Here is a 288,358-nt window from a genome sequence, read left to right on the forward strand (position 1 = left end):
CCTGTGGAAAGAGCCCCTGCTGCTTGGAATTTTACATTAATGCTGCCTTAATCAGAAGAGAGCTGCCCCTCTCACTAGTGCCCCAGGAATGACAGCAGATCTGTTCCCTGCTGCCAGAGATCTGACCCATTGGCCTGCAGCTCTCCCTCTGTGTGTTGATTAGGTCACTATTTCAGTCTCATGCTGACTATTAATTTTTGTTAAGTGCAGAGGCTATTTCTTCCCCTGTTCACCCTGTGGCTTTCTATCATAAATATACATCTTTCCACACTTGAACTTTCAGACATTAATAATGTCAACAGCACCATGCTACTACCTAATATGATGAAAAGATTTCCTTTACAAATAACAGCACACTCTCCTCTACCCAAAATGTGGGGATGCTTCAATCCATTCCGTCCAACAGCATCTAGGAAAAAATCACCTTCTCTCATTAGTCACAAGTCAGTCTGAATATTATTTAATCTATGGTTTAACTTATAATGAAAACACTTTGTTTAAACATTTTCAAAGGAAGGAAGAAAAGAGATTAAGTTATTTAACATATGTAAGTGTATGCATGACTTATTCAGTTATTGTGAATCAGTTTCCTTCTTATTCTGTTTATCCTCTGGTTTCTGGTAGGACTTTCTCTAGGATAGAGTCTGGCAAGGTTAATCCCTCAAGTCCTTGGCTTCCTAAGTCCCAGATGTGGTGAAGACTCTGCCCAAGAAATGCATTAGTGTACGATGGTTTTAGATTGAGAGGAGGGAGAAGAGATGTCTGATCTCACTGAGGGGTGCTCATTTTCCGGGTGTGGATCACAGCCAGGCAGCATAGGCCTGTGGGTCCAACAACTTGTCTTGCCAGGTTTCTGTCACAATGAAAGTATATTTCTTGTTCATAGAAAACACAGGGGAATCCAGGGATAGGAAAATGAGTACGTGGAGTTGCCTGAGCCTAGTCTTGTGGTCTTTCAAATGTTTTTATTCCATTTAATCCGTGACAATAAACACCTTTCTGCTTAACCACCCATAACAGTTTCTCTTGGCTCCAACTGATTTAGTGACACAACAAATGAGAAGGGATAAATGGAGGAATTTTTATACTTTTCATCTCTTAAGGTGACCAAAAGGCTGTCTCTGGGATTCACATCTCCTTATCTCACTATGTGTTTCATCTTCCCTTTTCCTCACTAGTGTTCCAAGTGCGTGCGATGCTTCACCTGACTGTGTTCCCTAAAATCTCATTCTGAAGTCTACTGAAGTGCTCTAGTAGATTTACCTATGAAAATGGAAAAAGTAGAAACATTCCTGAAGGTCCTCTATACTCTCAACTTTCTCTCTAAAATACTTAGAAACAATTCTATTTGTCCTTGCTTAGCATATGTATCTAGGATCCCAGCCCACACTCTAACACGCTGTGTTGACAGTTTCTCTTGTATCATATGAACTCTAAATGGTCAGGCTTAACATTTCTTCCAATTTAATGGAATACTTCTCATGTCCATTCTCTGGATTAAGAGCCATCAACCTTTGAATTAAGAAACCACAGCCTTGAGGAAATAGAAATAGAACATTTCAAGCTGTTCAGTTGGCATAATAATTAATGATGAGTCTGCTGCTCATTTTCAAGATACAAATACTCTATTTATGGGAAACAGCACCACATATGGTTAGTGAATCAGGGCACCCACCACATCTTGTAGGATAGCAATTCACTATCACAAGAGCTTGTGTGTCAGCTGTGCTTGACTAATAACGGGTTTTCTCTTTCCTATAGGGACAGCTGCACTTGTGCACATGATAAGATCATGAACAGAAACCCTTTGTTTCACTGTTTTTTTTTTTTTTTCTGGCTATAAATAAATTGCTTAGTCCAATGCTAGATTATCGAAGAATTTCCTGACTCTGAGTAAAGCACTTGGAAAGTCTTCAAATAAGATTTTACATGGAAACATGGCTGACAGGAAAGGCAAATGCATATGCAGGAAAATAGTCACTGACCTCCAAATGTTGGGTTAGGTCTACTGTGATCATCTGACACCAGCTATTAGTCTGGTCCCTGATGTGTGGTACAATGTTAGTGGTTCAGTTCGGGTCATATTTCTAGGTAAGCAGGACATCAGAAAACCCAGTAGCCCCTTGAAGCTTGGTTAGCTGCAATTCATATTGTTGAACCCATGCATGAACCCCCATGACATTGGTTTATGACAGTCTCTGGGAAAGTTGGGAAAGGTGACTGACTAAAGTCCATGTGTTGAAACATTATGATTATTAAGAGTCCCCTCCTCACTCATGGCATTTAGATAAATATTCACTTGAATAGCATTTATTTTCAACTGTGGCTCATTTTTGAAAGGTCTAGTCATAGCCTTTCCAGAATAGTGGTGTCTTTCATCCTTCAGCTGTATTTATTCTAAGACCTGATGATCTGTCAAAACTAATAGCCAATGTTATTAAATTGCTGTTCTCTTTGCAAAGTGAGCATCCGATGTAACTCTTCAGTTTACCCACTGTTGTGATTTTCACTCTTCCAGGGCATCTCTGATGATGTCAATGATGCAACTCCAACCAGCATATCATCACTGTGGGCACACACATGATGGGAACCTCCAAAGGATGCGATGATTTAATGTTTAACATTAGGCAATATTATCTCTATTCCTAACCCTTGGATCTCTATTGAGTTAGCAAAACATTTTAAAGTGAGGACAAGCACTTGTAGAGTTTAAAAAATAAAAACTACAAGACAATTTCCTCTAGAAATATTCTTATGTAGCAATTTTTTTAATGTGGCATAACCAAAATCATTTTAATCAATTTAATTTATATAATAATTTTATAAATATGCATATGTTGCATATACATCACTGAATAAACTTTTTTTTTTTTTTTTTTTTGAGACGGAGTCTCGCTCTGTCGCCCAGGCTGGAGTGCAGTGGCACGATCTCAGCTCACTGCAAGCTCCGCCTCCCGGGTTCACGCCATTCTCCTGCCTCAGCCTCCCGAGTAGCTGGGACTACAGGCGCCCACAACCGCGCCCGGCTAATTTTTTGTATTTTTAGTAGAGACGGGGTTTCACCGTGGTCTCGATCTCCTGACCTTGTGATCCGCCCGCCTGGGCCTCCCAAAGTGCTGGGATTACAGGCGTGAGCCACCGCGCCCGGCTATCACTGAATAAACTTAATAATAAAAAGGAATATTATATAAATATGTGTAGCCACCAGTATCAAATAAATATATATGTACCTATGTGTGTGTTTAAAATAAATATATACATTTTTCCATAAATGAGGTAAATTTTACTGTATTCATTAAAATATTGTTTAATCTCTTCTTTAGTTTCCTTTCAGTAACTTTAAAAATTAATTACTAAATATTCATATTTTTGCCATCAATTTAAGAAAAATTACTTTTATGCCATATCAGTCAGCATTTACACATTAATGATTGATAACTAATGACTCAAAAGTCAGTGGCTTATTACACTAAATGTTCATTGTCATGTTCATGGATGCTCATGTTCACAATCATCTGGTTGATCAAGGCAGAGCTCAGCTGTACGGTTCTGCTGCAGGCACCAAGCTTGTCTACAGTCTATTCACTGTATTTATCTGAGGCCAAGGCTGAAGGGCAGTGACTACTGAGGGCAAAAGATTCTCATTGCAGGTTGCAGGAATGAACAACCTCCCCAACCAAACTGCACAGGTGAATTAAGTCCAACAATTTCTAATGAAAGTTCACACCACTTTTAATTTATTGTTTTAATTTAGTAAGTTTTAAAAAATGTTTACTCTATTTAGTTGTAAAAAGTATTTGGTCATTACATGAACAAATAATTGTGTTTTTCAACCTTACAAATGTTTTCAAATGTAAATTTGCATTAATTAGAAAATAAAGCTGGATGTGTTTTCAACATGTGGTTTTAAATACACATTTTCTAAATGGTCTTACTGGGGAAAAAAATCTTTACCTGAGGGAAATATACCCTATTTTTTTTGTTTCCTAGAGATTCCCAATAAGGGATCCTCCCATGCAATTTGGAAGTCAAAAAATGAAGACTCCATATTATTAATTGGCACCTGAGACACACAGATGGGCAGAGTTGTGGACTGGAGAGGTGCTACAGGCAATTGAGAGCATCAGTGTCCTCAGCCCTGGGTTTCCCAGATAGGCCTGAGGACCACATGGTTCAACAGCCCATACCTTCAGGGGCAGTTGCACTCTGGTTCCTGAGGGAACACCAGAGAATTCTCTGATTCTAGTATCAGCTTCCCTGACTACTATATTCCAAGCTTGGAAAGGTTAGAGTGTGAAAGTTCATCATAGGAATTGGGTCATTATTGTCATGCCTAACTAAAACTGCATCAAGAAACCAGCAGGGAAAAGCACTCAATGTACAAACACTGCTCGCAGAATGTAATTCTCTGCAAGTTTGACTGCTGAAACTGCCTGTTGTGACCTGAAGCCAGTTTTATCTATAGCCTCTGAGATAACTTGCTACAACTCTAGGACTAATTTTGCCCGCTACCATTGCTTACCAGTGGAAGATGCCCAGCTCCCCAAACCCTTACTCATGCCATGGAACTTTCTTAAAGAGTGACAGGTAAAATGTTTTCCGATTCTGTAAAACCTCTAATCTCTTTGTTCCTCGTAGATACCGAAGAACACCCGGTCTTCCTATGTGGCCCTTATTGTAGTTCTTTTTCCCAAATAAAACATTACATTTAGAGATTCATCTCTACATTTTATTTTCTCTTCAACACTAGTTTAGACCATAATTCACTGTATTAAGAGAATTCCTTCTTAGGATTTCGTGGCTTCTCCTTTGCTGTATGAGTCCCACCTGAAGCCATAAACCAGACTCTACAGGTTTTTGTAATAATCTCTGTCCTTCATTTAAATCAGGAGGGGTATTTGGCCTCTGGGATAAAGAGAATATAAGAGTTAGGGTGCAGAGGAGGCTTCATCATCCACTCTACCAATACCATCAAAGTGTGGCTGAGTCTGAAAAATGCTGTCAGCAGAGGCAGGTGCCAGGAGGAGCAGCAGGGGCAGCCCAGCCTCACATATCTGCTTTTCTAAGGAGTTATTCTTTTGATTTGTAACACTGTGGGAGGGAAACTGCTCTCCTGCTGAAAATAATAAGTTATAACATCTTCAGGCTGTAGGCTGCTGATGGTGAGAGTGAAATCTCTTCCAGATCCACTGCCACTGAACCGTGATGGGACCCCAGATTGCAAACTGGGTGCAGCATGGATTAGGAGCTCAGGAGCTTTCGCTGGTTTCTGCTGATGCAGGCTAACCCCAGGCCAATGATCTGACTTGTCTGGAAAGTGATGGTGACGCTGTCTTGTAAAAATGCAGACAGAAAGGACGGTGACTGGGTCATCTGAATGTCACATCTGGCACCTGAGATCAGAAACATAAAAACAAATATCCACACAATTAATCATGTTGGAAGAGAACTTTCTTGAATTGCCAGGTACTGAGCACACTGGTTGAGTAAATTCTTAGCGTTCTTCTTCCTTACCTGGAAGCCAGAGCAGCAGGAGCCCCAGGAGCTGAGCGGGGGCTCTCATGTCCATGTTGTGTCCTGATGGGACTGACTCCTGCACAGAGTGTGACCAGCCTATTAAGAAGTCTTCATGGCAGGGGACTGTGTTCCGGGAACATGCAAATCAGCAGGGGGTGGGCAGGCTGGGCACTGCTGAAGGGTTGGCTCATCTCAGTAACTCAGCACAGGGCACTGTCCCCAGGGTCCCAGGTCAGGCCAGGGCAGCCCAGATTCACCTTCAGAGGCCGTGTTCCTGAGGGCTAGATGGAGAAGTGTATTACGTTTTTGTATAGAGATTGTTCAGGAGAATACGCTTGTTTATAAGGAACACACAGTAAAGTCTTCCAAGGCGGGATTATCAGGTCTTCAGTATACTCTTAAACAGTCCCAGTAAGAGGAGGGAGGGTACTATCTGCTGCACTTACAACATTTCTGTGTGTGTAAAATTGTTCCTTTTTAAAATAAAAATCAAAGATAAATTTTATTAATATTATGCTAAATATATTTGAAAGTATTTTACAGTGACTTTAAGCCATCGTTCTTACCAGTGTAAGATCAAGCAACTTGCTGCGGATACACAAAGAGGAGATGTTTCCTCAATGCGTGGGTCACTCCCAGGTCCACCATTGTCAGAGCTACAGGTCTCTTTAATACTCAGAGACTAAATGGGCTGCATCTTATTTTTGGTTTTGGGACCTCCCGCCTTCCATTCTACTCTCTTTTCTGCCATTGGGTATTATTTCCACAGTTCATCAGCAAGGAGGGCTGACTAGTGATGCCAGATGCACTGTTCCTTTATTTAACTATACATGTGTGGATTAGGATAAACTTGAAACTCTGGATCAATCCAGGCTTCAATGATAATGTCTCCAAAGTAGGAAAACAAAGAACACATCCACTGGATAATGCTCTGAGCTGCACTCCTCACCAGCATGTTCCTGGAGGCTCAGGCACAGGTCCTCTGGAGCCTGCCTCTCTGGAGATAGGTAAGGGGGAAGCCCTAGAGAAAGACCAGTTCAATTAACCATCTCTCCTATGTGCGAGTGGCTGCTGATGGGTGTATGTCCCTGCTATGCACCATCAATACCCATTTCCTCCTTTACTGTTCAGTAATGAGATGGGACATCATCCAGACCAAGATGCCAGCCCCTTGTTGGTATCTTTAGGAGAGAGAGGCTCCATGTGTTATCAAGCAAATGCTGATGTACATGGAAAAATCACATGGATCGAGATAAAACTGGACACTGAATTTCACTCATTATATCTCACTTCTCTAACTTGGTCCAGGACATTCCAACCTGGATCAGCAGCAGGAGAACTGGGCTCAACTACATCAGCATCAGTGGGGGCAGCCTGGAGACTCTGGGGAGCATTAGTGATGCCTGATTCAGGGTGGCCAGATCATGGTCATGTAGCCAGTGCACAAACATTTTGTCATCTTTTAAGGAGCCTGAATTTTAGGAGAATTTGCATATATAGAGGAATGAAAAGAAAGTTTATTTTGCCCTCTAAATATTTGCTGAAAATGAATTGACAAAGGATGGATTAATAGGAGAAAAGATATACAAAATGTATTTAACACACAGGAGAGTGATTATCACAATAACCCAGTAAAGTCTAGATGCTTATGCATTCTCCACAGGCGAGAGGAAAGTGGGGAATGTAGGCGACATAGAGAGAGTAAGTGACCAAAGAGAAAACAAGTAGGTCCTCAAAAGAATAAATCATAGCTTGTCCGGCTAAACTATCAACTTCCAGTCTCTTATGGTTTAGCTCGTGTTGTGTCTTCTGTGGTAGATACACATTTCCAGGGAGAGTTTCTAGGACAATTGGTTTTCTCCTGGATAATCTGCCTTTAGGCAGATAAGTGATATTTAGGAAAAGCCCCTTTGTGCATTTGCTGTTTTCCAAATGCCTTCGGTTTGAGGTAATTATCATACTAATGCAGCATATTTGAAATTGTGTTTCCTGGATTCCTGCACTTGCAGCCTGCCTCTGATCCTGTTTCTGATCCTAGTATGTTATATGTACTATCTACTGTATTTTTACAATAAAGTATGCAAAGGAAAAAATGTTATTAAGAAAAACCACAAGGATGAGAAAATATATTTACCATTCATTTAGTGGAAATGGATTATCATAAAGATTTTTCCTCCTCATCTTCACATTGAGTAGGTTGAAGAGAAGGAAGAATAGGAGAGGTTGGTCTTGCTGTTTCACAGGTGGCAGAGGTGGAAGAAAATCTGAGTATAAGTGGATCTGTAAAGTTCAAACACATGTTTTTCAACATGTCTGTACCCTGTCTGTACCCAGGGCCTTTGCCCTTCGCTGTACCTCTGCTGACTTCCAGTGGCCATCAATGTGTCCTGTGCTCTTTCTGAAGCTGAGGCAGGCAGTGCTGCCTGCATGTATGGCTGGCCAGAGGGCCTGGAATGAGTATCCCTTAGGGAAGTGTTGTGGTTGGATGTTTCCCCCCTTAATTCTTCTGTTGTAAACTTAATCTCTAGTGTAACAGTATTGGGAGGTGGGTCCTAATGGAAATCATTTAGGTCATGAGGCTCTGCCCACATGAATGGATTAATGTCACTATAAACAGGGCTTATGGGAGTGGGCTCTCTCTCTTCTCTGCTCTTCTGCTGTGCCAGAACATGGTCGTTCTTCTCTCCAGAAAGCTCAGTGTTCAAGGCATCATCTTAAAAGCAAACAAACTGGACCCCTGCTGGTACCCTAATCTTAAACATCCCATCTTCCAATTTGAGAAGATACATTTCGTTTTTTTGTAAATTATCTAGCCACAGGTGTTCTGTTACAGCAGCACAAAACTCACTAAGACAGACAACTCACAATCACATTCATGGCGAGAGGAGGCACATACCCCAGCCCCCTCCCTTCTCAGGTGGAATAATTCAGAGGCATTTCCTCCCTGTTTCCACTTGGGGTCGAGCTTCAGTCATCCTAAGATTTAGGGGACTTGTTGAGGTGCCTTTTACCATCCATCTACGATTCCCTGCCTCACTTTCCTGCCTCCCTCCCAGTGTAAACTTATTGCCTGTGCAGAATCCTTGTCACTGGTCAACTTCACTGAGATAGTGGACAAATCCTTAATGTTGGCAGGGGTATATCTCTGGTCTGAATTAATATCATTTCTATTTTTATCATGTATAGTAATTGTGATGGTTCATATAGAGTGTCAAGTTGATTGGATTGAAAGAGGCAAAGTATTGTTCCTGGGTGTGTCTGTGAAGGTGTTGCCAAAGAAGATTAACATTTGAGTCAGTGGACTGGGAGAGGCAGACCACCCTCAAACTGGGTGGGCACCATCTAATCAGCTGCCAGTGCAGCTAGGATAAAAGCAGAAAAGCAGGCAGAGGAATGCGGAAGGACTAGACTGGCTAAGTCTTCTGACCTTCATCATTGTACCATGCTGGACGCTTCCTGCCCTCAAACATCAGACTCCAAGTTCTTCAGCTTTTGGACTCTTGGACTTACACTGGTGGTCTTCCAGGGGCTTGTCAGCCTTCAGTCACAAACTAAAGGCTGCACTGTCGGCTTCCCTACTTTTGAGGTTTTGAGACTCAAACTTGTTTCCTTCCTCCTCAGCTTGCAGACAGCCTATTGCGGGACTTCACCTTGTGACTGTGTGCATCAATATTCCTTAATAAACTCCCTTTCATTTATACATCTATCCTATTAGTCCTTTCCCTCTAGAGAACCCTAATACAGGAAGGGTCAGGAAGCAATTAATTTCCCTTCATCAATCTATTTTAGATTGTCTTTATGCAATGAATTTTTTCTGGGTTAGTGAATTAAAGGAGCCTCTAAAACTAGTTACGCATTGTGACATCCACATTAGAGGCAGTGGAATAGGTGTCCTCCAGCATTTAAAACCCATAGATTTGAGGGCCCTGAATCTAAGATTTTTTCTAGCTCTCTTGCTTCATAAATATGCCTTGTGATTTTTAATTCTACTTTAGAGAAGGACAATTGTGGGGAAGATATTAATTGTGGGTGAAATGAAGATTGTCTGCATCCCATCCGTATCCTAGTATCTAGAACCTATGAATTCTAACTTACATAGCAAAAATAAATAAATAAAATAAAATAAAATAAAAAATCCCAAAACTTAGAGGATGCATCTTACTTAAGGATTAAGGATTTTGAGTTTGGGAGAACCTCCTAGATCATCCAGATGGGAGCAATATAATCACAAAGATCCTCACAGTAGGGAGGGAGGAGGGTTGCAGTCAGACAGGAGCTGGGACAATGGAGAGGGATGCTGGAGTGATGGAGGAAGGGGTCAAGGAGCCAGGAATGTTGAGGCATCTTGAAGATTACAAAGGAAAGAATCAGATTCTCCCTCCTAGAACCTCTAGAAGGAATAGAGCCCTATGTTCTCTTGATATTAGCTCAGTTAGACTTCTCATCTCCATAACCATAAGATAATAAATTTGCTAGACGACAGAAACATTTGGCAATTTAAACAGTAGCAATTGGAAACTAATGCAAGGGGAAAAAATGTCTTTTACCTCTCGGAGTGTGTGGTATCCTCTGTTCTCCCAAACATTCCATCTTGTTATAATCTGGTGCCAATTTTGACAAGAGATGCAGACCATTTTCTATGAGAACTTGCACCAGGATTCTTCTTAGGTAGAAAATGTCTAGAGTAAACCCTTTGATTAGCTCTTTTCCAATGTGTGTTGGAGAGTTAAGGGATCAGATCCCATAGCACCTGATAGAAAGAGGAGGGTTTGTTTGTTTGTGTGTGTGTTTGTTTTCGTGTTAGGCAGGCAAGTTAGAACACAACCTGAGAAGGAAGGACTTAGAGAGATTGGAACCTGAGAAGGAAGGACTTAGAGAGATTGGAAGGGAAAGAGGAGATGTGAACAGGGTCGGGGAAAGCAAGATGTGTTTCTGTTCCAAAGTATAAAGCAAAGTCATTTACAATTTTTAACGACTTTGAGAGGGTTATCTTTTGAAGAGAAAACCATAGAAGGGGCTAGTTTAAGATTAGGGCCAGCCTGGCATGTGACAGAGGCAGCAGGAAGCTGTGGATTCCATACTGTTTTTATGGTCCCTTCTTCCTATTTATAGGCTTTGGGCTGAACTATGGGATGAAAGTCGCCATGTAGAAGGAACATACTGAAGTCAGACAGACCAGGGTTTCAATCCCAAGTCTGACCATGTGACTTTGGGCATTTGCTGACCATGTGACTTTGGGCAAACCAGTCATGAGTTCTCATAACTGGTTCTGTCATATGTGAAATGGAGAACTTTGGAAGTCATGGGGTATTGTGAGAATTTAACCAAGTGATGCACCCTAAAGGGTTTGTGTATGTGTGCCCATAAACACACACACACACAAATTATATGCACATTTTGTATACCAGTTTCCTTTAAATGTACCCTTGAGTATCTCAGAATAAAGAGGCTGTGAAAGATATTATTAACCACATGTCATTTTCAAATCAAATTCTCTAACAATTATTCTGCAACTAACATGTGACTCACTATAGGCAATGGGGTTTCATTTGCATTATTTCCACAATAAAAACTTCCACCAATCCATTCCTGTGTAGCACTAGAAACATAAACAAGAAGACAGATGGCTGTAACACCTTTAAACCAGATTTCCCCTGAGCTCCATCTGTTTAGTGTACGCTATTGGGTTCCAGAGGCCGTGGCTACAGGTCTGAGTTCTAAGCCCTTTCTTCTCACACCCACAGCTTTCCCTCAGGTCTCACTCTGACCTCCTGCATGCTGGGAATCCAGACCCACCATCCTGCTACTCTCCTGGGAATCCGGCACTAACTGCCTGGAAGTTTTGCTAAGTAAACCCTGCAAATGCAACCTCTGACAGAGAACTGGCTGAGGCAGCCAGCAACTCCCCATAAGAAAACCACTGAGAAGGGAGGAGACTTGCAGAACCATGTTGGTGTTGAGGAGATGCACAGTGTCACCAGGTTTTAGCTTTTCAAACGGTTCCTGTCTCTTTCTTGGCAACAATTCATGACCTTGGAAGAGGGAGAATTAAGGAGAACAAAGGGGTGTTTCATGTTTAGGATATAAAAGGAGAAAAGGAGATAACAAAAGAGCAGAATTGATGAACTCTTTGACATTGTTTGGGTTTCTCTCACCATGGGCATAGCAGGACGAAGGTGCCAGGGGAGAACGTCACTTACCATGTTTCCTGCCCTTCATGCCTCAGACTCGTACAAGCACACACACTTATGATAATATGTTTCTTCTTCTGAAGCACAGGTCTGTGGCCTAGCCAGGATCTTTCTCTTAAGTGTTTTTTATAGATAAGTTGGAATAATTTTAGAAACAAGTCAAAGAAATAATAACAATGGTTTAAGCAATGACAAGAAGTCTGAAGGTTGGTGCACTTAAGGTTGGTGCAACAGCTTGGTGACAGCTGAAAGGCCTCAGATTCTTACTCCATTTTTGCTTTGCACCTGTATCATCACTGGCTTTTCACTGTTGTTGTAAATGCCCTATGGTCTCAAGAGGATCGCAGCAGCTCTAAGCATCATATCCTCTCTTAACTGTTACAGGAAGCAATGCAAAGCAAAGCTCTTCAATTTCTCTCCTTTTCTGAGGTAGAACCATTTTCCCATGATTCCTGTCCACTCCCCTGACATTATCATTTTGGAGCTGATCACATGTGCCCTTAATCCCTGCTCCTATCCTGGACTGGGAGAAACTTATCACCTTCACCATGTACGGCAGGACACAGTTGGTTCCCTATGCACCAAAGGAAGAAGGGGATGACTGCTGCATAGCTGCCAAGAGCTTTGTCACATTTCAAATTTCACTTTGCTTCTGAGTTAAGTTGTATGGGGAGGAGAATGTATGAACACCTTGATCTGATACAGTTGGAAGAAGCCAGGATGAGGATGAAAATGAAATCAAATTTCTGATTTGTCATAAGACATCTTTAGCTTTAAGAACTATGTAAATGTGGCCTGTGCATTTAGGATCAGGACAGGCTTTCAGTTATGGGAATAAATGAGAAGGGATTTGGAATAGGGTCCTCAACCCAGGACTACGGTGAGGCTTGCACTGCTTGAGATTGTCGGGCTCTGGCCCTGGGCTGTGGAGGAAGTAGCTGCTCTCCTGAGTCATGGGGCTGAGGACCTGGGAAGAACCAAAGGTACTGCCCACAGAGCTGCCTGACGGGGTTTCAGGGAAGGAAACTGCTCACACTCCCATGGGCGCTGCATTGAGCATAGAGTCCACTGCCAGTGTGAAAGTCTCAGAGGCATGACCCTTAGGGCTGGGGCTGGGCTCCTGGAGCCGGCTGCTCTCAGCTCTATCCTCACTGGTTCTGAGTGGCTGGGACCCTGCTGGAGCCAAAGAGGGAGGAACAGCAAATGTCCCTAGAGTCTTTACTCAGCCAGGCTCTGTTCTGGTTAGAAAGAAAATGAGCAGATGCTAAATAAACAAACATAAAATTACATGCATAAGTATATATTTGTAATATAACATATTACATATACACACAATATTTTAGATATAAGTTATATTTATATATTTGGATATACTATGCATCTATATTAGGAATAAGTATAATATGCACATTTATATGTTAATAGATATAACTTTAATTGTTGGTGTAAGATATGTTTTTTAAACTTTGATAAATTGAGCACAAACATTTAAAACCAGCAATAGTTGCACCGCCCCCTGACCCCTTCCTCACTACAGAGCCTGAGGGTCAGGAAGCTGAGGACCAAACCTACATCCATCCTGGGCTGAGTGGTACCTCCCCACCCATTGCTAAGGACACTGACTTTCCTGAGGGGGTCTGGGGTATCACAGAGCCGCAGGGGCTGGGGAGATGGGCAGTGGGTCTAGGCCCCAACTGGAGGGACTTTTGTCCCCAGAGCTCAGGGTGGGCAGGTCCTCCCCTGGTGGACTTCGTGAGACAGAGCAGCACACGTGGCCCAGTGGCTGTTTGGTAACAGGAAGAAACCACTCCAGGGGCTGTTGGCAGCCTCCCCTCTGACTGGATTCAGTCCATATCAGGTAGTGTTTGGGGATTCAGCCAAGGCGGTGGGGAGGACAAGGCTGGGCTTCCAATCTCAGAGCACAGAGCACAGGGGGAATTTTCCACAACTCAGGGCAGTGGCAGCCCCTCCCATGTAACCTAGATCATACATGAGACCTCATTTTAGCCCTAAAATATCCCTGTTGGTTTTCCTAATATTTCTAAGACCAGGCTTAGTTCTGGTGTTTACTGTGGTGTTTGTCTGCCATCTAATGGCTGGTTTGTGACTTAGCATCTTATAGGATTTTAGATGCTGAGTCCCAGTCAATCTTGACTGTGAGTCTTTTCATGGGCATTGATGAAGCAGATCCTGTTACATCCATCAGTAGGCCAGATCCTATAAAGAACACAGAATGATACCTCTCGTGGATAAACCAGTCCCAAAGTTGAGGACAAAGGATATCCAGAAAAGATGTTGCTCCCAAAACGATTAGCAATTAGGTTCTGAAATCCATGTGAAATGCTGAAAAGGTAGTTTTGGAAGAGAGAGGAAGGGCTGTGACAGACCCTGCCGGGCACAATGGCAGGAGCTGGGGTGCAAATCCAAGGGTCTCTTTTCTGGATCTGTCAGCCCAGGCTCATTCCCGTTATTCTGGAATCTCTTCCAGATCTGATCTGAGGACCACAGTGGTTGCGCCAGCTGGAGAGCTTTTGAGGACTCCCAGTTTTCCAGACTAACAGCTGGTGAGATTTACGCTCTGAGCTATAACACAGTGAGGGAACACTGGTCAACATTTAGGGCAGTGCTAAGCAAAATAATTTTCTAAGACAATAAAAATGTCTATATTTATGTTGTACAGCAGGGTAGCCATTAGTCATATGTGGCTATTGAACACTTGAAATGTAGCTAGTGTAACTGAGAAAACATGCTTTTAATTTTTAATTAATTCTAATTCACATTATTTGTGGCTGGGCACTGCTAGTGTTTACCATGTGAGAGGATACAGTTTTAGACAATAATAATCAGCAATGTCATCAGCGTAACCAAGCTGCTAAAAGTTAAGCAAGCGTCTGCCCCAGGACCACTGTGCTAAGCTGGGGTGGACCATGGCCAACGTAGACAGAGCGCATGGGTGGATCTCAGGAAACTTCCCTGGATTTCTCTGCTTCTAGGCTGGTGATAGAAACTCTCTCTCTCTTAGAAGCTGGAGACTGGGGCCCACAGTGTTGCCACGGGAATCTGAGGCAGAAACAAAACACAAATCTTCCCCAGTGTTAATAATGTCTCACTCTACCAGCCTCACAGAGACTTGTGTTGGCTGATCAAGTGGGAGGTGAACACTGGGCTTGCTGAGCAATGATCTGTATCTCAGCACAGGACATAAGAACCCTGTCACATGGAGCTCCCGTAGCTGCAGCCAGGACCCAAGGGCCAGAGCCCCATGTCCAGTGCTTCCTCTGCCTCTGATGATCCCATCCTAGAGGCAGCAACCAACCCACTGATAAGGCTCGAGTGACAGGGAGGGGCTTTGTGGAACCTGCAGACTTACAAGGATGCAAAACTGAACTTCCAGCTTCTGAGCCAGGGAACATTCCATGTTATGGGTGTGACCCAGGTCAAGGTGTTTGATGAAAGATATTCGTATAAATTTTCTCCTGAAAGGAATAAAATCACAGAAGGCATCTTATTATTATAGTACTGGTTGCCTTTTTCAATGCGCAATGGTTTATCTGAAATCTCCCAATCCCTCCCCTTCCCGTGATGATCCCATGGTCTTTGCTGTTCCTATGGACACTTGGCTGCCTCGTCACCACTCAGATGCATCTTCAGTATGACCCCGAGACCTTCCCTGGTCAGCACAAATAAATGGCCTCAACCTCCAGATGCCACATGCCACTGCCTGAATTTTATACAATTTATCAGCTACTGAAATGATTCTTTTCCCTTTCATTGTGTACTATTGTTCTCTGAATGGCTCATTTCCCTGCTGAATATCAGTACTTGGGATCAAAAATGATCTTATTTACTCACATGCTCCTAACCCTCACATGATGGCTTTTAATTGTTCCTGAAAACTCTGATATTATGTTTAACATCCATTAAATGCAAAAATATGTTTCTTTTTTATTGAAGAAAATATCATGGCTTCCCCTCAGCTAAAGACAATTAACTACTTTTATAGTTGAAAAAGATCCACTGGACATTTATAGGAGTAACAAGCATCATCTTGAAATTAGATAGACTTGGTTTGCATGTAAGATGTACAGTAGGAGGAAGAGAAGCCCTCACAGTGGGAGGGGTTTGAGGGAGAGGGTCAGGATGTCTTCCCCTGGAAGGTGAGGGAGGGTCTGATGAGTGATCTCAGGCAAGCATCCAATATCAGGACTAGATATGACTATGAGTAAATCCCGTTTCCATTGGCTTTGATACCAGAAGGAAGTACTGATGGGGAAGCTTTGGGAATATTCATAGGATGAGTGGAATACGGATTGGAAACAGCATGTTTCTAAACGCATACAAACAGCTCACAGACATTCAAACAAAAGCATCTTACAAAATGTTACCTTTTCCTCACCTTTTCTTGCCATTTGGGTTTAACCAATCATGGCACACAATTTGAGTTTCACTACATGAGGGTCTGCAACTTGAAACTACCCTAAGAAAGAATTGCTATTGCTGACTGTCTGCCTGATACCATAATATAGAAATAAAATGTCTTGTATCGTTGCTCTTTGGTATAAAATATATGTGATAAAAAATTATTGAAAATCGATATAACTTTTTGTGACAAAATATGGTGAAAGTCACTCACAAAATATCACCAAATCTGGTATGTCTGTTTTCTCAATGATTACACTGTATGTCAAAAATTATTTTTGAATGAGTGACTTATGTGCACAGGAAACAAAGTAAAACAAATAAACCGAGTTGCTCTTGGTATTAAAAAAATCTAGGAGCAGGATACTGGTCCTATAATCAAGAATGGTGAAACATTTTTTTTAAAAAAGAAAATTCAAACTGCGGTTTGGATTTTGGAGGTGGATGAAAGAGGACATATGCAATACTTCTGATACACAGAAAAGAATATTTACTCTAAGGGTGGAGGGTTACTGCCCTGTATTTCATATGTCAGGGCAAGATATAAAATAAAATGTCCACTGAGTTTTTCCGCCTCATCTGAACTCCCAAACTACTTTCTCTTACTCATTAATACCATGGTACACTCAACTTTTGGTCAAGTTGCTCTTATTACAGCAACTTTATTTCAACTTCCTTGGGCCTGGAATCTTATTCTGCTCCCAAGACTGGCAACAAAGGGCTCTGTATCCTTCTGGTTTTTGATTCCAGGTAAATGTTCTTTTCGGAAAAGTCTCCTTTTCAAAAGCCCTAGAGAAATGTCTATAGTTATGTTTTCCATGGACCAGTTTTCAGAAATCAAAACCCAAATATTCAGCATTTTCTGAATTCTCAGTTGAATGCTGCACTGGTGAGAGTGAACCTTAATGTTAATCTGACTTAATAAACATCATGCTTCAGGGGGCTGCTTTGGAAATAGAATTTGTCACACCTGTGAACCCACAATAACTGAAACCTCAATCCACGGGATCTTCTGTCACTATAGCTCTAGACCATCACCTGCTTATTTCCTAATCTTTACCCTTTAAAATGCTTTTGCTGTAAATGAGAAACTGTAGCCCTGAAGAGAAATCCAAAGTTTGTACCGACTTGTAAAAGATAGTTTATGGAAAGAAAAGGGAGAGGTGACCTTCAACAACTGTCCATGTAGTTTGAAAGTAAATATGGGTAAAGATGAAAGTATGTCACTGTGTTTTTAATTTGCATTTTCCTGATAATTAGTGATGTGGAGCATTTTTCTATGTATTTGTTGGCTGTTTGTATAACTTCTTTTGAGAATTGTCTATTCATATTCTTTGCCCACTTTTTGGTGGGATTATTTGTCTTTTTCTTACTGAGTTGTTGGAGTTTCTCATAGATTCTGGTTAGTCCTTGGTCAGATGAACAGTTTGTGAATATTTTCTCCCACTCTGTGCGTTGTCTGTTTGCTGATTATTTCTTCGTGTAGAAGCTTTTTAGTTTAGTTAGGTTCCATTTATTTATTTTTTGTTTTTCTTGCATTTCTTTTGGGGGCCTTAGTCATGAATTCTTTCACTAAGTCAATGTCTAGAGGAGTTTCTCCAATGTTATCTTCTAGAATTTTTATGGTTTCAGATCTTAAATTTAAGCCTTTGATTCATCTTGAGCTGATTTTTGTATAAGGGGAGATATGAATATCCGGTTTTATTCTTCTACCTGTGGCTTTGCCAGTTTTTCCAGTACCAATTATTGAATAGGGTGTCCTTTCCCCACTGTATGTTATTGTATGCTTTGTTGAAGATCACTTGGCTGTAAGTATTTGGGTTTATTTCTGTGTTCTCTGTTCTGTTCCATTGATCTATGTGCCTATTTTTATACTAGTACCATGCTGTTTTGGTAACTATAGCCTTGAAATACCATCTTACTCATGCAAGAATGGCCATAATGAAAATGTCAAAAAATAATAGATATTGGCATGGATGTGGTGAAAAGGAAACACTTTTACACAGCTGGTAGGAATGTAAACTAGTACAGCTACTATGAAAAACTATATGGAGATTCATTCAAGAACTGAAAGAAATACCATTCAGTCCAGCAATTCCAGTACTTATTTTTTCTTATCTACCCAAACAAAAAAAAGTCATTATATGAAAAAGAAACATGCACATGCATGTTTATTCCAGCACATTTCTCCATTGCAAAAATATGGAACCAACATGTGTCAATCAAGCAACAAGTGGACAAAGAAAATGTGGTGTATATACACCACGAAATACTACTCAGCCATAAAACAGAACAAAATAATGACCTTTGCAGCAACATGGATGAAGCTGGAGGCTATTATTTTAAGTGAAGTAACTCAGGAATGGAAAACCAGATAACACATGTTCTCATTTATAAGTGGGAGCTAAGCTATGAGGATGCAAAGGCATAAGAATGATATAATGGACTTTGGGGACAGGGGAGGAAGGATAAAAGGGGAAGTGAAGGCTAGAAGACAACATATTGGGTATAGTATACACTGCTCGGGTAACAGGTGCACTAAAATCTCAGACATCACCACCAAAGAACTTATCCATGTAACTAAAAACCACTTATACCCCAAAAAACTATTGAAATAAATCAAATAAAACAATTTGTTTTTAAAAAGATGAAAGTACGCAGCAGTGACTCTAGTTTCCTCTCTGCTGAGTGAACCAGACTTCATTGTATTGGTTAACTCATTGCCCCTGAAGCACCTGCAACGATCAGAAGTATTCTAGGGTATCACCCAGTTTCTCTGTTCAACCAGGCTGAGCTAGTTTTTGTTCTGGGTTGTAACACAGTGTGAGGGAAACTACTACTCTGCTGACAGTAATACGTCGCAGCATCGTCAGCTTCCAGGCTATTGATGGTGAGGGTGAAATCTGTCCCAGATCCACTGCCACTGAACCTTGAGGGGACCCCTGAGATGGACTGGGAAGCATACTTGATGAGGAGCTTTGGAGACTGATCCGGTTTCTGCTGGTACCAGTGTAAGCTACTACCAATGCTCTGACTGGCCTGGCAGGTGATGGTGACTTTCTCCTTTAGAGTCACAGACCGAAAGGCTGGAGACTGAGTCAGCACAATTTCACCCTTGGAGGCTGAAATTATACAGCAAACATTAGTACAACATAAATATGTGTGTATGAAAATCACCTCTAATCTTGCTAGACATGAAGAAAGAATATGCATTACATTTTTTAAATTAGGATTTTAAAATCAAGCGAAAAATCACCTATTGCAGGGCCCCCAATGAAAGACATCACAGATTGAAATAATATCTCCACCTAGCTTTGTGGAAATATTCTCACCTGGAACCCAGAGCAGCAGAAACCCAATGAGTTGTGATGGAGACAACATCTTCCTGCCTTGACTTGTCAGTTTTGCTCATGCCACATCCCAGAGAAAGAGCCTCTTTTGAGATACCGAGAGGCAGGGCCTTTTCACGTGTAAGAGGAACGATATATGCAAATTAAGGGGATGTCCTATTGGTTTAAATAAACAGAAATCACTATTGCCAGGAGAGCGTCCGCCCGACCCCTTCCTTGAGTGTGTGAAGCGCCCTCTGCTGGCGCCTGCGGATGAGCTGCGCTGAGGCTCTGGCCGGGCTTGACCAGATCCAGGGCCTAGCTCCAGAGTGAAGGCAGACTCCGCTGCCATCTGTGGGAGGGTCTGCAGTTATCTGGGGTGAACAGCAGCTCACATCCTCGGTCTCGGCCCAGGGCTATGTTAACTCTCCTGCTCTCTGTCGCAATGTAGGCTGGAAAAGGTTTGTGAACGTTCCACAAAGCATCACTCCATACAACACTATATTGATGACATCATAGTAATTAGACGTGATGAGCTGGACATTGTAAGAGCTCTGAATTTCTTGTGAAAACACATGTGCTCTACGGGGGGGGGGGGGAGATGCATCCCCCAAAACGTCAAGGGCTTGTCACATTAGTGAAAATGTCAAGGGTTTATAAAAGGGGTATGAGTCGTGCTGGCTCATCCCCTTCAAAGTAAGGAAAAATAATTGCACCTTGTACTTCCAACCACTAGCAATGAAGCACAGTGCTGGTTAGGTCATCGTAGAGTGTTGACAATGCATTTCGCACTTGGGTTTACTACACCATCCCATTTATCAGCTAACTTAGAAGGCTGTCTTTCATGAATAAACTCTGAGAAAGAAAAGATTCTGCAGTAAGTTTGAGTTTTAATCCAAATGCCTCTGTCACTTCAGCCATGTGATCCAGCACAATGCCTGGTGCTAGATAATCTATATTAGATGAGGAAACTCTGTAAACCTCCATGCAAGCTCCAAAAAAGAGTCACAGAAAAAAAATCTCTACAGTTCTTGAGCAAGATCCTGAAATGCCCCCCAAAATAAACAAACAAACAACTCACTGCTCAAAATGCAGCTCTCAAAATATCACAGGGTCCTTGTAGGCATGTCCTTGGGTAATTGACTGTTTGACTAAATAATTAAGTGACTAAGCTGCCTTGATAAATTGAGAATGTCACTCTCACCAATTTTAAGGTCAGGTGAAGCTCAGCTTAGGATGCAGATGGTAGTTTAGTAACTGGGTTCAAGTAAATTCAGAAGGCATGCTTCATTTCCATAGACAGATGTTCCAGTTCCTTGTATCATTTTTCTCTCTCACTTTAACACCTCTGCATCAGCTGTCTCTATGATATCATGGGTTTTCCTGAACAGCTAATGCAGAGAGAGAATACAAAAAAGAAAAAGAAAACAAACAAAAACAAAGAAAATCAAAGCCGCAATGAGAACAAGCTGGGCTTCCTCTTGAATGGGTTGGCATCATATATTTGTCCAAATACATGTGGACTGTGTTCACACTCTAGCAACTGTCATGGATGGCTGTCAAATATTACCTTGAGTTATCCTATATCTGAGCAGAGGACATGTTCATCAAATTAGTGTAGATAGAGAAGTGTCTGGAGTCAAGTATACATATGGATTTCTGAATAGCTGGCTGGCCCAGGTCCTGGAAAAGAAGATTATAGCAATGAGCTGGGCAAACATTTTGCCCAAATGTGTGAAACTCACAAACATATTTATCTGTGCATGTTCTGAAAAGTGCATACAAAATGTAGCCAGTTCTTATCTCCCTCTGTTTTACTTTTCACTGCACCACCTTTGATCCCTGTTATTCATACCGGCAGCCTTTAAGTCACCAGAAATGTGTGCAGACATTATTTTAGCAATTCTATCATTCCATCACTTTCAGGAATCCACTAGTAACTTTCAGCTGGTGTACCACTTGCCCCAGCTAGAGCCCTCAGCTTGAACTAGCTTGCTCTGTTCATTTCCTGCAGAATTCATCACGTATAGCTGGAAACACTGAAGGATCTTGCTTGACTCTCCACCCCAACTCTAGTCCACTCTCTTTGACAGCAAGCTGCTAGTTTCTGCTGACATCCTCATTAAAACCCTAAATTTGCAATTCAAGCTGACTGAGTGGAAGTGGAAAGGAGCAATCCCAGGCAAAAGGCTGCAGATATAATTTCTTTCCTTACTCAAAACATTTTCTTTCATTTGTTTTGAATAATATACATTATTAAATGTTTTATACTTTGCCAATTTTCAGAGCGCTGAAATCGATTTGATATTTTTTAGCTTTATACTTAATTTGTCTTTCTCATATACTTTTGCTGAGAGAATTTAACAAACTCTTTGTGACACCATAAAGAGAGATGCCTTCTAAAATGAATTTTAATGAATATGATAGCAACACTGAAAGGACGTAGATATATGTTAAAACATAAGTGATTCTGAAGTAAAGACTTTGAACTCTATACCCACAGTTTAAAGAGAAATCGTGCACTTAACAAGATTATTATTATTAAGTCTTGGCGGGGCTCGGTGGCTTATGAATGTAATCCCAGCACGCTGGGAGGCGGAGATGGGTGGATCACCTGAGCTCATGAGTTTGAGACCAGCCTGGCCAAGATGGTGAAACCACATCTCTACTAAAAATACAAAAAATTAGCCAGGCTTGGTGATGCACACCTGTAGCCTCAGGTTCAGGAAAATTGCCTGAACCTGAGAGGCAGAGGCTACAGTGAGCCGAGATGGCGCCACTGCACTCCAGCCTGGGCAACAGAGTGAGACTCTGTCAAAAAAAAAAAAAAAAAAAAAAGAAAAAGAAAAGTTAAAAAAAAATATGTATGTAACTCTAATCACTAGATTTCACATTTTCAGGGAATGCACTACAAATCTGTAAAATACCTTATGCATATTCTAGAACTGACCAAGTAAGTGAAAATTCTCTACATTATGGGAGCCAGGACTGTCTTTAACAGATGATTGAAACACAAATATGAAAACATGATGAATCTTGTGAAATTGTTTAATAAGAATCCATGTTCTTTTGTTTTGTTTTAATTATTTTTATTTATATATTTTAATAATATTGAAATGTTTTTAGACTTAAAATTTGCATAATATAGTAAGATTGTTCTCATGTACTCTTCCACTCTTCTTCTATAATGTCAACATCAAGCGTAACTATAGAATAAGTATTGATACCAGAAAATTAACATAAATGCAAGGCTATCAGTTAAGTAATTTGAAATCCCCTTTGTATTTCACTGATTTTTCCAGTGATCTCCTTCTTTATGCTCCAGAAAAAAATCCAAAATCCTATATTGCATTTAGTTATTGTGTCCTTAATATTTCCCAAATTGTTACAGTTTTTTAGTTTTGTCTTTCATGATTTTGAAACTTTTGAAGTGTGCCAGCAAGTTATTTTGGAGAATCCCTTAACTTGCATTTGTTTGAAATCTTCTACTGATTAGATTCATATCTTTTATTTTTAGCAAAAACAAACAAACAAACAAAAAACCAATGGGATGCATCCTCAGTGCACAGCAGGAATTACAAAATGCCAACATATTCTATTAATGGTGATCAATGAATATGAACAATGAAACCCTTTTTTAAAAAAAATTTTTTATTATACTTTAAGTTCTGGGATACATGTGCAGAACGTGCAGGTTTGTTACATAGGTATACACGTACCATGATGGTTTGCTGCACACATCAACTTGTCATCTACATTAGGTGCTTCTCCTAATGCTATTCTTCCCCTAGCCCCCCACCCCCAAACAGGCCCCAAAGTGTAATGTTCTCCTCCCTGTGTCCATGTGTTCTCACTAATCAACTCCCACTTATCAGTGAGAACATGCAGTGTTTGGTTCTGCGTTCCTGTGTTAGTTTGTTGAGAATGATGGTTTCCAGCTTCATCCATGTCCCTGCAAAGGACATGAACTCATCCTTTTTTATGGTTGCATAGTATTCCATGGTGTATATGTGCCACATTTTCTTTATCCAGTCTCTCACTGATGGACATTTCAGTCGGTTCCAAGTCATTGCTATTGTGAACAGTGCCGCAATAAACATACATGTGCATGCGTCTTTATAGTAGAATGATCTATGATCCTTTGGCTATATACCCAATAATGGAACTGCTGGGTCAAATGGTATTTCTGGTCCTAGATCCTTGAGCACTTGCCACACTGTCTTCCACAATGGTTGGACTAACTTAGACTCCCACCAACAGTGTAAAAGCATTCTCCAGCATCGTTCTGAGGCCTCTGTTCTGTTCCATTGGTCTATAAATCTGTTTTGGTACCAGTACCATGCTGTTTTGGTTACTGTAGCCTTGTAATATAGTTTGAAGCCAGGAAGCGTGATGCCTCCAGCTTTGTTCTTGTTGTCTAGGATTGTCTTGGTTATGCAGGCTCTTTTTTAGTTCCATATGAAATTTAAAGTTTTTTCTAATTTTGTGAAGAAGGTCAATGGTAGCTTGTTGGGGATAACTTTGAATCTATAAATTACTTTGTGCAGTATGGCTATTTTTACAATATTGATTCTTCCTATCCATGAGCAAGGAATGTTTTTCCATTTGTTTGAGTCTTCTCTTATTTCCTTGAGTAGTGGTTTGTAGTTCTCCTTGAAGAGATCCTTCACATCCCTTGTAAGTTGTATTACTAGGTTTTTAATTCTCTTTGTAGCAATTGTGAATGGGAGTCACGCATGATTTGGCTCTCTGTTTGTATATTATTGGTGTATAGGAATGCTTGTGATTTTTGCACATTGATTTTTGCATCCTGAGATTTTGCTGAAGTTGCTTATCAACTAAAGGAGATTTGGGGCTGAAACGATGGGGTTTTCTAAGTATACAATCATGTCATCTGCAAATAGATACACTTTGACTTCCTCTCTTCCTATTTGAATACTTTTTATTTCGCTCTTTTGCCTGATTGAGCTTGCCAGAACTTCCAATATTATGTTGAATAGGAGTAGTGAGAGACGGCATCCTTGTCTTGTGCCAGTATTTGACAAGAATGCTTCCAGCTTTTGCCCATTCAGTATGATGTTGGCTGTGGGTTTGCGATGAATAGCTCTTCTTATTTTGAGATATGTTCCATCAATACCTAATTTATTGAGAGTTTTTAACGTGAAGAGGTGTTGAATTTTATCAAAGACCTTTTCTGCATCTATTGAGATAATCATATGGTTTTTGACACTGGTTCTGTTTCTGTGATGGATTACATTTATTGATTGCGTATGTTAAACCTACCTTGCATCCCAGGGATAAAGCCAACTTGATCGTGGTGAATAAGCTTTTTGATGTGCTGCTGGATTCAGTTTGCCAGCATTTTATTGAGGATTTTCGCATCAATGTTCATCAGGAATATTGGCCTGAAATTTTCCTTTTTGTGTGTGTGTCGCTGCCAGGTTTTGGTAACAGGGTGATGCTGGCCTCATAAAATGATTTAGGGAGGATTCCCTCTTTTTCTATTGTGTGGAATAGTTTCAGACGGAATGGTACCAGCTCCTCTTTGTACCTCTGGTAGAATTGGGCTGTGAATCCATCTGGCACTGGACATTTTTTGGTTGGTAGGCTATTAATTACTTCCTCAATTTCAGACCTTGTTATTGGTCTACTCAGGGATTCAACTTTTTCCTGATTTAGACTTGGGAGGGTTTATCTGTCCAGGAATTTATCCATTTCTTCCAGATTCTCTAGTTTATTTGTGTACAGGTGTTTACAGTATTCTCTGATGGTAGTTTGTATTTCTGTGGGATCAGTGGTGATACCCCCTTTATCATTTTTTATTGTGTCTATTTCATTCTTCTTTCTTTTCTTCTTTATTATTCTGGCTAGCAGTCTATCTATTTTGTTGATCTTTTCAAAAAAAAAAAAAAACAGCTCCTGGATTCACTGATTTTTTTGAAGGGTTTCTTGTGTCTCTATCTCCTTCAGTTCTACTCTGATCTTAGTTCTTGTCTTCTGCTAGCGTTTGAATTCGTTTGCTCTTGCTTCTCCAGTTCTTTTAATTGTGATGTTAGAGTGTCGATTTTAGATCTTTCCTGCTTTCTCCTATGAGCATTTAGTGCTATAAACTTCCTTCTAAACACTGCTTTTGCTGTGTCCCAAAGATTCTGGTTTCTGAAAGGAGGTCTTGGACAAAGCTAACTAAGCCAGCTGCTTCTATCACTCTTTGTATTTGGTTATTTGCTGACTTTCTGAGAAATAATCTATTCCTGTCTAAAACTGTTTTTTTCTTATGTTACTCAGGCTTTAACCCTCTTCACACTTACTGCACAATAGAGAATATTGAACAAATAAATGAGTTGACTTTTAAATGGCAAATGTTACGATGATAGCCATTTACTACTTAAATATTAATAGCCTGAAAAAAAACAAAACAGAGGAATGAGATTTATTAAAATGTAGTGGTATCAACAAATGAACAGCAGTTACTGAATCGACTGTTTGGGAAAACATAAATTTCTAGCACTTAGAATACCGCAGGAATCAAATGAGTAGGAACAGCTTGCCCTAAGCTACTTCTACTGAGGAGACTGAGATACCATTTGTACCATTTTAGTATGTACACAGTTCAGACACTCTTTCTGGAAATACGAGGTTCTGGTTCTTCAGTTAAAGAATATGTGGTACATATGCATAACAGTTATTTCTAGAAATATGTACTTCTCCAAATTTCTAATTTATTATCTGAAAATTTAATAGAATTTTGTCTTTGGATGGTAATAAAACAAAAATGTTAGAAGAGAATGGAAACTTTTGGGTCTATAGAGAGAGGTTATCAGAGAAAGGCCAACCATACTTTACTGGATACAGTTAATCTGACTGCGGCTTTTGAAGGAAAAGACTTAGAGAAGAAAAGTGTTTGAAGAAGTCATACACGTTTAAAAATATACACACAACTTGAAAACCCTTGCAAGAAAAAATAGCTGACATCACAAAAAGGTGAAGTGACTTTTCAATTTGCCAAATCACACTCATACATATGCTTTTGCTTTCTTTTTTATGCCCTATACCTCTGAGGTATCAGAAGGGCCTGAGTTTGAAACAATTTGTCCCCGTAGAAATCCAGAAAGTAAGAGAATGAACAACATCTTTAGCACAGAAGCACGTCAATCCTGGGAAAAACCTGAGATTTGGTTTTTGAGTTATGGAAGATGTAGTAGAAAAAATGAGAAAAGGTTAAAAAGACAGAATAAAGATTATGTAAGGAAGGACAGCAATATGACATTCTAACCTTTCACAGGATAAAGTTATGATAATGAATGTTGAGAAGAAATGCACTGGACACATCTGAGTGGGCATGATTGAAGGTCTGAGCAAGTTAATATAGATCAAGAACAAATCATTAGCATTTTAAGAATTGTGAGCCAGTCAGTGAAAATCCCAACTCAGAAACTAATGTGGCTATAGATGAAACATCCTTGGATTAGAATTAAGATTGTTTGTCCTAACTCTCTTCTAAATTAGTCGAGTGATAATAATAATGATTATTGCACTGCTAAATGTTATCATAATAGTAACAACAAAATTAATACCAGCATATATTATGATTAGATACTATTCTAAATGCTTTACTTTGTATAAATTGTAAAGAGACCTTTTAGGTAGATTCTACTAATGCCAAAGTTTCACATAAGCAAATTTATTAATGTCACATAATCTGTAAGCATTAAAGCTCTGTCTCCAACACAACGGATTTGATTGCAGTGCCTGCCAAGATAACGTCTTGACAGTTAGATAAATATTGTTGGCTCTAATTCCAGATTGAATGAAGATCCAATTGAAACTTAGAGCAGCATTAATAAAACTGCTTCCTTGATACCTAGAGAAAAGATGAAAAAGCAAAAGATTTTAGCTGGTTAAAGGAAAGGAGCAGCCATATATGAAATGAGATTCAAGGGTGTAAACAGAGGTTCTCAGATCTATTAAGGAGAAGAGAACCTGACTCTGGGTTGGTAAGCATTGTACAGAATCAAGTGGTGTGTAGATTAGAGGATCACCCAAGGAGCTGTTCCCTGCCTGCATGGACAGCATCATTGCCTGTCACCTGCATGGACAGCATGATTGCCTGTCTTCAGGGAAATGGTATCGAACCTGGGTGCTGCTCATCTGTGCAGTTGTGGTCATCCCTGCACCTGCATCACTGGGGTTACTTGAGTGTTGCTCTTTGAGGAAGCTTTAGGGCCCTCAGAAAATATCCCTAAGCAGCAAATGAAAGGCATACTCAGGAGATAAAGTTCCAATAACTCTTCATTCCAACCATATTTTCTCATGCACCCACAAAAACAAGTAGGCTTATTTAGGGTAGGAAAAAAAAGAAATGGGACCACACGTCTTAATTTAGTCCCTACAAGTCTTGTACCATACACCCTTCACTGAATCTAGATAATTCATGAGACAGAAAGACACAGGGATATAATTATGTGACCTAAGATAGAAATTCTACACTCAGGCTGAGCTAACAGCATTTTCAGACCTGACCACCTGGGTGAAAGCTGACCAATATAATATTCACACATCCAGTCATACAGATAGATGTATGTTATCAAATCTGATGGCATAAATATAAATATTGAGTCATCCATTTATAAAGACAGGTAGAAGAAAGTAAAACTAAACAATATGAATTAAAATGTGAAATTCACCTCACTTATGGAAAAAGTGCACTTATGGAAATGTGCACTTATCCACTGCTCAAAACTCAGTGCATAATAAAAGTAAGCAGGTATTTTCTTGTTCATAGATGTTCATGATAACAATGATATGGTGGATCAAGGAAGGGCTTAGCAGGGTTGTTCTTCAGTCTTTAGATTGTGTTTCATTTGGGATCAAGGAAGGGCCTAGCCAAGACACAACATTTGTATGGAATGCAGCAAAAAGGAACACAATTTTCAAACAAAGCTGACCAGGCAAATGGTAGCCTAATGTTCTCTAAAACAATGAACACAATTTAATTTATTCTTTCACTTCGTTAAGTCCTAAAGTTTCTAAAAACATTTACTGCATTTAATTATCAAAGTATTTGATTCATTGATAAAATAATTGTTTTCCAACTTTTAGAATATTAAAAATGATTTCAAATGTAATTTTGCATTAATTAGAAATAAAGCAGCATGTATTTTTAAGTGGTTTTAACATAAATGGTCTCACTGTGGGAAAAAGAAATCTTTAGCTGAAGTAAATGTCTTCTAAAACTTGGCTTCTTAAAACATCTCTACATTACCTCTTAACTTGTAGAAGTGCAGATTATCATGCAATAAGCTGTAAAGCACATCTGCTACTTTGCATTTGTACTGTGTTCATAGTGACGCTGAGAATGCCACTCAAATCCAGACAAATTTTAAGTAGCGAAGTGCTTTTATATTAAGGAAAAAGTATGCTACATGCACCTACAAGTGTTCTTGCTTGTTTTGTCAAATTTTTTTTTTCATTTGTCAAACGATTGTTACGTATTTTAAGCAATTTTGTCATTTTATTTTTTCCTTTATGACTTAATAAAATTTTCTTGCAATAATACCAGACTTTCTAATAATATGTGTAAGCACATTCAAATGTATTCTGAAGCCACCCCATACCTGGAAAATTCTGAGATTTTGGGAAATACTTATCCTACTTGACTGTCAGCTCCTAAAAGCACCTTTTCTAAAACCCATTTAACCCTCTATGGTTTCTTGTAGAGTTGCTCAAAGAGAAGCCCTCTCATCATATTTGAAGGTAAGAAGAAGGTGATTCAGTATTCTTTGGTACCTGTAGGCAAACATGTTCACTGAGATGAAGATTGGAGAATCACCTGGTGAGGTGCTGCATCAATTGATCTTCATCTTCGCATCTGGACTTCCAAGACAAAGAAGACCACATGGTTAGACAGCCCATGCCTTTAGGGGCTGATGAACTCTGGCTTCTGGCAGACCTCCAGAGATTTCCCTGTTTCTAGTATCAGCTTCTCTGACTACCATACCCCCAGGTTTGTATACTCAACTCTAATTCCCTGTATTAAAACAGTGCTTTCTTGCAATCTGTAGAGTGGTTTCTCTTTTGATCTATGACCCAGATGGATGTGATAACACAGATTCTTCAGGTATCGTAATTGCTATCCCTTATTAAATCAGGAGAGATAGTGTCATGTCTGTGCTGCTGGGGCTGAGCAGGAAGAAAAAGAGTTAGAATGCAGAGGAGACTTCTGGCCAATTCCACGAAAACCTTTAAACCTTGGCTGAACCTGAGAAACACTCTCAGCAGAAGGCGGCCCCAGTGGAAGCACCTGAGGCAGCAATGACTCACATTTCTGCTTCCTGGGGGGTTTATTTTATGATTGTAACACTCTAGGATGGCTGCTGTAAGTCTGTAGACAGAAATAAGTTATAAAATCTTCAGGTTGGAGGCTGCTGATGGTGAGAGTAAAATGTGTCCCAGATCTACTGCTACTGAACCGTGATGGGACCCCAGATTGCAAACTGGGTGCAGCATAGATCAGGAGCTGAGGAGGATTCCCTAGTTTCTGGTAATACTAGCTTAAATAATTGCAAATGCCCTGACTCGCCCAGCAAGTGATGGTGACTCTGTCTCCTAAAGATGTAGTCAGGGAGCATGGAGACTGAGTCATCTGGAAATCACATCTGACTCCTGGGACATAAAAACAAATATACACACAACTATTTATAAGATGATTTCCCTGAATGGTCAGGCTGTATACTGAGCACACTGGCTAAGTAAACTCCTAGTGTTCTCCTTCCTTACGTGGGAGCCAGAGCAGCAGCAGCCCCAGGAGCTGAGCGGGAGCCCTCATGTCCATGCAGTGTCCTGACTGGGACTGAGTCCTGCGCAGAGTGTGATCAGCCTATTAATAAGTCTTTAGGGCAGGAGGTTGTGCTCCGGGAACATGCAAATCAGCAGGGGATGGAGCAAGCTGGGCACAGCTGCAGGACTGGTTCATGGAGAAGTATCTTAGTTCCAGATAAAAATTAATAAATATTCATACTCTTATGTTTCACATTTTCAACTTGGCCCAGGGCATCCCAACCTAATTCAGTAGCAAGGATGTGAATTGTTTTCCTTTTTACTCCCGTAAGAACAGTAACATAAAACTCTGTGCATGCTCCAGTCCTGGAGGAGAATGTGTGCCAAGAACAAGTGTAAAGAACAACTGGGGAAAGGGAGAAAGGCAATGTGTTAACACCACCAAATATTCTCCTGTTAAATATATGCTACTAACTGCTAAGCCAAACAATACCAAAAATGTACCAGTGCTATGTTGTCATGAATCAGCCTCAGTTATGTGACTGGTAGGCTGAATACATCTGATTGACAAATGTTTGCAAAGGAAAGGGGATTGAGATGAGCTAAGTTACCTTTCCCTTCCTCCTTCCTCCTGTCTCCTGGCTCAGAAGGCACTTGCATCTTCTATAGGTTCTGCCCATGCTAAGGCTACGACTCCTGAAGTGCTCTTGTGTGTGATGCCTGAGGTGTAGCTTCATACTAATCCCCTGAGTTCACCAATATCTTCCTCTTACATAGATTTAGAGAATATATCCTGTCTACTCCTCAGTGAAGGAACTAATTTGGGCAGCTGGGACAATGCAAGTTGTGAGGCTTTTGTTTGGGGCTGAACCTTTGGAGGAGGATATTGTAGAGTGTGGTGGAAGTAGTAATCGCCAATATCCTCAGCCTCCACCCTACTGATTTTAAGCATAAAACCTGTCCCTGACCTGCAACCACTGCAAACTCATGGTTAAGTGGTGCATCACACATGGCTGTAAGTCTTTGGTGACTCAATTGTTAGTGAAGTTCTTATCCAAATGTATTTCCAGGTCATATCACAAATGCCTATTTGACCATAGGATATAGGCTAGCTTCCAAAGGTTGAAACTAGTCCTATGACATATCTGGGGATGATTGGTCTACTCTCTACTCCCATTGAGGAGAACTTGTCTGGGAAGGCAGAAAACTGATTGGAAGTCCTATAGATCAGGAGCTGTGGAGACTGGCCTGGCTTCTGCAGGCACCAATACAAATAGGTGTATCCATTACCATGTAAAAGATTCTGACTAGACCTGCAGGAGATGGAGGCCGGCTCTCCATTGGTGACGGGCAGAGGGAGCGGAGTCTGGGTCATCACAATATTCCCACTGGATCCTAAAGTAATATGAAAAAGAAGTACAAGGTTATGTAAATCATGAGACATTATCATAATTTCTCTACAGTGATATATTTAATGCTAAAAAATTGTATTGCGGTGTGTGTGTTGGGGGGGTTGTAATTTTGATTCAAAAAAATTCAATTAAAAAAAAAAGACATTTTGAAGGCCCAAGCTGCCCTATGGAAGTCACTTACGCCACCCTCCTCTTTCCAAGTCAGAGTCTGCACTAGAGCTTGGGTCCTTGCTTTTTCTGGAATCTTCCTCACTCTTTCACATATAAAAGTGCCCCCACACATTCTATCCTGGAGCACAAGACACATGCATCTAACACATGGACTGAACACACATGGGAGGCATTGGGACCCCAGAGCTCACCCTCCCACCCCATTCTCCTCCCTCATCTCCTCTGTCCTTACCAGGAGCCCAAAAGCATTAGCAGCCCCAGGAGCTGAGCAGGGAACCTCACTGTGAGAAGATGAACTGAGGAGTCAAGGCAAGGTTACAGCTGAGCTTTTCTCCTAGACTCACAGGGGAAGGTCTTTCCTAAGGGACAATATGCACATCCCCTGGTGGCTGCAGTGGTGTGGAAAGAGACAATGCTTAATTCTAAAATGTACCTTTGTCTTCAGTATTAACATGCCTCATCATGGCCTGAAACATGCAAACAAAATGAACCAGTAGCCAAACTAGTTACTACTTACTACACATATATACTAAGTGTTAGTAAGAGTTCAAAAAATATTCTCCATTAGTTCCAGATTTGAAAGAAAGGAAAGTCCAAATAGTATTATCAGAAAAGATTATTAAGTGGTGTACACGCTTGAGACTCCCGTGAGCTTTGATTTGCTCAGCAGCCAAAATCATGCCTTGCTGGCAGCTTGCCATTCTCCTGATGGTTGGTGACAGTGAGGGTCACTCAGCAAAGGGAGAAAGAAGTGCTCTGAAAGTCATCAGTGGCAGCACGTGAGGTCAGGCTACACTAGGGTCCCCTCCCAGTGACGTGACTAAGTGTCCCTGCATTCATGACAGCTGTAGGGACCTTTAGTGGCAGTTCTAGGGAGGACATGACAGGCACTTCCTGGAGAGTCTGTGGGATGTCAGTGCACTAATTGGAGAGAAAGGGAGAGGCTCTAGGAGTTGTCCTGGAGGGCTTTGACCCCTGTTTACACAGAGGAGGAGCCAGTGTTTGTGACTGAAACCTCATGGCCTCTTCCTGAAGGCTCTCCAGCCATCTCTAACTGAGCCCACCTGGTGTGGACGTGTCCCCTGGGTACCCCAGCTGCTCCTGCTGCATTGAGAGACTGAGTCTCCTTGAGGTGTGTATGTGGGGCCATCACACAACGCAGGGTCCCAGTGAGTGTCTTGCTAACCGTCGTACGTGCAGTGTCTCCAGGCACCACAGAAGGGATTGTGAATATGTAATCATTAGAATTTTGGCTGGATATGTGTCTCCACTTTTGAATATGTGCAGAAAAATACTTTGAAGGTTTGTCATTCTTTGCCCATGTTACAAATGTCTTGCCATAATCCATTTTTTTTCTGGATTTCTCTCCTTAAAAATTGAATTTTATCTTCCTTCACCACAGAATGCATTATTTTGGAATACACAGTCACTTGTAATGTGGTTTACTTCCTTAACAAGGAAAAAGAATATGTTGTCTTGCTGATTCAAATGCCCCTTTACTTTGATCATATTATGTCATGATTACTTTGTAAACACTTTTAGGGCATTATTTTAACTGTCATCTATGCAAGCTATACATTTTCTATACAATTACCACTAGAAGATAGGAATGAGGTTCGTTTTCATGTAATGACTACATCGCGTGAAAGTAGTGCATGCACTTATATGTTGAAAACCATTTATTATTTTCATAACAATTGAACACCAAAATTGTAATTTCTAAAACATTATTTAGTTGAAAAAGTTATCTCCACTCCCATTACAATAATATTGTGGTTAAAAGCCTTAAAGCAACCACAGCAAAAGGTACAAAAAATACAAAAGTTATAAAATTATAACATCAGAGAACAGTGGACAGAATGAGGCCTAGGTAATCTAAAATTCCAGAGTGAGGAAAAGCTTTCTAATTGAGCTGATGCTTACCTGACTTTTTGTTCCCCTCCCGTATTTGCCAAGTAGACATTTGGACCCAAGTTCTGCTTTGGCACAGGCAGAGAAACCCATCTGTGAAAGGAGAATCTGGCTGTGCCTCTTTCATTGCACAAGGCAGCCTCTATTCACAGACAGTGTTTTCCATGGAACAGGGGTTGTGGTTTCATGACATGTGCGGTCTATGGGTGCTCATCTAGAAAAGTAGAAACGCCCCATACAGAGGTCTCATGGAGTTTTTGTTGTTGATAAATTCTGCGCATACCATTCATAGTACATGTCTGAATCACGGATATATTGGTCATCATTGCCACAGCTCCCCAGTTGATGTAAGCTCTATTGGGACTTCAGGTTAGCGTGTCACTGCATGATTCGTGTCCTCAACCCCAACCACATGGCATCTGCTCATTATTTTAGTTCAACTGTGATTAAGTCACATAACCTCAGGTCTATTTGCACAGGAACCTCAATAAACATTTGATGACTACAGAACTACAAGATCATTCTTGATGAACTACTTTTCCTTGAAACTTGCAGTGGTGCAGGCTCAACCTATGTTGCCAGGGAGTGATACTTTCTCCTCCATGATTTTTCATAAGAAAGACATTTGGGTTCCTTTCTGAGTTTATATCGTCAACCCCCAACAGTCACTGCCATCCACAACTGTACCTAATGTAAGTCAAAGAGCAGGTTATTTGGCCATAGTTGGCCCCCACTATCTTCCATTCATTCTCCCATTCCTGAAGTCTGCCCACTGTCCTCAAACTCTTACATTTTGTGGAAAGAAATCACACATCATTCTGTGTTATTTCAGTGGTCTATGAGGCAAATTCTATAACCCATGTCTCCTAGTCTAAGTTTCTGTTTATAAAACTCAACTTTTGAAATTTCAAAAACTACCCCTTTCCGTCAGCAAGACACAGTTGAAGCAAATAAAATAATTTTAGCATTCATGTTTTCTATCTCCCATGAATTTACAAAAGCCCATTTTGACGGTAAAATCCAAGATTTTTACTAATTGCCCTCAGTCAGCTCCTCATGATGACAGCTTGTGCAGAAGGCTCTTTCCACCATCAACATGTGGTGGGACGATAAGTGGTGAAAGAGAAAAATAAGAAGTTAGGAAGATTGAAAAATATCAATTTTTGAATATTACCACGTATTATCCTCTTAAATATAGACTTTAAATGGCTGAACCTCAAGTTGTTTTCAACAAGTGTTGCAACAAATCTGGGTTATTTGTCTGGCTATTAACCTGTTTAAGTCTTACTTCCCAATGCAGGTGAGGCAGAGAGGATTGGGATGGGATTTCCTTCAGCTCTCCCACAGGGTAGTCTAGTACCTATGCAGGCACTGGGATCACCTCTGGTTTCTTATGGCTTATGCCACGCCAAGGCTGTTGCAGCTGACAGGGCTGTGAATGGGTTTTGTTTGACGTACAACTGAGGCACCCATGGGACAGAACCCTCAGATGCAACCTGTTGCCCTGAGATCTCCAACATGTTCATCTTATACAGATAGAGATTCTGCTCAGCTGCCTCCCCAGAGAAACAACACGCTTGAGCAGCTGGGCCACACTGGAGGTTTTTGTTCAGGGCTGTACCACTGTGCGAGGATGATGTGTACCTTCCATGCAGTAATAAACCCCGACATCCTCAGCCTCCACCCTGCTGATTTTCAGTGTGAAATCTGTCCCTGCCCCACTGCCGCTGAATCTGTCTGGGACCCCAGAGTCCCGATTAGAAACCTTATAAATGAGGCGCCTTGGAGACTGACCGGGCTTCTGCTGAAACCAACTCAAGTAGGTGTTTCCATTACTATGCAGGAGGCTCTGACTAGACCTGCAGGAGATGGAGGCCGGCTGTCCAGGGGTGACGGGCAGGGAGAGTGGAGACTGAGTCATCGCAACATCCCCAGTGGATCCTGAAATAATGAGAGAGAAGTGCAAGGTTATATAGAAACTTTAAGAGCAATTTTAAAATAATTTTTCTTCTGTTATTTATTTCAGGCTAAATCAATTTTTATAATTTGATTCAGACCCCAGAAATACATAATTTCAAAATAAAAACTTATTTTCAAAGCACAGCAGAGTGTTTTGAGTGCTAGAAGTTTCCTCTACCATTCCCTCTTTCTCTGTCAGAGTCGTCACCAGAGCATTAGTCTTTGTTCCTTCTGGAACAATCTTAACCTCACAGGCCTTACTCATGCAGATATAAAAGTTACAAGCCCCATCCTAGAGTACAAGACATGCACATCTAACATGAGGACAGAACACACATGGGAAGCAATGGGGCCCCCAGAGTTCACCCTCCCACACCATTCTCCTCCCTCATCTCTCTTCTGTCCTCACCAGGGAACCAGAGCAACAGCAGCCCCAGAAGCTGAGCAGGGAGACTCATTGTGAGAAGGTGACCTGAGAAATCCTGATAGTCAAGTCAAGCCTGGTACTGAGCTTTTGTCTCAGACTCACAAGGAAAAGTCCTCCCTGGGGGCCAATATGCAAATCCTCTGATGGGTGCAGTGGTGTAGAAATAACATGGTATGTACAGGGTCCTTTCCTATGAACAATATATTTTGTATACTTGAGAAAAAACTGTTAGAAATAACAATCTATGCAGCCTTATTGGGACAGGATATATTTCAATGTTTACAGTCAATTTTTTTACTTCCTTAGCATTTTCCCAGTGAATGTTACACTTCTCTTTAATATGGCTGAACTTCTGTGAATATTTGCTGCTTCATATTTTTTCTTCATGTGTGTTGAAGAGGTCTTGGTTTGCTCGTCATTTTATAAATCAAAATAAATTGTGCCCTGAGTAAAGTGCAAACATGTTCATCGCTCAACCAAATAAAGTACTCACATTCACTATCCAGATACAAATATGGATGATTTTAAATTCTCCACAAGCTGCCTTCATTCACCTTTCTAGTCTATAGCTTCTGCCTCTAACCTACCAAGGGAACTGCAACTCTGATATCTATCACAAAGATTCGGTTTTCCTGAACATCAACAACATGTGAATTAAGGTAAGTATATTTATGAAGTCTTTATTTAATTTTATGGATTCAAATTACTGTTCATTGTCATTTACTGATTCTGAATTCCAAAGGATTTCTTCCTGAGTTTCTTATAAGATATGTATGCTAGTCATTGCTTCCTTTCTTTTCTTTAAGGACAGATTTGCTGAATATAAAATCATCTTTGATTTATTTTTCTAGTACTTCAAATAGCTTTAACATTAATGGTTAATCCACTACTATTAACGAAGTTACAATCTATATTTGAATTTCACTGAACTTTCCACTGATATATATATCTAACATTTTTACTTTTAATGTTTCAGGATAAAATTTCTGGATCCCATATTACATTCAGTTTTCATGCTTTCTTAGTTTCCTTCAATCTCTGACAGTTTTTTAGTCTTTGTTTTGAAATACCTTGAAACTTTTGATATATGCTGTCTGCTTATTTTTGAGAATGTCCCTAAAATTCGATTGTTTGGTATTTTCTATGGATTCAAGTCAGATTTTTCATTTTTGGCAAGAATATTACAGCAGGGATGTGTTTTTAGTACATCCTATCAAGAGTTACATAATATCAACATGTCATCACTGGAGTTGATAAATGAATATCACTAATGAACTCTTTTTGTAAGAAAGTCTTGGTCAAAGGTAACCAAGGCAGCTGCTTTTGCCACTCTTCCTATATGGTTATATGCTGACTTTGTTAGGAATTGTCTAGTAGTATCTGCTATGGTTTAGATGTTTGTGATGTTCCAAACTTACTGTTGGAATGTAAAGCGTAAGTTGATATTAAAATGTAGAGCCCCTTGGGAAGTGATTAAGTCATGTGCTCTGCCCTCAATGAATGGGATTAATGGCCTTATATAGAAGGTTTCAGAGAGCTGCCTGGCCCTTCCATCTCTGTTGCCATGTGCAGACACAACATTCAGTTTGTCTCCTTTGCCATTTCTGACTCCACCAGACAGCTTCACCAGACACTGAATGTGTTAGCATCTTGATCCTGGACTTCTGAACTCCAGAACTGTGAGAAATAAATATTTATTGTTTATAAATTTCCCAGTCTGTGAGTTTGTTATAGTTACATGAAAGAACTCACACACTATCTGATTCTCTTTTTACTTATTTATTTTTTTCAGAATTCAGTTCTACTTAAAGTCTGCTCTCCAATACAGATGCTGATTAAATAAATTGTGCTCACTCTTAAATGTCAAGTATTTCCATCATGGCCATTCAACACTGGAATGTTGATGACCTGAAGGAAGGAAGAGAGGACTGGTATCTATGAAAACATAGTGGTACCCACCAGTTCCTGAGAAATTTGGACAAATATATAGTCCTACACATCACTTAGAATATTTAGGAAAGTAAATGGAAAGGTTTAGAATTAATCGAGCTACTTCTAAAGTGGGAGGTTGAGATGCTATTGGTGCCATACTAGGATGCACACAGTTGAGACATGATTTCCAAGAATCTGAAATCCTAGGGACTAAGTTGTAGAATATGTGGCTATATCAACATGGTACTTATTTCTCAAAATAGGTATTTTTCTAACTTTTTCATTTCTGCTGTGACTAACCAATGGAATTTTGTCTTTTGATTGATGTGAAAGTAAATAACTTGTATTGATTTCAGAGACTTATCAGTGGAAGGAGATGAGTATCAGATGTGGCTTGGGACTTGGACTTGGGACTTTTGAGTTAAAATTAGAATAAGGTAAGACTTTGGGCAGAGATTGAAAAGGAATAGTTGTATTTTGAAATGTGAAAACGACATGAGATTTGAGAGAGTCCAGGGGTAAAAGGATGTTGTTTGTATATTTGTTTCTGCTCAAATGTCATGTGGAATTGTAATCCCCAGTATTGGAAGTGGGGCCTCATGGGAGGTGACTGTATCATGGAGATAGATTTCTCATGAATGGTTTAGCATCATCTTCTTGGTGCTGTTCTCGTGATAGTAAGTTCTCATGAGATCTGCTTGTTTAAAAGCTTATGGCAACTCCTTATCTCTCTTTTGCTCTTTCTCTGGCCCTGTGATGGGCCTGCTCCCACGTAGCCTTCCATCACAACTGTAAGCTTCCTGAGGCCTTCCCAGAAGCTGAGCAGATGCCAGCATCTTGCTTCCTACAAAGCCTGCAGAACTGTGAGCCGAGTAAAATTCTTTTCCTTCTATATCACCCAGTCTCAGGTATTTCTTTGTAGCCCTGCAAGAATGGGCTAAAAGATTTGGTCTCTAATTTTTTTTTTCTTTTTTTGAGATGGAGTCTCACTCTGTCACCAGGCTGAAGTGCAGTGGTGCAATCTCGGCTCACTGCAATCTCTGCCTCCTGGGTTCAAGTGATTATCCCGCCTCAGCCTCCTGAGTAGCTGGGACTACAGGCATGTGCCACCACATTCAGCTGTTTTCTATTTTTAGTAGAGATGGGGTTTCACCATGTTCGCAAGGATGGTCTCAATCTCTTGACCTCATGATCTGCCTGCCTCAGCCTCCCAAAGTACTGGGATTACATCACGAGCCTCTGTGCCCATTCCCTCCTTATTTATTTATTTATTTATTTATTAATAAGGGCCCTAATTGAATCAGATCAGAACCTAAACCTCATGGCCTCATTCGACTGTAATTCGTTTCTTAAAGACACTGTCTCCAAATATACCCATACATGGACTTAGGGCTTCAACTGGTGAATTTTGAGGGGACCGAAATATTTAGTTCATAAAAGCTTATCTTATTTTCTTGATTCATCAAATACTTGCTCTCTTGGCATATTTTATGGTCACTCATGGAGGTGAGATGGATCTTTTCTAATTAATAGATATTATGGTGAAGCTGTTGACACTCCATGTACAAGAGAATTTGGGAGAAATTTTGTAACTCACACAAGGGAATCTTGGGTAAAGCAGGATATGCACAAGCTGGTATAAGCTGGCCTGAGTTAGACAGAGGGCTGGGTTTTTATAGTTGGACTGGAGATATGTTATCTTGTATTGCTGAGGCTCTCTGAGGCTTGACTGTCCTGCAGGCAGTTGCACAAATATGTGGTGGAAGGGAAACTGGGAGGTGGTGACTGAAAGCTGTTACTGATCAAACATCAAAAATGGAGTCAGAGTGCTTATTATATAGCACTTATTTGAAGGTATGGTACTTTACAGTATCAGCTTTTTATATTTTGTCCAGCTTTTTATATCTGCTTTTAGCTGCTTGGCATGAAAAAAATGTATCTGCAATTTAACATAGTCAGAGTTTGGGGGGAAAAAATCATAATTTAGTAAATAATGTCAAAGGAAACAGGATTGGGGAAACATTGTATCTACATAATTAAGAGATGTAGCAAAATAACAATGATTATTAGCAATTATTTAGTGTTTAATACATTTGAAAGTTATAAATATTTTATAAGTATTCAATTACTTAATGATTATAATAGTCTTATGGTATAGTTACTTCTTTATTTTCCTTTATTAGAGATAAAAAAAACAAGATAAAAGTGTTTAAGTCTTTTGCCAAATTTACACATATATTAAGTGTAAGGGCCAAAATTCCAACCGACATATGTGATTACAATCTGTGTGTTCTGTTATCACAGAAACTAGTATTTCAAAATCTCTTTCACTGAGTTTCTATCTGATTTCATCAGTTATGTATGAGTAACTTGAACAAGATAACATTGTTGGATCATTGCACTGCCTTTGCTCAGTTTCGTCACACGAGGGAGGCAAGCTTTGATGCTGTTGACAGTAACAATATGCCGCATCTTCAGGCTCCAGGCTGCCGATTGTGGGAGCGAATTCTACCTCAGACTCATGGTCACTCAACCATGCAGGGACACTAGGGTTCTGGATAGTGACTTGCTCCCCTCAAGCTTTGTCCAGAACTTAAAAATTGAGAACTCATGAACACAAAGAAGGGAACAATACACACTGGGGTCTACCCGAGGGCGGAGGGTGGAAGAAAGCAAAGGAGCAGAAAAGATAACTATTGGGCACTGGGATTAATAGCTGGGTGACAAAGTAATCTGTATAACGAAACCCCATGGCACAAATTCAGCTATGTAACGAACTTTCACATGCATCTCTGAATCTAAAATAAAAGTTAATAAAATAAAAATAAATAAAACTGAGGCAGCACAATATTCTCATTGACATCTGCATTTTTTTAGAAAAAAATCACATAAGCACAAATGTCACTGAGGTTAAAAACACACCCCACTCTATGAGCTGATCCTGTTACGCAACACTGTGAGTGCTCCATGATAAATCAAATGTCACAGATCAAAAAAAAATAAAAATAAAAAAAGATACTAAAGATTTAACTTACAATGAGAAGAAAGCAAATTTCACCATCATGTGGCACCTCCTCATAATCATTTTTTTCATCTGGGATCAGTGCAGCAGGAGGCAGAAGAGTTGAGCTCCTTATTTCCATTATGTCCATGGCTGAGGCAGACACCTGCCCTGAGCTAGGGAGCAGCTCATTGATAATGGCTTTGATATGTAGCCAAATGCTCTATGGAAAGCACACAAAGTCATCCCAGGCTGAGATATTTTGGAGCTTCTTGTTCCAGAACAGAATATTTCACAACTGTCACACACACACGCCGATGCTCCTTCCCCAGTGTCTTCAGTCTGTACGCGGTCTATGTGGCACCCCTCACTTAATAATACTCCACATCACCCTAACATTTCCTCAGTCCTCAGCTGCAGCTGATCTTGTTCTGGTGAAGACTAATGCGAGTGACCACAAGCATGTTATATGAACCTCATTAGGCCATGGTCATCATAAATAATAATCACTGGTACAGCTATTAATTCACGTGGCTTGAATACAGAGTCATTTCCTTGGTATGAACCTAACCTAGGAATGTTCCATACAAAGTAGATCAAGATTATGAGGTCAGTTGCCTTACTAACAGAACTTGGGGATTTAGAATTGAGGGAAACAAAGTAAAAGAAGAAATTGGAGAATTTTATACAAAAGCCATACCGACTATAACTGAAAATAAAAAATCCATGCCTTACAGTGTCAATTCAAGAACAAAATTCATAATCAAGTGTAAACAGCAAACAATTAATGAATAAAGTTTACATCAAACTGCCTCAAAGGATAATGAGAGTTTCGATCAACATAGAAGACACTGCTAAAAACTCATTATTTGTTGTTTGATTTGATGAAGTTGCTTGAAGGGATAAAAAGTACAGTTTGGGGAAAAAAGAAACATTTAAAAAAACACAGACATTTGAAGCAGTAAGCCCCAAAAGGAAACTGTGGCTTTATGCTATGTGGAATTTTGACTGCTGAGTGCCTTCTTCCTGAAACAGAGTATCTACAGCGTTGTCTGTCAAGTATCTGCATCCTAGTCCTGTCTCATCATTGTTCACAAGCCTGAGTGGATTGGGGACAGGTGCTATTTAGGAACTATGGGCAAAGACGCTCAACTGCACAGAGTCTGATCTAGATGAGGAGATCTTAAACTTTAACTTACTACCATCATGGGAAATGCTTGTAGATGTTGCAGATGAAAATTAGTATATGTTGCATATAGTAAAAAATGTAGATTGATTTAAATAAGTGTAGAGAGTTGCCAACTGGATACTCCAAGATGGTCGTAAGATCTTCCATCTTATTAGTTCCCTCTAATAGTGAGATGTTGATAATTTCCTTATTGGACATATTAGCATACTTTTCCCCCTTAGGAGTCTTAGTGAAACTATAATTGTGATAGAAGTAACACTAGGTGTCTTCTGAGGCTATAGTAAGTCATAAGAGGTTATAAAACATCTGTCTGGTGCTCTTCGAGGAAGCGTACAGGAAGCCAAGCAGGAACATGTAGAGATGCACAGCCTCAGCTGAGGACTCATCCTATAGCCTGGATTGGCCACCTTTGAGAAGACTTCATCCCCAGCTGCTGTCTGACTACATCCATGTAAGAAACGCCAAGCAGAAATCTTGGTCAGCCCAGGAAACACCTACAATTACAAAGATAATAGTATAATGACGTCAAATTGTAATGTGTCATTAAGTTTTGGGTGATTTGTTCTGAATCAATAGTAACTAGATGCCAACTCATAAATATAGAAAGAATTTGGAAGTAGAAAGTCATCTATAGTTACTAAATTAATTTGGCTAAAGTATACATTGGAGATCTTATACTACTTTGGCAATTTTTCTTTAAGTTTAACATTATGCCCAAATAAAAAGTCACATAAAATATGTTCAACAAAACCAAACAGAAATGTACAAAATGTAATTGAATGAAAATAAAGAAAATTCCAATAAATGGAAGGTTGCACCACGCTCATGAATTGGGAGATTTTATAGTGTATATTCTCCCAAAATTTGTTGACAATATTCACAATAAAAAAATCTCAGAATTGTTGTTGAAATTGAAAAGACATTACTTAAATATATATGAACATTCAAAATGCAAAAGGTAACTAAGATAGTCTTGCTAAGTTAAAAAATGTTGGAGGACTAATACTACACAATACCAAAGCCTGTAAGTTACAGTAATGAAAATATATAGTATCAGTGAAGTGTCAAACAAATTAGCCAGTTCAATCAGTTTGAGAATCCAGAAACTGATCCACCCATGTGCAGTCATTTGATTTACAATAAAAGTGCCACTACAATGTAGTAGAAGTAAAATAAGTTAATCATACTGGATCAATTCTTATCTATAATAGATGAAAATGAATCTTAATTCTGTACCATATACTAATATTAATCATCAATAAATCATAAATATAAATATGAAAGGCCCAAGAGTAAATCCTCTACAAAAGGGTATAGGAACATATTTCATGACCCTGGAAATAAAAATATAATTCTTAAAGAAAATAAAATATCTAGCATAAAGAAAGAAATTAATAAATTAGACTTCACTAGTGTGACTTTTTTTTATATTGTTTAAAAGAAACAACTTTTTAAAGGAATACATATAGAAGAATAAGACACATATAGAAGAAATAATACATATAGAAGAAATAAACTACATTGATAAAGAATATTGAATTGAAAATTGTGATTAACTTGATGGTGGTGGGAAATAATATGTTTAGGAGATTGTGGAGAACCTCAAACTGGATATGAGTTAATATCTTTAGTTGTTTTGCAGGATAATAACATGAATTTATTATATTACTAATATTAGTGAATGAATTAGGGAGTGCTAAAAATATAAATAAATAAATAAATAATATAAATAAATAAATAAGAACCATAGTGGACTCGTAATAAAAGTGCATTATAACTACGTTACTAACCATTAGTGATTATTATTCTTTGCAATCAGTTAATAAAGTTGAGGCCCATTAAAAAAGATAATAGAAAAAGAAAAAACTGAAAGGGAGGAAGAAGGAATTGAACGGAGGACAAGAAGATGTTGTAAGAAAAATAAATTAAAGAGAAAAGTTAAGAAAAAAAATCTCTTGCAGATTCCAGAACATTTCTACATTATGTTTTGTGTAATCAATAAAATAAAGACAAGACATATAACCTAGGATGAAAAATAGCAAAAAATATGTAATTATTAAAAATGCAAGTATAGTTCCTTAAACTCTGCTGAAACATAAGAAAAACAAAACAAACTGCATCATTAAAAACAAAACCTAATATTCAAGACAATAAAGCAGAACTGGCACTGCAATTCATCAAAACAGTGATATGGAAGGCAAACTGGAGTAGCACTTTTGTTTTTCAAAGGAGAGAATCATGACATTAGATAATAAAGAGAGAGCTTAGACAGAAAATCAGAGTAGAAAGTTAAAACTGGGAATTAAACATTTTCCTACTGAAGAAATGCGTCCTTAGAAAAGAATCAGTAAGAAGAAATGTAATCTGAAATAAAATTTCCATGTCTGTTAACTATTAATGAGTGGAAATTCAAAGGAATCACACAATTGTATTCAAACATTTATAAAATGAGAAAACACATATATTTCATAATAAAATACAAACTCAAAGAAGGTAAGGGTTATTTTTTTCAGAGATAAATGTCAGGTTTGCTTCAGAGTCCTGGCGGGCATAATGAACTCCCAGTAATCAATGTAATTATATCTGAAAATGTGCAAAGTTTTTATAAAAAAGAAATTAAACTGCATGTATTTTATATTGAACTAGGGAAATAAAATATGAAGAAAATTTTCAATTTGAAACAACAAATAAATTATGATATGCATAAGGATTTATGAAACTAGAAACCCTTGAAAAATTTATTGCAGCAGATAAAGAGATGAAGTAAAGTGGGTTGCTCTAGAAGAGGAAGCTGTGGTTTGTGATTGTAAAAGAATGTTGGTGAGGATAGAAATCAACAAAACCTAAAAGTTAATCTAAGTAAGTTAAAAATGTGTTGATATATGCAAAGTCATTCCACAGGAAAAATTCCTTAAATATAAGGCATATAAGGCAATGCAATTTAATTGTAATAATCTGACTGTAACAATGACAAAATTACTCATGCAAAATTAGGAATCATAATTGAAGGGCAATAACAAGTTTTACCATCATACTAATTTAATATATTATAAAATTTAACAACCAGTATTTTCCTTGACTTCAGAATTTAAAATCATAGATTTATATGGGCATAACAAAAAGAAAATATGACATATATGCTTACATTTTGTTCCTTCAGTTTATTCTCATTCTGTTTTGTTTGGGATTCACTCACAATGGTCATTTACTAATTTTTTTAAAATAAAACATCTAATCTCACAAGATCATTCTACTCTATATAAGGAATTACAATAACTGATACAAAAAGTTAGTTAGTGAGAGGAAGAGATGTCAGTGCTCAGTCCTTTTATGTTAGGCACTAGTCCAGAGCACAAGATCCTAAGGACAGACACACTGCCTAAAGAACCAGGAATTCTTGCTTAAATGTTGTCTCTTTCCTATAGGAAATTTTCATTTCATGTTCTTCAGCTCTCTGTCTTTCATTCTGATTAGGTCCCCTCAGTTTGTGTCTTGAACCAGTTCTTCCTTGTCTGAAGGAACTTTTCCACTTCCTGGGTCCATTCCCAACTCTAAACACTGTTGGGAGTGAATACCATCCACCAGGTAGTAAAAATATGGTCCCAGGTTTGGGAAGGCTAGGAAAAATTTTAAAACTATTTAATGGGCATCTCAAAGCTACCCTGGATTTATTTTCTCACATCTGGATATATTCTAGTTCTTCTAAATACCTCCGCACTCAGAGGTTTTTTCTTCTCGTTGCATAGATTGGCAACAAAATAGAATCTTTGCATTGCTGGTGGAAATGAAAAATGGTGCAGCAGGTTTGGAAAACAGTCTGCAATTCAAGTGGTTAAACATGGAGTTACCATATGATCCAGGGAACTCTTAGGTGTAGACTCAACGAAAAGGAAAACATATATCTACACAAAAACTTGTACTTGAATGTTCTTAGCAAGTTATTGGCCCATCTTTAGAATTATTTAGGAAAAGCTTTGTCCTAAAACGGGGTCACCAGAATTCTACGTGATGCTCTTCAACTAAATGGATGATCTTCAACAACTCCTATCAACAAATCTATCTGGGTTTTAGTCATCTCATCTTTACTGAAAGATATAGCAAGTATAATTTTGTGTATGTTTTTATTTCACTTTTTATAGTGTAAAATTACCAGTGTCTTCAGTGAATATATAAAAGTGAAAAACACATTGAAGCAAATTGTTCTGATTCTACAAATATTGACTTAACTGCATTCATAAATTTAGGGTAAATAAGAACCATCATTAAAATGCAATGCATTTTGAGTAGCTTAGAATTTTGATGCTTTCCAGGACAAAAAAAAAAAAAAAAAGAGGTTATGGTGACTCATGTGTTTCTGATGACACTAACAGTGTGGTAACCTTGTAAACCCTGGGCTTCCTAACATTTGGTGCCTTGGTTTCATAGATGGAATGTGAAAATGAATACAGATTACAATTAAATATAATTTGATTAGACAATGGAAGCAGTTAGTATGCATTGATTGGTGCAAATAACATTATGCTTCATAAATTTTTTAAAATAAAATTTTTGATAATATAAAACCTCCCCATACATATATATTCATAAATCCCAACATGTGTATAGGCACTCACAAATCCTAATGCAGGTTTTAATAAAATTTTCAGAGATTCGAACACATTGTATAACAGCTGTACCCAAGTAGAACACTCCCGTCTCCTAGAAGTACCTTCTGCCTCCTCCCAGACATTAGCCCAGCTCTTCTCCAGTGCAAATTTAAATCTCACTTTCAGTAACATTGATTTAGTGATGGCAGTTTTTGAACTATATGCAAAGGAATCATGAATAGTGAGCTTTTTATTTCTAACGTCTTTTGAGCATTATTTTGCTAGTAAGATTCACCCACATTCATGGATGTAGTAGCAGTTTTTATATTTTCATTCATCCATAGTAGTTAATTGTATGCATCTACCTCATTTTATTTATGCAAATTACTCTTGATTTGTGTTTAGAGTGTTCCCCGTTTGGGGCTATCACTAATAATGCTATGAGTGTTATTGCACATTTGTTTCTGTGCACATCAGTACACATTTCTGAGTGGAAGGACTGGATTAAACGAGATTAAATATTCAGCATCAGTTCTCCAACTTGTGATACCACTTTATATTCCCAAACACAATGTGTGGCCCTTCTAGTTCCCCCTTTCTTGTCACTGTATTTGATATTGTTCCTTTGAGTCATCCTATTGAAGTTTTAGTGGTAGTCAGTTGTGATTTTCATTTGTAGGACTGGGATGATTATTGATGTTGGACAGCTTTTTATCTTTTTCACTCTGTTGTGCAGTGTCACCTTTGTCCCTCTTTACTATTTTGAGCCCTTTATTTCTGCTTGTGGATTCAAATTACCGTCCTCTATAATTTCCTGTGATTCTGAATAATTTTTTCTTAAAGTGATTTCAGATAATTCATTGAATGTCTACAAGTAATAATTTCTTTCCATTTGTGTTTATCAAGATAAGGACTAAGCTCTGTTTTTTTGGTGTGTTTTTTTTGTTTGTTTGTTTGTTTTGTTTGTTTTTTTTTTTAACATTGCCCCAATTCTTATCTAAGGAGTCTGGGGAGTCATGTCCTAAAAACTATAAATTCTCATCAGATGGGTTTTATTTAACCCTACATATCGTTGGACTTACTTTCCAACCTGACTCTGGTGTCACATTATGCAACAAGGCAGAAAATTAAAATATTTTACCCCAAAACATGTTTCTTTACCCTATCTTGAAATGGCCCTGCAAAGCCGTCCTTTGTGGGGAAAAATTTGAATCTCTATTAACATAGCTAGATCTTTTTCTTCCAGGCCCTCCCAATCTTAAAGAAGAGTCTCGCACCTTTTAAAGATCTGAGTAGGAAATATTTGTCATTTATTGTCTCTAAGGGCAGCCACTATATGACTCCAAAAGAACCTTGGTTTTCCACAGTCTTTTATCTTAACCTGAACATTTATTTTCTATTGATCCCAGGTCTTTAGACAAACTCAACCAATTGTCAACAAATGTTTACTTAGAGCCTGGAACCTCCCCTGCTCCCCCATCCCCCATCCCCACCCCTGCTTTGAATTGCCCTGCATTTCTGGACCAAACCAATGTATTTCTCAAATGTATTTGATTGATGTCTCATGCCTCTCTAAAACATATAAAACCAAGCTGCGCCCCAATCACCTTGGGTGCATGTTCTCAGGACCCCCCGAGGGCTGTGTCAGGGGCTATGGTCACTCATATTTGGCTCAGAATAAATCTCTTCAAATATTTTACAGAATTTGACTCTTTATCGACAAAGAAATATGTTTAGTTGGCTTTATTCTTAAAGTATATTTTTGCTGCATATAGAATTTGGGTTTTTTTTTTCTTTTCAACATTTGAGTATGCCATTCCACTGTCTTCTAGCCTCCATTAGACATATTTAGACCCTTATTCAATGTCAACATTATTGTATCTCTGTATATAGTGTTTTTCTTCCTCTTGAAGATTTTCCCTTTGTCACTGTATTTCAGCATTTTAATTACAATGTGTGTAGTTAGGAATCTTTTTTGCTTCATGTGGATGTGTTTCATCACATTTCTTGTATCTATATAGTAATGTGTTTCATTACATTTAAAAAGATGTTCCCATTATTTTTTCAAATATTTTTTCAGCTCCTTTCTCTCTCCCTCCTCTTTTGTGACTCCCATACACATTTTTTGGTGTTCTTCACACTGACCTATACATCTCTGAGGTCTTGCTTTGGTGCTTACATCTTTATTCTTCGGAACACATTATTTCTATCAGTTGATCTTGAAGTTCACTCATTCTTCGGACACTGTCAACTGTTGTGGTACCTATCTAAATTTTCAATTGAGTTATTCTACTTTTCAGTCTTAAAATTCTCTTTTGGCATTTTTTTGTCTTCATAACTTCTACTTTTCTATTGAAAGCCACTGTTTTGAAACCACCTTTGCAAAAATTTTAATAGTAAGAAAATTATGGTAGTAAAAGAGATCTGATCTAACCCACCTCCCCATCTTGCATTTCCCTTAATTGTTCCTGGGCTTTTGGGCAGAGGTAACTCTGGAAGACATTTAGGCTATAGTTTAAATGATAATATGGGTTACCCAAAACTCAGCTACCTTTGTAAAGCTCATGGAAGGCCATCAAATAGTGGGAAGAGAGGAGTCTGATTCTGCTAAGGTGTGGACTGGTCACCAAATACTCCTGCAGATAACACCACTATTGTAGATTGGCCTTTTTAGATATGTTTTCAGGTATTTTTGCATATCTGACACCAATGGCTCCACCTGGACCTGCTAACCCCTGTCCTGTGGCCCCACTCAGGAGAGAATCAGCTCCAGAGGACAGCTCTGACGTTTTATGACTTCATCTCTGACCCAACCAATCAGCAGCAAGCACCCATTACCTGGCCACCCCTTCCTCCAAACTGCCTTTGAAAAACCCCTAACTGCAGGCCTTCAGGGAGACTGATTTGAGTACTAACTCTGTCTCCCATGCGGTGCGGCCAGCCTCATGTCTACCAAAACTCTTTATTGCAAATGAAACTGCCTTTGCAAAATTATGACTGAGACAGTGGAAGAGATCTAACTTAACCGACTCCATCTTGCTTCTAACCTCCAAGCTGTCCTTGTTCATTCCTGGGCACAGGCTGAACTAACTTTGAGAGAAACTTAGTTTATAGTTTAAAACAAAGACAATAACAGCTCTTTCCCAAAGCAGATGTTCTTCTTGCCTGGGGACTTGATTGCCTTTGTAGGACTAACATAGCCACAATATTAGAAATTATGGTTTATGAGTCACGCAGCTGGAGGTTACAAGGTTCTGACCTTCCCTAAACTGCTCCTAAGATCAGTGCTTGAGATATTTTGCAGATCTTGCACTTGATGGATCAGCTGGCACCACACAGATCAATAAAGTGCTAATCTGATCTTATGGTCTCCCACTCAGTGCAAGAAGACAGCTTTGACTTCTTGTGATTTCATCTCTGACCAATCAGCACTCCCAGCTCACTGGCTTCCCCACCACCCACAAAGTTGTTCTTAGAAATTCTGCTCCCAGAATGCTCACAAGATTGATTTGAGTAATAATAAAACTCTGATCTCCCACACAGCCAGCTCTGCCTGAATTACTGTTTCTCTATTGCAATTCCCCTCTTGAGAAATCAGCTCTGTCTAGGCAGTGGGCAAGGTGGACACATTGCGCAGTTACACAATGTTGTGGTCTTCGTCTGTGCAGTGGTCAGGAAAAATCCCTCGGGTGGGTGCAATGTGTTTAATAATTTCCTTCATATTTTCCATTGTAAGTGTTTGATCATAGAGTACTGATCGAAAGAAATAAATTTTTTAAACATCTTTAAAATAACTCTACTGAATTCAATGTGCCATTTGGTCGTTTACAACCACAGGAAGTGAGCAGTGGGTGAGCAAGTGAAGCTTCCTCTGTCTTTAGAGTCTCTCCCCATTGCTTGCTAAAATTACCACCTGAGCTCCACCATCTGTCAGATCAGCAGCAGAATTAGATTTTCACTGGAGCGCAAACCCTATTGTGAACTGTACATGTGAGGGATCTAGGTTGTGTGCTCCTTATGAGAAACTAATGCCTGATGATCTGTCACTGTCTCCCATCACCCCCAAATGACACCATCTAGTTGCAGGAGAACAAGCCCAGGGCTCCCACTGATTCTACATTATGATGATTTATGTAATTATTTCATTATATATTACAATGCAATAATAATTGAAATAAAGTGCACAATAAATATAATGTGCTTGAATCATCCTGAAACCATCCCCCACCCTGCGGGATAACCTTCCATGGGAAGATTATCTTCCGTGAAACCAGTCTCTGGTGCCAAAAAGGTTGGGGACCACTGCTATAGATAATGGAAACCAGGAAGGTCATTTCAAGAAACAGAAATCACAAATAAGAAAATGAGGAAAAATAGAATGATACTTGTGGAATTGCTAGTTAGGAACTCATGTTCTTTTCTTACTCATATTTTTGTTTGTATATTTTAATTAATTTTGAAATAAATTTAGATTTACACAAAGTTTCAAAAGTAGTAGATTGTTTCAATATACTTCTCCTCCACCTTCCCTTAATATTAAACATCTTAAATAACCAAAGTGGGATGACATAAAATGAAAAATTAATATTAATACAATAGTATTTACTCCATATTTGGATTCCAATCAATTTTTCATTGAAGATTCTTTCAAGTTCCAGTATCAAACCGAGGATGACATATTGCACTTAGTTTTCTTGACTCCTTAATCTCACCCAATCTGTGGTCATTGTTTATTCTTTCTTTGTCTTTCACGACCATGATGCTTGTAAAATGTACTATCAATGATTTTTAAGAACGCCCTTCTAATCTTCTCTATTAACTAATTCAGATCATATGTTTTTGACAAGAATATCACAGAAGAGATGGTCCTTGTCAGCCAGTGCATCACCTTGAGTTGCGTAATGTCAACATGTCTTATTCCCTGTGACGATGAAGGACGATGATCCGTAAAATCCTTTTTGTAAGACATTCTGGACAAAGGGAATGCAGGCAACTGCTTTCCCTGCTCTTCCTATTGGGTCATGTGCTCACATTATTAGGAAGGGTTTATTTTTCTCTGAACCTGCCATTACTTATTTTTTTTCAGAATTTAGTTATTTTTGAGGTCTGCTAACCAATAAAGAGTATTGAATAAATAAATAGTGTTCACTCTTAAACAGTAAATTATCTGTGATGCCGTTTACCAATGGAATGCTGATAGCTTGAATAAAGGAACAGTGACTAGGATTATTAAAACATAGAAGTATTACACCAACAGACAGCTGTCACTAAGTCATGTAATTGGATAAATGAATTGAATTTTCTACCACTCAGAATGTTACAGAAATCAAATGGAAAAGTACTGCAAGCACTGAGCTGCTCCTAACTGGGGAGATTGAAATACAATTGCTGCCATATTAGAATTCACACAGTTGAGACACAATATTGGAGAATATGAAATTCTAGGGCCTCAGTTTAAAAATACAGCATTTGTTACTAAGAATATATACTTTTCCAAGTTTTGCCTTTGTGATCTGACAAATGAATGGGATTATGATTGAGTGTTGCTAGGGGTATGGAAAGAGGCACTATTAGAGAAGGGCTACCAGACTTTACTGGATATAAGTAGCCTAACTTGGACTTGTGGAGAAGAAGAATTAGAAGAACAGCATTTGGAAAAGCCACACATGTTTTAAAAATCAAATACTTGCAGCTTGAAAAACCATTTTCAGAGAAAAGCAATGACTTAACAAAAAAGTTAAATGACAGTTTAGGTGACCAATTCAGTCTCGTACATGTGCAGCTGCTTTGCTCTTTTTGCCTTGCATCCCTGAGGTCTCGGAAGGGCCTAGGCTTGAAAGGACTTGTTTCCTCAGGAATCAAGTAGGTAAGAAAATAAATTCACAACATACTTAGAGGAGAAGGCAGTCAAACTTCTTGGGGAAAACCTGGGATTAGGGGAAGCCAGGAAGAGCATGGGTGAGCCAGAAAGACTGGAGCACATGAATCTCATGGAGATGAGCCATAAGGCAAGAAGTTCAGAATCAGAACAGCTGATTTAGAACAGATCAGCATCTCCTTATGGACCTGGCACTGTGTATGGTCCAGTGGAATCTGCAATGAGGCTGTGAGTTGAGCAGCAAAGTCAGGGCAGGGCAAGCTGTGTTCCTGGAGCCATGGACGACAGGAGAGTACTTCCTCAGGGCCAGTGATATGGGTGTGGGGGGTACCTGAGAAGAGAGACTGAGCATGGAGCCTTCTGGAAGCTGCCTCAGCGATGCTGTCTGGACACTGATCATTTAAAGAGAGGGACCCCTGGGCTTGGAGCCACACAACATCTTCCCAACTCCTTCAAGGGCTCCTCACCATTTCTACCTCACCCCAACTTCCTTCTTCTCTAAGAGGAGCAGTTGCACTGACATTGATTCCCTGGAAGAAGCAGATGCTCAGCCGAGCAGAAGGGTTGACCTGGCATGGGAGTGTCATGTGCGTCCATGTAAAGAAAGTCCACCAAACAGGCTTTGTGTGAGCAACAAGACTGCTTATTTCACCTGGGTGCAGGCGGGCTGAGTCCGAAAAAGGAGTCAGCAAAGGATGGTGGCATTATCATTAGTTCATATAGGTTTGGGATAGGATTATAAAGTACATTCTCAAGGGTGGGGAGAATATTACAAAGTACCTTCTTAAGGGTGGGGGAGACTACATTGTATCAGTTAGGGTGGGGTAGGAACAATCCACAATGGTGGAATGTCATCAGTTAAGGCTATATTCACTTCTTTTGTGGATCTTCAGTTGTTTCAGGCCATCTGGATGTATACGTGCAGGTCACAGGGGATACGACAGCTTAGCTTGGGCTCGGAGGCCTGACAGGGTGGTGTATGCTTAGAACCGTTACACTGTTTAGGTTCCCAGTGAGTGTGCTGCTTACAAAAGTAATATGCAACATCTCCCTACTCCACACTGGGGATTGTGAGTGTGAACTCCCTCCGAGACCCACTGCCACTGACGCGGGCTGGGACCCAGGATCCCTGTTTGTCACCATATAGATCAGCGGTTGAGGAGATTGGTGTGGCTTCTGTTGGAACGCGTTCAAGTAGATGTCTCCATTCCTATGGATGAGATTGTGACTGGCCTTGCAGGAGATGGATACCTTGTCTCCCACGGCCACAGACATGAGGGATGGAGGCTGAGTCAGCACAGTAGCCTGATGGGAAAGTGTGGAAAAATAATCGATCATTCTGAATACAAGTAAAACACAATGGTTGTGATTGAAAAAAAAAAAAAAGATGCATCATATGTAGGTGTTCTTCAGGTTTTTAAGCCTCTGCCATCTGAATGAAAGATTGAAATATAAACTTTGGTCATTGATCTTCACTGTGTCACCCACTGGATAAGAGTGGCCATCACTGTTCTCATCCTGAAAATCACTTATATGTACCAAGAATCCTGTACCATGAATGCAGAGCACCAGGGGCAAGAAGATCCATACCACCAAGACCATCCTGGGCAGGGGAATCTTCTAGAAGTGTGTTTTCAGCCTAGATGAGTAGAATCAGATAATAGGTTCACTTTCACATCTTAAATGGAGCTGTCAAATAGCCCATGTGTGTTTCTATGCAAAAGACCTTGCGTGCTAGGCATTCATCTCTGAACCTCAGTCAAAGCTTCCTATGAAAGAGAGTGCCTCGCTGCAGCTCCCAGGCCAGCTGTACTCAGATGCCTGGGCATGGTCCAACCATGGGCTCAGGTTGAGCAGAATCATGATTTAAGGATAAATATCCTGGAGGTCAGCTGACTTTCTGGAGTGTCAAACATGATATTAAAGGATCAATATGGGAAAGGAAAAGTGTCACTAGGTTGTGATTTTTCGTTTAGTTCAGAGAGCTATTTCTTTTGCCCATTTTTCTTTCCTGAATGGAGTCATAGATATAAATCTAATAAAATATACAATTTTCATTGTCCTCTTAATCATTGACAAACTATACCTACACTTCTGGAGGATCCGGGAAGCTAGCCCACACCAGTGCTATCTTTGGAGCCAGGCAGTGACTGTGGATGTGAGCAAATGAGGGTTAGATCTACAAGTCTCCAAGACCATGACCACCGGCCTGGGAGGACCTGCAGGTTTTGCACTTCCTCATACCTGGATGAAGAACATCTTGATCTTTGTCCTTTTGATGCCCTTCAATTACTAGGCCACACTCCAAAAACCTAGTCCTCACTCCTCTCCTTTGCTAGACAGACCTTCTCACTCACAGCTCTTCCTCATGGACATTTCCTGTGAATCATTTCTCCAGGCTTACACACACTCTGCATGTCACAGTATGTGACAGAGGGAACTGATGTTTAACCAGTTACCCATTGATTAGGTTGTTCTGAGTCCTAAGTGTTAATTGTCCTACTACAATACAGTCAACTGGAAAAATGAGCCGCGCGAAGAGGTGTTAAATTATTAGTGCATGAAAATGGTAAGCTATGAACTGGGATGATGAAGTAATAATAGTTATAGTAATAATAATAATAATAATAATAATAATAATAATAGCCAGAACCATCCTGGACTCTGGGCCAGTGTTATCCGAGATCCCAGAACCTTCTCTGAGATCGCTGTTGCACACGTGCCCCCTCTTGTGGTCAACTCTGGAAAGACACCTGGTGCTTTTTCCTGGTACTCCGCAGTGTCATTCCTAGTAAAAAAATTTACGTCTTTTTTTGCATATTCTGAAACACGCCTCATTGTTTGTTTGCTTACTTGGTTGTTTATCATGCCAAAAATAGTCATAAATGGTTTTCAGACACTATCCAAGACTGTGGAAACATAAGCGAGTGGTAGGTAGCTTTCAGTTAGATGTTAAGACCTACGAATTGGGATTTCCTCATATCTGGTTTCCAAGTGCTGTGGAGGCCACACAATATGTCGCTGTCCAGCGCTCTCTAGTTAGCAATAGAGTGACCGTAAGGTAGCTCAGTCGGTGATGTCTTACTCTGCTCTTTTGTTGTTCCCTCAGTCGTAATCTGTGGGCAGTTTCCACCACGTCTGTGCCTCTGGCCTCTCTCAGCTCGCCTGCAGTGCTGGGGGTCAGGGCTGATGGCTACACAGGAAAAGGTCTTCATATTATCAGCTCTGGCTAGAGCTCAACTTCAGAGCAGGACAGCACCCTCCAGATGATTATAGAGCAGGGAGACTGCCTCTTCTGTCTCCTCTGAATGGGGTACATTCTAGATTTTTATGGAATATTTACATTCCAGTATTTATGGAATGATTCCAATTATTTCTCAAAACTGTATTGGAAGCTGTGTGTGAAGGTGGGGAGCAACGCTTTTTTTTTTTTTTTTTTTTTTTTGAGAGGGAGTTTCACTATGGTTGCCCATGCTGGACTGCAATGGCATCCTCTTGATTCTCTGCAACCTCTGCCTCTGGGGTTCAAGCGATTCTCCTGCTTCAGCTTCCCAAAGTGCTGGGATTACAGGCGGAGCAATGCTTTTGTAAATGACTTTGCTCTCTGGTTCCACACAAGGTACTGAAGCCTGCGGAATTTAGGGCTTCACACGGGTTCGAGGGTCTCATGCTGCCAACTCATCACTTAGCCTCCTTTTCTTGCCCAGTGCTCTGTGTTCTTTTTCTGGTCAGGAAATTCTCACACATTTTAATTTAAAGTGGAAGGATTGTTGCTTCTTTCACCTGAGGATCAATCAATTCACAATTTTTGAGACAATGATTCACAATTAAATCAACTCACATTCACCATATTTATTTAGAAATTATTTTATTATTTTTATTTATTACAAATTACCTCATGGCCTGACCAGACTTCCACCAGATCACTTGCAAGAGCAAATTTAACTGTCAAATTTTCAGTTACATTCATCTGTTGAGTTATTGGTTTGAATTACTTTATATTTGAAATTTGTTTGATTTCTTTTTATAGTTTCTGGTTCTCTGCTAAAATTCTTGACCTTGTCATGGAATGCATTCAGGATATAATATACTATTGGCCCAATATCTGCAAATTATTTTGGTCCATTTCTGTTGCCTCTTTTTTTCCTCTTCGTTTTCTATGTTTGGGTATTGTTGATTGAAATAACACTATGTTTAATACACTTAATATCTATGTAGGTTTAAACTGATACTTGCCCTAAAACATTTTAGAAGCAATTTTAGCCTCTGGAATAATTTTCACATTCCAGAGAGGATTTACTTCTTATTCTGCCAGAATGAAATGCTAGGGTTGTACCAAGTTAATGCCATCAAAGGACTGCACTACTTTGGGCCTGGATATCAGCACGGTGGAGCCTTGCTACTCCTGGTGCATCCTCCTCCTGGTATGTTTCCCTAGCAAGATTTCACCTCAAGACCTCGGTGTGTGTCAGGATCCCTCCTTTTCTGCAGTAGTTCAGGACAATTTTTCACCTGTGACCATATGAGATTTTTGAAAGCTCTGCTGGACTCCAAGGCCTCTTGGCCCCTCCTTTCTTTCAGATTCTCAAGCCTGAATCTCTATTTCTGAGTCTGCTTATGTCTTAACAGACATTGAAGACACAAAACTAGTGCTCACCTGTCTAGGCTTCCCTGCTTTTCTTGTCTCCTTGAAGAACTTCTGGGTTGTAATGTTTAATGCCCCAACATGGAGGTAGATGGGCCGGTTTCCTAATTAATAATTGTTAAGTTGAGGCCAAGCAAACTTGAGAGAGTATTTATTGTTCCCACAAAGGATACCTGTGTGGGGTGGGGACAAGCTGGCACAGACCTGCCTGAAGAGGCAGAGTTTAGGCTTTTAGTGTTGGTAGAGGGAGAGAGTGAGAGAATGTTCTCCCTGTGGGCTGGAGGGTTGTGGGGAATTTCCTACCAGTACTTATAGAGATGTGGGCAGAGAAAAAGGAGGAAGGGCTTGGAGGATATCAGGGATAAAACATCAAAAGTAATTAGACTCTAAGACATGCTCTAATGCCTTCAAACATGTTTCCATATTTTATTCAACTTTTTTATAGTTGTTCCCAGCAGGTTGGTTCCAAATAAGCCATTCCAGCATTTTACAGAAGTGGAAGTTGCAAAACAATTTTTAAATTATGAAATGGTTCAACTTTAAAAATAGGGTGAGAAATATTACATACATAATTACTGGTTGGAGCAAAATGATAACGATAATGAATGTTATCAAATATTTACTATTTATAAACATTTTAAAAATATCTAGTCAACTCTTATAATACCCTATGGTGTAGTTATTCCTTTATTTTTTATTATTACAGATGGGAAAGCCAAGCAAAGAAAGTTGAAGTAACGTCCTGAAAGTCACACAGCTGTTAAGTGGATGAGCCCAAATTCCCATCAAATGTGTATGGTTTCAGTTCCTGTCTTTCATGATGGGATAAAGTAGTATCCAAAGGCCCTTTCTGAGGGGTTCATTAGATTTTCCATTTAGATATCAGTCATTTTGACAAGAGAAAGGAGTGGACTGGTGTCCTCTCGCTGTTCAGGGCTCTCACACCGTAACAGGCAAGCTACTATGTTGTTGACAGTAGCAATGTGCTGCATCTTCAGCCTCCAGGCTGCTGAAGGAGGGGATGAAATCAGTCCACCCACTGTCACTATCCATGGCAAGGACAACAAGGTGCAGATCATAATTACTATAAATAATAAGACTCAGAGGCTAACCTGGATTTTGTTGGCTCCAATTCAGGCAGCTACTAATATCATCACAGCTTCTCAGCTGATGGTGACCTTTCAGCTTCTCTCATGAAACTTTGTCTGGAACTTTTGTAAGTTTGGGCACCATAATGTTCCCATTGGCAACTGAAATGAAAAAAAAAAACCATGAGAAATGATGATGTAATTGAGGTTAAATACATCACACTTCATGGTCTTCTCAGGTCGCTCAAGTATGTGAGTTCCCTGTGAGAAGTCACAATTCACAGATGCAAACAAGCCCTCAGAACTCATCTTACAATGAGAAGAAAGGCTGTTTCCTCGTCATGTGGGAGCCTCATAATCTATTTTCTGACCTGGGCCTGGTGTAGTAAGAGACAGAGAAGCTGAGCTCCTCAATCATTCTCTATGTGACTGAGGCAGACGCCTATCCTGAGTCAGGGAGCAGCTGATAGGGCTTTGATCTATGGCCAAGGGCTCTTGGAAGAGTGGGGAAAGTCATCCCAGATTGAGATATTTGGGGACATCTGGCTCCGAGCAGATTGGTTCACAGCTGCCACACAGGGTTGCTTCCTCCACAGTCCTCAGTTGGGAAGGGAACTATGTGGAGCCCCTCATTTAGTCCAAATCACCACTGTGTTCCCTCAGCCCTCAGTTACAGATGCCCTTCCTCTAGAGGTGACTGCTGTGAGTGACCACAAGTGTGTTACATGAACCCTGTCAGTCAGCGTTTATCGAAAATAATAATGGCTGACACAGAGTTCAGTTAGATGTGAGCTCAAGCAGCTTAAATACACAGCCCTTTTCGTGCTATGAACCTAACCCTGGGAATGTTCTGGAGAGGATTATCAAGATTATAAGACCGATGCCATTATAGGACAAACTTGAGAACTTACAGTTCAGGAAAACAACGTAAAACAAGAATTTGTGGAATTCTATAGCAGGAATTGCCTGCTACGTTTAAAGATAGTAATGCTGTGTGATCTACATTCAGATAAGGAAAATCACAGTAAAGTGAAAATAGCAAATGATTTCTAAAGGAACTTATTTCAAACTGCCTCAAAGGATAATGAAAATTTAGGTCAATAAAATACATGCTCTTTAAGACTAATTATCTGCATTTAATGAAATAATTTAAAGGGATAAGATGTAAAATTTGGGAAAAGAAGACTGGGATTGGGAAATGCAAAAGGGAAGCTGTTGCTGTATAGTCCATGAAATATTGAATATTTCTGTGTGTTTCCTGATTGAATGAGAGTGCTTATAGCAGGGACAGTCGTTTCCCGGTCTCACCATCATTCACACGTCTTCCAGTTGGGAGGACCGGTACTGAAGGAACAGTATTCAAGGAACTATGGCAAGAGGACTCATCCACACAGCACTTGATTTTGATGATGAGATTGTGGACTTTGACCTGATGCCATTATGCAATAATACTTATGGTACTGGAGTGAGAATTAGTGTATTTTGCAAATTGGAAAAAATGTGCATTGTATTATTTTATTTAGTTTTTTTCTAATGATACAGAGTTTTACTCTTGTCACCCAAGCTGGAGTACAATGGCACAATCTTGGCACACTGCAACCTCAGCTTCCCAGGTTCAAGTGATTCTCCTGCCTCAGCTTCCTGAGTAGCTGGGACTACAGGCACCTGCCACCACGCCCAGCTATTTTTTGTATTTTTGATAGAGATGAGGTTTCACCACGTTGGCCAGGCTGGTCTCAAACTCCTGGCCTCATTGTAGTCTTCAAAATGCCTGTAATAAGATTTCCCATCTTACAGGTTCCTCTCACCGTCTGACGTTGACATTGCTCCCACTGGGCTTATTGTCCCATCTTTCCTCCCCTTAGGTCAAAACCGGACTGTGACTATAGTGGAAGGAGCACTGTTTTCTGAGGCTATTAGAGGTCATAAAAGCTATATAATTTCTGCCTTCTACTCTCAGGGGAAGTGTAGATAAAGCCAAGTAGCCAAGAATAGGTTAACTTCTCCAGCTAGGGACCCAGCCTGCATCCACCACGAACCACTTTGAGATGACTTCATCCCCAGCCACTATCTGACTGCATCCACGTAAGAAACCCTGAATGGAACTTCGGTGAGCAACACCTCTCACCAAGTAGATAATAGTAAAATAATAGAAGTTTTCATAATGCCTTTCCATTTTGGGTAATTTGGTTTTCATCAATAGAAACTAGAATGCAAACTAATAAATTTAAAAGGAATTGAGTGGTGAGGCCAGCTGGACTTCCTGGGTCGAGTGGGGACTTGGGGAACCTTCCTGTCTTACAAAAGGATTGTAAAATGCACCAATCAGGAACTTCCTTGTTTTACAGGGGGTTCGTAAAATGCACCAATCAGCGCTCTGTAAAATGCACCAATCCGTGCTCTGTAAAACGTAACAATGGGGGCTCTATAAAATTCACCAATCCGCAGGATTCTAAAAGTAGCCAATAGCAGGGAGGGTTGAAAGAACAGCACTCTGATAGGACAGAAATGGAACATGGGCGAGGTCAAAAAAGGGAATAAAAGCTGGCCACCCCCCAGTCAGCAGTGGCAACCAACTTGGGTCCCCTTCTGGTCTGTGAAAATTTTGACCCTTTTGCTCTTCAGAATAAACCTTGCTACCACTCACTCTTTGGGTCCACGCCATCTTTCAGAGCTGTGACACGACTTCATTCTTGAAATCAGCGAGACCACGAACCCACCAGCAGGAACCAACTCTGGACACAGAATGTGGAATTAGAAAATCATCCACTGATGCTAAATGAATCTGGGTAAATTATGTATAGAAGTTTCTTATACTGTTTTTGCAGTTTTTCTCTAGGTTTGACATTATGCAAAAATAAAAGATTACTTAAAATATGTGCAAGACAACTTGAGAGAGAAATGTACAGAATATTATTGAAAAAATAAAGAAGAGTCCAATAAATGGAAAGTTATACCTTTTTCTGGAATTGGGAGACTTAATATTACAAATGTACTAATTCTTCCCAAAATGATTCTATACTATCACAATAAAAATCCCAGAGGATTTTTGTTGAACTTGAAGATATGTTTCTGAACTACATATGGACATTCAAAAGGCCAATATAGCCAGTATAATCTGGCAAAAGAAGAACAATTTTGGAGAACTAACGATACTCAATATCAAAGTCTAAAAAAAAAAAAAAACAAAAAAGACCAAAAAATAAAGTCTATAACAAGGGATGTTAATTAAATATAGTATGGTATTGCTGAAGTGGTAGGCAATAAGCCAGTGCAATGAGTTAAAGGATCTTGAAAATTATCCACACATGTGTAATCATACAATTTACAATGACAGTGCCACTGCAATGTAGCAGAGAATGTTTAAATTTTTAAGAAATAAACGAATCGTACTGGATCAATTGGATATTCATGTCACATCAAAATGAACTTTAACGTGTACATTTTACCATATACAAATATCAATTCTAAATAATAAAGTAAACACAAATCTTCTAAAAGTAGTATAGAACATATTTCATCACTGTGGAGGTTGGAAAAGGTTTCTGGAAGAGGATGCACAAAACAATAACCACACAAAGAAGATTAATAAATAAGATCTCATAGTATTATTTAATTTTTATAAAGTTTAAAGCAAATAAAAATATTGTTTGATAAATATAAAAGAAATAAGAACAGAAAGAAAAGCCATGAAAAATATAAGATTCAAAATTGTGGTTAAATTGGTAGTGGGAGGGAGGCACATGGGATAACAGAGAACTTATATTTTGTGAGTTAGGTTCACAGGAGCTTGTTACATTGTTACAAACGAATGAGTGAGCGCTTGGTTAAATGGATGCATAAGAAAGAGCTTCAGATGGGCCAATGGCAGAAGTGCGTTGTGAATCAAGCTTGCTATCATTATAAGAGAATTTCACAATTCACTGCAATCTATTAACACGATATCTATTGATTTATTTAGTTAGTTACTTACTTTCAGAGAGGGTCTTGCTTTCTCACTCAGGCTGGAGTGCAGTGGCATGATCACCACTCACTGCAGCCTTGACTTTCTGGGTTCATGCTATCATCCTACCCTCAACCTCCCAAGTAGCTGGGACCACAGGTGTGCACCACCACACCCAGCTGATATTTTTGTATTTTTTTGTAGAGACAGGGATTCGCCATTTTACCCAGGCTAGTCTCAAACTCCTGAGTTCAACTAATCCACGCACCTGGGCTTCCCGAAGTGGTGGGATTACAGGTGTGAGTCACTGCACTGGCACTAACACAGTATCTTTTTAAAAGATAGAAAAAGACAAACAAACAAAAGAGAAAAATAAAAACAAAAACAAAAAAACATGAAGCAAAGAAAGGAAGGAAAGGAATAATAAAACAAAATCTCATGAATATTCCAGAAGAAAATTTCTACAAAGTGTTTTGCATAATCAGCACAATTAAAGGAATAATATCACAGCACTCAATAAAAATGGAACTGGAGTCTGTAACAAGTGAAAATAATATACATTTATCAACCCTTTCAGCATATGATAAAAATAGAACCTTAAATGCACAATCAAAAGAAAAAAAAAAAGAAAATAACAACGAATATGCAAGGAAACAACACCTAGACTTGGCACAGTGGAAGATCAATAAATAATGTAGAAGACAAAGTGGAGTACTATTCACTCTTCATTCACTAGAGATATAATTAAATAATAGAGAGGGTGAAACAGATAGATAAAAACAGAAGACAGAGCCAAGCCCAATAATTAAACATTTTCTTAAGAAATAATATTATTGGCCGGGCGCGGTGGCTCAAGCCTGTAATCCCAGCACTTTGGGAGGCCGAGACGGGCGGATCACGAGGTCAGGAGATCGAGACCATCCTGGCTAATACGGTGAAAACCCGTCTCTACTAAAAAATACAAAAAACTAGCTGGGCGAGGTGGCGGGCGCCTGTAGTCCCAGCTACTCGGGAGGCTGAGGCAGGAGAATGGCGGGAACCCGGGAGGCGGAGCTTGCAGTGAGCTGAGATCCGGCCACTGCACTCCAGCCTGGGCGACAGAGCGAGACTCCATCTCAAAATCAAAAAAAAAAAAAAAAAAAAGAAAGAAAGAAAGAAAAAGAATATTATCATAAAAATAATGAGAAACATAGTTTAAAATAATATCCCTGAGTTTACTAAATACTAGTGAGTGTGACTTTGTTTGTTGCTGTTGTTTTATTGTTTGTTTTTCAGACGGAGTCTCGCTCTGTCTCCCAGGCTGGAGTGCAATGGCACGATCTCCGCTCACTGCAACCTCCACCTCCCAGGTTCAAGCGATTCTCCTGCCTCAGCCTACAGAGTAGCTGGGACTACAGGCACGTGCCACCACGTCTGGCTAATTTTTTGTAATTTTAGTAGAGACAGGGTTTCACCATGTTAGCCAGGATGGTCTCCATCTCCTGACCTTGCAATCCGCCCACCTTGACCTCCCAAAGTGCTGGGATTACAGGCGTGAGCCACCCCGCCTAGACCTGAGTGTAAATTTTATAGTTCCATGCAATTCTGTACAAAAGTTATGAAGATAGAATTCACAAAGAATTTGTTGGACGGGCGCGGTGGCTCAAGCCTGTAATCCCAGCACTTTGGGAGGCCGAGATGGGCGGATCACGAGGTCAGGAGATCGAGACCATCCTGGCTAACATGGTGAAACCCCGTCTCTACTAAAAAATACAAAAAAAAAAAAAAAACTAGCCGGGCGCGGTGGCGGGCGCCTGTAGTCCCAGCTACTCCGGAGGCAGGAGAATGGCGTGAACCCGGGAGGCGGAGCTTGCAGTGAGCTGAGATCCGGCCACTGCACTCCAGCCTGGGCGGCAGAGCGAGACTCCGTCTCAAAAAAAAAAAAAAGAATTTGTTATATTTTAGGAATGTGTGATCAAATAAAAATCCAAAAGAACTAAGGAATTTTTTCCGAGAAATAAAAATCAAGCTTGCTTTGAAGTCCTAGTCTATAAAATGAACTCCCAGAAAACAATGTCATGATATATACAAAACCAGAATGTTTTGAGAGAAAACTTGTGGTTTTGTATAGAACGCACAAGCATTCTATATTGTAAAAAGGTAATATTCAAACATGAAGAAAATCTGTTATGAGACTGAATAGCGTTTATAGTGTTCAAATGAATATACATTTTATGGTCTCATGCAATTCTATACAAAAAATTATGAAAAGAGAGAATACACAAATAGCTTGTTATATTTTAAGAACTTATAATCAGATCAAAATCCAAACCAAATATATTTATGAATATTTAAAAATATAAACTTTTGAAAGGTTTATTTCCATTGCTCAATAATTTAAATATAGTGGAGTGCTCAAGAAGAGGAAGCTGTTCTTTGTGAATTTAAAATATTTATGGTGAATATAGATCATAGAAATCTGTATTTTATCAATATAAGTTGATAATTCATCTATAAATGCAGTTATTGCCTAGAAATAGTTCATCAATTTTAATTTATGTAATTCACTACAATTTAATTTTAATAAAATAATCTATGTATAAAACGTCATTATTAATGAAAAAATAATAAGTTGGGGTTGGGGGCTACAATAAAAGGTGGCACATTTTGCCGCCAAACTAATGTAATGTATGCTGAGAAAGAGGGCCGTTTTCTTTCTGACTTTAGAAATAGAGAATTACAGATTTGGATAAAATAAAAACAAATCTATATATAATTTTCTTCAATGTTATTCTCAAAGCAAAATGCAAAACAAAAGATACAAAGTGTACATAGAAACATACAGAAAATAGGCCAGGTGTGGTGGGTCACGCCTGTCATCTCAGCACTTTGGCAGGCTGAGGCAGGGAGATCACTTGAATTTAGGAGTTCGAGACCAGCCTGTCGAGCATGGTGAAACCCTGTCTCCACTAAAAATACAAAAAATTAGCTGGGCATGGTGGTGTGTACCTATAGTCTCAGCTACTTGGGAGGTTGAGGCAGGAGAATCGCTTGAACCAAGGAGAGAGAGGTTGCAGTGAGCTGAGACTGAGCCACTGAACTCCAACCTGGGCAACAGAGTGAGACTCTGTCTCAAAATAAATAAATAAATAAATAAATGGTTATATTTTAAGAACCTATAATCAAATGAGTATATACATATATATATAATATTCTAAATATAAGGTAATGTTATCCATAGTTTAAAATATAAAGTTCTCCCCAGTTTGTGTCTTGTGCCAGTTCTTCCTAGCTGACTCAGCTTCTCCAGCGACTCTCAGCCCACTCCCTCCTCTCAACAACTTTGGAAGTGATTTCTCATCCACAATGTAGAGATTACATTGGCAAAATTTTTGGAAAAGTGGGACAAATTAACAGCATATTCAGTGGTCATCTCTGAGTTGTCTTGGATTTATTTTCTTGCATCCAGATATATTCTAGCTCCTCCACTCACTCACTCACTAACGAAACCTTTCTTCTTATGCACAGTTTGGTGATGAAATAGAATCTTTGTTCGCTAGTAGGGACTTAATATGAGGCAGCAGGTTTGGAATAAAGTCTGGCAGTTCCTCAAGTGGTTAAACATAGTGACCAAATGAGCCAGGACTTTTACCCCTAGATATATACCCAGGAAAAATGAAAACCTATGTCCACACAAAAGCTTGCACATGAATTTTCATAGCATCATAATTGAAATAGCCAAATTGTGGAAACTATCCTAATGTCCGTCAGTTGAGGAACAGACAAACAAAATGTGGTATATTCATGCAATGGAATACTACTTGGCCATACAAAGAACTGAAGTACAGACACGGGCTACAATATGGAGGATACTTGCAAACATTATGCTAAGTGAAATAAGCCAGTCACAACAGACTACATACAGTATGATTCTATTTCTAGGACATATCCTTAGTAATCATATCTATAGAGAAAAAGTAGATGACTGATTGCCTGAGGCAGGGGATATGAGATGCTGGCAGATAAGGTGAGTAACGCTGATGGGCACAAGATTTATTTTGAGTGTCATGAAAACGTTGTAGAATTGATTGTGGTGATGACTGTACACCTCTGTGAATGCACTAAAAACCATTGAATTATACAATATAATTGTTGAGTTATATGCTGTTTGATTTATATAATGATAAAGTTGTTAATAAAAGGTCTAGGGTTTCAAGAGCAAAGAGATCTTGGGCAAGAAATAAAATATGTGAGTAGTTAGAAACCAAAAGAGGTGTTTGTAGGCTGGTGCCTGGGGCTCCTTGTTCTGATACGTACTCTGGATATTTACAAATGGTCCATCTTTAGAATTATCTAGATTTAGAGTTATTGAGAAGTGGTGCATGCTGTTCTCAATCGTCAACATCACAGCAGGTCACATCCTGACCTGCAATGTCATGTGAGGAGGACTGACGCAAGTGGTACTGTGCAGTGTCCTCAGCCTTCGGGTCCTAACTGTGAGCAAGGCGTCTGTCTCAGACCAACTCCACTGAGTCAGGGTGAAGTCAGACAGGCGGGTACACAATAAGAATCACAGGATACTAAGCTGAGTTCTGCCAATACCAGGCTGAGTCACTGCTCAGCCCTAACTGATCCAGCTGTTTTTGGAGACCAGGGGCTGAGTCAGCACAGTGATTACTCTGGCATCTAATTCAGAAATAGAACACAAACACCTCAAATATTTTTCTGAAAACATAAGTGTTATGAAATGATATTTCCGAAGCTATCAAATATCTTAGAAAATATTTCCTTTATTTCTAATGCTTGTCCTTCCTTCATGATATGCACAATTTCCCCACTCCAACCAGTATGTATTTTATTTAGATCATAAGTTACTATTAGTGGCTAAGTTTATGTTTGCCATTCAATATCAGCAGCATAGTACTCTAAAATCTCAACTTGCTAGAACAGCATTGTATAAAATGTTTAAGCAAAGAGATAATTCACAAATAAACATGAATTTCAGATTTATAGAAAGAAATGAAAACACAAATGCCCTAGTAGAGCAGGATAAAATATGATTTTCTACACACAGAGTAAAGGGTAAAAATTATAAAGGAAAATATAATTGCACATATAAGCAGTTTTTAAAAATCAACTGCCATCTGCTGTGCAGACTTCAGTCCCATCAACTCTCTCACTGAAATATTTCTCAGGTTTATCTCTCTATCCCCTCCAGCATCTTGATAACCCTTAAGAATGATGTTGCCCATGTTCTAATTAATCTCTCATTGTCTAGTTTGATTAGTTATGTTGACAACTGCACAATAAGAATGAGATCAAAAGACTATTGAGGACATTTCAAATAGAAAAACTAAATGTCAATATCTCTCATAAGCATAGGCATAAACATTCAAAAAAAGAGAAGATTTACCTCCATCTCTTTCAGATAATATGCCATACCCAACTTGATTATATTTCAGAAGTGCAAGGTTATTATAACATTACATAATCAATCCATATAATGCATCATATTGACAGAATGAAGAACAGTAACTTTTATTATCTCAACAGTAGCTGAAAATCACTTGAAAGAAGTCAACAGTTATTCATCATAAAACTCTCAGCAAGCCAGGAATAATGGAAAAAACACTTTGTTTTGATGAAGCATCTACAAATAATTCACCTTTAGAATTACTGAGGTTTAGAATTATTGAGAAGCAGTACAGGAAATTCTACAGCAAACAGCAGGCTTAGTGATAAAATATTAAACATTTTACTTTTCAAATTGTAAAAAATACTGAACCATCCGCTATACAAAATTATAATGGAGGTCCTAAGACATACAAAAATTCAAAACAAATAAACAAACAAAATTCATGGAGTTTGGAAATGAGTAAGCAAAACGTCTGTATTTGCTGATAAAATTTGTACATAAGTTCTTAATCTAAAACTTAATCGCTAGAAATAATAACTTATCAAGGTCTCTGCATACAATGTGGATTAAAGGAGATATAAATAAATAGTATTTTTATGTTCATAGAGCAGAATTTTTGATATTGTTAAGATTTCAGTTTTCTCTGATTTAATGTGTAGACTCAGTGCAGTCCAATTAAAATCTCCAAAGTTATTTTTGAAATTGAAAATGCGATTCTAGAATTTTTGTGGAAATTCAAAGGACCTAGAATAGCCAAGAAAATCTTAAGTCTAAAAATCTGGTATTATGTCTTCTGACTTTATTTTTTTTCTTTATAATAAAGCCACAGTAATTAAGATGGTGGGTATACTGTAGGTACAGAGATAGACAAAGAGTCAAGAAAAAGATTCTTTTATACACAATCATGTGATTTTTAAACACAGGCAATAGAGTGAAGTATAGGTTGTTTCTCAGTTGTTTTGTTTTTTTTGTTTGTTTTGTTTTGCTCTATTTTTGCAAGAAATGGTGAGGAGTTGTTGATTGTGAAAAGAAAAATAAGACACCAAAATAAAATTCTTGATCCACTTCACCCCAGGCAAAAATATGATTAGAGGTAGACTATAGCCTATATGTGAGAGGTAAAATAATGATGCTTCTACAAGAAAGCATAGGGGCATATCTTTAAGCCCTTTGGTGGTAAAAATTTATTAAACAGAGGACACATGTAACACACAAAACAAACACAGGAGAAAAAAATGACAAGTAAAATGGCAAATAAGATTACATTATAATTAAGAACTTCTAATCATATATATGTATATGATTAATATAACATTACACACACAGACAAACTATTTGAACAGGAACTTCCCTAAAGTTATGTGAACAGCCAATGAAAATAAATATATGAAAAGTGACTCGACATCATTATCTATTAAGGAAGTATAAACTTTAATCATGATACAACTTCAGATTTATCAGTACAGATGTTTTGCGGTCGATATGTATAGTGTAACTTTGACATAATTAACTCCATCTCAGATAAAGACTGCATTATGTGTTTCATACGGCAGCTTGCCAACAAGAATAAAATATTTTGCCCAAAAAATAAAAAAATAAAAATAAAGGCTGCATCCAACCAGATAGGGTCACAGACAAGCATACTCTTCCACTATGAGTTCTCACCGGAGGACTCTGTGACCATGAAAGTGCAGGCTGTCAGTATCTCAAAAGGGCCATCTTAATTGACAGCCATCCCACTGTCACTTGTGACAAGAACTCCTCATCTTAGGCAGATCATGTGGCTCTGCCACATCAGAGACTCTTCCTTGCAAGGATGGAGGGACCTTCAGGCCAGACCAGGATTCGTTTTGTCTTCTTCACTATCCCTGGACTGATTTGATAACTCTTTCTCCTAATTTTTTCTTTTGGTGTTAAATATTACATTGTTTGTTGTGTAAAGTTTCACTTACAATGTTTGTGTATTTATTAAGAATACTATTATGTATGGTTTGCAATATTGACCGGCTTGTGCAGTGGTTTTAGCCTGTGTGCCTACGACACTGACCATCAAATGACTCCTTGGGAGCTGCATGTAGCTTGCAGCTTCTGTGTTTGAAATAGCATCAGTAAAAGTCTGACATTGTGGAAAGACATAAACATTCATGGGTCTGGTTAGCTCTGATCTTGAAGCGCACATGACAGGGCAGATGTATGCAAACTTGACCACAATGCCTGAGGAAGCTGAAAGGCTGAAGGAAGAGGCTGACACATTCAGTTTCTCAGAAACATGTAATAGAGACTTAAAAACAGAAGCCATGTCTGTGTCTCTGACGGTGGGGAGATAAGATGGTCAGTCACTTGCCATGACCCCTCTCAAATAGGGCTTGTATACCATAGTAAATCAGTGGATCAGAAAGGATGTGTACAACAATCAAAGAATGATTACATCAAGGCTGTTTAAGGGCAGGATTTATGCTAAGTACTTGCTCTTAAATAAGAAACAATAGATAAACTGAAAATCTTAGAGACTGTCCCAGAACTCGTGTTAATCAGAAGTCAGACATGGCAAATTAGCATCCAAGATGGCGTTGCTTTGGCCTCCACACTAGATATAATAAAAAGTTTGACAGTACTAAGTACTGAAAAAGATTGACAGCAGTTGAGACTTTTATTACATGTGGTTGGTTTTGTGTAACATGTTCAGCATTTCAGTAAACTACTGTCAGTGTTTACTAAGACAAAATCTATGCTAACTCAGCACTTCCATTCTTAGGAATATTCCCAAGAGAAATGAGTGCATAAGTCCACAAAATACAAGCGCAAGAATGTTCTTAATACTTTTATCAATAGTATTCTCAAACCAAAAACAAATCATTCGTTGAAAAATGAATATGTTTTTGTATAGTCATAGAAAATTATTCCTCAATAAAAAGGCATAAATGACTGCGAAAGAAACAACACAGATGAAGCTAAAAAATATTTTGATCAAAATAAGCAAAACATCAAAGAGTAAATACCGTATGATTGCAATTATATAAAGCTTAAGTATAGGAAAAATTAATAAATATTGATATAAAATACAGCAGAGACCTAGTATGATATAGATGGAACATGGAATTGACAGGGAAGTGACCTGGGGAGACATTTGAGATGCTGAGAAGAGTGTGGATCTTAATCTGGGCAGTGTTGGAAGAAGGTGGGATCAGAACATAAATGTTTACAATATACATATAGGTGCAATATGTTTATTGGATATGTTGTTGGCTGAACATACTTACATGTGTATGAACTTATGTCTGATCTTTGAAAGGTCTTAGTTTAGACTCTAATCCCTTGTATCAAAAAAAATCCTTTTAAAATATCTAGAGTACCTTCTCCTTTGTTGTATAAGTCTGACTTATGCTGCAATCTAGACCTCCTAGGTGTAATTTTATTTGACCTTTATTAATAATAATCAGGAGAGACATTTGCATATCAACTGATGGAGCTGAGGATAAAGAGGGATAGAATGTAGATGTGCTTCCCTGACCTCTTCTACCAAAACTTTCTGGTGCGCTTCAAACCTTGGCTGCATCTGAGAACTGCTGTAGGCAGTTGGCGGCACCAGGGGAAGCAGTTGGGGCAGCCCAGCCTCACACATCTACTTCCCTCCATGGTTTATGTTCGGGCTTGTATCACAGTGGGAGGGGCACTGTCACACTTTTGACAGTAATAAGTTGCAACATCTTCAGGTTGCAGGCTGCTGATGGTGAGAGTGAAATCTGTCCCAGATCCACTGCCGCTGAACCGAGATGGGACCTCTGATTGCAAAGTGGATGCAGCATAGATCAGGAGCTTAGGAACTTTCCCTGGTTTCTGCTGATACCAGGCTAAATTACTACCAATGCTCTGACTCGCCCGGCAAGTGATGGTGACTCTGTCTCCTACAGATGCAGACAGGGAGGATGGAGACTGGGTCATCTGGATGGCACATCTGGTATCTGATATTAGAAACATAAAAACACATATTCACATGATTAATAATGTTATAAGAAGAATTTCCTGAAGTGCCAGGCATTAATGATTACACTGGCTGAGTAAAATTTTTGTTGTTTCCCTCCTTACCTGGGAGCCAGAGCAACAGGAGTCCCAGGAGCTGAGCTGAAGCCCTCATGTCCATGCTGTGTCCGGACTGAGAGAGACTTCTGCACAGGGTGTCACCAGCCTATTGATAAATGCTCAGGGCTGTAGGCGTTGCTCTGTGGGGCATGCAAATCTGCACAGCTGCAAAGATGACTTATCTCAATAACACTGCACAGGCCCAGTGCCTCCCAGGTGTCCAAAGTCTGCAGAGCCTGTGTTTCTCCCTGTGGGCTACAGGACAGAATCAGCCTACTGTCCTATGTGTGGAGTGTTCTTTTGCTCTCTTCATGTTTCATGACACGCTTCCCTTTCTAGCTTTCTATTTATGGTAAGGTCTGCTAGGGAAAAACATCTCTAGAAACTCAAGAAATTTTAGAATTTTCTTGCATTTGATACTAGTGGTTATTATTAAGGTCAGAAAGACTTCTTTTTTGGTCCAATTCCCTGGAACCCCCAGTGCTGTAAATTGTCAGTGCTACCAGCAATGGATGCATTAAAGTATAATCACAAATTATAGATAGATAGATAGATAGATAGATAGATAGATAGATAGATAGATAGATAGATAGATAGATTTGCTTATTTAAAAAGAAATAAAAAACTTTAAAAAAAAAACCTAATACTTGAAAATAGTGCCAAAGCAGGGAAGGGTCCTGCCACTGACCATCTGGCATAGCTCATCTGCCACCTCCAGACATAATTGTCATCCTCCATATCTGAATGTTCTTTCCCACCTCTTCCATCTAGGCCAGGCAACATGAAAAATTTTCTCCCTTTACTTCTGAAAGTTCTCAGCTATATTCTAGCTCTGTATGCCATCCTACAGTCTCATGCTAGATGTTTCCCATGCTCCCTGAATTCTATTTATGCCTTTTATTTCTCTTATCCAAGCCATTCCCCTTCAGAAGGTGAGGTGTCCTCTAAACCAAGTGCTCACCCTCTATCCCTGTGTCTACTCTGTTCCTTATACCTGCATGTTTCCAAATCACCAATCTCTTCCAGCTCCTAAGAGACAGCAGTTCTTAATGACTGGATTTAGGGCACTTGACCTGAGCAGTTCAGAAAGAAAACTATGCAACAAAAATTCAGGGAACTGTATGGGATACTGAGCCTACACAGTATAGAAAGTGCACCCATGTGGTGGGGTGGAGAGGAAAGCCCACCTGGGTGTTGAAGCTATAGATAGCAGAGACAAGTATCCCTACCTGGGTGTGCAGGATGCAAGACCACTTGTGCAGGACGTCACAACTGAATGAGGATGAGTAGGACAGTCACAGGGGTGGCGGCCACAGTTGCTAATGTCAGAGCCCAGGGGGGAAAAGGGCACCTATGCAGGGGTTCAAAGTTCATGGTGAACTGGCACAGAGTATCGAGGCTAATGAAGGTGTGTGAGGCATAAGAGGGAAGTTGTCTGCAAGGAGAGTTCGGGTGACAGGGACAGTAGGAAATTGGTGTCACACAAAATGTTTGATCATTTAAGTAAATATGGTATGAATAATTACAGCCAAGATTCTCAGTTTGGGAAAAAAAAAGTTACAAATATAAAAAGGGAGAAAGTGTAGATTTGGACTGTAATTAGAGACATTAAGGTAGATTCACCAATTTTTGGATGGTTTTATACAGATATAGATTAAAACAAATGCAGATCGATAGGTAATTTTTCCCAGAAGCAGTAACACATAAGCCTCAATAAACACCTTTAGTGCCCAAATCTTGTTTTATTGAATATAAATCTCTATTAAAAAGAATAATTATTGGAAAAATAGCTGATCTCAGGTTTAAAACAGAAAAAATGTAAGATGAACCCTGCACTTCTTGTGTCAGAAACTAAGGAAGTGCTCAGAAAATGATGGGGTAAGAGAAAAAGTTACTAGGAACTAGTTTGAATGCAGCTCCCTTTGGACAAAATAGGGGAATGTTGACTCTGAAAAGAAATCATGATAACATAGTTGTTTCAGCCTGTGCTGTTATAACAGAATACGTGAAACTGGGTAATGTATCTTTTAAAGTAGAAATCTATTTCTCACAGTTCTGGAGGTGGGAAAGTCCAATATCAAGGTGCAGGTATCTGGCAAGGTCCTTCTGGCTGCATCTCCATGGTGGAAAGACAAGACAGAGTGAGCAAGAGCAGGAAGGGGTCAAACTTGTTTTTATAAGTAACCCACTCTCACTCTAACAAACTTACTCCCATCATGATAACATTAACCTTTCATGAGGATAAAGCTCTAGTGACCTAATTACCTCTAAAAGTTTCCACTTCTCAACATTGCTGCATCGGGGAGTAAATTTCTAACAAATAAACTGAGGAGGATACATTCAAATCACAGCATTCCACCCTACTCTCTCCAGCTCATGTCCTTTTCACATGAAAAACACATTCATTTTATCCCAATAGCAGCTAAAGTCTCAATTTTGTCCAGCATCAACTCAAAAGTCCAAAGTCCAGAGCCTCATCTGAATCACATATGGGTGAGATTCGAGGCACTGTTTATCCCAGGCAAATTTATTTCAGCTACAAGGCCTGTGAATTACCAAGTTACATGCTTCCAAAATACAATTGGCCCTCATACCTATGGGTTTCACATCCAGATTCAACAACCATGGATTGAAAATCGAGTATTCAGCAGATGCAGAATCCACAGATGCAGAGGGCATACTTTTTATATTTGCGGGTTCTTCAGAGCTGACTGCAGGACTTGAATATTTATCTTATACTGAGAGACAACTGTACAATGGTGGAGTAGGCATAAGATAAACATTCTCATTCCAAAAAAGAGAGATAGATAAAAAGAAAGGGTTAACTGATCCCATGTAAGACCAAAACCCAACAGGAGAAACAATGTTAAGTCTTAAAGGTGGAGAATAATCTTTGACTTCAAGTCTCATATCTGGTGCAATCTGGGGTGGGAGTTGGTTAACCAATGCCTCAGGCAGTCCCACCTTTATGGTTTTACTGGGCTGACTTCACCCAGAAGCCTTCATGGGTTGGAATCTTGTGTCTGCATCTTTCCCAGGCTGGAGTTGCATGCTGCTGGCCCTACAATTCTGTGGGCTCCCAGGCTGCCTCACTTTCATGGCTCTACTAGACATTGCCCTGGCAGGGATTTTCTGTGGAGGCTTTCTCCCTGTTACAAGTCTCTGCCTGGGACCCAATATGTCCATAGCCTTTCCCAAGACTCACTCTGGCATCCTCCATGCTGGGAATCCAGACCCACTCTCCGGCTATCCTCTTTGGAATTCAGCACTAAGCCCTTGGAAGCTTTTCTTTGTAAACCCTCCAAACACAACCTCTGACAGGAATCTGGCTGGAGCAGTCAGCATCTTCCTAGCAAAAACAACTGAGGAGGGGAAACCTGCAAACACCACATTAGTGTTGAGGAAATACATATAATCCCTAGATTTCATGTTTTGTCCAACTTTTTTTTTCCTGTTTCTTAACCACGATTGTGTTTTTATGATCTTGAAGGATAGAGACATTAAGAAGAACAAGGAGCTGTTTTATGCTTAAGATATAAAAAGAGAAAAGGAGACAGGAAGAGAGCAGGATTTATACATTCTTCAAAGTGGTTTGGATTTCTCTAAAGATGTTAGGAGAAGACATCACTTTTTATGATTTCCTGTTTTTTTGTGTATGTGTGTGTGACTTTGACTCCCATAAACACAAATAAGAACCCAGCCAGTCTCTTTCCCTTGAGTATCTTTTCTGGATAAGTTAAAATAATTTTAGAAGTAATTACAAGAAACGATAGCAATAACTGCAGCAGAGATAAGAAGTCTGAAGTTTGGAACATTTGGGGTTGGTGCAGCAACTTGGTGACAGCAGAAAGTACCCAGGATTTTGCTACATTTCTGCTTTGCACTTCAGTTTTTCAGTATTGGATTCAATACCTCATGATCTTAAGAGGGCTGCAGTGGCTCCAAGTATCAATGTGCACACATACCTGTTCCAGGAAAAAAATGCAGGACAAAGCTCTTCACCTTCTCTGCCTTTATGAGGGATCCAAGTCCTTCCCTGAACCACTGCTCACCTCTGACGTCTCATTGTGGAGTTGATCTCATGTGCCCCAATCCCTGCTCCTGTTCACTGTCCTTGCCATGTGCAGCAGGATGAAGCTGGTCCCTTATACACCCAAGGAGAGGGGACAGCTGCTGTGTAGGTGCCAAGAGTTTTGTGATGTTTATATTTCACTATGTATCTAAGTTAGGTTGCATGGGAAAGAGAAAGTCCAAGGGCCTCTTTATCTGGTGAGATTGGAGTGGGCCAGACCCTGAGGATGACAGTGAAGTCAAATTTCTAATTTTTCAGTTGACAGTGTTGGCTTCTGTAGTTAATGAAATGCAGCCTGTGCAATTAAGACCAGGACAGACTTTCAGGTACTAGAATAAATGGGGGAGATATTTGGCATAGGGTCCTCAATCCAGGACTAAGGTTTGCATTACCCAAGCTGCTGGGCACTGGCCCTGGTCTGTGGCAGTAGCAGCTTCTCTCCTGAACCATGGGGCTGAGGACCTGGGGGAAACCACAGGCCCTATCCATGGGGCTGCATGGAAGGGCTTCAGAGAAGGAAACTGCTCACACACCCATGGGTGCCACACCAAGCCCAGAGCCCGAGGTCAGGATGAATGTCTCTGAGACCAGAGCCTTAGGGCTGGGCCTGGGCTCCTGGGGCTGGCTCCTCAGCTCTGTCCTTACTGGTCCTGAGATGCCAGGACCCTTTTGGAGCCAAAGAGGGAGAGTCAACAAATGTCCACAGACTTTACTCAGAGAGCCTCTATTCTGCTCAGAAATAAAAGGAACACATGCTACAAAAATAATAAATATGTGGGCATATTATATAGATTTTTAAATTAAATATATATAATACGATGGGTATAAATTATTGGTGTATCTGTATACAATATGTATCTATATTATACATCTATGTAATATGCATATTTACATAGAAATAGATATAACTGTTGGCATAAAGTATGATTTCAAATTTGATAAATTGAGCATGAACATTTAAAACCAGCAATAGCACACCATAAATATGATCCCTCCTGACTTCCTGAGGGACAGCAAGCTCCGCACCCTTCCCCATGTCCCTGTTGAGCAGAACAGAGAGCCCCTAAGACCCAAGGGAGCTCTGGGGACCACAATCAGCAGGTGGCTGGGAGATGGGCAGTGGGTCTGGGCCCTGAGTGGAGAGTTTTGTTCCCAGATCTCCGAGTAGACAGTTCCTCCCCTGGGGGCTCTTTTCAGACACAGCAGCACCAGTGACTCAGTGGCTGCTTAGTCACAGGACAAAACTCTTCCACTTGGCGATCGGCAGCTTCTCCTGTGACTGGAGCAACGTGGGATCTCTCTGCCCAGCTTTCATGGCTCACGAGGCTGCTGACATCCTGTTCACAATGGGACGCCATGAAGGGAGCTCAGCTGCTGGTGGCCCGAGTGAACTCTGTCCAAGCCCATCACCCCTAACCCTACAGGCATTGTGTACAGTGGGCAGTAGGAGCCAGCAGGAGCTCAGAGCCAGGCGTGGTTTCTGCTGGCGTCAGGCTAGGACACTGTTGAGACCATGGGCTGGCCCTGCAGGTGACAGTGACCCTCTGTACTAGTACACAGGAAGAGGGGCTAGAGACTGCATCCATATAATATCCTATCTGCCATCTAAGTGGGGAACAAACATCAACACCCCAAATATTAATACCAAGCAAGTCGTTTGTTCAGAAAGCAAAACAGGCGAATTAACTGATTGTCAAGGAAATACTCCTGTTTATTGCAAACAAACTGAAGATGAAGCCTGAACCCTCCCTTCTTCCTCGAGAGAGTGAGAACAGCAGGAGGAATAGGAGCAAAGCTGGGTCCCCACATCCATAAGCTATTTCTTGATGCTGATCCTGCTCAGAGAGGGTGGGGACAGTGATTGAGTCTTCTTGCACTGCAACACCAAGATACTCTGGGTGGATGGCTTGAACCACAGACATTTATTTTCACATTTCTGATGGTTAGAAAGTCCAACATCAAGGTCCAGCAGGGTTCACTTTCTGGAAAAGGCCTTCTTCCTGGTTTGTAGATGCTGCTTTCTCACCATGCTTTCACATGGTCTTTCCATAGAAGTGTGGGAGTTACAGAGAGAGGAAAAAGAGAGCTCTCTTGATCTTATGAGAACCACTAATCCTATTGAGTCAGGGTCCCACCCTTGGAACCTCCATTATCTTCTCATAGGTCCTATCTCCTACAGCCACATTGGAGATTAGAGCTTCAACATGAAAGTGGGAACACAATTTAGAGTCTAGCAGGTGTGCACAGGTAAAGCAGTGGGGAGGGAAAGGATGTGCACAGGTAAGGCAGTGGGGAGGGAAAGGATGTGCACAGGTAAGGCAGTGGGGAGGGAAAGGATGTGCTTCCAGCCTCCGAACACAGAGCAGGTTCCCCACAACTCAGTACACTGGCACCTCCTCCCAGATGTCCCAGGTCACACATGAGACACCATTCTAGCTTTAGGGACTTCCCGTTGATAATGGGACACTATCACTCTTATTTTCCCAGGGTTTCTAAGACCTTAGTGTTCTTTATTGTTTATTGTGGAGTGTGTTTGCACCCAGAGACAGGTTGTTGACATAGCAATTTATGGGATTTTAAATTTTGTGATAGTGAAAATTACTTAATAAATTATTCATAAATAATAATCTAAAATTAATATATTGTATAAAAATGAGATTAATTGAAGACCCTGAAAGGAGCCTGAGAGAATAAAAACCCATATTCTTTTCAGAAGAGGACAATTAAAGACATATGACTTTTATTACAAAGACATTTTAGTAGAAATTATCAAGTGATAAATTCAAATAGGCTGCCACAAACGTAACTTTATACTCAAAAAATTATTTTCCAAAATAATTTTACATTTTCATATAAAAACAAACAACTGCCAGGTGCAATGGCTCACGCCCGTAATCCCAGCACTTTGGGAGGCTAAGGCAGGTGGATCGCTTCAGATCAGGAGTTCAACACCACCCTGGCCAACACGGTAAAACCCTGACTCTACTAAAAGTACAAAAATTAGCCTGAGATGGAGGTGGGCACCTGTAATCACAGCTGCTCGGGAGGCTGAGGCATAAGAATCGCTTGAACCCAGGAGCAGAGTTTGCAGTGAGCCAAGATCATGTCAGTGCACTCCAGCCTGGGTGACAGAGTGAGACTCCATCTCAAAACACAACACAACAAAACAAACAAACAAAGTGGGTTTATCAGCAGATCCACTCAATGGAAAATTTCTCCAATGTGTGCTTAAAGTAAAAGAACATTTATCCCTGATAGAAAACTCTAGATTTCTTTGGTCTTTAGAAGAAAACAGCTTTCTCTCTACTCGTTCCACCTCATGCTGCCGAGGATGGGTGTGGGGGCAAGTGACTGTGAAGAAGGAGGAAGGCTGTGTTCTGAGGGTGGTCGTGCCTCCTGCCCATCTGAGTGACCTCATGGAGCAGAGCCACCGACACCACCAAGGCCACCTACCTGCCTCTGCACTGCCAGGCAACAGACACAGAAACCTTGTCACATTTAGGCCACCATATTTTGAGGCTTCTTTGTAACAGCCTTAATTGTGCTCTTATTCTCCTTGGTATTTCATTTCAGTTTTTGGAACCATTTATTTTTCACCTAATGGGGCATTAACATGTGGGACTGAAGTACAGCTGAGGCTATCATGAGCCAGAGTCCTCAGCAGCAACCTCTGCCCTGAGGTCTCCAACAGCCTCCTCTTCTGCAGACACAGAGACCCTGCCGAGTTGCTCTCCAGACAAGCAGCACATGTGAGCAACTGGGCAACCCCAGGAGGGAGGTTTCTGTTCAGGGATGAAACACTGTGGGAGGAGTTTGTAGAGCTTGCATGCAGTAATAAACCCCTACGTCCTCAGCCTCCACCCTGCTGATTTTCAGTGTAAAATCTGTGCCTGACCCACTGCCACTGAACCTGTCGGGGACCCCGGAGGCCCGATTAGAACCATAATAGATCAGGAGCTATGGAGACTGGCCTGGCTTCTGCAGGTACCAATTCAAATAGTTGTATCCATTACTACTCAGAAGGCTCTGACTAGACCTGCAGGAGATGGAGGCCGGCTCTCCAAGGGTGACGGGCAGAGAGAGTGGAGTCTGGGTCATCACGATATCTCCACTGGAGGCTGAAATAATGAATTGCAAAGTTATGTACAACTTAATGAGTAATTTTCATAATTTATCTTATGTCATTTATTTCAACTTAATTTTTAAAAACACTGATTTATGCCATAAAAATACACATTCTGAAATGAATTATTTTTTGTAAAGTATAAGAGACCTTTGTTTTTTGAAGATCTTAATCAGAGCACCAGACATCATATTTTTTATGAGCTTACAATTATTCACAGAGCAAAATACAAAGTTCCCTTTTCTACAGCACAGATCATATTCCTCTAACGCAGGGTTAGACTAAACATGGGTTGCTGTGGAGCCCTAGAGCTCACCCTTCCACCCCATTCTCCTTCCTCATCTCCTTCTGTTCTTACCAGAGACCCAGAGCATTAGCAGCCCCAGGAGCTGAGCAGGGAGCCTCATTGTGACAAGGTGAACTGAGGAGTCCTGATCAGTCAAGGCAAGGTTGGAGTTGAGCTTTTATCTCAGACTTGCTAAGAAAAGTCCTCCCTATGGAACAATATGCAAATGGCCTGGTGCATGCAGTGGTGTGGAAAGAGTCAATGTGGCAGGTGGGCAGGGGATATGTCTCTCCTGTGAGCAGTGTGATATAAAATGGGAGGAAGGATCTGACTGTGACAGTTTGGATCTTGGGTAGGTTCCATTGTATAGGACATGCAACTCTAGGAAAGCATAACAACCCTAACAATGTGGAAATATGTCTAGAATGAACATGGGTGAATGCCGTTCTTCTTGGCCCCCTGCCAGCTAATCTAAAAAAGAAAACATTACCCTTTCCTACGAGCACTGATGAGCAGAGTGCCTACAAATAAAACACAGTTTTGAGCCAGTTCAAGAGTTGTCTGGTATCTGCTGTTTCCAGGATAACTGTTCAAGAAAGTTCACAGCAGGTGTTGGAATCTGCCCTCCCCTGGCACCTGGTGAGTGAGCCCCATAAGAGCGCTCTGTCCAAGGGCCTCACAGGGAAAATAATGTGGGTCTCTACATTTAGATCCAAGAGCCCAGTGTAAGTAAGAGGAAAGGGGGAAACAATTTTTTCCTCGGGCAGTGAATATAAAATTCCTGGTGACCAATTGTTCAATCTGGTATATATCCCATCATAATCATCTCACATATGCCAGATTAACCAGAAGGATTTATCAAGGGAAGATTTTTCTAAGATAATGATATAGAATGAACAAAAATTAACTTTGCACTATGTTTTTCTAAATGGTGTTAAGAAAAGCTCTTCCCACAGCCTTCCTCATCATGGAGAATTATCGGAAGAACTCGCTCCTGATGTTTAACATGGGTTCTTTTCCATTTCCCAAGTGTCTTGGCTGGGTTGAGAAACAAAGGGAAAGAGCACAAGAGAGAGAAATTTAAAGCTGGGTGTCTGGGGGAGATATCACATGTCGGCAGGATCCGTGATGTTCCCCGAGCTGTCAAACCAGCAAGTTTTTATTAGCAATTTTCAAAAGGGGAGGGAGTGCACGAATAGGGTGTGGGTCACGGAGATCACATACTGCACAAGGTAATATGATACCACAAAGCAAATGGAGGCAGGGTGAGATCACAGGACCACCGGATGAGGTGAAATTAAAATTGCTAATGAAGTTTCAGGCACGCATTGTCATTGATAACATCTTATCAGGAAACAGGGTTTGAGAGCAGATAACCTGTCTGACCAAAATTTGTTAGGTGGGAATTTTTGTCCACCTGATAAGCCTGGGAGCACTATAGGAGACCGGGGCTTATTTCATCCCATTGTTTTTGACCATAAAAGACGGGACACCTTAAAAAGGGGCCCTCTATAGACCCACCTTCAGGGCGCATTCTCTTTCTCAGGGATGTTCCTTGCTGAGAAAAAGAATTCAGCGATATTTCTCCTATTTGCTTATGAAAGAGGAGGAATATAGCTCTGTTTCCGTCCAGCTCATCGGCGGCCAGTTCAAAGTTACCTCTCTTGTTCCCTGAACCTCGCTGTTATCCTGTTCTTTTTTTAAGATGCCCAGATTTCATATTGTTCAAACACACATGCTCTACAAACGATTTGTGCAGTTGACACAATCACAGGGTCCTGAGGCGACATTCATCCTCCTCAGCTTACAAAGAAGATGAGGGGATTAAGAGATTAAAGTAAAGACAGGCATAGGGAAACACAGGGGTATTCACTGGGGAAGTGATAAGTGTCCATGAAATCTTCACAATTTATGTTCAGAGATTACAGTAAAGTCAGGTGTAAGAAATTATAAAAGTATTAATTTGCAGAACTAATAAATGTCCATGAAATCTTCACAATTTATGTGCTTCTGCTGCGGCTTCAGTCGGTCCCTCCGTTTAGGGTCCCTGACTTCCCACAACAGAGAATGAGGTCCTATCAGGACTTCCAGTTTCTTGTCAACTCTGAGTGAGACCTGAGTGTCCCCTGGACCTGTAAGTGGTGTAGCTACAGCCAAGAGTTCATAATTCGAGTGGAAGTTCTCTGTGTAAGAAGAGCATGAATTGGATCCACAGATTTCCTGTCTCAGGGTTACCATTACACATTTTCCTGAGCTTTCATGTAAAGATGATCACAGCTCAGAGATGTCAATCTACCACACAGCTGATCATGAAAACAGGGAAACAATCTAACTGTTCGTTTGTCAATGATATGCTCAAGAATGAGTTGAACAGCTCCTGAAAGATCATGCCTACATCAAATCCCTTCACGAGGACACTCACTGTCCTGGAGAGAAAATATTTGGGGAGAGTCGATGTAATAGATTGCAGTACTGTGTAATCTTGGGTAATTTAACCGAAAGTCATGCTTAATTGGTAAAAAAAACACAAAGAAATGCAGTTCTAAGTATGATCCCACATGAAAGCTTGGTCGGTATGTCTTCTAAAAATAAGACTTTTGAACAAGATTGGAAAAAAATAATTGAGTAAAAATGACACCAATCTTAAATGTTGAACTCCATGTTAACATTCTGAGTTGATGATCACAAATTATCATGAGGAGGTAGGAGTGCAATAAAAGTCTTATATTTCAGTCTTTAAAATGTTTATTACTTTCTTTTATTTCATTTTGTAAGTTTTGTATATTTAACTTTTTTATCCCATGATGCTGACCAATTCAATGTAGGTTCTTAGTCTTGAAAATTTCAGACTCCTAATTCACCATGCTAGTGAAAGGAGTCAGAAATATTGGTAGGTGAAAAGAAAAAATAAAAAATGCAAACTAAACCTAATATACTGACACAAAAGAACACTACTGGATGCATTATGTCTGGTTTTAAAGGATCACTCTGAAAGTATGTTAAATGAAGAACCAGTTCTATCTACTATCTAATATGGATGCTTGAATTGAGAGAAAATGACAAATGATAAAAAAGCTGTCATGCTTTCTTTTGCAAGCCAATTCAAGAATACGTTACTTTTGCAAAATATTCTTTAATATTTTTGAATTTCAGAAAATATTCCTATTCCCTGTGAAAATTAACAACAAAGCTTTAAAAAGTCTGCCATTGTATTTGGTAATTTACTTCAGAACCTGTTGCCCTTATATATTCAGAAAATGTAAAATCTTGAACAAATTATTTGGTGCAAAAAATAAAAAGCTTTGAAACTACCCTATGCTATTTATATACTTAAGTAATAATATTTCTAATTCCAAATAGAAATCTCTGTCTCCTAAACATTAACATATTATGCCAAGGCTTTGATAACGGTGGATGGAGCTGGTCGCTCCACAATGGACACAGGTAAGAAGGTGTAAGAACAGTTTCCATTTGATCCAGGTGGGGAGCAGGCCTCTGTGTATCTCTCATATGAATCATAGTCACCTGAATGAGGAAGGACGGATACAGGTGGTTCTTACTGTAATTGTGTCTCCTTTGCCTGACGCTGTGAGATCGGAGTCCATAAAATTGGAAGTAAGTGTAGTACTTGTATGACATGGGAACATGGGAAGATAGTCTTGGAAATTGAAGTGTTTGCATCCTTGGAAGTCAGTATTTGTGGGGTTGGATGGAGAGTGTGATCCTGTTGTTTGTAGATCATTTGAGGACTTTGGAGCCTGGGCAAAGAAAAAGAGATGTCCACAGGGTGGCAGTAGCACACACAACTTTTATTGGGTGAAGCTTTGACAGGTTTGCCGGAAGTTCCTCAGAGCAGGAGTCTGTCTGTGGGCCAAGGGGCCAAGGTTGTTATTCAGAAGAGGAGGAGGAAGAAACCTGCCGAGAAGGGGCTTACGTGTCTAGGTGTTGTCACACAGCAGTGTTGGGGTTATCAGACCCAACACCAGGACACGTGGGTGAACAAGTCTGGCAGAGTCAAAAGATTGAGAAAAGACAGTTTGAGAAGTAAAATGGGAGCCATCACGATCATGGAGGCTGCGAAGGCCCCGAGCTCTGGGAGCCCAGTGCTATTTATTGGTAATCCAACAAAGAAACAGGTGGTGAGAATGTGGGGGTCAAAAGGGCATGTTGCATTAAGCACAAGATTTACAGCTGTGATGGTTTAGCATTTGCTCTGCTACTTGAGATAATGGAGAGCAGGTTCTTTTAACTCAAGATACAATCGATCCTGGGAGAGCAAGGAGCCAGCAAATGTAGACGCATTCCAGAGCCACCAGCCCTGGATCCTATCCAAGCCACATGGGATTTTATGCCCTGAGCTTAGATTATAGTGTGTCAGGATAGCCTTCCACCCTTTATAGCACAGAGCTTGGTGTTTCAAAGGCCACAAGGGGTTTTAGACCCTGGAGCCTGGACATGTTCCAAGACTCTTTTACCTTATGTTAGACAGGCAAGCCCTGCCTCAGCTTCTCACAACACTCAGCTTTTCCCAATACAGCAGCACAGTGGGGAGTCTCTAGGTCAGAGAGATCCAGAGGGAAATATTAGTCTGGGGTTTTCATAACCTGGGACTTACCTATTGCTAGCAGATGTGGGTGAGTTTCTCTGAAATATATAATGTAAGCGTTCCCTACATGGCAAAAAAATCTGCTTTTGGGAGCGGTTTTTGAAATGATTTGATTGTAAAGTTTGAGTCTGGCACAGGCCATAGAGAAATAAGCCTGCAGTTTAGAAACAAACAACATATGGGCAATTCACACAAGACACCTTTGGCTCATTTATACATCATTGTTACACATTCTGTAGACTTTGTTCTAAAGACTGTATTAGTGGAGATTGACAAAATCCACACTGCTATGGATGAGACTGAAGTCACACTGCAGCCTTTTCCCCACCTGGACCTCAATGGAGGTTTTTTTAAATTTTTTATTAAAGTTGAAAATTTGAGCTTGGGTGAGAATTGAGACTAAGCCACCCATAGAGGGAGCTTCACTTTGTGAAGCTGCAGGTCCTTTGCGCTGGATTTCTGGCTTCCAGGGTACATGAGATTGAAGTCATATGTATTATGTCATCGACTGAAGATTGTGACCCACTGGAGCACAGATTCATGGATAAATATCCAGGTACACAGAGAACACAGGGAATGAGGGCTCTGTGGATAGGTATCTTCTGCTTCTGAGAAGCTCTCTAAACACTGGGAAACACAGGGATATTTACATATTTGACCTTTCTGAATCTTCAAACCCTGTTCTTGATCAGCCTAATCTGAACCTGTTTTCAAATGTTTCAATTGATTTTCCTCTTTCTTAGAAAAAATAGAAAAATAAATGATATAAAGTCCTCACTGAGCTATGAGGTTAGCTTGTGGAATCCGGTGCTTCCATGGATGCCTTTCCTCTGCACATGTTCATCTATCTGTGGGACCCATCTCACCCCCATCACACTGCACAAAGTGAGCCAGGGATGTTGTTGCATCCCTAAGCATTCTGTGTCCTTTCCAGTCTTCATTCCCTCTAAGATTCCCTCTCAGTTCTCACCCTTAAAGAAAGGGACCTCTGTCCCTGAAATAAGGTCTCCAAAAAACCACAGCTTCCCTGGCTGTTTACAAGGTTTTTCCATTGTTGAGCTCCTATTCTGATCACTATTAAGAAATTAATTTCTATTCCAAGCAAATTACCTTTATTAAATCTCAAAACCATATGCCAGCTGTGAAAGCGTGCTCTTTTTTAGAAGCATACTCAAGAATATAATTTCCCACTAAATATTTCATTTAATTTAACAAGTTAATCAGCACATTTCTTCTTTTTCTTTTGTCTTAGATAATTTCTGTGCAATCAGAGCTCCCCAGTAAGTTGATTAATATAAATTCCCATAATCAGTTTTAAATTTCTTCTAGGACTGCTACCTTGCGTCCTATGCAAGAATCAAGTAATCTTTGAGTTTTGGAGTTCGCTAGTATCCAAAGCAAGAATAGGAAATGTGTAAGATCTGCCTAAATAAGTAACTAACAAGTCATCCTAGCCTCCAACTATTTGTAAACTTTGTGATTTCATCAGATGACTGTTCCAGGGAAAACAAAATTATGTATTTTATTCTATTTGTCATTTATTACTAATATTTCATTTTTTGGTTGGCATAATAGTAATTTTAGAAGAACTAACATGTACATTTCTAAAAGTACCAAAAGGTGAGGCCAATTGCCCTTCAAGGAGCACTTAAACTTTGGATTATTCTCTCTCGGCCAAGAAAAGCCAAGATAGAAGTTGACATGGTTTGGATATTTATCCCACTCAAATCTCATGTTGAAATGTAATTCCCAATGTTGAAGATAGTGCCTGGTGGGAGGTTTGGGGGTCATGGGGTGGATCCCTCATGGCTTAGTGCTGTCATGATGATGAGTACTTTGTAAGATCTGGTTGTTTAAATATGTGTGGTACCTCACACCACTCCCCACCTGCCTTGTTCCCACTCAAGTCGTGGGATATGCCTGCTCCTGCTTCACCTTCTGTCATAAGTGAAACCTCCCTCAGGCCTCCCCAGAAGCCAAGCAGATGTCCACACCATGTGTGCACAGCCTGCAGAACTCTGAGTCAATTGAACACCTTTCCTTTATAAATTACCCAGTCTCACGTATCCCTGATTCCAAAAGTGAAGTTTATTACTATGCTACTGCTACCACATTAGAGGTAATTCACCATCTCCACCTGCTAGTGCAGAGCTTGTGTTATTATTTAAGGCTAAGAATGGCCACTGAATAATTCATTCAGCCCATGACTCTTTCATGTTCTAAATTTTGAATTTGTGCTAACTTGGTATGGAATTAAATGGTTGAAAGAACACTTTTGTTAATTTTTGAAATCAACAGAAGTTATTTCATTTGGTCTTTTATTCTTCCTTGAGATCTTAAAATAGCCTTATTCAAAATCTATATAAGCCCTGACACCCATTCACACAGAAGAAGAGCCCGTGCCCCTAACTGAGGCCTCATGGCCTCCCTAACTCAAAGGCGTTCCAGCCACCTCCACCTGAGCTTGGTGTGGACGCATCCTCTCGGCACCACAGCTGCTCCTGCCACACTGAGAGGCTGAGTCTTTTTGGAAGGTTTGTGTTTGGGGCCTTCACACTGTGCAGGGCCCCAGTGAGTGTCCTGCTCACAGGAGTCTGTGCACTGTCTCTAGGCTCCACACTGACAGTTATGCTAGTGAAATCAATGCAATTTAGGTTAAATGTGTGCATGTATATCCAACTTGTTTTGCTACAAAGTGGCCTGAATTTTTTGGCTATTCTGCTACCTGTATTTGTTAGGCATCTGCACACTGGCAGAAAGAGTCAGGATGTGCTTTCATTTAGCCTTCCCTCCGGCAAGATGTGGCTCAGAGCCCACTGCGTCCTCCTTTCTGCTGCTGTTCTGCCCTGCTGAGGCTGTTGCAGCTGAAGGGGCCTTTAAATATGTCACATATGCTTCCATTGTTAAATGTGAGATAATTTGTTTTGCTCTGCAGGAAAGCTTCATTCACCTGAAGAAGGAGATTGAAGATTTCTAAAGCAGGATGCTAACCTTTTGATCTTTGTGTAATTTTGTTATTAAAGCTTTCTCTTTCTGAGAGTAAGAGAGGTATAATTTGATTTAAAACTTTTCCAGCTTTAACATCTGTCAATGGAAGCCTTCCAAAGAAAATTCTGGCACTACTCAAGTCAACGAAATATTTTCTTATGAACCATCAGTTTTGCTCCATGTAATTTTCCAAATAACCCCCGCAATCCAAAAAACACACACCTCTTTGAAGCCAGCTAAGGAGATATCCACAAAGCTTTTGTATTATTATTTCTAAAGATAAAGGATTAGAGACAACCTGGGTATCTATTACCAGGAGCATAGGTTAAATGTAGTTGACATCTTGACTGGATCATCAGGCAGCAATGAGAAGTAATAGACAAGTTTCACCCTTATCAACATGAAGGATTTTAACTCATACTTCTCAGTAGAAAAACAATGAGCATAATGACATATTTCACAGGATGATGTTACATAAAATAAATAATTGTACACATAACTATGTGTATAACACATTGAATGGAAAATATATTAAAATACAAAACAATAAGCAGAGAGAAATGTTCACTTCTCTCTCCCCACACCAGCCTCCCCTTCTCCCCTGGCTTCTCTTAGCTTACAGCTATCCATCAGCACAGAGAAGGAATATTCTGTGCAGGCCCCAAGCACTCCGAGCTTAGGAACCAGCTTTTTGAGGAATGCCTGGATATGCAGGGCGTTCAGCACCTGGCAATCTGGAAGCTATGGAAAATCATAGCACCTCTTTCCAGGGAAAAGAAGCACCAAACCTCAGCTAGTTTGTTACCAGGCAACTGAGAAAGAGCCCTGGGGGTATTTTCTGACAACCCCCAAATTATTTGGCCTCCATCCCCTTAGGAGAACCTAAGGGATAATAGTCCATTTCTAACCTTCTTCTGTGCCTCCTTCTATTAGATCCTAATTCAATCATACACCAAGACAAGTCAAAGCTTTGGTGGGCATACCAATCCTGATGTGTGACATTTTATTCACTTTTTTCTGAAAGTAAGTATCTTCTTTAATTTTGCAATCTAGCGCCTCACTTGCCCCAGCCCCGCATGAACTAATTGTAAGCCAGATATTGACCAAAATACTCTTTGTTACTTGGAACAGGTATGCTCCCACTCCAACAAATGCAAGTGGGCCATGTTGATATTTCAGGTCCCTGGGAATCTATGTCAACTCAGTCTTTGTGCCCAATCGTCCTTCACAATGTTTGGTTCCTCCCCTTATCCTAGAGTACAGCACCGTGTATATGATGAATATGGGAAGGACAGCGAAATCATTGCTTCACACACTGCTGGTGGTGACACAGGGTCCCCCTTCATGGATACTGGCCACTTCTTCAATTAGGGGGATCTGGGCTTTACCCAGACCAAGGATGGCACCAGAGATTTTGACTACTGGGGCCACTGCCCTCAGCCTCCTGCTCATCCACTCTTGCCTTCTTTGGGACAGATTACAGGATCCATACTCTCATTTCCTAGACATCTGTTTTGCCCCTAGTGACACAGTGTACTATTGACCATCTGCACAAATCTCTGCAGGTTCAAGCTCCCTTACTGATGTTCTCTGTCATTATGATCATCCAGATCCCCTGACATCAGTTGGTTAAGTGCTGCCGCCTGGACTTTATTGTCTGAAGTTCGAAAATCCCATTGTTATCAAGGATCTGTGACAGTCTCTCCTATTCTAAGCCCTAGCTTGTAGAGGAGAGGATCCACTCTTCATGATATCTATTCTATTGTATTGTATTAATCAATATGTCTATCAATATAGTAATATTGCTGATGACCCACTCTCCAACACCGTACTTATGGTCATGGTGAATGGCCTGTCTTTGGCTCTTTCTGTGGAGAATAATTCTCCAGTGAATCTTCTGGCCTCATGTTATATACCCACTCCAGCATGCCTATCCCCTTTGCTGGCTGCCAGGCTCATTGTTTTTCTACTGAGAAGTATGAGTTAAAATCTTTCGTGTTGATAAGGGTGAAACTTGTCTATTACTTCTCATTGCTGCCTGATGATTCTAATCCTTTATCTTTAGAAATAATAATACAAAAGCTTTGTGGATATCTCCTTAGTTGGCTTCAAAGAGTTGAATTACAAGAGTTTTATACATATTCTGGGTACTAATTTCTTAACAGATATAATTTTCAATTATTTCTCATATTTTAGTGTTTTTTAAAAATATCTATTAGGGGCCGGGCGCGGTGGCTCAAGCCTGTAATCCCAGCACTTTGGGAGGCCGAGACGGGCAGATCACGAGGTCAGGAGATCGAGACCATCCTGGCTGACACGGTGAAACCCCGTCTCTACTAAAAAATACAAAAAACTAGCCGGGCGAGGTGGCGGGCTCCTGTAGTCCCAGCTACTCAGGAGGCTGAGACAGGAGAATGGCCCGAACCCGGGAGGCGGAGCTTGCAGTGAGCTGAGATCCGGCCACTGCACTCCAGCCTGGGCGGCAGAGCGAGACTCCGTCTCAAAAAAAAAAAAAAAAAAAATCTATTAGGGCATAAAAGTTGTCAAATTTGATAAAGCCTAATCTGTTTATTCTCTTTTCCTTTGGTTTCTTGCTTTTTCATACCACAGCTAAGAAACTATTGCCTCACCCAAAGTCACAAAGACTTATATCTGTGTTGTCTTCTAAGAATGTGTACTAGTCCATTTTCATGCTGCTGATGAAGACATAACCCAGACTTGGAAGAAAAAGAGATTTAGTTGGACTCATAGTTTCACATGCCTGTGGAGGCCTCAGAATCATGGTGGAAGATGAAAGGCACTTCTTACATGGCAGTGGCAAAAGAAAATGAGGAAGAGGCAAAAAGCAGAAACCCCTAATAAAACCATCGGATCTCATGAGACTTATTCACTACCATGAGAACAGCATAGGATAAACTGCCCCTGTGATTCAAATTATCTCCCACCAGGTCTCTCCCACAACACATGGGAATTATGGGAGTACAATTCAAGATGAGATTTGGGTGGGGACACAGCCAAACCATATCAGAATATTATGATATTATCTTTTACATTTAGATATTTGTAACATTTTTAGTTAATCTTTGTATGCAATGTGAGGCCAACTTTATTGGCCAACTTTATTCTATGCATACAGACATTCAATTGTCCCAGATCCTTTGTTTGATGGATCTCCATTGAATCATCTTGCAATTCTTGCCAAAAATTAATTGACCACCAATGTAAGAGTTTGTTTCAAGAATGCCTATTTTATCCTATTAATCAATATGTCTATCATTACACCAGAATCACACAATCTAGACAACTGAAGCTTTGTATTTAAAAAGTGAAATTATGAAGTGTAATTCTCCTAACTTTTCTGTTTTATGAATATTTTGACTGTCATATATCTGTTTTATTTCCATATTAATTATTGGCTCGGATTGACAAATTATGCAAAAAAGAAAGTTGAGATTTTGATTTGGATTGCATTGCATCTATATGTCAAATTGGAAGTATTGTTATCTTAATAATGTTAAGTCTTTCAATCCATCAACAAAGATGCCTTTCCACTTATTCAAGTCTTTTTAAATTCCTTTTAATGTTGTTTTGTGGTACTCAATGTAGAAGTCTGAGCAAGTCAATTTTAACATGCATTATTATATAGTTAAGTATGCTGAGGAACAAAAGTTAAAATTTGCCCTAAGTCACATATCTTGTAAACAAGAACCAAGAGTAGAGAACATTCTACCTTTTAAATCAATGTACTTAACCATTGCTTTAGCTCTACATGATACATTGCCTTTCATCCTATAAACTCCCTTGACTCCTCAGAAAATAAGTAAAATATTTTTCTTTCATTTTCCACAGAACAAAATCTAATTAGCATCTGATTTTAAAATTAAGACCAGGAGTTTGCCTGGCACAGTGGCTCACACCTGTAATTCCAGCACTTTGGGAGGCTGAGGTGGGCAGATCATGAGGTAGGGAGATTCAGACCATCCTGGCTAACACGGTGAAACCCTACCTCTATTAAAAATACAAAAAATTAACCAGGCATGGTGGCACGTACCTGTAGTCCCAGCTACTTGGGAGGCTGAGGTAGGAGAATCACTTGAACCTGGGAGGCGGAGGTTGCAGTGAGCTGAGATTGTACCACTGCACTCCAACCTGGCTGACAGAGCGAGACTCTGTTAAAAAAAAAAAAAAAAAAAAAGGCCAGGAATTCACAGTAGTTAATCACAGAGAACAGGACTCAGTCATTACATGGTAGAACATCTGAGATGTTGTTCCAACTGAAGCAAAAGAGTATAGGCAATGAATTGAGGGTTTACTTTGAAAAACATGAATGATACAATACAGAAACAAATGCTTATAATTTGTAGAGAAATGGAAAAATATGCAATGGCAGGGATAGGTAGAATCACTTTTCCCTGGAAATAGATAGAGAGTTATGATGAAGAGATGCAGTGGGATTTACTGCCCCTAGTGTCCATGAGCTCCAAAAACTGCCTTCTTCTGGGAACCAGAACCCTTTCCATGAGCACAATCTTTCCCATTCATTTTTGAGCAAACAGCAAGATTCTGGATTGTGAAATAAAGGCACACACACGCACACACACAGATACACAAGCCATACTGCTGAGATATTAGGTACAGGTAAGGAACATATGGACTTTGGTCATCAGAAAGGTTGATATCCCACAAATTACCCATCTCAGTGGAACCTTGGGCTCTTCTATAAATAAAGTGGAATAAATAGCTGAGAAACCAGTGTTGTGCCGAGATACAAAGCAAAAGGAAACTGAGAATATCCAAATTCCAGGGTCAGCATTTGGGAGGAGAGTCTCCAAATACTTCTGTCATTGAGAAGACATATCATCTGAGAATGACCTGGGGGCAATTTCTGGAACCACCTTATCAGGGACCTGTGCACTCACAGGTGAGTCCATAACTCATTCAGGTCAAAAAGACAAGTGCATAGAAAGTCTAGGCAACACAATTTCTCTTATATGTATTTCCTATTAATTATCTGCATAAACTTGGGATATTTATGCCTCTCTCTGAGCCTCAATTGCTTTCTGAAAAAGTGTGCAGCTAAGAGCACAGTTTTTACCTATTGTGATGGTTATTACTGCCAACTTGATTGGATTGAAGGTGGCAAAATATTGATCCTGGATGTGTCAAAAAACATGTGAGGGTGTTGCCAAAAAAGATTAACATTTGCATCAGTGGGCTGGGGAAGGCATACCCACTCTTAATCTGGGTGGGAACCATCCAATCAGCTGCCAGTGAACATAAAGCAGGTAGAAACATGTGAAAAGGCTAGACTGGCTTAACCTCCCTGTCTACATCTTTCTCGCATGCTGGATGCTTCCTGCCCTCGAGCATCGGACTACAAGGTCTTCAGCTTTGGGACTCATCCTGTGGTCATTTCCCCAGTGCCAGAAGGCATAATTGGCATAGACATGCTTAGCAGCTGGCAGAACCTTCACTTTGGCTCCCTGACTGGTAGAGTGAGGGCTACTATGGTGGGAGAGGCCATATAGAAGCCATTAGAGCTGCCTCTACCTACAAAGTAGTCAAAAACAATATTGCATCCCTGGAGGGATTGAGGAGATTCAAGGACTTGAAAGATTTAGGGGTGGTGATTCCCACCATATCCCCATTCAACTATCCTATTTGGCCTGTGCAGAAGACAGACGGATCTTGGAGAATGACAGTGGATGATCATAAGCTTAACCAAGTGGTGACTCCAATTGCAAATGCTGTACCAGATGTGATTTCATTGCTTGAGCAAATTAACACATCTCCTGGTACCTGGCATGCAGTCATTGATAATGCCTTTTTCTCCATTCCTGTCCATAAGGCCCACCAGAAGCAATTTGCCTTCAGCTGGGAAGGCCAACAATATACTTTTACGATTCTACTTCAGAGGTATACCAACTCTCTGGCTTTGTGTCATAATTTCATTCAGAGAGATCTTGATAGTTTTCTACTTCCACAATATATCACAATGATCCATTACATTGATGACATTATGCTGATTGCATCCAGTGAGCAAGAAGTGGCAAACATACTGGACTTATTGGTGAGACATTTGCATGCCAGATGATGGGGAAAAAAAAATCTGACTAAAATTCAGGGAACATCTACCTCAGTAAAATTTCTAGGGGTCCAGTCTTGTGGGACCTGTCGAGATATTACTTCTAAGATGAAGGAAATTTTCGGCATTTCGCATGTCCTACAACCAAGAAAGAGGCACAATGCCTAGTGGGCCTATTTGGGTTTTGGAGGCAACACATTCCTCATTTGAGTGTGTTACTCTAGCCTATTTACTGAGTGACTTGAAAGGCTTCCAGTTTTGAGTGTGGTCCAGAACAGAAGATGGCTCTGCAACAAGTCCAGACTGCTGTGAAAGCTGCTCTGCCACTTGGGCCATATGACCCAGAAGATCCAATGGCGCCTGAGGTGTCAGTGGCAGATAGGGATATTGTCCGTAGCCCTTGACAAGCCGCCCTTGGCGAATCACAGCAGAGGCCTCTAGGATATGGGAGCAAAGTCCTGCCATCTTATGCAGATAACTATGCTTCTTTTGAGAGACAGCTCTTGACCTGTTACTGGGCTTTGGTGGAAACTGAACATTTGACTATGGGTCATCAAGTCACCATGTGACCTAAACTACCTATCATGAACTGGGTGCCTTCTGACCCATCTAGCCAAAAAGTGGGTCATGCAAAGCAACATTCCATCATCAAAAAGAAGTGGTATACACATGATTGAGCTCGAGCAGGTCCTGAAGGCACAAGTAAGTTACATGAGGAAGTCGCTCAAATGCCCCTGGTCTCCACTTCTGTCACCCTGCCTTCTCTCCCCTTAGCCTGCACCAACAGCCTCATGGTAAGTTTCCTATGCTTAGTTGGCAGAGGAAGAGAAGACTAGAGCCTGTTCACAGATGATTCTGCGTGATACACAGACATCACCCAAAAGTGGTCAGCTGCAGCACTACAGCCCCTTTCTAGGATACCCCAGAAGGACAGCAGTGGAGGAAATCTTCCCAGTGGACAGAACTTCGAGCAGAGCACCTGACTATACACTTTGCATAGAAGGAGAAATGACCAGATGTGGGCTTATATACTGATTCATGGGCCATAACCAATGCTTTGGCTGGATGGTCAGGGAATTGGAAGAAGCATGATTGGAAAATTGGTGACAAAGATATTTGGGGGAAAGGTATATGGATGAACCCTTCTGAGTGGTCGAAGACTGATGATAATTGTATCCTATGTGAGTGCTCACCAATGGGTGACCTCAGCAGAGGATGATTTTAATAATCAGGTGGATAGGATGACCCATTCTGTGGACACCACTCAGCCTCTTTCTACAGCCACCCCTGTCATCACTCAATGGGCCCATGAACAAAGTGGTCATGGTGGCAGAGATGGAGGTTATGCATGGGCTCAGCAACATGGACTTCCACTCACCAAGGTTGACCTGGCTAAGGCCACTGCTGAGTGCCCAATTTGCCAGCAGCAGAGACCAACACTGAACCCTCGATATGGCACCGTTCCTTAGGGTGATCAGCCAGCTACCTGGTGACAGGTTGATTATGTTGGACCTCTGCCATCATGGAAAGGGAAGAGGTTTGTCCTCACTGGAATAGATACTTACTCTGGATATGGCTATGCCTATCCTGAACACAATGTTTCTGCAACAACTACCATCCGTGGATTCATGGAATGCCTTAACCATTGTCATGGTATTCCATACAGCATTGCCTCTTTCCAAGGTACTCACTTTACAGCTAAAGAAGTGTGGCAGTGGGCTCATGCTTATGGAATTCACTGGTCTTTCCATGTTCCCCATCGTCCTGAAGCAGCTGGATTGATAGAATGGTGTAATGGCCTTTTGAAGTCACAATTACAACACCAACTAGGTGACAATACTTTGCAGAGCTGGGGAAAAGTTCTCCAGAAGGCTGTGTATGCTCTGAATCACCATTCAATATATGGTACTGTTTCTCCCATAGCCAGGATTCACAGGTCCAGGAACCAAAGGGTGGAAGTGAAAGTGGCACCACTCACCATGATCCCTAGCGACCCACCAGCAAAATTTTTGCTTCCTGTTTTTGCAGCATTAAGTTCTGCTAGATGTCTTAATTCCAGAGGGAGGAATGCTGCCACCAGGAGACACAACAACGGTTCCATTAAAATGGAAGTTAAGATTGCCACCAGGACACTGGGCTCCTCCTACCTTTAAGTCAAGAGGCTAAGAAGGGACTTCCAGTGTTGGCTGGGGTGATTGACCCAGACTATCAAGATGAAATCAGTCTACTACTCCACAATGGAGGTAAAGAAGAGTATGCATGGAATACAGGAGATCCATTAGAGCGTCTCTTAGTGTTACCATGCCCTGTGATTAAGGTCTGTGAGAAACTACAACAGCCCATTTCAGGCATGGCTACAAATGGCCTAGACCTTTCAGGAAGGAAGATTTGGGTCTGTCCACCAGAAAAAAAAAAAAAAAAAAAAAAAAACCCTCCACCTGCCGAGGTGCTTGCTGAAGGCAAAGGGAATATGGAATGGGTAGTAGAAGAAGATAGTCATATGCTCCATGGAATAGAATGTGATAATTTAGGAATCACATTGAGCAGTAAATCATCACAGAATCAACTCTCAGCATTGGTACTGTACACATATTGCATTTCCTCTGTCTCCCCTGTCTCCCTCCCAATTATCTCATGATCATAAATCACTTCACTTCCCTAAGTGAATCCAGTGTCACCCTATGTCCAGGTCAGAGGTACACACACAGGATGGCCTTGCTCAGGGTTTGCTTAGAGACCTACTCTGTCCCCTCTCATCATGCACAAGGAAGGACAGAGCCAGACAGCTCCTAGCCATCTTGGAAGAAGCTATCTCTACAGAGGACAGTCATTGGCTGTGACTCTCTGGACCTGTGATTGTCTTCAGGAGCCTATGACCTTCAGCCCTCTTGGAAGGTATAGGTGGCCCCTGATTCAAGTAGGATGTACTGGGATTCTTATCAGAATCTCATTCAGACAAGGCAGTGAGTGATATGAAAACACAGAGAGATCCTGAAGGGCTGGCTGGATAGAGGACTCAGAGAGGCCCCAGCACCCATGCTAGACAGATCATGACTCTTCAGGCAGCTTCCTAGGCACACAGATGTGCATTTCTAAATACCAGACTGGAAGTCCATTAATCATGCTGAAGGTAATCAGTGTGATAAACTAAGATTGCATCTTTAATACCCAGGAATAAAAGGCAAAAGTGATGCTGCTATTGCTAAAAATACAAAAAAGAAGCAAGAAAGCAAAAGAGAAAACACTAGATCAAAGTCTTTGGGTAAGAGGTTGAGACTCTCTGAAGTGAAGCACCTGGGCCATCTCCTTTCAGAGAGGAGGGACAATAAGGAAAGGAAATGTGCAGTAGAGACAAAATCTTGCTTACTTAAAAGAATCCTAAGAAAAAATGATAAGTTTCCTTCTTGAGCACCAGATTGAAATTCTCAATGAAACTCAATAATAATGAAAAAAACAAGAATATTCAGAAGTGCTGCATATGCAGCACATTGCATTGAGAACCTTGTAACAAATGGAAGTAAAGCCAAGGATCCCAGACCCCAAATGTATCCCAAATCTGATCCCTCTCCCAACATTCACCCTTCCTGTCACACCCCATGCAGTCTCCATCATCTTCTAGCTGGACCACAGTGCAAGCCATGGTGCAACCAGGGCTCAGTGCAGCCTCTACCCACTGGGCTCAAACCATCCTCCCACCTCAGCCTCCCATTTAGCTGGGACTACAGGACTACAGGCACATGCCACCACAGCGGGCTAATTTTTGTATTTTTTGTAGAGACGGGGTTTCGTCATGTTGCCCAGTCTATTCTCAAACTCCTGAACTCAAGCCATCCACCTGCCTCAACTTTCCAATATGTCTTTCTTTTCTTCTGTTCCTATTTTTTCTTTTCTTTTTTCTTTTTTTTTTTTCTCTTTGAGACAGAGTTTCACTCTTGTTGCCCAGGCTGGAATGCAATGGCATGATCTCTGCTCACTGCAGCCTCTGCCTCCTGGGTTCAAGAGATTCTACTGCCTCAGCCTCCTGAGGAGCTGGGATTACAGGCACCCGCCACCACACCCAGCTAATTTTGTATTTTTAGTAGAGATGGGGTTTCTCCATGTTGGTCAGGTTAGTCTCGAACTCCCAACCTCAGGTGACTTGGCTGGCTTCCCAAAGTGCTGGCATTACAGGCGTGAGCCACCGTGCCCAGCCTCCAATTGCTTTGCACCTGCACCACTTTGGATTTCAATTTTGAGCTTAATGTTTCATGGTCTCAAGAGGGCTGCACTGGTTCTAATCATTATGCCAGTCAAAACTATCCCAGAAAAAAAATGCAGGCCAAGGCACAATGGTTCACGCCTATAATACCAGTATTTTTTTTTTTTTGAGGCCAAAGTAGGAGGATTGCTTGAGCCCAGGAGTCCGACCAGTCTGGGAAGCATAGCAAGACCACATCTCTACTAAAAATAATAATAATAATAAATAACCACATGTGGTGGTGAGTACTTGTAGTTCTCATTCAGGAAGCTGAGGTGAGAAGATGGCTGGAGACCAAGATTTGAGGCTGCAGTAAGCCATGATAATGCTACTGCACTGCATTCTGATTCACACAGTGAGACCCTGTCCCCTCACAAAAAAAAAAAAAAAAGAAAAAGAAAGAAAAAAAACCAGAGCAAAGCTCTTTCCTATCATTGCCTATATTATATGGGATCAACATTGTCCAAGGCCCTGTCTACTTCCCGTCACTCCCCTGACATCTCATTCTGGAGCTGATCATGTGTGCTCCTAATCCCTGTTCCTGTCCTGGGCTGGGAGAGACTCGCTGTCCTTGCTCGCATAGCAGGACAGAGCTACACCCCTATATATCAAAGGAGGAGGGAAGTAGCTGCTGTGTAGGTGTTAAGAGTTTTGCCAAATCTCACTAAGTTTCTAGGTGAAGTTTCATGGGGAGAAGAAAGTCTATAGGTATCTCTACCTTCTGAGAATAGAACAGGCCAAGCCCTGAGGATGGCAATGAAGTCAAATTTCTAATTTTCCAGATGACAGCATTAGCTTCAGGGTTGTGAAAATGTGGCCTGTGAGTTTAATACCAAGAAAAATCTCAGGTATGGAAATGAAAGGGGAAAGATCTGCAGTAAAGTCCTCAACCCAGGGGTAATTAGGGTCAGGCTTATGCTGCTGGGTTCTGGCCCTGAGCTGTGGAGGAGGTAGCTGCTCTCCTGAGCCATGGGGCTCAGGACATGGGAGGAGCCAAAGGCCCTGCCCACGGGGCTGCCTGGCAGGAGCTTCAGGGAAGGAAACTGATCATACTCCCACAGGCGCTGCTCCAAGCCCAGATCTCATGGCCAGGGTGAAAGACTCAGAGATCAGGGCCTTAGGGCTAGGCCTGGGCTCCTGGGGCCAGCTGTCTTCAGCTCTGTCCTTACTGGTCCCGAGTGATTGTTATGATGCTGGAACCAAAGAGGGAGGAACAGCAAATGCCCCCAGAGCCTTTACTCAGCCAGATTCTGTTCTGATTCGAATGAAAAGCAGCACATGCTAAATAAGTTTGTGTGTGTGTGTATAAATATATATATATGTACACATTATATAAATGTAAATAATGTTTTGGATATAAATTATATTGATATATCTACATATGCTATGCATCTATATTATAAATCAATATAATATATAGATTTATACAGAAATAAATATAACTTTGTTGTTATAATGAGTGACTTTAAATTTTAATAAATTTAAGAACATTTAAAATAACAAATTTAAGAACATTTAAAACTAGCAATGGGTGCACCATTCCGTGGCTCCTTCCCCACTGCAGAGCCAAGAATGAGGAAACTCAGGCTCTACTTCCATGTCCCTGCAGGGCTGAGCAGGGACCTGCCCATTGCTGAGAACTTTGAGTGACCAGAGGGGGTCTGAGGAACACAGAACAGCAGGTGCCGGGGAGACAGGCAGTGGAGCTAGGCCACGGTGGAGGAACATTTGGCGCCCAGAGCTTCCTGTGGGCAGGTCCTTCCCAAGGGCGCTCCTGTCAAACAGAGCAGCACATGAGGCTGAGGCTGTGTGGTCACAGGACGAAACCCCTCCATAGCCTATTGGCAGCCTCCCCTCTGACGGGAGCCATGTGGGATCTATGGGCCCAGCTTTCATGGCTCACACGGCTGCTGGAACCCTGTTCACAATGGGGTCCCTTGATCAGCTTGGCTGCTGATGGCCAGAGTGATATCTGTCCAGGCAGTTGAACCCTGACCCGGGCAGGCGTTGTGTCCACAGGGAACTGGGAGCCAACAGGAGCTCAGAGCTGGGCCTGTTTTCTGCCGGAGCCAAGCTAAAATAGAACACTCTTAACACTCTGGCCGGCCCTACAGATGACAGTGGCCTTCTCTCTGGGGACATAGGAAAAGGGGTAAAAGATGGGGTACACACAACATACCCACTGGCATCTATGTCAGGAACAAACATGAACATCCCCAAGTATTAATACGAAGCAAGTAGTTCATTCAGTTTGATGAAGTTCTGATCAGAAAGCAAAACAGGCTAACCACTTCATCTTCAAGGAGACATTCTAGTACAAAATGCAAGCAAATAGGATGAAGCCTGCATCTTCCTTCCTCACCAGAGAATCAGAGCAGCAGGAGGAACAGAACAAAGCTGGGTCCCCATGTCCACAGGGAGCCTCCGGAGGGAGATTCTGCTTGGAGCTGGCAAGGATGGTGTAGTAGTCCACTGGGACTCCCACACCAAAATGGATATGGCTGGACAGCTTAAACCACAGAAATTAAGTTTTACATTTCTGGTGGCTGGAAATTGCAAGATCAAAGTCCAACAGGGTTCACTTTCTGGGAAGGTCCTTCTTCCTGGTTTGGAGATAGCCGCCACGGGTAGAAAGTTGAGTTAGGGGCAAGAGGGAGAAGATAGAGAGAGAAAATAGGAGAGCTCTCTGATTTCTATGCTTATAAGAACATTAATTCTATTGGATCATGGTCCCATCCTTTAGACCCCATTTAGCCTCAATTACCTCAACCATCTCCTACAGCTGCATAAGAGGAATAAGGCCAGGCTTACATTCTCAGATCACAGAGGACAGAGGGGTTTCCCCATAGCACAGCACACTGCAAGCGCCTCCTGGGTGCTCCAGATCACACATGAGACCCCATTTCAACCTTAGGGACTCCATGTTGATAATCAGACATCATCACCCTTGCAATGCAAGTTATATTTTTAGATCAAGGCAATCTCTTTGTTTTTTTGTTTTTTGTTTTTTGTTTTTTTTTTGGTCGGTGGGGGGTTTGTTTGCCATCTACAGGCAGGTTTTTGACATAGCAACATTTAGGATGTTTGATTTTGTGATAGTGAAAATTAATTATTAAACATAAATAATAAACTTATTGCATTGATTGTTTAAAATAATGAATTAAACTTAATACATTGGTTGAAGGGCTTAAAATGAGTGTAAAGGGATAAAAAGACAGAGTCCTTCCAAAGGAGGAGTGTCTGTCACAGATGAGTCTTTTTTTATCAAATGACTTTTCAGCAGTAATTCTCAATGGTAAATGACAACTTCAGATAGACTGCCACAAATATAATCATATATTCAAAACTATTATTTCCAGGAATTGTGCAAATACATTTTCAGATTAAAAAAGCAAAAAGTGTGAGTTTTTCACCAGCTTCACTTGGTGAAAAATTTCACAAACCTGTGCTTTACACAAAAGAACATTTATCCCTGGTGGAAAACTGGAGTTTTCTTTGGTCTTTAGAAGAAAACAGCTTTCCCTTCACTCTGTTCCACCTCATGCTGCTGAGGATGGCCGTGGTGGTAGAGACTGTGAGGGAGGAAGAAGGCTGTGCGCTGAGGGTGGTCGTGCCTCCTGCCGACCTGAGTGACCTCATGGAGCAGAGCCACCTACAGCACGAAGGCCACCTGCCTGCCTCTGTACTGCCATGGCACAGAGAAACCTTGTCACATTCAGTCCACCATATTTTGAAGCTTCTCTGTAACACATTTGATTGTGCTCTGATTCTTTTTGTATCTCTTTCAGTATTTGGAATCATTTGTTTTTCACCATTTTGACTTGAGAGTATCGCCGCCTGAGATATCAGCACCATGTAGGTTGTATGTTTGTTTGTTTTTTAGAGGTGTCCAACCACCTTGAGTGGTTTGGGCCTTTTCCCCCGTCTCACATCAAAGCAGAATCTTAGGTGACTAGGTGCTGTCAATCACCTGATGGCTAAAGATGGTGATGACATTGCTTAACTCCTGCCCTTGCTACTTACGCTTGTCTTCTCTCCCCGCATTCTGTAATAACTTTTAAGCTCCATGATGCATTAATTAGCATTTTAAACAGTGTATTAAGTGTCTTATGTTTCTTATTTTCACAGTTTTAGTCTGCTTGATTCCTATATAAATATAGCAATGTCTACTAAACCCAACAGATATGACGCTTCGGAATTTTAATTGCACTTGTCATGAAATCCATTACCTTAGAGTAGAAAATCATCTCAAATATACTTTACACTTTAAATCTGAAACAGGAGCTTCTTGTTCTGTTGCTTCAATCATTTTGTGTCTATCACACAATATTCTAATATGTAATTGACATAGCTCATCATTGAGTTTGACATAATATTATAACAGTAGAACACTGTTTTGTACAGAATCTATTGAAAGAATAAATTTTCTTTGTTTTTACATCTAAAACATATGATTCAGATTCATTTTCTGGTAATGATGATATCATATGTAAATAATACATTTTTGTAATATTTGAAACCTTTTGTTATGATGACATAATACTAAATTTATCATCCCTAAAATAGTACTTAGAATAAATACTTTTACAATTAGAATTTGTTTGAGAAAAAAAAAAACCTCTCATATAATTCTGCATTTTTCCAGTGACATATTTTGTAAACTCTGTGTTCTCCAGCTCTCAGTTTTCCAGTAGCATATTTAGTAAACTCTGTGTTCTCCATCTTTCAGTTTATGCTTTTTTTTTTTTTTTTTTTTTGGACAGAGTTTCACCTTGTAGCCCAGGCTGGAGTGCAGTGGTGCTATCTCAGCTCACTGCAACCTCCACTTCCCGGATTCAAGTGATTTTCCTGCATCAGTCTCCCAAATAGGTGGGATTACAGGTGTATGCCACCACACCCTGGCTAATTTTGTATTTTTAGTAGAGACCGGGTTTCACCATGTTGATCAGGCTGGTCTCAAACTCCTGACCTCAAATGATCCACTCACCTTGGCATTTCAAAGTGCTGGGATTATAGGCATGAGCCACTGCGCACAGCCCGTGCCGTTTATTTCTGAAGCTCACTTGTGGAGTTGCAAGAACTCCTTCTTCACTGGGAAAAACGTAATTGAGGCAAATCAAAATCTTTTGGCATTAAGATCTTATATTTACCATGGATTTACAAAGTCTAGGAATTGCCAGAAATCAAACATTTTTACTAATTATTCTTATCCATACACCCCCTGAGGACAGCTTGTATAGAACATGATCTCCAACATGACACTGGAAAGTGCAGTTTAGTGTGAGTGGTAAAGTGAAACAGAAAGTAAGGAAAGTGGGAAAATGCCGATTTCTCAAAAATTCCAAGTATTAGCACCAAGTATTAACTTGTGTAAAATAAACCCCAAGCTGGTCACTTTCCACATGGATTCCACTTGTGTTGTCACTAAACTGCATCTATGTTCTGGCTGTCATGCTGACTGAATGTAATTGGCAAATGTGGGCAAGACAGGCAGGGTGGTGATGAGCCTGAAAACTTAAAAAGCTTTGACCATGTGGGACTGAGGTGCTGCTGAGACGCTCATGGGCCAGAGCCCTCAACAGCAAACCCTGCCCCTGACTTCTCCAACAACCTCCGCTTCTGCAGACTCAGAGACCCTGCTGAGCTACTCCCCAGACAAGTGAGCAGCTGGGACACCCCAGCAGGGAGGTTTCTGTATTGGTCTGTACCACCGTGGGAGGAAGCGCTTTATGTTGCATGCAGTAATAAACCCCAACATCCTCCGCCTCCACCTTGCTGATTTTCAGTGTGAAATCAGTGCCTGACCCACTGCCACTGAACCTGTCTGGGACTCCAGAGGCTCTGTTGGAACCCCCATAAATCAGGAGCTGCGGAGACTGGCCTGGCTTCTGCAGGTACCAATCCAAATAGGTATATCCATCAGTATGCATGAGGCTCTGACTAGACCTGCAGGAGATGGAGGCCGGCTCTCCAGGGGTGACGGGCAGGGAGAGTGGAGTCTGGGTCATCACAATATCCCCACCGGATCCTGAAATTATGAGAGAGAAGTGCAAGGTTATGTGAAAGCATAATATGCAACTTTTGAGATTTGACTTATGATATTGATTTATGGCTAATCTTTTAGTTTTACAAACTTGTATTCATATCATAAAAACAAACTTTTTAAATGACCCCTTTATTAAATAGACACAAGAGCTCTTTCATTTCTCAAGATATTATTCAGAGCACTGATTTTAGGAGGTTTCTATTGTCAGGGCAAAATATAAATTCCTCTCCCTGGATCATAGGCCACATTCCTTTAACACATGGTTAGAATAAACATGGAATCAGTGGGGCCACCAGAGCTCACCCTCCCAACCCCTTCTCCTCCCTCATCTCCTTCTGTCCTTACCAGGGACCCAGAGCATCAGCAGCCCCAGGAGCTGAGCAGGGAGCCTCATTGTGAGAAGGTGAACTGAGGAGCCCTGATCAGGCAAGGTTAGAGCTGAGCTTTTATCTCAGACTCACAAGGGAAGGTCCTCCCTAGAGGACAATATGCAAATGCCCTGGTGGGTGCAGTGGTGTGGAAAGAGTCACTGGGCGGGGGTGAAGGAGGGTAGATATGTCTTGTCTGTGAGCAATGTGATAGAAAGTGTCCCTTGGTGGGAAACTAAGAAAATCTAATTCATCAGTAGAGTAGGAAGAAGGACCTGAATTTGAAAGTTTCAATTCTGGGCAAGTAACATTTTATAGGATGTCAGGGCTTCCAAATTCTTGCCAACTCTGAGTGTGAACCCGTGTCTCCCCCGGACCTGTATGTGGCACAGCCACAGCTATGAGACCACTGTTCCAAAGGAGATTCTCTATGCAGGAAAAGCAAGAACTAGATCCACAGTTTTAGGTCTCAGGGACAGCAGTACTATGGATGACATTTTCCTAGGTTTTTATTGAAAGATGATCACAATGAATCTACCACACAGTGGATCATTACAATAGGAAAACAACCTGAGTATTCTTCATTTGTCAGTGATGTGCTTAATATTGAATTTAGCAGCTCCTATACAATGGTGCATACATCAAATCATGTCACAAGGACTGTCACTGTCCTGAAAAAAACAAAATCCTGGGAGTGATTAAAAGAATAGTTTCTAGTGCTATGTAATCTTCAATGATTTAATATAATGTCTGATTTACTTCGTAAGGAACACACACCCAGAAAAACCAAACAGAGCTCTAGGTATTATTATTCCACACAAAGCATGTCCGATTATCTTCTGGGAGATGCACTGGCATAAGATGTTTTAACATAGTTGGTGAAAAAAAATTGAGTAAAAATGATATTGAGCTTAAAATGTTGAACTTCATGGCAGTAACCTAAATTCAGAACATCAAATTGTAATGTGAAAGTAGGATTAGAATAAATGTATCATATTCCATTATTTAAATTTTTATTTATTCTTTTCTTCGAGTACTTTCTGTAAATCTTATGTATTCTGTAAATCTTATGTATTTTTTTTTGAGACTGAGTCTTGCTCTGTTACTCAGGCTGGAGTATAGTGGTGTAATCTCCAGTCACAGCAACCCCGCCTCCCGGGCTCCCGGGTTCAAGCAGTTCTCATGCCTTTGGAGTAGATGGGACTACAGGTGCTCTCCACCATGCCCAACTAATTTTTGTATTTTTAGTAGAGAAGAGGTTTCCACATGTTGGCCAGGCTGGTCTCGAAGTCCTGGCCTCAAGCGATCCACCTGCCTTGGCCTCCCAAAGTGCTGGGATTACAGGAGTGAGCCGCTGTGCCTGGCATTGACTTCTTCTTCCTCGTGATGCTGATCAGATCAAATATGGTTCTTAGCCTTGAAAATGTCAAACTCCTAATTCATCATAATAGTTAAAAGAGTTAGAAACATCAGATACTGAAAAGAAAAATAAAAGTAAACACACAAAAGAAACACACAATCTAAAAGAGAACATTAAGGTACATCTTATCACTGGTATAAATGGATTAGTCTGAAAAGGTGTTAAATGAATAATCAGTTCCACCCACTATTCTATATAGAAATTTGCACTGTGGGAAAATGAATTACAGTAATAAACTATCAGGCTTGCTTTTACTATGAGTCATTTCTTCAAAATCTTAGTTTTACAAAGTATTCTCTAGGGTGCTGAATTTCAGAGAGTACTGTTGCTTCCTTTGAAAGTTAATGACAAAGCTTTAAAAAGGTTACCATTGGGATTGGTTGTTTTATCTCATAATCTCTTGTCATTACATATCTGAAAATGTAAAAGCTTGTAAAAAATTGTTTCAGTAATAAAAAGGCTCTGAAGTAACCCTATACTAAAGGCCTTGAAATTGCCCTATACTGTTAAACTTAAAGAATAATATTCTTCATTCTAAGCAGGAATCTCTCTCCTGAATGTTAGTAGAGTATGCAGAGGCTTCACAACAGCCGACAGAGCTGGTCACTCCACGGGGGACACAGAAAAAAGGGTAGATGAACAGCCTCCATTTGATCCAGGTGTGGAGCGGGCCTCTGTATTTCTCTCATCTGGACCAGGATCACTTGAATGAGGAAGGACTCATACAGGTGGAGTTTACTGCGTGTCACTTGCCAGATGCTGTTAGTTTGGAGTCCATAAAATGGAAGACAAGTGTATTATTTGTATGACTTGAGAAGTCAGTGTCAGAAGTGGAATTGTGTCCATTATGCCGGAGTCAGTGATTCTCGGGTGGACAGTGTGGATCTGTTCACAGAGAGTTTGAGAAATTGGGGTTCTGATCAAAGAGAAAGCGATGTCCGTCAGGTGGCAGTAGCACACATGACTGTTGGGTGAAGCTTTGAGAGATGTGCCCAAAGGAGTCCCTCACAGCAGGAGACTGTCTAGAATCAAAGATGTTGGGGTTGCTACTCAGAAAAGGTGGAGATCAAGGGAACTCCTAAGGTGAAGGAACATTGGAGAAAGGGCTTCTGTGTCTAGGGGTAGCCAGACAACAGCTTAATCTGGGTCCGAGACATCCAGAGGGCAGGGGTGGTTTGCAATTTTCATAACCTGGGGCTTATCTTACCTACTGCTAACAGATGTGGGTGGGGTTTCCTGTGATATGAAAAGCAAGCATTCTCTGAACGGCTACAAATCTTCTTTGGGGCTGGGCGCAGTGACTCATGACTGTAATCCCAGTACTTTGGGAAAGTATGGCGGACAGATCACGAGGTCAGGAGATCGAGACCATCCTGGCTAACATGGTGAAACCCCATGTCTACTAAAAATACAAAAAAAATAGCCAGGTGTGGTGGCACGTGCCTGTAGTCCCAGCTACTCAGGAGGCTGAGACAGGATAATTGCTTGAACCCGGGAGGTGGAGGTTGCAGTGAGCAGAGATCGCGCCACTGCACTGCAGCCTGGGCAACAGAGCAAGACTCCGTCTCAAAAAAACAAAACAAAACAAAACAAAAAAACAAAAAAAAAGAAACAAACAAAAAAAAAAACCAAAACTTATTTGGGCTGTTTTTGAAATTGTTGGATTGGAAAACTTGAGTTTGGCACAGTCATTTTGAAATAGTTTGCAGTTTAGAAACACATGCCATAGGAGCAGTTTGCACTGGCCATCTTTAGCTCATTTCTACAACACTGTCACACAATCTGTAAACTTTGTTCTGCAGACTGTGCTAGTCCAAACAGGCAAACTCACACTGTTCTGGAGGAGATTGAGACATACAGAGGCCTGTTCTCCACCTGGACCTCAATGGAGGTTTTTCCTGACCAAAAGTGAGTTTGCCCCTGTGTAAGAATTAAGACCAAGTCACCTGCAAAGGGAGCTTCCCTCTGTGATGCTGCAGGTCCTATGACTGGATTCCTGGCTCCAGACACCTGAAATTGAAGCTGTCTGCATTATCTCACTAACTGCAAACTGTCACCCACTGGGGCATAGATTCATGGATAAATATTCTGGTACACAGAGAGTTCAGGGAATGAAGCCTTCTTGGATGTCTGTATCTTGTGCTTCTGAGAATTTCTCTAAAAACTGTGGAAAACAGAGTTGTTTACATGTTTGCCACATAAGGCAACATGTAACATGTTTCTGAGTCCTCAGACCCTGTTCTAAATCTGCCAAATCTGAATCTGTTTCCAAACGTTTGAATTATTTGTCTTTCTTTTTCTTGGGAAAAAAAGTGGAAAAAGTCCTATAAAACAACAGACTGAGCTGTGAGATTCAGTGCTGGACTTTTCCTCCGTGCATGTCAATCTTTCTGCAGAGCCCACCTCACCAAACGTCAATACAAAAAATGAAACAAGGATTCCATTGCCTCCCTGAGCCTTCTGCATCTTTTAAGTTCCCTCGAAATTCTTATCCTTGTAGAAAGGGGCTTCTCTCCTCAAAAGTAGGTCTCTAAAAAACCACAGCTTGTCTGGAAGGTTATGAATTTTTTTCTACCATTTGAACATGAAAGTTGTCTTTTTGACTTTACATTAAAGCCTGGTTTAATTGAGAGGTGGAGGGTGGAGACCCCAAGAAGATTCTGGGGACTGAATTGGGAATTTGAGCCTTTTATACTGCAGTGGAAGTTGCCTGTGATGTGAAAATTTGTATGAATATACCAAGAAGACAAAGAAATTTGTTTCTTACTGTTTAATTTAGAGAAAAGGGTTCACCTATAGAAAAATTAAAAATATAATTTGAGAATTCTGAAACTTACTACTCCTCAATTTATATTAATTTTAAGATCCACAAAATACTCATATGAAGTTTGAATGCAGAAATGTTAAGACTTTCAGGAAAACTCAGATACAAAATTAAATCACTTAATTTATAAAATCAACTGAAATTCTCTTTTAGCCTCTTCCTGTCAACTCCTGTTCATAAAAATCCTGTTCAGAACAAGAAAGAGACAGGAGCTGAACAAATTTCCTGTTGCTCCTTCCTTGTTATAACAATAATAAAAAGAAGAATACCAATAATTGCACAGCCTCTACATGGCCACCAGGAAATGGTGACTCTGCCGTGTGGAAGCAGCAGCTTCATACCACAGTAGTAAATTTCACTTGACTGGTCCTCTCTTGGCCAGGAGTCAATGATCACCCAAAGTTCACATGCTCTAAGAAGCATCAACTGTGCTCAAATTTCAGTACTTCTAGAAATTTGTTTTTCTAAAATATATCCTAGCAAGAAAAGAATGCAGGATCAGTAAAAAAAATAAAATAAAATAAAATAAATTTTCACCTTCTAGAAGCAGTCAGGGCATGAAATTATAAAGTGTAACAAAGGACTATAGACATGACCATGTCTTAGAAACTTACTTTACCAGCTCTTACTCATATTTAATATTCTTACCTTAGCAAATGAAGAACATTATCAACCTAGAAAATGACTTTTTGTATTGTGAAATCCTAGCAGCCCTAGGTAGAATTTAAAGCCTAATATGAGAATCTCTGTTATTCGCTTATCCCAGAAAATCTGATTGCACAAAAAGTATCTGTATTAAGCACATTAAAACGGAAACTCTATTGATCCTGTGGAATATTGTAGCAAATACGTGCAAGTTTATGATACTGCTGAATAGGCCCTTAAAGTTGATCAACATCTTTTGTTTCCAGGTTGATGCTAAGGTATTAAATTTCAGTCAAAGTAATTGGTCTTGAGTTCAAACTAGCTTACAATATTTGTCATTACATCCAGCTCAGCTTATTCAGAACTGGTAGAGAAAACATGACATCATGAGAAATGTGTTACTACATTTGTCCCAATACTAATATTTGCAGAGAGACTGAGAGGTATGATTTGCACAATCATATTCAAGACATTAAAATGCTTAATGGAATAAGCAAATCCATAAAAAAAAATAAAATAAAAACTTTGCACCAGAACTTGGAACAGGGTTAATATACCTATCGGGAATTTGACTTGTGTCCCCTACTGAATTATTGACCGAAGGACCCGGTAAGAGTTGGTGCAGTAGAAGTCAGTACATCACAGTGTCCACTTTTACCCCTTCCTCGTTAGAAAGCCAGACCAGAAACTGCCTCGACACAAGGAAAATTATCAGAAAATTCCCTGAGAACTCTTTGTGTCTGCCTGGTCATATTGTGGCTATGGTTGGGAGGCTGACTTCTCCAGCTGGTATTGCACTGCAGCTCGTATTTCTGGGTACTCAGCTCTATAGCTGCCAACAAATGGCATTAAATAATTTACCCAGATCAATAAGGTTACTGTAATATGTGCTCCATAAACATGGAGAGAATCAGAGTTCCTGGTAGGCATATGTCTTCCATTCCATTTTGCTTCATGAGTGTCTTTATTTAAAAAAACGAAGCAAGCTCACAGTGGTCTTTTTGGAATCTGGAGGCAACAGATTCTACACCATGGAACACTGGTCAGGCCCACCATCTCGGTGACATGGAAGTCTTCCCAGCCTTTAGTGAGACCCAGGGCAGAAAAGGGCTCTGCAGCAGGTCCAGCCTGCAATGTAGCGAACACTGTCTCTTCCAATGCAGATGCAGATGACTTGCCAAAGCTCTCAACCATGTGGGCAGGATTGACACTGAGAGAACACTCCACCACTACAGCAGACTCCATAGCTATTTTAAAACATTAGACAGATCATGCTTAGGGTCACAGGATATTTCAAAGACATTAAATCGATTTAAATCACACAAAATAAAGTTTCAGAAGGCAAGGGAAATTTACTAGGAATCAATGACAGAAAGCTATCAGAAAAAAATCTAAATATTTTTAAACTATGTAACATACTATTAAATAAAGGCAGGGACAAAGATGAAACCAAGAGATGGACATTTCAAAGCAATTTGAGGTGAAAGAAAACACGTATCAAAATTTCTGGGATGCAAGAAGACATCGAATTTATAACCCTGAATTTCTAGAAATATTCATGCATTTTAGCAAATAAATTTTCAGACCAATCCACTGAGTTGCCACCCTGACATACAAGTACAAGAAGAGCAAATTATGCTCAAAATATTTTATTCTTAAAAATGTGGGCATGTGATGAGCACATGTATAGTATTGCAGCAAAGAAATCACGTTAGCCTGGAAATGAAAACCCACATTAGCCGCTTCACAAGAGAAAGTGGATGGGCAGGATGTGTAAGTGTGCAGAGAAAATTGGAAGATAGGAATAGTGGAAATAAAAATCATATGTAATATTAATATGGGCTGTATATGTTTGAGACCCCTGTGAGGTTTGACTTGCTCAAAAGCAAAAATCATGCAGTGCAGATAACTTTCCATCCTACAGAGGGTTGGTGAGAGTGGGGTCATTTGACAAAGGGAGGAGAAAGTGCCCCGAAGGTCATCAGAGGCAGCAAGTGAGATCACGACCCACTAGGATCCCCCCTCCCAGTGACGTGAAGTAGCATCCCTGAAGCCATGAGGACAGCAGGGAACTTCATGGCTGCTCCAGAGAGGACATGGCAGCCACTCCCTGGAGAATATGTGGGGAGAGCACCCTAAGTTGGGAGGAAGGGAGAGGCTCTGGGAGGCTTCCTGGGGGCCCTGGCCCTGTTCACACAGAAGTGGAGCCCATGCCTGTAAGTGAGGACTCATGGCCTCCTCCTCAAAGGTTCTCCAGCCGTCTTCACCATCTTCTCCAGCCCAACTGCTGTGGGCTCCATCTCTGGGCGCTGCAGTTACTGGTGCTGCACTGAGAGGCTGAGCATCCTAGGGAGGCTGTGTTTGAGGTCCTCAAGCTGTGCAGGGTGCTGGTGATTGTTCCGCTCACAGGAGAACAGGTAGCATCTCCAGGCTGCAAACTGGTGCCTGTGATGAAGAAATGAATAAAATTTTGATTGTATGTGTGTCCTTACTTGTTGGTATGTGTGAAAATATACTCTGGAGACTTGTCACAAATTTGGTCTTATACACCACTTGCTGTAAACCTAATTTTTACTGTCTGTGTGGTCTGTCCGGTTAAAGCTGCAGATTTAATTATACTTGTCATGGAATCCATTATGTTTAATAGAAAATCATGTCTAATATAACACACTTCTTTAAATCTGGATTACTTTATCCTGTTGATTGTAACATTGTTTTACTTTACTCATACCATGCCACAGCAGGCAAATGACAGACTCATTACTAATTCACAGATATCCATAGAGCACTATTTTAAACTGACTCTGTGGAAAGTGTGTTTTTTAATATCACTATTATAAGAATGTGGGAATCAGCTTTATGTCCAAGTACTGACCAGATACAGTGAAAATAATACATTCCATTTATTGTTTGAAAATATTTTCCTTTTTTTGACCAAATAGTACCAATGTAGTCACTTCTAAAATTTACTTGTGTTAAAACAATGGAAAGAATCTTCATTCTCAGGTACAGTGAAGTAGATAAAAGTGGAAAGGTCAAAATAACCACTGCAAAAAGTACAAACCATTTAAAATAACGCAATAACAAAGTTAGATTTTAATGACGTTAGAAAGTAGTGGAAGGAATGAGGAATGGATGTTCTGAAATTCCATACTAAAAAGAACCTTTCATTGTTGAGTTGACACACCTGACTTTTTGTCCTCCTGCCACAGACGCCAAGTTTGCCTACAGACACAAGCTCTGACTTGGAACAGGCAGAGGAGGTCTCCTGGGAAAGGAGAATCCAGCTGAGGCTTGGCGGTTGCGCAGGGCAGCCTCTATATGTGCCCCATGCTTTCCATGGGACACGTGTTGAGGTCTGAGTCAGCAGCCAGGGATGGAGGTGCTGGGTTAGAAGGACATAAAACTCCCACAGATACAATGTGCTCCCCCAATCCCCAAGGCTGCCCAGAACATTCCGAATACATGTCTGAGTCATGGACACCGGTCTCCACCCCCACTGCCCCCCCTGCTGGTGTAGACCCTGCTGGGCCTTCTGCTCAACATGTCAGTGCTTGTGACATCTTCAGACCCAACCAGCAGTCTCTAGGGGCAGAATGAGTTTCAGATGTTCTGTTTGCCTGTGTTGGGTTGACAAGATATGAGCAACATGACCTCAGGTCTCTTTCCACAGCGATTTCAGTAAGCCTTTGGTGGTCACAGATCTAAAACGTTTCCCAAAGCACTATTTTCCCAGGAAATTCGCAGTGATGCAGGCTCCACCCAGGAAGCCAGGTAGTGGTGCTTTCAACTCTGTGATTCTTCACAAGAAACATATCAGGCCTCCTGGGTCCACATCATGAACTGCCAACTCCACCACCATCCACATCCCTACCTACCAAAGGCCAAGGGCAGTTTAACTGAAGCTGACCTCTCCTATGTTTCCTTCATGCTTTCATCCCTGCAGGCTGCCCAGTCTGAAATTCTTAACATTTTGAAGTAAAAATGTTCACATCATTCTGTACTTTTCCAGTTTTCTATGGGAAAAATTACATACTCTACATTTTCCAGTATATGCTTTTTATTTTTGAAAATAACTTTTAGAATTTCAGGGACTCATTTTTTCTATCATTAAAAGGTAACTAAGGCTAATTAAACAGTTTTAGCATTAGGACCTTGTATCTTTTATGAATTTATGAAAATCTATTGGATACTCCAAAATCAAGGTTTTCACTGACTATCCTCAGCCAGCTTCCCCTTAGGGTAACTAGTTTCGATTGTTGTCTCTACTGTCTTTTGGGAGTGGGAGAACAGGGGAAGCAGAAAGTTAGAAAACTGGCAAAATACCAATATTAAATATTATCAAATGTCCTCAACTGCTAAACCCGAAGATGTATCCAACATGGATAGTCACAATCTGTGTCAATGGTCTGTCTGCTCTGCTGATTACATTTAATTGGCAAATGTACACAAGGCAGGGAGCATTAGGGTGAGCTTTCATTCTCCTCTCCCTTCCATCTTGCTTGTTTATTCCCAGGGCACCTGGACCCCTCATTCTCCTGCTGCTTATGACAGTCAAGGTTGTGGCAACTGGCAGGGCATAAAGGAGTGGTGCCTGCGGTGTGGCTGGGCTCTCAAAGTCCAGAGTCCTCAGCTGTGAATTGTCCCCTGCTTCTCCAGCATCTTCCTCTTACACAGATTCCGAGACCCTGCTGAGCTGCTCCCCAGTCAAGTACCACATGTGGGCAGCTGGGCCACCCCATAGGGAGGTTTTTGTTTAGGGCTGTACCACTGTGGGAGGAAGGTGTGCACCTTGCCCGCAGTAATAAACCCCAACATCCTCAGCCTCCACTCTGCTGATTTTCAGTGTGAAATCTGTCCCTGCCCCACTGCCGCTGAATCTGTCTGGGACCCCAGAGTACCGGTTAGAAACCTGATAAATCAGGAGCCTTGGAGGTTGGCCTGGCTTCTGCTGATACCAACTCAAGTAGGTGTTTCCATTACTGTGTACAAGGCTTTGACTAGACCTGCAGGAGATGGAGGCCGGCTGTCCAGGGGTGACGGGCAGGGAGAGTGGAGACTGAGTCATCACAACATCCCCACTGGATCCTGAAATAAATACAAAGAGAGCAAGGTTATGTAGATACTTTATGCATCATTTTCATAAATTTTGATTTGTTGTTTGTTGCAGGCCATATATTTATTTGTTCATATTTCAAGAATATAACATTTCAAAATGAAACTCTAGGAATCCATGGCGCAAAGTGGTCTACAGAAGACCCCACACCATCCCCTCTTTCTGTGTCAGTCTTCCCCGGTGCACAGATCCTTGTTTCTTCTTGAATATTCCTCACTCTCACAGATCTGAACATCACAAGCCCCATCCTGGAGGACAAGATGTGCACGTGCAATACATGAAAGGAACACACATAGGAGTATAGTGAGGCCCCCACAGCTCACTGCTCATAGGAGGCAGTGGGAACCCCAGAGCTCACCTTTACACCCCATTCTCCTCCCTCATCTCCCTTCTGCGCTTACCGGGGACGCAGAGCAATAGCAGCCCCAGGAGCTGAGCAGGGAGCCTCATGGTGAACTGAGGAGTCCTGATCAGTCAAGACAAGCTTAGAGCTGAGCTTTTATTTCAGACTCCCAAGGGAAGGTCCTCCCTAGGGCACAATATGCAAATCACCTGGTGGGTGCAGTGGGGTGGAAAGAGCCAAGGGGAGGGTGGGAGCCTCTCTTGTGAACAAAATGACTTCTCTGTTCAAAATATCTCTCTCTTCAGAGGGAAACCAATAGGCGTAAAATCTATGCTGCCCATGTGGGAGAAATTGAAGTATTTCCTTCTGTCTTCTCTAACAGATTTTATGTTTCATAGCACTTTCTCAGGCACATTTTATGTTTCTTGTTAATAAGACCGAGTTTCCACAAATATTTACTAATTCTTATGTTTTTGTTCATTTTTGTTTAAAAGAGTTCAGATTTGGCCCTTTCAATTTTTTAAAAATTGAAATAAAACACACACAAAATAAAGGATAGAAATGTTAAATAATACCAATGAATAAAGTTTTACGTATATTCTCCACCCAGATTAAACTGTAAAATACTTCAGAATCTCCAGATTCTCCCCTCATGTACCTACCTTTCAGGAAACAGCCGTTCCCCAATTCCAATGAAGGAAACTGGCATTCTGAAGCCTGTCCAGATAGATTGGATTTCTCTACATGAAACCTCATATGAATGGAAGTAACACGTTTGTTTGCTCTAGCTCTTTTTTGTTGTTGTTGTTCCCTTAATACTTTTGAGACCTTCCTTCCTCCCTACGTATTCAAGTTACTGTCTGCTATCATTTTTTGTGAATCTGAAAAATTTCCTAGAGAATTTCTAAAGAGTATGTCTTTAAGTAATCATTTCTCTTCATTTTTGTTTATCGAGAAATGTTTTTCCTTTACCTTCATTTTGAATGCATACTTTCAGTGGATACTGAATCCTTGGTTTTGTTTTTTTTTTTTTTTCCAGCATTTAAATATGTCATTCCACTGTTTTCTAGCCTCCTTTGGGCATGATGAAAAGTTATCTGATGGCTTTATCACTGTATTTCTGTATGTAGAGAGTCGTTTTATGTTTGATACACTTGAGATTTTCTCCTTGTCATTGGTTCAGCATTTTAATTATAATATGTATAGTTATGTGTATCATTGTGTTTGTCAGAAATAAGTTCTTTCAATTTTTTCCTCTATAGATGAATGCGTTTCATTCCTTCTTGAAAGCTTTTGTCATCCCTCCAAATATTTTTGGCCACTTTCTCTCTGTCTTCTCCTTTCTGACTCATTGCACATTTGCTGGGGTTCTTCACATTGACTGATAAACCTCTAAGGTCATGATTATTTTTCTTTAATTTTTTTTCTTTCTTTTTCAGATTTGATAATTTCTACTAAACTATCTTCAGTTTCATTGATGCTTCTGCCAACTTGAACTCCTGTTGCCCTATCCAGTGAATTTTCCATACTGTTTTTATATTTTTCAACTAGAATTCTTATTTGGTCCTTTTCCATAGTTTCCCTTTCTCTATTGAGAGATCCCATTCTTTGAGTCATTGTCTCTATATTTTCCTTTTTCAGTCCTTGATCATAGTTCTAAATATTCTTTGAAGCATTTATGTGACAACCACTTGAAACTCTTAGCAAAATCCAGTATTTAGGAACAGTCAGAGTCAGCTTCCACTGACTGATTTATCTCAATATGGTTTATGACTTTCACTTTCTTTGCAGGAATTTTTATGGAAAAATGAGCATTGTAGATAATATATTTTTATACATGTCTCAACTAATACATAATTCTGGATTCTGTTTTATTTTTCTGAGAGTGTTGAATTTCCTTCTAATAGCTTGCCTGGACTTATGCTGCAGAATCTACACCTTACTAGCTGTTTGGCCATTGATATTTCTACTTTGTTTCCTTTTAAGTTTTAGCCGTACCTGTGTCTGCATAGTTTAGTAATCACCAGTAACTTGGGCATTTGTGTTGCTCAAACTCCTTGAGCTCAATCATCTACTTTCTGCCAATGTGTATGTGTGTGGCTTGAAGCGTGAACATAAAGACACCTCCTTCATTTTTATTCACTGGGTCCACTTGGGTCTCTTCACTCAAATATGCAATCGCTAAGTCACATCTGCTCATTCTAAGAATGCGTGCAGGGATGATCTCTACAATTCTATGACTGCATGGTTTCCAGTAATCCATTATCAAGTTTTAACTGGTGTACCACTCTCCCCAACCAGGGTCATCACCTTGGACTTGCTAAACTCCAGGCTTTTTCTGGGCATTTCCTGCAGAGTTCAGCACCATTAGCTGAAAACACTGAAGGCTTTTGTTCTACTCTCCATCCCAGCTCAAGTCAATCCCCTTGGGCAACAAGCTTCCAGTTGTTGATGCCATTTCAGTTGGTAAAACTAGACTTCTAAAATTCCTGTTGATGAAGCTAGGGTGAAAAAAAGCAGTCCCAGGCAAAAGGCCATAGACTTTTCCTATCTGTTAGTCCGAAGTGCACCATTTTGTAAGCCACCCGCCATTTTGTAGACCTTGGTCAAAGTGAGACATTCCACGGGGGTTGGGACTGTGAGAGACATCCTGCCTAACCACCTGACTACAGGGACATCCCTCTCATCTTCTGCTGGACAGTTTGCCCAAGAAACATTCTTGTCACACCCCGCTGGGCAAAGGGCCAAAGAACATCCTTGGCATAACCGCCTGACCACAGGATTATCTTATTAACGTCCTGTCAGGTAACAACTCGTACTGCCCAGACCCCTCCCACCCATACCTGTAAGTACCCCAGCCTGTAAGCGGCAGTGGGTATTAAGCTAGTCCCCCACCTCCACAGTCTTGTGCTGGACATAAAACCTGCTTTGCTGTAGAGCCGCCAACTCTCTCTCTGTCTTTCTTTAACCCATTCCTTCCCTTCAAAACCTAACACTGTCTTTACCCAAAGCTCTCATCCTTTTTCCAGATACAGCCTTATCTCCTTTCATTGTGTTTTGCTTTATTGTGCTGTATAGATACTGTGATTTTTACTAATTGAAGGTTTGTGGCAACTCTACCCCAGGCAAGTCTCTTGGTGCCATTTTTCAAGCGGTAGTGGTTACTTCCTGTCTCTATGTCAGTATTGCTCAGCAGCGTTTTAAAAAAACTAAGGTATGTGCATTTTTTAGGCATAATAATATTGTACTTTTCGTGGACTACAAGATAGTGTCAACATAACTTTTATACACACTGGAAAACCATAAATGCCTGTCACTCCCTTTATGATGATACTCATTTTATTGAAGTGATTGGAAACGAGACCAGCAATATCTTGAGGTGTGCCCATAACCACGTCTCAATTTATTTGATGTCTTTGGCAATTTCCAGAGCAGCCACAGTGACGAGGTCTGGAGGGTACCCTTGCAGTGACAGTGGGTCTGGGGCTAGGCATGGGCTAGTGCACATAGAAGTGGCTTAGTGTCTGAGTTGCCAGTGCGGGGTGAGACCCTGAGGCCTGGGTCTGGGGCAGTGCAGAGAGTAAGGTTGGTGCCAAGGGGCTGGGAGGTAGCCCTGTCACAGGAGACACAACAATGGCTCCTAACTGGGGCTCCCAGTTAGGAGCATCTCCCTCTCTGGGGTGTGCGCGACTATGGCTGCAGGTTACTACCCAGGCAAAAGCACCAGTGGCCCCTGTGGAGCAGGCTGCTATGATCCTGGACAAGAAACCTTCAAAGGCCTCCACTTGGAAAATTGAATGGTGGGGGATTGCCCGGGTGGCTGCTGAGGTGATCAGCGGCAAAGGCTGCAGGATCCTCCCACAGCACAGGCTATGGGGCCCACAGTGGCACCACCACTGGCTGATAGCAATTGCTTCCCCTTTCTTTGTTCCTAGAGGTATCAGGGCTCCCAGGTGTGCCATCAGCTTCCAGCCATCCTTTGCATGTGCTTATTCTTAGCTTTTTACTCTATCCTGTTGCTGCATGTTTGGAATTGAACTGTTCAGCCCTCCGAGGATATTGGCCTTCTTGGATAACTGTCGAATTGCTGGGTTTTGTGAGGGGTGAAGCCTGGCAACACTTACTCTCCTATCTTGCTGACATCAGTTCCCCAGGACATCATTTTGATGATGATATTTTGAACTTTGCCCTGACACTATTATGGAATAATACTTAGGCTTGATGGGGTGAGAATTAGAGCATTTAACCTGTAAGAGGGATATGAGTTGTTTGGGCCACAAGGGTGACTGATGCCAGTTATATCCTTCAAGATGACTGTCACAACACCTACCATCCAACAGGTTCCTCTAAAAGGGTATCTCTGAATGAGGTTTCCATGATGCCATATGTCTATCTCCCCCCAGTTAATCAGAATTCTGAATCTCATATTCTTTATAATTTGATTTTCCTCTCTGTAGTTAATTTCTTCTATATGTATTCATCAAATAATATTTTTAATTTATTTGCTTAAAACCCTATAAAAGGTAATTCATACAAATAAAACCTAATTTATGAATGAATCTTTGTCTTTGTGCCTGGTGCTTTGTGTGTCCTCTTTAATAAATTTCTTTCGGCACCTGTTTTTGATGTATGTTTTTATGCTCTTTACTAAAAGCTTTATGACTTTGCCTTTATATTCTAGTTTATGATTCATTTAGAGTTGATATTTATATAATATAGAGGTGAAATGTAAAGGTCAAGATTCATTTTTATGTAATATAGATATCTTATTGATCCAATACCGTTACTTATTATATATTTCTCTACTGATTACTGCTTTGGTCTGAACGTCTGTGTCTCATCCAAGATTCCTGTTTACCCTATGCCACAATATTAGAAAGTGGGTCTTTTGGGAGCTGATTATTCATGATGGTTCCACCCCTGTGAATGGGATGAACACGCAATAAAAGTAGCTTCACACAGAGTTTGTCTCTTTTGCCCTTCCACCTCCACCATGTGAGGACGCAGCCACAAGCCACCATCTTGGAACCTCATGGGATGAAAAGATTGCCCATGCCTTTACCTTGGACTTCCCAGCCTTCAGAACTGTGAGAAAGTACATGTCTCTTGTTTTAAATTACCTGACCAAGATATTTTTCTCTTTCAGTAGGAATGGTCTATGGTAACTCCTTTTTTTTTTTGAGACAGAGTCTCTGTCACCCAATGTGGAGTGCAGTGGTACGATCTTGGCTCACTGCAAGTTGTGTAATCAAGTGATTCCCCTGCCTCAACCTCCTCAGTAGCTGGGATTATGGGCATGTGCCACCATGCCTTGCTAATTTTTGTACTTTTAGTAGAGATGGGGTTTCGCCATGTTTGTCAGGCTGGTCTCTAACTCCTGATCTCGTGATCTGCCCACCTCAGCCTCCCAAAGTGCTGGGATTACAGGTATGAGCCACTGTGCCTGGCCCGTGGTAACACTTTTATTGTAAATTGGGTGACTGCATATGTGCAGATCTGTATTTGGATTATCTAACCCATTGCACAGGGTTAAAGTCCACACCCTTCACCAAATCAAAATACTTTAATTAGTGTTATTTGTAGCAGGGTTTGATATTGCCTGGTGTTATTCCTTCCATTTTGTTCCTTTTTTTTGTTTTGTTTTGTTTTGTTTTGAGATAGTCTTATGTTGCCCAGTCTGGAGTTCAGTGCTATGATGTTGGCTCATTGCAACCTACACCCCCTGGGTTCAAGTGATTCTCTTGCCTCAGCCTCCTGAGCAGCTGGGACTACGGGAATGTGCCATCATGCCTGCCTGGCTAATTTTTTGTATTTTTTTAGTAGAATCAAGGTTTCACCATGTTGCCCAGGGTGGTCTAACTCCTGACCTGAAGCGATATGCTTGCCTCCCAAAGTGCTGGGATTACAGGCATGAGTCACCATGCCTGATCTGTTATTCCTTTTTTTTTTTTTTTTTTGAGGTAGAGTCTGGTGCTGTTGCCCAGGCTGTAGTGCAATGGTGCAATCTTGGCTCAATGCAACATCCACCACCTGGGTTCAAACAATTCTCCTGCCTCAGCTTCCTGAGTAGCTGGGATTACAGGCATGCACCGCCATGCCTGATTAATTCTGTATTTTTAGTAGAGAAGGGGTTTCTCCATGTTGGTCAGGCTAGTCTCAAACTCCTGACCTCAGGTGATCTGCCCACCTCGGCCTCCCAAATTTCTAGGATTACAGGAGTGAGCCACTGTGCCCAGCCCGGCTTGTTATTCTTATGCAAGATTCCAATGGCTATTTTTGGCCTTTTTAAATGCATGTGTGATATGTATATATCTATATGTATACAAACACGCACACACTATAAATATATGTAATTTATATATATTGATTATATATAATTAATATATAATTTATTATATATAATTAATATATATAATATATAAATATATAGTGTGTGTATATATAAAAAATACATATATATACCACTATATATATACAATATACATATAGTGTATGTATATATAGTGTGTGTGTGTGTATATGTGTGTGTGTGTGTGTATATATAGTGTGTGTGTATGTATATATGTATTTTATAGTGCTGGGATTACTGGTCTGAGCCACCCTGCCTGGCCACCATTGCTTCTTGAAGTAGATTTCATAGCACTTCTTTTGCCTTTCTGGTTTCCTAAACCATTATATCCTCTGGTCTTTGAAAAGTTGTAATTTAGACATGGATTTCCCATATTAGGAAAAACTTTCTATTTGGGTTACCTACAATAGCTTCTCTTTTGTTGCATGAACCTGGACCAATGCTGTAACCCAGAGTCCTCATATGTAATGACTCTTTTATGAAATTAGGAGAGGCATTGCCATGTCTGCTGCTGCAGCTGAGGAGGATAAAAGAAACTAAGGTGTAGAGACGCCTCCCTTACCCCTTCTATGAAAACTGCTCAGCGACCTTCAGAGTGTGGCTGTGTCTGAGAAACACTCTCAGCAGATGGAGGCACCAGGAAAAGCAGTTGGGGCAGCCCAGCCTCACATATCTGCTTCCTTGGGGAGCTTATAGGGTTTGTAACACTCTAAGAGGGTAACTTTTATACTGATCAATAATAAGAAGTTGCAGCAACTTCAGGCTGCAGGCTGCTGAAGATGAGAATAAAATCTGTCCTGGATCCACTGCCACATAACTGCAATGGGACCCAGGTTTGCAAATTGGGTGTTTTTTCTGGCTTCTCTTAGTATCAGGTTAAAACATGGATAATGCCCTGCCTGACTTGCCTGTCATGTGATGGTGACTCTCACCTAGAGATGAAGACAGCGAGGATGGAGACTGGGTCATCTGGATGTCACATATGGCACCTGTGATGGAAAATATAAAACTATTAACACTATTAACCGTGTTATGAGAGGACTTTTCTGAATAGCCAGGCAGTAGTGACCACACCGGCTGAGTAAATTCCTAGTGTTCTCCCTACTTATTTGGGAGCCAGAGCAGCAGGAGCCCTAGGAGCTGAGCAGGGACTCTCATGTCCATGCTGTGTCTTGACTGGTGCTGACTCTGGCAAAGGGTGTGACCAGCCTGTGTACAAGTCTTCAGGAACTTGGCTGTGCTTTTTTGAAGATAAAAATTTGCACAGCTGCAAGAATGACTTTATCTCCATAATATTGCACAGGCCTAGTGTCTCCCAGGCATCATAAGATTGATCAGGCCTGCATACACTTGTCAGCAGAGAACATGTTTCTCTCTGGGGACCACAGAACAGAATCTGTCTACTGTCTTGTAAAGAGATTACTCTTCTCTATTCATAGTTCGTGACCTACTTTTCTCACTAGCTTCCCGTCTAAGACGACCTGGCTTGTTGGAAAAGCACATCTCCAGAATCTGCAATAAATTTTGGAAGTGTCCTGCATTTGGCATTGATGAATATTATTGAGGCCAGAGGGACTTCTTTTCTCTGATCCTCTAGAGCCCTTGATGCTGTAAATCATCAGCACTATCAGCCAGAGATGCAATGAGGTACAAGAAAGACGGATGGATTCACAGATGGATGGATAGAGGGACAGATTTATTTATTAAAAAGTAAGAAAAAGGAAAATGTTAACATATAATATGTGAAAATAGTGTAATGCTTTGCAAGGAAAGGTCCAGCCACTGGGTAAATGGCATGGCTAACCTCTTATCTCAAACATGTGATTGTTTTCCTCTATTTCTACATTTTCTTTCTTTCTTCTTTCATCTAGGCCAACATCAGAAATTTTCTACCTCCGCTTCTGAAAAGTCTCAGCTACTTTCTAGCTCTGTGTGCCATCATGCATTTCCATTTCCTGAGCACCTTGGATTAATACGTGTGCCTTCCACCATTCTTAAGCTAATTTCTTCTGGAAGCTGAGATGTTATCTAGACCCAGTGCTCACATCTACTCTTGAATCTACTCTGTTTCGTAAACTGTATATCTCTGTATTACCAATCTTTTCCAGTTTTTAAGAGAAAGCAGTTCTTAATGTCTGGGTTTAGGCATTTGACCGAAGCAGGTTCAGAAAGAAAACCGTGCACCAAAATGAAGGGGAAACCAAAATATTGCACAGAATGTGAAACCCACACAGTATGGAAAGGACACGTGTTGTACAGTGGAGAGGGAATCCCACCAGAGGTGTTGAAGCTATAGCAGAGGGAGGAGGGTATCCCCACGTAGGTGCAGGATGTGGGGCACCATCCCCAACTGGCGCAGATGTCACAGCTGAAGCAGGATGAGCAGGGCCCTTCACAAGGGGTAAAGCCATTGGTAGTAGCATCAGTGCCCATGTAGATTGAGAAGGTCACCCATGCAGGAGTCAAAATTAACAGTGAGCTGGCAAAGGATATCAGAGCTAATGCAGGTTGTGAGGCAGAAGAGGGAAGTTGTCTGCAAGGAGAGTGTAGGTGGCAATGGCAGCAGGAGATTAGTGTTGCAGAGACGTTGATCCCATAAGTCAGTGTAGTAAGGATAATTAGAGCCAAGATACCCAGGGAGAAATGTTAGAAATATTTTAAAAGAGCATACTAGAATCAACTCTATGATTATTGATTGTAGCTATATCAGTGACAAGTCATGGTTTATGTAGATATAGGTAAAAATATAGATGAATAGATGATGATGATAGATGATAGATAGACAACTGATAGATCATCTTCTCTAGAAGCAATGACACATCAACCCCACTGAATACATTTAGTGTGTAGATCTTATTTTTCTGAATACCAATTTCTGCTAACAGGAATCAGTAATCTTTGGAGAAATGGTTGATGTCAGGTCTAAAATAGGGGAAGTGGAAGATGAGCCTGTACCATGTACTGCCAGAAACTAAAAAAGTGCTCAGAGAATGATGGGGTAAAAACAGCAGGTATTCAGAGTCAGTGTGAATGAAGCTCCCGTTGGACAAATCAGAGGAGTGTTGACTGAAAGTAAATGATGATGGTAGCAGACTATAACCCATCTAAGAAAATACAGATCCATGTCTGTATTTCAATTAGGAGGGGGATATTCATGAAGCATCAAGAACATATCCACAAATTCTTATCTCTTTCAAGGAAAACAAGAGTGAAGGTGCAGGGAGAAGCCTGTCAGACACCCGCTTCAGCAGGAGTCAAACTGAACCTCGTCAGTCACGGGGCAGATGGAAATCACGCACATCCCAGTAGGATGCAGTGAGAGCACAGTATCGCTTCTGGATCTTCCTGCAACAGGCACACTAAACAGAGTTGAATCTTGTAGAAAATTCAACCAAATTTAATTGACAATCTACACGGTAACTGGTGTGTAATCTTCAAAAGCAATAAGTTTATAAAGTCCAAACAAGGACTGTGAAACTGTTCTAGATGGAAGACAACTAGAGAGGTACAAGCCACCAAAGGCAACCCATGAATCATTTTGTTACAAAAGACATTATCAGAACAATTAAGAAAAGTTGAAATAAACCTGAGGATTAGATGGAGTGATGCACAAATAATGATACCCCGATTCCACAAATGTGTTGGTTTATGTAGGAAAATGTCTTGTCTAAAGGAAATACATAGCAAAGTCTTAAAGGATGGGGCTATGAGGTCATCAAGTTACTCTCAAAGGTTTTGGGGAAAAAAGTGTTACTTTGTACTATACTTACAAACTTTCTGTAAATGTGAAATTGTTTCAATATTTTAAAAATAAAAATGGCAGCTGTTAAGAGCATGCCCAAACTATTCTAAAGTATTTTGTAATGGCACTGAGCCATACCTGTTACAATGATAAGACACGGAAATTTACTCTAGATGCACAAAGATAACACTATGCTTTCTCAAAAGTGCGTAGTTCACAGACAAATTATTATCTGAAGACACAGGTCTCTTTAGTATCCATCAACTAAGTGGCCATCCTAATCTTGGTTTGGGGACCTCAATGTTCTACCCCCTGGCTACCAATGTAACTTGTTTGCTTTGGTTTGTTTGAGACTGGGTCCTGCTATGTCCCCTACACTGGAGTGCAGTGGCAATATCACAGCTTACTCCAACCTCAACCTCTTCGGCTTAAACAAACCTCTTGTCTCAGCCTCCCCAGTAGCCAGAAGCACAGGTGTGTGCCACCGCTTCTGGCTAAATTTTTCATTTGTTGTGGAGATGGGGTCTCGCTGTGTTGTCTAAGCTAGGCTCAAAGTGCTGGGCTCAAGTAATTCTACAGTCTTAGCCTTTCAAATGCTGGGATTATAGGTGTTAGTCACTTTGCCTAGTGCCTAGTAACTTTATTTCTCTCAGCTCATCCGCATGAAAGTTCTGACTAAGGATGCCAAACTTGATTATCAAAAAATAAAAATCAAATCAAATAGTTTCTTTCATCAACCAAATAGGATGGTCATGAAACTGAACCCTGAATTACGATAAATGTTTAACCCTGAATACCCCAGAATCGCTAAGGATCAATTCTCTTCAAAGTAGGAGGAAGACAAGATCAATTCGCCTGGGGAATTGCTGAGTTTCAGGGAAGAAGTGGAGGAAGGGAGGATGAGGCTGGAGACAAACTAGCTCTGCTGCCAACTCATCAAGGCCGGGAAGTCCTCAACAACCTGCTGGATCACACAGGGGCCCTGTGGACACTGACAGAGCATGGTGGTTGGAGGTCTCCAATCTTGGATTTCAATGGAGCTATCGAGTGTCTTAGCAATAACGCATCAATCAAAGCTACATGCACACCCAACAAGAGGGGCCTCTTGCTCTGGGCCCCAGAAGTGAAGGCCCCTCACCTGGCTCTCCTCCAGTCTTTCCCATAGAAAGATTGTGCTAATATAGAGCCAATTTTCTTCTACGTCACACCCTGGTACTTGGGGCCCTGAAATTACAAATTCAAATGCTCTAACCCTAACTTCCAGCGAGTTGGCCCTTTCTCTGGGCTCATTCTCCTGAGAGTAGCTGTGCAGTAGCCATTCCCCCATAGGCACAAAGTGAGGCCAGGTTACTGCTGCTGGGAAGCAGGATGGCATGTGAATGTGTGGGAACTGTCTGTATATGTGTTCAGGAGACCTTGTGTGGTGTGGGAAAAGCAAGAGATAAGGGAATGGCAGTAAAGTCCCAATTGCAACCCTAAAGCATGACCTGCTATCCGCACACTGCCAGGTGCTGGTGAAGAACCTTGAGGAGCAACAAATTTCTAACTTCAGACTTGGGCTTCCAGATATTCAACCTATAGCCAAAATAGATGAGAATGGGCTAGATTTACACTCCTCCCTGGATTAACTAAAACACAGCACAAAATACATGAAACAATTCTTTTCAAGAAATTAGATATTAGAATTTAAGGATATTGAGCCCAGAAGGTTTTAAAGGAAAGGGGATGAAATTTGGATTGATCCCTCTGAGACCCTGAGGACAGTTTCCAGAGCATTGTGCAGGAAAAGGAAATCCATGAAGTACCTGCGAGTGTCCCTGAATAGAGGAAAAGGAATTGGTGGTCCAGAAAGACAGAGAAACAGAGGAGGGAGTTCAGAGAGAGCCCAAGCTATCCCCGGATGCTTCCCTCAGTATTCCTCAGAGCACTGATGAGTACATGCATGTGGAGACCCTACCTAAGGGTGCAGAAAGACTGACTAAAGGATTACAGGCAGATTCCTCAGTCTCCTCTTTTCGCGTCATGAGATACTGCAGCTGACTGAGAACCTGGTGGCTCCTCTGAGCTAATTTGTCACGCACTTTTGATGACCTGAAGGTTATTCATGTTGGCCTTCTCTAGTAGGTTCACCTGGAAAGCATTATATATAGCAGGAAAAAAGGAGGCAACAATGCCCTCGGTGTAGAGTGGTCATTAGTATTGGTTACAAATGTCAACTGCACTAAGCATAAAGGGATTCATTATGGGATATTAAATAGCTCAAAAACTGTTGGGAAGCCTTAAGAACAGGCCCCAGGCAGAGCGTCTGGAACAGTCACAAAAACTGCAGTGCCGATTCAGTCTGCGGAGGAGCCCTTACTGCCTGAGATCCGTGGACATTTCAAAAAATTTGAAGTGAAAGAAAACACATATCAAAATTTGTGGGATGCAAGAAGGCATTGAATTTATAACCTTGAATTTCTAGAAATATTCATGCATTTTAGCAAATACATTTTCAAACCAATCCCGAGTTGCCACCCTGACATATGAGTACAACAAGAGCAAATTGTGCTCAAAATATTTTATTCTTAAAAATGTGGGCATGTGATGAGCACATGTCTAGTATTGCAGCAAAGAGTCACATCAGCCTGGAAATAAAAACCCACATTAGCAGGTTCACAAGAGAAAGTGGATGGGCAGGGCGAGTAAGTGTGCAGAGAAAACTAGAAGATAGAAAAAGTGAAAATAGGAATCATGTAATATTAATATGGGCTGTGCAAGTGTGAGACCCCTGTGAGCCTTGACTTGCTCAAAAGCAAAAATCTTGCAGTGCAGACAGCTTTCCTTCCTCCAGAGGGTTGGTGAGAGTGGGGTCATTTGGCAAAAGGAGGAGGAAGTGCCCTGAAGGTCATCAGAGGCAGCAGGTGAGATCACGACCCACTAGGATCCCCTCCCAGTGACGTGAAGTAGCATCCCTGACGCCGTGAGGACAGCAGGGAACTTCATGGCTGCTCCAAAGAGGACATGGCAACCACTCCCTGGAGAATCTGTGGGGCCTGAGCACCCAATATTTGGAGGAAGGAAGAGGCTCTGGGAGGCTTCCCGGAGGGCCCTGGCCCTGTTCGCACAGAAGAGGAGCCCATGCCTGTAAGTGAGGACTCATGGCCTCTTTTTCAAAGACTCTCCAGCCATCTTCTCCTGAGCCCACCTGCTGTGGGCTCCATCTCTGGGCGCTGCAGTTGCTGGTGCTGCACTGAGAGGCTGAGCCTCCTAGGGAGGCTGTGCTTGAGGCCCTCAGGCTGTGCAGGGTGCTGGTGAGTGTTCCGCTCACAGGAGAACATGCAGCATCTCCAGGCTGCAAACTGGTGCCTGTGATGAAGAAATGAATAAAATTTTGATTGTATATGTGTCCTTACTTGTTGGTATGTGTGAAAATATACTCTGGAGACTTGTCACAAATTTGGTCTTATACACCACTTGTGATAAACCTAATTTTTACTGTCTATGTGGTCTGTCCGGTTAAAGCTACAGATTTAATTATACTTGTCATGGAATCCATTCTCTTTAATAGAAAATCGTCTCTAATATAACACACTTCCTTAAATCTGGATTACTTTATCCTGTTGATTGTAACATTGTTTTACTTTAGTCATACCATGCCACAGCAGGCAAATGACAGGGTCATTACTAATTCACAGATATTCATAGAGCACTATTTTAAACTGACTCTCTGGAAAGCGTATATTTTTTATATCACTATTACAAGAATGTGGGAATCAGGCTTATGTCCAAGTACTGACCAGATACAGTTCATAATAATACATTCCACTTATTGTTTGAAAATATTTTCCTTTTTTTTGACCAAATAGTACCAACGTAGTCACTTCTAAAATTTACTTGTGTTAAAACAATGGAAGGAATCTTCATTCTCAGGTACAGTGAAGTAGATAAAAGTGGAAAGGCCAAAACAACCACTGTAAAAAGTACAAACCATTTAAAATAACGGAATACCAAAGTTAGACTTTAATGATGTTAGAAAGTAGTGGAAGGAATGAGGAGTGGATGATCTGAAATTCCATACTAAAAAGAACCTTTCATTGTTGAGTTGACACACCTGACTTTTTGTCCTCCTGCCACAGACGCCAAGTTTGCCTATGGACACAAGCTCTGACTTGGCACAGGCAAAGGAGCTCTCCTGGGAAAGGAGAATCCAGCTGAGCCTTGGGGGTTGCACAGGGCAGCCTCTGTATGTGCCCCGTGCTTTCCATGGGACACGTGTTGAGGTCTGAGTCAGCAGCCAGGGATGGAGGTGCTGGGTTAGAAGGACATAAAACTCCCACAGATACAATGTGCTCCCCCAATCCCCAAGGCTGCACAGAGCATCCCGAATACATGTCTGAGTCATGGACACTGGTCTCCACCCCCACTGCCCGCCCCCTGCTGATGTAGACCCTGCTGGGCCTTCTGCTCAGCATGTCAGTGCTTGTGACATCTTCAGACCCAACCAGCAGTCTCTAGGGCCAGAATGAGTTTCAGATGCTCTGTTTGGCTGTGTTGGGTTGACAAGATATGAGCAACATGACCTCAGGTCTCTTTCCACAGCAATTTCACTAAGCCTTTGGTGGTTACAGATCTAAAACTCTTCCCAAAGCACTATTTTCCCAGGAAATTCGCAGTGATGCAGGCTCCACCCAGGAAGCCAGGTAGTGGTGCCTTCAACTCTGCGATTCTTCAAAAGAAACATATCAGGCCTCCTGAGTCCACATCATGAACTGCCAACTCCACCACCATCCACATCCCTACCTATCAAAGGCCAAGGGCAGTTTAACTGAAGCTGACCTCTCCTATGTTTCCTTCATGCTTTCATCCCTGCAGTCTGCCCAGTCTGAAATTCTTAACATTTTGAGGTAAAAATGTTCACATTATTCTGTACTTTTCCAGTTTTCTATGGGAAAAATTACATACTCTACATTTTCCAGTATATGCTGTTTATTTTTGAAAACAACTTTTGGAATTTCAGGGACTCATTTTTTCTATCATTAAAAGGTAACTAAGGCTAATTAAACAGTTTTAGCATTAGGATCTTGTATCTTCCATGAATTTACAAAAATCTATTTGATACTCCAAAATCAAGGTTTTTACTGACTGTCGTCAGCCAGCTTCCCCTTAGGGTAACTAGTGTAGATTGTTCTCTCTACTGTCTTTTGGGAGTGGGAGAACAGAGGAAGCAGAAAGTTAGAAAACTGGCAAAATACCAATATTAAATATTATCAAATGTCCTCAACTACTAAACCCAAAGATGTATCCAACATGGATAGTCACAATCTGTGTCAATGGTCTGTCTGCTCCGCTGATTACATTTAATTGGCAAATGTACACAAGGCAGGGAGCATTAGGGTGAGCTTTCATTCTCCTCTCCCTTCCATCTTGCTTGTTTACTCTCAGGGCACCTGGAACCCTCATTCTCCTGCTTCTTATGACAGTAAAGGTTGTGGCAACTGCCAGGGCATAAAGGAGTGGTGCCTGTGGTGTGGCTGGGCTCTCAAAGTCCAGAGTCCTCAGCTGTGAATTGTCCCCTGCTTCTCCAGCATCTTCCTCTTACACAGATTCTGAGACCCTGCTGAGCTGCTCCCCAGTCAAGCACCACATGTGGGCAGCTGGGCCACCCCATAGGGAGGTTTTTGTTCAGGGCTGTACCACTGTGGGAGGCCAGTGTGTACCTTGCACGCAGTAATAAACCCCAACATCCTCAGCCTCCACTCTGCTGATTTTCAGTGTGAAATCTGTCCCTGCCCCACTGCCGCTGAATCTGTCTGGGACCCCAGAGTCCCGGTTAGAAACCTGATAAATTAGGCGCCTTGGAGGTTGGCCTGGCTTCTGCTGTAACCAATTCAAGTAGGTTTTCCCATCACTGTGTACAAGGCTTTGACTAGACCTGCAGGAGATGGAGGCCGGCTGTCCAAGAGTGACAGGCAGGGAGAGTGGAGACTGAGTCAATACAACATCCCCACTGGATCCTGAAATAAATACAAAGAAGAGCAAGGTTATGTAGATACTTTATGCATCATTTTCATAAATTTTGATTTGTTGTTTGTTGCAGGCTATATATTTATTTGTTCATATTTCAAGAATATAACATTTCAAAATGAAACTCAAGGGATCCAAGGCGCAAAGTGGTCTCCAGAAGACCCCACACCATCCCCTCTTTCTGTGTCAGTCTTCCCCAGAGCACAGATCCTTGTTTCTTCTTGAATCTTTCTCACTCTCACAGATCTGAACATCACAAGCCTCATCCTGGAGGACAAGATGTGCACGTGCAATACATGAAAGGAACACACACAGGAGTGTAGTGAGGACCCCACAGCTCACTGCTCATAGGAGGCAGTGGGACCCCCAGAGCTCACCGTTCCACCCCATTCTCCTCCCCCATCTGCCTTCTGCCCTTACCGGGGACACAGAGCATTAGCAGCCCCAGGAGCTGAGCAGGGAGCCTCATGGTGAACTGAGGAGTCCTGATCAGTCAAGACAAGCTTAGAGCTGAGCTTTTATCTCAGACTCCCAAGGGAAGGTCCTCCCTAGGGCACAATATGCAAATCACCTGGTGGGTGCAGTGGGGTGGAAAGAGCCAAGGGGAGGGTGGGAGCCTCTCTTGTGAACAAAATGACTTCTCTGTTCAAAATATCTTCTCTGTTCTGAGGCAAACCAACCAGCGTAAAATCTATGCTGCCCATGTGGGAGAAATTCAAGTATTTCCTTCTGTCTTTTCTAACAGATTTCATGTTTCATAGCACTTTCTCAGGCACATTTTATACTTCTTGTTAATAAGGCCAAATTTCCACAAATATTTACTAATTCTTATGTTTTTGTTCATTTTTGTTTAAAAGAGTTCAGATTTGGCCCTTTCAATTTTTTAAAAATTGAAATAAAACACACACAAAGTAAAGGACAGAAATGTTAAATAATGCAACTGAATAAAGTTTTACATATGTTCTCCACCCAGATTAAACTGTAGAATACTTCAGAATCTCCAGATTCTTCCCTCATGCACCTACCTTTCAGGAAACAGCCGTTCCCCAATCCCAATGAAGGAAACTGGCATTCTGAAGTCTGTCTAGATAGATTGGATTTCTCTACATGAAACCTCATATGAACGGAAGTAAACACGTTTATTTGGTCTAGCTCTTTTTTTGTTGTTGTTGTTCCCTTAGTACTTTTGAGACCTTCCTTCCTCCCTACGGATTCAAGTTACTGTCTGCTATCATTTTTTGTGAATCTGAAGAATTTCCTAGAGAATTTCTAAAGAGCTTGTCTTTAAGTAATGATTTCTCTTCATTTTTGTTTATCAAGAAATGCTTTTCCTTTACCTTTATTTTGAATGCATACTTTCAGTGGATACTGAATCCTTGGTTTTTTGTTTTGTTTTGTTTTGTTTTCCAGCATTTAAATATGTCATTCCACTGTTTTCTAGCCTCCTTTGGGCATGATGAAAAGTTAGCTGATGGCTTTATCACTGTATTTCTGTATATAGAGAGTCGTTTTATGTTTGATGAATTTGAGATTTTCTCCTTATCATTGGTTCAGCATCTTAATTATAATATGTATAGTTATGTGTATCGTTGTGTTTGTCCTAAACAAGTTCTTTCAACATTTTCCTCTATAGATGAATGTGTTTCATGGCTTCTTGAAAGCTTTTGTCATCCCTCCAAATATTTTTGGCCACTTTCTCTCTGTCTTCTTCTTTCTGACTCATTGCATATTTGCTGGTGTTCTTCACATTGACTGATAAACCTCTAAGGTCATGATTATTTTTCTTTAATTATTTTCTTTCTTTTTCAGATTTGATAATTTATATTAAACTATCTTCAGTTTCATTGATGCTTCTGCCAACTTAAACTCCTGTTGCCTTATCCAGTGAATTTTCCATACTGTTTTTATATTTTTCAACTAGAATTCTTATTTGGTCCTTTTCCATACTTTCCCTTTCTCTATTGAGAGACCCCATTCTTTGAGTGATTGTCTTTATGTTTTCCTTTTTCAGTCCTTGATCATAGTTCTAAATATTCTTTGAAGCATTTATGTGACAACCACTTGAAACTCTTAGCAAAATCCAGTATTTAGGAACAGTCAGAGTCAGCTTCCACTGACTGATTTATCTCAATATGGTTTATGAGTTTCTCTTTCTTTTCAGGAATTTTTATGGAAAAATGAGCATTGTAGATAATATATTTTTGTACATGTCTCAACTAATACATAATTCTGGATTCTGTTTTATTTTTCTAAGAGTGTTGAATTTCCTTTTAATAGCTTGCCTGGACTTATGCTGCAGAATCTATACCTTACTAGCTTTTTGGCCATTGATATTTCTGCTTTGTTTCCTTTTAAGTTTTAGCCAGAAGCCCCATACCTGTGGCTGCACAGTTTAGTAATCACCAATAACTTGGGCATTGGTGTTGCTCAAACTCCTTGAGCTCAATCATCTACTTTCTGCCAATGTGTATGTGTGCGGCTTGAAGCGGGAACACAAAAGACACCTCCTTCATTTTTATTCACTGGGTCCACTTGGGTCTCTTCACTCAAATATGCAATTGCTAAGTCATATCTCCTCATTCTAAGAATGCGTGCAGGGATGATCTCTACAATTCTATGACTGCATGGTTTCCAGTAATCCATTATCAAGTTTTAACTGGTGTACCACTCTCCCCAACCAGGGTCATCACCTCGGACTTGCAAAACTCCGGACTTTTTCTGGGCATTTCCTGCAGAGTTCAGCACCATTAGCTGAAAACACTGAAGGATCTTGTCCTACTCTCCATCCCAGCTCAAGTCAATCCCCTTGGGCAACAAGCTTCCAGTTGTTGCTGCCATTTCAGTTGGTAAAACTAGACTTCTAAAATTCCTGTTGAAGTTTGGGTGAAAAAAAGCAGTTCCAGGCAAAAGGCCATAGACTTTTCCTATCTGTTAGTCCGAAGTGCACCATTTTGTAAGCCACTTGCCATTTTGTAGACCTTGGTCAAAGTGAAACATTCCACGGGGGTTGGGACTGTGCGAGACATCCTGCCTAACCACCTGACTACAGGGACATCCCTCTCGTCTTCTGCTGGACAGTTTGCCCAAGAAACATTCTTGTCACACCCCGCTGGGCAAAGGGTACAAAGAATATCCTTGGCATAACTGCCTGACCACAGGAATATCTTATTAACGTCCTGTCAGGCAGCAAGTCGTACTGCCCAGAACCCTCCCGCCCATACCTGTAAGTACCCCAGCCTGTAAGCGACTGGGTATTAAGCTAGTCCCCCACCTCCACAGTCTTGTGCTGGACATAAAACCTGCTTTGCTGTAGAATGGTTGAACTAATTTACATTCCCACTAACAGTGTAGAAGTTTTCCTCTTTCTCCACAACCTTGCCAGCAGCTGTTGTTTTTTGATTTTTTTTTTTTTTTAATCTGAGAAGGGATATTGTTCTGTCACCCAGGCTGGAGTGCAGTGGCACGATCTCAGCTCACTGCAGCCTCCGCCTTCCAGGTTCAAGCGATTCTTGTGCCTCAGTCCCTCAAGGAACTGGGATTTCAGGCATCCACCACCACCTCTGGCTAATTTTTGCATTTTGAGTAGAGATGAGGTTTCACCATATTGGACAGGCTAGTCTTGAACTCTTGATCTCAAGTGATCCACTTATCTTGGCTTCCCAAAGTGCTGGGATTACAGGTGTGAGTCACCATGCCTAGCTTATTGTTTTCTGACTTTTTAATAATCGCCATTCTCACTGGTGTGAGATGGTATCTCATTGTGTTTTTGGTTTGCATTTCTCCAATGATTAGTAATGGTGAGCTTTTTTTCGTATGATTATTGGCATCATGTATGTCTTTTTTTAAGAAGTGTCTATTCATGTCCTTTGCCAGCCTTTTAATGGGGTTGTTTATTTTTTGCTCTAAATTTGTTTAAGTTCCTTAGAGACTCTGGACATTAGACCCTTGTCAGAAGAATAAATTGCAAAAATTTTCTCTCATTCTTAATGTTGTCTGTTCATGCTGAGATAGTTTCTTCTGCTGTGCAGAGGCTCTTTGGTTTAATTAGATCGCATTTGTCAATTTTTGCTTTAGTTTAATTTGTCAATTTTTGCTTTTGTCAATTTTTGCTTTTAATTTAATTTTGTCTCTTGTCATTTGTCAATATTAGGTTTTAGTTTAATTAGATCATATTTGTCAATTTTTTTGTTGCAAATGCTTTGGGCATTCTCGTCATGAAATCTCTACCCATGTCTATATCCTAAATGGTATTGCCTAGATTTTCTTCTAGGGTTTTTATAGTTTGGGGTTTTACATTTAAGTCTGTAATCCATCTTGAGTTCATTTTTGTATAAGGTGTAAGGAAGGGGTTCGGTTTCCATTTTCTGCATATGGCTAGCCAGTTCTCCCAGCATTATCTATTAAATAGGGAGTACTTTCCCCATTGCTTGTATTCGTCAGGGTTGTTGAAGATCAGATGGTTGTAGGTCTCCAGCATTATTTCTCAGTGCCCTATTCTGTTCCATTTTTCTGTGTCTCTTTTTGTACCAGCACTAAGCTGTTTTGATTAATGTAGCCACGTAGTTCTATTTATCATATGACTAAATATCATTTTCTTGCTACGATTTGAAACTTACTCATAGTATATGGAAGTACATCCAAGTGTATTCTGAGGCCATTACTTCACTGACAAAATTCTGAGAGTCGGGATACATGACCACACTAGGATGTCAGCTGTCACTTCCCCATCATCACTATCATTCTGGAAACACATTTGCCAGAAACCGTTTTCCTTCTCTGGTTTTTGGTAGAGTTGCCCAGTGAGGGGCCCACCCTGAGATTGAGAAGTAAGAAGGGGAAGGTTCAATATTATCCATCAGCACCTGCTGCAAGACATTTGGGCAGAGGTGAGGACTGCAGAAGCACCTGGTGAAGTCCTCCAGGCAGCTGAGAGCATCTGCACTCCCACCCATGGGCTTCTCAGAAACGTCTAAAGACCACACGATTGGCAATTGTACCTTCTCTGTCAGATGCATTCTGGATTCTGGGAGAGAATTCCTCTTTTCTAGTATTTACATCTTTGACTACTATACCCATAAGCCTTTAAAAGGCTATAGTTTAGATTCTCACACCTTGTGTTAAAAATAATCCTACTTGGAATACCTAGAGTGGTTCATTTTTGCTGTATGAATTCCAACTGATGCCACAACTCAGACTCCTCAGGTGTAATCCTTTCTTCTCAATGAAATCAGAAGCATTGCCCTGTCTGTGCTACTGGGGATTAGGACAAGGAAAGACAGCTATGAGTAAGTGGGCCTTCATGGCTCTTTTACAAAAACTCTCCAGTGACCTTCAAAGTGTGACTGCGATTTGAGAAACACTCTCAGCAGGTGGGGGCACCAGAAGGGGCATCTGGGACCACTGAGCCTCACACATCTGCTCCGCTGGGTGATTTATGTTATGACTTGTAACACTGTGGGAGGGGAATTATCATACTGTTGACAGTAATATGTTGCAATATCTTCAGGCTGCAGACTGCTGATGGTGAGAGTATAATCTGTCCCAGATCCACTTCCACTGAACCTTGATGGGACCCCTGTTTCCAAACTGGATGCATAATAGATCAGGGGCTTAGGGGCTTTCCCTGGTTTCTGCTGATACCAACTTAAATAATTGTTAATGCCCTGACTCGCCCGGCAAGTGATGGTGACTCTGTCTCCTACAGATGCAGAGAGGGAGGATGGAGACTGCGTCATCTGGATGTCACATCTGGCACCTGAGGTTGGAAACATAAAAACAAATATTCATACTATTAATTATATTATAAGGAGGTTTCCATGATGAGCCAGTCTGTACCGAACACACTGGCTGAATAAATTCCTGCTGTTCTCCTTCCTTACCTGGGAGCCAGAGCAGCAGGAGCCCCAGGAGCTGAGTGGGGACCCTCATGTCCATGCTGTGTCCTGACTGGGACTGACTCCTGCACAGGGTGTGACCAGCCTATTAAGAAGTCTTCAGGGCAGGGGGCTGTGCTCTGGGAACATGCAAATCAGCAGGGGATGGGGCAGGCTGGGCACTGCTGCAGGGCTGGCAGATCTCAGTTACTCAGCACAGGGGCAGTATCCCCAGAGTCCCAGGTCAGACCAGGGAAGCACAGATTTGTCTGGAAATAAGTGTTTCTTCCTGGGGGCTGTTTTGTTACAAAAGACTTTTCTGAGTTAATTGTCAAAATTTGAAATATTCCTGAGGACTAGATGGAGAAATATAGTTTATTCGTGCATGGAGATTATTTTTAAAAAATACAGTATGCACTCAAATGGAAGAAAGCACTTTGTGATGTACCTACAACACTTCTGTTAGCATGAAAGTATTCTCTTTTTGGAATGGAAATTAAATAGGAAACGTATCTAGATTGCAATCCCTGTCTATACGCTATCCTTTCCCTTTCATTGTGCTGCTGCTGACTTCCCGTGGCCATCTACGCCCCTCACTGCTCTTTCTGAAGCTGGAGAAGGCAGCTCTGCCTGCATGCATAGCAGACCACAGGGGCTCAAATGAGCCTCTCTTTGGAGAGTGTTATGATTTTCCTGTGTCCCTCAAAACCCATCTGTTGTTAAGTTCATCTCAATGCAATGGAATTGGGAGGTGGGACCTAATGGGAAGGGTTTAAGTCATGAGGTCACTGCCCTCATGAATGGATAAATGCCACTCTAAACAGGGCTTGTGCTATGGAATAGAACTGCAGTCCACTCACTCAGTTCAGTGAGATCAGATATTCACACCGAGTTTGCAGCAGGAGAAAGGAAGTGTTTGTTTGTTTGTAGGACATCAGGTAAAGAGAATCTGGCAGCTAAGACTCAAATCCTGGCCTCACTGACGGCTTGCAAGTAAGGGTTTTATAAGGTAGGAGTAAATTTCAGGAAAGTAGAAATTACAGGTAAAATTGAAAATTAATACATGGAGGTCACATATTGGTTTTGGTCTAAAAGGGCAGGACATCTTGAAGCAGGGGCTTACAGATGAAGGGTAGATTACAAGATTTCTAAATTTGCAATTGGTTAAGGAAGAAAAGCTTTGTTTCAAAATTTGGATTCAGCAGAAGAGAACATTAGCTCAGGTTTATGGATAAGACTTTTACCAGGCCCCTCTGTAAGATGTTTAGAACAAAGCACCATGGTCAGAGCTCAGTCCCCAGTTCCCCCTTTTGTGAGGTCTATGTGCTGGCCTATTCATTTGGAGGGGGTCTTGTTTTCTCAAAAACACCTCAGAGACATCTATTACAATGTCATCTTCAGTTTCTATAGGGGAACCCACCATCCTGTGCGTCTAACTTATTTGGCTATTGTTTTAGGTTATTACTTCCTTGCTTATCATGTTACTTACTTACTTCTTAAGGCTAGGTAGGTGCTTGGAATTTCCTTTGAAGAGACTCAGGATTTTCTGTTCTTTCCGTTCTTGGAGTGTGGGGGTTGCAGGTTCCTGAGAGTGAGTCTCTGCTCTTTCCCCTTGTGGGAGTAGGCTTTCTCTCTCTCTCTTTTCTTCTCTTCTGTCATGTAGGCCATGGACTTCCTTCCTTCTGGAGGACTCAGGATTCATAATGCCATCTTGAAAGTAGATAAACCAAACCCTAATCTGACAGTACCTTGATCTTACACTTCCCATCCTCCAGAAATATGAGAGAATAATTGTCTGCTCTTTATCAATTATAGTTTTAGACATTCTGTTATACAAAGACACAAAAGACTAACCGAGGCGACCATCAATAGATGAGAACAGGAGTACGAGTATACACACCCCAGCTCTCTTCTCTCAAATGGGATAGCCCAGAGGCATTGTCCCCATGCTTCCACATGGGATGGAGCTTCAGTCATCCTAAGAGTTAGGTGACTTTTGGGGGAGACTGTTGTCACCCATCCTCTATTTCCTGCTACACTTTCCTCCTTCCCTCCCAGTGTAAATAGGCTGCCTGCACACAGTTCCTTCTTGTTGGTGAACCCAGTTCAAGGTGGAACAAATCCCTATTCTTGGAAGAAGGTATCTCTGCTCTCAATTCTTATCACTTTTCCTTTCTTGGTGCACAAGAAAATCCAGTAAGCCCTTAATTTCCCTTCACCAACTATCTTGGATTTGATTTATGCAGTCGATTTCTTCTGACTCACAAAACAAAAGAAGCCTTTAAAAACACCTACCCACAGCCAGGTGCAGTGGCTCACACCTATAATCTCAGCATTTTCAGAGGCTTAGATGGGCAGATTGCTTGAACCCAGAAGTTCAAGACCAGCCATGGCAACATGGTGGCAAAACTCCATCTCTACGAAAAACACAAAATTTAGCCAGGCTTGGTGGCACGTTCCTGCAGTTTCATTTATCAGGAAGTTGAGGTGGGAAGATTGCTTGAGCTCAGGGGGTTGAGGCTGCAGTGAGCCGTGATGGTGCCAATGCATTCTAGCCTGGTCCACAGAGTGACATCCTGTCTTAAGACACAAAACAATACAAAAAATTCCACAATGCTATATACCATGGATTCCACACTGGAGGCAGTGGAATAAATAGGTCAGAGGGTTCCCAAGTTTCAATTTTTTTCCGGCTCTCTTGCCTCATCAATCAGCCTCATGACTTTTTTATTTTACTTTGAGAACAGTTGTGGAAAATCGTAAGTGTTGCTAAAACAATAAATATTACACACTCCAAAGACATTCATGTCCTCATATCTGAAACCTATGAATGTTACCTTGTATGTTCAAAGAAATTTAGCAAATGTGATTAGATTAAGGATTTTGAGGACAAGAGAGGATCCTGGATTATCTGGGTGAGACAGCAGAATCACAAGGTCCTATAATAGGGAGGGTGGAGGGTAACAGCGAGAGAGCAGCTGGGACTATGGAGAGGGATGCATGAGTAATGGGGGATGAGACTATAGAACAGACAATGTTGGGGCATCTTGATGAGGAAAAGCAGAAAATCAGATTCTCTTCCTTAGGAACCTCCAGAGGGAATGGAGCCCTACTGACTCCTTAATTTTAGCTCAGTGAGACTTCTGACCTTTAGAGCTATAGGATAATAGATTTGTGTTGTATCAATCCAGTATTGTTATGGTAATTTGTTTCATGAGCAATAGAAAACGAATGCAAGAGGAAGAGATGGCTTCAGTCTTTCTGAGTGCATGGCTGTCCTCTGTTCTCCAAAATATTTCCACCTTGCTATCATTTGCTGTCCATTTTGACAGGAGTTGGAGATCACTATATTGTAAGGGGAGGTAGCATCAGAATTCTTCTAAGATAGAGAATCTCTGGGGTCAAATCCTGTGATTTGCTCTTGTACAATATGTGTATCTGAGAGCCTAGGGGTCAGCTCTCACAGCAGATGAGAAAGGCCAGGTTGTTTGTTTTCATATATGGAGGGCAAATTAAATTTGCATGACACAATCTGAGAGGGAAGAATTGAGTCAGACAGATCGAAGAGAAAGAGGCATTTTGGAGGTCGAGGGAATCAAGATGTGTCTCAGCTCTGAAATCTAAAATACAGTCATTTGCAGTTTGTAGAGGCTCAGAGAGACTTGTGCTTTGATTAGAAAACTGCAAATAAAGCTAATTGAAGATTAAGGTGAGCACAGCATGAGTCAGAGGCCACAGGGTGCTGTGGATTCCAGACTGTCCTTATGGTTTCTTCTCCCTTTTTACAGGCTGTGGGCTCTTCTGTGAGATGAAAGTGGTCACATGGAAGGAACACACTAAGGTCAGATATATGTAGATTCAAATCCCAGCCCAGCCCACGCTGACCACGTGACTGTGCAAACCAACCATGAGCTCTGATAATTGTTTTTTTCAGCTGTGCACTGCAGCCCTGTGAACACCATGGAGTGTCCTGAGGGTTGAACCACATAATTCGCTTTGAAATGTGTGTGTGTGTGTATAATACATACATATATATATATACACACACATACACACACACACACACACACATATATATATATATCTCCAATCCCTTTTTATTTTATGCACTCTTGAGTATCATAGAATTAAGAGGCTGTGCAATATGTTAGTAGCCAGATGTGATTTAAAATCAAATTTTTCAATAGTTATTCTACAACAAACAGGTAACTGACTGTAGGCAGTGGGGCTCATTGTGTGTTATTTTCACCATAAAATCTCCCACCAATATTTATGTGTAGCATTTGAAAGATAAGATTACAGTTGACTATAACATCTTTAGTCTGCGTTTTCCCCGAGCCCATTTTGTTAGTGTCCACTCTTGGGTTCCTGAGGCTGTGGCCACAGGTCTGAGTTTTAAGTCCTTTCTTCCCACACTAGAGCCTTTCCTAAGACTTGGTCTGGCCTCCTCCATGCTGGAAATCCAGACCCACCTTCCACTTACCCTCCTCAGAATCCAGAACTAACACTCTGGAAGCCTTTCTTTGTAAACCTTCCAAATGCAACCTCTGTCAGGAACCCTGCATCCAGGGTAAAAGTGTAAGAGACAAAAACCATGGGGCAGGGCCTGGGATCCTAGGCCAGCTCTCCTCAGTCTTGTCCTCACTGATACTGAGTGGCGGGGACCCTGCTAGTGCAAAGGAGGGAGGGTCATCAAACGTCTCCAGAGTCTTTACTCAGCTAGACTCTGTTATAGTTAGAAGGAAAGGAAGCACATGCTAAATAAATAAAAGTAAATTATTTGTACCTGTATATATGTATTTGTAACATACCTTACAAATTAAATATATATCTATGACATTTCAGATATAAGTTGTATTAATACATTTGTATATACTGTGCATACATAATAAATATAATATGCCATTTCATGTAAATAAATATAATATTAATTGTTGTTCTAAGGTATGGTTTTAAACTTTGATAAGTTGAGCTTGAACATGAAAACCCAGCAATGGTGCCCCACCCCATGGCCCCTTCCCCACTACAGAGCCCAAAGGTCAGGAGACTCAGAACCCCCCTCATTTCCTTGCTGGGTCAAGCACTGACTCATAGATGGCTTTGGATGCTGAGAGATTCAATGGGAGTCTGGGGAACATGAAGCAGCAGGTGCGGAGGAGGTAGGGAGTGGGCCTCGGCTCCTGGTAGAGGGATGTTTTGTGCCCAGAGCTTACCGTGGACTTTTCCTCCCCTGGGCCCCTGATCGACAGAGCAGCACATGTGGCTCATAGAATTAGGTCATGTGTGGCTTATAAGACAGGATTACAGGGGTGATCACAGGACAAAAGCACCCCACAGCTCGTTAGCAGCCTCCCCTTTGATTGGAGCCATATGGGATCTCTCTAACCAGCTTCTACGGCTCACCCAGCTATTGAGACACTGTTCAGAATGGGTCATTTCTCCCCCATGCACAAACTTCTGAATACTTGTTATTTTATTGTCTGTTATCCAAGCACCACGATTTGTTGACCATGATGTTTCCCAAAGGATTCATGGAGTGAAGTGAGAACTAAGGTGTCAACACTGTGCCAGGATGTGAGAGAAACAAGGATCGAATCCCTGAAGACAAGGGCAGCTCGTGTGTGAGGTGAGGATGAATTGGCCTCATAAATTCAGAGCAGGATGTGGGAGAAAACACATTGACATTCTCCACTCCGTGATGCTCACCAGATGCACTGGAAGTTCCCACACAGAAGGTGGGAAGCAGGTGGGAAGAGAAGGGAGTTTGTGGTTTCAGAGCTGCCTCCCATTCTGCTCCACTGAGAAGGCCCCAGATCTTCAGCAGACCCCAGGCAGATGAGCAGCTGGGGTGAGATTTGTGTACCAGTAATGACAGGAGGAGGGGGCACATGCCCCCGGAAGGCAGTCTGGATGCTGATAGCCAGAATGACCAGAGCAGGCATGGTCTCCAGGGGGCATCAGGAGCTCAGAACCAGGCCTCAGTTCTGCTGAAGCTGGACTAGGATGCTGTTCATACCCTGGTCAGCCCAGCTGGTGACCCTCTCACCTGGGACACAGGGATAGGGGCTGGAGACAGGGTCCACACAATGTTGCCACTGGCATCTGAGTGAGGAACAAACATGAACATTCCCAAATATTAATACCAAAGAAGTAGTTCATTCCATTTGATTAAATTTCACTCAGGAAGCAAAACAGGCTGAAAACAAGTAAGTCTTTCTGCTTAATGCAAACAAACTGAGGATGAAGCCGGAGTCCTCCCTCCTCACCAGAGAGTCAGAACAGCAGCAGGAGAAGCAAAGTGGGGCCTCATGTCCAGGAGGGCCTCCTGAAGCTGATCCTGCTCAGAGTGGGTGGGGAGGGTGGATGAGTCTGCAGGGATTTTGACACCAAAATCGATGTGGCTGCATGGCTTAAACCACAGACATTTATTTCTAACACTTTAGGAGCCTGGAAAGTCCAAGATCAAGGTCCAGAAAGGTTTTCTTTCTGATGAGGACTCTCTCTTTAATTTGCAGATGCCACCTTCTGGCCATGTCCCAACATGACTGTCCCTCAGGGCACACAGGGAGGGTGGGGGAGGGACAGAGTTCTATGGTGTCTCTCTTCATAAGGACGCTAATCCTGTGGTGTCAGGATCCCGCCCTGATCACCTCTTTAACCCTAATTACCTCCTTATAGACTCTCTCCATCTGCAACCATACTGGAGGTAAGAGACTCCAAATCGGAATTTGTGAAACATAGTTCAGTCCATAAGCGGAGGGGTTTGGGGACCCAGCCAAGGTGGTAGGGAGGGGCCAGATCAGGCTTCCGGTCTCAGAGCACAGAGATTTCCCATCACTAAACTCACTGGCAGCTCCTCCCAGGCGAACCATGTCACGCAGGAGACCCCAGTCCAGCCTTAGGGCTCCGGGTCCCTAAGGGGACATGATCACTTTCACTTCCTCATTACTTTTAAGATCAGGGGGTCTATTTTTTGTTTATTATGGTGTTTGTCTGCCATCTATTGGCCACTTTCTAACATAGCATCTTACAGGATTTTAGATTCTAGGGTCCAATGAGTGTTGACTATGGATGAAATCTTTTCATGGGTATTCATGGAGTTGATCCTATGACATCCATCACTAGGACAGATTTTGTAGAAAACATGAAATGGTCCCTCCCCTCAGTAAACCAGTCATCTAGTTGAGGACAAACGGTATGCAGGAAAAATATTTGTCACAAAACAATTAGGGTGGCTAGATTCTGGGATCCATGTGACATGCCAAAGATGTGGTTCTGGAAAAAAGAGTGGGTTGTAAAGAACCCTGTAGGGCATAATGGCAGGGACTTGGGTGAGAAGCTGAAGGCCCCTGGTTTGGATCTGTCAACCCAGCCTCATTCCTCCCATCCCAGAACCACTTCCAGAGCAACTCTGAGAACCACAGTAGCTTTCCGAGCTGAGGAAGCATCCGGGGCCACCTGATCTTCCAAAAGAACAACTGCTGAGGTTTGTGCTGTCAGCTATAGCACTGCGAGTGATCAGATGTTATCATTTAAGTCTGTGCTAAGCAAAGTCGTTTTGTAAGATGATGAAAATGTCTATATTTCTGAAGTGCAATAGGCTAGTCATTAGTCACATGTGGTTACTGAGCACATGAAATGTTCCTGATGTAACTGAGAAGCTACATTTCTAATTTTAAGTATTTCTAATTGACATGTTTGTGGCTATGCACTGCTAGTGTTTACCACGTGGAACAGCACAGCTGTAGACAGTAATAACTAGTAATGTCATTGGGACACCCAAGCTTCTAACTGTTAAGCAAAGGTGTGTCCCAGGACCAGGGTACCAAGCTGGGGTGGGCCATGGCCAAGGTAGACAGAGCACATGGGTGGATCTCAGGAACCTTCCCTGGATTCTGCTCCTTCCAGGCCGGTGATAGAAAGTGCCTCTCTTGGAGACACTGATTGGGAAGTTGGAGACTGGGGCCCACATACTTGCCCATAGAATCCGAGGTGGAAACAAAACACAGATCTTCCCCAGTTAATGATGCCCCTCTCCATAGGCTTCCCAGCAGAGTCCTGCTGACTGATCAAGTAGGCGGTGAATGCTGGGCTCCCTGAACAATGGCCTCAATCTGAGCCATTGTTCCATGGGACATATGAACCCTGTCACATGGAGGCCCCATAGCTGAAACCAGGGAACTACAATGCAGAGGGCCAGAGCCCCATATCCAGTGTCCAGTGCTGCCCCTGCCTATGGTGATCCCAACTCAGAGGCAGAGACCGACCCAGTGATAAGGGCTTGAGTGGTGGGGAAGGGCTTTGGGAAACCTGCGAACTGTCAACAAAGGAAAGACCTGGCCTTCCGAATTCTGAACCAGGGAACATTCTATGCCATGGATGTGACCCAGACCAAGGTGTATGATATACGATATTACAGTAAATTTTAACTTTATGGGAATGAAAATCACAGAAGGCATCTGATTATTTTAGATCTTGTTGACTTTTTCAGTGCACAGTGGTCCCTGCCCTTCCTATAATGATCCTGTGGTCTTTGCTGTTTCTGTGGTCACCTGGCTGCCTCCTCACCACTGAGATGAATCTTCACTCTGACCCTGGGTCCTTCCCTGATGAGCACAAATAAATGGCCTCAGCCTCCAGACACCACATACCATTCCTGATTTTTACACAATGTGTCAACTACATAAATTATTCTATGCACTTTTATTATGCGGTTATTCTTCCTGCGTGGCTCTTTCCCCTACTGAATATCAGTACTTGGGACCCAAAACTGTCTTCTTTACTCATGTGCACCTAACCTTCACTGGTGGATTTTACTTCTTCCTGAAAATGCTGACATTAAGTGAAACTTTATTAAATGAAAAACTATGTTTGTTCTACTTTATTGGAAAAAAATATGGTGAGTTTCCCTTAACTAAAGACATTTAACTACTTTTATAGTTGAAAAAGCCAACTGGACATGGAAAAACATGTTTGTAGGAGTAACAAGCAAGGTCAGTAGCAGATCCACTACCACTGAACCTCCAGGAGCACCCCAAGATGGACTGGGAAGAATAGTTGGTGAGGAGCTTTGGGGCCTGATCTTCTTTCTACTGGTGCCAGTGTAAGTAGTTGCCAATGCCCTGACTCACTCAGCAGGTGATGGTGACTGTCTCCCCTGGAGTAACAGACAGGAAGGTTGGAGCCTGGCTCAGCACAACCTCACACCTGGAGACTGAAAATACACAGCAAGCATTAGCACAGCAGAGCTCTATGTATGTGGAAGTCACCACTAATGTAGTTAGGCAACAGGAAAGAAAATGAATTAAAATTGTGGATATAAAAAGCAAGCCAAAATTCACACAGTGCAGGGTTCCCAAAATTATGGATTGAAATTATACCCCCATCAAGCTTTGTGGAAATATTCTCACTTAGATCCCAGAGCAGCAGAAACCCAAGGAGTTGTGATGGCAACATCTTGCTGCCTTGACTTGTCAGTTTTGCTCATGCCACATTCTGAGAAATAGTCTGTTACAACATACAGGACCACTTCAATGTAAGAAGAATGATATATGCAATTATGGGGATGACCCCATATGGATTTAAATAACAGACATCACTGTTGTCAGAAGAGTGCCCTCCCCGCCCCTTCTGTGAGGGTGAGAGGCGCCCTCAGCTGCCACCTGTAGATGAGCGATGCTGTGGCTCCAGCAGGGCTTGACCACACCCAGGGCCCACCTGCAGAGTGAAGGCAGAGTCCATCACAGCCTGTGGGAGGGTCTGCAGTCATCTGGGGTGAACAGCAGCTCACATCTACAGTCTTGGCCCAGGGCTTTGTTAACTCTCCTGCTCTTTGTCCCAATGAGGGCTGAAGAAACTTTGATCCTGTGGACACTTCACAAAGCATCACTCTATATAGCACTATATTGATGTCATCATCTTGAGTAGACATGATGAACTGGACATTATAAGGACTCTGGATTTATTGTGAAAACACGTATGCTCTAGAGGGTGAAAAGCAATCCCCAAAATTTGAAAAGCCTGTCATACTGGGGAAGATGTAGTCTTTAGGAAAGGAATGTGAGTCATCTTCTTCAAGGCAAGGACAAATAATTGCACCTTACATCTCCGACCACTGAGAATGCAGCACAGTGTTGATAAGGCCTCACTAGAGTGTTGACATAACAAATTCCATGCCTGGGTCAACTACATCATCCCATTTATTAAACTAACTTGAAAGGCATCTCTTTGGAGTTAGCTCAGAGAAGGGAAAGGTTTTGATGCAGGTTTTGGCTTTTGATACAAGTGGCTCTGTCACCTGAGCCAAATGATCCAGCACATTGCTTGGTGCTAGATGCATCTGCATTAGATAGGGGCACTTTGTGAACTCTCTTGCAAACTTCAAAATTAAAAAAAAAAAGTCACAGCAGAAATCTCTAGGATTCTAGAGCAAGACCATGAAATGCCCAGAAAACAAGCAAAGAAACCGAAACCCCCAAAACTGTACTGTTCAAAATGAAGCTTCCATAATGTCACAGGGTCCTGATAGACATGCTTATGAGGAATTAAGTAGTTGTGTGGCTAAGCTGCCCCTCATAAACTGGGAATGTCATTCTCACCAATTTTTAAGGTCAGGTAAGTTTCAGCACCACTCAACATTAGAATGGAGATGTTACTTTGGGGACTGAATTTAAGCTGTTTCTTTTCCATGGACAGGTGCTCAAGTTCCCTGTATCACTTCCTTCTCTCACCCTAACACCTCTGCATCAGCTCACTCCTATGACCTCATGGGTTTCCCCAATCAGCTAACCAGGGGAGGACCAAAAAAAAAAAAAAAAAAAGACAAACAAACAAAAAAATAAAAACAAGCTAGGCTTCTTCTTGAATAGATTAGCACCATATATTTGTGCAAGTAATGTGGATTGTGCTCACACAATGGCCACAATCATAAGTGGCTGTGAAATATTCCCTTGAGTTACCGTGGACTTGAGCAGAGCATATCTTCATCCAATTATGTGGATAAAGAAGTGTCTTGAGTCAAGTATACACATGGATTCCTGAATAGCTGCTTGGCCAAGGTCCTGGAAAAGAAGCTTGGAAAATCAGAGACAAGAAGCTCAAGAGAAGAGGCATGGAGATACATTCATGTGAGAAAAAATTATGGCAGATAATTTAATTTATTATGTCAATACAGCAGAAAATATTGGCACAGATAAGACATCAAAGAATCATCCATACTGGAAGACTCATCTACCACTATGCAGATTAACTGTATCCAGCCTTTTCTCTTAACTTCCTCAGTATTTGCATAATAGATTCCTAAAGAGAGTAGCCATAAAGACCTGGGGGGCACTATGCACTTACACAATGATATGAGCCATGCCTTACCACTACCATCTCCAGCTGCATTGATCCCACTATCGCCACTTCTGGGAATCTGACTTCTCAGCAGTTGAGACAAATGTCATCAACAAGTGAGTGATAATTTGGGATATCAGATCACTGTCCCCTGGAGGTGGCTGTGATGCATCTTCACCTGGATTCTTTTGTATTCTAGATACATGTTTGCTTTTCCTGCCCACAGATAATTAGCTATTCTAGTGCTCAGAGAGTATACATTTTTCTGATATGGGAGCCTTCCAAATCAGGAATCTATATTTTGGGGGAAAAGGGAAATTCTAGACACATGATTATGGCATCCATTCATCCTACCAAATACATTATCCAAAGATGTCCACGTGGGTATAACATTCTACAAACTTTAGATGCTTTCCTTCAGGCAATGATGAATCTTTAAACAGATGACCACGATAGCTTGAATGAATGATCCAGGAAGCAAATGGATAAAAGTAGGAGCAAATTCTCTAATCATTCACAGGAACACAGCTGGGGGATACATGTTTCCAGTTATGCCATTCTAGACCCTGCTCACCACAGGTCCTGATAACCAGGAGTGGATGCTTCTAGTTGGGAACACAAGAGGAAATCCTAAACCTATGGTAATGCAGGGTTCCTCCCGCAAGTACAGAAAAAGGCAACCAAATAATTATCTATTTTAACAAAGTTAAATAGTAGAGCCAACATGTAGTGATAGTTTTCTGCCACTTCTTTGGTGAGAGGAGAATGTCTGGGAGTATGTCTGGACTGAGGGACAGTGAAGAACACATGTCATAATCAGACGGTGACTGTCCACACGTTAATATAAAGTAAAATTGGGAATAATTAAAAGGAAGTAAGAAAGGGAAAACATCTTTAAGTATCCAGTACTAGTGGGTGGCCAAGCCACAGCTCCAGATCTTCCAGAAGGAGTACTTATAAAGCAGGAGACTCCAATGCTCAACTTGCTACTTTCTTTTTTTTTTTTTTTTCAGCTTTGTGTCCTATGGTATACTTCCCTCAGCTGCATCTTTCATGTATGCTCGTTTTTGATTGCAGATCTGGAAATTACAAATCACTATTTTCAAGGTAACCATAGCCACATTAAAATTATTGTTGTCTGCTCTGACCCTAGTTCAGTTGATTAAAAATATTCGACCGAAATCCGGGCAGCTACAGGTATACAAATTACACTAGGATACTTGTAGGTAGAAGTAGAATAGCAAATGCTTTATCTGATTAAATATCTGCCTCTTTGCAGTCCAGCAGCCACGGCAGTGATATAAATAAGGGAGCTTGTTCAATGTTCAAAATTTCAAGCTGGCACCATAACACAATATCCAAAATGTCCAGATATCAATCAAAAAGCACTCTTCATACCCCAAACAAGGAAAACCTCAACATGAGTGAAAAAAGTCAATCAGTAAATAGTAACCTCTACCTAATAGGTGTGTAAAAATTATCTTGAAAGGATTTTAAAACAGCCATTATAAAAATGCATCACAGAACAATTGCAAACATGCTTGAATAATATGAAATAAAAGAAAACATCAGGAAGAAAATACAAAATGTAACCAAGGAAAAATGGAAATTTTAGAAATAAAAATAAGAAAACAGATCAACAGAAAAGATTAGCCAGAAAAAAACCCCAAAGTGCAGACTTAAAATTTAAAATAATAACATTAAATATGTAAACTATGAAATTTGAAAAGAGACAGAGATTGGTGAATCTATAAGAAAAGTCCCAACTATATGTTGTCTATTAGACACACATCAAATATAACAGTACAAGTAAGTTGAATACAAGAGAAAGAAAAAGTATATACCATACTAAGTTTCATAAAAAGAAATCAGAAGTCATTAATATCAATATCAGATATATAGACTACAGAGCCAAAGAAAATTACCAGGGACAGAAAGGTATATTACATGAAGAAGAAAGAGTTCTACAAGAAAACAAAGCAACTTTAAATGTGTATGCACCAAACAACAGAGCAACAAAGTGCATGTGGCAAAAATAAACAAACAAATAAACAAAAATTGCACTTGGAGAATTTAATCCTTCTTCTCAGCAATTGATAGGACAACTAATCAGAAACTGGCAAGGATAAAGATGCATTCAACAACATCATCAACCCACAGGATCAAACTGACAACTATAGAACACTCCAAACAACAATAGTGGAATTCAAACTTTTCCAAGTGCCGACAGAACATGTACCAAGATAGGCTGTATCCTGCCCACAGAACACTTCAACACATTTAAAATAATTACAATTATAGTAAGTGTGTACTCTGACCACAGAGAAATCAAACTAGAAATCGATCTTGAAAATATAATCAGAAAATTTTCAAACACTTGGAACATAAACCATATAGGTTGTTTTTTTTTGTTTTTTTTTTTTGTTTTTTTTCCAAAGAACTAGCTTTTAGTTTGCTTGGTGTTCACTATTCCTTCTCTGTTTTTAATGTTATAATTTTTGCTCTAATTTTTAGTATTTCTTTTCTTCAGGTTTTAAATCCTTTAATTTAAATCACTCCTGTTTCTGTAGTTTCATAAGGTAAATGTTGAGATTATTGATTTGATGCTTTTAGTTGTACACACACACATGTTGATGTATATTTGTACAAATGCATATGTATGTGCATGCCTGTATTAGTCTGTTTTGAATTAGTATAAAGGAATACCTGAAATTGGGCAATTTATAAAGAAAAGAGGCTTATTTGGCTCATGGTTGTGTAAGCTGTACTAACAAGGCACCAGTGTCTGTTCAGCTTCTGGTGATGCCTCTGGAAGCTTTTAATCATTGCAGAAAAGAAAGGGGAGCAGGAGTGTCACATGGTGAGAGAGAGAGAGCAAGAGAGTGAGGAAGAGGTGCCAGGCTCTTTATTTATTTTTTTTTAAATTTATTTATTATTATTATACTTTAAGTTGTAGGGTACATGTGCATAACGTGCAGGTTTGTTACATATGTATACTTGTGCCATGTTGGTGTGCTGCACCCATCAACTCGTCATTTACATCAGGTATAACTCCCAATGCAATCCCTCCCCCCTCCCCCCTCCCCCCTCCCCATGATAGGCCCCGGTGTGTGATGTTCCCCTTCCTGAGTCCAAGTGATCTCATTGTTCAGTTCCCACCTATGAGTGAGAACATGCGGTGTTTGGTTTTCTGGTCTTGTGATAGTTTGCTGAGAATGATGATTTCCAGCTGCATCCATGTCCCTACAAAGGACACAAACTCATCCTTTTTTATGGCTGCATAGTATTCCATGGTGTATATGTGCCACATTTTCTTAATCCAATCTGTCACTGATGGACATTTGGGTTGATTCCAAGTCTTTGCTATTGTGAATAGTGCTGCAATAAACATACGTGTGCATGTGTCTTTATAGCAGCATAATTTATAATCCTTTGGGTATATACCCAGTAATGGGATGGCTGGGTCATATGGTACATCTAGTTCTAGATCCTTGAGGAATCTCCATACTGTTTTCCATAATGGTTGAACTAGTTTACAATCCCACCAACAGTGTAAAAGTGTTCCTATTTCTCCACATCCTCTCCAGCACCTGTTGTTTCCTGACTTTTTAATGATCGCCATTCTAACTGGTGTGAGATGGTATCTCATTGTGGTTTTGATTTGCTCTTTAAAACATCCAGCTCTAGAGTCACCTAATATAGTGAGAACTCCCTCTTTGCCTTGGGAAGGGCACCAAGCCATTCATGAGAGATCTGCCTGCATAACAGAAACATCACCCTCAGGACCTACCTCCAACAGAAGGGGCATTTCAGCCTGAGGTTTGGAGGGGACAAACATCTGAATTATAACAATATGCACATGCATAGATGCATGCGTATTACCATAAATTCCCCTCTAAGCACTGCTGACCTCCTGCATGTAATTTTTTCCCTCATACCCCAAACTCTACTCACCTGCAAACGCGTCCACTTAATCTGCGTGTTTATTGTCCTCTCAATCCCGAAGTGAGCAACATTCACAAACTCCTCTTATATTATCCCTAATTTAGAAGGTCCCAAATCCATTTTGCATCAGTAAATCACAAAAGAATAGCATATGCTAAAAAACTCCAGGTCACTCCTAATCCCTCTCTTTCCTTCTCTTCTCCCATCTGGGAGGTTCATTGTCATTACTTCCAAAATAGAGTACCATATGCTTATGTTTTCAACAATCTGCACTAACCAAAGACTACTCCAGGATTCACTTTACCCAGTTGACTGTATTCCTTGCTCCTCATGGCCCAACTACAATCATCAATCTTTTAAAAAATAAATACTATCACAAGAATGCTCTATCTTCAAAGTATCCCACAGTGACCTACTATACTTAGAAAAGCATTTGCTCCCCAAAATAAACCAAAGCCTATTTTATTTCTCACTTGTCATGTTTTATGATCTTTAGGACACTGAGATCAAACAGTTCTCACCTGCTTCCTTTCTTGCTGTGTTTGCGAACCCTAAGATCACAATGGGAAGAAGCCTGGGCCCATCTGCTGACATCACTGCTCTTCCATCCAATGTTTACTCTTAACATGTGTGTTAATTTTTATGGTCATGTAACAAATTACCACAAATTTATTGGCTTAAGACTACAGCCGGCCGGGCGCGGTGGCTCAAGCCTGTAATCCTAGCACTTTGGGAGGCCGAGACGGGTGGATCACGAGGTCAGGAGATCGAGACCATCCTGGCTAAAACGGTGAAACCCCGTCTCTACTAAAAAATACAAAAAAACTAGCTGGGTGAGGCGGCGGGCGCCTGTAGTCCCAGCTACTGGGGAGGCTGAGGCAGGAGAATGGCCTGAACCCGGGAGGCGGAGCTTGCAGTGAGCTGAGATCCGGCCACTGCGCTCCAGCCTGGGGGACAGAGCAAGACTCCGTCTCAAAAAAAAAAAAAAAGACTACAGCCATTTATAATCTCCTGGTTTCTGAGTCAGGAGTGTGCACACGGCTTAGTTGTTTCTGTCCTTAAGGTTTTTTATTTATTTATTTGTCTGTTTATTTACTTTTATTTCAATGGGATTTTGGGGAATAGGTGGTATTTGGTTACATGAATAAGTTCTTTAGTGGTGATTTCTGAGATTTTGTCGCACTCATAACCCAAGCAATGTATGCTGTACCCAGTGTATAGTCTTTTATCTCTTGCCAGTCCCTTCACATTCCCCCAAGTCCCCAAAATCCAATGTATCATTCTTATAGCTTTGTGTCCCCATAGCTTAGCTCCCACATATGAGTGAGAACATATGATGCTTGGTTTTCCATTCCTGAGTTACTTCACTTAGAATAATTGCCTCCAGTTCCATCCAAGTGGTTGAAATAATATTATTTCATTCCTTTTTATGGCTGAGTAGTATTCTACTATATATATGTGTGTGTGTGTATATATGTATGTATGTGTATATATGTATGTATATATATACATATATCTATGTATACATAGGTGTGTATATAGTATATATACTATATATACTGTGTAGTGTATATAGTATATATAGTGTATATAGTGTATATAGTATATATACATGTATATATGTATGTGTATATATATGTATATATACATATATATATGGCATTTGAGCTGGTCTCATATTTTTCCAATTGCAAATTGTGCTGCTGTAAACACGCATGTGCAAGTATCTTTTTTGTATAATGGCTTCTTTTCCTCTGGGTAGATACCTAGTAGTGGATTGCTGGATCAGATAGGTCTACTTTTAGTTCATTAAGGAATCACCACACTGTTTTCCATAGTGCTTATACTAGTTAAATTCTAGCCCACAGTGTAAAAGCATTCCCACTTCATGGCATTCACCCCAACATCTATAACTTTTTGCTTTTCTGATTATGCCCATTCTTGCAGGAGTGAGGTGGTATTGCACTGTAGTTTTGATTTGCATTTCCCTGATAATTAGTGATGTTGAGTTTTTTCCATATGTTTGTTAACCATTTGTATATCTTCTTTTGAGAATTGTCTATTCATGTCCTTAGCCCACTTGCTGATAGGACTGTTTGTTGTTTCTTGCTGATTTTTTTGAGTTCTTTGTAAATTCTGGATATTAGTCCTTTGTTGGTGGTATAGATCATGAAGATTTTCTCCCACTCTGTGGGTTCTCTGTTAACTCTGCTGATTATTTCTTTTACTGTGCAGAAGCTTTTTAGTTTAATAAGTCCCATCTACTTATCTTTCTTTTTCTTGCATTTCTTTTGGAGTTTCTGGTCATGAAGTCTTTGCCCAGGCCAACGTCTAGAAGCGTTTTCAAATGTTGTCTCCTTGAATCTTTATAATTTCAGGTCTTAGATTTAAGTCTTTGATCCATCTTGAATTTATTTTACATAAGGTGAGAGATGACCCAAAAAGGTCCTAGAATTGGTAAATGAATTCAGAAAGGTTTCAGGACACAAAATTAATGTACACAAATCAGTAGCTCTGCTATATACCAATAGCGACCAAGCTGAGAGTCAAATCAAGAACTCAACCCCTTTCATGATAGCTCCAAAAACAGAGAAATACTTAGGAAAATACCTAACTCAGGACGTGAAAGATCTCTACAAGGAAAACTACAAGAAACTGTTGATAGAAATCATAGATGACACAAACAAATGGAAACACATCCCACGCTCATGGATAGGTAGAATCAATATCGTGAAAATGGCCATACTGCCAAAAGCAATCTATACATTCAGTACAGTTCCCAAAGGCATACCACCATCCTTCATCACAGAACTAGAAAATAAACTCTCCTAAAATTCATATGGAATCAAAAAAGAAGCCCAAATAACCAAGGCAAGACTAAGCCAAAAGAACAAATCTGGAGGCATCACATTACCGAACTTCATGCTATACTACAAGGTCATAGTCACCCAAACAGCATGGTACTCATATAAAAATAGATGCATAAACCAATGGAACACAATAGAGAACCCAGAAATAAAGTAATACTTACAGTATACTAATCCTTGACAAAGTGAATAGAAACATAAAGTGGGGAAAGGATATACTATTCAACAAAAGGTGCTCAGATAATTGGCAAGTCACATGTAGAAGAATGTCCATAAGGTTTTACAAGACTTTACCACAGTATAGACTGCATTCTCACCTGAGACTCACCTGAGTACACATGCACTTTAAAGCTCTTTCAGATTGCTGTAGAACTAATTTCCTTGCATGGTCTATGACTTAGGACTTCAACTTCTTATTGGATCCTGGCTGAAGGTTGTTCTCAGGTCCTAGATGCTGTGGGCAATTCCCTGCCATGTGATCTTCCCATAAGCAATGTACACATGGCTCTGTGCTTGCTCAAGAAAAGCATGGAGTGTCTCACTCCAGTCTGCTAGGACAGACGGTTATATAATACAACACAATCATTGGAAATACATCTCATCACTCCTGCCATACTATATTGGTTAAAAGTGAGTCCTAGATTCTGCCTGCTCTCTGTGGGAGTAGAATATACAAGGCTGTGACTCATCAGGGAGAGGGTCATGCTAGGGTGTTCCAGCATCTTCAGCTTTTTCAAGTATCAGAGTACTGATACTGGGTGAGAAATCTGTCCCACATCCACTGACACTGAGTAGACCTGGCACCCCAGGGCACCTGGGAATCATCCTTTATAAGAGGTGTTTTAGGCTGACTCATCTTCTGTTGGTGGTGTGCAACATTAACAAAATATCTTAATTTGTCCTATTAAGTATATCCTGACATGTCTTTGAAGTTCCTTAATTACAGGCATCATAAGCCAATTCTGTCCAAATATATTCAAAGTTTATATTTAATAATAGAAAAACAGATTATAAAGTAGTCTGCAAAACAAGGCTCAGAGCAATAATGTCAATACTCAACTTCTTCAGCGTCATGCTGGGTTAGCTGAGACCATTTGCATGAGTGATAGAACAGGTACTGGATGCCAGATACTGCTGTGAGCACTATTGGCCTGCTGCCTCTAGAAATGTGCACAGGGCCAAGGCTACAACCATAGGACTCAAAATATAAATATAATATACCATTTTTGTTTGTTAATTCGAATGCTTATTACTTCTACCATTACATAATACCATAATTGATAGTCTCCATTCTGGATAAAAATATTATTAGAGCACTCTTTAAATGTGGTATATTTAAAGCATACCTTTCTATGTATTTATTACTGGAATACAAAATCATACATGGTATCAAATACTGTAAACTCTGAAATAATTACCATAATTTTTTCAGATATTTTTCCTTCATTTTCAACATAGATGTGATCATATCATGTGCATTTTATTGATTGTTCTCAACATCAATTTCTTCTATTAATAATATAATAACAAAGTTGGCATTCTCCCATTTTAACTTAATTTAAAATGTAAAAGTAAAAGGAATGAGGTAGTCGTTCTTAGAAGAGAAACAAAAGCAATTCAACAAAAGCAGGAAAAAAATAATAAATTTTAAAAATCATGTTTATAATGACAACCTAGTACTATAGACAAAATACACCAAATTACCTAAAATTTCATGGGAGATATGCACCATTTTAGGTCAATTGATGTTTTTCTCTCATTGAGTTATTTTAGGAAACTTGCCAACTGTTGAGTGTGGGTGGAGATTCCAGCGTGGCCCAAGCAGAGGGACTCTATGAGGAAGGAGAACCCACGTAAGTTTGGCACTTCTTGGAGCTGCTTTAACAGAATAGGCAAGAGCTGAGTTCTTAACACCAGGCTGGATTTCATATTGAGAAATTTTCTGAGGTGTGGGTTAGGAAGAGTAGCTGGTGACTGGATGAGAAACGTAAAGTGAAAGCTCTCATATTCTCCTGAGTTTTCCTTCTACTCCTGCACTGATTGTCCTTCATGCAGGTCTAAAATATAGGTCTTAGGTTTCTATCATGAATCTCCTACTGATCTTCCCAGCCATAGCTCAGCCCTAGTTAACATTTTAACTAATATGATATAAGGCATCTCCTGTATGACCATTCTCTCTCGTTTCATCCTCAGATATAGGACATACGTAAAATCAATTTTTGGAAGCTCACCTATGTCTTGCTGGGTTGACTAGGAAGGTGTGACATGACCTAACCTTAGGTCCTAAGGTGATATGACCCAACCTCACTTTTGCACGGGAACTTCTGTAACCCTTGAGTCACTAAATTCCTAGAGCCCCACAATAAGCACAGCGACCTTATGAACCTGCAGTGGCATCAGGGCACAGCCTTGAAGGGCACGCAGGGGTCTATTCAACACCTTGATTCTTTCCAAGAAATACTTACAAGTTTCCATCTTGGTTAGTAGTTCAACTCCAACCACACCAGTATAGGGACCCCAGCAAACATGAGCAACAGAGCTGGGTTTGCACCAACACTTGACCTCTGCCACATGTCCTTCATGCTTGCTTTCACTGCTGCTGTCCAAAATCTTAATATTCTTATTTTGTATTAGGCAAAAAATTGCCATGCGTTATCCAATTTTTTTCAAAATTCTGTTGGGTATGGCATAAAACACGCATGCTGCCTAATTCTTCCAAACTTGAATATTTATTTCTAAAACCCTTGATTTGCAATTCAAAATCCTCACCTTTTATTTCAACCTGCTGTGCCTGAGACTGGTCAAACACATTGGACACATGACTTTTGTTTTTAAGTGGATTTAACAAAGTCAACCTAGTAGCCCAAAAACAGGAATGTACATTGTTTGACATGGGTAATTCCTGAAATCGTGGTGTAAAATGCTATGCCTGACCCTTTGCTGGAGAGAGACATATGCTAAGAAAATGTGGAAGTGTGAAGGTGAGGAAGAAGAGAAACAGTTTTTATGTTACTAAACAAACCCGGCTGCGTCTATAACCAGTAACTATTCAAACAAAAGAAAATCCAAAAAAAAATATCAGTCTTAGGTTGACATGAAGTAGCCTTAATTACAAAGTCGTTACACTGAATCCTTTCAGTTGAAAAATAGATGTAGGAAAGGCTAGGAGGATTTAGATGAACTTTCATTCAGTTTTCTCCATTATCATGTCTGGTTGCTCAGTGAGCACTTGGACCCCACCATTCTCCTGCGGTTCGGCCTGAGGTGTAGCCCCAAGACTCATAGGAGCAGCTTCCTGCAACTCATCCCCCTGAATTCTTTACTGTTTTGCCCTCTATGGTGCCTGCTCCCCCGACAAACAACACATGTGGGCAGCTGGGCCACCCAGCAGAGAGGTTTGTGTTCGGGGCTGTACCACTGTGGGGGATCTTTTGTACTTTGCATGCAGTAATAAACACCAACATCCTCAGGCTCCACCCTGCTGATTTTCAGTGTGAAATCTGTGCCTGACCCACTGCCACTGAACCTGTCTGGGACCCCAGATTCCCGATTGGTAACTTTATAGATCAGGAGCCGTGGAGATTGGCCTGGCTTCTGCAGGTACCAATGCAAATAGGTGTTTCCATTACTATGCAGAAGGCTCTGACTAGACCTGCAGGAGATGGAGGCCGGCTCTCCAGGGGTGACGGGCAGCGAGAGTGGAGTCTGGGTCATCACAACATCCCCACTGGATCCTGAAGTAATGAGAGAGAAGTGCAAGATTATAAACAAACATTACGAGGCATTTTCATTATTTGTTTTCTGTTACGTTTTTCATGAAAATCATTATTTTTGTGAGTGCATTTTTGGTTTGTATCCCAAAACATCCAATTTCACAAAGAATCAAATTTTTGAGGCAAAAGGGAGTCAGTTGAATTATCTCACACCATCCACCTCTTTCTGTGTCAGAATCTTCTCCAGATCACAGGCCCCTGCTCCTTCTAGAATCTTTCTCACTGTCACTGATTTAAACACCACATGCCCCACCCTGGAGGACAAGACACATCTAACATGGGACAGAATACCCATGAAAGGCAGCAGGGCCCCAAGAGCTCACCCTCCCACTCCATTCTCCTCCTCCTTCTCCCTTCCATCCTTACCAGGGACCCAGAGCATCAACAGCCCGAGGAGCTGAGCAGGGAGTCTCATCGTGAGAAGATGAACTGAGGAGTCCTGATCAGTCAAGGCAAGGGTAGAGCTGAGTTTTATCTCAGAGTCACAAGGGAAGGTCCTCCCGAGGGAACAGTATGCAAATCCCCTGGTGGGTGCAGCAGTGTGGAAAGAGCCAAGGGGAGTGTGCAGGGACTCTGTTGTGAGCAAAGTGACATAAAATATCTTCTGCATTTGAAGGACCATAATAAAGATAAAGTTGATATTGCCTGAGTGGCAGAAGTGACATATTTAAATGTTTCCTTTCATTTTCTTTAATAGATTTTTATTTTTTTCTCACTTTCTCAGGCATGTTTTACACTTCTCTTTAATAGGTTGAGTTTTATTAAAATTTGATTATTCTTTTCAATGTTAATTTAAGAGTCTGGTTTCTGTCTTTTTTAAGTTTTTTTTCCTTAATGGAGATAAAACACATAGAGTAAAGCTCACCAAACTTAAAAGTGCAACTGACTAAAGTTTATGTATATTCACTCTCCAGATGAAACCCTAGAAAATTCCAAATACTCCTGATGCTTCCCTCATGCACCATCTTAGTTATTTCTTCTTCTATCCCAACCATGCTAACTGTCATTCAGGCATTCTGGTGTCTATCACAATAGATTGCGTTTTTCTGGACTGAAAAGTCACATGGATTGAAAGAGTATTTTTTGGTTTGCTTTCATTTTTCTGTTGTTGTTGTCTAACTTCTTTCTTGCTGCTTTTTTTGTGTGTGCTGTGTGGGGTGGCTTCAATCCTACCCCTGGGCTTGAGTGCTGACTGCTTTTATTTCCTGAAATTGTGAAGAACTTCCTCCTGAATATCTTGTAAGAAATATCTGCTATTTAATTTTAGTTTTCTTTTCTTTCTTTCTTTCTTTTTTTTTTTTTCTTTTTGAGATAGAGTCTCACTCTTTTACCCGGACTGGAGTGCAATGCCACCATCTCGGCTCACTGCAACATCCGCCTCTCGGGTACAAGCAATTCTCCTGCCTCAGCCTCTGAAGTAGCTGGGATTACAGGCAGGCACCGCTATGCCCAGCTAATTTTTGTATGTTTAGTAGAGACTGGGTTTTACCATGTTGGTCAGGCTGGTCTAAAACTCCTGACCTCGTGATCAGCCCGCCTCAGCCTCCCATAGTGCTGACATTACAGGTGTGAGCCACCGTGCCTGGCCTTTTCTTTTATTGTTGAAGGATATTTTCACTAGAAATAGAATTCTTGGCTGCCTTTTTTCCCCCTGGAAGTTGATTATCTTCTATACTCCCTGGGTTACAATAAAATATTAGTCAATGGTTTTATTATTGTTTCCCTGAGTTTTTATACTGTGTCGGTTTTTTCTTGATGCATTAAGTTTTCTCCTCTTTGTCTTTCAACATTTTTACTATAATATATTTAGTTATGAATCTCATAGTGTTTATTCTAACAGACATTATTGAATTTCTTTAATCTACACATTAATGCATTTCATTACTTTTGAAAAGTTGCTACAGTCCTTTCTTCAAATATTTTTTCAGGTACTTTTTCTCTTTTGTTTTTATTCTCTCAGTATTGGTCACAATTCTCTTTTTCTTCGAATGTTTGGTTTTTATTTTAAAACTGTACATTTTAGATCATGTGTTTCTGGATTCTATTTTATTGTCCTGAGCATTGTTAAATATATTTTAATAACTTGCCTGGACCTATACTGAAGAATCTACTGCTCCCTCCCCAACCCCCTACCATGATGTTTGATCACTGATATCTCTGTTAATTTTTAATTCTTAATTTAAATATTTAGCTTAGATTTATAAAATCTGCATATGTGTTTGCTTAGTGGTCACTCATGATTTGGGCAGAAGTTTTGCTCAAGTATCTGGAACTCATAAATCTACCTTCTCCCATTCCATCTGTGTGTGGCCTGAAAAGTGCATGCAAGATGCAATCACTTCTTACCTCCCTGTGTTTTTACTTATCACTACGCCTCCTTCAATCTCTGTTATTCATACTTGCAGCTTTTAAGTCACCAGGAATTTGTGCAGAGATTATCTCAGCAATTCTATAACTGTCTTAAACCAGAAGTGGACTAGTAACTTTCAGCTGGGGTACCACTTGCCCCAGCTAGGGCTCTCATCTTAAACTAACAAAGCTGTGGTCTTGCACAGTCCGTTTCCTGCATAGTTCATCACAGTTAGCTGGAAACACTAAAGGATCTTGTTCCACAACAGCTCACGTCCACTCTCTTTGATGGCAAGCTGCTGGTTTCTGCAGCCATCCTCATGTTGGAAAATCTCCAGTTCTGCAATTCATGTTGACTAAGCTGGAGTGAAAGGGATCTGTTCCAGGCAAAAGACCTCTGACTAAGCTGGAGCGAAAGGGAGCTGTTCCAGGCAAAAGACCTCTGACTAAGCTGGAGTGAAAGGGAGCTGTTCCAGGCAAAAGGCCTCAAACATTTCCTGTCCTTACCCAGAGCACTACACTTTCTTATAAAGATATACATTTAAAAATTTTTTTAAGCTTTGCCAATTTCCACAGTGCTGAAATAGGATTGATATTTTTTAGCTTTATACTTATATTTGGGTTTGTTGTTTATTTTTGCTGAGGCTTTAATAAACTCTTTGTGACACCATAAACAGAGATGTCTTGTAAACTGAATTTAAATGACTATAATAGCCACATTGAAAGGGAATGGGGATATTTACAAAAATAAATAATTTTGAAATTGAGAATTTGAACTCTATACCGTCAGTTTAAAGAGAAACCAAACTCTTAACAAATAGAAAACTGTAATCCCCAGACTTCACATTCTCAGATGAACACACAGTCAATTTGTAAAATGCCTTATACACATTCTAGGACTGAGAATATAAATAAATATACTCTACATGAAGACAGACAAGATTGTCTTTAACAGACATAAGAAACACAAAAAGGAAAAGGTGGAAAATATGATGACCCTTGTGAAATTATTTAATTAGAATCCATATGTTTTGTAGTTTTGTAGATATATTTTAATTAATTTTGAAATGCTTTTAAACTTAAAATTTAAATAATACAGTAAAGATTGTTCCCCTATACTCTTCCTGTAGCTTCTTCTAGTGTTAGCATCAAGCATAATTACGGTGTTTAAGTACCAATACCAGAAAATTAACAGAGATACACTGCTATTAGTTAAGTAAATTGCAATCTCCTTCAGATTTCACTGATTTTTCCAATAGTGCCCTTTTTACATTCCAGGGTAAAATCCAAGATAGTATATGACAGTGAGTTATTGTTTCCTTACTGTTTCCCAAAGTGTGACAAATTTTTTAAATTTTGTTTATCTTTCAGGATCTTGAAACTGTTGAAGTGCACTGGCCAGTTACTTTGGAGAATATCCGTTAACTTGGGTTTATTTGAAGTCTTCTATTGACTAGAATCACATTTCTTTTTTATTTTTAACAAAAGTAAAAATACACATGGGATGTGCCTTCGATGTATATCAGGAGTTAAATAATGTCCACATGTCCTATTACTGGTGGTGATGAATGAATACAACCAATGAAATCTGTTTTAGAAGGAAGTCTTGGACAAAGCTAACTGAGACAGCTGCTTCTACTACTCTTTGTATTTGGTCATATGCAGACTTTTGGATAAATAATTTTTTTCTGTCAGATCCTGTTTCTTCTCATGCTTTCTAGGCTTTAATCCTTTTAAAGCTTACTGCACAATGGAGAATATTAAATTAATTAATTAATATTGACTTTAATAAATGAATAAAGAAATATTAGCTCTTAAATGACTAAGTTTTCTATCATGGCCATTTACCACGAAAATGTTAATAGTCTGAAGAAAACAAAAGAGAAATGGGATTTATTAAAACATGGTAGTATCCACAAATGAACAGCTGTTCTTGAGTCAACTGTTTGGATAAACAAATAGAATTTTCCGTGACTTGGAATATTGCAGGAACCAAATGGACAGCTGCAGCACACACTGAGCTACTTCTACGGAGAAGATTCAGATACCATCGGTGTTGTATTAGGATGTGCACAGTTCAGACACTGTGTCTGGAAATATGAGATTATGTCCCTTCGTTAAAGAATGTGTGACTACATATGCATGGCTACAATCATTTGTAGAAATATGTACTTTTCCAAATTTTTGGGGTTTTATCATAAGATTCAATGGAATTATGTATTTGAATAGTAGTGAAACAAAAATATTATATGGAACTGGAAATTTTTGAGTATATACAGAGAGGCTATCAGAGAAAGGCTAACCATACTTTACTGGATACAGTTAATCTGCCTGGGACTTTTGGAGGAAATGGCTGAAAAGAAATGTGTTTGAAGAAGTACGATGTGGGTTAAAAAAATCAAATACTCACAACTTGAAAATTCTTTCCAGCGAAAGCAGATGACTTTACAAAAAGGTGAAGTGATGTTTCAGTTTACCAAATCACCCTCATACATACCCTTTCACTTTTCCTTTTTTGCCTTTTCATTGGGTAAAATTTTGGTAGTGAATGGTGAGAAGAAATGCACTGGACAGATCTGGGTGAGTATAATCAAAGGCTGAGCATTTTAGAAGAGATCAAGACCAAATCACTAGGATTTTAAACACTGTGAGCTGGTTAATGAATAAAATCTGTCCCAAAATCTAATGCTGCTTGTAGAAGAAACACCCATGGATTAGATTTAAAGTTGTGTCACATAACTCTTGGCTAAGTTGATCTAGTGATGATAATGATGATTATTTTAGTGCTAAATATTGTAATAATAGTAATAACAAAATTAATAGCAGCATATATTATATCTTGAATACTGTTTCAAACGCTTTAACTTGTTTAAATTGTAAAAAGACCTAAAGGTAGATCATATCATTGTCACAGTTCCAAAGATATGGAAACTGAGGCAAAGGAAGGTTAAGCAACCTTACCAATGTCATACACTCTGTAAGCATCAGAGCTGTGACCTCATCTAAAAGAGCTTAACCTCAGGGTTGGCCAAGATAATGTCTGGACTGTTGGATGCATATTGTCTGACTCTAATTCCAGAATGGATGCAGACTTCAGTGGTACTTGGAGTAGCATTAATAAAACTACATCCTTGCCTCCTACAGAGTGATTTGGAAAGCCAAAGAGTTAAACTGCTTGAAGAAAAGAAGCAGATTTATTTGTAGAAAATGAAGTTCAGGCGTGTGAATATAGGCTCTCAAAACTGTTAAGACGAAGAGGGGCTGGTTTTGGGTTGATGGAAGGGTTTTACAGAATCAAGTGGCATATTAATGAGAAGATCACCCAAGGAATTGTTTCCTGCATTGACAGCATAATCATCTGTCTTCAGCAATATGGTAGTGGTACCCTGAGGGGTCAGAGTCTGTCCCTGCTCTTCTGTACCGTTGTGGTCGTCCTTGCACCTATAGTGCTGGAGGTACTTGAGTGTTGTTCTTTGAGGCAGATTCAGGACCCTTGGGAAAGATCCCTAAGCAGTAAGGAAACGGTGTGCTTGGAAGATAAAGTTCTGATCAACTCTTCATTTTAACCTGATTCCATCAACTACCAAGGGAGACAGCTAGACACAGTTGGGACAGAATCAGAAAATGAGACCACAGGTTTCTATTTGTTCTTGGCACAAGACAAAAGTCTTCTGCCAAATGCCATTCACTGAATCTAGATCATGGGAACAGGAGGACATAGAGATACAATTCTGTGACCAAGGATGGATATTTTACACTCAGGCTCAGATAACAGCCTTTTCTGACCTGACCACTTGAGTAAAAGGTGACCAATATCATATTTACACATCCACTCATATAGATAGATATATTTTATCAAATGTGATGGTATAAATATGAATAGTAAACCATTTAGAAAGATATTTAGAAGAAATTAAAGTAATAATATTTGAATTACAAAAGTGCAATTTGCCTCACTTGTGGAAAAAATGTACATATGTATATATTCCTCAAAACTCAGTGGCTAATAACACTAAGCATTTATTTTCCTATTCAGAGATGTTCATGATAACAATTATCTTGCTGATCAAGGAAAGGCTTAGCAGGGTAGTTCTGCTGCAGGGCACTGAGCTTGTCTCCAGCCTTTGGATTGTGTTTGATCTGGAAACAAAGCAGAGCCTATCCAAGGTACAACATTCCTATGGCAGGTAGCAAAAGTAAAGAAAATTTTCAAACAAAGCTGACCAGGCAAATATAAGTCTAATGATCAGTAACACAAGTGCACACATTCCCTTTTGGGTGGAGTATAAATTAGTTCACTACTGTGGAAAACAATTTGGCAATTTCTCAAAGAACTTAAATCAGAACTACCATTCAATTGAGCAATCCCATTTTTAGGGATCCTTTTGTATATGTAGCAAAAGGAACATAAATCATTCTATCCTAAAGACACATGCACATGTATGTTCATTGCAGCACTATTCACAATACCAAAGACATGCTATCAGACTAAGTGCTCATCAATGGTAGACTGGATAAAGAAAATGTGACACATATATACCATAGAATAGTATGCAGCCATTAAAAAACAATGATATAATGTATTTTGCAGCAAGATGGATGGAGCTGGAGACCATTATTCTAAGTGAACAAATGCAGGAACAGAAAACCAAACACCGTGTGTTCTCACTTATAAGTGGGAGCAAAACATTGAGTACACGTGGACACAAAAAGGGACCAATGGACACCAGAGTCTACTTGAGACTGGAGGATAAGAGGAGAGTAAGGATCGAAAAACTACCTATTGGGTACTATGTTTACTACCTGGGTGATAGAACAACATGAACTCCAAACCCCCACAATATGCAATGTACCTATAGAACCAACCCGCGCATGTACCACTGAAACTAAAATATTATAAATACTTAATAAATTCTATGATTTGAAAGTTAAAAAATAAAATAAAACAATTTCTTCTTGAAATTGGTCATTTCTCTTGCGTAGTTTCTCTTGTGATGTATGACCTGGACAGATGCAATAACTTCGATTCCTCAGGTATCATAATTGCTGTTCTTTATTAAATCAGGAGGGACAGTGTCATGTGTGTGCTGCAGGGGCTGAAGGAGAGAAAAATAGAGTTCGAATGGAGGGGAGCTTTCCTGGCTTTTTCTACCAAAACTTCCAAATCCTGGCCTAATTGGAAAAAAAGCTGTCAGCAGGGAAAGTACCATAAGGAGCAGCTGGGGCAGCTGAGCCTCACCCTTCTGTTTCCCTTGGTGGTTTGTGTTCGGGCTTGTAACACTGTGGGAGGGGAATTATCATGCTGTTGACAGTAATATGTTGCGATATCTTCAGGCTGCAGGCTGCTGATGGTGAGAGTGAAATCTGTCCCAGATCCACTTCCACTGAACCTTGATGGGACCCCTGTTTCCAAATTGGATGCCCTATAGATCAGGAGCTTAGGGGCTTTCCCTGGTTTCTGTTGATACCAGGCCAACCAGTTGCTAATACCCTGACTGGCTCTGCAAGTGATGGTGACTCTGTCTCCTACAGATGCAGACAGGGAGGATGGAGACTGGGTCATCTGGATGTCACATCTGGCACCTGAGATTGGAAATACAAACACAAATATTCATACTAGTAGTCGTATTATAGGAAGGCTTCCATCAAGAGCCAGGCTGTACTGAACACACTGGCTGAGTAAATTTCTAGTGTTCTCCTTCCTTACCTGGGAGCCAGAGCAACAGGAGCCCCAGGAGCTGAGCGGGGACCCTCGTGTCCATGCTGTGTCCTGTCTGAGACTGACTCCTGCACAGGGTGTGACCAGTCTATTAATAAGTCTTCAGGGCAGGGGGCTGTGCTCTGGGAACATGCAAATCATCAGGGGATGGGGCAGGCTGGGCACAGCTGCAGGGCTGGCTCATCTCAGTAACTCAGCACAGGGGCAGTGTCCCCAAGGTCCCGGGTCAGACCAGGGCAGCGCAGATTTGCGTGAAGGGAAAGTATTTCTCTCTAGAGGGCCTATAGTTGCAAAACAGATTTTGGAGGCAATTGCCAGCATTTTAAAAAAATGAACCTAAGGACTAGATCAGATAATGTATTCTTTGGTTGTATTGGAAGTATGTAGGAGAGTGTCCTTGTTATAGGGAATGCATAATAAAGTCTTAGATGCTGGCAGTATCAGGTTTTCACGTTACTCTCAAATCGATTCAGTAGATGTAAAAATCCTTTGTCCTGTACTAACATTTCTGTCAATGTGAAATTCTTTCCTTTTTTGAAATGAAAAGAAAGATTTTATCAGTAGCATTTTATTCTATTGAAAAGCATTTTGTAATGCCCTTAGCCACTGTTAGTACCAGCATAAGGTCAAGCAATTCCCTGCCAGTGCACAAAGACGATACCATAATTCCTTAATGGATGCATCACTCACAGATACACCAATATTCAAAGCTATAGGTCTCTTTAATATGTAGGGGCTAAACAGGCTGCACTTTATTCTTAGTTTGTGGATCCCCATATACTACTTTTCTGCCATTGGGTATTATTTTCCATAGTTCATCAGCATAACAGGTTGATCATTGATGCCAGATTTGATTACTTTAATAAAAATCTGTTTCTTCCTCCAAGTATAGGAGCTTGGATTAGGATAAGCCTAAAGCCCTGGAACAGTCTAGGCTCCCGTGATCACTTGTCTCCAGAGTAAGAAGACCAAGACCACAGCCACTATGCAATGCCCTGAGCTGCACTCCCCACCAGCATGTTTCTGGGGGCTCGGGAGCAGTTCCTTTGGAGCCTGGCTTTCTGGAGAGCAGGTGAAAGGGAGGCCCTGGGGAAAGGCCAGGTCACTGAATCCTCTCTCCTAAGTGATGACAGCTGCTACTTAGTGCATGTCCCTGCTGTGCACCATTAATGCCACTTTCCTCTTTTACTTTTTAGCCATGGGTAGGGATATTATTCTGACCAGTTTCCAGTCTACCTGTCTCATATGTAGGAAAGACAGTCTCCATCTCCTACCAAGCCACTGCCCATACACAGAGAGGTATTTCATGAATCCAGATAAAACTCAGACACATATTTGAAGCCTACACCTTACATAGATCACAAGGATTACACTAGCTCTCCAGCAACGATCCCTAACCAAAATGGAAACTCAAAAATGACAAAGAATTCAAAGCATGGATTTCAAGAAAGTTCAGTGACATCAAAGATGAGGGTGAAAATCAACACAAAAAAACTTCCAGAAAACAAAGGAAGACATAAACATCTGAAAATGAAATCAACCAGAGGTACCGGAATTGAAATACTTAAGAAATCTAGCCAGGCGCGGTGGCTCACGCCTGTAATCCCAGCACTTTGGGAGGCCGAGACGGGCGGATCACAAGGTCGGGAGATCGAGACCACGGTGAAACCCCGTCTCTACTAAAAATTACAAAAAATTAGCCGGGCGCGGTTGTGGGCGCCTGTAGTCCCAGCTACTCGGGAGGCTGAGGCAGGAGAATGGCGTGAACCCGGGAGGCGGAGCTTGCAGTGAGCCGAGATCGCGCCACTGCACTCCAGCCTGGGCTGGGGGAGAGAGCGAGACTCCGTCTCAAAAAAAGAAAAAAAAAAAAAAAAAAAAAAAAAAAAAAAAAAAAGAAATCTAAGTATATAACTGAAAGCTTTATCAATAGACTGGACCAAGCAGAAGAAAAAATTTCAGAGTCGTTTGAAGAGTGGTGACTTGAACTAAGCAGTCAGACAAAAATAAGAAGAAAAATAATTTTTTAAACAACGAACTAAGTATCAGAGAAATATGGGACTATGTAACACACCCAAACCTACTAAGTATTGGCATTTCTGAGGAAAAAAAGAGAATATGAAAACAATCTGAAAAATATATTTGAGGGAATAATTCAAGAAAATGGCCCAGCAGTGGCTCATGCCTGTAATCCTATAACATTGGGAGGCCAAGGCGGGTGGATCACCTGAGGTCAGAAATTTGAGGGCAGCCTGACCAATATGGTGAAACCCCGTCTCTTCTAAAACTCCAAAAATTAGCTGGGCGTGGTGGTGCACGCCTGTAATCCCAGCTACTTGGGAGGTTGAGGCAGGAGAATCGCTTGAACCCAGGAGGCAGAGGTGGCAGTGAGCTGAGACCAGGCCACTGTACTCCAGTCTAGGCGATAGATCAAGACTCCATCTCAATAATAATAATGTAGGAAAATTTCCCAAATCTTCCTAGAGAAGTAGATATCGAGTTATAAGAAACACAGAGAATAACTGCCAGTTACTATACAAAATGAATATCACCAAGGCATATAATCACCAGACTGTCCAAGTCAATGTTAATGAAAAAATCTTAAAGGCACCTAGAGAAAAGATCAGGTCACAGTTGCAAACGAGAAAAGAAAAAAAGACAAATGGCACCTAATTAAACTAAAGAGCCTCTTCTGCACAGGAAAAAGAAAAAAAAGGAAAGAAAGAAAGAAAAAACTATCAGCAGAGTAAACAAACTATAGAATGGAAAACAAATATTTGCAAACTACACATCCTGCAAGAATCTATTAGCTAGAATCTTAGAAAAAATAAAACTTAATTCAACAAGCAAAACAAAATAAGCCCTTTAAAAAGTAGGCAAAAGAAATGAACAGACACTTGTCAAAAAATAGACGAGCAGCCAACAAACATACCAAAAAGTGGCAACATCACTAATTTTTAGAGAAATGTAAATCAAAACCACTATGAGATACTGACTCATACCAGTAAGAATGGCTATAACTAAAAAGTAAAGAAACAAAAACAAAAAAAGACAAAACAAAACAAAACAAACAAACAAACAAAAAAAACAACCAGATGCTGCAAGGTTGTAAAGAGAAATAAACACTTATAAACTGTTGGTGTAAATGTAAATTAGATCAGTCACTGTGGAAAGCAGTTTGGATATTTCTCAAATAACTTAAAATCCAATTACCATTCAATCCAGCAATCCTATTACAAGGAATATACCTAAAGGAAAATAAATTCTTCTATAAAAAAGACACATGCACTTGCAGGTTCATTGCTGCACTATTCACAATAGCAAAGACATGGAATCAACCTAGATGACCACGAATTGTGGAGTGGATAAATAAAATACAGTATGTACACACCATGGATTACTACACAGTCACAACAATAATGAAATCATGTCCTTTGCAGCAACATGAATGAAGTTGGAGGCCATTTTCTAAAGTGAGGTAACACAGGAACAGAAAACCAAATACCACATGTTCTCACTTATAAGTGGGAGCTAAACATTGAGTACCCATAAAGATGGGAACGATAGACACTGGGGAATACTAGCGGGGGAGAGGGGAAAGAGGGAGTGAAGATTGAAAAACGACTTACTGTATTTTGTGTTCACTACCTGGGTGAAGGGATAATTTTTACCCCAAATCTCAGTATCACACAATATACCCACATAACAAAACTGCACAGGAAATCTCTGATACCTAAAATAAAAATTGAAGAAAAACAAACCATCCAATTTGTTGACAGTATTGTGTATGTTTAAAACTAAAGAGAATTATTCTCATTTCTGCAAAGAGATGTTTCCATTAACTGTAAGTATAACCAAGTAATATTGTTTCTTCTAGCTTCTCTTCATGTTTTGCATGTACCCTTTCTTGCACTGCCACAGAGGCCTAAATAAAATAAAATAAAAGGACCAGCTGAAGAAACTGTCTCCAGCTGAAAGGAATTTCACTTCTTCACTGGAAAACAGGATTTCCTCAAACTTGTCTATTGCATACAGAGAAAATACTACAGAGAAGCATTCACTGGAAAGGCTTCCTTCTTCCGGCCCTGAGAAGGAACCAGAGACACGGGGAGGAATCTGAAAGGAGAATCTGGTGATTCTGAGCTTTACATCTGAAAGGTTGATTACAAAATTGAATCGCCACCTGGAATGTCTGGGAAATTTGGTGCTCCTTCTTGGTGTCAGGAATCCTCTCACAACAGGAAAGAAGGAAATATGCCACAGATAGGCCTGCTGGTTCATAAGGACCGGGAAGAGGCCCCTTTTCTGAGCCCCCTAAAAATGCCTGGTGGTGTGTATGCCTCTTGTTCCCCTTCGCATTATTATAACTAACTGCTTGTGTTCCTGCTTCCTCCTTCCTCCTCTTCCCTCTCCCTGAGAGCTGTGACTGTGCCATCTTGTTCTTCATTCCTCAGGTAATTTGGGTAACCACATAGCACACTGGGAGCTCAATAATTTAATGAATGGGAAAAAGATGTGCAGAGGTCATTTCTGCTGATTATCTGGTCTTCCGGTTTTTGAAGTGGAACATGAGGATCCTCTGGGTGTCAGGTGAATGTCATCAAGATTCTCAATTTTTTCTCCTTTCCAAAAGCATATTTGAACAGAAATCAATTCACCTCCTCATTGGTGGTGGAATGGGAAGACAATGGAGAAATATGACCTTCAATAACAGCTTGGAGATCTCCATTATCCAAAAAAGGACTTTGTGTGTTTCCCTTTCTCTCCCAGTTCCCATTGATTTCCTTCTCAGCTGGGCTTCTGCATCTCTTGCCATCTAGGTGTGACTCCAGCTCCTGCACCTCAGACAGCCTAAGGGTTCTCAAGCTCATTAAGCTCAGTACCCGCCCCCCTTCTTTTTTTTTCAGATGTGGAACACAGGGTAGTGAGGATAACCAGGTTGAGTTGGTTCAGGAGTGCATGTGTTGAAAGAGACAAGTATGTGCCCTAGAGCCCTCCAAAGCTCTTGAATAGGCAACTCTTCCTGCTGGACAGTTTCCCAGGACCTTAGAGCTCAGCTCAGTTCTAGTTTGGTGGCCTTGCAGACCAAAACCATTCTGAGTGTTAAGAGGAATTCTGACCATTTTGGCAGTGACAATGACACCCACAAGCACTCTACATTTTCAGACTGCTTTCAAGTTTTTCAAATGTCCATTTTGAGAACAAAAAACATCACTAAGCTCACCTACATGACTGCATGACCCTCCTATGGGATGGCCGTAGCCACTGTGAAAACTTCAAAACACTTGAGGGAGGACGATGTTAAAATATTTGGTCTCAGTGGAGCCTCTCTACTTTGGGTTTGGGGGCTATTTCCAATAGAAACAAGATACAAACCCACTAAAGAATTAACAGAGCCTATCATTTTACCTTTAGCCAAATGGAGTCCTTAAGGTTTCAAATTATTGCTACCCAGAGGACTCCCCAAATTTTAAAAGGTATGCACATCTCCACATATTTTTGACAAATTAATTTTAACCTAAATTAAGCAAATACTTTTGTTTGTATTATAATTATTGACATTAAAAAATGAAACTGATGCATGAGTCCTGCTATATCAAAGATCATAAATTCTGAATATTTTAATGCAGTTATTATTTATGAAAAATAAGTATATGAACAAGCAAAACAAAAACAGTAAGAAGGAGCGGAAATTTGAAACACCATTTTGGTGTTGAGGAGATGCATACAAACCCCAGAAACTATGTCTTCTCCAAATTTTGTCTGTTTCTTAACCACAGTTCCATTTTTATTATCTTGGAGGAGGATAGAATGAAGAAGCACAAGGAACTGTTCAATGCTTAGGACATCAAAAGAGAAATGGAGATGGAGACATGAATGGAGCAGAATTTATAACCTCTTCCGAGTGCTTAGGGTTTCTCTAGCCATATAATTGGCAAGACCAAGATGTCAGGGAGCCCCTTTGCTTATTATGGCTCCTGTCTTTCATGCCTCAGGCTCCCACAATGCACACACAAGTGCGATAACACATTTCTTTTCCTAAAGATAAGGTCTATGGCCAACCCAGGCTCTTTCCCTTAAGTATCTTTTTGGGATAAATTAAAATAATTTTAGAAGAAATTCAAAGAAACTATGGTAATGGCTGAAGCAAAGATAAGGTATCCAAAAGTTGGAGCATTTAGCATTGATGTAGCACGAAAGCTGTATTGTTAACTGCAGAATGTATCCAGGCTCTTTCTGCATTTCTGCTTTGTACTTGCATCACTTTAGATTTTCAGTCTTGGGCTTGATGCCTCATGATCTCAAAATGGCTGCACTGACTCTAAGAATTATGTCCAGTCATGTCTGTTGCAGGAAAAAATGCTCTTCACTTTACTCCTTTTATGAGGTGTTGTAATCTTTCTAAAAAGCCTAGCTCACCCTGCACTCTCCTTAATCTCATTGTGGAGGTGATCCCATGTGCCCTTAATCCCTGGTCTTGTCCTATGCTGGGAGAAACTCATTGTCCTTTTCTTACACAGCAGAACAGAGCTGGTGTCCTATACATCAAGGGAGGGGAAAATAGCTGCTATGTAAGGACCAACAGCTTTGCAACATGTAAATTTCACTATGTGTCTAAGTTAAATTATATGGGGGTGGGGAGAGATCATATGGGCTTTTATACCTGGTGGAGGTTGGAACAAGCCAGGCCATGAGGATGACAAGAAAGTCAGATTTCTAATCTTCCAGATGACAATGTTAGATTTCACAGCTGTGGAAATGTGTCCTCTGCATTTGGGGCCAGGGAAGGCATTCAGGTACAGGAATAGGAGAAAGGAGATTTAAAATAGGGTTCTCAAGCTAGGACTGAGGTCCAGCTTGCATTGCCCAAGAGCTGCCTGTCTCTTTCCCTGGGCTGTGGAAGAAGCAGTTGCTCTCCTGAACCATGGGTCTGAGGACCTAGGACGAACCACAGGCCCTGCTCACAGGTCTGCCTGGCAGGGGCGTCATGAATGAAAACTGCTCACATGTCTACAGATGCTACACAAAGCCCAGAGCCCACAGCCAGAGTAAAAGTCTCAAAGTGTTGCAGGAAGTCAGGGACCCCGAACAGAGGGACCGGCTGGAGCCACAGCATAGGAACATGAACTGTGAAAATTTCATGGACATTTATCAGTTCCCAAATAATACTTTTATAATTTATGTCTGTCTGTATTTTAATCTCTCAATCCTGTTATCTTCTAAGCTGAGAATGTACATCACCTGAGGACCGCTGTGATAATTGTGTTAACAGTACAAACTGATTGCAAAACATGTTGTGTTCGAACAATGTGAAATCAGTGAATCTTGAAAAAGAACAGCATAACAGCGACTTTTAGGGAACAAGGGAAGACAATCATAAGGTCTGACTGTCTGCAGAGTTGGGCAAAAAGAGCCATATTTTTCTTCTTGCAGAGATCCTATAAGAGGACGTACAAGTAGGAGAGATATTGCTAAATTCTTTTCCTAAACAAGTCAGGCCCCGAGGATGACAGGAAAGTCAGATTGCTAATCTTCCAGATGACAATGTTAGATTTCACAGTTCTGGAAATGTGTCTTGTGCATTTAGGGCCAGGGAAGGCATTCAGGTACAGGAACAGGAGAAAAGAGATTTAAATAGGGTCCTCAAGCTAGGACTGAGGTCATGCTTGCATTGCCCAAGAGCTGCCAGTCTCTGGCCCTGGGCTATGGAAGAAGCAGATGGTCTCCTGGACCATGGGGCTGAGGACCTAAGAAGAACCACAGGCCCTGATCACAGGTCTGCCTGGCAGGATCTTCATGGATGAAAACTGCTCACACATCTACAGATGCTACACAGAGCCCAGAGCCCACAGCCAGAGTAAAAGTCTCAAAGACGAGGGCGTTAATGCTAAGCTTGAGATCCCAGGGCCAGCTGTCCTAATCTCTGTCCTCATAGGTCCTCATGGGCCAAGGACCCTGCTAGAACCAAAAGGGAATGGTCAGCAAATGTCCCCAGAGTCTTCACTCAGCCAGACTCTGCTGTTCTTGGAAATAAATGGAGTACTTGTTAAGTGAATAACATATATGTATGTATTATGTAAACTTTAACAAATGCATATAATAGATATCAATCATATGGATATATGTGTATATGCAATGTATCTATAGTATAAATCAAAATAGTATGTATATTTATAGAGAAATTGATTTAATTTTGTAGATACAATGTATGATTTTAAATTGGATGACTTGAGCATGAACATTTAAAAAGCACCAATGGGTGCACCTCATGTCCCCTTTCCCCCTATAGAGCCTGAGGGTCAGGAAGTCCAGGACCCACCAATATGTTCATACTGGTTGGGGAAGTGACCCACCCATTGATGAGGACATGCAGTGACCCAGGGGATCTGGGGAACACACAGCTGCAAGTGCAGAGGAGATGGTCAGTGGGTCTGGACACCAAGTGGAGGAATGCTTCATCCCCAGAACACAGCTTGGAGAGTCACTCCCTGATGGACTCTGTAAGACATGGCAGCGCACATGGCTCAGTGGCTGCATGGTCACAGGACATATCCACCCCACGGGCCATTGGCAGCCTCCCCTCTGGCTGGGGTTATGTGGGATGTCTCTTCCCAGCTTTCATGGCTCAAGCGCTGCTGGGACTCAGTTCACAATGGGGTGCCATGAAGGCAGCTCAGCTGCTGATGGCCAGAGTGACATCTGTCTGAACTCTCTGCCCCTGGCCCAGGAAGATATCCTGTCCAGGGGGTAGCATGAGCCAGCAAAAGCTCAGGACTGAGCCTCATGTCTCCTGGTGCTAGTCTAGGACACAGTTAATACTATGGGTGAGCCCTGTAGGCGACAGTGACTCTCTCTACTGAGACACACTGAGGAGACTAGAGATGAAGTCCACAAACGTCCCCAATGGCATCTAAATGGGGGACGAATGTGAACATCCCCCAATACGAATACCAAGCAAGTACTTCATTCAGGTTGATGAAATTCTGTTCAGAAAGCAAAACAGGCTAACAACCTCATCTTCACAGAAGCATTTCTGTGTAATGCAAACACTCTGAGGATGAAGCCTGAGCCCTCCCTCCTCACAAAAGAGTCTGAACAGCAGGAGTAGGAGGAGCAAAGCTGGGTCCCCATGTCCATAAGGGCCTCCTGAGGCTGATTCTGCTAAGACAGGATGGAGACAATAGACTAATATTCTTGTGCTGCCACACCAAAGTACTCTGGGCAGAATAGCTTAAACCATAGACATTTACATTCACATTTCTAGTGGCCCAAAACTCCAAGATCAAGGTCCAGCAGTGTTCACTTTCTGCTAAGGACATTCTTCCTGATTTGCAGATACCACCTTCTTACCATGCTTTCACATGGCCTTTCCATAGTCAGGCAAGTGGGACAGAGTGCAGGTTAGAGAGAGAGAGAAAAAAAAGGAGAGCTCTCTGGTTCTGTTCTTCTAAGAACACTAATCCTACGGGATCAGGACCTCACTCTTATGGCCCCAGTTAACCTCAATTACCTTCTTAAAACCTCAATTGCTTCGTACAGCCACTTTGGGGATTACAGCTCCAATATGAATTTGGGAACACAATTCGGTTCGTAGCAGATGGACACAGCCAAGGCAGTGAGGGGGCAAGGCCCTGCTTCCAGTTTCAGAGCACAGAAAACAGAGTGGGTTTCCTCACACCTCAGCACACGGACAGCTCCTCCCAAGTGCTCCAAGTCACACATAAGATCCCATTCCAAACGTGGGGGCTCCCTGTTGAAAATAGGACGCTGTCACCCTTACATTCCCCGTATTTCTAAAAAAAAAAAAAATCACCGTGCGGTCTCTTTTGTGGAACTTTTTTGCCATCTAGTGTCAGGCTTCAACATAGCAACGTCTCAGGTTTTCTATTTTGTGATAATGAAAATAAACAAATGTATCATAAATCATACATAAAACTTAATACATTAAATTGTACAAAAAGTAAAGCCAATCAAAGAGATTAAAAGGCATCTGTAGGGATAAAAAAAGACACCTCTGTTTCAAAGAAGAAGAGCTAGAATCATAGAGTACTGGTTTTTTTTTTTTCAAATAACTTTTTAGCAGTAATTATCGAATGGTAGCTAGCAATTTCAAATACGCTGTCACAAATATAATTTGATAGTCAAAAAATTATTTTCAAGAATCATGTAAATACATTTTCAGATGAAAACAAACAAATGTGGGTTTACCAGCAGAACCACTAAATGGAAAATTTCTCAATTGTGTGCTTAAGGCAAAATAACATTTGTCGCTAATGAAAAGCATGCATTTTGTTCAATCTTTAAGGAGAAAACATTTCTCTTCACTCAATTCCAGTTCATGCTGCTGAGGAATGGACATGGGGGCAGTGACTGTGAGGAAGGAGGGAAGCTATGTGCTGAGGGTGGTTGTGCCTCCTGCCTGCCTGAGTGACCTCATGGAGCAGAGACACCGATACCACAAAGGCCACCTGCCTGCCTCTGCACTGACGTGGCACAGACAGAGAAACCTTGTCACATTTGGTCTGCCGTATGTTGAAGATTCTCTGTAACAGCCAACTTCATTATCTTCTGATTCCCTTTGTATCCTCTTTCAGTTTTTGGAATCATTTATTTTTGACCATTTTGTTTTGAGACTATAGCCCCTTGAAATGTCAGAAATATGTAGGTTGTATTTTTGTTTATTTTTAAAACATGTTATTTTAATGTCTTACCCCTTTAAGTGGGTTTAAGCTGTATCCCCTGAATCACATTAAACTCAGAAACTCAAGGTCAATGTCAATCACATAGATGCTGTCAATCACATGAGAGCTAAAGACGACTATAGCATTGCTTAGCTCCTGCTCTTGCTGCTTGCAGTTTCTTTTCTCTCCCTGCATTATGTAATAACATCTAAGTTTCATAGTGCATGTATTAATTAGTTTTTTAAATAACACACTGAGTGTGTTATGTTTCATTAATTTGAGGGCTCTGGTCTGCTTGACTTCTATATAAATTTTGCCAGAAATCTTTTAAACCTAACAGAAATGGCACATTGGAATTTAAGTTACCCTATCCATGGAATCCATTATCTTGGAATATACAGTCATTTAAAGTATATTGTATACCTTTAGCCTGAAGCAACAACTTCTTGTTCTATTGTTCAATGTGTCTTCCACACATTGTTATGACATGTAACAGATGTGACTCACTATTCAGTGTGATATAATCTTAAAGCACTATTTTAAGTGAAATTTATGAAAAGCGTACATTTTCTGTGCCTTTATAACTAAAATATAATAGGAAATATAAATGAATATGAATATGAATATAAAATATTCATATTCATTTTGAGGAAATGATGGTCTATGTAAAAATAGTGTGTTTTTGTATTGTATGAAACCTTTTCTTATGAAAACATAGAACAAAATTCATCATCTTTAAAATAGTGCTTAGTTTAAATACTTTTAAAATTCTTAAAATTTGTGAGAGAAAGAAATCTTTCATGTAATTCTGCATTTGTCTTTTTTTACTTTTCTCAACTTTTATTCTAGTTTCAGGGAGTAAATGTGCAGGATTGTTACACGGGTAAATTGAGAGTCACTGGGGTTTGGTTTACAAATGATTTCATCACCCATATAGTGAGTATAGTACCCAATAGATAATGTTTTGACCCTCATCCTCCTCCTACCCTCCTTCTTCAAGTAAGCCCAAGTGTTTATTGTTCCCGTCATTATGTCCATGTGTACTCAATGTTTAGCTCCCACTTGTAAGTGGGAACATGCGGTATTTGGTTTTATGTTCCTGTTTTAATTCGCTCAGAATAATGGCCTCCAGCTGCATCCATGTTGATGCAAAGAACATTATTTCATATTTTTTTTATGGCAGTGTACCACATTTTCTTTTTTTTTTCTTTTTCTTATTATTATACTCTAAGTTCTATGGTACACGTGCACAATGTGCAGGTTTGTTACATATGTACACATGTGCCATGTTGGTGTGCTGCACCCGTTAACTCGTCATTTACATTAGGTATATCTCCTAATGCTATCCCTTCCCCCTGCCCCCACCCCATGACAGCCCCTGGTGTGTGATGTTCCCCACCGTGTGTCCAAGGGTTCTCATTGTTCAATTCCCACCTATGAGTGAGAACATGCGGTGTTTGATTTTCTGCCCTTGCGATAGTATGCTCAGAATGATGATTTCCAGCTTCATCCATGTCCCTACAAAGGACATGAACTCATCTTTTTTTATGGCTGCATAGTATTCCATGGTGTATATGTGCCACATTTTCTTAATCCAGTCTATCATTGATGGACATTTGGGTTGGTTCCAAGTCTTTGCTATTTTGAATAGTGCTGCAATAAACATACATGGGCATGTGTCTTTAGAGTGGCATGATTTATAATCCTTTGGGTATATGCCCAGTAATGGGATGGCTGGGTCTAATGGTATTTCTAGTTCTAGATCCTTGAGGAATCTCCACACTGTCTTCCACAACGATTGAACTAGTTTACAGTCCCACCAACACTGTAAAAGCGTTCCTATTTCTCCACATCCTCTCCAGCACCTGTTGTTTCCTGACTTTTTAATGATCACCATTCTAACTGGTTTGAGATGGCATCTCATTGTGGTTTGATTTGCTTTACTCTGATGGTCAGTGATGATGAGCATTTTTTGGGTCTGTTGGTTGCATAAATGTCTTCTTTTGTGAAGTGTCTGTTCTTATCCTTTGCCCACTTTTTGATGGGGTTGCTTGATTTTTTTCTTGTAAATTTGTGTAAGTTCTTTGTAGATTTTGGATATTAGCCCTTTGTCAGATGGGTAGTTTGCAAAAATTTTCTCCCATTCTGTAGGTTGCCTGTTCACTCTGATGGTAGTTTCTTTTGCCGTGCAGAAGCTGTTTAGTTTAATTAGATCCCATTTGTCAATTTTGGCTTTTGTTGCCATTGCTTTTGGTGTTTTAATCATGAAGTCCTTGTCCATGCCTATGGCCTGAATGGTATTGCCTAGGTTTTCTTCTAGGGTTTTATGGTTTTAGGTCTAACATTTAAGTCTTTAACCCATCTTGAATTTATTTTGTACATCTTGTAAGGGAGGGATCCAGTTTCAGTTTTCTACATATGGCTAGCCAGTTTTCCCAGCACCATTTATTAAATAGGGACTCCTTTCCCGATTTCATGTTGTTGTCAGTTTTGTAAAAACTCAAATGGATGTGGATGTGTGGTATTATTTCTGAGGGCTCTATTCTGTTCCATTCATCTGTATCTCTGTTTTGGTACCAGTGCCATGCTGTTTTTCTTACTGTAGACTTGTAGTATAGTTTGAAGTCAGGTAGCTTGATGCCTCCAGCTTTATTCTTTTGGCTTAGGATTGTCTTGGCAATGCAGGCTCTTTTTTGGGTTCCATATGAATTTTAAAGTAGTTTTTTCCCATTCTGTGAAGAAAGTCATTGGTAGCTTGATGGGGATGGCATTGAGTCTATAAATTACCTCAGGCAGTATGGCCATTTTCACGATATTGATTCTTCCTATCCATGAGCATGGTATGTTCTTTCATTTGTTTGTATCCTCTTTTATTTCATTGAGCAGTGGTTTGTAGTTCTCCTTGAAGAGATCCTTCACATCCCTTTTAAGCTGGATTCCTAGGTATTTTGTTCTCTTTGAAGCAATTGTGAATGGGACTTCCCTCATGATCTGGCTCTCTGTCTGTTATTGGTGTATAGCAATGCTTGTGAATTTTGCACATTCATTTTGTATCCTGAGACTTACCACATTTTCTTTATTCAATCCCTTGTTGATGGGCATGTAGGTTGCATGTCTTTGCTATTGTGAATAGCATTGCAATGAACATATGAGTGCCTGTGTCTTTTTGGTAGGCCAATTTATATCCCTGTAGCTATATACCTAGCAATGGGATTGTTGGGTTGAATGGTGGCTCTGTTTTAAGAAACTTCTCTGAGAAATCTCCAAACTCGTTTCCACAGTGGCTAAACTCTACATTTCCACCAGCAGTCTATAAGTGTTGCCTTTTTTCTGAACTCTCACCAACATTTGTTATTTTCAACGTTTTAATAATAGCCATTCTGTCTAGTGTGATGTGGTATCTATTGTGATTTTGACTTGCATTTCTGTGATGATTAATGATGCTGAAAATTTTTGTATGCTTGAAATCCACATGTATGTCTTCTTTGAGAAGTGTCTTCTCGTGTCTTTTGACCAATTTTTAACACGGTTGCTGGTTTATTTACTTGGTGATTTGTTAAAATTCCTTATAGATTATGAATATCAAACTTCGGTCAGATGTATAGTTTGCAAATATTTTCTACCATTCTGTAGGTTGTCTGCTTACTCTGTTGATAGTTTATTTTGCTAATCAGATGCTCTTTAATTAAGCTCCATTTGTCAATTTTTGTTTTTGTTGCAATTGCTTTTGGTGTCTCTGTCATGAAATATTTGCCAGGGCCTATGTCTAGAATGGTGTTTTCTAGGTTTCCTTCTAGGGTTTTTATAGTTTTAGGTTTCACGTTTAAGACTTTAATCTGTTTTGAGTTGATTTTTTTTATATATGGTAAAAGGAATGAGTCCATTTCCAATCTTCTGCATATGGCTAGCCAGTTTTCCCAACACCATTTATTGAATAGGAATTCCCTTCCCCTATTGCTTTTTTTGTCAACTTTATCAAAAAGATCAGATGGTTGTAGTTATGCGGCTTTATTTCTGCATTCTCTAATATCTCCCATTGGTCTACGTATCTGTTTTTGTGCCAGTGTCATGCTATCTTGGTTACTATGTCTTTATAGTCTAGTTTGAACTCAGGTAGTGCAATGCCTCTGGCATTGTTCTTTTTGCTTAGGATTCTTTTGGTTATTTTGGTTCTTTTCTGGTCCACATGAAATTTAGAATACTTTTTTTCTAACTCTGTTAAAAATGTCTTTGGTGGCTTGATAGGAATAGCATTGAATCTGTAAATTGCTCTGGGTGGTATGGCCATTTTGACAATATTGAGTCTTCCTATCCTCGACCATGGAATGTTTCCCAATTTGTTTGTGTAATCTCTGATTTCTTGTAGCAGTATATTGCAATTCTTGTTGTAGAGACCTTTCATCCATTCTTGGTTGACTGAATTCCTAGTTTAAAAGAAAAAATTCTGTGACTCTTGTATATAGAATTTCTTTCTTGACTTGGCTCTCAGCTTGAATGTCATTGCTATATAGAAATGCTACTAATTTTTATTTTAGTTGTCAAGAATGTGGTTTATGAGATAGATCTTACAGGCAATACAGACTATATTACGATTTATCTGTTTGAAAACAGAAAGTACTGTATTATACTGAACTCTGGCATAAGGTGCACAGGAAACCTTACTTACAATGTTTTATTTTCATAAGGTGAACACCAGACTATTTCTCACATATATTACAACCATTTCTTAAACCAAATTCTGGTTTAAAAATCACAAACTGACAACACATTAAATACGAAATGCTAAGAAAATCTAACATAGGACGGAAAAAACATCTTATGCATTGTAAGATAATTTTTTAAAACCTAGTATGAAGGCAAATGTGTTTTTTTAATGCAGTCCATATACAATTATAGAAAAAAAATTAGTCAAGCCACCTGATGTACCAGTTTCACAGATACCACTCATTTATATCCAAAAATTTCCAAATATTATGTCCAAAAATTTCCGTGTGTCTACATATTAGTTAGAATAATGCCCACAAGGATCTCCTAACTACAAAATCATAGCAAGTAAATGTAAATCACACATTTCTCTTTGGAAGAATGAAGCTTGACTATGAGTTAAAAGGCAACAACTATGAACTCACTTTCTTTAAAATGGCTAAAAATGACCAATCTAGAACAATACATGTTTTCCCAGCCATACACGCAAATTGTATTGTGTGGTAAAAATGACTCAGTAAATTAGAAAAGCAGCAAAGATCCAAACTAGCCAGAACTCAGCTAAGCTGGAGAAACCACAGAGACAGTGGAGCCCAGCAACTCCCAAGAATCTAAGGATTTAGATTAAAAATAAAATCTGGATATTTAATCTTACATCAACACTCTGAATTTATGTTTATTGTTAATAATTTATACTATTCCTTTCTTTGAGTAAAAAAAAAAATGTTTTTAAAAGAACCAATGTTTAGAATAAGCAATGCAACTGATCATTCTGCCATGTGGCTACCAAAAAGACTGCTGTACTTTTAGCTCTACCACTTGGTAAGTTAGAAAGCTCTCCACACACAAGGCCCAGAGAAGGCTGAGAAAATGCTACTAAGTTTTATACATTAGTTTTGTATCCTGAAATGCTGCTTAAGTTGTACCTTTAGTTAAGTTGTGTATTAGTTCCAGAAGCCTTTGGGCAGAGAATATGTGTTTTTCTAGGTATAGAATCATATCATCTGCAAAGATAGTTTGACTTCTTCTCTTCCTATTTGGATGCATTTTATTCCTAGTTCTACTTGACTGTTTTGGATAGGACTTCCAGTACTATGTCAAATAGGAGAGGTGACAGCGGTCATCCTTGTCTTGTTCTGATTCTCAAGGGGAATACTTACAGCTTTTACCTATTCAGCATGATGTTGGCTGTGGCTTTGCCATAGATGCTTCTTATTATTTTGATAATAAGAGTTTTGTTACTTCAGCGTCTTATTTGTTGAGGGTTTTTAACATGAAGGGTTGTTGAATTTATGGATAGGTTTTGTCTACATCCTTTGAGATGATTGTGTGGTTTTTGTTTTTAGTTTTGTTTATGTAATGAATTGCAGTTATTGATTTGTGTGTGTTGAACCAAACTTGCATTCCAGGGATAAAACTGACTTGGTCATGATGGATTAGCTTTCTGTTGTGCTGCAAAATTTGGTTTGTTACTATTTTGTTGAGGATTTTTACATCTATGCTCATCAGGGATATTGGTCCAAAGTTTTATTTTCCCATTGTGTCCCTGCCATGGTTTTATATCACAATGATGCCAGACTGATGTAATGAATTAAGGAGAAGTTTCTGCTTCTTAGTATTTGGAAGAATTTCAGTAGGATTGGTACCAGCTGTTATTTGTATGTCTTGTAAAATTTGGCCACGAATTTGTCTGCTCCAGGGATTTTTCTGGTTAATAGTTATTTTTTCTTTTGTTTTTTACTGATTCAATTTCTGAACTCATTATTGGTTTGTTTAGTATTTCAATATCTTCTTAGTTCAGTCTTGAAGGGTTGTATGTTTCCCAGAATCAATCCATTTCTTCTAGGTTTTCTAGTTTGTGTGCATAGAGGTGTTCATAATAGTCTCTGAGGGTTTTTAGGATTTCTGTGGGGTCAGTGGTAATGTCTCCTTTGTCATTTCTGATTGTGTTTACTTGGGTCTTCTCTTTTTTTCTTTACTAATCTAACTAACAATCTATCAATCTTGTTTATTCTTTCAAAGAGCCAATATTTGTTTTTATTGATATTTTATATGGATTTTAGTGACTCAATTTCATTCAGGTTAGATCTGAATTTTTAAAAATTCTGTTAGATTTGGACTTGATTTACTGTTATTTCTCTGGTTTTTCTAGGTGTGCTGTTAGGTTCTTACGTTGAGTTTTTTTCTAAGTACTTGAGGTAGGTGTTTAACATTATAAATTGTCCTGTTAGCCCTGCTTTAGCTCTGTCCAAGAGACTCTGTCAGGTTTTGTTTTATTTTTATTTTTTCACTTTTTTTTTTAAAATCTTGCCTTAATTACATTGTTTACCCAAAAGTGATTCAGGAGCATAATGTCCATGTAATTGTTTGGTTTTGAGAGATCTTCTTTATATTGATATCTATTTTTATTGTGCTGTGGTCTGAGAGAGCGGTTGTTATGCTTAAGATGTTTTTTGAATTTGTTAAGAATTGCTTTATGACTGAGCATGTGATTGATGTTAGACTATGCACTGTGTGCAGATGAAAAGAATTCTATATTCTGTTGTCACTGAATGAAGTATTCTGTAGATGTCTGTTACGTCAATTGGGTCAAGCATTCAGTTTATGTTCTGAATGTATTTCTTAGTTTTCAGCCTTGATGGCTTAAAACTGTCAGTGGCATGTTGAAGGCTCCCACTGTTATTATGTGTTTATCTAAGTTTCTTCATAGGGCTCTAGGAACTTGTTTCATGAATCAGGATTCTCCAGTGTTGGGTGCCTATATATTTAGGATAGTTAAGTATTCTTGTTGAACTGAACTCATTATCATTATATCAAAAAAATGCCCTTTTTGTCCCTTTTCATTGTTATTGGTTTAATGTCTGTTTTGTCTGAAATAAGAATAGCTCTATTTTGTGTTCCACTTGCTTGGTAGGTATTTCTTCAACCCATTACTTTGAACATATGAGTGTCATTGCATGTAAGTTTGGTCTCTTGAAGATAGCACACAGTGGTGTCGTGCTTCTTTATTCAATCTAATCTTCTATTCCGTGTCTTTTAAGTGAGACATTTAGCCCATTTACATTCAAGGTCAATATTGATATGTGAAGGTTTCATCCTGTCATCGTGTTGTTAGCTGGTTGTTTGGTAGATCTGATTGTATAGTTGCTTTATAGTGTCAGTGTTCTATATACATAAACATGTTTTTGTGGTGGCAGGTATTGGTCTTTGCATGTTTAGCACTCCCCTAATAACCTCTTGTAAGGCATTCGTGGTGTTAACATATTTCCTTAGTATTTGCTTATATGAAAAGGATCTTTAAAATCTTCATTTATGAAGTTTAGTTTGGCTGAATATAACACTTTTGATTAGAATTTCTTTTCTTTAAGGATGCTTTATATATGCCCCCGTATCTTCTGGCTTGTAAGGTTTCTGCTGAAAGGTCCACTGTCAGCTTGATTAAGTTCCCTTTGTACATGGCCTACCCTTTCTTTCTAGCTGCTTTTAAGGTTTTTTTCTATTGCATTGACCTTGGAGAATCTGATGACTATGAGTCTTTTGGATAGTCACCTTTTATAATATCCCACAGGGTTCTCTGTATTTCCTGCATTTGCATATCAACCTCTTTGGTGAAGTTGAGGAAATTTGTGTTGACAATATTGTCAAATATGTTCTCCAAATTATTTATTCTCTCTCCATCTCTTTAAGGAATGCCAGTGAGCCACAGAGTTGATCTCTATGCATAACTCCATACTTCTCAGAAGTTTCGTTCAGTTTCTATCCTTTCTTCATTTTTGTCTCCCTCATTGATTCAAAGGTGCAGTCTTTGAGCACTGAGATTCTTTCCTCAGCTTGGTGCATTCTATTATTAATGTTTCCAAATGCATTATGAATTTCTACAATACATTTTTCATTTCCAGAAATTAATTTTGGTTCTTCCTAGTAGGGCTATGTCATCTTTCAACTCTTGCTTCATTATACTGCTTTCCTTGGATTGAATTTTAACCTTCTCTCGTATCTTATTAAGTTTCCTTCCTGCCAAGATTTTGACTTCTATGTCTATCATTTCAGACATTTCGATCTGGTTAAGAACTATTGGTGGGGATCTAGTGCAGTTGTTTGGAAGTAAGAAGACATTCTGGCTTTTGGAGTTGCCAGTATTCTTGCACTGTTCATTCTCATCTGTGCGGGCTGTCCTTCCTTTAAACTTGAAGTTGCTGTTACTTGGATGGGGCTTTTTGCTTTCATATCCTTTTATGTTCTCGAGGTTTGCTTGTGGTATTAGTTGGGTTTCGTTGATTGGCTACATTTCTAGATACTTTCAGGGGGACAAGGCTCAGCTCAAGTACTCCTGTGCTGTGTGCTCTAACCCTAGGGGGCTGGGACGAGGCCCACAGCTTTCTTCTCTGACTCCTTGAGGTAAAACACCTGCTGTTTTGGACATCTGAGATGTTCTCAGTCTGCCGGCAACAACACTTCAGTGGGGGCTACTGGCAAAAGTGCTGTAGCAAGGTGTCAGGGGGACTGCAAGGAAGTGTACTGTGGTGGGTGCCAAAGATGAGTGTGTATCAGCTGCGTGGTGGGGGGAGGCCATGTACAAGTGCACACCAACAAGGCAGTGGGAGTCCAGTCACACATGCCTTTCAGAGTGGTGGTCAGGGTAGGCTGAAGGTGACTACATTCACGTGGGGGAACGCTGTGAGTGGATGCACACCAGTAGTGGTCCATCTGCAAAAGTAGTCCAATGGGAAGGCAGGAGCTGCTGGCAAAAGAGCGATGGTGGTGGCTGCTGACAAGTATTTTGGTGGGACAACTGAGGCTGCACACAAGCAGATGCAGTCAGAAATTGATACAGGGAGACAGAGAGGCTTTCAGATCAGACTGGCCCCTTCCTCAGGAAAGACAGACTGGCTTTCTCCAGGTCCCGCAGCTCACAGACGCTAAAGCCACCTACAGGAATATTGTGAGCCTTGGGGGCTGGTGCCCATGGCCATGCTCCACTGCAGCCTCTCCCACTCCAAACACTCTGTGCTCTATGCAGGACTAGAGTTCTCTCTCTGCCCAGTCTACAGGCAGTTCTACCTGCCAACTCAAATGTCTGTGAGTGTCATAGGTTTTTCCAGAGCTAGGATTATGGAGGTCTATGGCAAGTGTGGGGTGCTCCATGTCTGTTTCACTTACCCCTTCCCTAGGGGCCACTAAGGGCCAGGAAGGAGTCCTGGTATTCAGAAACCTCACACAGAATTCCCAGCTTCCTCCCCTTCCAGCCCAGGATGTGTCCTCCCTGTTTCCACTTTAAAAGTCTTCTTCCCAAAGATCTGTCTGGAGTGCGCTGGTCCACTTGACGGTCTGGTTTCTCTCAGTGGGAGCAGCTCTTCCTGGCTACATCTAGTCACCCATCATCAAAAACAGCCACGTTTTTCTTTTTTAATGTGATTTGTAGTAACTTCTCTACAGTAGATCATTCCAGATACTCCTGTAAATAACGAGTGTCCACACTTGAAAGGCTTTTCCGTAATTGAATAAGGTGACAGGCCTGATATCCTACAATTCACATCAGGGAAATACAACAACAGCCTAATTACTGACATATTGTGTTCATTCTGCATTTTTCTTGTAGCAAATGAAGTAACTTTATGTTCTCCATCTTCCAGTTTATGATTTTTTTATTTTCAGAGTTCACTTTTGTAATTGCAAGAACTTCCTTTTCACTGAACAAATGGTAATTGAATCAAATTTAATATGTTTGGCATGAAGATTTTATATATGCAATGGATTTACAAAGTCTATGAATAGTCTATCAAACATATTTACTGACTATTCTTAGCCATAATCCCCTGAGGGCAGCTTGCATAGAATGCGTTCTCAAACATGTTAGTGAAAAGGGCAGTTTAGTTAAATGATAGAAGAGATAGTACATTTAGAAAGTGAGAAAATAATACTTTCCCCATAATACCACGTATTAATTTGAATAAACCCAATTTCAAACTGTTTATTTCCAACACATATTCCACTCGAGGTAACACTAACTTGCTTCCGTTGTCTGGTTGTTCTGCCGACTAAAAGTACTTGACACATGTGGGCCAGACAGGGAGGGTGAGGATGAACTTTCATTCACTCTCCCTTCATCAGAGCTCTTTGCTTCCAGGGCACTTGAACCATCTGAATAGTTTCTACTGCTGATGCCATCCTCATACCATGACAACTGATGGAGTGTTCCCATATGAGACTGAGGTGCAGCTGAGGCTCTCATGGGCCAGAGTCCTCAGCAGCAAGCTCTGCCCTGAGTTCTCCAACAGCCTCCTCTCTGCAGACTCAGAGACCCTGCTGAGCTGCTCCCCAGACAAGCAGTACATGTGGGCAGCTGGGCCATCCAAACAGGGAGGTTTCTGTTAAGGGCTGTATCAACGTGGGAGGAGTTTGTAAAGCTTGCATGCAGTAATAAACCCCGACATCCTCAGCCTCCACCCGGCTGATTTTCAGTGTGAAATGTGTGCCTGATCCACTGCCACTGAACCTGTCTGGCACCCCAGAGAACCGGTTGGAAACTCTATAGATTAGGAGCCGTGGAGGCTGCCCTGGCTTCTGCAGGTACCAATCCAAATAGGTATTTCCATTACTATGCAGGAGGCTCTGACTAGACCTGCAGGAGATGGAGGCCGGCTCTCCAGCGGTGACTGGCAGGGATAGTGGCGTCTGGGTCATCACAATATCCCCACTGGATCCTAAAACAATGAGAAAGAAGTGCAAGATTAGGTACAAATACTATGAGCAACTTTCATGAATTCTCTTATGATATTAATTTATGATTAATCTTTTTTCAAATTTTTATTCATATCATAAATAATAGACTTTCTAAAATATATGAAAATAAGCACAAGGAACTTTTTTATTTTCTAAGATCTTAGAGCATTAGTCATTCTTTTTTGAGATGGTTTCTAATTTTTAATAGGAAAAAGTATAAATTCCCTTCCCTGAAAGTTAGAATGTATTCCTTAACATAAGGTAGAATAAACATGGGAGACTGCAGAGCCCTCGGAGCTCACCCTCTCACCCCATTCTCCTCCGTTCTCTCCTTCTGTCCTTACCAGGGACCCAGAGCATTAATAGTCCCAGGAGCTGAGCATGGAACTTCATCTTGAGAAGGTGAACTGAGCAGTTCTGATCTGTCACTGCAAAGTTAGAGCTGAGCTTTTATCTGACTGCAAGGGAAGGTTATCCCCAGGAAACAATATGCAAATCCCCTGGTGGGTGTAGTGAGGTGGAAAGAGCCAGTGGTTGGGGCAGATCTTTCTTGTGAGCAATGTGATATAAAATGTGCCTTGGAGAAAAACAAATAGAACTAAAGTCCATTTTGCCTATAGTCGTGGAAAGAAGATCTAACTGTGAAATTTGGATCATGAACAAAGACACATAGGTGTGCCACTCTGAGAGAGCACCAAGATCATGACAAAGTAAGAATGTGTGTTTAGGATGGATCTCTGGGAGATGAATGCCATCCTGCTTGACTCCCTCCCAGCTCATGTAGAGAGGAAAGGGCCCTATCCCCACAAGCACGGCAGGGCATGTGCTTGCAAATAAAAAGGGAGACTTCTGCCAGCTCAAGAGTTATCTGGAATCTGCTATTACCAAGATAACTGTTCAAAAACGTTAGATGCAAATGTTAGAATCTGCCTTCCCTTGGTACCTGGTGATTTATATATGTAAGAGTGCTCTCTTGAAGGCCTTTACCTGGAGGATGATATGTGTCTTTTGCACTTAGAAGGCACACAGTGCAACTTAAGTAAGAGGAAAGAATTTCATGCCTCAGGCAGTGAGTAAAAAATTGATGGTGACCAATTATAGCAATCTGGTATATGTCTCGTCATAATTATCTCACATATGTGAGATTAACCAGAGAGATTTATTAATAGAAGAATTCCCTAGGATAATAATACAGAATAAGCAAGAAATAACTTTGCATTATGTTTTTTTGTGTGCTGTTCAGGGAAACTCTTCCCACACAATCTCCCTGGTCATGAGGAATCGGGTCCTATCAGGACTTCCAGGTTCTTGTCAGCTCTGAGTGAATCCTGAGTCTCCCCCAGCCTGGATGTGGTGCAGCTGTAGCCCTGAGCCCGCAGTTCAAATGGAGATACTCTGTGTAAGAAGAGCAAGAACTGGATCCACAGTTTTATGTCTTAGCAAAAATTTACCTATAACTGCCATTTTCCTGGGCTTCCATGTGAAAATGATCACAGCTCAGTAATGCCAGTCTACCACATGACTGATCATTAGATAGGGAATCAATTGAACTATTCTTCATTTTTCAGAGAGGTGCCTAACATTTTTTTGAACTGCTCCTGAAAAGTGGTACCTGCATCAAATCCCTTCACAAGGATAGACATAGATCAGAAAAAAAAGTGGGGGCAGGCAAACAATTAAAAAATTGCTTTGTATTACTATGTAGTCTTAGGTAATTTACCACAAGTCATATTGCCAAAGAACATGAACAAACAAATGCCTTTCTAGGTAAGATTCCAAAAGAAATCTTGGTCTGCATATCTTCTAGAAATGTACTAAATAATATTTATGTGCAAGGTTGAAAAAGATAATTGAGTAAAAATGATACTGACCTTTATTTGATGACCTCCATGGTAATAATCTGGGTCAATGATGTCAAACTGTAGCTAAGAGGCAGAATTAGAATAAAAGTCTCATGTAGAACTATTTGATTTTTTAACCCTTTTTTCACATTTTATAAATTTGTGTATTTGACTTTTTTATTATCATGTTGACCAATTCTAATCTGGTTCTTGGTCTTACAAATATCAGTCTCCTAATTAATCACAACAGTAAAAAGAGTCAGAAACACCAGAAGTGGAAAGAAAAAAACATACAAAATGTAATGACCCTAGTAACATAGTCCACCTTATTTCTAGTTTTGAAGGATTACTCCGAAAAGGTGTTCAATGAAGAATCAGTTCTATTTATTATTTAATATAAACATTTGATTTACGGGAAAATTAATAACAATAAAAATCTGTCATGTTGTGTTTTACACAAAGTCGGTTCTTTAAAATGCTATTTTTACAAAGCGTTCTTTAAGATGCTTGAATTTAAAGGAGTATTGCAATTTTCAATGAAAATGATATATCACTAAAAAGTCTATCATTGTGATTCGTTATTTTCTCACACAATCTATTGCCTTACATATCTGTAAAATGTAAAATGTTGTAAACACTCTTTTATAGCATAAAGGGGCTTTGAAATTACCCTATATTAACATGAAGAATAATATTCCTAATTCAGAACAGAAATTTGTCTCTCTGTATGTTAACATGTTATCCCAAGACTTATTTAATAAGAGAGTAAGCTGGTTGTTCCACAGTGGACACAGATTAGAAGATGTAAGAACAGCCTCCATTCGGATCTAGTGGGGGAGCAGGCCTCTGTCTCTGATCTGGAGCATGGTCACCTGAATGAGGAGTGACTGATACGGGTGGGGCTTATTGTAACTGCATCCCATTTGCCTGATGCTGTTATTTGGGGGTCCATAAAATTGGAATCAAGAGTATTATTTTTAAGACTTGGCAAGATAGTGTTGGAAGTAGAATTGTTGTGTCCATTATGCTGGAGTCAGTGTCTGTGGGGTGGAAAGTGTCTTCCTGTTTGAGGGGGGTTTGGCTAGTTTGGGTTCTGGTCAAGAAAAAGAAGAAGTCCCCAGGGGGGCAGTAGCACAGGTGACTTTTATTGGGTGAAGCTCTGTTTCTTCTTGACAGAAAAAACAGATGAAAGTAGGAGCCTGCTTGTTTTCTGTTGGTATCAGACTTCGGAACTGCTAACAACCTGATGGGTTTACAGGGAAAAGTCCCTCACAGCAGGAGTCTGGCCAGAGGCTAAAGTGCCAGGGCTGCTTCTCAGAAGGTGGAGATGGGGATTTACTGGAGAAGGGGCTTTTGTGTCTAGGGGATGTCACACAGCTGCACAGTGGGGAGTCTCTGGGTTAGAGAGCTCCCAGGGCAGAAGTGGATGGGGTTTTTCCTAACTGGGGGAGCATCAATTACTTTCACATGTAGATGAACTTTTCTGAAATATATAGTGTAAATAATCTCCGAACGGCTAAAAGGCTAATTGTTTGGGCTTTTTTGAAATGACTGGATGGAAAATTTGAATTTGGCACAGGCCATAAAGAAATAAGCCTGCAGTTTAGAAATAAACAGCAGAGGGATCCGGGCACACTGGCCATGTTTGGCTCATTTATACATCACTGAGAATTTGTATCAATACACAAAGAAGAGAAAAGTAAATACGCTTTTAATTTTTAATTTAGGTAAGACAGCTTACCTGCGGGACAAATGAGAACATAATTTGAGAATTCTCACATTTATAGCTTCTTCTTTCATATTAAATAGTTTCAAGAATCAATAAAATATTCATGTGAATTTTGAACAAGGAAATTTAAGACACTCAAGAAAAATCAGAGATCAAATTCAACCACTTAAACTGATTTCTAAACTCAACTGAAATTCTCATTTAGTCTCTTTCTTTCATCTTCTGTTAATAAAAGACCAAAAGTTCAGAACAGGAAAGAAACACTAGCTGAATTAATAATTTAGGGCCGGCCGGGCGCGGTGGTTCAAGCCTGTAATCCCAGCACTTTGGGAGGCCGAGACGGGCGGATCACTAGGTCAGGAGATCGAGACCATCCTGGCTAACACGGTGAAACCCCGTCTCTACTAAAAAATACAAAAAACTAGCCGGGCGAGGTGGCGGGCGCCTGTAGTCCCAGCTACTCAGGAGGCTGAGACAGGAGAATGGCGGGAACCCGGGAGGCGGAGCTTGCAGTGAGCTGAGATCTGGCCACTGCGCTCCAGCCTGGGCGACAGAGCGAGACTCCGTCTCAAAAAAAAAAAAAAAAAAAAAAAATTTAGGGCCATTTCATGTCTTAATAATAATAACAATAATAACGTAGTATCTGCATCAACAAATGGAAATGCTGATTCTCTGCCTTGTAGAAGCAGGAGTTCACATCACAGTGGTGAACTTCACTTTTTCTGGGCCTTTCTCGGCCAGGAGCCAAGGATCACTCCAAGTTCATACCTTCAATTAAGCATCAACTGCTTTCATATTTCAGTACCTGTAGAAACTGCTCCTTCTGAAATACCTCCTGATAAAGAGAATGAAGAATCAGTAATCAAATAAAATAAGTAAAATAAAATAAAATAAATTCTGACCCCCTACAAGCATCCCGGGGATGAAATTATAAAGCTTAATAGATTACTGGAGGCATGATCACTTCTGAGAAACTTACTCAACTAGATTTTACTCATATTTAATATTCTTACCCTCGTGAGTTAGGAACATTCCCAACCCAGAAAATGACTTTCTTAGTTTTCTGGAATCCTAGAAGACCTAGGTGGAATTTAAAGTAGAATATGACAATTTCTATTAATATCTTATCCTAGTAAATATCATTGTTCAAAAATCATCTTTTTGGTTGGTGCAAAAGTAATCACGGTTTTGAGCATTAAAAGTGATGATAAAACCTGCAATTACTTTTGCAGCAGACAAAATAGACAATTTTTAAGTCAAAATAAAAGGAGGAGACCATTGATTCTGTAGAAAATTAAAGCAAATAGTTGCTAGCCAATTATAGTCCTGAGTATGCCCTTAAGCAAGAGCTAAGTCTTTTGTTTCTGGCTTAATGGTAAAGGTATTAAATTTAAGTAAAAGTAATCTGCCTTGAGGTTAAACTAAACTCATAGTATCCATCATTACAGTTCAACTAACTCAGAATTTCTAGAGGAAAACAAAAAAAGACAATGAGAAACCTATTATAAAATTTGCCACATGTCAACATTCGTAGAGTCTGAGAGAGATTCACAATTTGCATAACCACAATCATCGCAGCAAAATAGTTAATTTGAGATGAAAATTTAGAAAACATTTTTGACCGCAACTTGGAACAAGATGAACAAATCTATGAAGAATTCGACCTCAGTGCCCTAGTGGTTTCTTGACAGAAAAAAACCGATGAAAGTAGGAGCCTGCTCAGTTTTCTGTTGGTATCAGACTTCGGAACTGCTAACAACCTGCCTGGCCCTGCGGGTGGGGGTGTCTTTTTCCCCTGGAGACAAAGACAGGGATGCTGGATACTGCATGGTCACGACTTCACCAGTGGTCTCTGAGATTGAGAATAAACCAGCAATGCCAGCGATGTAATCAAGATTATACCTGTTGTCTTCCTGGCAAAGACAGGGCCGTTGATCTACATGGAGCTCCAATTGTTGTGCTTGCTGAGCAGAGCTGCCAGGCCACCGGACCCAGCAACATAGAAAGAGTTTTCACTGACATACAGAACCACCCCATGGTCCCCTCACCTGAAAGCCAGAATAGCAGAGAAGCTGAACTGGGGCTTCCACAGTTCCCTCTGGGTCCTACTGAACTGATCTTCCACAGAGCTCTGACTCAGTCACTGATATGGGCTCTGGAAAGCAGGGTGCCTGGGAGGGTCATGCAAAGTAGCTGGAGTGAGTGCTGGGCTTCGAGCTGCAGAAACCACGTGCCTCCTCCTCTCTGCACTCAGCAGTCTGTGCCCAGGTGGACAGGCCAGGAAAGTCCTTGGCTCAGTCCTAAGTGCACCATTCAACACCTAGTAATCCTTCAACACTTCAGTAAAGGGCAGCTGGTAATGTACATAGTGTTTCTCTTGTTGCCGTTTTTGTTATTATTATTACTTTCTTGTATATATTTGTTTTCCCCTAGTTCTCTGCCTTTAAAAATGCCTCTTCTCCAGAATAGATTGAAAGATTACGCTGAGGATAAATTCCTTTGCAGGCCTGACCTAAAAATGTCATTTTAGAGTTAATTCAAGGTTTGCAGATTTCTGTTGTCAAGAAATGAAGCTTTCAAGGGACTAACTTCCCATGCAGAACTCTTAAGCCCTGCAAAATATTCCTGGAAATAGACCCTGTACCTCTGAACAAACTACGGGGGATAGCACTGTTGCTGGAACCATCAAACTTCACTACAAAACTGGACTGGGGAGAAGATATGTGAGAGAAACCATACACTCCTGCTCGCCCAGTGTAATCACCTTGATCTCAGTTGTTAGTCTGATCCCTAATGTGTGGTGCAATGTTAGGGACTCAAGAGGGGTCATTTTTCTTGGAGAGATGGATGCTTAGAAGTGCCAGTGCCCATGTGAGCCCCCTTAGATGAAAATCATACTGCTAAGCCCATACATGGATCTCACTGGGAAAGCCGGGAACTGACTGACTGAAGTCCACGTGTTGGATCATCTTAATTATTGGGAGCCTCCTGCTCAGTAATGGCCTTTGGATGGGCATTAACTTGGAAAACCATTGTTCTCGGCCTTGTCCCATTTTGAAAGTTTCAGTCACAGCTTTTTTAAGATACTTTTGTCTCCAATTCTTAAGCAATGTTTTATCTAAGGCCTGCAGAGTTGTCAAAACCATCAGTCAACGTCATTGAATTGCCAGTCGCTTTTTGCAGAATGGCCAAGAGATGTAACCCCTGAATTTTACCCAATGTTGTGATTTCCATTCCTCCAGGACATCCTTGACATGGCAGTGGATGACAGCAGTCAAGTACAAATCTCACATATATCAAGGCAAAATTGTGTCTCCAAATGCAGAAATGATTTAGAAACAGAAGGAAACACCTGGATTAACCTGGAATTGTAAACTTATTTAGACGTGAATACATGTTAATGTAAGTAGGTTCAGCCAATAATATATCCAATAACTGTCTACACACTTCTCTGTATATAATAAACACCTTGCACAGTTCCATAAAAGATGTAAATTTTACTATTATTGCTCAAATATTCATTTTAATGTCTTCTTAGTATCTTTATAAATCGACTACTAAAAGTTTATACTAAGTCTATACATTTTAAAAAAATACATTTATCTATATGGACAGATGTGGATGTATTGGAATGGTCAGTATTTGCACAGTAATGGTTGGTAACCAAGTATTCGGAACTCAGTAGCTTATAGTATTAAGCATGTATTTGCATGTTCACAGATGTTTTTTATTAATGATTTTGGCTGATCCAGGGAGAGCTTGGCTGGGTGTTTCTAATGCATGGCACTGAGCTTTGTCTCCAGTGTGTGAATTGTGTTTCATGTGAGTTCAAAGCTGAAGGGTAGTGATGACTCAGTACACAATATTCCCATGGTAAGTTACACGACTGAACAAAATCCCCAAGTCAGTATACACAGGGAAACATTTGATAATGCTATTGTTGAATAATTAGCCCTGTATTAAAACACTTTCTCCTTGGAGTCACTACAGAAGCTTCTCCTTTTCTGTATGAACCTCGGCTGGGCTGTAACACAGAATCCTCATAATCCTCCGGTGTAGTGACACTGATTTTTGATAAATCATCAAAGGCTTTGCCATATCTGTTGCTGGGGCTAAGGAGAAGGAAAGAGATTTAGAGTACAGAGAAGCCCCTGGGCCCTTTTACCAAAACTGCTCAGAGCATGGCTGCATCTGAGGAACATTATCAGCAGATGGAGGCCCCAGGAGGGGCAGCCGGTGCAGAGCAACTTCCTACATCTGCTTGCCTGGGTGATTTGTGGTTGGGTTTGTAACACTGGGAGGGTAACTCTTGTACTGTTGACGGAATAAGTTGCAACGACTTCAAGCTGCAGGCAACTGATGGTGAGAATAAAATCTGTCCCGGATCCACTGCCACTGAATCACAGTGGGACACTAGTTTACAAATTGGACACAACATAGTTCAGCAGCTCTGAAGCTTTTCCTGGTTTCTGCTGGCATGCATATAAATCATTGCTAATGCCCTGACTTGCCTGGCATGTGACGGTGACTCTCTCAACTAGAGATGAAGACAGGGAGGATAGAGACTGGTCACCTGGTTGTCGCATCTAGCACCAAAGATTGAAAACAAACAATTAACGCTATTAACCATGTTCTGAGAGGACTTCCCTGAATTGCCAGGTAGTGCTAAGCACACCGGGCCGAGTAAATTGCTAATGTTCTTCCTTACCTGGGGGCCAGAGCAGCAGGACCCCCAAGAGCTGACAGGGGCCCTCAAGTCCAGACTGCCCTCTATAACTCTTAACTCAAGCTATTCCCTTTCAGAAACCGAGATGTTATCCAGACCAAGTGTTTACCTCTACCCTTGAATCTGCCCTGTTACATAAATTTAAATATCTCCATATTACCAAGCTCTTCCAGTTTTTAAGAGTATTCAGCTGTTATGCCGGGCGCAGTGGTTCACACCTGTAATCCCAGCACTTGGGGAGGCCGAGGCGGGTTCATCATGAAGTCAGGAGATGGAGACCATCCTGGCTAACACGGTGAAACCCCGTCTCTGCTAAAAATACAAAAACAAAATTAGCTGGGCATAGTGGTGGGCACCTGTAGTCCCAGCTACTCGGGAGGCTGAGGCGGGAGAACAGTGTGAACCTGAAAGGTTGAGCTTGCAGTGAGCTGAGATTGCACAACTGCACTCTAGCCTGGGTGACAGAGCAAGACTCTGCCTCAAAAAAATAAAAAATAAACAAATAATCATTGAGTTTAGGGCATTTGGCCAAAGCAGGATCAGAAAGAAAACCATGCCATAAAAATGAAGGGGAAAACGGCATTTGCACAGGGAGTAGAAGCTCACACAGTATGAAAAGGGCACCCATGTTTTAGGATAGAGAAGAACACTCGTCATGGGTATTGAAGCTATAATGTGGAGAGAAGGGTGTCCCCACATAGACATACAGGATGTGGAACACCCTCCTCCCACTAGTGCAGATGTCACAGCTGGAGCAGGTCAAGCTGGGTATTCAATTGGGTAAAACCACTGGTGCTAGAGTCAGAGCCCAGGCAGGATGAAGAGATCACCCATGAACTAGTCAAAGTTCATGTTGGGCTAGCAAGGGGTATAAGGGCTAATGCAGGTGTGTGGGCAATGAGAGGGAAGTTCTTTGCAAGTGGAGTATAAGTAGCAAGGACAGCAAGACATTGGTGTGACACAGAGGAGCCAAGATACCATGGGGAAAGTACTACAATTGTTTTTTTTTTTTTAAGGATACTAGAATAAATTTGGTGACTTTTGATTGAAAGTATATCCGTGCAAATTCATGATTTTATATAGATATATGTAAAAAGATAGAGGGATAGATGATTTGTAGAGAGGAGAGACATAGATAGAGAGATAGATAGATAGATAGATAGATAGATAGATAGATAGATAGATAGATAAACATTTCTAGATAAATTTTCCCTAGAAGCAATGACACATCAGTCCAAAAAAGCACATTAAATGCATGGATCTTGTTTTTTTTCTGTACACCAATTTCTATTAAAGGAGTCAGTATTCCTTAGAGAAATGGCTGGTGTCAGGTCTAAAATAGGTGAAGTTAAAGATGAGGCTGCACAATCTAGTGCCAGAAACTAAGGAAGTGCTCAGAGAATTATGGAGTAAACACAGCAGATATTAGGAGCTAGTATAAGTGGGGCTCCCATTATACAAGTCTGGGAAGTATTGACTATGAAAATAAATAATGATGGTAGCAGAATATAACCCATTGAAGCAAGTATGAATCTATGAGTCCGTATGCTGATTGGGAGGGGATATTCATGAAATATCAAGGACTTCTCCACAAATTCTTATCACTGTCAAACAGAACAACAGTGAAGGTCCAGGGAGAAGCCTGGCAGACACCCCCTTCAGCAGGAGTCAGACTGAACCTCGTCAGTCACTAGGCAGCTGGAAACTGTACACCTCTGGACAGGATGCAGTGAGAGCACATCTATTCTGGATATTCCTGCCACCGGGCCCCTAGCAGAATTCAATTATGAAGAAAATCAACCAAATCCAAACTGAGAGACAGCCTATGCAGAAACTGTTGTGCAGTCTTCAAAAGGGATACAGTCATGAAGTCCAAGGAAAGACTGGAGAACTCTACCAGGCTGAAGGACACTAAAGAGATACCAGCCAGGAAAGACAACACATGAATTATTTTGTTACAAAAGATATTATGGGGACAATAAACAAAACTTGAAATGGACCTGAGGGCTAGATGGGGTCATGTATTAGTGCTGATTTCCTGAATCCACAGTTGTATTAGGTTATGTAAGAGAGTATCTTATCTGCGAAAATACATAGCAAAGTCTTCGAGGACAGAGCTGTGAGGTCATCAGCACACTCTCAGATGGTTTAGAGGGTGGGAAAGTGGTACATTACACTACACGTACAACTTTTCTGTAGGTGTGAAATTGTTTCAATTAAAAAAAATTAAAATGATTGTTCTTAAGAGCATGCCCAAATGTGTTCTGAAGCAGCGTGTAATAGTGTAAGCCATCCCTCTTACAATCATAAGCGCAAGAAATATAATGTAGATTCTCAAAGATAAATGTGTGTGGCTCACAGACAAATTATTATCCAAAGTCAAGGGTCTCTTTAGTGCCTGTTGACTAAACAAGCGTCTTCTTCTTGGTTTGGAACCCTCCATGGTCGACGCTCTTCTGCCATGCAGTCCTGTTTCTCTCAGCTCATCAGCATGGAAATTCTACCTGAGGAGGCCAACACTGATATAAAATAAAATACAGTTTGTTTCTCTAACCAAACAGGATGACCCTGAAACTGGAGCCTGAATTAGGATAAGCCTATCGCCATGAATAGCATAGAGTTCCTGAGGATCAATTCCCTCCAAAGTCGTTTGAAGACCAAGATCATATCATGAGGAATTTTCTCTGAGTTTCAGGGAAGACAGGGAGGAAGGAAGGATGAGGCTGGAGACAAAGCCAGCCCTGGTGAGAGTGTATCAAGGCCAGGAAGTTCTCAACAACCTGCTGGATCATGAAGGGGCCCTGTGGACACTGACAGAGCATCATGGTTGGAGGCCTTCAATCTCGTATTTCAATGGGTCTATCAGAGTGTCTCAGTAATCATGCATCAACCAGGGCCACATTCACATCCAACAAGAGGGGCCCTTTGCTCTGGGTTCTAGAAGTGAAGGCCCCTCACCTAGCTGTCCTCTAGCCATTCCTGCAGAGAGATTGGGCCAAGGCAGAGCCAATTTTCTTCCTCTGTGTCACACTGTGGGTATCTGGGACCCTGAAATTTCAAATTCAAGTGCTCTAAGCCTGACTTCCAGGGACTACCATGGACTCATCCTTGGGTCTGTTCTCTTGACAGTGGCTACACATCAGGTGTTCATTCCCTAGGTGAATGATGTGGAAAGGGGCAAACAGGATGGCATGTGGATGTATGTGAAGTGTCTTTATATGTGAGCAGAGACTTTGTGTGTTGTGGGACAGAGCAAGAAATGAGGAAATGGTAGTGAGGGCCCCAATGCTACTCCAGATTAGGCCCTGCTACCCTCGCACTACCAATAATGAAGAATCCCAGAGAGTGCAAAATTCTGAATTCAGACATTGTCTCCAGAAATTCAATGTGTTTTCAAAATAGATTAGCATGGATCAGATTTACCACCCTGCCTGGATTAACTAAAACACAGCACAAAATAGATAAAACAATTATTGTCAAGTGATTGAATGTTGGAAATTAAGGCCAATTATCCCAGAGAGTTGGAAACTGGAAGTGAGGTTTAAATTGATCCAACTCACACCCTGCATAGAGTTTCCAGAGCATTAATGATGTGGGGAAAGGAAATCCGTGAAGAGCTCTGTAGTATCCCTGAAGAGAGGGAGAAGAGCCAGTAGTCCAGAAAGGTGGAGACAGACAAACAGTGAAGGGAGCCCAGGCTATCCCCAGAGAGAGCCCAGGCTATCTCCAGAGGCCTCCCTCAGTATTCCACAGAGCGCTGATGAGTGCGTGCACATGGAGAACCTACCAAATTCAGCACAGGTCCAGTGTCCTCAGTGTCCCAGGTCAGACCAGGGCAGCACAGACTTGCTGCAGAGAACCTGTTTCTTCCTACACTCACTATTGTTATAAAAGTTATTTTTGGAACAGTTGTCAAAATTTAAAATGGCCTTGGCAGCTAGATGAAATAACGTATTTTATGGTTGTATTGGGAGCACGTAGGAGACTATCCTTGTTTGTAGGGAATACATAATAAAGTCTTAGAGGGTGGGGTTATCAGATCTTCAAGTCACTCTTAGGTAGATATGAGAGTAAAAATCCTTTGTTCTATACTAAAAACATCACTGTCCGTATGAGATTGTTTTCTTTTATAAATGAAAAAAAAACATTTTATTAGAAGCATGTTTCATGTAATCAAAAGTATATTTTAATAACCTTAAGCCATTGTTATTACTAGTATAGAGTCAAGCAATTATCTGCAGATGTATAAAGATGATAAAATGATTCCTCAGTGCACATACCCCCTCCCAAACCCACCATGATCCAGAGCTATATGTCTCTCTAACACCCTAAAAGGGACTAAAAGGGCTGGAGCTCAATCTTGGTTTCCAGACCCCTATATTCTACCGTCTTTTATGGCATTGGGTATTCTTATGCCCAGTTCATCAGAATAAAGAGCTGACTAGTGATGCCAGATCTGACTATGTAAACAAAATTTTATTTCTTCATCAAACTATAGGAGCCTGGGTTAGGATAAACAAATTCTGAATCGATCCAGGCTCCGATGCTCAATTGTTCCAAAATAGGAAGACCAAGATCATATCCATCAGTAACGCTCTGAGCTGCACCCCCCAGCAGCATGTTTGTGGGATCTCTGGCCCAGCTGCCCTGGAGCCTGGCTTTCTGCAGAGCAGGTGACTGGGAGCCCCTGGGGAAAGTCCAGGTCAGTGAATTCCCTCTTCTTGCGAGGGTGGCTGCTGCTCAGTGAATGTGCCTGCCATGTACCATCAATGCCACCTTCCTCTTTTACTCTTTAGCAGTGAGTGGGGGCATCATCCTTACCCAGACCTAAGCCTCCTTGTCTCACATGTAGAAGAGACAGTCTATCCTGTGAAGCCGACACCAAGGTACATGGAGAAATAGTTTGAATTAGGATAAAACTTGGACACTGATTTGAACCCCTATATCTCACATGGTTGCCTTTGTTCAGGGCATCCTAGCCTGGTTCAGCATCAGGGGAAGTGGAACTAATTATATCAGCATCAGTGGAGTAGACCCCAGGAATCCGGGGAGTATGCCTCATGCAGGAGTAAGAGTGGCCAGAGCTTGGCGGTGCATCCTGTGTGCAGTCTTCCTGCTGCTTCTCCTGGGGCCTGCATTTCAAGAGGTCTTGCTACCAAACAGTCTGTCAGGGTCCAAGTTCAGAGAGATAAAGCTCTGGATTGAAGTACACATTCTATTTTTTATTCTGTGTGCATGTAGTAGTCACTTTTGCTACCCTGGACCTTTCCCCTTCACTGTACTTATGTTGACTCCGCATGGCTATGTCCCCTGCTACTCTCTCTGAAGCTGGGAAGGCAGCTCTGTGTGCACACATGGCAGAGCTCAGGGCCTGGAATGAGCATTCCCTAGGACAACCTTCAATCAGTGACGACAGGAAGGTGTATACATACCCCAGCTTCTTCACCTCTTGGGTGGAATAACCCAGAGGCATTTTCCATGTGTTTCCATGTGGGCTTGGGTCCCAGGTGTCTTCACTGGTAGCTCCTTGCTGACGAATCTTTCACTGTCTCTTCTCTCTTCCTCGTACACTTCCTTGTTTCCTCCCAGTGTTTCCTGCACCTTGTACATAAGCTGCCTGCATGGAAATCCTTGTCACTGGGAGGCCCAACCTAAGACAGTGGACAGACTCTCACTCTTGGAGGGTATAGGTGGTCTGAATTCTTGCCAGATAACTCTTCTTTTTTGATGCACAAACAGGAAAATTCACAAAATTTAAGACATATTTAATTTCACTTTATTAATCTCTCAGATTAAATTAAAGTACTAAATCAAAGGAAGCTTTAAGAAATGACTATCACCATAAAGTACATATTAGAGCAGCAAAATCAGAATCCCCTAGAAATTAAAATCCACACATCAGGGATCCAAACTCTCGGGTTTCTTTCAGCTCTCTTGCCTCATAAATCAGCTCTGTGTGTGTGTGTGTTTGTGTGTGTGTGTGTGTGTGTGTGTGTGTGTGTGTGTGCGTGCGCACGCGCGCCTGTGTGTGTTTTATTCTGCTTTGGGGAGGATAGTTGTGGGGATGATGAGAGTTATTGTTGAAATGAAGAACACATCCCACCAAAGAAATCCATGTCCTAATATCTGGAACTTTTGAATGTTACCTTACATTATAAAAGTAACTTGGCAGATGTGACTAAGTGAGGAATTTTGAGATCAGGAGAGTATCTTGGATATTCTGGGTGAGGCCAGCAGAGTCACAAGGGTCCTTATAATATGGAAGGAGGAGGGTCACAGTCAGACAGGAGCTGGGACAAGGGAGAGGAATGCTGGAGTGATGGAGGAAGGGGACATGGAGCAAGGAAAGTGGGGCATCTTGAAGATGAAAATAAGGAAATCAGATTATACTCCCTGGATCCTCCAGAAGAAATAGACCCTACTGACTCCTTGATTTTAGCTCAGTGATAATTCTCACCTCCACTACTATAAGATAATAAATTTGTGCTGTTTGAAGCCAGTAAGACATTGATAATTTGTTACAGCAACAATACAAAATTAATGCAAAGGGAAGTCATGTCTTTCATCTCTCTGAGTGTGTGATTGTCCTCTATTCTCACAAATATTTCTACTCTCCAATCATTTATTGTCAATTTTGACAAGAGACAGAGAACATTTTACTGTGAGGAGATAGCTCCAGAATTCTTCTTAGGAAGAAAATCTCTTGACTAAATCCTTTCAATTAGCTTTTGCACAATCTGGCTATCTGAGAGTCGAGGGATGACTGTCACAGCACGCGAGAAGAGGGGGGCGGCTACAGGTTTGTTTATTTTCACATTAGGAGGACAAATTAGATATACAGGACATAATCTGAGAAGAAGGATTGAATCAGAGAGATGAGGATGGCAGAGAAGATAAAGAAGTGGTCAGAGCCATGCAAGATGTGCCTCTGCCCCCAAAGCTGAAAGTCATTTAGTTTTTGAGAAACTGCAGAAGGGCCTGAGTTTTAAGTTTAGGGTCAGCGTAGTGAGGGGCAGAGGTAGAAGCAACAGGCGGCTTATGTGGGGAATTTCATACTATCCTTCCGGCTTTGTCTCTGATTTTATAGGTCATGAGCTTCTCTATGGAATGAATGTGGCCTTGTAACAGGAACATATTTAAGGTCAGAAGCCCTGGGTTTGAAACTCAGCCTCTGCAATTGCTGATCATGTGACTTTGGGCCATCAACTCACCCCAGCACTCTAATGAGCCATTCCTTCCTATGTGCACTGGGGCCCTGCAAATATCATGGCACATCATACGGGTTCACCAGATGATGTGCCATGAAATACACACACACACACACACACACACACACACACACACACACACACACGCTTATTAGAGAGATATATACATGTATATATTAGGGAATACCTAGTACCCCTTTTATGCATCCTTGGATAAGTCAGAACGAAGATGTCATGTAAGATATCCCTAGTCAGTGGTCATTTTCAATGAACAATTATCAACACTTACTCTATAACTACAGATACCTCTCTATACACTGTGAAATTTCATGTACATACTTTCCACTATAAAATCTCCCACTAACCCATTTATAGCTAGCATTAGAAAATTGAACAAGGAGATTGCAAGCCATCATACTACCTTTAGTATGGATTTTCTTTCTTTCTTTTTTTTTTTTTTTTTTTTTTTTTTCAGTTTAGATGGAGTCTCACTCTGTTGCCCAGGCTGGAGTGCAGTGACATGATCTCAACTCACTGCAACCTCCTCCTGCCTCAGCTTACTGAGTAGCTAGGACTACAGCCACATGCCACCATGCCAAGCTAATTTTTTTGTACTTTTAGTAGAGACAAGGTTTCACCATGTTGGCCAGACTGGTCTGAAACTCCTGACCTCAGATGATCTGCCTGCCTCGGCCTCCCAAAGTGCTGGGATTCCAGGCATGGGCCACCAGGCCTGGCCAAGTATGGATTTTCTAACACAGTCACATTTGTATCAGAGTCCTTAGACTGCTATAACAAGTTACCAAGACTGTAATGGTATAAAACAACAGAAGTGTAATCACTCATAGTTCTAGAGGCCAGAATTCCAGAATCAGTTTCACCAGGCCAAGATCAGGGAGTAATCAGGGCTGGGTCCTCTAGAGGCTCTGGGAGAGTCTGTTCTTGCCTCTTCCAGCTTCTGGTGGCTGCAACTTTCCTTGGCTCTGGCCACATCACTTCAGTATCTGTCTCTGCGATCACAGCGCCTTCTCCTCTTCTGTCTGTGTTCAATCTATTTCTACCTCACTCTTCCAAAGACACTTGTGATTGCATTTAGAGCTCACTTGGTTAATGCACGAGACTCTCTTCATTCCAAGACCCTTAATTTACAACTCCAAAGACACTTTTCCCACATAAGGTACATTTATAAGCGCCATAGAACAGAACCTGAGGATTATACTCAATACTAAACTCTCAGTGTTGGTCTTGTACACACATCACAAGTGTGAGCTCTCTCTCTCCTGCCAACCTTTTCTCTCCCTTTTTCCCATGATCATAAATCGCTTTGCTTCTTTAAGTGAATCCAGCATCACCTATGTCCAAGTTCAGAGTTCAGAGGGACACACACAGGATGGCCTTGCTCAGGGTTTGCTTAGAGACCTGCTCTGCCCCCCTTATCATGCAGAAGGAAGGACACAGCCATAGGCAGCCCTTGGCCATCTGGGAGAAGCTGTCTCTAGAGAGGACAGTCATGGGCTAAGACCCTCCAGACCTGCGATTGTCTTCAGGGGCCTGTGGTCCTCAGCCCCCCCAGAGGGTATGGGTGGCCCCTGACTCCAGTAGGATCCACCAGGATCCTTATCAGAATATCTCACTTACAGAAGGCAGTGAGTGACAACAACACAGAGGGACTCTGCAGAGTCAGCTGGATTGGGCACTCTGGGAGAGGCACTGGCCCCTGTGCTAGACAGAGCCTGGCTCCTCATGTAGCTTCCTGAGCACGTGGACTTGGATCTCTCAATACCACTTTACAAGCCTATTACCTGTTCCGAAGGTAATCAGTGTGATTCGTTAAGTTCTCAACTGTGATAGCTAGGAGTCAAATGAAAAAAAAAAGTGATATTTTTATTGCTAAGGTGATGACAAAGAAACAAGAAAATAACATGAAAGAAAAGGACCAAAACACTAGACTGAAGGATTTGGATAAGAGGTTTAGACTTTCAGTAGTGAAGCACCTGGGCCATCTCTGTTCAGAAAGATAATTAGGAAAGGGAAATGTACAGTAGAGGCAAAATCTTGGTTACTAGAAAAAAAAATCTAACAGGAAACAAGGAGTCTTCTTCCTAAACACCAGCAGGTGGAGGGGAAGTGTCAATGAAAATAAATAATGATGAAAAAAATAAAAAAATAATTTTGATTTTTATTGCATGTACAGCACACTGTACTGGGAACATTGAAACTAACAGCAGTGGAGCCAACTTGATCTCAAATTTTTCTCAAATCTGACCCCTTCCCCTACTTTCACCCCCATTGCCTCACCCACATGCATCCTCCATCATCTTCCACCTGGACCTCCATCATCATCTCTCAAAAGATTATCCAGCTTCTCTTCTGTCTCCTATTCCTTGATAAATCTTCTGCAGTCTTCGGTTCCTAAGGCTGTGGCCAAAGGTCTGAGTTCTAAATCTTTTCTTCCCACACCCACAGTCTTTCCATGACTCACTCTGACCTCCTCTATGTTTGGAATTCAGACCCACTCTCCAGCCACCCTACCCAGAATCCAGCACTAACTGCCTAAAGTTTTATTTGTAAACGCTCCAAATGTAACCTCTGACATGGAGCTGGTGAAATCGCTTCTTTGCAGCAAAAATGGAAAAGAAGGAGGGGAAACCTGCAAACATCATTTTGTTGTTGAGGAGATGCACACAACCCCTTGATTTTTTGCCATCTCCAGTTTTTTTTTTTTTTTAATCTGTTTCTTAACCACAGTTCTGTTGTTTATGATGTAGTGTGAGTGGTAAAGTGAAACAGAAAGTAAGGAAAGTGGGAAAATGCCGATTTCTCAATAATTCCAAGTATTATCACCAAGTATTAACTTGTGTAAAATAAACCCCAAGCTGGTCGCTTTCCACATGGATTCCACTTGTGTTGTCACTAAACTGCATCTATGTTCTGGCTGTTATGCTGACTGAATGTAATTGGCAAATGTGGGCAAGACAGGCAGGGTGGTGATGAGCCTGAAAACTTAAAAAGCTTTGACCATGTGGGACTGAGGTGCTGCTGAGACGCTCATGGGCCAGAGCCCTCAACAGCAAACCCTGCCCCTGACTTCTCCAACAGTCTCCTCTTCTGCAGACTCAGAGACCCTGCTGAGCTGCTCCCCAGACAAGTGAGCAGGGAGGTTTCTGTATTGGTCTGTACCACTGTGGGAGGAAACGCTATAGCTTGCACGCAGTAATAAACCCCAACATCCTCCGCCTCCACCTTGCTGATTTTCAGTGTGAAATCAGTGCCTGACCCACTGCCACTGAACCTGTCTGGGACTCCAGAGGCTCTGTTGGAACCCCCATAAATCAGGAGCTGCGGAGACTGGCCTGGCTTCTGCAGGTACCAGTGCAAATAGGTGTTTCCATTACTATGCAGGAGGCTCTGACTAGACCTGCAGGAGATGGAGGCCGGCTCTCCAGGGGTGATGGGCAGGGAGAGTGGAGTCTGGGTCATCACAATATCCCCACTGGATCCTGAAATTATGAGAGAGAAGTGCAAGGTTATGTGAAAGCATAATGTGCAACTTTTGAGATTTGGCTTATGATGTTGATTTATAGCTAATGTTTTAGTTTTACAAACTTGTATTCATATCATAAAAACAAACTTTTTAAATGACCCCTTTATTAAATAGGCACAAGAGCTCTTTCATTTCTCAAGATATTATTCAGAGCACTGATTTTAGGAGGTTTCTATTGTCAGGGCAAAATATAAATTCCTCTCCCTGGATCATAGGCCACATTCCTTTAACACATGGTTAGAATAAACATGGGAATCAGTGGGGCCACCAGAGCTCACCCTCCAAACCTCTTCTCCTCCCTCAACTCCTTCCATCCTTACCAGGGACCCAGAGCATCAGCAGCCCCAGGAACTGAGCAGGGAGCCTCATTGTGAGAAGGTGAACTGAGGAGTCCTGATCAGGCAAGGTTAGAGCTGAGCTTTTATCTCAGACTCACAAGGGAAGGTCCTCCCTAGAGGACAATATGCAAATGCCCTGGTGGGTGCAGTGGTGTGGAAAGAGCCACTGGGTGGGGGTGAAGGGGGGTAGATATGTCTTTTCTTTGAGCAATGTGATAGAAAGTGTCCTTTGGTGGGAAACTAAGAAAATCTAATTCATCAGTAGAGTAGGAAGAAGGACCTGAATTTGAAAGTTTCATTTCTGGGCAAGTAACCTTTTATAGGATGTCAGGGATTCCAAATTCTTGTCAACTCTGAGTGTGAACCCGTGTCTCCCCCGGACCTGTATGTGGCACAGCCACAGCTATGAGACCACAGTTCAAAAGGAGATTCTCTATGTAGGAAAAGCAAGAACTGAATCCACAGTTTTAAGTCTCAGGGTCAGCAGTACTATGGATGACATTTTCCTAGGTTTTCATTGAAAGATGATCACAGCTCAGGGATATGAATCTATCACACAGCGGATCATTATAATAGGAGAACAACCTGAGTATTCTTCATTTGTCAGTGATGTGCTTAATATTGAATTTAGCAGCTCCTGTATAATGGTGCATGCATCAAATCATGTCACAAGGACTGTCACTGTCCTAAAAAAAACAAAAATCCTGGGAGCGATTAAAAGAATAGTTACTAGTGCTATGTAATCTTCAATGATTTAATACAATGTCTGATTTACTTGGTAAGGAACACACACCCAGAAAAACCAAACAGAGCTCCAGGTATTATTATTCCACACAAAGTTCCTCCTGATTATCTTCTGGGAAATGCACTGGCATAGATGTTTTAACATAGTTGGTGAAAAAAAAATTGAGTAAAAATGATATTGACCTTAAAATGTTGATCTTCATGGCAGTAACCTAAATTGAGAACATCAAATTGTAATGTGAAAGTAGGATCAGAATAAATGTATCATTTTTCACTGTTTAAATTTGTATTTATTGTTTTCTTCGAGTACTTTTTGCAAATCTTATGTATTTGAGTGCTTTTTTTTTTTTTTTTTGGGGGGGGGGGGACCGAGTCTTGCTCTGTTACTCAGGCTGTAGTGTAGTGGTGTAATCTCCACTCACAACAACCCCGCCTCCCAGGCTCCCGGGTTCAAGCAGTTCTCATGCCTTTGGAGTCGATGGGACTACAGGCACTCTCCACCATGCCCAACTAATTTTTGTATTTTTAGTAGAGAAGAGGTTTCCACATGTTGGCCAGGCTGGTCTCGAACTCCTGGCCTCAAGCGATCCACCTGCCTTGGCCTCCCAAAGTGCTGGGATTACAGGAGTGAGCCGCTGTGCCTGGCATTGACTTCTTCTTTGTGATGCTGATCAGATCAAATATGGTTCTTAGCCTTGAAAATGTCAAACTCCTAATTCATCATAATAGTTAAAAGAGTTAGAAACATCAGATACTGAAAAGAAAAATAAAAGTAAACACACAAAAGAAACACACAATCTAAAAGAGAACATTAAGGTACATCTTATCACTGGTATAAATGGATTAGTCTGAAAAGGTGTTAAATGAATAATCAGTTCCACCCCCTATTCTATATAGAAACTTGCACTGTGGGAAAATGAATTACAGTAATAAATTTATCAGGCATGCTTTTGCTATGAGTCAATTCTTCAAAATCTTAGTTTTACAAAGTATTCTTTACGGTGCTGAATTTCAGAGAGTACTGTTGCTTCCTTTGAAAATTAATGACAAAACTTTAAAAAGGTTACCATTGGGATTGGTTGTTTTATCTCATAATCTCTTGTCATTACATATCTGAAAATGTAAAAGCTTGTAAAAAATTGTTTCAGTAATAAAAAGGCTCTGAAGTAACCCTATATTAAAGGCCTTGAAATTGCCCTATACTGTTAAACTTAAAGAATAATATTCTTCATTCTAAGCAGGAATCTGTCTCCTGAATGTTAGTAGAGTATGCAGAGGCTTCACAACAGCCGACAAAGCTGGTCGCTCCACAGGGGACACAGATAAAAAGTAGATGAAGAGCCTCCATTTGATCAAGGTGTGGAGCGGCCTCTGTATTTCTCTCATCTGGACCATGATCACTTGAATGAGGAAGGACTCATTCAGGTGGAGTTTACTGCATGTCACTTGCCAGATGCTGTTAGTTTGGAGTCCATAAAATGGAAGACAAGTGTATTATTTGTATGACTTGAGAAGTCAGTGTCAGAAGTGGAATTGTGTCCATTACGCCGGAGTCAGTGTTTCTCGGGTGGACAGTGTGGATCTGTTCACAGGGAGTTTGAGAAATTGGGGTTCTGATCAAAGAGAAAGCGATGTCCGTCGGGTGGCAGTAGCACACATGACTGTTGGGTGAAGCTTTGAGAGATGTGCCCAAAGGAGTCCCTCACAGCAGGAGACTGTCTAGAATCAAAGATGATGGGGTTGCTACTCAGAAAAGGTGGAGATCAAGGGAACTCCTAAGGTGAAGGAACATTGGAGAAAGGGCTTCTGTGTCTAGGGGTAGCCAGACAACAGCTTAATCTGGGTCCGAGACATCCAGAGGGCAGGGGTGGTTTGCAATTTTCATAACCTGGGGCTTATCTTACCTACTGCTAACAGATGTGGGTGGGGTTTCCTGTGATATGAAAAGCAAGCATTCTCTGAACGGCTACAAATCTTCTTTGGGGCTGGGCGCAGTGACTCATGCCTGTGATCCCAGTACTTTGGGAAAGTATGGCGGACAGATCACGAGGTCGGGAGATCGAGATCATCCTGGCTAACATGGTGAAACCCTGTTACCAAAAATACAAAAAATTAGGCAGGCCGTGGGGGGATGGTGCCCATGGCCACGCTCCACTTCAGCCTCTCCCACTCCGAACACTCTGTGCTCTACGCAGGACTGAAGTTCTCTCTCTGCCCAGTCTACAGGGCGTTCTACCTTCCAACTCCAATGTCTGCGGGGGTCATAGGTTTTTCCAGAGCTAGGATTATGGAGGTCTATGGCAAGTGTGGGATGCTCCATGCCTGTTTCACTTACCCCTTCCCTAGGGGCCACTAAGGGTCAGGAGGAGTCCTGGTATTCAGAAACCTCACACAGAATTCCCAGCTTCCTCCCCTTCCAGCCCAGGATGTGTCCTCCCTGTTTCCACTTTAAAAGTCTTCTTCCCAAAGATCTGTCTGGAGTGTGCTGGTCCACTTGACGGTCTGGTTTCTCTCAGTGGGAGCAGCTCTTCCTGGTTACCTCTAGTCACCCATCATCAAAAACAGCCACCTTTTTCTTTTTTAATGTAATTTTTAGTAGCTTCTCTACCGTAGATCATTCCAGATACTCCGGAAAGTAACGAGTGTCCACACTTGAAAGACTTTTCCGTAATTAAATAAGACGACAGGCCTGAGATCCTACAACTCACATCAGGAAAATACAACGGCAACCTAATTACTGACATATTGTATTCATTCTGCATTTCTGTTGTAGTAAATGAAGTAACTTTCTGTTCTCCATCTTCCAGTTTATGATTTTTTATTTTCTGAGTTCACTTTTGTAATTGCAAAAACTTCCTTTTCACAGAACAAATGGTAATTGAATCAAATTTAAGATATTTGGCATGAGGATTTTATATACGCAATGGGTCTACAAAGTCTATGAATAGTCAATATAACATATTTACTGACTACTCTTAGCCATACTCCCCTGAGAGCAGCTTGCATAGAATGCGTTCTTGAACATGTTAATGAAAAGGGCAGTTAAGTGATAAAGGAGATAGTATGTTCGGAAAGTGAGAAAGTAATACTTTTCCCATGTTACCAAGTATTAACTTGAATAAAGTCAACTTCGAGCTGTTTATTTCCAACATGTATTCCCCTTGAGTTGGCACTAATTTGTTCCACTGTCTGGTTGTTCTGCTGAATAAATGTACTTGACACATGTGTGCAAGACAGGGAGGGTGAGGATGAGCTTTCATTCACTCTCCCTTCATCAGAGCTGTTGCTTCTAGGACACTTGAAACATCTGAACAGTTCTACTGCTGATGCCAACCCCAGGCTGTAACAGCTGATTGAGTGCTGCCATGTGACACTGAGGCGCAGCTGAGGCTCTCATGGGCCAGAGTCCTCAGCAGCAAGCTCTGCCCTGAGTTCTCCAACAGACTCCTCTCTGCAGACTCAGAGACCCTGCTGAGCTGCTCCCCAGATAAGCAGTACACGTGGGCAGCTGGGCCATCCAAACAGGGAGGTTTCTGTTAAGGGCTGTATCAATGTGGGAGGAGTTTGTAAAGCTTGCATGCAGTAATAAACCCCGACATCCTCAGCCTCCACCCGGCTGATTTTCAGTGTGAAATCTGTGCCTGATCCACTGCCACTGAACCTGTCTGGCACCCCAGAGAACCGGTTGGAAACTCTATAGATTAGGAGCCGTGGAGGCTGCCCTGGCTTCTGCAGGTACCAATACAAATAAGTTCTTCCATCAGTATGCAGGAGGCTCTGACTAGACCTGCAGGAGATGGAGGCCGGCTCTCCAGGGGTGACTGACAGGGAGAGTGGAGTCTGGGTCATCACAATATCCCCACTGGATCCTAAAACAATGAGAAAGAAGTACAAGATAAGCTACAAATATTATGAGCAACTTTCATGATTTCTGTTATGATATTAATTTATGATTAATCTTTTTTCAAATTTTATTCATATCATAAATAATAGACTTTCTAAAATATACGAAAATAAGCACAAGGAACTTTTATATTTTCTAAGATCTTAGAGCACTGGTCATTGCTCTTTTGAGATGGTTTCTAATTATTCATAGGAAAAAGTATAAATTCCCTTCCCTGAAAATTAGAACATACTCCTTAACATACGGTTTGAATAAACCTGAGAGACTGAGGAGCCTCCAAGAGCATACCCTCTCACCCCATTCTCCTCCCTTCTCTCCTTCTGTCCTTACCAGGTACCCAGAGCATTAACAGCCCCAAGAACTGAGCAGGGAACCTCATCTTGAGAAGGTGAACTGAGCAGTTCTGATCTGTAACTGCGAAGTTAGAGCTGAGTTCTTATCGACTGCAAGGGAAGGTTCTCCCCAGGAAACAACATGCAAATGCCCTGGTGGGTGTAGTGATGTGGAAAGAGCCAGTGGTTGGGGCAGGTCTTTCTTGTGAGCAATGTGATATAAAATGTGCCTTGGAGAAAAACAAATAGAGCTAAAATCCATTTTGCTTATAGTCGTGGAAAGAAGATCTAACTGTGAAATTTGGATCATGAACAAAGACACATAGGTGTGCCACTCTGAGAGAGCACCAAGATCATGACAAAGTAAAAATGTGTGTTTAGGATGAATCTCAGGGAGATGAATGCCATCCTGCTTGGCTCTCGCCCAGCTCACGTAGAGAAGGAAAGAGTTTGCTTTCTCACAAGCACGGCAGGGCAGTGTGCTTGCAAATAAAAAGGGAGACTTCCATCAGCTCAAGAGTTATCTGGAATCTGCTGTTACCAGGATAACTGTTCAAAAACGTTAGAGGCAAATGTTAGAATCTGCCTTCCCCTGGTACCTGGTGATTTATCTGCATAAGAGTGCTCTCTCGAAGGCCTTTGCCTAAAGGATGATATGTGTGTCTTGCATTTAGAAAGCACATAATGCAACTTAAGTAAGAGGAAAGAATTCCATGCCTCAGGCAGTGAATAAAAAATTGATGGTGACCAATTATAGCAATCTGGTATATGTCTTGTCATAATTATCTCACATATGTGAGATTAACCAGAGGGATTTATTAAGAGAAGAATTTCCTAGGATAATGATACAGAACAAACAAGAAACAACTTTGCATTATGTTTTTTTGTGTGCTGTTCAGGGAAACTCTTCCCACACGGTCTCCTTGGTCGTGAGGAATCGGGTCCTGTGAGGACTTCCAGTTTCTTGTCAACTCTGGGTGAATCCTGAGTCTCCCCCAGCCTGGATGTGGTGCAGCTGTAACCCTGAACCCGCAGTTCAAATGGAGATACTCTGTGTAAGAAGAACAAGAACTGGATCCACAGTTTTATGTCTTAGCATAAAATTTACCTATAACTGCCATTTTCCTGGGCTTCCATGTGAAAATGGTCACAACTCAGTAATGCCAGTCTACCACACGGCTGATCATTAGATAGGGAAACAACTGAACTCTTCATTTTTCAGAGATGTGCCTAACATTTTGTTGAACTGCTCCTGAAAAGTGGTACCTACATCAAATCCCTTCACAAGGATAGACATAGTTCAGAAAAAAAGTGTGGGCAAGTAAACAATTAAAAAATTGCTTTGTATTACTATGTAGTCTTTGGTAATTTAACACAAAGTCATGTTGCCAAGAAACACGAACAAATAAATGCCTTTCTAGGTAAGATTTCAAAGGAAATCTTGGTCAGAGTATCTTCTGAGAAATGTACCAAATAATATTTATGTACAGGGTTGAAAAAGATAATTGAGTAAAGATAATATTGACGTTTACTTGGTGAACTCCATGATAATAATCTGGGTCAATGATATCAAACTGTAGCTAAGAGGCAGAATTAGAATAAATGTCTCACATAGAACTATTTAATTTTTTAATCCTTTTTTCACATTTTATAAATTTGTGTATTTCACTTTTCTTATTTTCATGTTGACCAATTCTAATCAGGTTCCTGGTTTTACAAATATCAGACTCCTAATTAATCACAACAATAAGAGTCAGAAGTAGCAGAAATGGAAAGGAAAAAACGTACAAAATATAATGACCCTAATACCATAGCCATCTTATTGCTAGTTTTGAAGGATTACTCCAAAAAGGTGTTCAATGAAGAATTAGTTCTATTTATTATTTAATATAAACATTTGATTTATGGGAAAATGAATAACAATAAAAATGTGTCATATTTTGTTTTACACAAACTTGGTTCTTTAAAATGCTATTTTTATAAAGCATTCCTTAAGAATCTTGAACTTAAGACAGTATTGCAATTTTCAATGAAAATGATATATCACTAGAAAGTCTATCACTGTGATTCGTTATTTTTTCACACAATCTATTGCCTTACATATCTGCAAAATGTAAAATGTTGTAAACACTCTTTTTTAGTATAAAAAGGCTCTTAAATTACCCTATATTACTTGAACAATAATATTCCTAATTCAGAACAGAAATTTCTCTCTCCGTATGTTAACATGTTATCCCAAGGCTTATTCGATAAGAGAGTAAGCTGGTTGTTCCACAGTGGACACAGATTAGAAGGTGTAAGAACAGCCTCCATTCGGATCTACTGGGGAGCAGGCCTCTGTCTCTGATCTGGACCATGGTCACCTGAATGAGGAGCAGCTGATATGGGTGGGGCTTATTGTAGTTGCATCTCATTTGCCTGATGCTGTTATTTAGGGGTCCATAAAATTGGAATCAAGAGTATTATTTTTTAGACTTGGCAAGACAGTGTTGGAAGTAGAATTGTTGTGTCCATTATGCTGGAGTCAGTGTTTGTGGGGTGGAAAGTGTCTTCCTGTTTGAGTGGGGTTTGGCTAGTTTGGGTTCTGGTCAAGAAAAAGAAGAAGTCCACAGGGGGGCAGTAGCACAGGTGACTTATTAGGTGAAACTCTTGGGTTTACAGGGAAAAGTCCCTCATGGCAGGAGTCTGGCCAGGCTAAAGTGCCAGGGCTGCTTCTCAGAAGGTGGAGATGGGGATTTACTGGAGAAGGGGCTTTTGTGTCTAGGGGATGTCACACAGCTACACAGTGGGGAGTCTCTGGGTTAGAGAGCTCCCAGGGCAGAAGTGGATGGGGGTTTTCACAACCGGCGGAGTATCAATTACTTTCATATGTATATGAGGTTTTCTGAATGACTAAGAAGCTAATTGTTTGGGCTGTTTTTGAAATGACTGGATTGTACAATTTGAATTTGGCACAGACCACAGAGAAATAGGCCTGCAGTTTAAAAATAAACAGCATAAGGGCAAGGGCACACAGGCCATGTTTGGCTCATTTATACATCACTGAGAATTTGTATCAATACACCAAAAAGAAAAAGGAAAATACATTTTAAATTTTAATTTAGGTAAGAGAGCTTACCTCAGGAAAAAATGAGAACATAATTTGAGAATTCTCACATTCATAGCTTCTTATTTCATATTAAATAGTTTCAAGAACCAATAAAATATTCATGTGAATTTTTAACAAAGAAATTTAAGACACTCAAGAAAAATCAGAGATCAAAGTAAACCACTTAAACTGATTTCTAAAATCAACTGAAATTCTCGTTTAATCTCTTTCTTTCATCTCCTGTTAAAAAATCAAGAGTTCGGAACAGAAAAGAAACACTAGCTGAATTAATAATTTAATGCCATTCCTTGTCTTAATAATAATACAACAATAATGTAGTATCTGCATCAACAACTGGAAATGCTGATTCTCTGCCTTGTAAAAGCAGAGGAGCTCACATCATGGTGGTGAACTTTATTATTATTTGGTCATACTTGGGCAGGAACTAAGAATCACCAAAGTGTAAATGCTGTATGAGGAGCCAATTGCCCTTACGTTGGAAAACTTCTAGATATTAACTCTTCTAAAATATCTACTAGCAAAAAAAAAAAAAAAAAAAAAAAAAAAAAGAAGAAGAGTTAGCAATAAAAAGAAATAAATTCTGACTTCCCAGGAGTCGTCAGGTATAAAATGATCGTGTTTAACAAAGGACTAGAGGCATAATCTCTTGCCCGACACTGATTTAGCTGGATCTCACTCATATTTAATAGTCTTACCCTAGTAAATTAGAAACATCCTCCCCTAGAAAATGGTTTCTTTGGTATTCTGGAATCTTAGCAGCCCTAGGTGAAAATTAAAACTGAAAATAAGAGGGTATACAAATCTGTTACCGAAGAAAAACTGTTTTTGCAACAATTATTCATATAAGGCAAAATAAAAGGAATAAACCTTTCGATTTTATGGAAGATTAAAGCAAATACTTACGAGTCAATAATAATCCTAAGTAAGCCATAAAGCAAGAGCAATATCTTTTGTCTCTGGCTTGTGATGGTATTAAATTTCAAAATAATGATTTTGTTTTGGGTTAAAACTTACTTCATAGGTTTTCTCAGAGTAGGTCATCTTACTCAGAAATTGTAGAGGAAAACGAAAATAAAGAGAAACCTGTTATGAAATTTGCTCCAGGTTAACATTTGCAGAGAGACTGAGAGAAGGATACCATTTAAATGACCATATTAATGGCATTAAAATATTTAATTTGCTAGGCAAATCTAAAATCAACCTTTCCTCTAGAATTTGAAAAAGACAGTCACATCTTCAGAGAATTTGACTTGAGTGCCCTTGTGAGTGGCTGACAGAAAGACTAGATGAAAGTTGGTGCAACAGAATCAAGGACATCACAATGTTAAATTTTAGACCCTCCTCATTGGAGAGCAAGTCCAGATACTGCACCATGACCAGGTAAATGATCAGAAAATGACTTGAGAACTCTTTGTGGCTGCCTAGGCATATCGTGGCTGTGGTTGGAAGGCTGATTTCCCCTGGCTGGCATTGCCCTGCACCTTGAATATGCGCATTCGTCTCTACAACTGCCATCAGATGCCACTAAATGGTGTCCCCATTAATAAGGTCATTGTAATGCGTGTAACATAAAGTCGGAGCGCACCAGAGTTCAGGATTATGGGAGTATTTATTTTATTCCAGTGTTTTTAATGTGTGTTTTTGTCTTTCAAACAAGGAACTCACAAATAGGAATTTTTTGGTTTCTGGAGGCTACATATTCTACCCCTTGAAATACAGATTTGGCCCACCAGGTGACATGGAGTTCTGCCAGTCATGAGTGGGACTCGGGGTAGAAAAGGGCTCTGCAGCAGGTCCAGGTTGAATTGCAAACGGCTCAGCCCCTTGGGCCAGTGCAGACACAGAATAAGGCCATTGTAACGCATGTAACATAAAGACAGAGTGAATCAGAGTTCAGAATTACAGGAATATTTATTTTACTCCAGTGTTTGTAATGTGTGTCCTTGTCTTTCAAACAAGGAAGCCACAAATAGGACTTTTTTGGTTTCTGGAGGCTACATATTCTACCCCATGGAATACAGCTTTGGCCCACCAGGTGACATGAAATTCTGCAGTAGTGAGTGGGACCAAGGGTAGAAAAGAGGTCTGCAGCAGGTGTGAGTTGAAGTGCAAAGAGTCCCGCCCCATGGGCCAGTGCAGATACAGATGACTTGAACAACGCTATCAACCATCTGGACAAGACTGATACTTAGAGAACACTCCACCAAACCACAGCCGATTCCATGATCTTTCAAAACATTGGCTAATGATACATATATTTTGGGCAACAAGATATTTCAATAAAATCAAGATGATTGAATCATAAAAAATAAATTACATATAACTGAGGGGATTGTGTAAGAAATCAGAAAGAGAAAGTTATCAGAAGGGGGTTGGTGGGAGGAGGAGGGATGAAAAATTACCTATTGGGCACAAGGTACACTGTTCGGGTGATGGGTGACTAAAGCCCAGAGTTCACTGCTACACAATTCATCACTGTAAACAAAAACCACTCGTATCCATAAGGCCACTGAAATTCTAATTTAATTTTTTAAAAATTTGCCAAAAGAATCTAAATACTTGGAAAACAAGTAAAGTACCACTAAATGTAGTTTGGGGCAAAGAAGCAACAAAAATAGAAATTACAAAGTACTTTGATCAGAAAATAAACATCACATATCCAAATTTATGAGATGCAAAAATATGCAGTTAATTTATAGCAATATCAATGCATTTTAGCAAAGAAGTTTTCACATCAATCACTGGAAATGTAATCCTGACAAACTAGGAAACAAAGAGCAAATGTTACTCCAAAGAACGGTCTTTTATTCTTAGAAATGTGAGGATGTGACAAGCACACATCTAGTATTCCACCAATAGAGTCATATCAGTCTCCAAATGGAAACACCATGAGCAGCTGCACAAGAAGAAAGTCTTAGAGTGGACGGGCAGAGTGAGTAACTGCTCAGAGAGGATGAGGAGTCAGGGAATGTCAAAATAGGATTCCTATGTGATATTATTATAAGTTGCACAAACATGAGACTATCCTGAGCCCTGACTTACTTATAAGTCAAACATCATAGAGTATGGGCCACCGTCCATCCTCCTGATAGTTGGTGAGAGTGGGTTCACTTGGGAAAGGCATAGGAAAGTGCCGTGAAGGTCATCAGTGGCAACAGGTGAGGACAGGACACACTAGGGTCCCCTACAGTGACATGACTGAGTATCTCTACAGCTATGCGAACAGCAGGGAACTTTAGGGGCTGCTCCAGGGATGATGTGGCAGCCAACCCTGGAGGGTCGGTGGGGCTTCAGCACCCTATGTGTGGAGGAAGGAGGAGGCTTTGGAAGGTGTCCTGGAGGACCCTGGCCGTGTTCACATAGAAGAGAAGCCTGTGCCTGTGACTAAGGCCTCATGGCCTCTTCCTTCCTCAAAGGCTTTCCAGTCATCTCCCTGAGCCCACCTGACTCCAACTGCTGGAGACACATCCCCTGGCACCGCAGCTGCTCCTGCCACAATGAGAGGCTGAACTTCCTTTGAGGTTTGTGTTTGGGGCCATCACACTGTGCAGGGACCTGGTGAGTGTCCTGCTCACAGGAGGCTGTACAGCATCTCCAGTCTCCAAAGTGGTGTTTGTGCTGGTGAAATCCCTAGAATTTTGGCTAGATGTGTTTTCTCACTTGTGAGTACCTTCTGTAGACTTGTCATTCTGTGCTTTACAAACTCTTTTCTGTAAACTGTCTGTTCTTTGTTTTTGGACTTTGGGATTAAGAATGTAATTTTAATTGTACTACCTTTAGTCTCCACACTGCTGATTGTGGAAGTGAAATCAACGTACTTCTGGCTCGATGCGTGTTCTCACACATAAATATGTGTAGAAAAGTCCTCTGAAGACTTGTCTATCTTTGATTGTGTGATAGATTCTTTCCTATATACCATGCTTTCATTATTTATTTATTTTTGATATTTCTCCTGGGGAATACAGTTTTAACTTCATTTACCCTGGTGTGGATCATTCTAGAAGAGAATCATTTCTGATGGGGTTGATTATTTTAACCAGAAAAAAAGTATTTTGTCCTTTACATACAAAAAATTCTATATGTTGATTATAACACCTCATGAAATGAAACTGATTTGCCCGTGATTTGTTCATAAATATTTTTGAATAATTATTTTAAGTGACACCATGCAAAACATACTTTTTCCATCCCATCACTGTTAGAATATTGGAGTCAGATATATTTTCAGGTATTGACCCTATCGTCTAAAAATTATACATATGATTATTTCAAAACCTTTTATTTTTTGTGATAATTTGGTACCCAAATTGTCATTTCTAAATGACTAGTAAGTTTCAAAGGGAATCTTCCTATTCTGGGGCAACAATGTGGGAGTTGAAAGGAATTGAAACCGCTGCAAGAACCTGGTGATAAAACAATACAAAAGTTTATATTAATAACAGCAGAGAACAGGAGAAGAAATGAGAACTAAGTGACCTAAAATTCCAAACTGAAAAGCATCCCTTCTAGAGTTTAGCTGTCATTGGCCTGACTCTTTGTCCTCCTTCCATATCTGCCAAGTTTGCATGTGGACACAAGCTCTCTCTCAGCACAAGCAGAGGGACTCTCCTGGGAACAGAGAATCAGGTTGACCTTCAGGGGGTGTGCAGGGCAACCTCTATACATAGCGTATGTCCTCTGTGGGGCGTAGGCTGAGGTCTGACTCAGTCGGGCTGGAGGAGATGGTCTAGAAGAACATAAGACTTCCACAGACTCAGCATGTTCTTCCAAATCCCCAAAGCTGAACAGAGCATACTGAATACATGTCTGAATCGTGAATATCGATCTCCATCCCTGCAGGTGTAGACCCTGCCTGGCCTTCTGCTCAGCATATCAGTGCTTGTGACATCTCCAGACCCAACCAGTGGTCTCTGCTAAACCTCCTCTAGGGGCAGAATGAGTTTCAGAAGCTCTGCTTGGCTGCTGTGATTTGACTCGGACTGAGTGACATGACCTCAGGTCTCCTTGCACAGGGTCTTCACTAAACCTTTGGTGTTTACAGACCTAAAGCTCTACTCACGACATTACTTTACTGTGAGACTCCCAGTGGCACAGGCTCCACCCAGGAAGCCACGCAGCAGTGCCTTCAACTCTGTGGTTCTTCACCGGTATCACATATGGCTCCTTTGTGGGTCCAAATTAACTGCCAAGCCCACCACCATCCACATCCCCACCCACCATAAACCAACACAGTTTAACTGAACAATAGCTGACCTCTCCTGTATTCCCCTCATGCTCCCATTCCTGCAGTCTGTCCAATCTTGAATTCTGCACTATGGGGAATAAAAAGTTTATATCATCCTTTAGTTTCCTAGTGATTCATGGAAAATACTACATCTTCAGTATACTACCTCTTTCAGGATTTGGTTTTAACTTTGAAAACCAAATTTTGGAATTTCAAGAACTACATTTTTCCATCAGCGAGAGACAATTATAATAAAAATATTTAGTATTAGCATCTTGCATCTGATATGAAATTACAAAATCTATTTGACATTCACAACCAAGGTATTACTAATTGTCCTCAGCCAGCTCCCTGTGAGGGTAACTAGTGGAGAATGCCGTCTCAACTGCCTTACGGAGTGAGCAATGAGTGTTAAATAGAAAAGCAAGGAAGCTGAAAAAGTAGGAAAGCACTTGGATTTGGATAAATCCAAACACAGATTTGCACCCATTATATCTCACACCTTTAACAGGGGCCAAGGCATCATAGCCTGGTGCAGTAGCAGAGGAAGTGGATTGAACCACATCAGCATCAGTGGGCTTCAGCCTGGGTTCTGGGGAGTATTACTGATGCCTGACTGGGAGTGGTCAAATCACTGTGGCTGATCCCCTGCACACACCCTCCTGTTGCCTATTCAGGGACCTGAATTGTGAGGAACTTACTCATTTAGAGGGAAAAAGGGAAACTTCCTATTTGCCCTCTAAAGGTTTGCAGAAAATGAATGGAGAAAACACAAATTAATAGAAGAAAGAGGCAAAAAAATTGTGTAAAATGCAGGGGAAAAATCACAGGGTCTCACTCAGTTACCCAGCATGAAGTGCAGTACTATAATCACGGCTCATGGCAACCTTGAATTCTCAAGTGCAAGTGATTCTCCCACCTCAGCCTACGGAGTAGCTGGGATCACATGGACGTGCCACCATGCCCACATACATGGGTATTTGGTGGATAGGAGATGGAGACTCTCTGTCCTGGATGTGAGACAGGAGGCTGGCATCTGGGTAAGGATGACGTTCCCTCATTGCTAAAGAGTAAGAAGAAAGTATCATTGATAGTGCAAGGCAGGGACATGCCCTCACCCAGTGAGGTCCAGAGGCTTATATATCCTTCATAGGGGAGTGGGAAGAAGAGAGTGTAGGAAACCCACGGGAAACAAATGAACTAAAATAAAAGAAATAGGTCATCAAAAGTGTGGATGTATTAGTCAGGGTTCTCTAGAGCGACAGAAATAAAGAAATATATATATACACACACACACACACATATATGTATGCATATATATATATATATATATATATATATATATATATATGACGAGGAGTGTGATGATTAATACTGAGTGTCAACTTGAAGGATTAAGGGATACAGAGTATTGATCCTGGGTGTGCCTGTGAGGGTGTTATCCAAAGAGATTAACATTTGAATCAGTGGGCTGGGGAAGGCAGGTCCACCCTTAATCTGGTGGGCACAATTTAATCAGCTGCCAGCAAAAGTAAAGCAGGCAGAAAAATGTGAAAAGGAGAGACTGGCCTAGCCTCCCAGCACCAACATATTTCTCCCATGCTGGATGCTTCCTGTCCTCGAATGTCAGACTCCAAGTTCTTCAGTTTGAGACTCAGACTGGCTCTCCTTTCTCATCAGTTTGCAGACAGCTCATTGTGGAACTTACGATCCTGTAAGTTAATACTTAATAAACTCCTATATACATATACACACACACACACACATAGGTGTATATGTGTGTGTGTGTTTGCGCGTGTGTGCGTGTGTGTGTATGTATATGTATGTGTGCATATATATGTGTATATATATGTGTATGTACATATATGTGTGCATATATATATATATATATATATATATATCCTGTTAGTTCTGTCCCTCTATGTGTCACTTGCTAATACAGGAAGTTTATTAAGTAGTAACTTAAACAATCAAAAGGTCTCACAATAGGCCATCTGCCGGCTGAGGAGCAAGAAGAGCCAGCCAGAGTTCCAAAACTGAAGAACTAGGAGTCCATGTTCGAGAGCAGGAAGCATCCAGTACAGGAGAAAGATGTAGGCTGGGAGGGTAGGCCCGTCTCTTTTCACATTTTTCTGCCTGCTTATAATCTAGCTGTGTTGGCAGGTGATTGGATTGTGCCCACACAGATTAATGGTGGGTTGCCTTTCCCAGCCCACTGACTCAAATGATAATCATTTTTGGCAACACCCTCACAGACATACCCAGGATCAACACTTTACATCCATCAATCCAATCAAGTTAACACTCAGTATTAACCTTCACAAGCACACCCCTTGCCAACTTGAACACATACATATCTCCTGAGATAATACATAATCTTAAAATACAGACAATAGTAAGGTCATATTTCCCCCTAACGTAATACAACTATCCACCATATGACTGTTTCCTTCAGACCAGCTGAACATAGTGTGGCCGTGGCACGCAGACTGAGAAGTGCAATTCAAGCTAAACATCCCCTTAGGGGACCAATCAATAATGATCCCATAGGAATCATTGCGCTGCACCTCGGACTGTTCTGCGTTGCAATCTTCCCAAACAAGTACATTCATTTTTTTCTGACCAGGTCCAATCCTGTTTACAAATAGGTTTCTGGGGGCGGTATGCCTCAATTATAGTAGCAGATTTATTTTGGTAAACCCTGAGATCAGAAAGCATGTATAACTGTGTCATAGAGTGATTACATCCAGGCATTATCGTCAGGCAAGATTGATATTGAGGGGGTAGGCAACTAGTGACCTTTCGCAAACAGATAGGCGGATGTTCAAATCCTAAAGAAATATTCATAACAGTTCTATCCTCATGTGGGTGAGATGTGCCTCTATCATCTGTAGGATCACGCATCCAAGAGCTATCATTAGTGTATACCTCCATTGCACATGGGGTCCAGCCAAGTTACAGGCCGTAGAAGTGGTGGATAAGATAAATATGCCCAATAAGTATAATTGTTCTCTGTGTCAGCCCTTACTGAAGGAATACTCATGGCAGTGGTGATAATCGCTACCATACTTTCATTAAATTACTCATTGTGACTGGTTGTTCCCCTTTCCTCAGGTTTTTCCCACCATCTGTGACAGCTCCTTGATCTGTCCCCAGGTAGGTGGCTGTGTTCAACCGGTGTTGTTCGTGACAGTTGGGCTCCTCCTTAGTGTCAATCTTGACATGACTGTAACTGGGGCATCCTCTGGTTCCTCCCAGAATCTCTTCTTTGGCATCTGGCTCATGATTAGGTTTCAGGTGTCTTGATGGTATCCAAATCAGCTGCTGGTTTTGGCCTGGAGAAACACAAGCATAATCTCTACCTCATGTTATTAGTTTACTTATTTCCCAACTTTTTGTTATCAGATATCTCCTCCAAACCAATTATTCTGCTTCTGTCTTTGCAGCTGGTTTATGTAGATGCTGTTCAGCTGCTGATAGCATCTGGCCTTTAGGCAGGCTCAAAAAATTTTAAGTCAATAATGCTAGATTCAATTGCATATGCGGGGTCCCATAGTCCCTGTTTCTCCCCTTTTGGTTTTGCAATGGCTGTTTCAGTGAGAGATTTATTCTTTCCACTATGCCTTGTCTTTGAGAATTATACGGGATACCAGTAATATGTTTAATATTCCATATAGAGAAAAAAGTAGCTAGAGCTTGGCTACTATAGCCTGGGGCGTTATCTGTTTTAACAGAAGCTGGAATGCCCATCACCACAAAACATTGCAAAAGGTGACATTTAACACAGGCAGGAGACTCTCCTGATTGGCATGTAGCCCAGACAAAGTGAGAAAAGGTGTCCACACATACATGTACACAAGCCAGTCTCCCACATTAGGAAACATGTGTGAGTGAAATTCATTTGCCAAAGAGAATTAGGGTATTAGGAAGGGTATTGTCCTCCTCCTGAAGTGATTTTTTCCCCCAAGCTCTAATGCACACTCCTCTAAGCTGCTCTATGGCATCATCCTGCATAACCACTTGTGCATCTAAACCAGTCCAGCCGTTAGCCGTTAGTCTGATGCCCAACCGTTAGTCTGCAGTTATATTAATTCGAGTTTGGGCCCAGGCATTGCGAGTAGCCTGAATGGAAGCTTCATCTGCCCACCAAGTTTTAAATTGTAGGAACTGAGCAGGAGATAGACAAGCTCAGGTAAGAGTGTCCCAGTCAGGAGGAATCATCCAACTGGAGACAGCAACATTCTGTAACAGTCCCATTACAAAAGGAGAGCCTGGTCCATATTGATTAACAGCTTGTTTAAATTCTTTGAGTGATTTAAAAGGAAAAGGCTCAAATATAGCTATAATATTTCCCTGTTCACCTGGGAGTTGTATTCTAACAGGGAACTGTCAAGCCTCTATGTCACCCTCATGTCTAGCTTGCTGGATTCCTGCCTGAATAGAAATGAGAGCGATTGCTCAAGGCGCTGCTCAAACAGTCACTGGGGCAACTACTTTTCACCCAGTGTCCTCTGAAAAAGAAGGATCTGGAGGATCAGGCCAGTCTTTTTCTTCAAACTAATGAGGGGGTACAGAAGGGGAGGGATAAACCTCTCCTTCATTTGCCGTTTTAGCTTTAGCTTGCAAACAAACCTGCTCTGTCACCTCTTCTGTTACTTCATTATATTCTCCTTCTTCCTCATCATCAGTGTGAAAAGGTTCCAAGGTGGAAAGAACCAGAGCTGACACTTGACCCATTGTTACCCTGATGCTTCTGAGCTCCGCTTCTTACTCACCCCAGGGATTGCTTAAGAGTAGTCAAGTGTCCTCCAGCACAGCTCCACATTCTCCAAACACCACTGTAGTGACTTCAACCTGGTTTCAAACCTCATGTATGGGCACCATGTGCTGGGACCAGCTTGGTCGTGGAGACGTTAACCCAGCAGCGCTAGAGGAATTAAAGACAAACACACAGAAATATAGAATGCAGAGTGGGAATCAGGGGCTGGCAGCCTTTAGAGCTGAGAGCCAGGAACAGAGTTTTCCCACACATTTATTGACAGCAAGCCAATGATAAGTGTTGTTTCTATAGATATAGATTAGCTAAAGGCATTGCTTACAGGAAACAAAGGGATGGGCTTTTGCTAGTTATCTGCAGCAGGAACATGTCCTTAAACCACAGAGCACTCATGCTATTGTTTGTGGTTTAGGACTGCCTTAAGCAGTTTTCCACCCTTGGCGGGCCAGGTGTTCCTTGCCCTCATTCTGGTAAACCAACAACCTTCAGCGTGGGCATCATAGCCATCACGAGCATGTCACAGTGCTGCAGAGATTTTGTTTATGGCCAGTTTGGGGGCCTGTTTATGGCCAGATTTGGGGGTCTCTTTCCAACACCAGTCCAATCTCAGACTCCTGGGATGATGCAATTCTCCGGACTTAGCCTTTCAAAGTGCTGGTGATTACGGGCATGAGCTACCACACACAGCCTTATACTGTGTTTCATACATTGTCCTGATTTTTCTGTTTCATCTATGACTTAATGAGTTTTCTTGCTATGAACCTAGACTTGCTGGTAAGACTTGAAAGCACATTCAAGTGTATTCTGGGACAAGCTGTAACTGGCAAAGTTTTGAGCCTTGTGGAAAGAGCAACCTTACTGACCTGTCAGCTGTCAATTCTCCGTCACTACTATCACTTCTGGAAGCATATTTTCAAAAACCCCTTTTCTCTCTATGGTTTCTTTAGAGTTGCTTAACCAGAGGCCCTCCTATGAGATTGGGAAGTCAGAGTGGTGGATTAATGTACACTGACACCTGAACTAAAGCACGTGGAGTTATGTGTGGACTGGAGAATCACCTGGAGACGTGCTGCAGGCAACTGAGAGCATCAACACCCCCACCCTGGTCTTCCCAGACAGGTCTGAGGATCATGACATGGTACTCAGCACATACCACCAGGGGCAGGTGCACTCTGACTTCTGTAGGAGCACCTGAGAATCCCTTGTCTCTAGTGGCTGCTTCATGAATAACATACCATTCGCTTCGAAAAGACTGTGGTTTAGACTCTAATTTAATCAACTTGAAGAATTTATCCTTGAAATACCGAGAATAGCTTCTTTTTTGCTGTATGAATTCCAATTATCCCATAACACAGACTCCTAAGGTGGACTTATACCTCTTCCTTATTCATTCAGGACAGGCATTGTCCCGTCTTTTCTGCTGGGGATGAGGGAAAAATAGGCTTAAGGTTCAGAGGAGCCTCCCTGACCCCCTGTACAAAAGTCTTCCAATGACTTTCAAAACCTGATTGAATTTAACAAATGCTCTTAGCAGATAGAGGCACCAGGAGGAGCATCTGGGGTGGCTCAGCCTCACACATCTGCTTCCTTGGGGGTTTATGTTATGACTTGTAACACTGTGGGAGGGGTACCATAACCATGCTGACAGTAATAAGTTGCAACATCTTCAGGCTGCAGGCTGCTGATGGTGAGAGTGTAATCTGTCCCAGATCCACTGCCGCTGAACCGAGAGGGAATCCCACTTTGCAAACTGGATGCAGCATAGATCAGGAGCTTAGGAGTTTTCCCTGGTTTCTGCTGATACCACGCTAAATTACTATAAATGTTCTGACTTGCCCGGCAAGAGATGGTGACTCTGTCTCCTACAGATGCAGACAGGGAGGATGGAGACTGGGTCATCTGGATGTCACATCTGGCACCTGAGATTAGAAACATAAAAACAAATATTCTTAATATTAATCATGTTACCAGAGGACTTCCCTGAAGTTTCAGCCATAACTGAGCACACTGACTGAGTAAATTCCCAGTGTTCTCCTTCCTTACCTGGGAGCCAGAGCAGCAGGAGCCCCAGGAGCTGAGTGGGGACCCTCATGTCCATGCTGTGTCCTGACTGAGACTGACTCCTGCACAGGGTGTGACCAGCCTATTAAAAAGTCTTCAGGGCAGGAGGCTGTGCTCTGGAACATGCAAATCAGCAGGGGATGGGGCAGGCTGGGCACAGCTGCAGGGCTGGCAGATCTCAGTAATTCAGCACAGGGGCAATGTCCCCAGGGTCCAGGTCATACCAGGGCAGCATAGATTTGCCAGGAGATAATGTATTTCTCTCTAGGGCCACCGTTGTGACAAGAGATATTTTGAAGGAAAAAAAGTCAAACTTTAATACAAACCTAAGGACTACATGGAATAATATATTTTATATTTGTATTGGGAGTGTACAGGAGAGTATAACCACTTGTAGGGAACATCTAATAAAGTCTTAGAGGGTGGATCTATCAAGTCTTCAAGTTACTTAAATGGATGCAGAGAGTAACAATCCCTTTTGCTATACTAACAACACCTCCGTGATTGTCACACAGTTCCCATTGTTTCACGTGAGAGAAACAGTCTTTATCAGAAGCATATTTAATACACTCCAAAGTATTTGTAGTGACCTTAAACATTCGTTATTACCAGTATGTTTTCAAGCAATTCCCTTCAGAGGCACAATAATGATGCCGTGATTCCTCAGTGCCTGTGCCACTCACAGATCTTCCATTATCCAGAGCTACGGGTCTCTTTAGTACCCAGTGTCTCAATGGGCAGCAGCTTCATCTTGGTTTGCAGCTCCCCCTATTCTACACATTTTTCTGCGCTTGGGTATTATTTCCCATAGGTCATCAGTATGAAGGGTTGTCTAGTAATGCTAGATCTGTTTACTTCAGAAAACATCTCTGTTTCTTCCTCCAACTGTTGAAGCCTGAATCAGGATAAACTTGAAACTCCGGGTCAATCTAGACCCCCACATCAACTGCCTCCAAAGAAAGAAGACCAAGATAATGCATCTTGCTTAATGCCCTGATCTGCCTTTTCCACCAGAGTGTTCGTGAGTGTTCAGGTACAGTTCTCGAAAAACTTGGTTCTCTGGAAAGCAGGGGAGGGACAGGCCCTAGGGAAAAGCCAGGTCAATTAACACTTTCTCTTCTGTGAGGGTGGCAGCTACTCAGTGCATGTCCCTGCCCTGCACCATCAATGCCACTTTTCTCTTTGACCCTTTAGCAGTGACTGGGGACATCATCCTGACTCAGATGCCAGCCTCTTTGCTCCACATCCAGAAAAGAGAGTCTCCATCTCCTGCCAAGTCACCGCCCATATACATGGAGAAATGCTTTGAATCTGCACAAAACTTGGAAACAGATTTGAACCGCTATACCTCACATGTCTGCCTCTGCCCAGGCATTCCAGCCTGGTTGTGCAGCAAGGGAAGTGGAATCAACTACATCAACATGAGAAGACTAGAGCCTGGGAAGTCCAGGGAGGATTACTCATGCATCACTAAGAGTGGCCAGACTGCAGTGGTATAGCTGGTACACAGATTTCCTACTGCTTTCCAGAGGCCTGAATTTCAAGGGAAGTTACTGGTAAACTGTTTGCTAAGATTTACATTCAGAAAGAAGCAGTTCTGGATTGCGATACACAATTTTGTGTGTGTGTAGGGGGGGGATATAGCTGTCACTCTTGCTACCCTTTCCGTTTTCCGTTCACTATATTTCTGCTGACCCCCCGTGGCCATATCTTTTCCTCACTGCTCTATCTGAAGCTGAAGAAGGCAGCCCTGACTGCACACATGGCCTATCACAGCACCTGGAATGAGCATCCTCTAGGAAAGCCCTCAATCAGTGAGGACAGGGGAGGTGTATACATACCCCAACTCCCTCCCTTCAGAGGTGGAATAATACCGAGACATTTTCCCATGTTTCCACGTGGGCTTGAGCTCCATTCATGCTCAGTGGTAGCTTCTTGCTGAGGACACTTTCGTTATCACTAGTCTCTTTTCTTTCTCACTGCCTTGTTTCCTCCCAGTGTTTCCTGTGCATTGTAAATATGCTGCCGGCATGGGCATCATTGTCCCTGAAAGATCCAACCTAAGATAGTGTACAAACTCTCATTTTTGGACAGTAGATTCTTAATATTTGCCAATTTTCTTTTTCATGCATAGGGATATTCAGAAAATTTAGGAAACACTTGAATTATCTGGGAGAGACAGCATCATCACAAGGGTCTTTATAATAGGGACAAGTGGGGGTAACAGTCAGAGAGGAACGGAGACAATGGAGAGAGATGCTTCAGTGGTGGAGAAAGGGGCCAGGCAGCCCGGAACATGGGGCTGTCTTTGAAGATGAAAAACTGAGAATCAGATTCTCTCCCCTGGAGCTTCCAGAAGGAATATAGCATGAATGGCACCTTGATTTTAAATCAGGGAGACTTCTCACCGCCAGAACTGTATGATAATAAATTTGTGTTGTGTGAAGCCAGTAAGATTCTGGTAACTTGTTACAGCAGGAGTAGGAAACTAACACAAGGGACAGGGGTGTCTTTTACATCCTTAAGGGCATGGCCACCATCTGTTCTTCCAAATACTTTTATCTTGTCATTTTGTAGTGTCAATTTTAACACGACACACAAAAAATTTCACTGTGAAGATGGCTAGCAGAATCCTTGTGATGTGTAAATGCTCTTGGATAAATCCTTTGATTGACTCTCGTACTCTCTGGATATGTGATTATTAACTCTTACATGCTCTGGATATGAGAAAAGTAGGGGAATATTTGTCCATTTGTTTTCATATTAGGAAGAAAAATCAGATTTACAGGACACAATTTGAGGGGGAAGGACAGGGTCAGAGAGATGAGGATGGTAGACAAGATGCAAAGTGTTCAGGGCAGTGCAAGGTATTGCCTTGCCCCTGCCCTCAAATATTAAAGAAAGACATTTAATATTTGTAAAGACTTTGAGGAAGTTTTGCTTTGTAGACAAAACTGCATAAGGGCCTGAGTTTTTAATTGGGCTAATCACGGCAAGGTGCAGAGGTAGCAGGGGGCTTGTACTGAGAATTTCACACCACCCTTCTGGCTTTGTCTCTTCTCCGAATTTAAAGGCCATTCATTCCTCTGTGAAACAAACGTGGCCACGTGGAAGCAACATATTTAAGGTTATGCAGACGAAGGTTCCAAGCTCAGTCCTGAAAATTGCTGACCATGTGTCTTTGGGCAAACCACCTCTGTTGAAGTGTTTCAACTCTGGGCTCTGATGAACAGTTTACTCATCTGAAATGTATCATCAAGGGTGTCAAGGGCTGTCCTGAGGGTTTCTCTAGTTGATGCACCAGGAAATGTACTTGTACATATATATATATGAAAAGACTACTTAGGGCTCCTTGAGTATCTTAGAATGAAGATTCTAGATAAGATACTACTAGTCAGATGTCATTTTTTTTTATTATTATTATACTTTAAGATCTAGGGTACAAGTGCCCAGCTTGCAGATTTGTTACATAGGTGTACATGTGCCATGTGGGTTTGCTGTACCCATCAACTCATCATTTACATAAGGCATCTGGTCAATTTTAGAATAAGTGCGATGTGCTGCTGAGAAATAAGTATATTCTATTGATTTGGGGTGGAGAGTTCTGTATATATCTATTAAGTCCACTTGGTCCAGAGCTGAGTTCAAGTCCTGATTTCGTGTATTTATTTACTTTTTTTTGAGGCAGAATCTTGCTCTCTTGCCCAGGCCTGAGTGCAGTGGTGGGGTCTTGGCTCACTGCAACCTCCACCTCCCGAGTTTAAGGGATTCTCCTGTCTCAGCCTCCTGAGTAGCTTGGACTACAGGCATGTGCCACCACGTCCAGCTAATTTTTTGTATTTTTCAGTAGAGACGGGGTTTCATCGTGTTAGCCAGGATGATCTCAATCTCCTGACCTCTGATCCGCCCACCTTGGCCTCCCAAAGTGCTGGGATTACAGGCGTGAGCCACCAAGCCCAGCCTCAGATGTCATTTTCAACTAAGAATTGTCATTATTTATTCTGTAACTAATAGATACCCTGTATATACTGTGGGATTTCCTGTACAATGTTTCCATCATGAACTTCTTCTTCTAAGCAATCATGTGTAACATTAGAGAATTGAAGGTGGAGACTACAAATCATCATAGTAACTTGAGGCTGGATTTATCCTAAGCCCCATTTTTATTAAAATTCTTGGGCTGCTATAGCAAATTACCACAACTTTGGTGGCTTAAAACAACAGAAATACATTGTCCTATAGTTCTGGAGGCCACAAGTCCAACACTAGTTTCAGGAGTCGAGAGCAGGCTGTCATCGGACCAAGCTTCTTCAGGGACTCCAGCGGGGGAGTCTACTTTTTGGCTTCTTCCAGCTTTTGCTTGTTTCAGCTTTCTTTGGCTTGAGTCCACATCACTTCAAACTCTGTCACTGTCTTCAAATTGCCTTCTCTTCTGCAGGCTTAGTTAAAATGTCTGTCTATGTCTATCTTATAAGGACAAACAATCATGATGTCCTTATAAGATAGAGATAGACATTTCACAAAGACAGGCCCATTTAGGGCCCACCTGGTCAATACAGGATAATCTGTCCATTTCATAATCCTTAATTTATATGTTCAAAGGCCCTTTTCCTATATAAGGTATATGTATAGGCTGCATGGAATAGAACCTGATCATTGGAGCGTCATACTCAGCAATAAACCATTAAAGAACGTACTGTCAGTGTTGGTACTATACACACATCACCACCCTTCTCTCTCTTGCCTCCTTTCCTTGTCTCTCCTCTTTGTGATTATAAACCTCCTCACTGTCCTAAGTGTATCCAGTATTACCTATGTCCAGGTTAGAGCGGCACACATGGAAGGTCTTGCTGTGGTTTTGCTTAGAGACCTGCTCTATCCCTCATTATCATTCAGAAGGAAGGACACAGCCAAAGACAGCCCTCAGCCGTCTGGGGAGAAGCTGTCTTTACAGGGGACAGTCACGAACTATCATTCTCTGAACCTTTGCTTGTCTTCAGATGCCTGTGGTCCTCAGCCCACAGTGAGGGTCTGTGTGGCCCTTGACTCAAGTAGGATCCAACAGAATCCTTATCAGAATATCTGATTCACAGAAGGCAGCGAGTGTAAGGTAGGAGATCATCAGGACTTGTATTCCGAGCACCGATCACACCAGTCATGACATCACTGACCAGAAGAGGATCTGGACAAAACAGGATGCACTACAGAAACTGGCCCAAACCAGCTAGAACCAAGATGGTGACAAAAACGACCTCTAGTGGTTAGAGAGCATGAGTGGGTCTTCCCTCAGGCGCTCCCGTCAGAAAGAGTGGCTGCCATGGCTCAGTGGTGGGTGGTCATAGTATGAAACCCCTCCATGGTCTTTTCACAGCCCCCTCTGATTGCAGTGATGTGGGATTTCTCTGTCCAACGTTCATGGCTCAGGCAGCTTCTGGGACTCTGTTCATAATGGGAGGTCATGAAGGTAGTTAGGCTGCTGAAGGCCAGAGTGACATCTGTCCAGACTCACCTGCTTGACCCAGGCAGGCATCGTGTCCAGGGGGCAGTGGGAGCCAGCAGGAGATCAGTGTCAGTCCTTATTTCACACGGAGCTAGGCTAGGACACTGTTATTACCCTGACTGGCCCTGCTGGTGAGAGTGACCCTGTCTCCTGGAACACAGGGAGGGCCTGGAGATGAGCACCACACAATATCCCAACTGTCATGTAAGTGGGGAACAAATATGAACATTCCTAAATATTAATTCTAATACTTCATTCTGTTTGATTAAATTCTGTTGAGAAATCAAAATGGGCTAAAAACTTCATCTTCAAGGAAACATTCATGTTTAATGCACAGGAAATGAAGTTGAAGCCTGAGTCGTCTCTCCTCACCAGAGAGTCGGAAAAGCAGGAGGAAGAGGAGCAAAGCTGGGTCCCCATGTCCATGAGGGCTTCCTGAGGCTGCTCCTGTTCACAGAGGGTGGGGAAGGTGGATGAATCAGCTTGTGCTGCCACATCAAAAAAGCTGGACTGGACGGTGTAAACCACAGCATTTAATTTTCAATTAAATTAAATGTCTGGTGCCTGGAATATCCCAAATGGATGTTAAGCAGGGTTTGTTTTCTGGTAAAGACTTTCTTCCTGGTTTGCAGATGCCACCTTCTTTCTCACCATGCCTTCACACAGCCTTTCCATAGAGGGGAAGGCAGTTAGAGAGAGTGGAGAAAAAGGAGAGGTCTCTGGATCTTATAAAATCACAAATCCTACTGGATCAGGGACTGCCCTCTTATGACCTCAATTACATCTTTCCAGGTCCTAATTTCTACAGTCACATTGAAAATTAGGGTTTCAATATGAATCTGAGGACACAATTCAGTCCATAGCAGGTGGGACAAGGCCAAGGCCGTTAATCCAGCCTCAGGGCACGGGGCAGGTTCCCACAACTCAGTACACGAGTGGTTCCTCCCAGGTGCCCCGGTCATGGGAAAGATTTGACTCTAAATTTAGGACTCCCTGTTGATAATGGGACACTAGCATTTCCACTTTCCCAGGGTTCCTAACACCGTGGAGCTGTCTTCTGTTTATTGTGGAGCTTGTTTGCCATCTTCAGGCAGGTCTCTGACATAGCAACTTATAGGACATATGATTGTGTGATTGGGAAAATTAATTATTGATTAATTAATCATAAGTAACAAATTAAACAATACATTGAATCAGAAAAAAAGGAGGGCCAAAGGAAGAGCTTAAAAGGAGTCTGAGTATCTTAAAAAGACATATTCCTTTCAAACAACAACAGTTAGAGTCACAGATTTTTTCAACAAATAACTTTTTAGCAGCAATTATGAATTGTGAATGACAGCATCAAATAGGCTGCCATCTATATAAGTTTATAGTCAAAAAATATTTTCAAGAATCATGTAAACACATTTTCAGATTAAAACAAGCAACGAATGTGGGTTTATCAGCAGATCCACTCAATGGAAAATTTCTCAAATGTGTGATTGAGTCAAAAGAACATTTGTCCCTGATGGAAAGCTCCAGGTTTTTTTGTTTCTGTTTTTGTTTTTAGTCTTTAGAAGAAAACAGGTTTCTCTCCACTCTGTTCCACCTCATGCTGCTGAGGATGGCCGGGCAGTCAGTCACGGTGAGGAAGGAGGAAGTCTGTGTTCTGAGGGTGGTTGTGCCTCCTGCCCACCAGAGTGACCTCATGGAGCAGAGCCACCGACACCGCCAAGGTCACCTGCCTGCCTCTGCACTGCCATGGCACAGACGCAGAAACCTTGTCACATTTAGTTCGCCATATTAAGAGGCTTCTATGTAATAAATTTGATTATGCTTGGATTCTCCTTGTATCTCTTCCCTTTCAGTTTTTTGGATCATTTACTTTTCACTATTTTGCCTTGAGAATATACGCCTTTGGGATAGCAGCAGCATGTATGTTGTACATTTGTTTGCTTTCACTAAAATATAACTAACTACCTTGAATGGGTTTTTATTGTTTCTCCTTTCTCACAGAAAAGCAGAAACTCAAGGTGACTAGGTGCTGTCAATCACAGGGGGGCTAAAGGTGACGATAGCATTCCTTACCTTGTGCTCTTGCGACTTACATTTTATTTTCTTTTACTGCATTCTGTAATAAAATATAGGCTCAATGATGCATTAATTAGTATTTTTCAATAACATATTGAGTGATTTATGTTTTTCAATTTGAAGGCTCTGGTCTAATAAATGTCTATATACATGTTGCCATGCAACTTTTAAACCTAACAGAAATGACACATTGGAATTTTAATTGCACTTCCTATGGAATCTGTTATCTTGAAATAAATAATCTCAAGTATTATTTAAGCCCTTAGCCTGCATCAGGATCTTGTTCTATTGATTCAATCAGTCTTCTGTGTCTCTACACATGTGTTACCACATGTGATAGACATCACTCATTATTCAGGTTCATGGAAATCTATTTGGCAGAAAAATCAGATCATGGATGCAGATTAGTGGTAGCACAAGCGGTAACACATGTTAGAAATGACTGGTTTGGGGATAGTTTTCTACATGATAACACTTGGTCATATTGCGAAATTGCTATGTTCCCACTTCCCAAACTTTCTCTCTCCTTCACCAGTCGCGTGAAACTGCCCTCTAGCATTATGATGGAGAAAGCACTACTGCATTTTTAACAGAAAGGATTTCTGTTAGGTTTAAAAGTTACATGGCAAAATGTATATAGATATTTATCAGACTGTAGCCCTCAAATTAAGGAAGCATATAAATTTAGAGCGCTATTGTCAATGGAATCTACTAAGAGCATAATTTTTCTATGCATTTACAACTGAAATAGAGGATTCAGATTTATTTTCAGGAAGAATGTCATATAAAAATAATGCATTTATTCATTCTTAGAATCATTTTCTTATGACAACAGAGCACTAAATATTTTCTCTTTAAAAGGCTATGTCTGTAAAATATTTTTAAAATTCTAAGATTTGAGAAGGAAATAAAATCTCATTTAATTCTGCATTCTTCCTGTGGCACATTATGTAAACTTTATGTTCTCCATCTGAATTATTTTGTTTATTTTCAAAGTCCACTTTTGGAATTGCAAGAATTCTATGCCAGAGTCCTCAGCAGCAAACTCTGCCCTGTATTCTCCAACAGCGTACTCCTCTGCAGACACAGAGACCCTGCTGACCTGCTCACCAGACAAGCAGTGCATGTGGGCAGCTGGGACACCCCAGAAGAAGGTTTCTGTTCAGTACCGTACCACTGTGGAAGGAAACTGTAGGACTTCCATGCAGTAATAAACCCCAACATCCTCAGCCTCCACTCTGCTGATTTCCAGTGTGAAATCAGTGCCAGAATCACTGTCACTGAACCTGCCTGAAACTCCAGAGGCCCGGTTTGAAACAAAATAGATCAGGAGCTGTGGAGATTGGCCTAGCGTCTGCAGGAATCAATATAAATAGGCGTATCCATCATTGGGCAAGAGGCTCTGACTAGACCTGCAGGAGATGGGGGCTGTTTCTCCAGCGGAGACAGGCCAGGAGAGTGGAGTCTTGGTCATCACAATATCCCCACTTGGTCCTGAAATAATAACAGAAAAGTGCAAAGTTTATACCGACACATTATGAGCAACCTTCATGATTTCCCTATGATACCGATTTACAGTTATACGTATTTTCAAGTTTTGACTTATATAATGAAAAACAGACTTTCTAAAATGAACCCATTATTTACCAGCCAGCGGGGAACTCCCCAGCTAACTGCCTGAGCCCAATTGACTCCACACGCTGTGGACACATTCGCTCTTTATTTTCAAGATCTTAATCAGAGCAGGGGTCATTGTTCCTTGGAGGTGAATCCTGTTTATTCTTAATACCAAAATATGAATTTTCTTTCCTGGAGCATAGATCATGTGGCTCTAACATATGGTTGAAATAAATATGGAAAACCGTGGAGCCCCCAGAACTCACCTTCCAGCCCCATTTTCCCAACTCATTTCACTTCTGTCTCTACCAGGGATCCAGAGTATTAGCCGCCCCAGGAGCTGAGCAGGGAGCCTCACTGTAAGAAGGTGAACTGAGGAGTCATGATCAGTCAAGGCAAGGTTAGACCTGAGCTTTTATCTCAGACTCACAAGGGAAGGTCCTCCCTAGAGGACAATATGCAAATCACCTGGTGGGGGCAGCAGTGTGGAAAGGGTCTATGGTGTAGAGGGTATATCTCTACTGTGAACAATGTGACATAAAATGTTCAATGGAGCAAAACAAACATAGTTCAAGTCAAGTATGCCTGTAGCAGGTGAGGACAGGACACACTAGAATCTCCTCCCAGTGACATGACTGAGCATCCCTGCAGCTATGAGGACAGCAGGAAACTTTAGTGGTTGCTCCAGGGATGATGTGGCAGCCAACACTGGAGGGTCTGTGGGACTTGTGCACCCAAAGTAGTTAGGAAGGAAGAGGCTCTGGAAGGTGCCCTGGAGAGATCTGGCCCCTGTTCACACAGAAGAAGAACATGTACCTGTGACTGAGGCCTCATGTCCTCTTCCTCAAAGACTTTCTAGGCAACTGCCTGAGCCCACCTGATTCTACCTGCTATGGACACATTCCCTGTGTCCTCTCCTTCTGCACTGAGAGGCTGAGCTTCCTTGGGAGAGTTGTGTTTGGGGCCATCACACTGGGCAGGGGCCCAAGGAGTGTCCTGCTCACAGGAGGATGTGCAGCATCTCAAGGCTCCAAAGTAGTGTTTGTGATGGTGAAATCCCTAGAATTTTGGTTAGATGTGAGTCCCCACTTGTGAATACCTTCTACAGACATGCCATTCTTTATTTTGCAAACTATTTTCTATAAACCGTCTTTTCTTTGTTTTGGTACTTTTTGGTTAAGAATGTAATTTTCATTGCACTACCTTTAGTCTCCACACTGATGATTGTGGGAGTGAAATCAATAGATTTTGGATTGGTTGTGTGTTCTCACTCATAAATGGAAATGTAAAGACTTGTCATTCTTTGTATGTGTGACAAATTCTTTGCTATATTCCACCCTTCCTTCCTTCCTTCCTTCCTTCCTTCCTTCCTTCCTTCCTTCCTTCCTTTCTTTCTTTCTTTCTTTCTTTCTTTCTTTCTTTCTTTCTTTCTTTCTTTCTTTCTTTCTTTCTTTCTTTCTTTCTTTCTTTCTTTCTTTCTTTCTTTCTTTCTTTCTTTCTTTCTTTCTTTTTCTTTCTTTCTTGATATTTCCGTTTAGAAATACAATTTTAGTCTGCACGTGGTGGCTCACGGCTGTAATCCCAGCACTCTGGGAGGTCGAGGCGGGTGGATCTTGAGGTCAGGAGATTGAGACCATCCTGGCTAGCACAGTGAAATCCCGTCTCTACCAAAAATACAAAAACATTAGCCGGGCGTGGTGGCGGGCGCCTGTAATCCCATCTACTGGGGAGGCTGAGACAGGAGAATGGCATGAACCTGGGAGGCAGAGCTTGCAGTGAGCTGATATCACACCACTGCATTCCAACCTGGGTGAAAAAGTGAGACTCCCTCTCAAAAAAAAAATAATAATAATAATAAAATTTTAAATTCACTCACCATGGGATCCATCATTTTAGAATAGACAATCATTTCTGATGTGATTCAATTTTTTAACCAGTAAAAAGATATTTTGTCCTTTTAATACAAACATTTCTTTAAGCATATCACCTCATGACAGGTAACTGACATGCCCATGAATAATTCATAAATATTTTTGGAGCATTAATTTAACTGAATATATATAAATCATACATTTTTCTATACCATTACCACTAGAATATACACATCAAATTTATTTTAGGTAATGATCACATTGTGTAAAAATAATATATTTACTTACTTCAAATCCTTTTATTGTTTGTTTATGACCACTTAATATCAAAGTTGTCATTTATCAAAACCTGCTGGATTACATCCTGCTGGGCCTTCTGCTCAGCATGTCAGTGGTTGTGACATCTCCCAGACCCAAACAGTGGTCTCTGCTAGACCTCCCCTAAGGATAGAATAAGTTTCAGAAGCTCTGCCTGGCTGCTGTGATTTGACTAGAACTGAGTGACGTGACCTCAGGTCTCTTTGCACAGGGACTTCACTAAACCTTTGGTGATTACAGAACTAAATGCTTACTCACGACATTACTTTCCTGTGAGACTCCCAGCGGCACAGGCTCCACCCAGGAAGCCAGGCAGCAGTGCCTTCAACTCTGTGGTTCTTCACAAGAAACATTTGGCCTCTTTTTGGATCCACATCACCAACTGCCATGGCCACCACCAGCCACATCCCCACCCACCATAAGCCAAGGGCAGTTTAATTGAACAATAGTTGATCCCTCCTGTGTTCTCTTCATGCACACATTCCTGCAGTCTGCCCAATCTTGAATTCTGAACTTTGGATAATAAAATAGTTTACATCATCCTGTATTTCTTCAGTGATCCATGGAAAATCCTACATCTTTGCCACACTGCATCTTCCGGCATATGCATTTTATTTTTAAAACCAGCTTTCACATTTTCAAGAACTCCCTTTTCTATCAGCAAGAGGTAGCTGTAATCAAAGACTTTAGTATTAGGAACTTGCGTCTGCTTTGAAATTACAAAGTCTATTTGACACTCACCACGAAGATGTTACTGATTGTCCTCAACCAGCTCCCCCTGAGGAGAACTAGTGAAGAATCCTGTCTCTACTCTCTCACGGAGTGGAAAAGAATGGCAAATAGAAGAAGCAGGAATTTAAAAGGTGGGAAAATCCCAATTTTACATATAACCAAGTATTTTCTTTAAAAGGTACCCAAAACTGTTAAACCCTAAGAGGGAATCAACATGTTTTGCCAGAAATGATCAATTGTCTGGCTGTTTTGCTCAAATTTAAACAAATGTAGGCAAGGAAGGAGGATTCAGATGAGCTTCCATTCTCCTTTCCCTATCTTCCTGATTTTTTACTCACAGAGCCCTAGAACCTCCTCATTCTCCTGTTGCTTATGAGAGTAAAGGCTGTGGCAAGTGACAGGAACATAAACAGGGGTGCTGACCTGGTGCAATGGTTCACACCGGTACTCCCAGCGCGTTGGGAGACCAAGTCAGGTGGGTGTTTTGAGCCCATAAGCCTGAGAACAGACTGGGCAACATAGTGAAGCACCGACTCTACAAAAAAAAAAAAAAGAAAAAAGAAAAATTAGCCATGCTTAGTGGTATGCACCTGTCGTCCCAGGCAGAGTCCTCAGCAACAAACTCTGCCCTGAATTCTCCAACAGCCTCATCTCCTGCAGATTCAGAGACTCTGCTGAGCTGCTCTCCAGAAAAGTACTGCAGGTGAGCAACTGGGACACCCCAGCGGGGAGGTTTCTTTTCCAGGCTGTACCACTGTGGAAATAAACTCTATACATTGCATGCAGTAATAAACCCCAACATCATCAGCCTCCACCCCGCTGATTTTCAGTGTGAAATCACTGCCTGATCCACTGCCACTGAACCTGTCTGGGACTCCAGAGGCCTGGCTTGAAACAAAATAGATTAGGGGCTGTGGAGGCTGGCCTGGCTTCTGCAGGTACCAATCCAAATAGGTGTATCCATCATCACTATCCAAGAAGCTCTGACTAGACCTGCAGGAGATGGAGGCCGGCTCTCCAGGGGTGATGGGCAGGGAGAGTGGAGTCTGGGTCATCACAATATCCCCACTGGATCCTGAAATAATAACAGAGAAGTGCAAGGTTATATACGCACATTTTGAGCAATTTTCATGATTTCCCTTAAGATATTGATTTATAGTTATGTTTTTTTCAAGTTTTGATTTATATCATGAAAGGTAGACTTTCTAAAATGAACCCATTCTTTACTAACCAGGAGGGAACTCTTTATTTTCAAGATCTTAATAAGAGCACTTGTACTTGTTCCTGGGAGGTGATTCCTGACTATTCCTGAGAAAAATAAATGAATTCTCGATCATGGAGCATACACTATGTGCCTGTGACACACGGTTGAAATAAGTATAGGAAGCTGTGGAGCCCCCAGATCTCACCCTCCCACCCCGTTCTATCACCTCATTTTAATCCTCTCCTTACCAGGGACCCAGAGCACCAGGAGCCCCAGGAGCTGATCAGGGAGCCTCATTGTGAGAAGGTGACCTGAGGAGTCCTGATCAGTCAAGGTAAGGTTAGAGCTGAGCGTTTATCTCAAAATCAAAAGGGAAAGTCCTTCCTAGAGGGCAATATGCAAATCACCTGGTGGGTGCAGTGGTGTGGAAAAGGTTGATGGGGCAGGGGGAATGTCTCTTCTGTGAACAATGTGACATAAAATGTTTGTTGGAATAAAACAAACATTGTTCATGTCAAGTTTGCCTGTGGTCAAGGGAATAAGTCTCTGTGCAAGTTGGGACCTCGGGCAGGGATGCATTCTGCAGTGTGTGCCACTCTGAGAAAGCATGAGGACCCTGACAATGTGGAAATGTGTTTCCAGGATGCATCTCTGGGAGGTGAATGCCATCCTGCATGACTCCCTCCAGCCAATCTAAAGAAGAAAACAGCCCCATTCCCACAAGCACAGATGGGCAGAGGGCCTGCAAATGAAAAGTGCTCCTGAGCCAGTTCAAGTGTTGCCTGGTATCTGCTGTTTCTAGGGTAACTGGTCAACATTGTTCAATGCAAGTGTTAGAATCTCCCCTTCCCTGGAAACTGGCAAGTGAGCCCCACAAGACTGCTCTGACCAAAGACCTCACAGAGAATGATGTGGGTCTCTACATTTAGAGACAAGAGCTTAGCATAAGTAAGAGGATAGGGGACAAGAATGTTATGCCTCAGGCAGTGAATATAAAATTCCTGGTGATCAACTGTTCAGTCTGGGATAATCCCGTCATAATCATCTTACATATACAAGGTTAACCAGCAGGCTCTCATAGGGAAGAATTTCATAGGTTAATGATACAGAACAAATAAGAAAAAACATTCCATGATGTTTTTCCTAGTGGTTCTTAGGAAAATTCTTCCCACACAGTCTCCCTGGTCATGGGGGATCAGGTCCTATCAGGGCTTCCAGGTTCTTGCCAATCCTGAGTGAGATCTGAATCTCTGCCAGCCTGGATGTGCTGCAGCCACAGCTATGAGTCTGCAGTTGAGAAGCAAATTGTCTATGTGGGAAGAGCAAGGACTGCATCTACAGTTTGATGTCTCAGGGTAACCTGAACCTGTAATTGACATTTCCATGGTTTCTTGGAAAGACGCTCACAGCTCAGGGATGTGAGTCTGCCACACACCTAACATTACAAAGGGAAACAATCTCATGTTTCTTCATTTGTTAGTGAAGTCCTTATTATTTAATTGAACAGTTCCTTAATAATGGTGCCGACACCAAACACCATCACAAGGACAGTCACATTTCTGGAAAAAAAATTACAGGAACAATGGAAACAGTGAATTGTAATTGAAAGACTATGTAATCATGGGTCGTTTAACAGAAATTCATAATTGATTGCCCAAGAACACAAACAAATGAAATTCTAGGTAACATTCCAGAGGAAAGCTCTGTTTAAATGTCTTATGGGAATTCTAAGAAAATAACATTTTTTACATGATTGGAAAAGATAATTGAAAACACAACAATATTGACCTTTAAATATTGAACACCATTGCAATAATGTGGGTTAAGGAGATCAAATTGTAATTAAGAGTTTGGATTAGAATAAAAGCTCATATTTACTATCTCAATTTTATTTACTCTTTTCTCATTGAATTTAGTAACTTTTGTGTATATGACTTTTCTTATGTAACTAAACAATTCTAATCTGCTTCTTAGTCTTCAAAATTCAGACTCCTTGTTAATCATAACAGTGAAAAAAGAAACATCAGAGGCTGAAGGAAAGGAAAAAGAAAACACAAAACACAATCAGCCCAACTAAAGTGGAACTAGATGGTACCTCTTACTGCAAGTTTTAAATAATTATTCTGAAAGGGTATTAAATGAAGAGTCAGGTCTATTCATCATCCAATCTGGAAACTTGAACTGCAGGAAAGTGAATAACAGTAAAAAAAAAAAAAAAAAAAAAAAAAAAAAAAAAAGTGTCAATTTTTCTTTTACTAAAAGTCAATTCTTGAAAATGTTATTTTTGCAAAGATTTCTTTAAGATGCTTGAATTTAAGATAGCCTTGTTGTTTCCTATGAAACTTGATAATAAATTGTTCAGAAGGCTAACACTGTGATTTTTAAAAATCTCATCATCTGTTGCTTTACATAATCATAAAATGTGAAATCTTGTAAAGACCTCTTTTACTCAGAAAACAGTTTTAAATTACCATGTATTACCTATAGACTTAAAGAATAACATATCTAATTCTGATTAGAAACCTCCCTCTCTTATCTGTTGACACATTACACCAAGGCTTTGACAACAGCAGACAAAGCTGGTCACTCCACAGTGGACACAGATCAGAAGGTGTCAGAACCACCTCCAATCAGATCTAGGTGTGCAGCAGGCCTCTGCCTGTGTGTGTCTCTAATATGAACCATGGTCACCTGAATGAGGGAGGACTTATGCAGGTGGGGTTTATTGTGACTGTGTCTCCTGTTTCTGATGTGGTTAGTTTGGGGTTCATAGAATTGGGAGCAACTGCATTATTCATAAGATTTGAGAAGAGAGTCTTAGAAGTGGAATTGATTGTGTTCATGACCTGAGTCAGTGTGGACACTGTGATCCAATTTGTAGGGGGTTGGAAGGATTTGTGGGCTGCTCATGGTAAAGAGATGGCCACCGAGGGGCAGTCACACACATGAGTTTATTGGATGAGGCTTTGACAGGTTTGCAGAGACAAGTCCCTCCCAGCAGTAATCTGTGCAGAGAATAAGGTGCCAGGTTGCTTCTCAAAATGATGGGACACAGGACAAGGGGCCGTGTGTCTGGGGGTGCCACATAGCAGCACAGTGGGGAGTTTCTGGTTTAAGGTTTTCATAACTGGGGTTTATCTTATTGTTGGCAGATGTGGTTGAAATTGCATGGACATGCAAAGTAAGTATTTTCTGAAAGGCTGAAAATATTCTTCTTTTGGCTGTTTTAAAATAATTGCCCTACAAAATTTCAGTGTGGAAAAGGCCATTAAGAAGTAAACACAGTTTTGAAATAAACAACATAGGGGTCAGGACACACAGGTCATCTTTAGCTCATTTATATGTCACTGTTTCCAATTCTGTAGACTTTGTTCTACAGACTGTATTGGCCCATATTGTCCAAACAAACACTACCATGGATGAGGGTGAGAAACATAGAGGCCTGTTCCCCATCTGGAGTGCAATGAAGGTTATTTTGAATAAAGAGGAGAGGTTCCCTTTGGTTGAGAATTGAGACTAAGCCACCCATGGAGTGTCCCTCTGTGAAGCTGCAGGTCCTGTGACTGGATTCCTGGCTGCAAGGAACCTGGGGTGGAAGCTGTCTACATTATCTCACTAAGTGTAAATGGTCACTCACTGGAGCATCGATTCACAGATAAATACTCTGGAACACTGAGAGCTCAGGGAATGAAGGCTCCGTGAATGTGTATCTTCTGCTTCTTAGAATCCATCTCTCCAGCACTGGAAGCAACAGGGTTGCTTGTAATCCATCTCTCCAGCACTGGAAGAAACAGGGTTGCTTGTATGTTGCACCTTCAGGCCCTGCTCTAGACCTGCCTAAGCTGAACCTGTTTCCAAATCTTTGAATTATTGTTCTTTACTTTTTCTTGGAAAAATGTTTAGAAATCCTATAAACCTATACACACAGCTGTGGGATTAAGTGGTGAGCCTTGCTTCTGTTCTTGTTAATGTTTCTGCAGAGCCCACCTCAGCCACCAACAAACTGCACAAAGGGAAGCAATGATTCTGTTTCCTTCCTGAGCATTCTGTGTCTTAAAAGTTCCCTCTCGATTCTCACTCTTGAATAAAGGGGCTTCTGTCCTCAAAAGTAGGTCTCCATAAAACCGTATCTTGCTTAGGAGGTTAGTAATTTTTTTTCACTCTTTGAATGTGATGTTGACCTTGTTGACCATAAAATACACTCTGGTTTAGTTGAAAGGCAGAACGTGGCATATCTAAAATTTCTAAGGACTTAATTGCAGAATTTAGCCTTTTAAACTGTAGTGGAAGCTGCAGTTGATATGACAATTTCTGTGAATATAACAAGATAACAAAGTAAAGTAACTTTATTATTTTAACTTAAATCAGATAATTTACCTGTAGAACAAATGAGAATAGAATTTGAGAGGTCTCACATTCATAGCTTTTTCTTTCATATTAAATAATTCTAAGAATCTATGAAATACTTACATTAATTAAAATTAAATAAATTTTGAAACTGTCAGGAAAAATCAGGAATCAAATTAACTCACCTAAACTGATTCCTAAAATGAACTGAAATTGTCTTTGAGCTTCTTCCTTTTATCTCCCTCCAACAAAAATCAAAAATTCTGAATTGGAAAGAGATAAGAGCTGAATAAATTATTTAGGGATCATTCCATGTCTTATAATAATAATTAATAATAATAGTCTCTGCCTTGACAGCTGGAAATGGTGACCCTCTGCCCTTCTGGAAGCAGCAGCTTCACATCACAGTAGATAATTTTATTATTACTTGGTTATTCTGGGGCAGGAGCTAAGGATCACCCAACTGTAAATGCTCTGTGAAGAAACAAATGCCCTTATTTTGGAGTATTTCCAGATTTGATATTAACTTTTCTATAATATCTACCAGCAAAAAGTGAATGATCAGTAATAAAATAAATTCTGACCTCCGAGGAGCAGTCAGGAATAAAATTATCATGTTTAACAAGTGAATAAAGGCATAATCTCTTGCTAGACACTGATTTAGCTGCATCTTACTCATACTCAATATTCTTACCCTAGTCAATTAGAAACATCCTCAACCTAGAAAATGGTTTATTTTGTATTCTGGAATCCTAGCAGATTTAGGTGGAAATTAAAACTGAAAATAAGAAGGTAAGCCAATCTATTACTCCAGGAAAATTGTTTATACAAAAATAATTCATGTAAGGAAAGAAAAAAGAGAGAAGCTTATTGATTCTATGGAAAATAAAGCAAATGTTTACTAATCAATAATAATTTTAAGTAAGTCATAAAGCAAGAGCAACATCTTTTATTTCTGGCTTGTCATCAAAGTATTACATTTCAATATAACTATTTTGTCTCTTCTATTAACCTCATAGAATTTCTCATAGTAGGTCGTAGGTCACTTTACTGAGAGACTGTAGAGGAAAAGGAAAATCATGAGGATCCTATTATGAAATTGCTCCATATTAACATTTGTAGAGAGACTGAGAGAAAGATACAACTTAAATGGCCATATTCATAACATTAAAATATTTAATTTAATTTGATTAAAAACCTAAAATCAACCTTTTGTCTAGAATTAGAAAAAAGATAATCATATCTTTAGAGAATTTGACTTGAGTGCCCTTGTGAGTGACTGACAAAAAGACCAGATGAAAGTTGGTGCAATAGAATCAAGGACAACACAATGTTAAATTTTAGACCTTCGTCATGAGAGAGCAAGTCCAGGTTGCCGAGGATATTTTGGTCGTGGAGATCATAACCCAGCAGCGCCAGAAGAATTAAAGACACACACAGAGAAATATAGGGTGTGGAGTGGGAAATCAAGGGTCTCTCAGCCTTTAGGAATGAGAGCCCTGAACAGAGATTTACCCACATATTTATTGACAGCAAGCCAGTGATAAGCATTGTTTCTATAGATTATAGATTTACTAAAAGTATTCCTTATAGGAAACAAAGGGATGGGCTGAAACAGAGAGATGGGCTCTGGCTAGTTATCTGCAGCTGGAACACATCCTTAAGGCATAGATCATTCATGCTATTGTTTGTGACTTAGGAATGCCTTTAAGCAGTTTTCTGCCCTGGGTGGGCCAGGTGCTCCTTGCCCTCATTCCAGTATACCCACAACCTTCAGCGTGGGCGTCATGGCCATCATCAACATGTCCCAGTGCTGCAGAGATTTTGTTTATGGCCAGTTTGGGGGGCCTATCCCCAGCATGTCCCCCTTCTTGTTTTGCAAAGCAATAAAAGCAAAGGCAGCTTTGTCAAGGTGAGCTACTCCTCACAGGAGTTGGGATCCACGTCTGCAGACTACACAAAGACAAACAACACAAATTAATAATGCAATCATCATTGAAATCACAGAGCCTGCAAGTGTTTTCTATCTATTTTAATGGGTTACTGGCTGCTAATCCATCTGCAGCTCCTTCAAGCACTCCAGTTCCTGGCATTAAGGTCAGGTGTGCTGGGGATGGTTTAAATATGTGTTCTTTTAATTTGCAATATCCAAAGACAAGTTTGTAGAGTTTCTTTCTAGATACTTTTTTATTCTTTACCAAATTTTGATCTTATTAAGAGCCATTAGTAGTTTCCACAAATCCTTATGTTTAGTTCCTACAGCGGGCCATATCATTTGACGTTCAGGTGCCACTATTCTGCCATGATTCCAGATAATAGGAACTCTTGCCATATTTCTTACTGTTTATACCATCTGACCATTTTGTTTAGACCAGCTAGACATAGTGCATCTGTGGCAAGCACACTGAGAGGTGCAATTCAAGCTAAACATCCCCTTAGAGGATCGATCAATAATGATTTCATAGGAATCATTGTGCAGCACCTCTGCCTGTTCTGCAGTGCAATTTTCCCAAACAAGTATATTCATTATTTCTGGCCAGGTTCAATTCTGTTTACAACTAGGTTTTTGAGGGTGGTATGCCTCAATTATAGGAGCAGATTTATTATGGTAAATACTGAGATCAGAAGGCATATGTAGCTGTGGCATAGGGTGGTTACATCCAGGTATTTTTGCCAGCCAGGATTGATAAATATGCCCAATAAGTATAACGGTTCTCTGTGTCAACCTTTGCTGAAGTAATACTCACCACGATGGTGATCGCTGCTGTCATAGCTATCATTAAATTACTCTTTGTGACTGGTTGTCTCTCTTTCCTCAAGTTTTCTTCTGCCCTCTGTGACAGCTTCTTAATCTGTCCCCAGGTAGGCGGCTGTGCTCAACGGGTGTTGCACGAGACAGTTGGGGTCCTCCTCAGCGTCAGTCTCGACAAGGCTGCAACTGGGGGGTCCTCAGGATCCTCCCGAATCTCTTCCACGGCACCTGGCTCAAGATAAGTTTTCAGGTGTCTTGATGGTATCCAAATCGACTGTTGATTTTGACCTGGAGAAACACATGCATAACCTCTTCCTGAAGTTATTATTTTAACTATTTCTCAACTTTTTGTTATCGGATCTCTCCACCAAACCAGTTGTTCTGCTTATCTTTGCAGCTGGTTTCTGTAGATGCTGTTCAGCTGCTGATAGCATCTGGCCTTTAGGCAGGCTCAAAAAATTTAAAGTCAATAATGCTAGATCCAATTGTATATGGGGTGTCCCATAATCTCTGTTTCCCACTTTTTGCTTTTGCAACTGCTGTTTCAGGGAGAGATTCATTCTTTCTACAATGGCTTGTCCTTGAGAATTATATGGGATGCCAGTAATGTGTTTAATATTCCATATAGAGAAAAATGTAGCTAGAGCTTGGCTAGTATAGCCTGGGGGGTTATCTGTTTTAATAGAAGCTGGAATGCTTCTTCAAAACACTGCAAAAGGTGACGTTTAACACAGGCAGGAGACTCTCCTGATTGGCATGTAGCCCAAAGTGAGAAAAAGTGTCCACACATACATGTACATAAGCTAGTCTCCCAAAAGAGGGAACGTGTGTGACATCCATTTGCCAAAGAGAATTAGGTTCCAATCCTCGAGGATTAACTCCTCCTGTAAAAGATGAGGAATGCACCATTTGGCAAGTTGGGCATCGCTGGATAATAGCTTTAGCTTCTTTCCAGGTAATGCTGTATTTGTGTTTGAGACCAGAGGCATTAACATGGGTTAAATTGTGAAAGTGTCTAGCATTAGATATTGCAGTAGCAACTAGGCGATCAGCCATTTGATTCCCTGCAGTCAAGGGTCCTGGAAGAGGTGTATGAGCCCTAATGTGAGTGATGTAAAAAAGGTGTATTCTACGCCTAACTGCTGTTTGCATTTGGGTAAATAAAGTCATCAGTTGTTCATCTGTATGAAATCATAACTGAGCATTTTCAATTAACTGTGTGGAATGAATCACGTGTGAAGAATGAGAAATCACATTAATAGGCATATCAAAAGCAGTCAAAACCTCAATTACAGCTACAAGCTCCACTTTTTGAGCTGAAGTGTAGCACATCTAGAAAACTTTACCTTTCAATCTGGAATAAGAAGAATTACCATAACTAGACCCATCTGTGAAGACATTTTCGGCACCTTCAATTGGTTGAAATTTAGTTATTTTAGGGAGAATCCAATTAGTTAATTTCAAAAATTGAAATAATTTTGTTTTAGGAAAATGATTATTGAGAAAACTCACAAAGTCAGCTAAATTGGTTTGTCAAGTAAGACTATTTATACAAGTTTGCTGTATTTGTGCCTTCATGAGAGGGACAATAATTTTTCCAGGATCATATCCAGGTAATTTAACAATCTGAGTTCTCCCATTTCCGATCACAGGAGTGATTCGATCCAAATAAGGAGTTAGAGTCCGTGAATTAGTATGTGGAAGAAAAAGCCATTCTACCAAGTCTTGCTCTTGGACAATAATACTAGTATTATTGTAATACTCGCTGATTTTTTCTACATTCTTTTTTAGTATGACCATGCTTCCCACAGTTAAAACAAGCTCCAGGAAATGGAATATTTCCTTTACCCACTCTCAGCCCTGCCATAGTTTGCGCCAACAAAGTAGCTTTATGCAGATTACCTCTGATACCATCACACGCCTTAATATAATCAACTAGATGTGCTTTCCCTCTAATAGGTCACAGAGCTGCTTGGCACTCAGGATTGGCATTCAAAAGCTAGTAACTGCAACACTATATCCTAAGCAGCGGAATCTGCAATCACCTTTTTAAGAGACTCCTGTAACTGAGCTATAAAATCTGTATAAGTTTCTTTCAGCCCCTGCATAACAGCACTAAAGGAAGGGTATTCTTCAGCACCTGAAGAGAATTTTTCCCAAGCTCTAATGCATACTCCTCTAAGCTGCTCTATGGCATCATCCTGCATAACCACTTGTGCATCTAAACCAGACCAGAAGCCAACCCCTAAACTTGGTCTGCAGTTACATTAATTTGAGGTTGGGCCTGGGCATTGTGAGCAGCCTGAATGGAAGCTTCATCTGCCCACCAACTTTTAAATTATAAGAAATGAGCAGGAGTTAGACAAGCTCAAGTAAGAGCGTCCCAGTCAGTAAGAATCATCTGACTGGAGATAGCAACATTCTTTAACAGTCTCATTACAAAAGGAGAACCTGGTCCATATTGATTAATAGCTTGTTTAAATTCTTTGAGCAATTTAAAAGTAAAAGGCTCAAATATAGCTATAGTATTTCCCTGTTGATCTGGGGAGTGTATCCTAACGGGGAACTGCCAAGGCTCTATGTCACCCTCTTGTCTAGCTTGCTAGATTCCTGCCTGAGTAGAACTGAGAGTGGTTGCTTGAGGCACTGCTTGAACAGTCACTGGGGCAACTACTTTTCACACAGTGTCCTCTGGAAAAGGAAGTTCTGGAGGGTCAGGCCGGTCTTTTCTTCAAACTAATGAGGGATACAGAAGAATAGGACAAACCTCTCCCTCCTTTGCCACTTTAGCTTTAGCTGGCAAACAACCCTTCTCTGTCACCTCTTCTGTTACTTTGTTATACTCTCCTTCTTCCTTACTATCAGTGTGAAAATGTTCCAAGGTGAAAAGAAGCAGAGCGGACACTTGTTCCATTGTTGCACTGATGCTTCCGAGCTTTCCTTCTTACTCACCATGAGAACTGCTTAAGAGTACTCGGCTGTCCACCAGTGTAGTTCCATGTTCTCCAACCATCACTCTGGCGACCCTTCGGCCCGGGTTCGAGCCCTACATATGGGCACCACTTGCCGAGACCAACTCGGTCCTGGAGACTGTAATTCAGCCGTGCTAGAGGAATTAAAGACATACACACAGAAATAGAGAGTGCAGAGTGGGAATCAAAGGGCTGGCAGCCTTCACAGCTGAGAGCCATGAACAGGTTTATCCACATATTTGTTGACAGCAAGCCAGCAATAAGCATTGTTTCTTTTTTTTTTTTTTTTTTTTTTGAGACGGAGTCTCGCTCTGTTGCCCAGGCTGGAGTGCAGTGGCCAGATCTCAGCTCACTGCAAGCTCCGCCTCCTGGGTTTACACCATTCTCCCGCCTCAGCCTCCCAAGTAACTGGGACTACAGGTGCCCGCCACGACACCTGGCTGGTTTTTTGTATTTTTTTAGTAGAGACGGAGATTCACCGTGTTAGCCAGGATGGTCTCGATCTCCTGACCTCGTGATCTACCCGTCTCGGCTTCCCAAAGTGCTGGGATTACAGGCTTGAGCCACCATGCCTAGCCAAGCATTGTTTCTATAGACTGTACATTAACTAAAGGCATTCCTTGCGGGAAACAAAGGGATGGGCTTTTGTTACTTACCTGCAGCAGGAATAGATCCTTAAGGCGCAGATGGCTCACGTTATTGTTTGTGGTTTAGGAACACCTTAAGTGGTTTTCTTCCCTGGGTGGGCCACGTGTTCCTTGCCCTCATTCCGGTAAACCAAAAACCTTCAGCATGGGCATCATAGCCATCACGAGCATGTCACAGTGCTGAGAGATTTTATTTATGGCCAGTTTTGGGGTTTGTTTATGACCAGATTTGGGGGTATCTTCCCAGCACCAGCCCAATATCAAACTCCTAGGATGAAGCAATTCTCCTGCCTTAGCCTGTCGAAATGCTCAAGATTACAGGCATGAGTTACCACACACAGCGTTATAATATATTTCATACAATTTCCTGATTTTCCTGTTTCATCTACAACTTAATGAAGTTTTCTTGCTATGAACCCAGACTTGCTGGTAAGACTCGAAAGCACATTCGAGTGTATTCTGGGACAATCTGTAACAGGAGAAATGTTGAGCCTTGTAGTAAGTGTACCTTACTGGCCAATCAGCTGTCAATTCCCCATCATTACTATCGTTTCTGGAATCACATTTTCCAAAGCTCCTTTTCTCTCTACGGTTTCTTTAGAGTTGCTCAACGAGTTGCCCTCCTATGACACTGGGAAGTCAGAGTGGTGGATTCATGTAAACTGACACCTGAAGTAAAACACATGGAATTAGGTGTGGACTGGAGAATCACCTGGAGACATGCTACAGGCAGCTGAGAGCATCAGCACCCCCGCCCTGGGCTTCCCAGACAGGTCTGAGGATCATCACACGGTACTCAGCACATACCACCCGGGGCAGGTGCACTCTGGCTTCTGGAGGAGGACCTGAGAATCCCTTGTCTCTAGTACCTGCTTCATAAATGACACACCATAGGCTTCAGAAAGACTGTGGTTTAGACTCTAATTTAGTCAATTTGAACAAATTCTCCTTGGAAAACTAAGAGTATCTTCTCTTTTTCTATATGAATTCCAATTATCCCATAACATAGATTTCTCAGGTGGTCTTATCTCTCTTCTTTATTCTGCCAGGTCAGGCGTTGTAACATATTTTCTGCTGTGGATGACGGCGAAAGAGGCTTAGGGTTCAGAGGAGCCTCCCTGGCCCCTCTACAGAAACCTCCCAATGACTTTCAAAACCTGACTGACTTTGAGAAATGCTCTCAGCACATGGAGGCACCAGGAGGAGCATCTGGGGCAGCCCAGGCTCACACATATGCTTCCCTGGGGGTTTATATTATGACTTGTAGCACTGTGGGAGGGTAACTGTAATAATGTTGACAATAATAAGTGGCAGAATCATTAAACTGCAGGCTGCTGATGGTGAGAGTGAAATCTGTCCCAGATCCACTGCCGCTGAACCGAGAGGGAATCCCACTTTGCAAACTGGATGCCTCATAGATCAGGAGCTCAGGAGTTTCCCCCTGGTTTCTGCTGATACCAGGCTAAATCATTGCTAATGCCCTGACTCACCTGACAAGTGATGGTCACTCTGTCTCCTACAGATGCAGACAGGGAGGATGGAGACTGGGTCATGCTGATATCACATCTGGCACCTGAGACTGGAAACATAAACGCAAATATTATTACTAGTAATCATGTTATCAGAGGACTTCTCTGAAGTTCCAGACAGTACTGAGCACATCGACTTGGTAAATTCCTGCTGTTATCCTTCCTTACCCAGGAGCCAGAGCAGCAGGAGCCCCAGGAGCTGAGCAGGGACCCTCATGTCCATGCTGTGTCCTGACTGAGATTGACTCCTGCACAGATTGTGACCAGCCTATAAAAAAGTCTTAAGCGCCGGGGGCTGTGCTCTGGGACATGCAAATCAGCAGGGGATGGGGCAGGCTGGGCACAGCTGCAGGGCTGGCTCATCTCAGTAACTCAACACAGGGGCAGTGTCCCCAGGGTCCCAACAGATCAGGCAGTACAGATTTACCTTGAGAGAATACATTTCTCTCATGGCCATATGCTACAGAACATATTTTTGGAGTGAGTTTTCAAAATTGTAAATGAACCTAAGACTAGATTAAATAAAGTATTTCATCCTTGTATTAGGAGTGTATAGGAAAGCATCATTTTTGGCAGAAAATTCATAATAAAGTTGTAGAATGTGGGGATGTCAGAACTTTCAGTTACTCTCAAAGAAATTTGATGAGTGTAAAAGTATTTAGTGCTATACTAACAGTGTCTCTGTCAGTGTGAAATTGCTTCTTTTTTGAAGTGAAAATAAAAAGTCTTTATCAGAAGTGTGTTTAATAAATTCAATAGAATTTACTAATAAACTTAAGCCATTGTTCTTAGCAGTATAAGAAAAAGCAATTTGCTATAGATGCACAAAAGTGATACCTGTGCCATGCATAGATCTGCCATTCTCCAGAGCTGTGGGTCTCTTTAATGCCCAGGTGCTAAAGGGCTGCACATTATTCCTGGCATGAGGATCCCCCTATTCCATGCCCTTTCCTGCCTTTGGTATAATTTCTTATGGTTCTCCAGCATGGAGCCTGACTAGTGATGCCAGATCTGATTATTTCAACTAAAATCTCTGTTTCGCTTGCTGACTCTAGGAGCCTGGATTAGGATCAGCTTGAAGCCCTCTATCAACCTCTATCAACCTAGGCTCAAATAATCAATTGTTTTAAAGCAGGATGAGAAAAGCTACAACCCCTGGGTAATGCTCTGAGCTGTGCTCCCCACCAGCCTGTTCCTGGGGTCTCAGGTGCATCTGCCCTAGAGGTTGGGTTCCTGGAGGGTAGGTGAGGGGGAGGTCTTGGGGAAAGTCCAGGTCAGTGAACCCTCTCTCCTTAGTGAGAGCGGCTGCTGCTCAGTGCAAATGAGGCAGAACTCATGGTCTGGAATTAGTATCCCCTAGGATGGCTGTCAATCAGTAATGACAAAGTAGGTGTACACATACCCCAGCTCCCTCACATCTCAGATGGAATAACAGAGGCATTTTTCCTGTGTTTCTATGTGGGCTTGAGCTCTCGTCATCCTCAGGGGTGGCTCCTTCTGAGCCACCTTTAACTTTCCCCCTCCCCTCCCTTGCTCTCTTGCTTGTTTCCTGCACTTTCTAAATATACTGCTTGCATGGGAATTTTTGTCATCCTTCTCACTGGGGGGATCCAACCGAAGGTACTGGAAAAAAATCCTCATTCTTGGATTTTGGGGCATCCAAGAGTCTCAGGTTTTTTTCTACGTCTATTGCCTCATCAATCTGCCTTGTGATATTTTTATTCTACCTTAGGGCAAGACCATCGTGGGGATAAGGAGACTTGTTTGTGAAATGAATAATACACCCCCTAAAGATATCATTGTCCTAATATCTGGAATCTATTATTATTACTTATGAATATGCCAAAAGTAACTTGACAGACAAGGTTAAGTATTTTGAGGTCAGGAGAGTATCCTGAATTATCTGGGTGAGACCAGCATAATCATAAGGGTCCTTATAATAGGGAGGGAGAAGGGTCACATCCAGAGAGGAGCTGGGACAATAGAGAGGGGTGCTGGAGTGATGAAGAAAGGGGTCATGGAGCCACAAATGTGGGAACATCTGAAAGATGGAAAGCTGAGTATTGGATTTTCTCTCTTGATGCCTCCAGAATGAATACAGCCCTATTACTCCTTGATTTTACTTCGCTGAGACTTTTAACCTCCGGAAATGTAAGATAATACACTTCTGTTGTGTGGAGCCAGTAAGGCTGTGGTAATTTGTTACAGCAGCAACAGGAAACCAATGCAAGGGGAAGGGGTGTGTTTTACTTCCCTGAGTGTATTATTGTCCTCTGTTCTCCCAAATAGTTCTATGTTGTTGTGTTGTGCTGCCAATTCCGACAAAAGACAGAGAACATTTTCTATGACGAGAGCCAGCACCAGATTTTTTCTTATGTAGAAAGTCTCTTGAGTAACTCTCTGGGTTAGGACTTGTACAATCTTAGTATCTGAGAGCCTGGAGGTCATCTCTCACAGCACATGAGCAGAGGAGGGGGCTATGGGTTTGCTATTTTAAGATTCAGAGGGACATTAGCTGTACAAAACACAATCTGAGAAGCGAGGACTGAGTCAGAGAGATGGGGACGGCAGAGGAGACAAAATGTGGTCAGGACAATGCAAGATGTCACCCTGCTGCCATATCTGAAGGAAAGGTTCTTGGTATCTGTAAAGGCTTTGAGCAAGTTGTGCTTTGTAGACAAAATTGTAGAAGGGTCTGGGTTTAAGCTTAGTGTCAGCGTGATGAGGACCAGAGGCTACAGTGAGCTTGGGTTAAGAAACACACCTTGCACTTCTGGCTTGGTCTCTTCTTGGGATTTTTAGGTTATGGGTTCCTCCATGGAATGAATATGGCTCTGAGGAAGGAACATAGTTAAGGTCAGACAGACCTAGATTCCAAGTTCAGCTTCAACAACTGCTGACCAAGTGACTTTTAGGCAAATCAGCCATGTGCTGTCATGAACAGTTGCCTCATGTGTGAAATGGGGCATTGAGGATATGAAGAGGTGTCCTGATGGTTCCACCAGCTGACGCACCATGAGGTGAACATACATGTGTAGACACACACACATGAGAAGAGTATGTAGTGCCCCTTTTATGCATCCTTGAGTAACTCAGGATGTATTACCAGTCATATGTCATTTTCAGCTAAAATTATCAATATTTATCTTATAACTAACAGATGGTTCTCTGTACATTGTAGTTTCATGTACCTTTCTTTAATCACAAAATTTTCCACCAATGTATTTATGTCTAATATCAGAAAGTTAAGCAAGGAGATTGCAAACCACCACAGCACATTTAGTCTGCATTTTCCCAGAGCCCCATTTGTGTTAGTGTCCTCGGGCTACTGTAACAAGTTCTCAAAAATGTGGTAGCTTCAAACAACAGAAATGGAATCACTCATAGTTCTGGAGACCAAAAGTCCAGAATCAGTTTCGCTGGTATAACATCTTGGAGTCATCAGGTCTAGTTCCTTCAGAAGCTCTAGAGAGGAGTGGGATTTAGCTCTTCCAGCTTCTGGTGGCTTCAGCTCTCCTTGGCTGTGGACACATCACTGCAATCCCTGTCTCTGTGTTCACATTGCCTTCTCCTCTTCAGTCTATGGTAAGTGCCTCTCTGCCTCTTTTTTTCTCAGGACACTTGTGATCGCATTTAGGGCCCACTTGATTAACCTAAGATGATCTCTCTGTTTCAAGCTCCCTAATTTACACTTGCAATTGCCCTTTTCCCAAATAAAATACATGCATAGGCTTCTTGGAATGAAATCTCATTATTTGGGGATGATACTCTTTACTACACCATTACAGAACCAGCTCTCAGTGTTAGCCCTGTACATACATCAATAGTACTCTCTCTCTCTCTCTCCACACATCCTGCTTTCCTTCTTTTCTCAATATCATAAATCTCTTCACTTCTCTAAGTGTATCCAGTGGCAGCTGTAAACTAGTATGTATCTGAGACAAGTCTCAATCAATTTAGAAATGTTTGGTCAAAGTTAAAGACATATAAGTGAAACAGCCTCAAGAGGTCTTCAGAATCTGTGCCCAAGGTGGTCGGGCTACAGCTTGGTTTTACACATTTTAGGGAGACATAAGATGTCAATCAATATGTGTAAGCTGTACATTGGTTTGATATGGAAAGGCAGGACAGCCCAAAGGAGGGGGGTTGTTGAGGACTTCCAGGTCATAGGTGGATTCAAAGATTCCATAGGCAGAATCTAGTGACCCGTAATCAACAGAAGGGAGTTTCTGGGTTAAGAAAAAAAGTTGTGGAGCCAAGGTTTATCATGCAGATGAAGCCTTCAGGTAGCAGGCTTTAGAGAGAATAGGCTGTAATTGTTTTTCAGCAGACTTAAAATCAAATGGTAAAACGTGCCAATTCTTAGTTAAATCTCTGTGCATCAGGAAAGGGATTTGAAAAGGGGTTGGATTCTCCCTAGAATGTAGGTTTTTTTTTCCCCCCCACAAGAAACAGCTTTGCAGAGACATTTTAACGTACATTAAATAATAATATCTTGGTTATTTGATTTCTCCTCGGGCCTGGTATCTGTCATGTTGGTATCTTATTGCGACGGACAGTTTGCTTTGTCAGCCTCAAGGTCTCTGTCTTAATATTAAACGCTGGTCAGTTGTGCCTGAATTTTAAAAGAAGACGGGTAAGTTAAGGCATATCCAATCATCCATTCCCATCATGGCCTGTACTTGTATTTCAGGTTGATTTTGGCATATTCTTAAGGCTGAGAGGACAAGTTCATTAATTTGGCCAGGGAGCATATAGTGTCATTTTTGGTTTGCACAAGTATGTCCAGGTAAGAGGCACCCACACAGGAGGGCTTGCACAGAACCTGGCTTTCAGGGCTGCTTACAGATCTGCTCTGTCTCCTGTTGTCATGCACAACGAAGGACACAGGCAATGACAACCTTCAGCCATCTGGGGAGAAGCTGTGTCTGCAGAGGACAGTCATGAGCTGTGAGTCTAGAGACCTGTGATTATCTTCAGGGGCCTGTGGTCCTCAGCTTCCATGGGAGTTGTGTGGGTGCTGGCTCAAAGAGCATCCACCAGGATTCTAATCAGAATATCTCATTCACAGAAGGCGGTGGGTGACATGACAGCACAGAGGGAATCTGTGGGGCCAGCTGCATGGAGCACTGTGAGAGACTCACTGGCACCCAGGCTAGACAGAGCTTCTTGCAACTTCTGAAGCACATGGATTTGGATCTCTTAACATCATTTTGAAAGACCATTTATCATTCTGAAGGCAACCACTGTAATTAACTAAGATAACATGTTTAAGAGCTAGGAATAAAATAGTTATTATTTTATTGCTAAGATGATTACAAGAAAACAAACAAACAAAAATAGTGTGAAGGAAAAGAGCAACCCTAGACTGAGGGCTTTGGGTAAGAGGTTGAGACTCAGTAGCGAATCCCCTGGGCCATCTTCTGTCAATAGAGAGGGACAATCAGGAAAGGGAAATGTGCAGAAGACGCAAAATCTTGTTTTGTTCAAGAATCCTAACAGGAAACAAGAAGTCTCCTTTCTGAGCATCACGGCGGGAAGATGGGTTTAATCCCCACATTCTGTGTCTCACACTTTTCAGCAATTAGGGCTCAGGATGAATTTAGAAGACACCATTCACTTCACAGCAGATGGGCACACAGTCAAGGCAGCGGTGAGAGGCAAGGCTGGACTTTCAGTCTCAGAGCACAGAGCAGGTTCCCCACTGCTCCGCAGCCTGATGTCTTCTCCCAGATGTTCCAGATGTTCCAGGCCATTCTTGCCTTAAGGGCTCCAAGTTGTTAATGGGACACTGGCCCTCTTCCTTTCCCAGGGTGTCTAAGAACTTGGCTGTGTTTTGGGAAGTGTGGGCTTTGTTTGCCATCTAGAGGCAGATCTTTGGCATAGCAACTTATAGGAGTTTTCTACTGTGATAGCGAAAATAAATATATCAATAAATTTATCGTAAATAAATTGACTTAATGGGTAGAATCTGTAAAAACATAAGATCAGCTTAAGAGCTTAAAAGGAGTCTGATGAGGTTGAAAAGACAAATTACTTTCAGTGAAGGACAGAACAACAGATGCCTTTGTTTTTTTTAATTGATGGCATTTTAGGAGTCATTATCAAAAGGTAAAAATAACAATTTGAAATAAGGTGCTAAAACAAAATTTTATAATCAAAAAATTATTTCCAAGAATCATATAGATACATTTTCAGATTAAAACAGAAAAAAATGTGAGTTTATCATCAGATCCGCTCAATGGAAGATTTCTCAAATGTGTACTTGGAGCAAAAATGACATTTATTTTTCTATTTGCAAGTTCAAGATTTTTGATCTTTAGAAGAAAACAGCTTTCCTTTCATTTTATTCCACTCATGCTGCTGAGGATGTGTGTGGGGGCAGCAACTGTGAGAAAGGAGGAAGCTCTGGGCTGAAGGTGGTCGTGCCTCCTGCCCACCTGAGTGACCACATGGAACGGAGCCACCCACACCACCAAGGCCACCTGCCTGTCTGCACTGACATGTCACAGACACAGAAACCTTGTCACATTTGGTCAACTGCAAGTAGAGGCTTCTTTGTACCAGCCAATTCAAATTTTCTTTGTATCGTCTCTCAGGTTAAGGGGATTTTTTACCTTTCACCATTTTGTTTTGAGAGTGTAGCCCTTTGTTACAAATTAGACTTGCAAAACACATTCTGAGAGGCACAGAGTAAGCCAGGGAAATTGGAAAAGAAAGAGGAGATGATGTAGAAGGGGTCAGAGAAAAGAACAATGTGTCCTTGTTCACAAGTCCAAAACAAAGTCATTTACAACTCACAAAGGTGTTGACGCAGTTGGGTTTTGTAGGGAAAACTGCAGATGGGGCTAGTTTATGATTAAGTTCAGCATGGTGTGAGGCAGAGACAACAGGAAGCTGTGGAGTCCACACTGTCCCTACCATGTCTTCTCGCTTATTATAGGCTTTGGGTTCAACTATGGGATAAAAATGGTTGCATGAAAGAAATATAATAAAACCAGACAGACTTGGCTTCAAACCCCAGTCCCGCCTGGGTTCAAATCCCAGCCCTGCATGTGCTGGTCATGTGACTTTGGGTAAACCATCCATGAGCTCTGATCATTGGTTTCCTCATCTGTGAAATGGAACATTGTGTATATCAGGAAGTCTCCTGAGGACTTAATCAGATGATGGACCTTGAAGTACATATATGTGTGTGTGTGTGCACGCATGTTTGTGTGTGTTTTAAAGATATATATGTATATGTGTGATCAATTATCATATGGTTTATCTTTCTAATATATACATATCCAATCCCCTTTTTATGTACCCTTGAAAATGTTAGAATAAAAAGGCTATGTAAGATCTTACTAGCCAGATGTCATTTTCAATTCAAATTCTTCCCTATTTATTCTACAACAAACAAGTGCATCACTAAGGGCAGTGGGGTTTCACGTGCATAGCTTCCACTGTAAACAATTCTGCCTTCTCTTTTATGTGAGGTATTAGAAAGACAAACAAGATGATAACTGACCATAACACTTTTAGTCTGAGCTGTCTCTGAGCTGCATCTGTGTTAGTGTCTCATTCTTTGGCTCCTAAGGTTGTGACCACAGTTCTGAGTTCTAATTCTTTTCTTCCCACATGCACAGCCCTTCTCAGAATTCACTCTGGCCTCCTCCATGCTGAGAATCCAGACTCACCCTCCTGCTACCCTCCCCAGAATCCAGCACTAACTGCCTGGAAACTTTTCTTTGTAAGCCCTCCAAACGCAACCTCTGATAGAAACCTGGTTAGAAGAGTCAGCATCTTCCCATCAAAAACCACTGAGAAGAAGGAGAAAGCTGCTAGCACAATGTTGCTGTTGAGGAGATGCATACAGTTCACAGCTTTTACGTCTTCTTCCAGTGTTCTTGTCTCTTTCTTGACCACTATTCTAATTTCATGATCATAAAGGAGGGAGGAATTAGGGACAACAAAAAGACTTTCATCCCTAAGACATAAAACTTGAAATTGAGACAGGAAGACAGCAGAACTTACAAACTCTTTGCAGTGGTTTGGGTTCCCCTAGCTACAAATAGAGCAGATCCAAGATGTCAGGAAAGGACATCACTTATTTTGGTTACCACTTTTATTGCCTTCGACACCCACAAACACACACACACACACACACATATACACCACTCATACTCACCCATGATAATGCATTTCTTCTCCTAAAGGGCAGGTCAATGGCCAATGAGGCTTTCTCTTCAGTATCATTTAAGGGTAAGTTACAATAATTTTAGAAACAAGTGAAAGTATAGCAATGGCTTAAGCAATGAGAAGAGATCTGAAGTTTGGCACATTTAGGATTAATATAGCAGCTTGGTGACAGGAGAAAGTCCCCAGATTCTTTCTACATTTCTGCTTGGTAAACTTGGCCACATTGACTTTTCTGTCTTGGGCTCAGTGCCTCATGGTCTCCAGAAGGCTGCAGGGACTTTAAGCTTCACGTCCTCTGGTAACTGCCCAAAGAGGAAATGGAGGGCAAAGCTCTTCATCATCCCTCTTTTTATGAGGGATCACCATTTTCCCCAGAAGTTCTGCCCTTCCTTCACACCCATGACATCTCACTGTGGAGCTGATCACATGTGCACCTAAATCCTGCTCATTTCCCGGGCTGGGAGCGGCTCAGTGTCCTTGTCATGCACAGCAGGACAGAGACAGTGCCCTATACACTAAAAGAGGAGTGGGTGGCTGTTCTGCAGGTGACACAATTTTAAATTCCACTGTGCTTCTAAAGATAGTTGAATGAGGAAGAGAAAAGCTAGGGGCATCTTCATCTTCCAGCATTCGAAGAAGCCGGGCCCTGAGGATAAAAATGAAGTCAAATTTTACATTTCTCACATGACCTTGTTAGTTTCAGCAATTGTGGAAACGTAGCCTACGCATTTATGTAAGTCAAGGACATACTTTCAGTCACCAGATTACTTGTGGAGAAATTTATAATAAGATCCTTAAATCAGGGCTAAGGTCAGACTTGTACTGTCTGAGGGCTGCTGAACTCTGGCCCTGGGCTGTGGAGGAAGCAGGTGTTCTACAGAAACAAGGGGCTGAGACAAGGAAACCAAAGACTCTGCCCACAGGGCTGCCTCACAGGGGCTTCAGGGAAGGAAACTGCTCACACACTCATAGGCACTGCTCCAAGCCCAGCGTCTACCACCAGGATGAAGGCTCAGAGACAAGGGTCTTGGGACTGGGCCCAAACTTCTGGGGTCAGCTGCTCTCATCTCTGTTCTCACTGGTTCTCAATGTCCAGGACTGTGCTGGAGCCAAAGAGGTCAGTAAATGTCCCCAGAGTCTTGACTGAGCCTGATTCTGTTACAGTTAGAAAGAAAAAGGACCACATGCTAAATAAACATGAAATTGTGCGAGTACATATATATGCATTTGTGACAAACTTTGTATATTAAATATGTATAATATCATAGATGTAAATTGCGGTGATATCTTTGTATCTACTATGCATATATATTATGAATAAATATTGTGAAAGGAAAATATCTTGGGCTCCCCAAATCACTAAGCTAAAGGGAAAATTCTAGCTGGGAAATGAATATGGCAAACCTGCCTCCCATTCTTTTCAAAGTCAGCCCTCTGCTCCCTGAGATAAATGCATATGTAATTACCTTCTCTGGAAAGGCTAATCAGAAACTGAAAAGAATGCAAGTTTTTCTCTCACCTACCTGTGACCTGAAAGTCCTCTCCCTGCTTCCAGTTGCCCTGCTTTTCACTTGGAGTTGTCCTGCCTTTCCAGACCAAACCAATGTTCACTTTACATATGCTGATTGATGTCTCATGTCTCACTGAAATGTATAAAACCAAGCTATGCTCTGACCACTTTGGGCACAGGTCTGCAGGACCACCTGAGGCTGTGTCACAGGCATGTGCCCTAAACTTTGGCAAAATAAACTTGCTAAATTACCCCATACCTGTCTCAACTGTTCTGGGTTCACAACGTAATATGTACATTTATATAAATAGGCATATTTTTAATCGCTGGATGTTAAACTTTAATGCATGAACACTAAAAACCAGCAAGGTTTGCCACACCATGACCTTTTCTCACCACAGAGCCCAAGAGTCAAAAGCTCAAGACCCTCCCTGATGTCCTTGCTGGGTCAAACTGTAATAGTCTAAGGCTGAGAATGCTGAGTGACACAAGGGTTGTCTGGGAGCACAGAGGTGCAAGTGCTGAGGAGAGAGCGGCAGTGGCTCTGGGCACGCAGTAGAGAGAGATTTTATGCTAAAGACCAGCATGGATAGCTCTTCTCCTGGGGACTCCCATCAGACAGAGCAACACACATGGCTCAGTGGCTGTGTTCACACACGAAAAAAACACTTGATGGTCCTTTGGCAGCCTCCCCTCTGACTGCAGCGATGTGGGATCTCACTGACCAGCTTCTGAGGCCCACAGTGCTGCCAGGACTCTGTTCAGAATGAGTCTCCATGAAAGCAGCTCAGCTGCTGATGACCAGAGTGACATCTGTCCATGTCCAGCACCCTTGACCCAGGCCTTGTGTCTAGGGGGAAATCATGAACTAGGAGGAGCTCAAAAAGGGCCTGGGTTCAGCTGGTGTCAGGATAGGATACTGTTAATACTCTACCTGGCCCTGCAGTTGACAGTGACCTCTCTCGGGACACAGGGCAAGAGTCTGGAGACAGGGTGTATACAATGTCCCCTCTGATATCTACGTCAAAAGCAAACATGAGCATTGCAAAATACTAGTTGCAAGCAAGTTGTTCCTGCAGTTTGATGTAATTCTAATCAGAAAGCGAAAAGGCTGGTCACCTGATTGTGAAGGAAACATTTGTATTTAATGCAACCAAACTGAGGATGAAGCCTGAGTCCTTCTTCCTCACCAGAGTCTGACAACAGAAGAGGAGGAAAGCTGAGTATCAATGTTTACGAGGGCCTTCTGAGGCTAATCTTGCTCAGAGAGGGTTGGCACAGTGGGTGAGTCTGCTGGCACTACCACACTAAAGTCCTACAGCCTGGATGGCTTAAACAACAGAAATTTATGTTCACAATGATGCCATTGCTCATCTCCTGCTCATGCTACTTACACTTAGTTCCTCTGCAATATTCTGTAAAAACTTTTATGCTCCGATGCATTTATTAGGATTTTAAAATAAAATATTAAATGTCTAATGTTTTTTAATTTGAGGGCTTCAGTCTGCATGATTTCTATATAAATTTTGCTATATATCTATTAAACCTAATAGAAACGGCACTTTGGAATTTTAATTGCATTGGCCATTGAATCCATTATCACAGAATAGAAAACTATGTCCAATATACTTTAAACCCTAGGCCTGAAACAGGAGTTTCTTGTTCTGTTCCTTCAGTCATTCTTTTGACTCTATCACACCATGTTCTGTCATGTAACTGACATTGTTGTGGGGTTGGGGCGGAGGTGGGGAGAGGATCCTTGTTCTTAGAGCTCCCAAGATGGTGGCAAGCCTCTTGTTCTCTGACCTGGGGTTCTTGGCCTCATGGATTCCAAGGAATGGAATCTTGGGCCCCTCAGTGAATGTCATAGCTCTATTCAGCTCCATTAGGATGAACCCCGGGCACTTAGCCCATGCAGGAACAATGGCCAGTCTCTGTCCCCACTGGGAAAGGCAATGGGCGCCCTCTGGCTGGATCAGAAGTGCAGCAGACACCCTGCCAGATGGGGAGGGGTGGAAGTCAATAACGGGTCTGGGATGGCGGCAAACAGCAGCGATAGACAGCAAAGGAAAGCTCAGCTGGAGCAATAACAAACCAACCAGAAGAGTGTGCAGTTGCAAGATTTAATACAGTGATAACAGAGCTCCCATACAATAGGAGGAGACACAAAGGGGGTTGCCTTTGTGGGTTCGAATGCCTGGGTTTATGTCCCGATTATTGTCCCTCCCGTGTGCTCTCAGACGAGAGATGATTGGCTATTTCTTTACCTCCCGTTTTTTCCTAAATAGCATTTTAATAAGTTCTCTTTACTACCTGAATGGTGGGGTGTGAGCTAAGTTACAAACCCCATGTTTCAAGGTAGATGTGGTCACCTTCCGGGCTAGGCTTAGGGATTCTTAGTTGGCCTAGGAAATCTAGCTAGTCCTGTTTCTCAACATGACTCATCATTAAGTTTGATGAAAATTTAACATACGATTTTAAGTGAAATCAATTGAAACCTACATTTTTTACACTTTTATACCTAAAATAGAGGATACAGGTATATATTCTAGTAATGATTACATAATATGTAAAAAAGGCTTTTTGGTATTCTTTGACATACTTTCTCATGGGGACACACCATTATATTTGTCATCTCTAAAACAATATTTAGATTAATTGCTTTTAAAATTCTTAAAACTGAGGTAAGAAGGAAAAATGTCATGTAACTCTTCATTATTCATGTGACATATTTACTGAGTCTATGTTGTCCATCTGTGAGTTCATGCTGTTTATTTTCAAAGCTCACTCTTGGAACCGGAAGAACTTTCACTGGGATGAAGGTAATTGAGGAGAATTGAAGTATTTTGGCATTGAGATCTTTTATCTGCCATGTATTTACCAGGTCTATGAATAGTGAAAATGTAAACATTTTTACTAATTATTCTTTGCCACACTCCCCTGAGGACAGCTTGTATGGAACGCCTTCTCCCGCATGACACTGGAGAGGTAGTTTAGTGCATGAGTGCTAAAAACGATACAAGGTTGGGAAAGTGAAACAGAAAAACGATTTCTCAATAGGACCAAGTATCATCCTGTACAAAATAAACCCCAAGCTGGTCATTTCCAACATGTATTCCACTTGTGTTGTCACTAATCTGCATCCATGGTCTGGTTGTTCTGACAACTAAATATACTTGAAAAATGTAGGCAAGATAGGGAGGGATGAACTTCCATTCACTCTCTCTTCATCATAGCTGGTTGCTCCCAGGGCACATGGCCCCCATGAATTCTCCTGCTGATGCCTTCCCAAGGTCGTGGCAGCAGATGGGACCTTAACGTATGGAACTGAGGCACAGTTGAGGCTCTCATCAGCCAGAGTCCTCAGCAGCAAACCCTACCCCTGAGTGCCCCAAACAGCCTCCTTTTCTGCAGATTCAGAGACCCTGCAGAGCAGCTCCCAGACAGCAGCTCATGTGGGCAGCTGGGACACCACAGCAGGGAGGTTGTGTTTAAGACAGTACCACTGTGCAAGGGTATTATGTAGCTTGCATGTATTAATAACCTCGAATATCCTCAGCTTCCACCCTGCTAATTTTGAGTTTAAAATATGTGCCTGACCCACTGCCATTGAATCTGTCTGGGACTCCAGAAGCTCCACTGGAAACTCCATAGATCAGGAGCTGTGGAGACTGGCATGGCTTCTACAAGTACCAATACAAGTAAGTGTTTCCATTACTGTGCAGGAGACTGTGACTAAACCTGCAGGACATGGAGGCAGGCTCCCCAGGGATGACGGACAAAGAGAATGGAGTCTGGCTCATCACAATATCCCCACTGGATCTTGAAATAAGAGAAAGAAGTACAAGATTATGTACAAATATTATGAGCAAATTTCATTATTTCCCTAATGACATGGATTTATCATTCATCTTTTAAAAGACGTTTGATTCACATCATTTTAAAAAATTTTTTTAATGAGCTAAGGCGGGACGTGGTGGCTCACGCCTGTTATCCCAGCACTTTGGGTGCCAAAGCAGGCAGATCACCAGAGGTCGGGAGTTCAATATGAGCCTGACCAACCTGGAGAAACCCTGTCTCTGCTAAATACAAAAAATTAGCCAGACGTGCTGGTGCATGCCTGTAATCCCAGCTACTCGGGAGGCTGAGGCTGGAGAAACGCTTGAACCCTGGAGGCAGAGGTTGTGGTGAGCTGAGATCGCACTATTGCACTCCAGCCTGGGCAACAAGAGCAAAACTTCGTCTAAAAACAACAACAACAACAACAACAACAAAAAAAAAAAATCAAAGCAAAAACCAAAAAAATGAACTTAGTATTTACTAGGTATAAGAGACCCTTTATTAAAAGATATTATTCGAGGCCCTGGTCATTGTTCTTTCAGGTGGTTTCTAATTATTACCCATAGGCGCAAAGTAAAGGGAGAGAGAAAGATCTGTCGCACAAATGGAAAGCAAAAAAGATCAGGGGTTGCTGTGCTTATTTCAGATACAACAGACTTTAAACTAACAATGATCAAAAAGGATGAAAGAGCATTACATAATAATAAAGAGTTAAATTTAACAAGAAGACATAACTATCCTAAATATAAAAGCACACACAGTGGAGCACTCAGATTTATAAAACAAGTTCTTAGAGACTTACAAAAACACATACATAACCACACAAACATAGTGTGAGACTTCAACAACGCACTGACAGTATTTGACCGATCACTAAGGCAGAATAGTAACAAAGATATTCAGAACCTAAACTTGACACTTGACAAAATGGAACAAACTGACATCTATAGAACAACCACTAAAAATAACAGAATATACATTATTCCCATCTACACATGGCAAAAAACTCTAAAATTGACTATACACTCACCCATACTGCAAGGCTCAACAAATTCAAAAATAAAAATGATAGAATGAAACGGAATCATACCAACTACACTCTTAGACTGAAGTGCAATAAAAATAAAAATCAATACCAAAAAGATCTTTCAAAACCATAAAATTAAGTAGAAATGTAACAGTGTAACAATCTGCTGCTTACACACTTTCGGGTAAATCTTGAAATTTTGGAATGAGTTAAGAAATTCTTTGAAACTGATGTAAACAAAGAGACAATATACCAGAATCTCTGGGACACAGCAAAAGCAGTGTTCTGAGGGGTTTATAGTGCTAAATGTCCACATCAAAAAGTTAGAAAAATCCCAAATTAACAGCCTAACATCACACCTAGAGGAAGTTGAGAAACAAATGTGAACCAACCCCAAAGTTAGAAGAAGAAATAACTAAAATCAAACCTGAACTGAATGAGAGAGGAGAAAAAAAAAAAGGTCAATGAAATCAAAAGTTAAGATTTTGAAAGAAGAAATAAGATTGATAGACTGCAAGCTAGACTAACAAAGAAAAAAGGAATATCCAAATAAAAACAACCAGAAGTGACAAATAGGACATCACCACTCACTCGTCAGCAATAAAACAAACAAACAAAACAAACGAAAAACACTTGGAATCTATAATGAAGACCCCTATACACCAAAACTAGAAAACCTAGGAAAAAGTGCGTAAATTCCTGGAAATGTACAATCTCCCAAGAATCTCCCAGGAAGAAGTTGAACACCTGAACAGACCAATAATGAGTTTTGAAATTGAATCAGTAATAAAAAGTCCACGAATCAGAAAAAGCTCTGGATTAAAAAAAAAAAACAAAAAAATTACAACCAAATACTATCAGACATAGAAAGAGCTAGTACCAATCGTAGTGAAATTATTCCAAAAAAAAAACAAGGTGGAAGATCTCCTTTCTAGTTCATTCTGTGAAGCCAGCATCTGCCTGATAATAAAAACTGACAGAGGCACAATAAATAAAAACTTCAGACCGATATCTCTCATGACATAAATACAAAATTTCTCAACAAAATACTAGCAAACCTAATTGTGTAGCACATCAAAAGCTAATCCATCATAATCAATCAGGTTTTATTCATGGGATGCAAGGTTGATTCCAAATGTAAAAATCAATACATGAGATTCACTTCATGAACAAAACTAAAAACAATAACTACATGATATCTAATTAGATGCAGAAAAGCCTTTTGATACAATTCAATGCCCCTTCATGCTAAAAACCCTCAACAATCCAGGCAACAAAAGTACACAACTTAAAATACTAACAGCCATCTATGACAAACTTACAGCCAACATCACACAGAATGGACAAATGCTAGATGCACTTCCATTGAGAATTGGAATAAGGCAAGGATACACACTCTCACCACTCCTATTCAACGCAGTACTGGAATTTCTAGCCAGGGCAATCAGGCAAGGGAGAAAAATAAAAGACATCCAAATAGGAAGAGAATAAGTCAAATTATCTCTCTTTGCAGGCAATGCTATGTTATACACGGAAAATCCATTGTCTCTGCCCAAAAGCTTTGAGATCTCATAAATAGCTTCAGCAAAGTTTCAGGAAACAAAATCGATGTATACAAATCAGTATCATTTCTATACACCGATAACGTTGACACCAAGAACAGGTCCAAGAATCCAATCCCATTCACAATAACCATAAAAAAAATAAAATACCTAGAAATACAGCTTACCAGAGGGTGAAAGATCTCTATAACAACAATGACAAAATACTGTTGAAAGAAATCAGAAATGACACAAACATATAGAAAAACATTCCACCTTCATGGATAGAATCCATACTTTTAAACTGGTCATACTGACTAAGACTATTTATAGATTCAATGCTACTCCTGTGAAACTAACAATAACGTTTTTCACAGAATTAGAAAAAAAAATTCTAAAATTTACTTGGAACTACACTAGAGCTAAAAAAATAAAAAATAAAAAAATCTTACACAAAAAGAGCAAAGCTGGAGGCATCACATTACCCAACTTCAAGCTAGACTACAAGGCAACAGTAACTAATTCAGCAGAGAAAAAAAAAAGGAACCCTAGACCAGTGGAACAGGTTAGAGGGCTCAGAAGTAAAGCCACACACCTACAACCATCTGATCTTCAGCAAAGTTGACTAAAACAAGCAATGCAGAAAGGATCCCCTTATTGAATAAACGCTGCTGGGATAACTGGCACCTATATGCACTGAAATGGAAACCTTTCACTATATAGAAAGTCAACTCAAGGTGGATTAAAGGCTTAAATATAAAATCTAAGCTATAAAAACTCTCATAGGAAATCTAGGAAATGCCATTCCTGACATTTGAATTCATGACAAAGACTCCAAATAATTCATGGCATATAATTCATGACATAGACTCCAAAAGCAATTGCAATAAAAACAAAAATTGTTAAATGTTACCTAATACAACTACACAAGTTCTTTACAGCAAAAGTACCAACAAAAGAGTAAACAGACAATCTACAAAATGAGAGAACATATTCACAAGCTATGTATCTCACAAAGATCTATATCCAGAATCTATTAAAAAAAATCAAACAAACCAACAACAAAAAACAACTCCGTTATAAAATGGGCAAAGGACTTAAAAAGAAGTTAATCAAAAGAAGACATACAAGCAGCCAACAAACATTAAAAAATGCTCATCACCACTAATCATCATAGAGATGCAAATCAAACCACAATGAGATACAATCTTATGCCAGTCAGGATGGCCACTACTAAAAAGGCAAAAAATGGTAGATCCTAGTGAGGTTGCAGAGAAAAGGCAATGCTCATACACTGCTGGTGGGAATGTAAATTAGTTCAGCAATTGTGGAAAGCAGTGTGACATCTCCTCAAAGAACTTAAAACAGAAGTACCATTTGACACAGCAATCACATTATTGCACATATACCCAAAGGAATATAAGCCGTTTTACTATACACACATGTACACACATATGTTCGTAGCAGCACTGTTCATAATAGGAAAGATATGAAATCAACTTACATGACTATTAATGGCAGGCTGAATAAAGAACATGTGGTACATATACACCATGAGATACTACGCAGCAATTACAAATGAAATAATGTCCTTCGTAGCTACATGAATGCAGCTGGAGGCCATTATCCTAAGCAAATTCACACGGAATCACGAAACTTGATCAGACAGCACTGTCCTGTGGGCACAGCCTCCTGCCTCACCATCTTCCTGTCACAATATGAGGACTTTCATTTTTCTCCTTTTTCTCTTTTTCTTTTTCTCTTTCTTTCTTTGTTTCTTTCTTTGTTTCTTTCTTCTTTCCTTTCTTTTCTTTCTTTCTTTCTCTCTTTTTTCTTTCTTTCTTTCTTTCTCTCTCTTTCTTTCTTTCTTTCTTTCTTTCTTTCTTTCTTTCTTTCTTTCTTTCTTTCTTTCTTTCTTTCCCTCTTTCTTTCTTTCCCTCTTTCTCTCTTTCTTTCTTTTTTTTTTGAAGGAGTCTTGCTCTGTCACCTAGGCTGGAGTGCAGTGGTGTGATCTTGGCTCACTACAACCTCTGACTCCCAGGTTCAAGCGATTCTCCTGGCTCAGCCTCTTGAGTAGTTGGGATTACAGGCATGTGCCAGCATGCTTTGCAAATTTTGGTATCTTTACTAGAGATGGGGTTTCACCATAATGACCGGGTTGGTCTTGAACTCCTGAACTCAGGCGAACTGCCTGCCTTGGCCTCCCAACGTGATGCGATTACAGGCGCGAGCCACTGCGCCTGGCCTTGGACTTTTCTTGATCATGGAAACAGACAGATATCAGGGAGGAGTGAAATGAGTGCTAGGAGCTGTCTGAGCTCACTCCTCTGCTTTTTCAATCTGGTTTCAAGTCACCGAATCCATCAAAATAAACGCAATTTTGCCTCACCAGACACAGTGGCTTCTCTCATGGTCAACTGATTCAATGATAGAACAAGTAAGAAGGAATGAATGGACTGTTACTCGTGCTTCTCAACTCAAGCTGACCAAGAGGTTGTCTTTGGTGTTCACATCTCCTAAGTTCACTGTGCATTTCTTCTCCCCTCTGCTGCACTAGCGTCCAAGTTCGTGTGATGCTTCTGCCACATTACTCAAAGCTTCATTCTGAAGTCTGTTGAAGTTAAGAGAAATCTTTACCAGTGGAAATGTCACTAAATAAAAAGAGGCCTGAAATTCCTCTAGCTTTCACATTTTTTCTACTTTCTCTCTAAAATATGTCAAAGGAAACCTATTTTCCCTTCATTATCAGGTTCTACAACCCCAGTCCATACCATAGGACACTTTGTTCAAAGTTTGTCCTAAACCATAATAAGAAATAAATGGCCACATAGTCATAATTTTTTTCAATTTAATGCAACAATTATCATGACAATTCTTTGAATTAAGAACTATCAACCAGAAAATTCCAGACAAGAGTGAATAAAAACAACATTTCGATCTTCTCTGTACCCATAATGAATAGCCATCTCTCAGATTCTCCTGTTCTGTTGATGGGGTAACAACGTCTTACACATCGGTGTTTCAGGGCCTCAGCACATCAGGTAAGACAGTGATTTGACATTACAAGGGTTTGTATTTTGACTTTTCCTGGCTAGTAATGAGTTTTCTCCTTTCTGTAAGGACAGCTGCCCCTGGACACATGACAACATCATGAACATACATTGCCTCACTTTTTTTTTTTTTTTTTTTTTTTGGTATAGTTAAGTTGCTTCTTCCAGTGCTAAATCATGGAAGGATTTCTTGACCCTGATGAAAGCACTCAGAAATCTTCCAAGAGATGATTCTGGCAGAAATGTGACAGAAAAGAAAGGCAAATGCATATACAGGAAAACAGCCACTGTCCTCTGGATGTTGGGTTAGGTGCACTGTACTCATTTTACATGCATTGTTAATCTGACCACTGATGTGTGGTACTATGTTAGTGGTTCAGGAGGGGTTATGCTACTTGGCAAGTTGAATGCTCAGAAAAACCTCTGGCATGCAAGCCTCGTTAACTGAAATTCATATTGTTGAGTTCATGCATGGATTTCTATGGTTCATGTGACTTCCTAAAAATTTTGGGAAAGATGACAGACTGAAGGCCAAGCATTTGATCCTCTTAATTACTAAGAGCTGATCCTCAGTAATGGAATAGAGACAAATATTCACTTGGGAAGCATTTATTTTTGATCTTGACATATTTTCAAAGATCCAGTCATAGCTCTTCCAAACCAACTTTATCTCCAGTCCTTCAGATTTGTTTCTTCCGAGGCCTGATGATCTTCGCAAACCAATAGCCAATGTCATGGAATTGCTAATCTCTCATTGCAAAGTGTACAGTGACTTCACACTTGGGGTTTACCCACTATTATAACTTCAAGTCTCCCAGGACATCCTTGACGACGGCAGTGGTGTGACATCACTACAGCACCCAGGTATGAGATCTCCATCCAGCATGGCATCAGTGGGGGCATACGCATGATTGGACTTCCATAGGATGCAATGATTAAATTTTAACTTTAGACAGTTATCCCCATTTATACCCTTTACCCCTCCACTAGAGTTAGAAAAATATCTTAAGGTGTAAATGGCCATTAAGTGAGTGTTTTATAAGTAATGGCTATAAAGGAAAATGCTGTAGCCGGAGCAGATACTATACCAGGTCTTGGGCACCAGTGTTTTCATGGAGGGAAACTGAAATAACCTTCACAGATTTAATTTTTATGTAACTATTTTGTAAATATGGATGTGTTACTTCTATATATGTATATACATATATATTCTTAAATAGCCTTATTTAGATATAAATATGTGTACATATAAGTATCTGCAGTCAATATTTCAAAAATATAAACGCACCAATATGTATGTTATACACACTCAAATATGTACATTTTCCCCAAATGATATCAATTTCATAGTTTTTATTGGTAGTAAGTTTTAATGTTTTAAATGTTGTCTTAGTATCTCTATATATGGATTAATAAATATTCATATTTATGCCATCAATTTTAATAAAATGCATCTATGTAAATAGGTAGATGTATAAATACTGTATTGGTCAGATTTTGCGCAAGAATTACTGACAATCAAACGCTTAAACTCTTAGTGTCTTATACACTAGGTATTTATTTTCACATTCCTGAATGTTCATTTTAATAATCAATTGGCTGATCAAGGCAGAGATCAGCTGGTTGGTTTGGCTGCAGGGAACTGAGCTTGTCTCTAGCCTATGGATTGCATTTATCTGAGGCCAAGGCTGAAGAACACTGACTACTCAGGGCAGAAGATTCTCGTGGCAGATCTCAGGAGTAGAAAACATCCCAAACCAAGCTGACCTGATACAATTATAATAGTCCCAGAATCTCTAACATAGGTACACACAACTTTAATTGATTCTTTCACTTGGTAATCATTAAAGTTTCTAAAAACTTTTACTCCAGTTAAACATTATTTGTTTATTCCATGGGTATATAACTATGATTTTCAACCTTTGAAATCTTCAAAATGATTTCAAATGCAATGTTGCATCAATTGGAAAGTAAAGCTGGGTGTGCTTTCAACATGTGAGCCTCCATTGAAATTTTCTTAAATGTCCTCATTGAGAAAAAAATACATCTCTTTAGCGAAAATATCACCTAAAACATACCTTGTTAAGCTTTATATAGATCACCTGTTACCATGTTAAAAGGAAGATTGTCTGTCAGGTAATTTGAGGTGGGCATGCAATGTTTCATACAAAACACCCTCTCAGTATTGCTGAGGTGCTGCTGGGTTCTGGATAATTTTGAGTAGCAAAGGACTTTCATATTAAGGGGAAAAGTGCTATATCCATGTTTAGGATTTCTCTTGTTGTTTTCCTTTTTGTCAAGGAAAAAGGTTGCCAAATGATTGTTATAACTATCTATTTACTTATTTTTTTGTTTCGTTTTGTTTTGTTTTGTAGAGAAAGAGTCTTCCTATGTTACCCAGTCTAATCTCAAACTCCTAGGATGATGCAATTCTCCTGCCTTAGCTTCTCAAAGTGCTGGGGATTACAGGCATGAGCTACCACACAGAGTCTTACATTTTATTTCATACAGTTTCCTGGTTTTTCTGTTTCATCTGTGGCTTAATGAAGTTTTGTTGCTATGAATCCAGACTTGCTGGTAAGACTTGAAAGCACATTTGAGTGTATTCTGGGACAATCTGTAACTGGCAAAGTTTTGAGCCTTGTTGAAAGAGTAACCTTACTGACCTGTCAGCTGTCAATTCCCCATCACTACTATCACTTCTGGAAGCACATTTTCCAAAACCCCTTTTCTCTCTACGGTTTCTTTAGAGGTGCTTAATGAGAGGCTGTCCCATGAGATTGGGAAGTCAGAGTGGTGGATTCATGTACACTGATACCCAAAGTAAAACACGTGGAGTTGTGTGTAGACTGGAGAATCACCTGGAGATGTGTTGCAGGCAGTTGAGAGCATCAACATCCTCAGTCCGGGGCTTAACAGACAGGTCTGAGGATCATCACGCGGGTACTCAGCACATACTACCAGGAGCAGGTGCACTCTGACTTCTGCAGGAGCATCTGAGAATCCCCTGTCTAGTGACTGCTTCATGAATAACATACAATAGGCTTCGAAAAGACTGTGGTTTAGACTAATTTATTCAACTTGAACAATTTCTCTTGAAATACCAAGAATAGCTTCTCTTTTGCCGTATGAATTCCAATTATCCCATAACATAGACTCCTCAGGTGGACTTATCTCTCTTCCTTATTCAATCAGGACAGGCATTGTCACATCTTTCTGCTGGCGATCAGGGCAAAAGAGGCTTAGAGTTCAGAGGAGCCTCCCTGAACCCCTCTACAAAAGTCTCCCAATGACTTTCAAAACCTGACTGAATTTGTGAAATGCTCTCAGCAGATGGAAGCACCAGGAAGAGCATCTGGGGTGGCTCAGCCTCACACATCTGCTTCCTTTGGGGTTTATGTTATGACTTGTAACACTGTGGGGGATACCATAACCATGCTGACAGTAATAAGTTGCAAAATCTTCAGGCTGCAGGCTGCTGATGGTGAGAGTGAATTCTGTCCCAGATCCACTGCCGCTGAACCTTGATGGGACCCCACTTTGCAAAGTGGATGCATCATAGATCAGGAGCTTAGGGACTTTCCCCGGTTTCTGCTGATACCAGGCTAAATAACTGCTAATGCCCTGACTTGCCCGACAAGTGATGGTGACTCTGTCTCCTACAGATGCAGACAGGGAGGATGGAGACTGGGTCATCTGGATGTCACATCTGGCACCTGAGGTTGGAAACATAAAAACAAATATTCTTAATATTAATCATGTTACCAGAGGACTTCCCTGAAGTTTCAGCCAGAACTGAGCACATTGACGGAGTAAATTCCTAGTGCTTTCCTTCCGTACCTGGGAGCCAGAGCAGCAGGAGCCCCAGGAGCTGAGTGGGGGCCCTCATGTCCATGCTGTGTCCTGACTGGGACTGACTCCTACACAGGGTGTGACCAGCCTATTAAGAAGTCTTCAGGGCAGGAGGCTGTGCTCTGGGAACATGCAAATCAGCAGGGGATGGGGCAGGCTGGGCACAGCTGCAAGGCTGGCAGATCTCAGTAATTCAGCACAGGGGCAATGTCCCCAGGGTCCCAGGTCATACCAGGGCAGCATAAATTTGCCTGGATGAAATGTATTTCTCTCTGGGGCCACTGGTGTGACAAGAGATATTCTGGGGGAAAAAAAGTCAAACTTTAATACAAACCTAAGGACTACATGGAATAATATATTTTATACTTGTATTGGGAGTATACAGGAGAGTATAACCACTTGCAGGGAACATCTAATAAAGTCTTAGAGGGTGCATCTATCAGGTTTTCAAGTTACTTAAATGGATGCAGAGGTTAACAATCCCTTTTGCTATACTAACAACTCCTCTGTGATTGTCACCTGGTTCCCATTGTTTCATGTGAGAAAAACAGTCTTTATCAGAAGCATATTTAATACACTCCAAAATATTTGTAGTGACCTTAAACATTCTTTATTACCAGTATGTTTTCAAGAAAATTCCTGCAGATGCACAATAATAATGCTGTGATTCCTCAGTGTCTGTGCCACTCACGGATCTTCCATGATCTTGAGCTATAGGTCTCTTTAGCACCCAGGGTCTCACTGGGCAGCAGCTTTGTCTTGGTTTGCAGCTCCCCTTATTCTACCCACTTTTCTGCCCTTGGGTATTATTTCCCATAGGTCATCAGTGTGAAGGGTTGTCTAGTAATGCTAGATCTGTTTACTTCAGACAACATCTCTGTTTCTTCCTCCAACCGTTGAAGCCTGAATCAGGACACACTTGAAACTCTGGGTCAATCTACACCCCAACATCAATTGCCTTCAAAGGAAGAAGACCAAGGTAATGTATCTTGCCTAATGCCCTGAGCTGCGTTTCCCACCAGAATGTGCGTGAGTGTTCAGGTACAGCTCTCAAAAAATCTGGCTTTCTGGAAAGCAGGGGAGGGAGAGGCCCTGGGGAAAGGCCAGGTCAATGAACACTTTCGCTTCTGTGAGGGTGGCAACTACTCAGTAGGCTGCCCTGCACCATCAATGCCACTTTTCTCTTTGACTCTTTAGCAGTGAGTGGGGACAGCATCCTGACTCAGATGCCAGCCTCCTTGCCTCACATCCAGGAAAGAGAGTCTCCATCTCCTGCCAAGCCACCGCCCATGTACATGGAGAAATGCTTTGAATCTGGATAAAACTTGGAAACAGATTTGAACCGCTATACCTCACATGTCTGCCCCTGCCCAGGCATCCCAGCCTGGTTGTGCAGCAAGGAAACTGGAATCAACTGCATCGACATGAGAATGCTAGAGCCTGGGCACTCCAGGGAGGATTACTCATGCATCAATCACTACAGGTGGCCAGACCACAGTGTTATAACCTGTACACAGTTCTCCTGCTGCTTTCCGAGACCTGAATTTCAAGGGAAGTTACTGGTAAACTGCTTGCTAAGATTTAGGTTCAGAGAAAAGCAGTTTTGGATTGCAATACACAATTTTGTGAGTGTGTGTGTGGAAGGGTAAATATAACTGTCACTCTTACATCCCTTTCCCTTTTCCCTTCACTGTACTTCTGCTGATGCCCCATGGCCATGTCTTTTCCTCACTGCTCTATCTGAAGCTGGAGAAGGCAGCCCTGCCTGCACACATGGCCTATCACAGCACCTGGAATGAGCATCCTCTAGGAAAGCCCTCAATCAGTGAGGACAGGGGAGATCTATACATACCCCAACTCCCTCCCTTCTTAGGTGGTATGATACCAAGACATTTTCCCAAGTTTCCACCTGGGCTTTGTCTCTATTCATCCTCAGTGGTAGCTTCTCACTGAGGACATTTTTGGTATCGCTATTCTCTTTCCTCTGTCACTGCCTTGTTTCCTCCCAGTATTTCCTGTGCATTGTAAATGTGCTGCCTGCATGGGCATCATTGCCCCCGAAAGATCCAACCTTAGACAGTGGACAAACTCTCGTTCTTGGACAGTAGAGTCTGAATACTTGCCAATTCTTTTTTTTTTTTTTTCATGCATAGGGATATTCAGAAAATTTAGGAAACACTTGAATTATCTGGGAAAGACAGCATCATCACAAAGGTCTTTATAATAGGGACAAGTGGGGGTAACAGTCAGAGAGGAACGGAGACAATGGAGAGGGATGCTTCAGTGATGGAGAAAGGGTCCAGGCAGCCCGGAACATGGGGCTATATTTGAAGATGAAAAGCTGAGAATCAGATTCTCTCCCTGGAGCTTCCAGAAGGAATATAGCACTACTGATACCTTGATTTTAAATCTGAGACTTCTCACTGCCAGAACTGTATGATAATAAATTTGTGTTGTGTGAAGCCAGTAAGATTCTGGTAACTTGTTACAGCAGGAGTAGGAAACTAACACAAGGAGGGCAGGGGTGTCTTTTACCTCCTTAAGGGCATGGTCGCCCTCTGTTCTTCCAAATATTTTTATCTTGTCATTTTGTAGTGTCAGTTTTAACAAGACACACAGAAAATTTCACTGTGAAGATGGCCAGCAGAATCCTTGTTATGTTTAAATGCTCTTGGATAAATCCTTTGATTAACTCTCATACTCTCTGGGTATGTGATTAACTCTTGTATGCTCTGGATATGAGAAAAGTCAGGGAATATTTATTCATTTGTTTTCACATTAGGAGGAGAAGTCAGATTTACAAGACACAATCTGAGAGGGAAGGACTGGTCAGAGAGATGAGGATGGTAGACAAGATGCAAAGTGTTCAGGGCAATGCAAGATGTGCCCCTGCCCTCAAATCTTAAAGAAAGACATTTAATATTTGTAAAGACTTTGGAAGTTTTGCTTTGTAGACAAAACTGCATTAGGCCCTGAGTTTATAATTGGGGTAATCATGGCAAGGTGCAAAAGTGGCAGGGAGCTTGTGTCGAGAATTTCACACCACCCGTCTGGCTTTGTCTCTTCTCTGAATTTAAAGGCCATTCAATCCTCTGTGAAACAAATGTGGCTATGTGGAAGCAACATATATAGGGTTATGCAGACCTGGGTTCCAAGCTCAGCCCTGACAATTGCTGACCATATATCTTTGTGCAAACCACCTCTGTTGAACTGTTTCAACTATGGGCTCTGATGGACAGTTTACTCATCTGTGAAACGGATCACCAGGGGTATCAAGGGCTGCCCTGAGGGTTTCTCTAGTTGATACACCAGGAAATGCACCTGTATGTATGTATGTATGAAAAGAATACTTAGGGCCTCTTTTATGCATCTTGAGTATCTTACAATGAAGATTCTACAGGAGATACTACTAGTCAAATGTCATTTTTTTTTGTATTATTATACTTTAAGTTCTGGGGTACATGTGCACAACTTGTAAGTTTGTTACATAGGTGTACATGTGCCACGTGGGTTTGCTGTACCCATCAACTTGTCATTTACATAAGGCATCTGTGGTCAATTTTAGAATAAGTGTGACATGCTGCTGAGAAGAATGTATATTTTGTTGATTTGGGGAGGAGAATTCTGTATATGTCTATTAGGTCCACTTGGTCCAGAGCTGAGTTCAAGTCCTGGTTTGGTGTTTTTATGTTGTTGTTGTTTTGTTTTTGTTTTTTGTTTTTTGCTTTTTGCTTTTTTGTTTTAGTTTTTTTCAGGCGGGTTCTTGCTCTGTTGCCCAGGCATGAGTGCAGTGGTGGGGTCTCGGCTCACTGCAACCTCCACCTCCCAAGTTTAAGGGATTCTCCTGTCTCAACCTCCCAAGTAGCTTGGACTACAGGCACATGCCACCAGGTCCAGCAAATCTTTTGTATTTTTTAGTAGAGACGGGGTTTCATCGTCTTAGGCAAGATGTTCTCAATCTCCCGACCTCATGAACAGCCACCTTGGCCTCCCAAAGTGCTGGGATTACAGGTGTGAGCCACCAAACCCAGCCTCAGATGTCATTTTCAACTAAGAATTGTCAATATTTATTCTGTAACTAACAGATGCCCCTGTATACACTGTGGGGTTTCCTGTACAATGTTTCCATCATAAAAATCTTCTTCTAACCAATTATGTGTAACACTGGAGAATTGAAGGTGGAGAGAGCAAATCATCATACTACCTTTAGGCTGGACTTACCCTAAGCTCCATTTTTATTAGAATTATTGGGCTAATAATTACCAAAACTTTGGTGGCTTAAAGCAACAGAAATATATTCTCCTATAGTTCTGGAGGCCACAAGTCCAGCTCTAGTTTCAGGGGTCAAGAGCAGGCTGTCATCAGACCAAGCTTCTGCAGGGACTCCAGGGGGAAGTCCACTTTTTGACTTCTAACTTTTGGTAGCTTCAGCTTTCTTTGGCTTGAGTCCACATCACTTCAGTCTCTGCCACTGTCTTCAAATTGTCTTCTCTTCTGCAGGCTTTGTTCAAATGTCTGTCTATGTCCCTCTTATAAGGACATTACGATTGTCCTTATAAGATAGACATAGACAGACGTTTAACAAAGACAGGCCCATTTAGGGCCCCCCTGGTCAATAGAGGATAATCTGCCCATTTCATAACCCTTAATTTATATGTGCAAAGGCCCTTTTCCTATATAAGGTGTATGTATAGGCTCCATGGAATAGGACATGATCATTTGAGCATCGTACTCAGCAATAAACCATTAAAGAACGTACTGTCAGTGTTGGTACTATACACACATCAACACTCTTCTCCCTCTCTCCTCCTCTCTCTCTCTCTTCTTTGTGATTGTAAATCTCCTCACTTCCCTAAGCGTATCCAGTACTACCTATTTCCAGGTCAGAGCGGCACACATAGGAAGGCCTTGCTGTGGTTTTGCTTAGAGACCTGCTCTATCCCTCATTATCACTCAGAAGGAAGGACACAGCCAAAGACAGCCCTCAGCCATCTGGGAAGAAGCTGTCTTTACAGGGAACAGTCACAGGCTCTCATTCTCTGGACCTCTGCTTGTCTTCAAATACTTGTGGGCCTCAGCCCTCAGTGTGGCCCCTAACTCAAATAGGATCCAACAGGATCCTTATCAGAATATCTGATTCACAGAAGGCAGCGAGTGTAAGGTAGAGATCGTCAGGACTTGTATTCTGAGCATGGATCACGGCATTCGTCATGACAATGCTGATCAATACAGGATCTGGACAAAACAGGATGCACTACAGAAACTGGCCCAAACCAGCTAGAACCAAGATGGTGACAAAAACGACCTCTAGTGGTCAGACAGCATGAGTGGGTCTTCCCTCGGGGGCTCCCGTCAGACAGAGTGGCCGCCATGGCTCAGTGGTGGGTGGGCATAGTATGAAACCCCTCCACGGTCTTTTCACAGCCCCCCTCTGATTGCAGTGATGTGGGATTTCTCTGTCCAACGTTCTTGGCTCAAGTAGCTTCTGGGACTCTGTTCACAATGGGAGGTCATGAAGGTAGTTAGGCTGCTGAAGGCCAGAGTGACATCTGTCCAGACTCACCCGCTTGACCCAGGCAGGCATCGTGTCCAGGGGGCAGTGGGAGCCAGCAGGAGATCAATGTCAGCCCTTATTTCACATGGAGCTAGGCTAGGACACTGTTATTACCCTGACTGGCCCTGCTGGTGAGAGTGACCCTGTCTCCTGGAACACAGGGAGGGCCTGGAGATGAGCACCACGCAATATCCCAATTGTCATGTAAGTGAGGAATAAATATGAACATCCACAAATATTAATTCTAAGTAAATACTTCATTCAGTATGATTATATTGAGAAAGCAAAACGGGCTAAAAACTTCATCTTGAAGGAAACATTCATGTTTAATGCACAGAAACTGAAGATGAAGCCTGAGTTCTCCTTCCTCATGAGAGAGTTGGAAAAGCAGGAGCAAGAGGAGAAAAGCTGGTTCCCCATGTCCACGAGGGCCTCCTGAGGCTGCTCCTGCTCACAGCGAGTGGGGAAGGTGGATGAGTCAGCTTGTGCTGCCTCACGAAAAACACAGGACAGGATGACGTAAACCACAGAATTTAATGTTCACATTTCTGGTGCCTGAAATATCCCAGATCAATGTTCAGCAGGGTTTGCTTTCTGGTAAAGACCTTCTTCATGGTTTGCAGATACCACCTTCTCACCATGTCTTCACACAGCCTTTCCACAGAGGGGAAGGCAGTTAGAGAGAGAAGGAAAAGGAGAGGTCTCTGGATCTTATAAAATCACGAATCCTACTGGATTAGGGACCCCCCCCACACTTATGACCTCAATTACATCTTTAGGGGTTCTGATTTCTACAGTAACATTGAAAAATTAGGATTTCGATATGAATCTGAGGGTACGATTCAGTCCATAGCAGGTGGGACAAGGCCAAGGCTGTGCTTCCAGTATCAGGACACGGGGCAGGTTCCCCATAACTCAGCACATGGGTGGCTCCTGCCAGGTGCCCAGCTCACAAGCAAGATTTGACTCTAACTTTAGGGCTCCCTGTTGATAATGGGATAGTAGCATTTCTACTTTCCCAGTGTTCCCAACACCATGGTGCTCTCTTTTGTTTGTTGTGGAGCGTGTTTGCCATCTTCAGGCAGGTCTCTGACATAGCAACTTATAGGACATATGATTCTATGGTTGTGAAAATTAATTAATAGAGTAATTAATCATAAATAACAAATTAAACAATACATTGAATCAGAAAAAAGGAGGGCCAAATGAAGAATTTAAAAGGACTCTGAGTATCTTAAAAAGACATATTCCCTTCAAACAACAGCAGATAAGAGTCACAGTTTTTTTTGACAAATAACTTTTTAGTAGCAATTATGAAATAGTAAATGACAACTTCAAATAGGCTACCACAAATGTAAGTTCATAGTCAAAAAAATTTTTCAAGAATCGTGTAAACACATTTTCAGATTAAAACAAACAACGAATGTGGATTTATCAGCAGATCCACTCAATGGAAAATTTCTCAAATGTGTGATTGAGTCAAAAGCACATTTGTCCCTGATGGAAAGCTCCAGGTATTTTTGTTTCTGTTTATGTTTTTAGTCTTTAGAAGAAAACGGCTTTCTCTCCACTGTGTTCCACCTCATGCTGCTAAGGATGGCTGGGCAGGCAGTGATGGTGAGGAAGGAGGAAGGCTGTGTTCTGAGGGTGGTTGTGCCTCCTGCCCACCTGAGTGACCTCATGGAGCAGAGCCACCCACACTGCCAAAGTCACCTGTCTGCCTCTGCACTGCCATGGCAACAGATGCAGAAACCTTGTCACATTTAGTTCTCCATAATATGAGGTTTCTTTGTAATAAATTTGATTGTGCTCTGATTCTCCTTTTATCTCTCCCCTTTCAGTTTTTGGGATCATTTACTTTTCACCATATCGACTTGAGAATACAGACCTTTGGGATATCAGCATCATGTAGGTTGTACATTTGTTTGCTTTCTCTAAAATATAACTAAGCACCTTAAGTGGGTTTTGATTTTCTCTCCTGTCTCACAGAAAAGCAGAAACTCAAGGTGACTAGGTGCTGTCAATCACAGGGGGGCTAAAGGTGACGATGACATTCCTTACCTTGTGCTCTCGTTACTTACATTTTATTTTCTTTTACTGCATTCTGTAATAAAATATAGGCTCAATGATGCATTAATTAGTATTTTTCAATAACATATTGAGTGATTTATGTTTTTTAATTTGAGGGCTCCGGTCTAATAAATGTCTATATACATGTTGCCATGCAACTTTTAAACATAATAGAAATGACACATTGGAATTTTAATTGTACTTCCTATGGAATCTGTTATCTTGAAATAAATCATCTCAAGTATTTTTTAAGCCCTTAGCCTGCATCAGGATCTTGTTCTATTGATTCAATCAGTCTTTTGTGTCTCTACACCATGTTACCACATGTGACAGGCATCACTCATTACTCGGGTTCATGTAAATTTATTTGGCAGAACAATCAGATCATGGATACAAATTAGTGGAAACGCAAGTAAAATACATGTCAGAAATGACTGGTTTGGGGATAGTTTTCTACGTGGTAACACTTGGTCATATTACAAAATTGTTATCTTTCCACTTTCCAAACTTTCTCTCTCCTTTGCCAGTCACGTGAAACTGCCGTTTCTAGTATTATGGTGGAGAAAGCACTATTGCCTTTTTAACAGAAAGCATTTCTGTTGGGTTTAAAAGTTGCATGGCAAAATGTATATAGATATTTATCAGACTGTAGACGTCAAATTAAGGAAGCATATAAATTTAGAGCACTATCGTCAATGGAATCTCTTAAGAGCATGATTTTTCTATGCATTTACCACTAAAACAGAGGATTCAGATTTATTTTCAGAGTGTCATATAAAAATAATGCATGTATTCATTCTTTGAATCATTTCCTTACAACAACATAGCACTAAATATTTTCTCTTTAAAATGCTTTATCAGTAAAATATTTTTTAAATTCTAAGAATTTGAGAAGGAAATAAAAACTCATATAATTCTGCATTGTTCCTGTGGTACATTATGTAAACTTTATGTTCTCCATCTGAATTATTTTGTCTATGTTCAATGCCCACTTTTGGAATTGCAAGAACTCTATTTTCAGTCAGCAAAAGGTAATTGAGGCAAATCAAACTATTTCAGTATTAGGATTTATATCTGCCCTGGATTTTAAAAATCCATACATAGTAAAAATAAAATCAAACATTTTAACTAATTATTCTTAGCCATCCTCCTGTGCAAACAACAGAATGCTTTCTCCACCATAATACTAGAGAGGGCAGTTTTGTATGAGTGGCAAAGGAGAGAGAAAGTTTGGAAAGTGGGAAGACAGCAATTTCCCAGTATGACCAAGTGTTACCATGCGTAAAGCTATCCCCGAACCAGACATTTCTAACGTGTATTTCACTGTGTTACCATTAAGCTGCTTCCACGATCTGATTGTTCTGCCAAGTAAATGGACTTGACAAATGTGGGCCAGATAGGGAGGGTGAGGATGAGCTTTCATTGACTCACCCTTCATCAGAGCTGCTTGCTTGCAGAGCACGTGGCCACCCATGGCAGCTGATGGAGCCTTAACATTTGGAACTTAGGCACAGCTGAGGCTGCCATGGGCCAGAGTCCTCAGCAGCAAATGCTGCCCTGTATTCTCCAGCAGCCTACTGTTCTGCAGACTCAGAGACCCTGCTGACCTGCTCCCCAGACAAGCAGTGCATGTGAGCAGCTGAGATACCCCAGAAGGAAGGTTTCTGTTCAGGGCTGTACCACTGTGGAAGGAAACTCTAGGGCTTGAATGCGGTAATAAACCCCAACATCCTCAGCCTCCACCCAGCTGATTTCCAGCATGAAATCAGTGCCGGAATCACTGCCACTGAACCTGTCTGGGACTCCAGAGGCCCGGTTTGAAACAAAATAAATCAGGAGCTGTGGAGACTGGCCTGGCTTCTGCAGGAATCAATACAAATAGGCATATCCATCATTGGGCAAGAGGCTCTGACTAGACCTACAGGATATGGGGGTGGCTCTCCAGCAGTGACAGGCTAGGAGAGTGGAGTCTGGGTGTCACAATATCCCCACTTGGTCCTGAAATAATAACAGAGAAGTGCAAGGTTATATAGACATATTATGAGCAATTTTCACGATTTCCCTTATGATACTGATTTATAGTTACGTGTATTTTCCAGTTTTAATTTATATCATAAAAAGTAGCCTTTCTAAAATAAACCCATTATTTACCAGCCAGCAGGGGACTCCCCAGCCAACTGCCTGAGTCTACCTGACTCCACACGCTGTGGACAAATTCCCTCTTTATTTTCAAGATCTTAATCACAGCAGTGGTCATTGTTCCTTGGAGGTGAATCCTGTTTATCCGTAAGACCAAAATATGAATTTTCTTTCCTGGATCATAGACTATGTGGCTCTAACACATGGTTGAAATAAATATGGGAAGCTGTGGAGCCCCCAGAACTCACCTTCCAGCCCCATTTTCCCACCTCATTTTACTTCTGTCTTTACCAGGGGCCCAGAGCATTAGCCACCCCAGGAGCTGAGCAGGGAGCCTCATTGTAAGGTGAACTGAGGAGTCATGATCAGTCAAGGCAAGGTTAGAGTTGAGCTTTTATCTGAGATTCACAAGGGAAGGTCCTCCCTAGAGGACAATATGCAAATCACCTGGTGGGGGCAACAGTGTGGAAAGGGTCTATGGTGTAGGGGGTATATCTCTACTGTGAACGATGTGACATAAAATGTTGAATGGAGCAAAACAAACATAGTTCAAGTCAAGTATGCCTGTAGCAGGTGAGGACAGGACACACGAGGATCTCCTCCCAGTGACATAACTGAGCATCCCTGCAGCCATGAGGACAGCAGGAAACTTTATGGGCTGGTCTGGGGATGATGTAGCAGCCAACCCTGGAGGGTCTGTGGGGCTTGTGCGCCCAAAGGAGTTAGGAAGGAAGAGTCTCTGGACGGTGCCCTGGAGAGATCTGGCCCCTGTTCACACAGAAGAGGAGCATGTACCTGTGACTGAGGCCTCATGTCCTCTTCCCCGAAGACTCTCTAGCCAACTGTCTGAGCCCACTCGACTCTACCTGCTATGGACACATTCCCTGGCACCACAACCTCTCCTGCCACACTGAGAGGCTCAACTTCCTTGGGAGAGTTGTGTTTGGGGACATCTCACTGTGCAGGGTCCCAAAGAGTATCCTGCTCACAGGAGGATGTGCAGCATCTCAGGGCTCCAAAGTAGTGCTTGTCATGATGAAATCCCTAGAATTTTAGTTAGATGTGAGTCCCCACTTGTCAATACCTTCTACAGACATGTCATTCTTTATTTTGCAAACTATTTTCTATGAACCGCCTTTTCTTTGTTTTGGTACATTTTGGTTAAGAATGTAATTTTCATTGCACTACCTTTAGTCTCCACACTGGTGATTGTGGGAGTGAAATCAATAGATGTTGGGTTGGATGTGTGTTCTCACTCATGAATGGAAAAGTAAAGACTTGTCATTCTTTGTATGTGTGACAAATTCCTTTCTGTATTCCATGCTTTCTCTTTCTTTCTTTCCTTCTTTCTTCCTTCCTTCCTTTCTTTCTTTCTTTCTTTCTTTCTTTCTTTCTTTCTTTCTTTCTTTCTTTCTTTCTTT

The 288,358-nt window shown here is 41.0% G+C and overlaps 2 long non-coding RNA genes and 5 gene segments (V, D, J or C); 2 read left to right on the forward strand and 5 right to left on the reverse strand.

Moving 5' to 3' along the window:
• Positions 1–13,097: 13,097 nt before the first annotated feature.
• Positions 13,098–19,896, reverse strand: LOC105471741 (immunoglobulin kappa variable 6D-21-like). The segment is given in 4 exon segments: positions 13,098–14,291; positions 15,079–15,184; positions 19,093–19,249; positions 19,460–19,896. Coding segments are annotated over 4 exon segments (324 nt in total).
• A 7,268-nt stretch (positions 19,897–27,164) lies between these two features.
• LOC105471740 (immunoglobulin kappa variable 2-30-like) lies at positions 27,165–36,194 on the reverse strand. The segment is given in 5 exon segments: positions 27,165–27,317; positions 29,243–29,324; positions 31,546–31,627; positions 35,521–35,667; positions 36,095–36,194. Coding segments are annotated over 4 exon segments (321 nt in total).
• A 70,512-nt stretch (positions 36,195–106,706) lies between these two features.
• Positions 106,707–215,273, forward strand: LOC139357926 (uncharacterized). Its single transcript, XR_011611975.1, has 3 exons — positions 106,707–106,808; positions 213,442–213,596; positions 214,340–215,273. It is a non-coding gene; the product is annotated as an uncharacterized lncRNA (long non-coding RNA).
• Positions 140,765–163,049, forward strand: LOC105471733 (uncharacterized). Of its 2 annotated transcripts, none has more exons than XR_011611974.1 (5): positions 140,765–140,819; positions 142,505–142,604; positions 149,329–149,422; positions 156,901–156,980; positions 162,621–163,049. It is a non-coding gene; the product is annotated as an uncharacterized lncRNA (long non-coding RNA). The 2 variants fall into 2 exon arrangements; XR_011611973.1 differs by lacking the exons at positions 140,765–140,819; positions 142,505–142,604 and adding exons at positions 144,369–144,464; positions 145,919–146,081.
• Positions 166,426–167,130, reverse strand: LOC112422967 (immunoglobulin kappa variable 1D-33-like). The segment is given in 2 exon segments: positions 166,426–166,832; positions 166,957–167,130. Coding segments are annotated over 2 exon segments (447 nt in total).
• Positions 207,627–208,550, reverse strand: LOC139357992 (immunoglobulin kappa variable 2-28-like). The segment is given in 2 exon segments: positions 207,627–208,078; positions 208,443–208,550. Coding segments are annotated over 2 exon segments (501 nt in total).
• Positions 215,274–228,146: 12,873 nt separating the features above from the next.
• LOC105471756 (immunoglobulin kappa variable 1-39-like) lies at positions 228,147–228,684 on the reverse strand. The segment is given in 2 exon segments: positions 228,147–228,469; positions 228,594–228,684. Coding segments are annotated over 2 exon segments (378 nt in total).
• Between the last annotated feature and the right edge of the window lie 59,674 nt (positions 228,685–288,358).

The sequence above is a fragment of the Macaca nemestrina genome, chromosome 13 (assembly GCF_043159975.1).
Source record: "Macaca nemestrina isolate mMacNem1 chromosome 13, mMacNem.hap1, whole genome shotgun sequence".
In the NCBI taxonomy this organism is placed as follows: Eukaryota; Metazoa; Chordata; class Mammalia; order Primates; family Cercopithecidae; genus Macaca; species Macaca nemestrina.